This window comes from Amyelois transitella, chromosome 18, assembly GCF_032362555.1.
Source record: "Amyelois transitella isolate CPQ chromosome 18, ilAmyTran1.1, whole genome shotgun sequence".
NCBI classification, from domain to species: Eukaryota; Metazoa; Arthropoda; class Insecta; order Lepidoptera; family Pyralidae; genus Amyelois; species Amyelois transitella.
Window position 1 is genome coordinate 936,854 of NC_083521.1, and position 203,084 is coordinate 1,139,937.

The 203,084-nt window shown below is 39.0% G+C and overlaps 17 protein-coding genes and 1 non-coding gene across 27 annotated transcripts; 10 read left to right on the top strand and 8 right to left on the bottom strand.

Annotated features, from left to right (window-relative positions):
- The first annotated feature begins 3,028 nt into the window (after window positions 1–3,028).
- LOC106137848 (retinol dehydrogenase 13-like) lies at window positions 3,029–20,009 on the top strand. Its single transcript, XM_060949130.1, has 8 exons — window positions 3,029–3,175; window positions 11,662–11,736; window positions 12,354–12,480; window positions 13,683–13,819; window positions 15,175–15,331; window positions 15,788–15,956; window positions 18,392–18,596; window positions 19,386–20,009. Exons 2-8 carry the CDS (start codon window positions 11,663–11,665, stop codon window positions 19,510–19,512), a joined length of 996 nt encoding a protein of 331 aa, XP_060805113.1. The 5' UTR covers window positions 3,029–3,175; window position 11,662; the 3' UTR covers window positions 19,513–20,009.
- On the top strand, window positions 3,184–8,451 carry LOC106137872 (patj homolog). Its single transcript, XM_013338808.2, has one exon. It carries the CDS (start codon window positions 3,368–3,370, stop codon window positions 5,357–5,359), a length of 1,992 nt encoding a protein of 663 aa, XP_013194262.2. The 5' UTR covers window positions 3,184–3,367; the 3' UTR covers window positions 5,360–8,451.
- A 1,100-nt stretch (window positions 20,010–21,109) lies between the features above and the next one.
- Window positions 21,110–22,195, bottom strand: LOC106137857 (uncharacterized). Its single transcript, XM_013338783.2, has 3 exons — window positions 22,085–22,195; window positions 21,724–21,905; window positions 21,110–21,260 (listed from the first exon to the last, which is right to left on the bottom strand). Exons 2-3 carry the CDS (start codon window positions 21,887–21,889, stop codon window positions 21,193–21,195), a joined length of 234 nt encoding a protein of 77 aa, XP_013194237.1. The 5' UTR covers window positions 21,890–21,905; window positions 22,085–22,195; the 3' UTR covers window positions 21,110–21,192.
- A 478-nt stretch (window positions 22,196–22,673) lies between these two features.
- Window positions 22,674–55,250, top strand: LOC106137879 (kinesin-like protein Klp98A). Its single transcript, XM_060949165.1, has 27 exons — window positions 22,674–22,809; window positions 24,393–24,462; window positions 26,320–26,430; window positions 30,227–30,343; window positions 31,621–31,860; window positions 32,712–32,887; window positions 33,714–33,844; window positions 34,575–34,687; window positions 35,588–35,758; window positions 36,790–37,029; window positions 37,587–37,776; window positions 38,630–38,804; window positions 40,455–40,611; window positions 41,499–41,672; window positions 44,536–44,655; window positions 46,010–46,126; window positions 46,506–46,686; window positions 47,831–47,972; window positions 48,319–48,571; window positions 48,797–48,887; window positions 49,649–49,800; window positions 50,301–50,518; window positions 51,135–51,294; window positions 51,874–51,916; window positions 52,265–52,431; window positions 52,961–54,557; window positions 54,846–55,250. The coding sequence occupies exons 1-26, from the start codon at window positions 22,763–22,765 to the stop codon at window positions 53,162–53,164; spliced, it is 3,960 nt and encodes a 1,319-aa protein (XP_060805148.1). The 5' UTR covers window positions 22,674–22,762; the 3' UTR covers window positions 53,165–54,557; window positions 54,846–55,250.
- Trnad-guc (transfer RNA aspartic acid (anticodon GUC)) lies at window positions 27,646–27,717 on the bottom strand. The gene has a single exon. It is a non-coding gene; the product is annotated as a tRNA-Asp (tRNA).
- A 5,200-nt stretch (window positions 55,251–60,450) lies between the features above and the next one.
- Window positions 60,451–92,698, bottom strand: LOC106142614 (DNA-directed RNA polymerase III subunit RPC1). 3 transcript variants are annotated; one of them, XM_013338770.2, is made up of 27 exons: window positions 85,870–86,048; window positions 85,612–85,747; window positions 85,148–85,297; window positions 84,348–84,689; window positions 83,950–84,104; window positions 83,434–83,614; window positions 82,844–82,981; window positions 80,589–80,786; window positions 78,629–78,753; window positions 77,968–78,079; window positions 76,543–76,775; window positions 75,700–75,800; window positions 74,563–74,698; window positions 73,207–73,320; window positions 71,579–71,698; window positions 71,309–71,388; window positions 70,388–70,501; window positions 69,708–69,865; window positions 68,772–68,944; window positions 67,309–67,413; window positions 66,888–67,077; window positions 66,290–66,508; window positions 65,497–65,615; window positions 64,948–65,160; window positions 62,559–62,652; window positions 61,678–61,878; window positions 60,451–60,675 (listed from the first exon to the last, which is right to left on the bottom strand). In XM_013338770.2, the coding sequence occupies exons 1-27, from the start codon at window positions 85,911–85,913 to the stop codon at window positions 60,451–60,453; spliced, it is 4,176 nt and encodes a 1,391-aa protein (XP_013194224.2). In that variant the 5' UTR covers window positions 85,914–86,048. The 3 variants fall into 3 exon arrangements, with proteins under 3 accessions (XP_013194224.2, XP_060805151.1, XP_060805150.1); XM_060949168.1 differs by lacking the exons at window positions 82,844–82,981; window positions 83,434–83,614; window positions 83,950–84,104; ... (2 more) ...; window positions 85,612–85,747; window positions 85,870–86,048 and adding an exon at window positions 82,422–82,473; XM_060949167.1 differs by lacking the exons at window positions 60,451–60,675; window positions 61,678–61,878; window positions 62,559–62,652; ... (22 more) ...; window positions 85,612–85,747; window positions 85,870–86,048 and adding exons at window positions 87,512–88,482; window positions 88,566–88,706; window positions 88,801–91,223; window positions 92,120–92,698.
- A 135-nt stretch (window positions 92,699–92,833) lies between these two features.
- LOC106137880 (bromodomain adjacent to zinc finger domain protein 1A) lies at window positions 92,834–118,070 on the top strand. Of its 2 annotated transcripts, XM_013338817.2 has the most exons (25): window positions 92,834–93,191; window positions 93,399–93,728; window positions 95,857–96,055; window positions 96,561–96,801; window positions 96,943–97,148; window positions 97,443–97,734; window positions 98,082–98,223; window positions 98,351–98,520; window positions 99,015–99,139; window positions 99,715–99,949; window positions 100,927–101,097; window positions 103,559–103,737; window positions 104,523–104,705; window positions 105,063–105,236; window positions 106,354–106,486; window positions 107,188–107,397; window positions 108,568–108,842; window positions 109,860–109,975; window positions 110,895–111,067; window positions 111,893–111,967; window positions 113,106–113,214; window positions 113,531–113,586; window positions 114,400–114,542; window positions 115,089–115,252; window positions 115,805–118,070. In XM_013338817.2, the coding sequence occupies exons 1-25, from the start codon at window positions 93,079–93,081 to the stop codon at window positions 115,977–115,979; spliced, it is 4,389 nt and encodes a 1,462-aa protein (XP_013194271.1). In that variant the 5' UTR covers window positions 92,834–93,078; the 3' UTR covers window positions 115,980–118,070. The 2 variants fall into 2 exon arrangements, with proteins under 2 accessions (XP_013194271.1, XP_060805149.1); XM_060949166.1 differs by lacking the exon at window positions 111,893–111,967.
- A 762-nt stretch (window positions 118,071–118,832) lies between these two features.
- Window positions 118,833–121,171, bottom strand: LOC106137853 (EEF1A lysine methyltransferase 1). Of its 3 annotated transcripts, none has more exons than XM_013338777.2 (4): window positions 121,068–121,171; window positions 120,298–120,456; window positions 119,877–120,027; window positions 118,833–119,630 (listed from the first exon to the last, which is right to left on the bottom strand). In XM_013338777.2, exons 2-4 carry the CDS (start codon window positions 120,448–120,450, stop codon window positions 119,287–119,289), a joined length of 648 nt encoding a protein of 215 aa, XP_013194231.1. In that variant the 5' UTR covers window positions 120,451–120,456; window positions 121,068–121,171; the 3' UTR covers window positions 118,833–119,286. The 3 variants fall into 3 exon arrangements, with proteins under 3 accessions (XP_013194231.1, XP_013194232.1, XP_013194233.1); XM_013338778.2 differs by having other exon boundaries at window positions 121,020–121,171; XM_013338779.2 differs by lacking the exon at window positions 121,068–121,171 and adding an exon at window positions 120,629–120,851.
- Window positions 120,929–122,218, top strand: LOC106137854 (N-alpha-acetyltransferase 80). The gene is made up of 2 exons (XM_013338780.2): window positions 120,929–121,057; window positions 121,329–122,218. The coding sequence occupies exon 2, from the start codon at window positions 121,337–121,339 to the stop codon at window positions 121,946–121,948; it is 612 nt and encodes a 203-aa protein (XP_013194234.1). The 5' UTR covers window positions 120,929–121,057; window positions 121,329–121,336; the 3' UTR covers window positions 121,949–122,218.
- LOC106137886 (uncharacterized) lies at window positions 122,155–138,504 on the bottom strand. The gene is made up of 20 exons (XM_013338822.2): window positions 138,298–138,504; window positions 138,016–138,159; window positions 137,675–137,830; window positions 137,042–137,189; window positions 136,635–136,754; window positions 135,420–135,586; window positions 134,757–134,864; window positions 132,671–132,808; window positions 131,203–131,335; window positions 130,575–130,763; window positions 129,838–129,926; window positions 129,049–129,204; window positions 128,843–128,965; window positions 128,003–128,080; window positions 126,601–127,515; window positions 125,796–126,008; window positions 125,121–125,249; window positions 123,651–123,906; window positions 122,849–123,014; window positions 122,155–122,384 (listed from the first exon to the last, which is right to left on the bottom strand). The coding sequence occupies exons 1-20, from the start codon at window positions 138,370–138,372 to the stop codon at window positions 122,225–122,227; spliced, it is 3,663 nt and encodes a 1,220-aa protein (XP_013194276.1). The 5' UTR covers window positions 138,373–138,504; the 3' UTR covers window positions 122,155–122,224.
- A 330-nt stretch (window positions 138,505–138,834) lies between these two features.
- Window positions 138,835–156,029, top strand: LOC106137845 (ribosome quality control complex subunit NEMF homolog). The gene is made up of 18 exons (XM_060949388.1): window positions 138,835–139,023; window positions 139,511–139,682; window positions 140,048–140,250; window positions 140,799–140,935; window positions 141,477–141,652; window positions 142,095–142,289; window positions 142,817–142,999; window positions 144,768–144,988; window positions 147,363–147,558; window positions 148,645–148,826; window positions 149,655–149,826; window positions 150,380–150,494; window positions 151,249–151,532; window positions 151,782–151,851; window positions 152,468–152,667; window positions 153,271–153,426; window positions 154,316–154,458; window positions 154,768–156,029. The coding sequence occupies exons 1-18, from the start codon at window positions 138,968–138,970 to the stop codon at window positions 154,964–154,966; spliced, it is 3,060 nt and encodes a 1,019-aa protein (XP_060805371.1). The 5' UTR covers window positions 138,835–138,967; the 3' UTR covers window positions 154,967–156,029.
- A 1,006-nt stretch (window positions 156,030–157,035) lies between these two features.
- On the bottom strand, window positions 157,036–167,836 carry LOC106137870 (radial spoke head protein 6 homolog A). 3 transcript variants are annotated; one of them, XM_013338806.2, is made up of 13 exons: window positions 167,480–167,836; window positions 167,064–167,253; window positions 166,534–166,659; window positions 165,943–166,031; window positions 165,405–165,492; window positions 165,147–165,225; window positions 164,857–164,990; window positions 163,946–164,065; window positions 163,217–163,370; window positions 162,536–162,681; window positions 161,193–161,407; window positions 157,572–157,716; window positions 157,036–157,173 (listed from the first exon to the last, which is right to left on the bottom strand). In XM_013338806.2, the coding sequence occupies exons 1-13, from the start codon at window positions 167,608–167,610 to the stop codon at window positions 157,081–157,083; spliced, it is 1,710 nt and encodes a 569-aa protein (XP_013194260.1). In that variant the 5' UTR covers window positions 167,611–167,836; the 3' UTR covers window positions 157,036–157,080. The 3 variants fall into 3 exon arrangements, with proteins under 3 accessions (XP_013194260.1, XP_013194259.1, XP_060805372.1); XM_013338805.2 differs by having other exon boundaries at window positions 167,416–167,615; XM_060949389.1 differs by lacking the exons at window positions 167,064–167,253; window positions 167,480–167,836 and adding an exon at window positions 166,891–167,025.
- A 266-nt stretch (window positions 167,837–168,102) lies between these two features.
- Window positions 168,103–170,060, top strand: LOC106137871 (mitochondrial GTPase 1). Its single transcript, XM_013338807.2, has 3 exons — window positions 168,103–168,715; window positions 168,814–169,001; window positions 169,695–170,060. Exons 1-3 carry the CDS (start codon window positions 168,103–168,105, stop codon window positions 169,890–169,892), a joined length of 999 nt encoding a protein of 332 aa, XP_013194261.1. The 3' UTR covers window positions 169,893–170,060.
- A 464-nt stretch (window positions 170,061–170,524) lies between these two features.
- On the top strand, window positions 170,525–171,286 carry LOC106137868 (uncharacterized). The gene has a single exon (XM_013338800.2). The coding sequence runs from the start codon at window positions 170,525–170,527 to the stop codon at window positions 171,284–171,286; it is 762 nt and encodes a 253-aa protein (XP_013194254.1).
- Window positions 171,287–171,403: 117 nt separating this feature from the next.
- Window positions 171,404–173,999, bottom strand: LOC106137869 (flavin reductase (NADPH)). Of its 3 annotated transcripts, none has more exons than XM_013338801.2 (4): window positions 173,859–173,999; window positions 173,545–173,618; window positions 172,632–173,021; window positions 171,404–172,297 (listed from the first exon to the last, which is right to left on the bottom strand). In XM_013338801.2, the coding sequence occupies exons 2-4, from the start codon at window positions 173,615–173,617 to the stop codon at window positions 172,143–172,145; spliced, it is 618 nt and encodes a 205-aa protein (XP_013194255.1). In that variant the 5' UTR covers window position 173,618; window positions 173,859–173,999; the 3' UTR covers window positions 171,404–172,142. The 3 variants fall into 3 exon arrangements, with proteins under 3 accessions (XP_013194255.1, XP_013194256.1, XP_013194258.1); XM_013338802.2 differs by having other exon boundaries at window positions 173,831–173,947; XM_013338804.2 differs by lacking the exon at window positions 173,859–173,999 and adding an exon at window positions 173,696–173,749.
- Window positions 174,000–176,965: 2,966 nt separating this feature from the next.
- On the top strand, window positions 176,966–179,918 carry LOC106137859 (exosome complex component RRP46). Its single transcript, XM_013338784.2, has 5 exons — window positions 176,966–177,168; window positions 177,289–177,415; window positions 177,890–177,998; window positions 178,664–178,862; window positions 179,753–179,918. Exons 1-5 carry the CDS (start codon window positions 177,066–177,068, stop codon window positions 179,878–179,880), a joined length of 666 nt encoding a protein of 221 aa, XP_013194238.1. The 5' UTR covers window positions 176,966–177,065; the 3' UTR covers window positions 179,881–179,918.
- Window positions 179,919–185,895: 5,977 nt separating this feature from the next.
- Window positions 185,896–198,268, top strand: LOC106137844 (all trans-polyprenyl-diphosphate synthase PDSS2). The gene is made up of 6 exons (XM_013338768.1): window positions 185,896–185,900; window positions 186,388–186,556; window positions 187,434–187,605; window positions 195,813–195,947; window positions 197,016–197,171; window positions 197,709–198,268. The coding sequence occupies exons 1-6, from the start codon at window positions 185,896–185,898 to the stop codon at window positions 198,266–198,268; spliced, it is 1,197 nt and encodes a 398-aa protein (XP_013194222.1).
- Window positions 198,269–199,506: 1,238 nt separating this feature from the next.
- LOC106137855 (all trans-polyprenyl-diphosphate synthase PDSS2) lies at window positions 199,507–201,926 on the bottom strand. Its single transcript, XM_013338781.2, has 2 exons — window positions 201,540–201,926; window positions 199,507–201,057 (listed from the first exon to the last, which is right to left on the bottom strand). Exons 1-2 carry the CDS (start codon window positions 201,777–201,779, stop codon window positions 200,089–200,091), a joined length of 1,209 nt encoding a protein of 402 aa, XP_013194235.1. The 5' UTR covers window positions 201,780–201,926; the 3' UTR covers window positions 199,507–200,088.
- Window positions 201,927–203,084: the final 1,158 nt, after the last annotated feature.

Genomic DNA, 203,084 nt, shown 5'->3' on the forward strand with positions numbered 1-203,084 from the left:
TGTTTCTGTGAAATAAAAAGAGTTTTAAGCTCATAGTTGTAAATAAAAACTTAGTGCCCTTGTACTAAAGTGTTTCTTTTTTGTTTAAGATCTTATTCTTTTCCTTGGTGACATAAATATATAAGTAAATAAGGAGATTTTGTTATTAAATAAAAAGCAGGTTGAGTTCTGACGAAATGAATACTTAGGGCTCCCCACAATGGGCGTCTTTCGAGTCGTCTTGCTAACGTCTACGCGGCGTGCATTGCATCTCCCTGATGATGCACATAGCACGCATACCTAGGCACCACTAAGAACAGAAGAAGTAGGTGCTAGCAAAAAGACGTCCAGTGTGGAAAAGCCCTTACCTACTTTTAACAGATAAGATCTATTTTTGCAGTCTTTATGTCTTAAATAGAACTTAGAATCTCAAAACAGAAAGAGCAAGTTAATTTACAGATGATAAGTACATAAAATTTAAGTTAAATAAATTTGGCAAACCCACCTACTAAATTATAGAGGTAATAGGTACTTTAATTACAATAAGTATAACCCGTAATATTTTTAATGTAGAAACAAATAAGTTTAGGACTAAATAAGTTCTAATACCTAGGACTTATAATTTTCTACTTTGTTGAAATTCCGTGAAAGTAAATCAATTACATTAGAAACATTAGATAACACATTGTTTATAGTTGATCGAAGAGATAACATTTAAAAATGATAGCAAAACTTCGTTATACTTTCTTTAAAAATATACCTGTAGATAAATTATAGTAGATAGCTACCTAGCTCAAAAGCCACCTTCTGATGTGCATTACGCAATTAATTTAAAGTTTACCTATGTAAGTCTATGTTATTTGTAATAGCTAATGCAAAAATGGTACCTAATTTCAATAAGTAGGCATAACTACATTCATTGTAACAATGAATAAACCTCTACATACTTAGATACACAGCGAGAGAGAGAAACCAGCTGGGAGTTTTAATTTTGAATTTTAAATTTGCTCACCATTTGTTTCGCCGTGTGGTTCCCGGCACCAATGCAAAAAAGAATATGATCACTCCATCTCTTTTCCATGGATGTCGTAAAAGGCGACTAAGGGATAATAGGCTTACAAACTTGGGATTCTTTTTTTAGGCGATGGGCTAGCAACCTGTCATTATTTGGATCTCAATTCTATCATTAAGCCAAATAGCTAAACGTGGCCGATCAGTCTTTTCAAGACTGTTGGCTCTGTCTACCCCACAAGGGATATAGACGTGACCATATGTATGTATGTACGTATTTGTTTAAATTAGACACATTTATCCAAGGGTTAGATTCAAAATCTATATTTGTAAATTGGACGTCTGGTGAAAATGCTGCAGTGCATTTTGTTCCGCCGCTGCTTCTACACGCACGCTTTGAAACAGTATAGTTGATATACTTGGGTACACAAATAAAGTAGGCAAGCTAATTAACCTTTTAAAGTTATATAAATCAACAATATTCAGATTTATGTTTTGTTTACTTAAGGAAACTTCACACGATTGTTAGTAGCCACAAAAAAGGAAATAAAAAAAAATATATCTACCTTTTCATGAGTAAGTAATAATTACTTATATGATCTCATGTTGGTGTGTGTGCCTTCCCTTCCCGTTCATATTGTAAAAATCAATCAAAGGAAACACTAATTAACTTGATATACTTCTTGGTTTTTGAATGTGTATTTATAATCAGTAGCGACAATTCGTACTACTAGGCTAGTTGAAAGAAAATATTCTCTGGGCTGGAGTAGGCGGTACTATATTGTTATTATGATAAATAAAACATTTGTATTGAACCTAGGTAAGCAATGTTTCTAATTGTGTTCTGATTTATCTTAATACTGCAAAATAAAATAACTTTTTAAACATGAAGTTTTATTCTTTATTTTTAAACCTATAAGTTTCTTACTTAGTTCCCATATTTTTTTTGCTTGTATGTTAATTAGTAAAGATAATAATAATAAAGTTACATATGTGAACGTGGTCTTTCAGTCTTTTTGAGACTGTAGGCTCTATCTACTCCGTGAGGGATAAATACGTGATTGTATGTATTATTGCCCTGCAGGCCAATTCTGCTATTTGTTAACCGAAACAGTTCGGATGCGTTTCAGCTTGGTTACAGTTGCGTTTATATTGTCAAACGGTATTCCAGTAACTTTACGTTGATAGCTGAAACGCAAATGAAACGGAAGCGGTTGGTTATTTGCTGCCGATGCAAAACCGTAACTTTGGACAATTCAACCAATGCAAAACTGTTGCGTTTCGGCCGGAACAACTGTCAAAAACTTATCAGAATACGAAATAATAGCCGAACGGCAAACGGAAGGTTATTTGTCCTTTAGCAGAATACGACAAACGAACCGTTTCGGCTGCGTAACCAATGCGTTTCGGCTTCGTTTTGACAAATTGTTAGTAGAATACCAAAAGTTGTCATCAATGCGTTTTAGATCCGTTTCGGATTAAAATAAAATAGCAGAATTGACATGCTGTACTTGATTATAGGACTACTTACTCGATCTCTTTCTCCGGATGTCGTTAGAAGTAACTAAGGGAATCAACATATTCATCCACCTGATATTCTATAATTATATTTTTATTCTTGTTAATGAATGTAGGAGTTCTACCTACCATAGACAAGGCCACCACATTTCAGTTAGGTTTTTGCAGGCTTTGCAACACTACCATCTGTTGACAAAATTGAGTAACGTCGAGAAACTTAAGAGAACACAACGCCATCTATCATCGGGTAATCTAACAAATACCAATGGGTTTTACCGCCATCTATTAACAGAATAAGGAATTATATATAAATGCACCCAACGCCATCTTTTGTTGAATAGTTGTAATTTCAAAATAACAACACGGAATGAGTGAGATTGCTGGATATCTGAGGGTTGCCGTATCAGTCCAATTTTTCACACCAATTTAGTTATGTTTTATACATGAAGACCGAAAACTATGCATTACCTATTAGAATTTACGAATGGCATGTCATGATGACACAGTCAGTACAGAATAACGTAAAAGAATAAAAAGAACACCTTTTAAATCTTTTTTAAGTTCATACTAAGTAAGGAAGTACCTACTTATTTTCTGTCAATATATTTTTATTTTCTTGCACATTTCCTGGGAGCTGGCAACATTTTAGCTGTCTTCATTTCAGCAAGTATGTAAATGTCATTTTTATATTCTTTTTTACAAAAAAAAAATAAGTTTTCGCAAGGTGCAGGCACACTATTTAATATTGCCGAGTTTCGTACGGTTTAAAACAAGTCGTGGCCGCCTTGCAATGTTGGTGTTCAGGCGCCATAACCTCGGTGCCTCTCCCGCTCGTATCACGTAACGTCGATATGTCTCGATGGTGAGAAACGAAATGGTGCTGAGTACAGAGTGGGCGCAGGTGGAAGTTGTAGAGCTGACGAACGATGGCAACGGTCTGGGGTTCAACCTAGTGGGCGGTCGGAGTACGGGCGTCGTGATCAAATACGTCCTGCCTGGCGGGACTGCCGATAAGGATGGTCGGCTGCAAAGCGGAGACCACGTCCTTCAGATTGGTTCAGTGAATTTGCGCGGGTTTACGTCTGAACAAGTCGCTGCAGTATTGAGACAGGCGGGCCCCGCTGTGAGGCTTCTTGTCGCTCGTCCAGCGGATCCGGCAGCCGCTCTGCGCGCGCCTTTACCTGGCACCGCACTAGTGCCTACTAAAATCCTCTTAGATCCAGAATTACTCGATCGTCACCTGATCGAAGCTGGCTATGGTGCTGTTTATGACATATCTCAGTGCTATAGTGAATACTTGAATGGTCAGAACGGGGATTCGGAAAACGTCGTTGCTGCAGCTGTGAGCATAGTTGGTGATAACCCACAGGAGATACCTGACCACCCTATAGTGTCTGAGAATCTCTCACCTACAATCACTATTACAGTACCAGTTGAGCTACCTCCCCCTCCGGAGGTTGAAATTGTGCACGTAGATTTGAATAAAAATGTGTACGGACTAGGAATTACAGTTGCAGGTTATGTTTGTGAGAAAGAAGAGTTGTCTGGAATATTTGTAAAAAGTATTATTTATGGTAGCAGCGCCGATCAGAGCGGAAAGATTCGAATTAATGATAGAATCATTGAAGTTGATGGTGTGTCACTAGCAGAGAAAAGCAATCCTCAGGCTGTGGAAATTCTACGGAACACAGGTATATCAGTTCATTTAGTGTTAGAGAGATATTTGAGAGGGCCCAAGTATGAACATCTGCAGTTAGCAATATTTAATGAAGAAAAGCCCGCTTCTCCTGCCTCTTCAACTACAACCCTCTCCTGGTTCCCGGTGCCTTCCCAAATAGAGAACAGTACTACAGAGATTGAACCGGAGCCAGAATCCAACACAACAATTGACTCTAGTGTTCCTGAAGTGGGTGAAGTAGAGCCAGAGCCTACACAAGAAGAATTGGACAAGAGATTTGACGAAATTTTAGCAGTCAGTGAAGAGGAAATAAAAGACAAGTGGTCTTCAGAGATAGGAACAGAGAAAGAGATTATTGTTGCTGAAGTGAGAAAACTTGAGGGATTAGGTATAAGTCTAGAAGGCACTGTTGATGTGGAAGGAGGTCAAGAAGTCAGACCTCATCATTATATAAGATCAGTTCTGCCAGATGGCCCGGTAGGACAACAAGGCACCTTACTGGCTGGAGATGAACTCTTAGAAGCTAATGAATACCGCTTACACGGTCTGACGCATACAGAAGTTGTAAATATACTGAAGCATCTTCCAAATCGAGTAAGATTAGTCTGCGCTAGAAGTACTGAGAGTGGCCCTCGACCCGTTATTAACCTAGCTCCTGACCGTGAGGGCTTCGAAGCTAGAAAAATAATATCTGGAAGCCTTAACAACCTGACTACACTTGTAAAAGCTCAATCTGATACTTCCATCAACACATCCAGCACAGCCACTTTGACTAATCATTCTGGTCATTCAAGAAAGTCCCGTTCCTTAGAGTGTGTATCAGGGCTGGCAATGTGGCAAAGTAAAGAAGACATAGTGGAGCTTGTCAAAGCCGATCAAGGACTGGGCTTTTCTATTTTAGATTACCAGGACCCTGTGGACCCTCAAGGCACTGTCATAGTCGTGAGGAGTTTAGTCCCAGGTGGAGCAGCTGAGAAGAAAGGCGAAATCTCCCCAGGGGACAGAGTCATGTCTGTGAATGGAGTTAGTATTAAAAATGCAACTTTAGATCAAGCTGTACAAGCGTTGAAGGGCGCCCCCCGCGGCGTAGTGAGGGTGGGATTAGCCCGGCCGCTCCCCCCGCATGATTCCAAGTCAAAAAGCACCACAACCCTGAACACCAAGCCGAGTTAATTAAGATTAAGTCTTTGTGATCACTGTACTAGTCAAAGTTTGAAGTCATATCTCTCTACGCTTACGTTGAACTTAAGGGGCAGCACATATCCATGTTAGGAAGGCGGCGTGTGTCACGACCGATTCGATAAACATTTTGCACAAAGTCCTGCAAAGTATTAGTGTTCCCACTAATTTATAATTCAGGATGGAGCTCAAACTCTATGATACAATAATGATTTACGCTTTACTAGGTTGGTAATAACATATTCATTAATAAGATAATAAGGTTCACGTGCCCTTTTGTACTGCACAGATTTTAAAACCATATTATGATGCCAGGGATTTTATAGTGTTAAAATATTAACTTATTATTCCTATTTTTTCTAATCACATCACTAACATGTAGATTACTAATAAAAAGAATCAAAGGCATCGTAATTGGCAACTTATTAGAAAATTACGAATGTTTCCTGCATAAAAACGTATTATTCATTAGTATTATGGTAAGGCATCACAGACCTGTAGATATTAACCTAAGGGATCAATTATAAGTGTAATTTTTATTGTAAATAGAATTGAATCAATTTATCCAGGATTTGTGAAGTGAATTGATTTTATGACACAATTTTTATTGTAAATAATAACTGTCAATTTTAATAATTTGCCTCTTATTGTACTATACCATGTGAGATCTAGGATAGTGGATGAAAATTAATAAATAATAATCATTATAAAGATTTAATTTGATACAATTATTACTGTGAGTTCATTTTAAGTTAAAAAAAATCAAAATGTTATGTATGACTTTATACGATTAAATCCAAAATAAGTTTACTTTGTCAGTGATCTGATAAAAATTAAATTATACATGCTTGATAACTTACAACGTCATCTGCTTTATGCACGCCTATTTTTGCCTGAAAGTATTTTTATGCTTGCCATAATTATACTTATAATCTGAAGGCATAATTTTCATTAAATGGTAAATTAAGAAACTCATCACAATAAAATATGATATGCTTCGATGTCCACAAATACATACACATAGTCACTCCTTTAGTGATCTATAACCACACGGCACAGGTGTCAATCAACACCTTGTGGCAGATTTTGAATATTTAGAAAATACACGGACAATTTTATTTTATTCGAATTTATTGACAATTCCACTATCCTTAGCAATCTCTGTTTATTTGTTAATTAATTTGTAAGATGTATTAAGTGCACTGAATAAGATATGAGCACATGTGATATGAATGTTAATAATTTGATGTGTAGTTTAAATTAGTTGCTATTATCTGCAAATTTTACCTCGTCCAATGAGTTGTGTTATGGAATAACAAATCCTTGCGAAATGTGATTTATTGCAGTTCTTGAGACTCATGATTTTTTGCAATAATAATTAATTTGATGTTATACTTACCTAATGTCAATAAAATAAAATTTAATTTTGTAGCGACAAATATGTCCTTTCTTTATAATGCATCTCGAATTTTAAACAATATATTTCTTGCCAGCTTGTTACTTTAATTTTTGTATTTAATAATTTAATACTCTTAAGTATGCTTCTTGATATGATCTCTATTTTTTAAAGGCAACAAGTATCCGTTTTTGTTTTATTTTTTCTTTCAATGTTGTTAAACTTTACGAATTAAAACTGTATTATTTTAATATTAGTTTTAAATATTCAGTCAATTTTAAATAACATAAGTTTTACTAACATGTTAATGGCTTAAAAGAAGCTTCAAGTTCAAGCCGACTCTGTCTTTATTTTTTACTTTATAAGATAGAGACAGTACTATTTGGCTTGAAATGTGGTTTAATATTCAGGCGATAGTCGATCGTTTTAGCAGTAGAATAATGTCGCCGGCAAAACAGGAGAGGAGGACCTTCAGTTTTTTTTTAAATTAAATATTAAACTCATTTTTAATAATCGTCTTTATTTGTACTATAACGTACGTGCAATACTGACTAGCCACAAAATCGTTTAGTATGTACTAAGTATTTTTTCTTTTTTTTAATAAAAGTTATGACCAGTTTTACCTATTTACATTTGATACAGATATAGAAACTTATATAAAATCCATCTCTTCAGTGTTGTCGGGCCTTGTAGATGGCAAATACTATACTTATAACGAGACCAAGGTTTAATGATAGGCTCTTGACTACGTGCATACATAATACGTATTTGGGAACCTCAATACGTTAGTTCTTTCCACCGGCTTATTCGGTTTTTTATTACTTAAGATATAACTATCTCGATGATAATACCCGCATTAAATAAATAATAACGAGACTTCGAAAGAGATATTTTTATTTGTAACTGGTCGGTGGATTGTGTTCTTAGTGTTAAATCACATCAACGTAACTAAATGCCTTTTAGAGTTAACCTTTCGGTACAAAATATTAATTATAGACTGGTGTTTCACGTTCACGATTCACCAGTGGGGCGGCGTGAGTGTCGCTGCCCAGGGCGGTGCCCTCCGCGCTACGCCGCCGCCACACGCTGCGTCTAGACTTGTAGGCAAAATTCTAAAAACACAGCTATTCACTGTGCTTTATTTAATCTAAACACATAAGTGACTTAGATATGTATACCTTAATAGTGCAACAGTCAGATAATTAAATTTAAAAACGTATGATTTTTAAATTATTCAAACGTAGTCTTTCAGAGATGTAAAAAGCCTAATTCATGATTCGAAAGAAAAGATGTTTTATTACATTTTGGTACTGAACTACTGTTTTGTAATTAAGTACAAAAGAAAAATATTACTCCAGGTGAAGTGTAATTGATCTATACTGTGTACCAGACTGTAAGCGCGAGGAATTTATATTTTTGTAATCAAATAGTAAATTGAAGTTATTTCGCTATATTGCATAGTCACTTAGAAATAAGTACGAGTTCCACCAAATGGCAGGCTTCGTATTGAGTCTATCTATATATTTAAAATATGTTACGAGGTATTACTTCATGTTGTCAACTGAACTATAATTAAATTTACTACCGTTTCTTAAGCGCAGTGTTAAAAAACTCGAATAGCTGTATTAAGTGTCTAATGTACTTAGACCTAATGATGTAATCTAAGGGTTGAGAAAATCTTGTAAAATACTACTCTGTCAAGAAAGTAGCAGGAAAAGATCAATAATACACAAACTGTTTGTTATTCATCCAAATTTATTTTATCACCTTCAAAATATGCTCCTTTAGAAATGATACACTTACGCCAACGAATAATCCAATCATCAAAACATTTTTTAAACGCTGTTTCCGGAATTGAGGTCAGTTCTCGCCGCGAATTCTCTTTTATGTCTTCTACCGATTGAAAACGGGTGCCACGAAGTGGTAATTTGAGTTTAGGAAAAAGAAAAAAGTCGGCTGGAGCCATATCTGGTGAATATGGTGGTTGCTCGATGGTATTTGTTGAGTGTTTGGTTAAAAATTCGTTCACAATGATGGCCTTGTGCGAAGGTGCATTATCATGGTGCAAAATCCAAGAATTTTCTTTCCACAAATCTGGCCTTTTTCGTCGGATTTGCTCTCTTAAACGCCGCATAACACTCAAATAATATTCCTTATTTACCGTTTGACCTTCCGGCAAGAATTCCGAGTGCACAACACCGCGATAGTCAAAGAAAACAGTCAACATGACTTTGACTTTTGAACGACTTTGGCGTGGTTTTTTCGGTTTCGGTTCAGTTGGAAGGCGCCACTCCGAAGCTTGTTGACTAGTTTGCATGTCAAACTCGTAAACCCACGTCTCGTCACCAGTAACAATGCGTTTCATGAATGTTGGGTCGGAATTGACTCGTTCTAGCATGTCCTCAGCGACTCTCATGCGATTGAGTTTTTGAAAAAAATTCAGGTCTTTTGGGACTAGCCGAGCGGCAACATGTTTCATACCCAAATTATTAGTTAAAATGGTACGGATCGACTCGTGAGATACAGAAAGTTCGGTGGCTATCTCTCTTAAAGTTGAATGAGGATTTTCAGTCACTATTTCCTTCACTTTTGCGATGTTAACTTCAGTTGCAGACGTTGATGGCCTACCAGAGCGAGGCAAATCTTCCATCACATCTCGACCGCTTTTGAATGCTTTGCACCACTCATAAGCACGAGTTTTTGATAAAGTCGATTCACCGTAAGCCTTCTGTAACATTTTCAGTGACTCCGAACACGGTATTCCATTGGCAATGCAAAATTTAAGACAAACTCTTTGTTCGATGTTTTTATCCATTATGAAATTAGCAATACACACTAGATATGATATAACTAAAAATAGCACTGTATTTAATGTAAACAACAGATGCAACTCAAACTCCGCGCCAAAATGGAAAACAGTTGTGCCAATCTAACAACAACAAAAAAAACAAAAATTTGAATTTGGAACCATAAATAAATAATCCATTCCCGATACTTTTCTGACTGAATGTAAATAATATTACACAAGTCTACTTACAACTCAAACAATTTTATATTACAGAAGATTTCCAGATTCTCTTGTAAAAAAAAATGCAACGCATTCCGTTTGGTGGACAAAGTACTTTAGCTAAGCAGTTTATCCGAGAATCTTCCAAGCAGACTGAAATAGTTACGTGTTTACAATATGTCAAGAACAACGTATCGACTGAGAGCAGATATATTGACGCGTAAAACAAGGTTCATTTTAAATTACTCCGTTGAGTCTAGAAATTTTAAAATTTAAGTTCTCAAGATTAATTGATTGTTGTAACCTGTTGATCTCCTATGAACCTTCTGCTATTTCTATACTTAATAGAAAAATACTTAGTTTACCGGTCACATGAATTGTCTGGTGATCTAAGGACAAGGTTATTATCAAACGACACAAATATCTGCTTTATAGAAAAGAATATATATATATATACATTTCGATGTAACCTTTTTTATTATTAACGAACATTAATATTATCATGTCAGTACCAAATGCTCTCTTTTTATACGTTGCTGTGTCGACGTCTCATTATTTTGCAACAAAAGCTTGGTTCCTATTAACGATCTAATATTTTTACGATACATGGAAAATTTTAAATCTTTAAATTTTATCAGCCTAATGTCCGATTTATTAATTAAGAATCACGTATGTACAGATAATGAATGAAAAACATATAGAATTTATACACTACAATTTTGTAAGATCGTTTCTATATTTTTCTTTTTATACCCGGTAGCGAAGCGAATAGCATTAAGTTTATATAATGTATGTCACTTTGCACAGTAGTGGAAACATCGAGTACAATGTCTACGTAAAGTGTTTTAGTTTCACAATTATAATTCAAAGTTTATTATATAACTACAAAAAAATACTTTGTAAGAAAGAAGGTAAATAGAGAGAAAATCTATAATTATATATATTATCTATAATTTTTTAACTGCGATTAACAAAACAAATACTTTTTTTTATTGTCAGGTTGGCTGGAAGAGATCCCACTTAGGGATAAGCCCGCCTTTGTACTGTACTGTTTTTATTTGTAATGTACTCCTTTAGTGAACAATAAAGCATTTACTAACTAACAATAACATTAATTCGTCTATCAAAGCAATATTATTCCACTACTGTAAAATTGATACCGAATACATACATACCTACAAGTATTCTGGATACGTTGTATAGCATAATTATTCTGCATTTCGATGTATTTTAGTTGGCAGCACTGTACTATACGTATAAAGACACCACGACCTAGCCTTACACTCCAATGTAAATTTAAAAGATAATATAAAAATTATATTAAAAAGAAATCACTTGTTTTAATGTAAACGGCCAAAAACAGAACTACATTTACAAATTTCTCTTAATCTTGAAAACTGCAAAATACAAGGTTTACCCTTATTCTAGCAACTTGAGGCTCTGTCAAGACCATATGGGTGGAAGACGTTATAATATGCGTCTGAAGTTTCGTGACAAAGCTCAATCATAAATAAATTAACCAGACCTGAATTTGTAACTAGTTTAGTACAATTTAAGGCTGATTTCTGGGAAGCGCTTGTTGACCAGCGCGTTTTTAAACACGCTCTTGACCGCCGTGAAATGGGATTTTGTATCGCGAATTTAATTTCGGAAACGGCACTTTTTAACTGCCTTGCTACAAAAATTACTGTGAAACGCGGCCACTATCTTGGGTAATTTAAAACGCGCGTGTCTGAACGACGCATTTTTAACGCTAACTCTGAAATCTGAATCTGAAATCTTCGATTTTTTTTTTCAGTTTCTCTGCCTCAGAATCAAAAGTAAGTATATATGTTGTCTGCTCCCTCACATATAACTTTATACATGTAACAATATAGTGACGCGTTGTTTCAGGATGTGGGTCCCAAGCCTCCCGGTGACCATGATCAGCGCTGTGGCGGCCGGCGCAGGCGCAGTCTGCTTATTCAAGTAAGAATTCTTTAGTTCCTTATAATAATTAATATTAGTAATTTTTTATTGCCGTTCGATTCTCAGCGCATACACGCCATCAAACTGAATAAGTAATATTAAGTAGGTATATTCTTTGCGAATTTCACATCTACCATACTAAATGCATTTTGACGGCCTCTGTGACACCCCGATCCCGGCCGGGGCATGATGAGAAAAGAACTTTTTCTGATTGGCCTGGGTCTTGGATGTTTATCTATATAAGTATTTTTAATAAAATATAGTATCGTTGAGTTAGTATCTCGTAACACAAGTCTCGAACTTACTTCGAGGCTAACTCAATCCGTGTAATTTGTCCCGTATATATATCTATTTATATTATACTAGCTGTTCCGGCAAACGTTCTTTTGCCATATAAATAATTTTTAAGTTATTTGTAGTTAAAAAAAAAATTAGTGTGGACAACCCTTAACACTTGAGTATATATGGGGTATGAAAAATAGATGTTAGCCGATTCTCAGACCTACTGAATATGCATGCAAAATTTGGTTAAATCGATAAAGCCGTTTCGGAGGAGTACGGAGACAAACATTGTGACATGAGAATTTTATATATAAGATATATATTTACTTTTTCAGAGACATGTACGGAGGCGTCCCATTCGATAGAAATGTGAAGGCGGAAAACAAAACTGTGATCATCACTGGAGCCAACGACGGCATCGGAAGGCAGGCGGCCTGGGACTTCGCCAGGAGGGGCGCTAAAGTAAGCCCCGGTCCGCGACTTGTTCACAGTGCCGTCCGATGAAAATGCTGCAGTGTAGTTTGTTCCGCCGCTTCTTATACACGTGCGCTTTGGAAGCGGTGGTAGTTATAATTAGATTTAAGTTACATGACGTGAATATTATTCACGTTGTGAACGTATTCAAAATTGTATATGTAAGTGATACCTTGTATACAATTTTGAAAATAAATTTATACTATTCTATTCTAGTGAAGCTGTAAACGTACCGCTATAATGCATACCCGCATGTATTAGGTACTTACTAAACAAAAATGTACTCGTTACGACCGTATCGGTAGATACTAGTTACTTTGAGTATTGAACACACTCGTGTAGTTTTGCGCTAGTGGTATCTACTTCGTATCGTATATTTCGTATGTAATTACGTAATATCCGAAATGAATTTATTATTTTATGGATAGAATACTTACCTACATTATTATTATAGGTGTTGATTGAGTAATGAAAACAAAAGATACAAATTAAAAAAAAAATCAAAATTTTTATTCGTTATTAGGTATACTTAGGATACTTCATATCGCTTAATAATTGTTAAAACGTTTGCTTTTAATTTACTTATTACTTATTTTAATTATTTATTTATTACTTAAAACTAAGTATACTGCCGTTTCCAAGGCGTCAATGCAGAAGAAGCGGTAACAAACTGCACTGCAGCATTTTCTTCAACAACGTCAACTTCACAACTATCCAAACTTAGAATAAAATGTAGACGAGAGAATACAAATAAAGATAAAAGTTTTTTTTTTGTATTCTCTCGTCCACATTTTTTTTTAATATAAATAAAGTTTAATCAATTAATTTTCAATAAATTTTAATCTCAATTTATCATGATGCCATCCAGCTGAACGATGGTAAATAAATAATAAATAAATAAATATATACGGGACTACGGGATTGAGTTAGCCTCGAAGTAAGTTCGAGACTTGTGTTACGAGATACTAACTCAACGATACTATATTTTATAATAAATACTTATATAGAAAAAACATCCAAAACCCAGGCCAATCAGAAAAAGCTCTTTTATCATCATGCCCTGGCCGGGATTCGAACCCAGGACCTCCGGTGTACAGTCACAGACAAGCGTACTACCGCTGCGCCACAGAGGCCGTCATCTAGATAATTGGGTCTTGTGTACCCCGTAAAGGCAAAACGTGTGTTTCCAGGTGTTCATGGCCTGTCGAGACATGGACAAGTGTGAGGCGGCGCGGCGCGACATCGTGCTGGAGACTGACAACAAGTTCGTGTACTGCCGTCCCTGCGACCTGGCCTCGCTGGACTCCATCAGGCAATTCGTACAGAGGTCAGCACTCTCTGTGATGCCGTGTGGTTCCCGGCACCAACAGAAAAAAGAATAGGACCACTCCATCTCTCTCCCATGGATGTCGTAAAAGGCGACTAAGGGGTAGGCTTATAAACATGGGATTCTTCTTTTAGGCGATGGGCTAGCAACCTGTCACTATTTGAACCTAAATTCTATTATCAACCCAAACAGCTGAACGTGGCCTATCAGTCTTTTCAAGACTGTTGGCTCTGTCTACCCCGCAAGGGATATAGACGTGATTATATGTGAATGTGAATGTCAGCTCTCTATTGCTGCCGTGGTATAACTAAAATGCCGTTATCTGACATCAGGATTTTCATCTTTTTTATCTACCAGTAGAAAAAGTAGAATAAGAAAAAAAATCTCTTTCGATCTATATATACGACTTTTTGGTACCTTTAAGTCATAAATAGGCGTTCTCATTGATGAATGGCATCACTTTAAAATTTTTACCGCATTTTTGACGTTTTACTTAAAACAAGGATTTGGCAGATAACGGCATTTTAGTTATACCGTGGCAGATTGTACAGTCTTCTAAATTTATTTTAGCATCTTCCTCGTTCAATTCAATTCGAAATCTTTATTGCTACTAGCTGTGCCCGCGTGGAATTTTAGTTAGTAGTTATTTTGGGCATCATTGAAGCCCTCAAGGACTTAAAAATTGGAACAATATGAACCCCCTGGGGTAGTGTAAAATTATGATTGGAACGGCACGTCAATTTTGTCAATTTAATGATGAATGATGACAGAATGCGGTTTTATCAAATTTCTATTAGTATAGCGGCAGCTAGCAAAGACTATATTTCAACTTGCTACGGTCTCTGCATACTTGTTTTGCTTCATACACATTTATCAATCTTTACATGAAATCTCGTCGGTTAATAGTACTCTTGACCTAACAGTTCTCAGAAAGAATGTCACCGATTATAGATTTATTCATATAGTCATGTCTATATCCCTTGCGGGGTAGACGGAGCCATCAGCCTTTAAAAGACTGAAAGGCCACGTTCAGCTGTATTGCTTAATACATACATACATATGGTCACGTCTATATCCCTTGCGGGGTAGACAGAGCCAACAGTCTTGAAAAGACTGAATGGCCACGTTCATCTTTTTGGCTTAATGATAGAATTGAGATTCAAATAGTGACAAGTTGCTAGCCCATCGCCTAAAAGAAGAAACCCAAGTTTTAAAGCCCTTAGTCGCCTTTTACGACATCCATGAGAAAGAGATGGAGTGGTCCTATTCTTTTTTGTATTGGTGCCGGGAACCACCATACCATGATTGATGATTCAAATATCTCTTATCATTCAGATTATTTAATGTGTACTCAGGTTCAAATCCGAGGAGCCATATGTCCACGTGTTGGTGAACAACGCGGCCGTCATGGAGCCCCCGGCCGCCATCACCAGAGACGGCTTCGAGGCGCACCTGGGCATCAACCACTTGGGACACTTCCTGCTCACCAACCTACTGCTGGATACTCTGAAAGTAAGTTCGCATCAAGTAATTTGACCGTGGCGAAGTGCCGTGTGGTTCACGGCACTAATAGAAAAAAGAATAGGACCACTCCATCTCTCTCTCGTTGATGTCGTAAAAGGCGACTAAGGGGTAGGCTTATATAATGGGGGTTCTTCTTTAAGGCGATGGGCTAGCAACCTGTCACTATTTGAATCTCAATTCTGTCATCAAGCCAAAAAGCTGAACGTGGCCTATCAGTCTTTTGAAGACTGTTGGCTCTTTCCACCCCACAAGGGATATAGACGTGAATATATGTATGTATGTACGAATGTAAAAGCGCTGAGATAGGCCTAGCGGCGCATGTGACATTTGAGATGGCTCCATAGACTCCTCGCTGCTATTGGTTAAACGCATCGCATACTCACTGTGATTGGCTGATGTCGTGTGACGTCAGTGAACTCGCCACACAACGTTTCAATAACGCAGGCGTCAGCGCCGAGCCGCGTGATAATGGTGACTTGCAGCGCGCACAAGAGCGGGAAACTGCACAAGGAGAACCTCAACCTCACAGGCGAGCACGCTGGCCCTGCCGCCTACTCGCAGAGCAAGCTCGCCAACGTGCTGTTTGCTAGAGAACTCGGCAGAAGACTTTTAAGTGAGTCTATTTTATTAGTATAGTTGAAGAGAACAAGGAATAATAACCTCCAGAGCCTCTTGACCAATTTGAACTACAATATCTTGACGCTTTTGCACTATAATATCTTGACCAATTTGCACTACAATGTCTTGACGATTTGCACTACAATCTTGACCTATTTGCACTACAATATCTTGACCAATTTGCATTACAATATCTTGACCAATTTGCACTACAATATCTTGACCAATTTGAACTACAATATCTTGACCAATTTGCACTACAATCTTGACTAATTTGCACTATAATATCTTGACCAACTTGTACTGTATTCTTCTTATTCCTCCTGGCTATTCCTGGTTACATCCTCGCCGCTCTGAAGAGGAGCCCTGGGTACGCTCTAGACCATAATCCTGGATGAAATGAGTCAGGTTTTTACATGAAGCGACTTCTGTCTGTTCTCCGCAACTTTTGCAGGGGAACCGTATTGAATCATGGTCCACCATTAGCCCGTATGTGTAGGTTTCCTCATGATAATTACCCGCATCGTAAGAGCATCGGTTGGTGTTTAAAATAATGTACATAATTTCGTAGTAAATAGTTTGAATCAGATTTGAACCTGCGCCTTTATGCGTAACACGCATTTTAATCAGGCACCTCACCGATTCCACCGCCAACTCTGAACTTGTACTATAGTTTATGGCCCGAGCTTGACATAAATAATGGCCTCTTAAATGCTTGTGTATTTTTGACATGATCTTGACATAATTTGTACAGTATGTACATATTTTATTTTTATTTTATTTAACGAAATATTCGTATTGACATAATTAGTTCTACATTCATTCATGTTTTTTAATGTAGACAATGTGCATTCGTCCACGATTTAGATTTAAGAGATCTATTATATTTGTAAATTGACGTCCGATGAAAATGCTGCTTTGTAGTTTGTTCCGCCGCTTCTTCTACACATGCGCTTTGGAAGCGGTAGTAGTTATAATTAGATTTAACCCTTAACCACCTAGCATATATTTTTGTCACACGACCACCTACCATACGTCTGAGAAACCCCAGAACAAAATTTTTTTTTGTTAAATGTTAAGTAAAGGTATAAACTTGAATAAAAATTATGTTTGGTGCATTATTATTCTCTTCATTAAAAAAATAGGAACATGAAAATCAACAATTATTTTTTTTTAACTTCCATAATTGGCATTATCTCTTATTTACGGTTAACTTTCTAACTGTTCTAGAAAATTACATCCACAAAAAATATTTAAAGTAATAGGCAATTATTCTTATATTTTTTTTATAATTCAATTAACAAGAAATTAAAAAAATAATAAAAACTCTCAATAAAATAATTAATTTAACAAAATTGCAGACGCCAAATTTAGAGCTTTTCGCGACAATTAGAACAAATTTTATTTGAGCATTCAAGGCAAATGGACGCTTTGCATTCGAAACACATGTATTGTGTTTTGCGTTTCTTTTTGCATTCACAAGTAGAACAATTCTAACGACCTGATAATCTCTCTTCAGCAGTGCTGATGCATGGAACAGCTGCTGGAGGGGTCACGCTGATCTGGAGTATGCATTGTATGCTAACACGTATATCTCGTTGCAATTTCACGTGCCATATGCGGTCTTATTAGCTGTTCAGCAAGTTTCTTCAAAAACTTGAACCTGCTTTCAATCTTTTGTCCTAGTGTCTGCACAGACAGGTCCAAAACATAGCAATTTGAGGCAAGAAATATCAAGTAATCAGTACAATATTGCTAATGGCCACCTACGAAAGTGACGACTAATTCGAGCACCTTTGGTCTAGTAGATACACTCCAATTTTGGTTTGGTTATAAAATAAGATCTCCGGTTTCTTCGTCACTTCGTTGACACCTGGAGAATGGTGCATGCTTGAAACAGTGATGACTGCCTTATTTTGTTTTGGCACATATGACACTCGGAATCAGACGCACAACTTTCTTCTGGGACGTGACTAATTTCGACCGGCTCCACATCGCTGCATTCGTCATTTGGTATTTTTTAATCGTCTGATAAATTATTTTCCAACCACCGCTCAATTACAGCGTCCCTAAGAAACTATAACTAAAACTAAAAACAAATATACATAACAAAAAAAAATCACATAACCTCCTAACAGGGGTCTGTCAGACCTACTCTGGTATTTAACTACTCACCTGAGACAAACGCGCACACTTCTAATCTTGACGAGCCGTTATGCGGTACTCAGGGGCGCATGGAAAAGGTATAGGAATGAACGAGTCGATACAACACTCCGGCGCAAAAATATTCACAATAATAATATCAACAGGATCTGTGAGACGTATGGTAGGTGGTTAAGGGTTAAGTTATGTGACGTCAATAAGTGATACCTTGTGTCCAATTTTGAAAATAAATCTATTCTATTCTTGACGTAGTTTTATATTTTACAGATACGGGCGTAAGCGTGTTGGCCGTGGACCCCAGCCTCACGGATACGGATCTGACGCGGCACCTGCCCATGTCCAAGAGTGTCACTCGCTTCATCATCTACCCCCTGTTCTGGCCGGTCATGAAGAGCCCCAAGATTGGAGCCCAGGTCATAATACATGCCGCCCTGGATGCTAAGTTGGACGGCTGCGCGGGAGACTATTTCGTGTGAGTATTTTTTTTTTTTATTATTACCCGAATGAGCGATTTGAAATTTGGCATGTTGTTCTATATAGGAGAGAGGTTACCTGAAACCGCCGAGCTTGCATGAAGAGAGTTATGAATGTGGATGAAGCGAAGGAAGTATGCTGAGATCGTGGCAAGTGGAAAGAAGTAGTCTCTGTCTACCCCTCCGGGAAAGAGGCGTGATTGTATGTATGTATGTAGGAGAGAGGTTATAAGAATTGCGCTCAGAATTTTTGTTTCAAGATTTCTCCAAATATTGAAACAAAAATTCCCCGATTTATCGTATCACGTGGACGGAGCCTCTGACCTGCACTAGTAATAGATAAGTATTATGTATGCGAGAATCTGTCTGTCCGTTACGCTTAAACGGTTATATCATTAAATTATATTTGAAATTTGGAATGGAGATAGTTTAAGTGCCGTATGGTTCCCGGCACCGATGAAAAAAAGAATAGGACCACTCCATCTCTTTGCCATGGATGTCGTAAAAGGCGACTAAGGGATAGGCTTACAAGCTTGGGATTCTTCTTTTAGGCGATGGGCTAGCAACCTGTCACTATTTGAATCTCAATTCTATCATTAGGCCAAACGGCTGAACGTGGCCTTTCAATATTGCTGGCTCTGTCTACCCCGCAAGGGATATAGACGTGATTATATGGATGGATGGATGATAGTTTAAGATGCAGGATGGAACACAAGACAACGTCAGATTTACGCGGGTGTACGATGGCGTAGGAGAAACATTTAAAGTGTTTTTGTCAAAACTTTCAGTGATATGAAGAAAGCGGAACCATCTATCGAGGCCCAGGACTTTGAACTGGCGCAGTGGCTGTGGCGGGTCAGCGAGAAATGGACGAGGCTGGAACAGCACAGGGCGGAATTAAAGGAAACTGCGTAGAATTACAGATACTATTACCACTTTAAAAGTCTATTCTAATATTTAATGTCCGAAATGTATTTCGTTAAGATGTAAAAAAAAATATCGTGAACAACATTTTTTATGAAAGCTTAAGATCCATTGCCGTCACGATCATGGATCACGGATCCATAGATAATGTTTGCAACGGATGGTTTCGGCTATCGAAACACGTCAAAATACATACATGAACATTGAAAGGCGATATGTCTCATTTACTCTCTCTTTCTACCACACTAGTTTACCTCATGGGTAGAGTGAATATATAGACAATTTTTGCCTTTCAACGTTTGTGAATGTGCTGTGATGTGTGGGAATACCCACATGGATGATGGCTTAAGAAGCAAAGTGCTGTGTGAGACGCATAACTTGGACGCAGTTAACTTCAATGTAACGGGTATTTGAGGTTTTTGTGAAGTGCGCATTTATTTTTAAATAATTTTAGTCAGTTAGCTGTTAATAAATTAGTTATTACCAAAGCCTTGTTTTAGTTATTTATTCGTTTAGTATACCTGAACCTTTAACCTCTTAAGGAACCATGGAAGCAAATTAGTAATGAAGGCAAAAAAATGTCTACCAGCAGCTTCTCTTCCTTCTTCCTTTCTTTCACAGATAGTTTTGGGCGTTGGGTTAGCCACCTTAATTTATCTGAATATCGAATGACCTTTGAGACTTTTAGCTCTTGCCTACCCAAGAAAGGATAGACAGGCCATATGTACAAAAGCAGAAGACAAAGAAGTTGTTATCATAGACTTATGTATGTATTTTGTTTTATTTATAGTTTTAATAGAGAGCATTGGCACTGGAATTAAACAGCGCCATCTAGTAACAAAAAGCAAAACTTTAATTTGTAGTTTCAAAAGCTAATAATAGATGGCATTAGCACTGAAAGGAAACAGCGCCATCTAGTAATGAAAAGTAAAACTGCTCAGGAGTATTTTTCTAGTTATAATATTTGATAATAGATGGCGCTAGTATCAAAATTGAACAGCGCCATCTAGCAATGAGAATAATGAAACGTTTTCAGTCATGCTGCAAGGCTCACTTTGTGTAGTTATGTTATTCGATCATAGATGGCGCTAGCTATGACATTTAACAGTGCCACTTAGCAACGAATAGAAAATCTTTTGGTAAATTATGTTATTCGATCATAGAAAGCGCTAGAACCGAAATTAAACAATTCCCAACCAATAACCAGTAATATTTTTGCAATATATGAAACAAACTTTGTAGCACTTTTGGTTGTACAGCAGCACACCTATATGCTGCCATGATCATGATCAGATGACACCATTGATCGGCCGTCCACTTCCATACACGTAAATGTAAATCCATGATAAATCCTTGTGGCACTGTATAATTTCGTGTCATTAGTAAGTTTTTTGGTAAAAATGCCTTTTTAACCAGTTTCAAAATGGGTTCAGACTTCAGCCATGCAATCGTGACAACCCCTCTTGGGGACTTTTGATGCAGTTATTTTTCCCCCTTAATCATATTCTACCATATCCACAGTAACATTAAATTCAACTCTACTGGAAACTAGTAATAAAATTGTTACAGAAAACATTAAAAAACATAATACACTAATCACATAATTTTATTGTTTCGCTTACAACATGAAAATGATACACAATCTTGAAACAAGAACTATAACTTATACACTTAGTGATGCTCGGCTGCTTCCTTCCTCCTGATCTCAGCCCACTTGCTGACATTCTCGGGAGAGTTTGCTGTGGAATATATCATGAAGGAATTAATAGGATAACTATTTTGAAGAATTGTAAAAAATTTTAATTTTACATATTTCTACACTGAATTACAATATTTTCATTGATTTATATGTCAATGGTGGTGATCTTTGGTTGCAACTGATGATTGTGATGAACTTAAGATGTCAAAATTACAACTATCAAAAAATCCAACATCTTTTACCATCATACTGATGAAAAATATAAATGAAGAATTCTAACCTTAACTTTAAAAATATTTTTGAAACTTTGCATACACAAAAACTGAGGACATGTGAAAATGAACCTCCAGTAAAAGAATAGTGTATGCAGATGAAGCTTGTATTGAATATTTTGCAAACTGCCATTGTTATAGGCGAGTCAACCTTTATTAATTTTTAAAACAACCAACATCACTCTCTACAACTTCTTCGCGAATTTCTTTAAACAAGGAACATAAACTTACCCAGTTTGTGAATCTTATAGAAGACAGGGACAGAGATGGCAATCCCAATCATCCAGTAGCGCCACAGCCACTGGTTCTGAACGTAGTACTTCAGCGGGAACTGCGCGATCTTTGCTGAGATCGTATAGGGAAACTTCATAGGCCGGCTGGGCGCCCCTGACGACATCTTGACTGATAAATTACTGAAAACCAAAAGTTATTATGTAATGACAAAATCCTGACATTGAAAATATACCTAGTTCCTCAGATCTAATACAACATTTTAGATATTTGTTACGTCTAGCAATCGAATAAATTTTTACTATTAAAATAACTATAATAACATGAATTATAGAAACAATTTTATAAATTGTCAGCTAACCTTAATTTTTAAAAATTCTGATTTCGGCCAGATTCGCCAGCTTTTCTGTACTTAATGACACTAATAGGCACTGACAAACTGACAATGACAAGACAATCAAATCAATCTTAACAGTGTATAATAAGTTGGAAACTTTAGCTAGAAAAGATATATCTCGGCAGAAATAATTCCAAGATGCACTGAACAAAAAATTTGGGGGTTTTGCTTTTATTTTAAACTATTTGAATCAGAATACTAAATCCTCTACTATTAAACGAGCAATATTTGTTTAATATCTTACGATTTCGTAAAAAATAAATAAAGGTTCATATATTGGTCAAAAATCTAGCTGGGTCTTACATCTGAGAAAATCTTAATTTCTTTTATCATATACCCATGAAGGTAAACGTGCCCTATCAAACTTTTCGACAATGTTGGCTCTGTCTACGTCGTAAGGGATAAAGTACTGCTGAATTTTTTTCGCTTTTGCATCCCTATTAACATTATATGGCAACATTATGAGATCTGTCAAATAAACTGTCAAGTCAAATAGCTGTCAAGTGTCAATAGATTTTTGTATTTTTTTTAGTTGATTTGATTGAAGTGTCATTTTGGCTTTGTGAGTTTGTGATGTCGTTTTTGTGTGGATAAATGTAATTTTATTTATATTCAGTTAAATTGACAATATAATGTCCGACAATGGCTTCTGTAAAAGTTGCCGTAAGGGTTCGCCCATTCAATCAGCGGTAAGTTATTTTATAGATCCCTGGAAACTGTATTTGATACAATGTTATTGTCCAATAATGCAATTGTTATGTTTAAAACGAATTCACGCCCCTATTACCATAACAGTTTGTGGTTATTATGTTACTTCATTCATAAGTGCAGTATGTCGTTACTGAAGATCTATTATGCTGTAAAATATCGCTATTTGATTCTTAAAGCAATCCTATAGAAACCTTTTGAAAGTATAAAAAAACTGCGATGACACGATGAATGGCAATGACTTTCACGGTTCAGTTGCAATTAGAGCACAAACTGTACCTCGGACGGCTGATTTAGATGAAAGTTGTTTAAAAATTGTAAAGATTTTGTGACCTACACAAATATTCCAATTGTTTGCCAGCACTATATTTGCACATCTCAGGAATGTGTGTTTGTTTGTTTACTAACATCATGGTTCTCTTGGCCAATGCTATGTGATGTTATAACACTTCTTTCTTATTATTTATTGGTATCTTCAAAGGATTTTTGCTTGTTTTGGTGAACTACAATTTCACCCTATATGGATTTGTATGAGTCATGCATGTAGTAGTATACTAACTATAACACCTTCTGAATGCCGAAGATATTGTTCCCAAATAAAATAATCTGTAGAAATGAGTCATAGAGATCACAACATAAATAAATAAAGTGCAAGGGGTATCTCTATGTGATGATTCTAGATTATATTCAATTTTACCATTTGACTTGTAAACCTCTATAAATTTCTGAATCTCAAGAAACACAATGTCTACTTAAATTTACTTACTATATTTATACTTTTGCCCACTGTTTTGTTTACATGGAAAAATAAATAACTTTTCCCCATATTTCATCCATGCTGAAATGAATGAAAAAAAGAATAGGACCACTCTACCTCACTTGCATGTATGTCATAAAAGGCGACTAACGGATAGTCTTGTAAACATGGGATTCTTCTCTTAGGCGATGGGCTAGTAACCTGTCACTATTTGAATCTCAATTCTATCATTAAGCCAAACAGCTGAACATGGCCTATCAGAATTTTCAGTGTTATTTAGAATTGTCAGTGCTAGCGCTGTCTACCCTGCAAGGGATATATACATGATTATATGTATGTATGTATTCCATCTTTTTGAGTTTTGTCAATAGTTTATTTATTTAAACGTACATACATACATACGTATGATCACGTCTATAGTCCCTAGCGGGGTAGACAGAGCCACCAGTCTTGAAAAGACTGAATGGCCACGTTCAGCTATTTGGCTTAATGATAGAATCGAGATTCAAATAGTGACAGGTTGCTAGCCTATCGCCTAAAAGAGGAATCCCAAGTTTATAAGCCTATCCCTTAGTCGCCTTTTACGACATCCATGTGAAAGAGATGGAGTGGTCCTATTCTTTTTTGTAATGGTGCCGAGAACCACACGGCACTTTTGCAAAACAAATTGATTATAAATACTAACAATAAATAATTTTGCTATATCTATGAAACAAAGGTGGTATAATTTTCTATGAGGCCCACTCTTTGTTCCTCTTCACAGCTTGTCAATAGTTTATTCATTTATCTTGTTATGATTTGTTTCAGGGAGAAAGACATGAGCGCCAAATTGATTGTGCAGATGGATGGGAAGAAGACGCGGCTGCTCACTGTCAAAGTAAGTTAACAAATTTGTTGTGTTGAAACAATCCCTACAAACATAACATGAAAGCACTAGTTCAATATAAGTTATCCAAAATGTTGGAGTTATGACTGTCTAATTAATTTCACATGAGCCTTTAACAAGGATTAGGGTTTGGCGTCAGTTCAGCTCATCAATCTGCTTAGAATGATGGGAGAATTATCTTATAACCGGTTGACTGACATACTGATGGTCAAAAATTAAATATTGTAAATATTTTTATCATTCTGTTGTGAATGACAGCAGACTGAACAATGATTCAATGTTCAATCGCTCCATTGGAAGGATTTGTTGATTCAATCCCTACGAAGATAACATAATGTTATATTATATATGGTGTGGTGTTTGATAATTGAATTTAAAACTGAGGAGAGAGGGAGGGTGTGGGCGTATCAATTAATACACATATATATTATGGGTGTACCTATTAATGACATACACATCACTACATAGTACGAGTATAAAGCAAAGTTGGTTTCAGTCCATACCTTTGCCTGTATGCTTAGATCTTTAAAACTACTCAACAGATTTTGGTGCAGATTTTTTAAAATAGATAATAGTGATTCAGTAGGAAGGTTTATACATATGTTAGAATGCTACTTGTATGCGAAGCCAGGGCGGTTCGCTAGAATATAATATAATCATGTCTTCATCTCTAACAGGGGCAGATAAAGCCTTGAAAAGACTGAAAGGCCACATTCAGCTGCAGGGTTTAATGATTGATATATCTATTAATATTTACAAGGAATGTAGACGAAACGAGGCTTATATCTATGACTACCTTATTACTGCTTTGTCATCAAACCTAGAGAGTTTTAGGAACAGTCTTTTCAATGAGCCTAGTTAGATCTCTGCATATGTAACTGTTATAATAATGTCGTAAACCAAACACACGCATGCCTATAATTAACGCAGGCGACGTCATAGTTTCCGCTGCGACTCACGACATTTTGTAAAGCCGTGTCCACACACCTCAAGAAATTATATTAACAAAAATTCCGGAAAATTAAATGAACTTAAGTCAAAAAATAATGTTAATTGACATCAATTATATTTAAATTATTGCCTCATTGTTTTTATTGCGAAGATGATTATATAAATGTATGTAATTAATTATTGTACGTCTGTAAAGACAGGACTCAGTGGTACTCTATACAATTATATTATCTTTTTACCTGTGCTCCACAATAAATAGATTTGATTTGATTTGATTTGATTTGATGATATTCGACTTTCCAATAAAAGATGACGATGATAATATGTATGAATAGATTAGTCTTTTATTTGCTGTAATTTGTGACGTCCATTCCTAAAGATGATAATACCTAGTAACTGTTTAATAAATGCAAACCAACCAAACATCGCTTCGCCGACCGCTGGTTGGCGGCCGCATTACACCGCATTATAGCGTTACATAACGAAGTGACGCTTATGAATACTGTACTCATATATGTATTACTTGGATTTTTTTTTAACAAAAAGGTACATAATCTAAATTTTAGCGGCAACAGTGTGCACTTAAAGGCTTATTTTCCATTTATGAAGGAATTTGGCGAATCCCAACTAAGTGTATTTCTACTTTCCTCAAGGAAGAGTTAGGATAAATGCACTTAAGATATTTAAAAGAACTGATTATAAAAAATAATCTTAGTTTTTAGAATATAAAAGCATTGTTTGTTACTTATTTTTTACTGAGTGAACTGCGATACGACAGATGAACTTTTAATATTCGTAAACTGAAATTAAACTAGTACATCCCGAAATTACCCCTCTAAAATGGGAAGAATGGGATTCGAGAATTTTGTTCATTTAATCGTGTTCTCCTTGTTTCAGAATAGCAAAGAGCAAAATGACGGGACGCGGGAGAAATACAAAGACTTCACGTTCGACCACTCGTACTGGTCGTACGACAGCGGGGATCCCCACTACGCCTCGCAGGAACAGGTAACATGACTGGACAACCCTAGTAGGTAACCTTCCGCTTTTGATAAAATGGTGTACAAATATAAAAGAATTAACACTGTCTATTTGAATATCTATCCTACTACTATTATAAAGGCGAAAGTTTGTATGGATGTTTGTTACTCTTTCACGCAAAAACTACTGAACCGATTACCATGAAATTTGGTATGTAGGTAGCTGAAGACCCAGAATAACACATAGGCTACTTTTTATCCCAGAGTTCCCGCGGGATTGATAGGGTTTCCATGCGGACGAAGTCGCGGGCGGCCTCTAGTTAAATATAAATATAAATTACACAAAGTACCTCGAAGTAAGTTCGAGACTTGTGTTACGAGATACTAACTCAACGATGCTATATTTTATAATTAATACTTATATAGATAAACATCCAAGACCTGGGCCAATCAGAAAAAGTTCTTTTCTTATCATGCCCTATACACAAACAAATTAAAAACTCTGTTCACATGCGGAATAACAAGGTCACTACTACTAGGGATACTACTAGTATCAATATACTAGTAGTAGGTATTAACTAGTTACTAGCAAATAATTGCGAATGACCATGTTAGTAGGTATTCACATGGAATGGGAGTGCTTTAGTTGTTCTTAGCAACATAAGTACTCATTTAGATGGGTGTGCGTATAAATCATGCATTTAATACGACAAATAATGATGCAGTTCTTGAAAGTTGAAGGAGTTGAAGTTGAATCAACATTGAAGTATGCAAATCATGAGTCTATGTGCCGTTAAACCCCGCTCTCTCAGTCCATATGACGTCCTTACACATTTATATCGCGATTTCAAGTTGATATACATAGATAAGAAAACGTTATATCATCCAATTATATCGGTTATTTGCGGTAAAAAAAATCCAAGATTAGGTACTGCATCTTTTTCCTCATAACACATATTCCATACTTTTTTAATCGATAATAGAATTCTTTATTTTCGAATAAATTTATTAATATGGACTAATAAATAGGATGAGAAATACTCAAAATTCCCATTAGAACAAAAATAAAAGGGAATTTCAATAAAAAAACATGGATTTCGGTTTCAACTAAATAAAACATTTTTTTGACCGAAATTACGAATTATCATAAAATTTTTGATATATGTAGGTTATAAACAATGTAATTTTAGTCAAATGATTATAAAAATCAAAATAAAAACAAATTAAAAAGTAAAAATAAGATCTCTCCGGCGGGGAATCGAACCCCGGTCTCCCGCGTGACAGGCGGGGATACTGACCACTATACTACCGAAGACTTGTTGGAGTCGACAAAATTACGCCCTGTATTATTCGACACGATAAGTTAAGATGACGTCATTACGACGACTCGTACCCTGGTTCATCTATGCAGAATTTTCTATATGAAAATATATTTTAATTATTGCATAGTTGGCTTGCTAATAGTTCTAAATTTGCATGAGGTTGCCTAGATTAGTATTAGATGAGGTTTCAAATTACACACTGAATTTACAAAACAGATCATTTAAAAACATTTCCCATATTTCGTGGTTACTTAAACTGTCTTTGTTTATTTTACGATTTTGAAGTTTTATTTTTGGGTTTACATTGTTTTATTGACTTTAGTTGTTTTATTTATTTAGTTAGGTAGGTAACTTATGTTTTTCTTCAAAAAGTGTATAATAATGCCGTATGGTTACCGGCACAAATAAAAAAAGAATAGGATCACTCCGTCTCTTCCCATGGATGTGGTAAAAGGCGACTAAGGGATAGGCTTATAAACTTGGGATTCTTCTTTTAGGCGATAGGCTAGCAACCTGTCACTACTTGAATCTCAATTCTATCATTGAGCCAAGTAGCTGAACATGGCCTATCAGTCTTTTCAAGACTGTTGGCTCTGTCTACGCCGCAAGGGATGTAGACGTGATGATTATGTTTGTATGTATAATAAGTACCTACCCATGGTAGGTATTGTTTGTCAAGATTATAACACTCCTCATTTTGGCGGGAGGTTATAAAGCAGTGTTCAGACTGGTTTCTCTGCGGCTCTAGAAACCGGAACAAGGCAAGCACGTGTATATATTTCGTAACACAAGGTCGGGCCACGCGGGCGGCTACCGCTGTGAAGTACACAATGTCTTTTCATGATTGTGCGGTCGCTGCCTCGATTGTAACTTTGAATAACATTTTTTCCATTTCTTTAGCATTGGCAATGTTACTAGATGTATTGTGTTCGAGTTCATGCTTTATGAAAATGATAGAGGTAATACTGCTCGGCGAAAAAAAAAACTACTTAAGTAGTATTAAGTAAGCGCTACGAACATTTTTTCACATTTTGTTGGAAATCTATACTAATATTATAAAGCTAAGGAACTACTTATTCTAATTGAAGAATTATTTTTGCGTTGTATAGACCATTTATCGAGGAAGGCTTTAGTAGGCTATAACATCACGCTACAACTATAAGGAGCAAAGAAATAATGGAATATGAGAAAAAAACCGGGGAAAATTATTCATCCTTGAGGGCTTCAATGATGCCCAAAATAACTATTCCACGCTGACGAAGTCGCGAGCACAGCTAGTCTCTAATAACACATAAGGAATTTTTACGAGAGCGGCGCCGCGTGCGAAACCTATGTTTAAATAATAGCCGATACCAATGCCAACTGGCCAAACAAACCCATTGATAAAAGAGTCTATCAAATTCAAAAAAAATTCAAAATTCAAAATTTTTATTCATTACTATAGGATACTATATATCGCTTAATAATTGTCAAAACGTATGATTTAACAACATTGGTTGACGTCAAATAAATTACTTAAAAACTAAGTTTACTGCCGCTTCCAAGGCGTCAGTGCAGAAGAAGCGGTAACAAACTGCACTGCAGCATTTTCTCATCTGTCTGCATTTTTTTATCTGTCACCTTTATTCATTCCTATTCTTCCTATCCTTCTTACTTATTATCCTACGAAAATTATAAATGCGAACATTTTTAAGAATGGATGTCAGTATTTTTGTTACTATTAGGTACTCTCAAAATCTGAATATTTCTTTACAATAATTAGAACACGGGAAGAAAATAAACTGGAATAAAACATATGGGTGTTATTACAGGTATATAATATTTATAACATAATATATAACCTGTTATATTATAATAATGGTTATATAATATATGATAACTTGTAATAGCACCATATGTTTTATAATAAAGGTTTCTTAATCCTTAATATAACTTATATTACTCTCTCTTTATCCTAAAATTTCCACGAGAGGGAAGCCCCGGTGCGCAAGCTAGTTCAGTTCTAAAATTCGTTGAAGGGAATACGAACTCTACCTATTGCGATCACCATGATCCAAAGATTAGTTAGATTAGATTACTGTTTATAAAAGTTATTGCCGTGTGGTTCCCGGCACCAATAGAAACAAGAATAGGACCACTCTATCTCTTTCCCATGGATGTCGTAAAAGGCAACTAAGGGATAGGCTTATAAACATGGGATACTGTTTTAAGGCGGGCTGGCAACCTGTCACTTTATATGTATCTCAATTCTATCAGTTAGCCAAACAGCTGAACGTGGCCTATCAGTATTTTCAAGATTATTAGCTCTGTATACCCCGCAAGGGATATAGACGTGATAATATACATGTATGTAGGTATTGTAAACAGACCTAAAACCCCTCCGTGCGCCCTTCTTGCCATTTTGAGGGCATCATGGGATCGCAGGCATTCCTACCATTACTTTGGATCAGTATATGTACGAAGGCATGTAGTTTGACGGGGGGTGATGTTCACCTGTTGCAGGTGTTCTCCGACCTCGGTCTGGACGTGATCGACAGCGCGTTCGAGGGCTACAACGCGTGCGTGTTCGCGTACGGACAGACCGGCAGCGGGAAGACCTTCACCATGATGGGCTCGCCGGTAAGTGTTGTAATACTGAGGGCATCACCCATTAGCCGTGTGGTTCCCGGCACCAATACAAAAAAAAGAATAGGACCACTCCATCTCTTTCACACGGATGTTGTAAAAGGCGACTAAGGGATAGGCTTACAAAGTTGGCATTCTTTTTTTAGGCGATGGGCTAGCAACCTGTCACTATTTGAATCTCAATTCTATCATTAAGCCAAGTAGCTGAACGTGGCCATTCAGTCTTCTCAAGGCTGTTGGCTCTGTCTACCCCGCAAGGGATATAGACGTGACCATATGTATGTATGTATGTATCATCCATTAAAAAAAATACCATGTGACGTTGCGCCGCTTCGGTCTCCCCGGCGCCGCTGTTGTTCTAAGCGCGCGCTTCCGGATCTCCACCTTTGAACTACTAGGTACAGCATTCACAAAGTGACCTTTTTCAACTTGTAAAACTAGTTTTAATAAAGATTGGCTTTATTCTATCAATTTTTAAATTATACCATCTCTCATACCTGAGAATAACTTAAAAGCCAAAATCATGTTGAATTGTACTACTCTGGGGCAAAAAATCTGAATACTCTGGCGGTATTAACCTTCGCGTATTCGATGCTTAATGGATGACTGAAATTAGACGTAAGACTACTTTCATACGATGAACTCATGATAAGGCAGACAACAAAATCTGTAGGTGGCAGTTTTTGTTTTGATCAGATCCTATGAAAGTTAAAACAAATTAGAAAAAAGAAAAAAATATATATAACAAAGAATAGGATAACCCCGAAAAGGCATAAATTCGTCAGACTTGGTTTTTTTAATTACACACACTTGCGAGCACATTCAGCTGATTGTACGATTTGTAAACAGCTTGACCGCTACCATAATACTTTATCAGCTTATCAACTACAGGTAGTTATCTATCACATAATAACAATATAATGTATCCGATATGACATTGCAATCACAAATTAGTCTGATTAACGCATAATAATAATGAGTCATTCTGCGCTTGGCAAGTCAATGTCTGGGGGGTATACTCCGAAATAGTTTTAAAGTTCGATTTCTTTCAAGTCATCGATATAAATATATACGGGACAAATTACACAGATTGAGTTAGCCTCGAAGAAAGTTCGAGAATCGATGAAATTGACTTTCTAAAAAAGTGATGACTATATCACTTTTTTTTTTACAAAATTGCTAGGACTGAACAAAGTTTCATTCAAATAAGGCCCTAAACGACATGTAACCATGACCGTAAAACCAAATTAAGAAGAAAACGTTAACTTCAGGAATGCCAAGGCCTAATCCCTCGCATCTGCCGGCAACTGTTCTCTCGCGTGGCGGCCGGCAAGGAGTCGGGCGCTTCCTACCGCACGGAGGTCAGCTACCTGGAGATCTACAACGAGCGGGTCAAGGACCTGCTGTCGGAGGACGCGGGCCACTCGCTCCGGGTCCGGGAACATCCCAAGTTGGGGCCATACGTGCAGGACTTGTCCAAACATCTCGTCTCGGATTATGACGACATTCAGGTTAGTATAGCAAAATTCAAAATTCAAAATTTTTATTCATTATTATAGGATACTATTATATCGATTAATAATTGTCGTATGGTTTAACAACATTGGTTGACGTCAAATAAATTACTTAAAAACTAAGTTTACTGCCGCTTCCAAGGCGTCTCAGTGCAGGAGAAGCGGTAACAAACTGCACTGTGCACTGTGTGGTAGGTCTTGAGTCTATCACTTGCGTCAGTAAGAGGCAATACCGATAAATGGGAGACCTCTACGGCGTTCACAGCAAGATGTAGTAGAAATACCTCATGGACTCAATACTATTAAGCAGCAGCAATTCAAATTTGCAACTTTCATTCATCCGACTCCGTCCGCGTGGAATAGTTATTTTGGGCATCATTGAGGCCCTCAATGGTGAATAATTTTCCACGTTCTTCTCACATTTTCAATTATTTCTTCGCTCCTAATAGTTGCAGTGTGATGTTTTATAGCCTAAAGCCTTCCTCGACAAATGGCCTATTCAACACAAAAATAATTTTTCAATTCGAACCAGTAGTTCCTGAGATTAGCACGTTCAAACAAACAAACTCTTCAGCTTTATAATTTTAGTATAGATTATGGGACATTTCAATCTCACTTAATAATTGACATATCTTTTTGTATCACAACATTAGTTGATGTCAAATAAATTACTTAAAACTGAGTTTACTGCCGCTTCCAAAGCGTCAGTGCAGAAGAAGCGGCAGTAAAATTAGAGTTTTTAACCATTGACACACAGAAGTAGAAGACACGATAAGTAAATGGTAATTTTTAACGTCACTTATATATTTTTAAATTATTCTAATACCAATAATTAAACTCATACATAGGAATGCATGCACCGTGGCAACCTCCACCGCACCACTGCGTCCACGCAGATGAACGACGTGTCGTCTCGCTCGCACGCCATCTTCACCATAACGTTCGTGCAGGCCAGCTATCTGCGTCACAACAACATGCCCAGCGAGACAGTGTCCAAGGTCCACCTGGTGGACTTAGCGGGAAGGTGAGAAAATGGTTTCTACGGTTTTAGTATAAGTACCTACTATTGTGATCAACCACCTTCGCAGACAGTTGTTAAAAAGTTTTGGAACTAAATCCTGGCATTTTTTCTAAAGTCCCATGGAAGCGAGACTCTCTGGACATGATCCGACTTGATAAGCCGTTTGACTGCTGAAACACGTAAATGAATAAGTACATAAAGACACACATATAATCACGTCTATATCCCTTGCGGGGTAGACAGAGCCTACAGTCTCGAATAGACTGTTTGCTTAATGATAGAATTGAGATTCAAACAATGACAAGTTGCTAGTCCATCGCCTTAAAGAAGAATCCCACGCTTACAAGCCTATCGCTTAATCGCGTGTTACGACATCCATGGGAACGAGATGGAGTGGTCCTATTCTTTATTTTTATTATTGGCGTCGAGTACCAAACGGCACATATAAATCTAAATAAGATATATATATTAATTATTAAAATCTCATATAAATATATTAATCTGAACAATGTATTCTCTCGTCCACATTCTATTCTAAGTTTGGATATTTGTGAAGTTGACGTTGTTGAAGAAAATGCTGCAGTGCAGTTTGTTACCGCTTCTTCTGCACTGACGCCTTGGAAGCGGCAGTAAACTTAGTTTTAAGTAATTTATTTGACTTCAACCAATGTTGTGAAACCGTTTTGACAATTATTAAAAGCTAAATGAAAGTATCCTATAATAATGAATTTGATTTTAGAATTAGAATTTTGAATATTTTGAATTTGAATTTAGAATTAGAATTTTGAATATTTAGAATTAGAATTTAGAATTTGAACGATGTTTCCAGCGAGCGAGCGGACGCGACCGGCGCGACGGGCCAGCGGCTGGTGGAGGGCGCGCACATCAACAAGTCGCTCGTCACGCTCGGCTCCGTCATCTCGGCGCTCGCCGACAGCGCACACGCCGCCGCCGCTGACAGTAAATATACATAGTGTAGTATAGTATAGTCAAACAAACAAAAAACTTTGTGTTTTTAATTTTTATCGTATCGTTATTTGTCTGTGTAAACTGTATGTTATAATATTGTACGATGTTGTTATTGTTAAACTGATTAGTGAATTTGTAACAAATCAGTGTAAACAACTACTTTTGAAGAGCGGGCTCTCCAAACATAAGTATTTTATACTCATATATTAGCTATTGTAAAAAAAAAATCTAATAAAGATATATTATTATTATTATAGTATATAAAGTAGTAGTACTATATAAAGCTGAAGAGTTTGTTTGTTTGTTTGAACGCGAACTACTGGTTCGAATTGAAAACATTATTTTTGCTATATAACATCACGCTGCAACTTTTAGGAGCGAAGAAAAAGAATAATGGAAAATGTGAAAAAAAAAACGGGGATAACTTTTTATCTTTGAGGGCTTTAATGATGTGAATAACTATTCCATGTCTTGGCCGGTCTTCGAACCGCGATTTAGACTCTTCGCTGTGATTAGCTGATGGCGTGTGACTTTATTGATGTCGCCACACCGCACTCATTTCTAGATAAGTGAAGATAGATGGCGCTATCGTTACTTTTAAATATTCAATTTCATTTCATCCTTACATTCCGGACCTTTCATTTTTCTTTTTTTTGTTTTATTTTTGCATAGAAGACACCTAAAGTGATTCCAATTTAACACATTGTAATTATGTTCACAGATCGCAACAAAAACAACAAGAAAAATGTGTTCATCCCGTACCGAGACTCGGTGCTCACTTGGCTGCTGAAGGACTCGCTCGGCGGGAACTCTAAGACCATCATGATTGCTGCGGTGTGTCTTAATACTTACAGACCTCAACAACAGCAAGAACGTATCCTACGAAGTGACTCCCGTCCGATATCTTAAACCTCGCAGGGGAGCCTTACTTATCTTGTTGTCCGATTTTAATGTTACAACTTCATGGGCTAATAATTACAATTTATTTTTTTTCATTTCATATATTTGAATGACCAACAGCAAGTTTTACAATTATTAGCTTTGAAATTATATATTTAAGAGCCACGTTGTAAGCACACGTCTTCACTAATAAAAACAGTTTAAAAAATTTAATATTCGAAAACGCCTGTCATACTAGTTAAAAATAATAATCAAATTTTTTTTATACCCAGATTGAGTTAGCCTCGAAGTAAGTTCGAGACTTGTGTTACGAGATACCAACTCAACGATACTATATTTTATAATAAATACTTATATAGATAAACATTCAAGACCCAGGCCAATCAGAAAAAGTTCTTTCCCCGGCCGGGATTCGAACCCGGAAATTTGAAATAATAATAACATTAAAGCAAATTCTTAAGTGCATACATACTGTGAACAATAAAAAACTTAAAGAAGAAAAATGTATATACCGACTTAATCGCTAAAGAATTTATTTTAATTTAAATTAATATATTTGAACGAGCAATTCTTGTATATATATAATCAGGATCTCGGAAACGGCTCCAACGATTTTCATGAAAGTTACAGATTAGGGGCTTTTCGGCTCAAGGAATTGATTTATCAAGGTCCTAGGTTCGAGAAAAGCTCGGTTCCCAAGATATATCAACATAAGTAAGATGTTTGCAAAACTTGACTAATATTAAAACACGTTCTACCAAAAACAAAAAACCGACCAAAGCTCGGTCAACCAGGTACTTTAAATTAATTGATTAATATAAATTAATTTTGTAGATATCGCCCGCCGACTGCAATTACGGCGAGACGCTGTCCACTTTGAGGTACGCGAATCGCGCGAAGAACATCATCAACAAGCCCACCATCAACGAGGATCCCAACGTCAAGCTCATCCGCGAGCTGCGCGAGGAGATCGACAAGTTGCGCAAGCAGATCGCGCACAACACGGTAACGCAACATGTTGCTCGTTAGCTGAACATTATCAACATGGTTGTATGGCTTTATTCCAACACTAGCTGTGCCCGCGACTAAGTCCGCATGAAATAGTTATTTTGGGCATCTGCGCGAGGAGATCGACAAGCTGCGCAAGCAGATCGCGCACAACACGGTAACGCAACATGTTGCGCGTTAGCTGAACATTATTTACATACATATGGTCATGTCTATGTCCCTTGCAGGGTAGACAGAGCCGACAGTCTTGAAAAGACTGAATGGCCAAATTCAGCTATTTGGCTTAATGATAGAATTGAGATTCAAATAGTGACTGGTTGCTAGCCCATCGCCTAAAAAAAGATCCCAAGTTTGTAAGCCTATCCCTTAGTCACCTTTTACGACATCCATGGGAAAGAGATGGAGTGGTCCTTTTCTTTTTTGTATTGGTGCCGGGAACCACACGGCACCTGAACATTATTATTATTATTTTTTTTAATTAGTGAAAGCAGAGAGTGCAGTTAGTACGTTAGTTTATTCATTTTAGATAAAATCTAAGATACACATAAGACATGACACAGCAGATGACAGAACAGAATAAGAAGTAGTTCTTATTTTTAATCTACTTGATACAATTTACAATGGCCAGGGTGTTCGTTATTGATATTGAAACCATGAAGGTTTAACAATTTGGAAGACCAACAACCTTTTACAAGAAAATAGCGCCACATATGTCAAACAATTGGTCAATTATAGGTCCTCACAGATACAAATCACTAATTATGAACATTGTTGTATGGCTTTATTCCAACATTAGATCATACAGCAGAACGTGGCCTTTCGGTCTTTTCGAGACTGTTGGAACTGTCTAACCCCGTAAGCGATAAAGACGTGATTATAGTGCGTATGTTTAGACTGAAATAACCCTGTGCTAAACCCGGCAGACTGTTGTCGAAAATAAAGTTTGCGATCTTCTATAAAGCCCGTTGCCAAACAGAGTCTTAGTACTACATATTTTTTTTATATTTTATGCTTTTTATCGCCTTCAGGATCCGATCGAGACAGAACCAGGAGTGCTCGCGACCCTCCAGAGAAAAGAAGCTCAAGAGAAGGTCCTCACCGAGAAATGGACAGAGAAATGGCGAGAAACGCAACAGATCCTGCAGGAACAGAAGGCTCTGGGACTCAGGAAGAGTGGGCTGGGCGTGGTGTTGGACTCGGACATGCCACATTTGGTCGGCATCGACGATAATCTGCTGTCAACTGGAGTGACGCTTTACCATCTCAAAGTAAGTTGTATTCTACACACGCACATAATTTGTTTATTTATTCCTTAACAGGGCGCGAACTTCCCATTAAGTTGATGATGGTTAAATAACAGAATTAAGTTTCAGATTAATAGGTTTTCAGCCCTATGCCTATATAATTAATCCAACATACATACATATAATCACATCTATATACCTTGTGGGGTAGACAGAGCCAACAGTCTTGTAAAGACTGATAGGCCACGTTTAGCTATTTGGCTTTTGGGTCCAAAGTTTACTAATATTTTCTTGATTGACTTGTTTTCTTTATTTTCTCCAGAAAATATTTTATACTTATTTTGTGAAATTATATAAAATATTTCTGTAAACAATATTGTCAATAGACTTTGGGAAAATTGGCAGTTGCTTCGTATCTCATTGTATCTTCAAAAGAAGATATCAGTATCAGACAGAGTCAACAGCCTATCAATTTTCTCGCTGCTCGGGCACCGGCCATCTTTGTTTGTAATGCAGGTGTTTCAAACTTGTAACAAACCCTTATTTTTTTAATTTGTCTTACATTCCTTTTGTTCCTTCAGGAGGGTGAAACAGTGATCGGGAGCGCTGAATACAGTCCCACCCCCGACATAGTGCTGTCGGGGGCTGGAGTCCTTCCGCTGCACTGCCGCATCACGCTGCAGGGCGGGCTGGCGTGGCTGCAGCCCTGCAGCGGCGCGCAGTGCTGGCTCAACACCGTCCTCATCGACAAGCCCGCCAAGCTCAGCCAAGGTCAGTGTGGACACTTCTTTATGTACGCCATAGCAACCGTTGTCGTGGTGTGTTAGTTAATACTGGATGTTTGTTGTAGGAAATGTTAATTATTAAAAAGTACGGGTGAGTTTAAATTAAATATCGTGACGACATATGCAAATTCAGGCAACTGGATGTGTAACCCATGATCATCAATATGGGTTAGGTTAGGTCTTCAATTTTTGAAGCATATTTTTTTTTATTTAATGTGTTCCCGTTTCCGGCACAAAAAAAAAAAACAAAAGGACCACTCCATCTCTTTCCCAGGGATGTTGTAAAAGGCAAATGTTTTTAATTTTATTTCCAGAATATAGTACTTTTAAACTGATTATTTTTTTCCTCTTTTCTCCTTCTGTCTTCTGTAGTGTATAACTAACTTTGCGATTATACTTCTTCATCAGTTTCAGTAACTGATATAATGACCTGATTGTATGTGTAGCGGGAGCGATGATTTGGCTCGACCGTCACCAAAAGGAAGATCTTTTGCTAGGCAAAGTGTGCCTGGGGAACCGAGCGACAGACGATGTTGTGTCGGAGGTTGTTCCAATCCGTGAAATCTTTGCTTGCGCGACTCAGACTCTTCGCTGTTATTGGTTGAAAGCGTCGCGTGATTGGCTATTGTGACTTGTGGCGTAGAGATGTCGCCGCAAATAAATAACGCACAGCCGTTACTACTAAACGGATATATACATAGCTCTCTCAGTGATATTTTTCAAACTGATACCGACGCAGTAAAAAATTAAAAATACACTTCTGTGTATAATTTTGTAATTTTTAATATATGTTTTTCTTGCATTTTGAAGTCGAGTTCACATAAACATTTGTTCTCCAGGTTGCATCCTACTACTAGGTCGAACGAACATGTTCCGCTACAACGACCCAGCGGAAGCCGCGAAACTCAGACAGGAAGGCAGCGCGTCCGTCATGAACCTGTCCAGACTGTCGCTGCTGTCCTGGTCCACCACAGACCTAGCTGCTAGCTCCGAGAACCTGAACACTACGCTGTCGTGAGTGTGTTTATATCTCTCCAAGTCAGACAGGAAGGCAGCGCGTCCGTCATGAACCTGTCCAGACTGTCGCTGCTGTCCTGGTCCACCACAGACCTAGCTGCTAGCTCAGAGAACCTGAACACTACGCTGTCGTGAGTGTGTTTATATCTCTCCAACTCAGACAGGAAGGCAGCGCGTCCGTCATGAACCTGTCCAGACTGTCGCTGCTGTCCTGGTCCACCACAGACCTAGCTGCTAGCTCAGAGAACCTGAACACTACGCTGTCGTGAGTGTGTTTATATCTCTCCAACTCAGACAGGAAGGCAGCGCGTCCGTCATGAACCTGTCCAGACTGTCGCTGCTGTCCTGGTCCACCACAGACCTAGCTGCTAGCTCCGAGAACCTGAACACTACGCTGTCGTGAGTGTGTTTATATCTCTCCAACTCAGACAGGAAGGCAGCGCGTCCGTCATGAACCTGTCCAGACTGTCGCTGCTGTCCTGGTCCACCACAGACCTAGCTGCTAGCTCCGAGAACCTGAACACTACGCTGTCGTGAGTGTGTTTATATCTCTCCAACTCAGACAGGAAGGCAGCGCGTCCGTCATGAACCTGTCCAGACTGTCGCTGCTGTCCTGGTCCACCACAGACCTAGCTGCTAGCTCCGAGAACCTGAACACTACGCTGTCGTGAGTGTGTTTATATCTCTCCAACTCAGACAGGAAGGCAGCGCGTCCGTCATGAACCTGTCCAGACTGTCGCTGCTGTCCTGGTCCACCACAGACCTAGCTGCTAGCTCCGAGAACCTGAACACTACGCTGTCGTGAGTGTGTTTATATCTCTCCAACTCAGACAGGAAGGCAGCGCGTCCGTCATGAACCTGTCCAGACTGTCGCTGCTGTCCTGGTCCACCACAGACCTAGCTGCTAGCTCCGAGAACCTGAACACTACGCTGTCGTGAGTGTGTTTATATCTCTCCAACTCAGACAGGAAGGCAGCGCGTCCGTCATGAACCTGTCCAGACTGTCGCTGCTGTCCTGGTCCACCACAGACCTAGCTGCTAGCTCAGAGAACCTGAACACTACGCTGTCGTGAGTGTGTTTATATCTCTCCAACTCAGACAGGAAGGCGGCGCGTCCGTCATGAACCTGTCCAGACTGTCGCTGCTGTCCTGGTCCACCACAGACCTAGCTGCTAGCTCCGAGAACCTGAACACTACGCTGTCGTGAGTGTGTTTATATCTCTCCAACTCAGACAGGAAGAACCATTTATATCCCTATAACTTAATTAAGTCAAATGCGATCCATTACTTGCGCGCACGAAGTTTGAATTCAAATGATTTTTTCGTGGTTGAATGGAAAAGAAAAAGGTTCCCTGCACCAATACAAAAAAGAATAGGACCACTCCATCTCTTTCCCATGGATGTCGTAAAAGGCGACTAAGGGATAGGCTTACAAACTTGAGATCCTCTTTAAGTGAAGGGCTAGCAACCTATCACTATTTGAATCTTAATTCTATCATTAAGCCAAATAGCTAAACGTGGTCATTCAGTCTTTTCAAGCCTGTTGGCTCTGTCTACCCCGCAAGGGATATAGACGTGACCATGTGTGTGTGTGTGTCTTGAATGGAAACTCGTCTTTCTCATTAAAATATAATATATGTTTGCTAGGGATCTGGAGAGCGAAATCCGTTGTGAGCGGATCGAAGCGCAGCGAGCGGAATTGGAGCGAGAGAGACAGCAGTTCCTGCTGCAGCAGGAGGAGAGACAGAGACGGTGGCATGCCGAGAGGGAACAACTTCTGCAGGCACAGAAGAGGCTTGACGAGGTAAGGGGCACTAGAAATACATTGAAGACTAGCTTTGCTTTTTTTGGGTACGCAGATGATAGCACCGTCACAAAAAGATATTTTTCAGTGCAAGAGCCAAAAAACCGGAAATAGGCGATCTTAGAAAGGCAATGTTCCACCGTATTAATACAATAGATTTAGGTTTCAAAATTGGATACAAGGTATCACTTATTGACGTCACATACCTTAAGTCTAATTTTATCATCTACCGCTTCCAAAGCGCATGTGAAGAAGAAACGGCGGAACAAACTACATTGCAGCATTTTCACTGGAAGTTAATTAACAAATACAGATCTCTGAAATCTAAATCGTGGACGAATGCCCTCGTACGATACAGGCAGTCTCTGATTGGGGCGATGCCAACCTCATTAGATTAAGCCCGCTCAATTTGCTTACTTTTCGAAATGAGCCTATTACCGTCATGAATCATCTCGAACTGCCGAGGTGTCGAGATTTCATACGATCTTAACTTCGGTAGCTATTTCGAAACAAGGTCTAAATCCGCTTCATAAAACTGGGCATCTTTTTCAAGGTCCGACGGTATTTTACTCCAATCCAAGTGCTGAACCTCTACACAGCTCAGGTCCGCTACATTAGAGTACTGTTCGCACCTGAGGGATGATGCCGCTTATCGGTATCGGCTTGAAGCCCTGGATGCTAAAGACCGACATGTCAGAAGACTCGTTGATGACTAGCTGCTTACAGACTCGGGGTTTCTCTGCAAAGATTGGATCACTTTCTAAATAACTTTTCTCAACTACTCCTGCATCGTGATCCATAAGCGGATCCTCCTACCTTATGACACATGCTCGACAAACCAATTTATTTTATCTTTGTAAGCAATACGATTATATCGTCAACCACAGGAGCGTTCGGCAATGGAGCGCGAGTACGCGGCGGCGTGTCGTCGCCTGTCGGGCGACTGGCGCGCGCTCGAGCGCGGCTGGACGCACCGCCGCCGCGCGCTGCGCTGTCGGCAGCGGGAGCTCGCCGCGCGCGCCGCCCGCCTGCGGGCCGTGGCGGACACGCACGCCGGCTGCGTGAGTACAGTGGCTCCCTCTAGATCGTACGAGAGCGCGCTCCTGTCTATGTGTCGGCAGCGGGAGCTCGCCGCGCGCGCCGCCCGCCTGCGGGCCGTGGCGGACACGCACGCCGGCTGCGTGAGTACAGTGGCTCCCTCTAGATCGTACGAGAGCGCGCTCCTGTCTATGTGTCGGCAGCGGGAGCTCGCCGCGCGCGCCGCCCGCCTGCGGGCCGTGGCGGACACGCACGCCGGCTGCGTGAGTACAGTGGCTCCCTCTAGATCGTACGAGAGCGCGCTCCTGTCTATGTGTCGGCAGCGGGAGCTCGCCGCGCGCGCCGCCCGCCTGCGGGCCGTGGCGGACACGCACGCCGGCTGCGTGAGTACAGTGGCTCCCTCTAGATCGTACGAGAGCGCGCTCCTGTCTATGTGTCGGCAGCGGGAGCTCGCCGCGCGCGCCGCCCGCCTGCGGGCCGTGGCGGACACGCACGCCGGCTGCGTGAGTACAGTGGCTCCCTCTAGATCGTACGAGAGCGCGCTCCTGTCTATGTGTCGGCAGCGGGAGCTCGCCGCGCGCGCCGCCCGCCTGCGGGCCGTGGCGGACACGCACGCCGGCTGCGTGAGTACAGTGGCTCCCTCTAGATCGTACGAGAGCGCGCTCCTGTCTATGTGTCGGCAGCGGGAGCTCGCCGCGCGCGCCGCCCGCCTGCGGGCCGTGGCGGACACGCACGCCGGCTGCGTGAGTACAGTGGCTCCCTCTAGATCGTACGAGAGCGCGCTCCTGTCTATGTGTCGGCAGCGGGAGCTCGCCGCGCGCGCCGCCCGCCTGCGGGCCGTGGCGGACACGCACGCCGGCTGCGTGAGTACAGTGGCTCCCTCTAGATCGTACGAGAGCGCGCTCCTGTCTATGTGTCGGCAGCGGGAGCTCGCCGCGCGCGCCGCCCGCCTGCGGGCCGTGGCGGACACGCACGCCGGCTGCGTGAGTACAGTGGCTCCCTCTAGATCGTACGAGAGCGCGCTCCTGTCTATGTGTCGGCAGCGGGAGCTCGCCGCGCGCGCCGCCCGCCTGCGGGCCGTGGCGGACACGCACGCCGGCTGCGTGAGTACAGTGGCTCCCTCTAGATCGTACGAGAGCGCGCTCCTGTCTATGTGTCGGCAGCGGGAGCTCGCCGCGCGCGCCGCCCGCCTGCGGGCCGTGGCGGACACGCACGCCGGCTGCGTGAGTACAGTGGCTCCCTCTAGATCGTACGAGAGCGCGCTCCTGTCTATGTGTCGGCAGCGGGAACTAACTGGGAAGACTGCGTTCTGGTTCCTGATTTAGGCGTAGTTGGGGTACGACGTCTACGCGTGCATTGAAGAAACATATAGCTATACCTGAGCGAGAAACATCGCATTGATTAAACATAGATTAATTATTATTAGCGTGTCTATTATTTGACACGCTAAAATAATAACCATCATTTTAAATCGACAACAGGAAGTTGTTAAAGGAAATTAGGTTAGCTTAGGTTGTTCACTGTATTCAGGTTAAAAAACCTACATATTATAAAATTATGCAATGTGTTCTCCATGTTTGAATGGTAAGTCAAACTAAACCCAGAAATATTATTATGTCTTTATTTCAGCTAGAATATATGTGATGTCTGCATGTTTCTAGATTTTATTATATGAACCGACTTCAAAAAGGGTGAGGTGTGATTTCAGTTGAATGAAATATTTATCCTACTATTGTATGATTCGAATTTTCCGCTAATTAATCGAGCACAATCATTTAATTAATATACTTTTTGTAGACTAAGGAATTTATTTCATAATTGATTGCACCGCGCTCGAGAGATTATTATCTGTGATTCTCACAGTGCGTTGTTGTCGTTACGTCAGTCGCGTGCAATCGATGTGCCCTACTGTTGGTTCTCGAACTGATCTCTATTATACATGTCAACTGTTATACTTTCATATATTACAATATGATCCAATAAAAATAGCAAAAAAAAAAAATTATTTACAATTTAATGACACAAGGGAAAACATCTTAATTATCACTAGTGACTCACGTAAGTGCGTAATACTAAAGATATTAAAAGCAAAACAAACAAAACAAAACTAAATTGTATAACATTGTACTAATATTTTAAAAACAACTAAAACCGCTCTTGGTCCGAAACTAATTGCGATGTAAGTTCAAATAACAACCATTTAATTCTGAATGAAACTAAGTTAAATTCTTCCTTGTATATACGAGTAGATATCTCGCGTATACTACTTAATCGAGAACCAACGGTAACGTCTATCGATGCGCTCACTTTTCGCACAAACAATGTGATTGTTGTTAAATAATTCTCTCATACCGCGAACTAGTTCTGCCGCCCTAGTTTGTGTGCACTTGCTTAGTCGGTAGTTGTGTTTATGTTATTTAGTTTGTGCCTAGCTAAAGTTATTTCATAAATATTATTTATTTTTTTGTTTTATCCTTTGGAGTTCTGAATTTACACAAGCTAACGTAAGTTGATAAAAAGAAAACACAACACAACACCATTGTATATTGTATTAGTTCTTCACGAAAACATCAGTTTGGATTTTTACATACCATTCTAAATTATTACACTCCGCACAAAATACTTCAATTATTTTATAGTATATGTTTCCAAAAACGTTATAGAAAAGAATACAGATTCATCCATACATAACTTTTAATCAAAAATAATAACTTTTGTCTTTTTTTTACCAATGGCGTTTCGTACTACAAATTATCGATTCTACAATTTTCTATTTGTATTAAATGAGTTTCCTAACATTAAAAATAATTAAAAAAATACTGGCCAGCAACTTTTCACGCGATTCAAATTCAGAACTCCCGAATAACCCGTTGCTTGCACGCGTAGGCTGAGAACGAGGAGTCGCACGTGGCCGCCCTGCGCGCCCGCCTCGCGGACAAGCGCGGCGAACTGGAGCAATACGTGCGCGCCGCCCGACGGGATCTCATCGCCAGCGGATGCGTGCAGGTGAGTTCCCGGGCAGATCCGAGCTGGTGGCGGGTTGGTTGCCTGCGGTGTGTGGGATGAACGGTTTGACTCAAATCTTTCGTGTTACTGATGTGTTTGTGTTTATTTTAAAAAAAAAAAAACAAGTGTCTTTGGTTATCTAATCGTTTTTTAAATAATTTAACAGATTACAGTTTGGTATTTTGAGGGTACATATTTTCTATTTATATCTTGACCAATCAGTATTTTAAAAATACTTTTTAGTTATTTTGCCAGACATGTCCATTATACATTTTTTATAAGTTTATTTTTCAAAATAGAATAGATTTTGCTTAAAAACATATCTATATCATGTATTCGCTTAACGGCTTTTCAATAACTATTCTTAAATAAGTTGATTTTATTACACTATTAAACAAGGATAAAAACGTTTTAATGGTTTTTCTAAATGTACCTCATCATTCAATAAAACACACCACACTTAATAAATGCGCATGATCAAAACGGCACGTAACCTTATTATTGCATTCCAATTCTGTTTATAGACATTTTTGTGCGTTAAGCATCTTTTACAATATAAAGAGATAAATTTAAAAAATGCGCTGTAACCTTACTGATGTCTGAACTCTAAATGTAAGTAAATTGATCACAATATATTTACTTCAAAGGTATTTTCAAAGCTGCAATTCATGTTCGTTCTTTGTGCAAATTCAATACACGAAATTTTAACAATGAACGCAATATGTATGCATATCAAGTTACCTTGCACGGAACTCTATGTCGCGGTAATAAAGCCGAACTTACAATGTATTTGGGTTGATTGATATGCTGTTTACTGTACATACTTACATTATTTTTTTATTTTGTAGTAGTAATCGCTTGTTGCTATTTTACTTATTCGTTTTGAGCATGAACTCTAATTCTTCTGGTATGTAATTTATCTTTAGTATGCTAAGTTTCGGGTGTGACGCTTGTGCAGTAAAAAATTGCCTGCTTTTTTAATGTTTTCTAATTAAATTTCTTAATATTTTAAATATCTTGCAGATTCCATTTCTTCTGCTAAATAAGATTGTAGCTAAGAATCTTTTTTCTTAAAATAAGCATTAGGGTTGTGGAGAAAGACAACAGTCGCTCTGTGAAAACCGGTAAAATCACCGTCAAATCATAACTTGGTTATAGTTGGACAACGGAATTAAAAAAACTTTAACATGCAACCGGGAACACACTCAAATAATGATAATATAACGTGAGTTCAATCAGCCTGCAGAGTTCAGTATAACTTGTCTAATCACCAGGTTAGGAAGTGGACTTCTAAAAAGAACAGTCAATAATGCAACCGGTAACCCACTGGTAATCAATGATCTCATCATTGCAGAGTTCGTCGCCTGATGACAGCCCAGCGTCGGAGACCAGCACGGAGAGTCTGATGCACCTGCTGCAGCAGTGCGAGCCCACCACGGCGAGCACCATCAAGGAGACAGTCGATAGGCATGTGAGTGTGCTGCACAACCTTGTGCTGTCTAAAGGACAGTGTACACATTCGAATAACATTCAATATTATGACAAAATTGATGTTATATGATAAAAATAGCTTAGTTTTGTTGGAAAAGTGCCGTGTGGTTCCCGGCACCAATACAAAAAAGAATAGGACCACTCCATCTCTTTTCCATGGATGTCGTTGAAGGCGACTAAGGGATAGGCTTACAAACTTGTGATTATTTTTAAGGCGATGGACTAGCAACCTGTCACTATTTGAATCTCAATTCTATCATTAAGCCAAATAGCTGAACGTGGCCATTCAGTCTTTTCAAGACTGTTGGCTCTGTGTACCTCGCGAGGTATCTGACCATTATGTATGTATGTTTTGTTAGAAAAAAGAGCTGATCGAGCTAGAAGAGGAGCTCCAAAGCCGAGTGGCGTCCGTGGCGTCGCACCGCGTCAAGATCGAGCGGCTGCAGGCCGAGCTGGCGCTGCTCGGCACGCAGCAGCTGGGGCTGCGGCACGCGCTGGCCTCCGACCTCAGCCCCAGCTCCACCAACACGCCGCTAGTGGGTGAGTCGGTGGCCGAAGAAGGAATAATAAATATATACTAATAATATTATAAAGCTGAAGAGTTTGTTTGTTTGTTTGAACGCGCTAATCTCAGGAACTACTGGTTCGAATTGGAAAACTCTTTTTGCGTTGAATAGATCATTTATCGAGAAAGGCTTTCGGCTAAATAACATCACGCTGCAACCATTAGGAGCGAAGAAATAATGGAAAATGTGAAAAAGAAAACGGGGAAAATTAATTCATTCTTGAGGGCTTCGATGCCCAAAATAACTATTCCACGCGGACGAAGTCGCGGGCACAGCTAGTAAATAATAAATATATACGCAACAAATTACACTGATTGAGTTAGCCTCGAAGTAAGTTCGAGACTTATGTTACGAGATACTAACTCAACGATACTATATTTTATAATAAATAGATACTTATATAGATAAACATCCAAGACCCAGGCCGATCAGAAAAAGTTCTTTTCTCATCATGCCGGGATTCGAACCCGGTACCCCCGGTGTCACAGACAAGCGCGCTACCGCTGCGCCACAGAGGCCGTCATAAATATCCTGGATTGTAACTATTAAGTTACACAAAGCGGGCAATCTCGTGAGATTGTGGGCCTGTGAATCTTCTTCCTCTTGACTTTAGTCTCGGTTGCATCCTCATCACTCTGGAGAGGTGCCCGGGGAGTGTCTTTGACCTTGGATCCTGGATTAGGTGAGTCAGGTTTTTATACGAAGCGACTCCCATCTGATTTCCGCAACCTTTGCAGATGAACCTAACTCGTATTGGATCGATGATAGTTACACATCCAGTTGTCTGAATGTGCAGGTTTCCTTACAATGTTTTCCCTCACCTTCACATAATTGGCATTGGCATTTGTGAATACATACATACATAAAATCACGCCTCTTTCCCGGAGGGATAGTCAGAGACTACCTCTTTACACTTGCCACGATCTCTGCATACTTCCTTCGCTTCATCCACATTCATAACTTTCTTCATGCAAGCTCGGCGGTTTCGGGTACTTTTAACCTGGCCCTTTACCAGGACGTCCTTAATTTGATCAAAATACGTTCGTCTAGGCCTGTGAACCAGCTCGTATAATAACGCGCAGCTGCGCAGGACTTCAAAAAGACAATTGCAATTGCAGAGAACTCAGGGGAGTTGTCTCCGGAAGGCGTGAAGCGCAGCAAGTCGGAGCTGGTGCTGCGGCGCACGAGTCGCGAGGAGCTGCTGGAGCCGCTCGCACTCTCCGCCGATGAGAGGGAGGACTACAAGATCAAGAAGATGAGGTATGTTTCACACCACCACGGCTTTTCTGTCCTTGAAATGTCAGGTTTATGTCTGATCAGAGACAAGGGGATTGTCGCAACTATTGTTAAGGTGCGTACAGATTATGTAACAAAGTTGTATTTTTTTTAAAGTTACAATAATAACCTGTAAAATAACTTAATACTTAACATTTAGTGTCCTCATTACTGCGACATATGTACAAATGTAATCAGGTAAAAATACTTCTATAATATAATATATAAAGTTAACACCAGTTTCTGACTCACTGCATGAAGAGAATACAATTTTAAAACTACAATTTTAATGTTTATGTAAATTGAAACTAATTAGATAAAAATTTTACAGCCTAAGTCTCAGTCTGGACCCTCTAGCGTCGCCTAACTCAACCATGAACACCGAGACATTCCACACGGCCTCCAGCTCGTCCCCCAAGCCGTTCCCCCAGGACTCTCCCCCCACGTCCCCGGCGCAGACGTCGCCGGTCGTGACGTCACCGGACACGGTGACCCCGGAGCAGCCGCTGCAGCCGCAGTTCAGATTGGGCCCCGTCCCGGCTGATGACAGCGATGATATGTCTAGCACTGAAGATTATCATAAGGTAAAACATTTCTTATTGTAATCGTAAGGTTAGACTAATTGTTCAGGTTGGCTGGAAGAGATCCCACTTAGGGATAAGCCCGCCTTTGTACTGTACTGTTTTTATTTGTTATGTACTCCTTTAGTGAACAATAAAGCAGTTACTTACTTACTTAATTGTTCCTTAAACCAAAAGGTCATAGGAGTAGTTCGTGGTTTTGGGTTTAATCTTACTTTGATCTTTCAGCCACGAATCGTCGAAGGGCAGTCGTCAAGTTCTATGGAAAGGTCTCCAGAAGAGAGGCATCAGAGGTCCAAATATCGAAGAAGGTTACCAGGTATTTTATTGTTTCATATGCATACATACATATAATCACGTCTATATCCCTTGCGGGGTAGACAGAGCCTACAGTCTTGTAAAGACTGATAGGCCACGTTCAGCTATTTGGCTTTAAGATAGGATTGAGATTCAAATAGTGACAGGTTGCTAGCCCATCGCCTAAAAGAAGAATCCCAAGTTTATAAGCCTACCCCTTAGTCGGCTTTTACGACATCCATGAGAAAGAGATGGAGTGGTCCTATTCTTTTTTGTATTGGTGCCGGGAACCACACGGCACATGCCATGTGGTTCCCGGCACCAATGCATTTTATATGCATAGTATTTATATTCAGTTATTGGTCTTCTTGCTATTGCTTTTTACGAATTGGATGTCAGAATATCAAAATAGTTTCCAGTGCAAAATTATGACCAGTACTTACACAAAGCAAAAGTCCTACAACTTATAAATATCTTTTTCATTCACGGTGACTATTCGTTCGAGATAATGAATCAAACAAACTTCTCCGATTTCTTGCGACATAAATTTCGTTCTATATGCAGAATACTCTCTTAGCTAAACGGTTGCGCCGATTGTTATTATATTTTGTTTAAATTCAAGGTCACAGTTACATTAGACATAAAATTAGTAAGGCACATGCAACTGTTTTATCGACTGCTGAGTCGGTAACAATTAGCGCAGCTCTTTTTTCAAACTGATATATATTTCTATCGTTTTACTGGGTAACCTTTATGTGCTTCTAAATAAAGTGCGTTTTCCAGGAGACGGCAAGTCCGGCCGGAGACAGGTGACAGAAGCGGAGGCGCTGCGGGCGATGCAGCGGCTGTGCTCGCGGATCGCCTCCCAGAAGATGCTCGTCATCTCCTCGCTCGAGAACGACTGCTCCAAGGAGGAGCTGAACAGGCAGATCGCGGTACCATTCCCAATATAATCCTCCACATATTCATTTCTTACGCCATAAAGACTTGACTTGCCACGTAAGGAATGGCTAATCATTGAATTGGGATTCATAGATAGTAACGAGATGCCATGCCATGTCCATCACTTTCAAATTATCTTAAATCCAATCGGGATTGACACCATATATGTAGGTATATGAAGTATTACGGTGAGGATAAACATCGTGAGGAAACCTGCACATTCAGACAACTGACTGTAACCATCATCGATTCAATACGGGTTAGGTTTACTTGCTTAGGATGCGGAGATCAGATGGTAGTAGCTTCGTGTAAAAAACCTGACTCACCCAATCTAGGATCCACGGTCAAAGGCATACCCCGGGCTCCTCTCCAGAGAGGTGAGGATGCAACCGGTACTAAAATCAAAAGGAAGTAGATATATGAAGTATTAAGACATGGGTCAAAGTCCAGGTTTTCATCGTAAATTTCATCCTGTACGTAACTTAATTCGCAGGTGCTACAAGAATTGCAAAAGAAATACGTCCGCCTCGAAATGGCCCTCCAGTACTCGTTCTTCGACAACCAGAACAGCAGGCGCGCGATGATGGTGACCCCCATACAGGAGACGCCGTCGCTGACGCTGTCGGAGAGCGACATGCACGTGGCGACCGACACCGCCGACACCGACGCCGACACCGACAACCACCACATAGCGGACCCATTGTTGCACAGGTATGAATGACCTAGCGATCTAAAGGTTAAGATAGCGTACAATTAGTATTCAAACACAGAAGACGCTTACAATTCTCGTGCCGTCTCTTTCTTTTCTTTGTCTTTCCGTGTCCACAGTTGCGCCATCCGAGGCCTGAAGTCGGAAGTTTTTCAGCGGAGGCAGCATGTCCAGATATTTGTTACTCAAACTAACTGCCGTGTGGTTCCCGGCACCATTACAAAAAAGGATAGGACCACCCGCATCTCTTTCCCACGGATGTCGTAAAAGGCGACTAAGGGATAGGCTTATAAACTTGGGATTCCTCTTTTAGGCGATGGGCTAGCAACCTGTCACTATTTGAATCTCAATTCTATCACTAAGCCAAACAGCTGAGCGTGGCCTATCAGTCTTATCAAGACTGGTGGCTCTGTCTACCCCGCTAGGGATATAGACGTGATCATATGTATGTATGTATGTAACTAACTGAAGGTTTTGACATCCCGTGACCGTACCACCCTAGTTGGCTCTTCTACATTTCCTCTGCAACGGACGCAAGTTTCTCACACGTACATTTAGGTAAAAACATATCCAACTTTACATTCTCCATGACTAAACATATCTTTAAATCTCTACAAGGTTAAAAGAACAAGAAACCGAGGCGTCAGACAACGTGTCGACGTCCAACGATGAGCTGCCCCCGGAGCACTCGGAGTGCCGGTGGGAGGACCCCCTGCGGCGTGACGTCACTCGCCGCGGTGACGTCACGGAACGCGATCACCCACTACCGATAAATGTGGTATGGCTTTATACTGTATTATAATGACCACAGATCGGAATAGGTAGATTGATTTTATTTACTTGCATCATGAATTACCATAGAAAGCATAACATGGATAAGCCTCTTTTCCGGGATTCCATTTCAGTACTTACACTTACAGTAAACTACATTGTCCGGGGGTAACATAGGACCACAATTTACGTGAACGAAGTCAGGAGAAAACAGCTACCACTAATATATTCTTCATCCCACTTGTAAAAATTCCGGAAGAAATCTTAATAATTTACAAGTTCCGCAATCCCGGACGGAGGCAGGTCCATATTAATATACCTTTCAGTTCATTGACCCCAATTCAATCTACCTATTCCGATCTTTAATAATGACTGTTCTTACAGTTTTTCTGTTTTTGTTTCTGTGACATACATAAATATAGCACTGTCACTGTGAAATTCTGAGGCAGATTTTCTTTGTGGCTTACATTATTTAGGGAAAACATTGTGAGAATTTAATTATGTTTTGTGCTACATAAAAATTCAATGCTTAAAAGTAACAAAATCAGTTATAAAACAAGATACAATTTGTGTTAATTTTTTTCAGGATTCTTCGTTATCGGTGGGACCAATGCACCCTATTGATTTTAGTAAGTGTAAAAATTAACAATGATTTTAGTTACTTTTGTCCCAAATTACATTCAGATATAAAATTTTAAATCTATAATGTCTAAAAAGTAGCTTATCTTAGAATATAGCTCACAGGCTCTCTCAGCGCATTGTAACTCTTTAATATTCTTGAAAATACATCCAGCTCCTGACTCTCAAATAAATTAATATAATATATATAAATATATACTTGACAAATTAAACAGATTTTTCAACCTTATTTTGTTCTCGATTTTTTCAGTCCTGTTAGTTAGTAAGGAGTACGTGTGTTATTTCTCTTTTAGAAGTGAGATAATACGTTTTTTTGTAATCACCTCGTCTGTCAATAGACTCAGTGGTGAGCATCCCCGGCTGGGTGACCCGCGGGGCGGGCGCCGGCACCCACCACGAGTACGAGGTGCGGCTGACGCTGGCCGACTGCCGCTGGCAGCTGCTGCGCCGCTACCGGCGCTTCCGCGACCTCTACCTCACCATGAGGAGCATCTACGGGGCCAAGGTGAGGGGGGGGGGGTGTTTTACGAGGAGTTTTTGGGTTTGAAAAATAATGATTTGATAACTTGTGTGGGATATCTGTGTGGAATGAAAGCATCTCCCATTTCGGCTATTTTCGAAGTTTACATGTACATTAGTTTGAATACAAACCGATGCTTCTTACGGTGCTCTTTGTACATTTAGGTAACTGGATGTATGTAATCATGATCAATCGAATGTGGGTTAGGTTTACCTGCAAACGTTGCGGAGGTCAGACGATAGTCGTTTCGCGTAGAAACCTGACTCGTCTAATCCAGGATCCACGGTCAAAGGCATACCCCTGCCTCCTCAGGAGCGGTGAGGATGCAACCGGGACTAAAAAAGCAGGAAAGAAGAAGTGCATGGAACAAAAGCACATGTATGTTCAGAAGTCGTGATGCGTGTTAGTAATGCACCTAGTTAACGCGTTGTTAACTGTTGGTTCTGTCTACCCCGCAAGGGATATAGACGTGATTACATGTATGTATGTATGTTAACGCGTTGCCGCCCGGCAGGTGGCGGCGATCCCGTTCCCCGCGCGCCAGCTGTGGTCGTCGGAGAGCGTGGCGCGCGCGCGGCGGCCCGCGCTCGAGGCCTTCCTGCGGCGCCTGCTGGCCGCCTGCGCCGCCGACCCGCGCTGCGTGCTGCACCGCCGCGCGCTGGCCCGGGACGCGCTCCTCGAGTTCTCGCCCTTCTTCCGCAAGGTACCGCCCCTGTAGCTACGCCCCTGCGGCGCCTGCTGGCCGCCTGCGCCGCCGACCCGCGCTGCGTGCTGCACCGCCGCGCGCTGGCCCGGGACGCGCTCCTCGAGTTCTCGCCCTTCTTCCGCAAGGTACCGCCCCTGTAGCTACGCCCCTGCGGCGCCTGCTGGCCGCCTGCGCCGCCGACCCGCGCTGCGTGCTGCACCGCCGCGCGCTGGCCCGGGACGCGCTCCTCGAGTTCTCGCCCTTCTTCCGCAAGGTACCGCCCCTGTAGCTACGCCCCTGCGGCGCCTGCTGGCCGCCTGCGCCGCCGACCCGCGCTGCGTGCTGCACCGCCGCGCGCTGGCCCGGGACGCGCTCCTCGAGTTCTCGCCCTTCTTCCGCAAGGTACCGCCCCTGTAGCTACGCCCCTGCGGCGCCTGCTGGCCGCCTGCGCCGCCGACCCGCGCTGCGTGCTGCACCGCCGCGCGCTGGCCCGGGACGCGCTCCTCGAGTTCTCGCCCTTCTTCCGCAAGGTACCGCCCCTGTAGCTACGCCCCTGCGGCGCCTGCTGGCCGCCTGCGCCGCCGACCCGCGCTGCGTGCTGCACCGCCGCGCGCTGGCCCGGGACGCGCTCCTCGAGTTCTCGCCCTTCTTCCGCAAGGTACCGCCCCTGTAGCTACGCCCCTGCGGCGCCTGCTGGCCGCCTGCGCCGCCGACCCGCGCTGCGTGCTGCACCGCCGCGCGCTGGCCCGGGACGCGCTCCTCGAGTTCTCGCCCTTCTTCCGCAAGGTACCGCCCCTGTAGCTACGCCCCTGCGGCGCCTGCTGGCCGCCTGCGCCGCCGACCCGCGCTGCGTGCTGCACCGCCGCGCGCTGGCCCGGGACGCGCTCCTCGAGTTCTCGCCCTTCTTCCGCAAGGTACCGCCCCTGTAGCTACGCCCCTGCGGCGCCTGCTGGCCGCCTGCGCCGCCGACCCGCGCTGCGTGCTGCACCGCCGCGCGCTGGCCCGGGACGCGCTCCTCGAGTTCTCGCCCTTCTTCCGCAAGGTACCGCCCCTGTAGCTACGCCCCTGCGGCGCCTGCTGGCCGCCTGCGCCGCCGACCCGCGCTGCGTGCTGCACCGCCGCGCGCTGGCCCGGGACGCGCTCCTCGAGTTCTCGCCCTTCTTCCGCAAGGTACCGCCCCTGTAGCTACGCCCCTGCGGCGCCTGCTGGCCGCCTGCGCCGCCGACCCGCGCTGCGTGCTGCACCGCCGCGCGCTGGCCCGGGACGCGCTCCTCGAGTTCTCGCCCTTCTTCCGCAAGGTACCGCCCCTGTAGCTACGCCCCTGCGGCGCCTGCTGGCCGCCTGCGCCGCCGACCCGCGCTGCGTGCTGCACCGCCGCGCGCTGGCCCGGGACGCGCTCCTCGAGTTCTCGCCCTTCTTCCGCAAGGTACCGCCCCTGTAGCTACGCCCCTGCGGCGCCTGCATTTACGTTTATTTGCGGACAATAGACCTTGTTCCAGGTTGTGAAAGTCGGAATCCTGGAGTTCACCCTATCCGCCACAGCCAGTTGTTGAAATCGCCCCAAACAACCCGAATATCCCATCCTGAGAAATGTCATTTATCATACCTTTTTTGTTGTTCCTTTCCTCGGTCGAACTTCTCCATCAACAAGCCATAAGCTACAAGATATTTTCGAGTCACAAGACCCGCAGTTAATCAATGTTTGCGCGCGCAGGGCGTGTTCGAGAGCGGCAAGTGCGGCACGGGATGATCTCGCGCGGAGGTCGCCGCGGCGCGCGAGCTGGCGTCCGCGGCCGCGCAGCTCGCCCGCCTGCTGGCCGCCAGCGCGCTGCTGCTGCTGCGCTGCGGGGCGCTGCTGCTGCTGCTGCTGTACCTGCTGGCCACGCGCGCCAGGAGGTAGCGGCTGGCGGCCGAGAGGCGGCGCGCTACGGGAACAACTGCTGGTTGTTCGCTTCGATGACAGGTTGCACTACAGGTTGTATACTCCGCAAGAATTAAGGCTGGTTTCAGGGTCACGCGTTTGATCACGCGCGCTTACAATTACACTAGTGGCCCCGTTTCAGTTTCACGGCGTTATAACGCGCCGGTCGTGTAGCGCTGTTTCGCCAGCGCTGTTAAAGCGCTTCTTGAACTTCGCGACGTGTCACAGCTCTCCAAGCAAGTGAGCGGTTAGAACGCGCTATTCAACGGCGCGTCAGCGTGAAAAGTAGAACGGGAGGTAGGAGTCTACAGGACCTAATGCTAGCTGCAAACGCGCTTCTATTTCATTACGTTACAGTTTACAGTTAGTTTACAGTACGCATTATGAATTAACTTTTTTAAATTTCATTACAATAATGTTAAATGTGTTTTAAGCTCGAAACTACATTGATTGATCTATTTAAATCATTTCAACAAACAAAAAAAATGTTGCCAGTAAACCAATTTAAATTTCCTACTCCATTTCAAAAAACGATAGTTTGAGCATTGGTTTGAATGACTTAATTTTATTGTTTACTTTTGTTACTCGTGACTACAGTTCTGAGATACTTTTGTTGTGATTGGTCTCTCTTACGGACAGCGGCGGAAGAGACAATTTTTATTCTTTGTACCTAATATTATTAGGTATTTATTCATGATTTTTATTGTTAAGCTAAATTACATAAATTATTAAGTTTTCATTCATTTAATTAGAAATATAGATTAAAAGAGTTACGAGCAATACAATAACTCTTCCGTTGCTGTCATACCACAGCGGCAAGTCTGTTTAAAAGGAATTGTGCTAACAGTGTGTCAATAGTCTCAATTTCTGTGTCTTGCACCAAAATATCGTCGTACAAATTTGCAGTACGCATGTGCCCTTTATTAAAGTTAAAGTTAAACCAACTTAAAGTTTTTCTGTTCGGTCAGCTGATAGACTGGTTGAGAATGCCAAACGGCATTAAGGCCGCCTTTTATACAATAAAATTTTAAATAAATAAATAAAATGTCATAAAGTATTCCACTGAGACTGTGTATTAACTGTCAGTACATTCTATTTTACAGACTTGTCGCTCTATTGTTTTGTGTCGTCGATGTATGTATATATTTTGTGCAATTTATACTTTAAGACTAAGCATAAGTCTTCCTTGGCACCTACCGGGAACCGAGCAATGTTAGTCTGTAGTGTTTTTGTTGGAGTAGAGCGAGAGAGACAGCGTTAGTGTGCTTGACTGTTTTCCAAGCGGTATACGATACATTTGCAAAAACCTATGGATTTCATCAGTAGTTAAAAATTTTAATTTTTCTATTTTTTATTTCCATTTTTTTATTCATTCATATAGTCTATATCCATTGCGGAGAAGACAAAGACCACAATCACACGGCATTATGATGAGTTTTAAGTATGAGTTTTAGTATTTTATTGATTTCCATTTTCAAATGTATTGTATACCGTCCATCATGATGAGTAGCTAGTTCAGTGATTTTATGACAATTTAGTTTGTTCCAAGGCGGAATGTAGCAATATATAATTTGTTACTGTATCAGTGCAGCGCCTGTCTATATGTATTGCCCGCGGCGAGCTCCGAAACCTCGTACAGTCGAGGTGTAGTTTTAAGTATGTAATAGTTAGATTGAAGTGTTGCCAGCATTGATTCAAACGATGCGTTTAATCATAGAATAAAAAACTAAAAATTGTTTAATTTAACTACCAACAAAACATTTTCACATCGATTCTTTTTCAACTTATGTGTCATTTGTGTTTTTGATAAATATCAATATTTTATGTCGATGTGCTGGCATGATTTTAAATAATTTGATTGTAAATATTGTGATGTAATGATATAACGATGTTCTAGATTTTGATATTAAAAGTCAGTTGCATATTGATTTGGGCAAAAAAATATTAAATAAACATAAAAATTATATAAAGGTGTATAATAGATATACATTATATTTTTAGCCCACCCACATACGAGTAGCTATCTATTATTATTGAGCACTAGCAAAAAATACAATATAGGTATATATTTTCAATGAATCAATTAACATTTGCGATAACATATTTTTATATCGTAGTATTTGTGATATTTATGTACATGTCAGCGAAGTAGATATAGTAGAACAATGTAAATTTTCAAAAAATGATTATCAACATCTATTTTATGTATTCAGTGCGAGAAGGTGTTGTGAGTCTTCTCTTTATATATTTTATTGTTAATTTTAGCCTGAACAGCGGCCTGCATATTTTCTCTAAAATAGTAAATAGGTACACAAAAGACAGGTTTCTTACGTTTAGTGCTTTATTTATGCGGTTGTGATATATTTTTTTTGCAGGTTGGCACAAATGATGATTGTACTTTTAAGTTTTAAACGTTTTCTTGTTTTTTTGTGAATAACGTTAACAGGGTTGACTTTCTAATGCCTTGTTTACATGGCCTTTTGAAACGACTCACCGATATAATGTCCATTGAAAGAGTTTGTCTTAAATACGTAGCCATGCCACTACTCCATCGCGCGTAAAATTCAGATCTTTTGAGTATAGCTGGCTACCAAAGCATAAAAGAGACTTGAAATAAAAAAAAGGTGATGGCCATTTTAATTATCCCAAAGACCGTGTAAACAAGGCTTTATTACTAATGAAATTAATATTTTCGTTTTCATGTGACTTGTTACTTTGTACGAGACAGTATTCCGATCGATAGTCAATAATATTTAATGGAGTTATAAATAATTAAAATAAATATGAATATTAAATCTTTGTGTGCTCTGCATTTTAGAATAAGTTTATGATATAAAATGTATATTTTAATGAATTTAATGATAAGAATAACGGTTGGAAGGCCTTAAATGTAATTTTTCATTCCATGCTACATACAAACCATACCTCTTTTATACAATTATAGACATAGATCAATATTTGCAATAAGTTCGATGACCATACAAAAGGCGAGTAAGTATTTGAAACATTTAAAGTATATTTATATTTGTAATATCAATGTATAATTTTCTTCCTCTTATTAGTATTTATTATCATCACCAGTGCTTTAAAAATATTACATGTTATCAAAATAACTATTTTCATATAGCATATCTCTATATACTTATATTGAAAGTAAAATATAGTAGATATATACTTATTTTAATTATTCTGGAACTGCGACGGTGAAGCTTCTGTGCGCTTTTAAAGCTTAAAGCTGCACACATGCAAACACACTATCGCGACACAATATTCCGTAAATTGTCAACCTTCTTGCAAAATGTGGGTAACTTTTTTATGTAGTGGTAACACTTTCACAGTTATGATAGAATATGTTATTCTCTAATTGAATCTGAACCAAATAAATATATCCTTCATCGTGATTCATAATAATTAAGATTTCAGTAAAAATTTATCGACTCGTACGGAAGATGCATTTCGTGATATTTAAATAATTCAGCGACTAAGTTGTTGCTGTTTTTTCGAAACCCCACAAGTAAGAATAGGCCTTAACCGCGAAAACAATGAATTTCCGAGGTGTTATTGAATTTAGTGATAAGCTTGATGTGTAGAAAGTATTTTATCATTAACAAAAAAATCATAAAAAAATTAATTAAAAAGGCACTTATGCCAATCCTAGTAGACAACATGGCCTTGTAGATAGTTCCAAATAAATTTCTTAGTTAGGTATTCTAAGATGGTAGGAGGAGGTGGCGCAATAGGATTGCGTTTCGTTATATTTATAGACGGAATGAAACGTGACCCGTGACAAACATAAACCGACATAGGCGGCGAAATAATTATATCGTGTTATATGTATGTGTAGAGGAAAATAACTTATTACATTTTATAACAAATTAATTAATGTTTAGCTAAGAAACAAGTTTAAAACCGAAGTTTCTTCGTCTATGTAAGGTTTTATTCCAATAATTTTAGTACAAATTTTTAAACTCCACTTTGGGATTTTTCTTTGTTCGTACAAAGGTTTGATTTTTTTTTAATAAGTGTAAATGTTCAACTGAATATAATACATTATCATTATCGATTTTGACCAATTTGTTCTTTTTTTTTTAATTTGTATAATTATCTATGAAATTAAATTCGACAACGTTATGTTGATATTTATATTTATCTTTTATACTCAGTAGGTAATTAAAACACCAAATTCATTAACTTTAAGGTGTATAACTTTATTTATTTATTCTAATTGTTTAAACGGAATTTCAATGTTACGTATTTAAATTGAAAACATTTGATGAAATCTAAAAGACTTGAACCTGCAGCTCTTGGGAAACTTACAAATATTCGAGGTAGCATTTGACCTCTCATCAAGAATATTCAATTTAAATATGGAATGTAAGATAAGTTGTCCAATTAAATCTACAGACATCACACAATGTTCTATTTGTCTATTTTGTTTTTATTCCTTATTTCCATTACATTTTGAACTTGATATAAGAGTAGATTGTATGAAATTATTGATATGTAATGTGTTCCCTGTTATTTAATGTTGAACAAGCGTGGAGGCTTTTTCTGTATACCTACATTAGCGGTATTTCAAAATTCCTCAAACAATGTGTATTTAAATGCATTAGTACCTTTCAAGTTTATAAGACACCGTTCAGGTATAGTTTGATGTCCTGTGAAAATTACCAAAACATTTCTAACGACAATAATAATATTAAATTTGAAAATCCAGATTGTCTTTATTTTAGTTATCATTGTATAAATGCACCTAGTATTTGTAAGGATAAGCCTCCATGCAAATTGGATTGTTAAAATTTGATGATATTTTAAAGTTACGGAATATTATCACAATGAGAAAGTAATATGAGAATGTTAACCAGCATAATGTAACGAATAACTTTGTTAAGGAGAACAATAAAAGACAAGTGTTTTGAAATATTACGTATTCTTATTTTGTGCTACAAATTAATGATAATACCTACATACATTCATATAATCCACGTCTATATCCCTTGTGGAGAAGACGGAGCCAACAGTCTTGAACAGACTAAAAGGCCACGTTTAACGATATCAACACACATTTATTTCCATACTAGAGGCCGCCCGCGACTTCGTCCGCGTCGAACCAATCCCGCGGGAACTCCGGGATAAAAAGTAGCTTGTATGTTATTCTGGGTCTCCAGCTACCTACATACCAAATTTCATCGTAATCGGTTCAGTAATTTTTGCGTGAAAGAATAACAAACATCCATACTGACATACTCACAAACTTTCGCTTTTAAAATATAAGTAGGATATCTCTGGCCCATCGACCGCCAACTCTACTGTTTGTTTTAAAACGCCGAATGCCCATGGCGGCATCGGTCACAAAGAACGGAAAAACTAAATAAAACAACTTTTAAAATATTAAAATTTATTCCCATATCGACGTATGTAACTCAGGCCTGTCGAACACCAATTCCCTCTTGTTTGTCTGCACGTTTGCATGCGCGTGCGCATTGTGCTCGTGAAGCAGCTGCAGCACGCCGGTGCCGATGGCGGCCGGCACTCCCAGGATTATGGACTCGGAGACGCCCTCGATGCAGTCCCGCTGACCGTAGTACGCCGCGTCGAACAGGTGGTCCGCTGTCTTCTCGAACTGAAAACGGTACAGGTGATTCGTCTCACGTGAACAAATACTGTAGATAGGTCACGTTAAGAAGAAGTGCTTTCGCTACGTCCAGTTACAAATGTCAGGACTAAATCGGACTACTGTTTCAAGAAACCCTCATACATACGTCTATTATCAGTTGAAAGTAACACGATGTGAGATATTAACAAATCGTCAAATAAAGAATGTAGGTACAGTCAAAATTGTTGAACGTTGCTGAACGGAATGCTGGAATAAGGTTAAATGTTTTTTGTACAAGAGTAGTCTAAAAGAAATTTTCTCGATATTTCATCGAGAACAAAACAGCACAGGAGATAACGGTTTACGCAGACAACTAGTAAATCTGTATTTCAAACTGTCATGAAAAATACGCTAAGGTGTTAAAAGACAAGAACTACCTATATCTATATCTTTTAACTTACATACATACATATAATCACATCTTTATCTCTTGCGAGGTAGGCAGAGCTGTCTTGAAACAGTCTTGAAAATACAGACAGGCCTCGTTAAGCTGTTTGGTTTAATGATAGAATTCATATTCAAATAGTGAGAGGCTGCTAGCCTATCGCCTAAAAAGAATCCCAAGGTAATGAGCCTATAGTATTGTATGTAAGTATGGCCTTAGTCGCCTTTTACGATATCCATAGGAAACAGATTGAGGGGTCCTATTCTTTTTTTCTATTGAATAGAATAGGATTATTATCAAATTGTATATTGACGTCACAATACTGGTGCCGGGAACCACACGACACAGAGACAAAACACAGACAAAATCAGCAAAGCAAACGTGACTGACGCTGGCCAAGTTGAGCACGGACTCCTTCATGCGCGCGAGCCCGTAGCGCGTCTTTTAACTAAGCAAACAAAATCAGTAGGTATTGCAAACGTGACTGACGCTGGCCAAGTTGAGCACGGACTCCTTCATGCGGGCGAGCCCGTAGCGCGTATTTTAACTAATCAGACAAAATCAGTAAAGCAAACGTGACTGACGCTGGCCAAGTTGAGCACGGACTCCTTCATGCGGGCGAGCCCGTAGCGCGTGATGCCGAGCACCTCGCCGCGCGCCGTCATCTGGCCGGCCAGCAGCTCCACGTGGCGGCGGTCCACCGACATGCCGTGGCCCGCCATCACGCCCTGGATCTCGCTGATGATGGTCGACTTGGCCGCTTCGATGCCGAGCGTGTGGTACACCTGGACAATGGGAAATTGTTCATCACTACATAGTATAAAACAAAGTCGCTATTTTAGTCTGTTTGTCTGTAGGTATGCTTAAATCTTTAAAATTACGCAACGGATTTTGATGCGGTTTTTTGTAACAGGTAGAGTGATTCAAGAGGAAGGTTTTTATGTATAATTTTTCCGAATTTTGCACCCGTGCGAAGCCGGGGCGGGTCGCTAGTTAAATATAACTTGATCAAATTAAGGACGTCCTGGTAAAGGGTCAGGTCAAAAGTACCCGAAACCGCCGAGCTTGCATGAAGATAGTTATGAATGTGGATGAAGCGAAGGTAGTATGCAGAGATCGTGGCAAGTGGAAAGAGGTGGTCTCTGCCTACCCCTCCGGTAAAGAGGCGCGATTTTATGTATATATGTAAATATAACAAACACCACTCACATGACTTATAGGAAAGCACAGTTCTATATTTAGCTTCGGTGGATAACAAACTTTACTTGCGACGTAAAGTTCCGATATTAAATAATGGCGAAAGATTTCATTGGAATTCCAAAATGCCGAAAAGGTTGAAGGAAGATATTAATTCATGGTAACGGCTGTCTTAATTAACTCCAATTAAACTCGACGAGTGTGGGAGCAGCAGGACATACAAGAAGTAGACACACAAAACTTAAGGATTTAATAAAATATGTATCACCTCTAATATATTGTTGGAAGTAGTCTTGGTGCCGTTGACACCGTACGTCGCTATGACGTCACGTAAGCCATCACCCTCCACGCATAATTTGTAACTGAAATAAAATAAGCTCTTTTGAAGCTAAACTAGGAAAACAGATCACATAAGTATGTACCAATTTTGTATGAACATAATAAGAGCCAAACACATAATATAAGAATAAAACATAAGGAAGGCGGACCCCGGGCCCCGAATCAATTCTGTGGAGTGTGCAACCACACAAGGGCATACGCACGGATGAGAGAGACTTAGTCACAAAATGTTAAACGTAGGTAAAACATAAAAACTATTGCTACCAACGCTAATAGAAACTTTACTATTGCGATGCAATAGTAAAGTTTATATTCTAATAACTTTGGCTGCACGCGATGTTACCTCCCGCCAGATAGAGAAGTCAGTCAGTTACCTGGCGGGCGCGCTGGTGTCGTCGCAGGCTATGACGGCCCGCGCCACCTGCGGCAGCCCCTTGACCACGCCGGTCAGTTACCTGGCGGGCGCGCTGGTGTCGTCGCAGGCTATGACGGCCCGCGCCACCTGCGGCAGCCCCTTGACCACGCCGGTCAGTTACCTGGCGGGCGCGCTGGTGTCGTCGCAGGCTATGACGGCCCGCGCCACCTGCGGCAGCCCCTTGACCACGCCGGTCAGTTACCTGGCGGGCGCGCTGGTGTCGTCGCAGGCTATGACGGCCCGCGCCACCTGCGGCAGCCCCTTGACCACGCCGGTCAGTTACCTGGCGGGCGCGCTGGTGTCGTCGCAGGCTATGACGGCCCGCGCCACCTGCGGCAGCCCCTTGACCACGCCGGTCAGTTACCTGGCGGGCGCGCTGGTGTCGTCGCAGGCTATGACGGCCCGCGCCACCTGCGGCAGCCCCTTGACCACGCCGGTCAGTTACCTGGCGGGCGCGCTGGTGTCGTCGCAGGCTATGACGGCCCGCGCCACCTGCGGCAGCCCCTTGACCACGCCGGTCAGTTACCTGGCGGGCGCGCTGGTGTCGTCGCAGGCTATGACGGCCCGCGCCACCTGCGGCAGCCCCTTGACCACGCCGGTCAGTTACCTGGCGGGCGCGCTGGTGTCGTCGCAGGCTATGACGGCCCGCGCCACCTGCGGCAGCCCCTTGACCACGCCGGTCAGTTACCTGGCGGGCGCGCTGGTGTCGTCGCAGGCTATGACGGCCCGCGCCACCTGCGGCAGCCCCTTGACCACGCCGGTCAGTTACCTGGCGGGCGCGCTGGTGTCGTCGCAGGCTATGACGGCCCGCGCCACCTGCGGCAGCCCCTTGACCACGCCGGTCAGTTACCTGGCGGGCGCGCTGGTGTCGTCGCAGGCTATGACGGCCCGCGCCACCTGCGGCAGCCCCTTGACCACGCCGGTCAGTTACCTGGCGGGCGCGCTGGTGTCGTCGCAGGCTATGACGGCCCGCGCCACCTGCGGCAGCCCCTTGACCACGCCGGTCAGTTACCTGGCGGGCGCGCTGGTGTCGTCGCAGGCTATGACGGCCCGCGCCACCTGCGGCAGCCCCTTGACCACGCCGGTCAGTTACCTGGCGGGCGCGCTGGTGTCGTCGCAGGCTATGACGGCCCGCGCCACCTGCGGCAGCCCCTTGACCACGCCGGTCAGTTACCTGGCGGGCGCGCTGGTGTCGTCGCAGGCTATGACGGCCCGCGCCACCTGCGGCAGCCCCTTGACCACGCCGGTCAGTTACCTGGCGGGCGCGCTGGTGTCGTCGCAGGCTATGACGGCCCGCGCCACCTGCGGCAGCCCCTTGACCACGCCGGTCAGTTACCTGGCGGGCGCGCTGGTGTCGTCGCAGGCTATGACGGCCCGCGCCACCTGCGGCAGCCCCTTGACCACGCCGGTCAGTTACCTGGCGGGCGCGCTGGTGTCGTCGCAGGCTATGACGGCCCGCGCCACCTGCGGCAGCCCCTTGACCACGCCGGTCAGTTACCTGGCGGGCGCGCTGGTGTCGTCGCAGGCTATGACGGCCCGCGCCACCTGCGGCAGCCCCTTGACCACGCCGGTCAGTTACCTGGCGGGCGCGCTGGTGTCGTCGCAGGCTATGACGGCCCGCGCCACCTGCGGCAGCCCCTTGACCACGCCGGTCAGTTACCTGGCGGGCGCGCTGGTGTCGTCGCAGGCTATGACGGCCCGCGCCACCTGCGGCAGCCCCTTGACCACGCCGGTCAGTTACCTGGCGGGCGCGCTGGTGTCGTCGCAGGCTATGACGGCCCGCGCCACCTGCGGCAGCCCCTTGACCACGCCGGTCAGTTACCTGGCGGGCGCGCTGGTGTCGTCGCAGGCTATGACGGCCCGCGCCACCTGCGGCAGCCCCTTGACCACGCCGGTCAGTTACCTGGCGGGCGCGCTGGTGTCGTCGCAGGCTATGACGGCCCGCGCCACCTGCGGCAGCCCCTTGACCACGACGGCGGGCAGCGCGCGCGCCAGCTGCTGCAGCGTGAGGTTCAGCCAGCCGCCCAGCTTGCCCGGCTCCGGGGACACCTTGATCATCCAGGGCGGCACTGTCTGGACGTTGGCCGGCTTCAGCTTCAGTTTCGAGGTACATATTCTGAAAGGTAACATGCTGGCAATATAATCAGATCCCGAACAATCGAAATAATAAAAAGGACACTTATTTTGACCTCTTATAGACTACGCTACGACGGAATACTAAAGATATGATTGCATAGGTCACCTCTAGTGCTGATAAACCAGTTTATATTTATTAGTTGGCGTCCACACTCAAGAGAAGTCTAGTCTCAACTCGTCAAGAGATGTCGTTATATAAAAAAAAATGTACAGCCGAACGTGGCCTATCAGTATTTTCAAGACTGTCAGCTCTGTCTACCTAGGGATATAGACGTGATTGTGTGTGTGTGAGTGTGTGTACAATAATATAACTTACGAATACACAATAGAGTCGACGTTGACCTCCAGACAAAGCAGCTTGATTCTGTTGGCGTCGAGCCGGATCAGCAGGAAACATTCGTTGGGCAGGTACACCTCGTCGATTGACGTCGTTATCTACAAAACAAAACGATTTGAAAGAGAAAGATAAAGATATAGATCTTTCTCTCTCAATCACACATTAAACAGGGAGTACGCGGAGTTCCTCACAGCTTAAAAATAATAAGTGTGATTTTTTTTTTCAAATATAACTCTTTGGAAATCTGAGTGCGTCTGACCTCAATCTGCTTCACTTTCATACATGATGTCAAAGTGAAATAAGTTTTGTTTTGCCGTGTGGTTCCCGGCACCAATACAAAAGAAAAAGAATAGGACCACTCCATCTCTTTCCCATGGATGTCGTAAAAGGCGACTAAGGGATAGGCTTACAAACTTGGGGTTCTTTTTTAGGCGATGGGCTAGCAACCTATCCCTATTTGAATCTCAATTCTATCATTAAGCCAAATAGCTGAACGTGGCCATTCAGTCTTTTCAAGACTGTTGGATCTGTCTACCCCGCAAGGGATATAGACGTGACCATATGTATATATACATACATACATACATAAAATCACGCCTCTTTCCCGAAGGGGTAGGCAGAGACTAATATATATATTTTTCATTATCATTTTTATTATCATTTCATACACTTTCTTAAGTTTCTTCACTTTGTTCAAGGTTCCCCTTTCTTCTTATCAAAACGCAAGTCTTCGGCACTTTACTGTATACATATATAAATCAAATTAACTTACTTCTCCTAAAGTGGTCTTCTCAATCCTCCCTTTGACCCTCCGCGCGAACTCCTGGTCGTAACGGTGCGTCAACTCCGCCGTGATGATGGGCGTGGAGATGTTTCTGGACGCGTTGATGATTTCCTTCACTCGAGGCACGCCCTGCGTGATGTTCATAGACGCCACGCCAGCGAAGTGGAAGGTCTTCAATGTCATTTGTGTGCCGGGCTCTCCGATACTCTGAAAATTAATTTAACTTTATATTCCTTAAAAAAATACTTAAAACAATCGCCTTTAACACAAATTTTTTTTTTACTAGTATTAAATTAAATCTACACTGTTATTTAATGTATAAAGTTTTAAAATTAATAAATTAAATCAAAATTGTTTTATATAAGTAAAATAATTATCAGTCATTATTATTGTAATTGACTACATTTGCAATACTCACCGAGTTGCTATGATACGAGCAAAATTATACATACCACCTGTATTATATTTATGACTCATAGTTGGCAAATAAACGTTTGACTTTGACTTTGACTTTGAAATACCCAATTCGGATTGCGGTTGAGACGATGATGACTTGTCGGGGTGGACAGAGCCCCTTGCCGCGTACCTGGGCGGCCAGCGCGCCCACGGCGGTGCCGGGCTCGATGATGCTGCGCTGGTACTTGTCGTGGCAGCCGCGCAGGAAGCGCACCAGCTGCGACAGCGTCAGCCGCTCCAGCTGCCGGCCCACGGCGCCGCAGCGGCCGTACTTCGCCCGGAGACGGCGCACCTTATCAGCGACGCCCTTCAGGAATGTTCTGGAACACGTGTTAGCGATAGTAGACATACGTTACATATAAGTGATATGTTTTGTATCAGTGAGAACCTGAATTGACCATTTGTTTCACACACGTGGCGCTAAGTTTTGTAAACTGTTGTTATTTCAAATAAATAAATAAATATTTAGAAGCTCGAGAAGTAAAAAAAATGGAAAATATATAGCAAAAAAAAAATCAAAATATTTAAAGGCTAGTTAGTTAAAAACTCACAGTAACTCAGTTTTGAACTCCTCGGGACAGGTTTTGAAGTCGTCCAGCGCTAAGGTCTCCTCGGCAGCCAACACGATACCGTCTCCGTCTAGCGGCTCCTCATCTCTGAAAACATATGAGAGTTTTAATCATCTTCCTCTTGGAGTGTCTCAACTAACGGAATTGTGGGGAACTAGCGGAACTGTGGGAACTATTGGAATTGTGGGGAACTAGCGGAACTGTGGGGAACTAGCGGAACTGTGGGGAACTATTGGAATTGTGGGGAACTAGCGGAACTGTGGGGAACTATTGGAATTGTGGGGAACTAGCGGAACTGCGGGGAACTAGCGGAACTGTGGGGAACTATTGGAATTGTGGGGAACTAGCGGAACTGTGGGGAACTAGCGGAACTGTGGGGAACTATTGGAATTGTGGGGAACTATTGTAATTGTGGGGAACTAGCGAAACTGTAGGGAACTAGCGGAACTGTGGGGATTTAGTAGAACTGAAGGGAACTAACGGAACTGTAAGGAACTAGCGGAACTGTGAGGAACTAGCGAAACTGTGGGGAACTATTGGAATTGTGGGGAACTACTGTAATTGTGGGGAACTAGCGAAACTGTAGGGAACTAGCGGAACTGTGGGGATTTAGTAGAACTGAAGGGAACTAACGGAACTGTAAGGAACTAGCGGAACTGTGAGGAACTAGCGGAACTGTGGGGAACTATTGGAATTGTGGGGAACTAGCGGAACTGTGGGGAACTATTGGAATTGTGAGGAACTAACGGAACTGTGGGGAACTAGCGGAACTGTGGGGAACTATTGGAATTGTGGGGAACTATTGTAATTGTGGGGAACTAGCGAAACTGTAGGGAACTAGCGGAACTGTGGGGATTTAGTAGAACTGAAGGGAACTAACGGAACTGTAAGGAACTAGCGGAACTGTGAGGAACTAGCGAAACTGTGGGGAACTAGCGAAACTGTGGGGAATTAGTAGAACTGTGGGGAACTAGCGGAACAGTGGGGAATTCGTAGAACTGAGGGGAACTAACGGAACTGTAAGGAACTAGCGGAACTGTGAGGAACTAATAGAACCCTAGGGAACTGTAAGGAACTAGCGGAACTGTGAGGAACTAATAGAACCCTAGGGAACTAGCGGAACTGTAAGGAACTAGCGGAACTGTGAGGAACTAATAGAACTGTGGGGAACTAGCGAAACTGTGAGGAACTAATAGAACTGTTAGGAACTAGCGGAACTGTGAGGAACTAAAAGAACCCTAGGAAACTAGCGGAACTGTAAGGAACTAGCGGAACTGTGAGGAACTAGCGGAACTGTGAGGAACTAATAGAACTGTGGGGAACTAGCGGAACTGTAAGGAACTAATAGAACTGTAAGGAACTAGCGGAACTGTGAGGAACCAATAGAACTGTGAGGGAGTAACTAACGGAACTAAATCGATGTAGATCTGCTAGCGTCCACTCACCTGGCGGGACACTTGGCGCGGACGTCGGCGAAGACCCGCGGCAGGTCCACGGGGCGGTCGCGGCCCTCCATGTAGCTGGGGTCGAGCCCGTCGCTGCCGTAGCGGAACTGAATCACCTCGCCCGTCGCGTTGCGAACCGTCATGTCGTAGTGGAGCACCAGGTCCTCCAGGGACTGCGAAGATGTGTATTTATGATGAACATGCCATTGAAAATATATAACATACATACATACATATGGTCACGACTATATCCCTTGCGGGGTAGACAGAGCCAACAGTTTTGAAAAGACTGAATGGCCACGTTCGGCTATTTGGCTTAACGATAGAATTGAGATTCAACTAGTGACAGCTAGCCCATCGCCTAAAAAGAATCCCAAGTTTGTAAGCCTATCCCTTGGTCGCCTTTTACGACATCCATGGGAAGGAGATGGAGTGGTCCTATTCTTTTTTGTATTGGTGCCGGGAGCCACACGGCACTTTAGCAAAAATATATACCTAAGGATACATGAATTGACGCCTATTTCTCTGAATGTGAAGGTCAACATCTTTCCATTTGTGATGATCCGTGCATACTTTAACTAGAACGTACCCTCGAACGAAAGATTCTCTTGTTTTTCCATAATTCCTATAACTACACCACTGCGCCATAATATAGTAAAAATTTAAAAACGCAAGAAAAGTCTTTACTGATTCTATCCAATTTTTGAAAATAATTCTATTCTATTCAATTCTTCAATTTACCTTGACCAGCCTCCGCTGTAGGTATACTTTAACTAGAACGTGCCCTCCAACGAAAGATTCTCTTGTTTTTCCATAATTCCTATAACTACACCACTGCGCCATAATATAGTAAAAATTTAAAAACGCAAGAAAAGTCTTTACTGATTCTATCCAATTTTTGAAAATAATTCTATTCTATTCAATTCTTCAATTTACCTTGACCAGCCTCCGCTGTAGATACCCAGTCTCCGCAGTCTTGACCGCGGTGTCGACAAGGCCCTCGCGGCCGCCCATTGTGTGGAAGAAGAACTCTGTAGGAGTCAGACCCGAGTAGAAACTGTTTTCAACGAAACCACGCGCCGCGGGAATCTTCGCTGCAAATCGGAGACAAGATTTTAATATTACATACATCGATAGATAGATAGATAAAACTCTTTATTGCACCATAAAAGTAAAACAGCACAAAACAGATAGAGATGGTACAAAGGCGGACTTATCGCTAATGCAATCCCTTCCAGTAAGCCTTTGGGTGGAAGGAAACCGAACAGGAGATTGGCATTGGCGCAGACATACATACATATAATCACGTCTATATCCCTTGCTGGGTAGACAGAGATAACAGTTTTGAAAAAACAAATAGGCTATTTGGCTTTAAGACAGGATTGAGATTCAAATAGTGACAAGTTGCTAGCCCATCGCCTAAAAGAAGAATCCCTAGTTTATAAGCCTACCCCTTAGTCGGCTTTTACGACATCCATGGGAAAGAGATGGAGGGGTCCTATTCTTTTTTTGTATTGGTGCCACCACAACCACACGGCACTGTTAATTAATTACAGTAATTGCACGGTAATTATTACAATAAAGAATAAATACATATATATATTATTCATACGTACAGTGCCTCTCGAAGTGCGGCAGCGAGCGGTCCTCGAAGCCGTTGGGCACGCGCTTGCCGTTCAGCGCCTGCTGCCCCACGCACGCGATCATCTGAGAGATGTTGATGTTCGACCCTGTACATGTATACAAATACATATAGTCACGTCTATATCCCTTGCGGGGTAGACAGAGACAGTGGTCAAAGACTGAAAGGCCGCGTTCAGTTTTTTGGGTGGTAAATAGAATTGAGATTCAAATAATGACAGGTTGCTAGCCCGTTGCCTAAAAGAAGAATCTTAATTTTATAAGAATATCCCTTTATCCCTTGGTCGCCTTTAACGACATCCATGGGAAAGAGAAGCAGTGGTCCTATTCTTTTTTTTATTGGTGCCAGGAACCACACGGCATCCTGTACATATAACGATAAAGTTGCAATTACAATGAAAAATAAATAATAAAAACAGTTTATTTCCACTACAACTCTCTGCTGTATATATTCATAGCGTAGTTTTTAACGTTCTTAGCTGTCGGGTTCAAAGTAGAGTTTCGACGCTTTACTAAATGATGTTAAATTTATTATTTAATAGTAAAAATGTAGATTCATCCTGACTTAACAACAAACATATAAAATAGTTACTGATTACCATTTTGAATTTCTGAAACAATAAGAAAGTATCGATAGTTCTTCATCAGCCTAGAAATAGTTGTGGCCACATCTCTACGCCACAAGTGACAACAGTCAATCACTCGACTATATCAGCCAATAACAGCGAAGAGTCTAAATCGCGCAAGGAAAGATTTTACTGATTAGACCTCTTTACAACTTCCGACACAACATCGTCGAAGCTGCAGTTCCCCAGACATAGCCTGGCGGAAGATCTTCCCTTTGGTGGCGGTCGAGCTGAATCATCGCTACATAGTCATAACACATTTTCACACACCTTTAGATCCACTCTGAGCCATGATGAGCGGTGCGTTTGTCGGATGCAACTCTCGAAAACATGCTTTAGCAGCCAACTCTCTGAAAATCAAAATCCCAATTATATACCATGTTAAAGACCCGATCAGGTATAAAACAAATAGATATAAATACGAGTAGCAAAAGAAAGACCATGAACTGAATAGATACCACTATACCAAGTGACAGGACAATTTGAAGGGACTACGATATTGTGCCTACCACACATCCCAAAAAAATATCGGGAGTATACCTGATGCTGCTGAGCTCGCTGAGCATGACCGCCTCCAGCGTCTCCTCCATGGAGCAGCCGGGCTGGCACTGCAGCGTGCCCTTCTCCATCTCCAGGATGTAGCCGTCGCATTTGGAGTACCTGTACACATATGGACATACATACATACATATAATCACGCCTTCCCTTGCGGGGTAGACAGACCCTTAAAAAGACTAATAGGCCACGTTCAGCTGTTTGGCTTAATGATAGAATTGAGATTCAAATAGTGACAGGTTGCTAGCCTGTCGCTTAAAAGAAGAATCCCAAGTTTATAAGCCTATACCATAGTCGCCTTTTACGACATCCATGAGAAAGAGATGGGAGTGGTCCTATTCTTTTTTGTAACGGTTCCGGGAACCACACGGCACATATGGAACCGGGTTCAATATATTGGACGAGACAGCATTGTTTGCTTTTGTTCTTGTTTATTCTTGTTTGTTAGTGACCAACACTGATGTCTGGTGAATCAGGCCGCCTAAACGCATTTCAAATAGCTATACGCCTGCCATTTAGTGATGACACCTGACCAACGGCTTGACGCAACTGAGCCGAGGGTCTCCTTCTATGGTTTCCTGTCCGAGTGAAAGTCTAAATACAGTTCGTAAATAGTTATAGTTGTAGCGCGCATCCCTATTTTACAGACATTTCCCAACCCTATTTTTATGCTAAGGTTGGCAGCCTCGTCGGCCGCAGCCAATCCTAACGCATAGCGCCGCGTGCATTGTCAATTTTCTTTTAAACGGTTGTCGTTCCGTCTCGAACGACCAATGAGAGAGCTTCCCGCCTTTTTATGTTAGCTGCACGCGCCGAAACTTAGAGTTCAACGAGCGATGTTTAAATGTGATGTTTAGAGATCGGATGCATATTTACCTAAACTAATATTTTGGCTAAGAAAGTATGGAGGCGGCTTCTTGCTTTCGGGATTCGAATTATTTTGAATCCCGTAAATTTTATTAAACAAGAAATTGAAACTTATCGTATATTAGGTATGATAAACACCTTTATAAACATAAGTGATGGATGATCATATTTATTTAAAAAATTACCTACCTACCGGGATTCCAGAATTATACCGCGTGATTTTTTAGTCAGTACAAAAACTTTCTGTGGTTATTCAGACCATAATTAGAACATTAAGTGTATCAATGCCGAATCCCGGAATTTTGAGGTACAGAAGTACGTTCCATACTAACCCAACACCCCAACTTTAGGTAAATATGCATCCGAATATCCGATATCTGGTGATGTTATAATTTTCTTTAGTACTACAACAGTAGAAGATTCTTTATTTAATAATATTAGTTAGCACCCAATCTATACTAAAATTATAAAGCTGAAGAGTTTGTTTGTTTGAACGCGCTAATCTCAGGAACTGCTGGTTCGAATTGATCAATCCTTTTTGTGTTGAATATACCATTTACCGAGGAAGGCTTTAGGCTATATATCATCACGCTGCAAGTATAAGGAGCGAAGAAATAATGGAGAATATGAAAAAAATCGGGGAAAATTATTCATTCTTGACGGCATGACGCCCAAAATAACTATTCCACGTGGACAAAGTCGCGGGCACAGCTAGTAAACAATATTAATGCCACATAGTTATTCACCCGTTGTCAAGCAGCTGATTCTTGGCCTGTATGAGCTTGGAGCCGGGCGTGACGTCGCTGATGCCGAAGCTGAACCCTCGGTTCATCATGTAGTAGGACGCCATGCGAGCCAATCTGTAACGGAACATACATACATACATATGGTCACGTCTATATCCCTTGCGGGGTAGACAGAGCCAACAGTATTGAAAAGACTGATAGGCCACGTTCAGCTGTTTGGCTTTACATCGACATCCATACGACATCCACGGGAAAGAGATGGAGTGGTCCTATTCTTTTTTTTATTGGTGCCGGGAACCACACGGCACACTGTAACGGAAAATCATCATTATTGTTAGCTATATTTATTTTATTTAATACATGCATACATATGGTCACGTCTATATCCCTTGCGATTGCGAGGTAGACTGAGCCAACAGTCTTGAAAAGTCTGAATGGCCACGTTCAGCTGTTTGGCTTAATGATAGAATTGAGATTCAAATAGTGACAGGTTGCTAGCCCATCGCCTAAAAAGAATCCAAGTTTCTAAGCCTATCACTTAGTCGCCTTTTACGACGTCGGTCGTGAGCGGACATGGTTAATGAGGTCTCACCCACAAAGTCCGATTCAAAAGTGAGGACATCTGACAACGTGGAAGGAGAAATAAGATTATGAATAAAATAAAATAAATAAAGACAACTATAATAAAATAAAATAGAGATAGTGCCGTGTGGTTCCCGGCACCAATACAAAAAAGAATAGGGCCACTCGTTCCCATGGATGTTGTAAAAGGCGACTAAGGGATAGGCTTATAAACTCGGGATTCTTCTTTTAGGCGACGGGCTAGCAACCTGTCACTATTTGAATCACAATTCTATCATTAAGCCAATTAGCTCAATGTGGCCTATCAGTCTTTACAAGACTGTTGGCTCTGCCTACCCCGCAAGGGATATAGACGTGATTATATGTACGTATGTATTTTAAATATATTCGGGACAAATTACACAGATTGAGTTAGCCTCGAAGTAAGTTCGAGACTTGTGTTACGAGACACTAACTCAACGATACTATATTTTATAGTAAATACTTAGATAGATAAACATCCAAGACCCAGACTAATCAGAGAAAGTTCGTTTCTCATCATGCCCTGACCGGGATTCGAACCCGAGTCCTCCGGTGTAACAGCCGAGCGTATTACCGCTGCGCCACAGAGGCCGTCTATCCGTCTATCCAATATGTATGTATATATGTATGTATGTATGTATGTATATATGTATGTATGTATATATGTATATATGTATGTATGTATGTATATATGTATGTATATATGTATGTATGTATATATGTATGTATGTATGTAACATTGTAAGCACTGACCTCCACATTCCACGCACGGCGTGCTCCTCGCCCCAGTCGCGCAGCAGGATGTAGAAGATGCTGCTCTTCGTGCCCGAACCCAGGGTGCTCTTGTCCATGGACCCGCAGACCAGCTCAGAGTTCCTTATGATCACGTCTGCGCAATAGAAAAATAAATTATGGATACATTATTTATCATAATCAGATGCCCGAAGTGACGAGTGTGGTACCCGTCACCAATAAAAAAAGAATAGGACCACTCCGTCTCATTCCCATGGATGTCGTAAAAGGCGACTAAGGATTAAAAACTTTGGACTCTTCTCTTAGGTGATGGGCTAGCAACCTGTCACTATTTGAATCTCAATTCTATCATTGGGCCGGACAGCTGAGAGTGGCCTATTAGTCTTTTCAAGACTGTTGGCCCTATTTACCCGCAAGGGATATAGACGTGATTATGTGTATGTATGTATATAGTTGCCTGAAGCACCATGCTCGAGATTGACAAAGTAAGATACTCGTAAAACACAGTAAAATCTGCACATTTAGTCTACTCAATTAGCCAAGACAAGACCTGATTTTATTTGTACAGTTTACAGAGTAAAAGAGGTCACATCGCATTCGGCTTATTTAATCAACAACAATCAACTTTTGTACTCCTGGATCGACGCTCCCTTTCAAAACAAAAAAATTGTAGTATTCAGTTATTTATAACTGAATTAGCGACCCGCCCCGGCTTCGCACGGGCGCAATGCTGATTGCCGTAAATAAAAGACAAAACAATTTTATCGTGGGATATCCATGAGAGATAGACATACCATTGCGGAGTTTTCTGTACACCTTTTCAATGTGTACATATAATTAGTACATTATTATGATAAATCTCGTAGGGTTCAGCCTGTGTTTGCAATGTACTCGTAAGCGGAAAAAAAATATGATAATTAACAACATCACATTAGAAACCTCAAAAATAAACAATATTTCTCCATTGTTAAATATATGTTATAATACATATAAAACTTCCTCTTGAATCACTCTACCTATTGAAAAAAACCGCATCAAAATCCGGTGCATAGTTTTAAAGATTTAAGCATACAAAGGGATGGGAAAAGCGACTTTGTTTTATTTAGTGATGATTACGACAAAGATATTAAAACTCACACGAGTCCTGCACGCACATATCCTTGTTGCCGGTGTAGTTCTTGCCCTTAGTCTCCAGGTTAGCCCTCACGTCGCACCGCTTGTTCGGCTTCATTATCAAGCTGAAATTGAACTATTAATTAAAAAATGGATGTACATAGGTAGAGTAAAAAGTCAAGACTCGAAAACCACGACTAGCTGGTTGAATGAATGAATGAATTGAATTTAGATTCAGAGATTGCAAGCGTAAAAAGAAGAATGAATTTATCCGTTGTGTGTCGCTGGCAGAGTAAAAGGTGTCGCATCGTGTCAGCAGGAAGCGACTTGTGGTAAGTCCTTAATAACAAAATGGCGGCCAGCGAGTTAAAAGTCTTGTGCTATAATGTCTGGTCCGGCTAGTAAAAATGAGGCAAATTTCTGTAAATTGTCTGCACAGAGGAATACTTACATACATATGGTCACGTCTATATCCCTTGCGGGGTAGATAGAACGAACAGTCTTGAAAAGACTGAATGGCCACGTTCAGCTATTTGGCTTAATGATAGAATTGAGATTCAAATAGCGACAGGTAGCTAGCCCATCGCCTAAAAAAGAATCACAAGTTTGTAAGCCTATCCTTTCATCGCTATTTACGACACCCATGGGAAACAGTTGCAGAGGTCCTATTCTTTTTTGTATTGGTGTCGGGAACCACACGGCACGAATACGAACACTTACTTATATGAAGGTTAATATCGTTTAAGCCAAATAACTGAAATAGCTGAACGTGGCCATTCTGTGTTATCAAGACTGTTGGCTCAGTCTACCCCGCTAGGGATATCGACATGGCCGTATGTACGTATGTATGTATGTAATATCGTTTACCTGAAGATCTGTTTCCCTGTCCACAGCTTGCGCGGCTTCAGTATAGCCGGCTGGGGCATGTCTATGGTCATGTTGGAGTCGGGCCCGGCCAGGAGGCAGGCGGCGAGCTGCTGGGCGTCGCCGGCGGTGAGGAAGGTGTCTCGCTGGGTCAGCAGGTAGCCGCCGGTGATGAAGTCCTGGGTGGCGGCGATGAGGAGCTCCCCGTTGCGAGGAGTCACCAGGTTCGATTTGTTCTGTTTAAGAATTGGTTTTTAAGTTTGATACATATATGCGTATTAGCACGTCTATATCCCTTGTAGGGTAGACAGAGCCAACAGTCTTGGAATGAATGATAGGCCACGTTCAACTGTTTGGCTTTAAGATAGGATTGAGGATACATACATACATATTATCACGTCTATATCCCTTGCGGTGTAGACGGAGCCAACAGTCTTGACAAGACTGATAGGCCACATTTAGCGTAGGCTTTAAGATGGAATTGAGATTCAAATAGTGACTAAGTTGCTAGCCCATCGCCTAAAAGAAGAATCTCAAATTTATAAGCTTTATAAGCCCTTATTTGCCTTTTACGACATCCATGGGAAAGAAATGGAGTGGTCTTATTCTTTTTTGTACTGGTGCCGGGAACCACATGGCAATGTTTTGGTACTTTATTTTATTTTAATATAATAATTTTATTTTATATTTTGTGTAGGTATAAACATATTTATTTTGTTTGACATAAAGTTCTCTGTCATATCCATCATGTCCATTGGTTGACTGGTAGATAATGCTTCTAGCATTAAGTCCGCCAATTGTATTTTGTGCAATGATGTTAAAATAAAAAAATAAATAAATATAAATATACCTATACGGGACAAATTACACTGATTGAGTTAACCTCGAAGTAAGTTCGAAACTTATGTTACGAGATACTAACTCAACGATACTATATTTTATAACAAATACTTATATAGATAAAAATCCAAGAGCCAGGCCAATCATCACGCCTTCACCGGGATTCAAATCCGAAAAAATTAATAAAGGAATATGAGTACAGGCCTACCACTTTTATAAGTTACATCGGCATTGTTCGACGGCGCAGAATAGTACAACCGACCGCCGAATCTGGCCGAATGAAAACATTAGTGAAATAACGAACTTATTGCTACTACATAAGATTTTAAATCCCAAAACAGAGTCGTGTATCTCGCTCATTACCGACTACCGCGACGGCGTGGCGCTCCTGCGAACTGCAGACATGGCGCGTACGCAATTAGCCAATAGCGAACGGTTTTGATCCCCGCGTTCAAATGGCGCACTATGATTGGCGCAGATATTTTCGCGCCATGACAAAAATTGATTTCTGCGCAAGTACATCGGTGTAACTTATTAAAGTGGTGGTGTAACTTATTACAGTGTATAACACATTAATTTTTCCCTCACCCCCATGAGTATGAGCGCCTCCGCCCTCGCCTCCTCGGTCTGCGGCAGGTGCATGTTCATCTCGTCGCCGTCGAAGTCCGCGTTGTACGGCGTACAAACGCACTCGTTGAACCTACAACATGTTGCTTATTTATTGAAAGTTCTCTTTTTCATACCAGTCTCTTCAAGGCTGTTGGCTCTGTCTACCCCGCAAGAGATATAGACGTGACTATATGAATGAATGAATGAATGAAGAATAGAATAATATTATTTTCAAAATTGGATACAAGGTATCACTTACTGCCGACAAATAACTTAAATCAAATTATATCTACTACCGCTGCCAAAGCGCACACAAGAAGCGGCGGAACAAACTACATTGCAGCATTTTCCTCCTGCGTGCGGAAGCTAATCAAATTCGAGGGGCATCCCCTTCCATTCCCCGGTTCATTCTGTCTCGCCATACGGTTAATATTCAATACACAATGCACATTCTGAGGAACTACAGCAGCAGTATAATACTTAAATCTAAGCTTAGCTGAAAAGGAGGAGAAATTATCCATATTGAACTTCAAGTTTACCTTATAAACCACTAGCCTGACATGACAAAGCGAGGGAAATAAAAATAATCCGACTAGATCTAAAACTTAGTGATCCTATAAGAAAGTGTACAGACGCTGACCTGAAAGTCCTCTGAGGCTGCACCTTGGCCCTGTGACACATGATAGACAGCTTGTGCAGTGAAGGCTGTCGGTTAAACAGCACCACGTCGCCGTCCACCAGATGGCGCTCCACAATGTCGCCACACTAAAACAAATGTTATGCTGCTATACATTTTTCTGTCCCATTAGGATGATACATACATACATATGATTACGTCTTTATCCCTTACAGGGTAGACAGAGCCAACAGTCTTGAAAAGACTGATAGGCAACGTTCAGCTGTTTGGCTTAATGATAGAATTGAGATTCAAATAGTGACAGGTTGCTAGCCCATCGCCTAAAAGAAGAATCCCAAGTTTATAAGCCTATCCCTTAGTCGCCTTTTACGACATCCACGGGAACGAGATGGAGTGGTCCTATTCTTTTTTTTTATTGGTGCCGGAAACCACACGGCATTAGGATGATCCTGCTATATAAGCATGCATAGAGATGTTACAAAGTCAAACTTACATGTTATGAGGCTGTTTAAAATTGTATAGCATACTGGCCGCTAAGAAAAAAGTTAAGAAAAAAGAAAAAAAGGTGATTGTCAATTGTTAATTTTCACAACAATGATTTAAGACGAATTGAAGTTAGGATTATTTTTATGTTTATAGTTTTTTATCATAGTTTTCTTTATTTTTACCAACACACAGTATTTTATTTTACATCCCGGCTAATTATCTAGACAGAGTCATATTAAAAAACTAAATGTAAACCCGGATTTACATTACGAAATTAGTTACGTGACATTTGTTTTACAAAAAATATGCGCATAGCACAAAACTACTCCAGTTTCACAAAAGTAATGCATGCATTGTGAAACTGAACGCTTACCCACATACACATATACATACATACATATAGTCACTTCTATATCCCTTGTGGGGGAGACAGAGCCAACAGTCTTAACGTCAAAGTTTACACGTGAAATTACTGGTCAAATTAGTTTTATCAAACTAATTTAAAGCCACTAATTTCGTAATGTGAATCCGGCATTAAGCTAACCGCTTTGATAGCGATCAGTGTCAGGCAAAATCAACAACCCTCCATGTCCGATAAGAACAGTTGGATTTGTACTAAGCTTTATTTGATCAAACCCGTCGAGCAAGTAAATGCGAATTTATACACACATACATAAAATCACGCCTCTTTCCCGGAGGGGTAGGCAGAGACTACATCTTTCCACTTGCCACGATCTCTGCATACTTCCTTCGCTTCATCCACATTCATAACTGTCTTCATGCAAGCTCGGCGGTAAAATTGGTTTGATCAAATTAAGGACGTCCTGGTAAAGGGTCAGATCAAGAGTACCCAAAACCGCCGAGCTTGAAAATTTATATGGAATATTAATGTCATCGCCTTACCACTGACTCGTTTGACTGAGTAAATCTCGCACTTTTTTTAACAGAGTATATATAACACTAGCTTTGCCCGCGACTTCGTCCGCATGGAATAGTTATTTTGGGCATCATTGAAGTCCTCAATGATGAATAATTTTTCACGTTTATTTCACATTTTCCATTATGTGTTTGCTTCTTATAGATGCAGCGTGATGTCATATAGCCTAAAGCTTTCCTCGATAAATGGTCTATTTAACGCAAAAATAATTTTTCAATTCGAACCAGTAGTTCCTGAGATTAGCGCGTTCAAACAAACAAACTCTTCAGCTTTATAATATACTAGCTGTTGCCCGCGACTTTGTACGCGTGGAAGAGTCTCAAATCCCACAGGAATTTTAGTCTTTGTGGCATTCATGAAATGTACCCGACGTCATTCTCCAGGCTGTTCTTAGTCCACGCAAATAATAAAGAGAAATATTTCTTTTTTTGTATTATAGATTATAGATATCCGAAGTCCGCTTCCTAAGCCCAAACGGAGAAGAATCAATTCAACAAACTCACCGCAGCATTGTGACCTCCTTTCACAATTCACACCTACCTTAAGTTCCTGAGCTATCTTCTCCCTGTTCCCGTACTTCAAATACTTCTTGTGCTGCAGCCCCTTCTGCTGAACGTAGTTGGCCCCGGGATGGACGTCCGGCCCGTTGCAGACCAGCTTGCGGAGCCACTCCAGGTTGGCCGGGAACACCCGTTCGGGGTACGTCAGAATCTTGGCCACGTGGACTGGTACTCCCACCTAGAAAAAAAAATAAGCTGACAATATAAAGATTTATTTTCAAAATTGGAAACAAGGTGCATACATACATACATATAATCACGTCTATATCCCTTGCGGGGTAGACAGAGCCAACAGTCCTGAGCGGACTGATAGGCCACGTTCAGCTATTTGGCTTTAAGATAGAATTGAGATTCGAATAGTGACAAGTTGCTAGCCTATCGCCTAAAAAAAGAATCTCAAATTTGTAAGCCTATCCCTTAGTCGCCTTTTACGACATCCATGGGAAAGAGATGGAGTGGTCCTATTATTTTTTTGTATTGGTGCCGGGAACCATACGGCACAAACAAGGTATCTGTTATTATTGACGTACTCCCACCTAGAAAAAAAATTGCTGACAAATAAAAATTTATTTTCAAAATTGGAAACAAGGTATCTGTTATTGACGTCGCATAAATTAATAAGTCAAACTATATCTACTACCAAATAGAAGAAGTATCGGAATAAACTTCACTGCATTACTATAAAGTAGGTGACAAATTGACATTGATAAGAGATTTTAAGGTTAACTTCTTGACTGACGATCTAAGTAAAGATAGCGACTGTTATCAAATACTTCTTCTAGACCTATAATCATATTTATTGCAGCATATAATCTATGATTATTTGCTTTGCGACGTAGCAGTTTTCAAAATAGGGATCTTTTGAGAAGAACCAGGAGATTGGAAGTAATTCGCCATTATACATTTTCTTTAGTCATTGTCATTATTCCGTGTGGTTTCCGGCACTTTAGAATTGGACCACTGCATATGATTTTCACGGATGTCGTAAAAGGCGACTAAGGGAATGGCAAATAAACTTGGGATTCTTCTTGTAGACAATGGGCTAGCAACCTGTCGCTATTTGAATTTCAATTCCATCATTCAGCTGAACATGGCCTGTCAGAAATATATACGTAATTATATGTATGTATGTATGTAATTTAGAGTAAAGATTTACCGTCAAATCATTATACTTTCCGCGGGAACAGAACAGTTTAACTCATTAAGCAAACGCAAAAAAAAAACAAAAGCTTGTATTAACACTGACAATCTACTTTATAAATATAATAAAATAAATATAAATATTATATGGGACAAATTACACAGATTGAGTTAGCCTCGAACTAAATTCGACACTTGTGTTACGAGATACTAACCCAACGACACAATATTTTATAATAAATACATATATAGATAAACATCTAACACCCACAGACCAATCAGAGAAAGTGCTTTCCTCATCATGCCCTGGCCGGGATTCGAACCCAGGACCCTCCGGTGTCAAAGCCAAGCGCACTACCGCTGCGCCGCAGAGGCCGTCAAAATATGTGGCCTCTGTGTATGACGGCCTCTGTGGCGCAGCGGTAAGTACGCTTGTCTGTGACACCGGAGGTGTCGAATCCCGGTCAGGGCATGATGAGAAAAGAACTTTATCTGATTGGCTTGGGTCTAGAATGTTTATCTACATAAGTATTTAATATAAGATACAGTACCGTCGAGTTAGTATCTCATAACACAAGTCTCGCACTTACTTCGAGGCTAACTCGATCAGTGTTATTCGTCCCGTATATATATATTTATTTATTTCATGTGTGAGGAGGAGTCCGTGACCAACCTCCTGTATCTGCAAGTTAGGGTCCGGGGAGATGACGGTGCGGCTGGAGAAGTCCACGCGCTAACTCGATCGGTGTTATTCGTCCCGTATATACATATATATTTATTTATTTCATGTGTGAGGAGGAGTCCGTGACCAACCTCCTGTATCTGCAAGTTAGGGTCCGGGGAGATGACGGTGCGGCTGGAGAAGTCCACGCGCTAACTCGATCGGTGTTATTCGTCCCGTATATACATATATATATATTTATTTCATGTGTGAGGAGTAATCCGTGACCAACCTCCTGTATCTGCAGGTTGGGGTCCGGGGAGATGACGGTGCGGCTGGAGAAGTCCACGCGCTAACTCGATCGGTGTTATTCGTCCCGTATATGTATATATATATTTATTTATTTCATGTGTGAGGAGGAGTCCGTGACCAACCTCCTGTATCTGCAGGTTGGGGTCCGGGGAGATGACGGTGCGGCTGGAGAAGTCCACGCGCTTCCCGGACAAGTTGCCGCGGAACCGGCCCTGCTTGCCCTTCAGCCGCTGCACCAGACCTCGCCCCGGCTTCTTGGGCTGCGAAACGTTGGGATGATCAGTATACATATATATTTAAAAAATACATACATACATATGGTCACGTCTATATACCTTGCGGGGCAGACAGAGCCAACAATTTTGAAAGACTGAATGGCCACGTTCAGCTATTTGGCTTAATGATAGAATTGAGATTCAAATAGTGATAGGTTGCTAGCCCATCGCCTAAAAAATAATCCCCAGTTTGCAAGCCTATCCCTTAGTCGCCATATACAACACCCGTGGGGTAGAGATGGAGTAGTCCTATTCTTTTTTCTATTGGTGCCGGGAACCACACGGCAATTTATTATAACATTATACATACATGTACTTGCATAAAGCCAATTCTTCAATGCATACCATGCGTGTACGTACAGGCTATAAAAAAACATTTACATATGTTTTTAAGCATTATTATTTGAATTTTCAATGGTGCTATCATTGTCACTCACCTGCATAGAGAGCGGGATGCCAGACATCTCGCTGTTGATGTAGAGAGCGACGTGAAGTTGCAGATAGTCCCAGTCCTCTTGCACCACGAGCTCGCTCTTACCCCCACTCGCAATATGGCGGTCGATCACGTCATTAATCAGAAGGATTTCAGACTGTTTCATTGTTAAGTCATCTTCATTCCTGAAAAAAGTATATTACACAATAAATTTCATTCACATATTAATTTTTTATGGGGTTAACAGAGAATTATCTTCATATATACTTAAGATTTTCTCATGAAACTGTAACTAATGTTCAAAATTCAAAATTTTATTCATTATTATAGGATACTTCGTATCGCTTAATAATTATCAAAACGTATGGTTTAACAACATTGGTTGACGTCAAATAAATTACTTAAAACTAAGTTTACTGCCGCTACCAAGGCGTCAGTGCAGAAGAAGCGAATGTAACAATTTCAGATAGGAAGAAAGACATAGGCAGGTTAAAGAATCTCGAAATTACAATTTACTCACGTGCCAGCCTTTATCTCAGAGACAACACTAGGTCTGATGCAAAGCGGCGGCACCGGCAATCGAGTGAGGATCAAGTCTTCCGGCCGGCACTGAGTTACGTTCATGCCCAGGAGTGGAATGTCTTCCTCGGGGATGCGCCGGAAGAGGTTTAACACCTAAATTGGAGATATTACCTTATTATTTTAAATTATCATGTTATTTAACTTTAAAGGTAGAAATGGTTAGAAGAATTTTTCAGTATTAAATTAATTCAAGCAATCATTTTACTTACTACAACTAAATTACATTTAAACTGTTTGTCATTTTCTAGAGTTTGACTAGCAGCGAATTTTTTTAAGAGTTAAGTTAACCTATAGTAACTCTATAAAAAGAGTCCTACAAAAAAAAATACATCTTACTGTCAACGGATTCAGATCCACAATTAGTCCACTGTTGATCATGGCCGCTACTTCTTTATTAGATTCCTTAGCCTCATAGAAATCCTTCAGCACACGCACTACAATAGGGTCAGTTGGCTTCTTATTCCTATATTTGTCATGTATAATCTTCAGGATCCCTGCTGGACTCTTTTTCACCATGCCATTGAGGGCATCACAAGAGGGACATTTAGTGAAGGTCTTTGCTTTCTTATGTACCGCGGCTCGGAGGTTCTTCTTGTGTAAGTAAGACAATTCAGGATGTAGAAACTTGCGTCGAAATGAGCGCTTCAATGGTTCCGGTAGCATTACTTTGGCACATTCCTGAAAAATACAAAATAATTTGGAAGATTTGGGGTGGAAGTTGAAATACCACACAAAAAATGAAGATGAATCTTCAAACAACATCTGTTTGCCAGGTCATAATGAGAGGCGTCAGTCCAAATCAAACCTAACTTTCACACTCCAATTTTGATAGCACACAGGACTGACCAGGCAATTTATTTTCACCTCAGATAATTTAAAAAAAAAACTTAGAATTCAAAAGGAAAAAGTTTTTTTTTATCATATAAATGTAATATGGTTGATAATTGAAATTGTTTAAAAGAAAGTTAAAAATAATTAATAATCTGCCTATAATTTGTCAATACTACTGGAAGACTGATAGAGGAATAACGTCCCAATATTTAGCAAGGACTGAGAAATATATTCTAAAGATAATTAGGTACACATTTTATATTTCAAATAGTATTGTCATGTTTTATATTTAGTAAAATACATACCTTGCAAATAGTTTGCAGTATAGTTATAATGGAACGAAAGTAGCCAACATGGAACACAGGCAGTGCTAGCTCGATGAAGCCGTAGTGGCCAACACACTCTGCCAGCCCCAGGCCACATGTCTCGCAATTGGCATCCTTCTGGTTAGTGCCCTGAAATTTAAGATGATATATATGACAAAAGTTTTTTGGGACATCCTGAATCCACCAGACTCCATAATAAAATTACACTTGCAGTCTGACTGATATGGTTTCAAAGCTTAACCACAGGGGCAATTTTGTATGAATGTAGTTAATTACCCAAGATCAAACATAGTCTAACCCTGCCTTCTGAAAATTGTCACTCTACTTCAAACGAATTTTTTGGTCTAAAATTCATAGGCAGAAAATTCTGCTACAACTTAGGTTACAAACTATGTAGGGGTCCAAGACTTAGGTACACATATAATATTGCCAATCAGGCTAACCATTCGGCGGTCAAGTACACCATGCGTGGCTGGTATCCTCTGACCATCCTGAGCGTACAGGTTCTTCGTGATGACCTGCATGTGGGCTGCTCTCTGTATATCAGACGCACTGTCCACGTTGAACGTGACATGGGAGCTATGGACAAAATAATAAACCCATTAATTAACGCCATGAATAAGTTTTTGATGGATTTAGTTAAAATCTACACAACAATATAACTCATATGACGATGTAAACATAACCTAAATTTAACATACATTTTTCTCCCGACATACGTCTCACGATATTGTTCCTTTGGCATTTTTGACTATTCTATTGAAAACTGTATTTTGAAAAAAAAGTTTAATTATTTAATAGTTCGCAAAGCTTCTGTTTTTTCGGCTTTTCAAATCATACAAAAATCAACACACATCAACACATATGAGCTTGACGTTTTGCTGTCATTTAACTTTGACATTGACATCAAAAATATAGTAATTTCTTGCTAAATGTTGCGTTCATTTTCTGATTAAGATAAGGCAGAATTTGCTGAAACGGAATGCGGTTTATTTTATTATTGGCTTCCTTAAACGAAGTTTACTACCAATTGACAACCTTTATCACTAAAGGGTATGAAAAATAGATGTTAGGCGATTCTCAGACCTGCTCAAAATGCTCACAAAATTTCATGAGAATCGGTCAATCCGTTTCGGAGGAGTACGTAACAAACATTGAAACACGGTATATAAGACTAGCTGTTCCCGCGACTTCGTTACGGACTAGTTGTTTTGGGCATCATTGAAGCTCTCAAGGATGAATAATTTTTCCCGTTCTTTTTTCACATTTTCCATTATTTCTTCGCTCCTATATGTATGCAGCGTGATGTATATATAGCCTTATTGTATAGCCTTCCTCTATAAATGGTCTATTCTATACACAAAAATATTTTTTTTTAATACGGACCAGTAGTTCCTGAGATTAGCGCGTTCAAACAAACAAACTCTTCAGCTTTATAATATTAGTATAGAAGTATAGATGACGCCTCTAAATTTTTTCGAAGTAGTAGATAGGGTAAGGCAAAAATTAGGCAGGTAGCTACATTTGTCCACTTGCCACAATCAAATCTAATTATTCTATAACCCTAGTGGTTATAATCGGTATTTCAAGGCATATTTGTCAAAAAAAAATAACGAATATAACAAGGCATTCTCTGCCAGTCGAATTTTTAGGCAAAGAAAAAAAAATTGTATGAAAATAATAGAAACAGAAGTTGTATGTCTATTACATTAAACAGGCAGTAATTTAAATATATAACCATTTTAGAAAGTTACGATGAATTTATGCGAATAAATTCGCAAACGGCCAATGAGTATTTCTCAAAATAAATGTACGTAACGAAAAAGTAGTTACGAAATATTGTTACGAAATAGTCCTAAGATGCAACTAAATAGTAAACGTAAGGCTTATTACACAATGGCAAACAAAATACAATTTAATTCATTTATTTATATATATTATATGTTTACGTATATATTTTTCAAAGTTATTTATGTACCCGTTTATTTATTGTATACATATACATACATATTTTATAAGTGTGTGTGTACATATAAGTAATATATGTATAATAGTATAAAATAAAGTCCCTTCCCGCTCTGTCTGTCTGTCCCTATGTATGCTTATATCTTTAAAACCACGCAACGGATTTTGATGCGGTTTTTTGTAATAGATACAGGGTTTCACCGGGAAGGTTTATAAGTACCCTGCGAAGCCGGAGAGGGCCGCTAGTATATCTATATATGTGTATGTAATATGTTTATGTATGTATATATAAAATTTTATACATATATTACTTAGATACTCGTATTATTATGTTATAGGGACCATTTATTTTATGGAGTTAAAAATAAAACAAGAGAGTATTCATTAACGTATTGTAATCAAATTACCAAGCTTTTTAAATTTTTAGTAGTACAATAGGTTTAAAAAAAAATTTTGGAATCGAAACAGTGTTTGTAATTTAAACATTTAAATTCGTAACTTTAATTTGAGTCAGTATCCTTTAGAGCTTTGTAAATTTCTTCCTTATCTTTATAATAATTAAAAACATTCTGTTTCATAATCGAAGTTCCTGATCTAAGTTTTTCAGACTTTGGTTTATTATTTCGTTTTGGTGCATTAATATAATTATTTAATGATAGGGGTTTCAGTGACTTATAAACCACTTTATTTTTCGTATCTTTATTTTCCAGTCTTTCGTCTTTGATAATAGTCAGTCCAGGTATTTTGCGTTTTATTTTGTGAGTATCTATAATTGGTATGACACTTTCATTGCTACCATTCTCATTTTCAGTGTTATTTTCTTTCGCATTATCCTTTTCTATTATCATATCATCAATATTAATATTATCATCAAAATAGTTTAAATTATATTCTGGTTCATTAAATATCGTTGCATCAAGCTTATATTCATCGTTCGTAACTAAAACTTCGTCACTTACTAAATTATCAAAGAAAATAATTGGCAGAGAATTCAAATCAGTTGATGATCTTTCTTCTCTGCGACTTTTTAAATCTTTACTAGATTGTTCTGTGTCATCTATTTGTCTTAATACATTCATTGTATCAATTGGATATTTTTCTTCTTTTATAAGTTGTTGGTGTTTTACTGTCTTTTTTCCAATGCCTTTTCCTTTATATTTTCTTGTTTCTTTGCCTTCTTGTGTAGAATATATTTCGTTTTCCGTAGTCAATCCTTCTGCCTTGTCGACTTTATTTTCGGGGTTATAGAAAGCACGATTTGCAGACATAAATCTTGATGAAGATAACGTTGTTACTTTTTCGTTTTCTGTAGGTTCTCGTTTCTTGCCTGTTTTCTTTTCCCATGAGTCCTGAAAAAATGTTCATTAAAGTTTGTTTTTAAATAAACGCTATAAGACATTTGTAATTTAAGGGATTTATTGTAGTATTTTACCTGTGTTTCCTTGTCTTTAAACCTAAATTGCGTTATCTCTTCAATATCAGAGACCAGATCAATTTTTACTTCTTGTTCAAAATTCTTCATAAAGTCTGTAACTTTATCATTGTCTTCATTTTCAAATTCCACATCTGAGTCCTGAAAAAAGTGTTCATTAAAGTTTGTTTTTAAGAAAAATGCTATGAGAAATTTGTAAATTTTGAATTTAAAGAGACTTATTTTAGTATTTTACCTGAGTTTCTCTATCTTTAAACCTTAAATGCGTTAGCTCTTCTATATCTGAAACTAGATCAACTTTCTCTACTTTTTTAAAATTCTTTATAAAGTCTGTAATTTTATCATCGCCTTCACTCTCAAATTCTACATCTCTCGGATCTAAATCATCATAATATCTTACACTGACGTCACTTTCCGTTGTAGTAGAACTATTTATTCTTTTGAATCTTTTTGCTGGTGTGTTCTGTATTTTTAAGGCGTTTCGTTTATTACGACATGGTACAGCTTTTGGCCCTGTTAGGTAGTTGGTGGGTAGAAGTTCGTGTTCTTTTGTGTGGTAACAGTCGCAACAGATGTTATTTTTTTTGCAATCAAAGCAGCTCAACAGTTTATATTTAATTTTCGTATTATCGTCGATTACGATTTGATGAATCTTCATTGTACCTTTTATGGGAATAACATTTTTAGGTATCATTTTCATCATATTTTGTATGTTATTTTCATTTATATAAAACATTTTTACTCTGCTGTTAATTAATAAATATTCATATGCTTCTTTTGCGTTGATTATGTCATTGCCATGTGAAATATGATTATCAAGTTGTCGTTTTAAAGCTCCACCAACCCCATCAGCTGGACCTTTGCCGTGTGAGGCTTCAAAGAAATTCCAAGTAGCATATTCATATTTATATTCTTTTATATTTTTTTGAAACAAGTAGAAATTATGTTTTTGGCGGTACTGCGTTGCTGGGCTATCAGAAAATATATGAATATTTTTTATGTTAAAGCCTTTGCATAGTTTCATTATTGGATCCAAATGAGCCCAGATTGCTCCAGGACCATGCTCATTACTTGGTGATACGGAGCATATCGATCGGGGATTCGCATTTTTCCTGTAAAGAACGCAAGTGTGCAATGTGACTTGATTCCGGGATCCTCCAAAGTGGACAGCCTGAATTTCTTCAGATTGCTTGCATGAAAAGTTTTCTGAAAAATCGCAAATCAATGCTGCTTCCTCTTCATCAAGGTTTTCAATACACTTTTTCCACGCCAAGTACTGATGCGAAACATTGAAGTAATGAGTTTTAAATTTTTGTATATCATCTTGAAATTCTTTAATTAATGTAGTCACTGTTCCTTTCACTATCTGTTTTAAATACTTCTTTGTCTGTTTTTCTTCTGATTTCTTTTTGCCAATTTTAGTATAGGTATACGTGCTCATTTTCCATTGGAGCCATTGCACGGGACTATCTTCACTTATCGTCAAATCAATAGCTAATTTCTTATCTTTGCATTCAGAACACTCGGAGTACATGCACTTGAAAGAATTGCTGCAACTTACATTTTTCATAAGTTCATCAATGTCAGATGTTTGAAGTAAACCTAGCTTCTTCAAAGATATTGCCTTAAACAATAAATTGCAATGCTTTATGCAAGCACAAGTATTCCTATCTTGAAGTCTTGGTTTCACAACAAAGAATGGTCGGAACCGATAAAAAGTTTGCAAAGATGCTTTACCACCTTCTGTCCTGTATTTTCTATAGAGCTTGTATATTGGTTCAATTAAATATCTCTTTTGTACTTTTTCTTTATTTCTCGTTATGCACTCTTTTTTCCCTGCGCTAGGTCTACTTACATCTTCTCTTGCAAAGAAATTTTGGATTTCTTTTTTATATTTCTTTCTCATTTGGTTACTTCCTTTTGTCGTCGTTCTGATTCTTCCTTTCAGGCCAAGAACATTAGAAATAGCTGTTTTTAATTTTTTTTTATTTGCAATTTCGTTTGTAGCTACCTTTTTTAGTATTGTCCTCTCTTTGGGATCTGCTTTATTAAACTCTGTCTTTAAAGAATCTGTAATTGTGTTTAGTAAAAGTAACTTCTTTTTCACCCTTTCTTTTTCTACCAGAGACACATTTGGTAAAACTTCTTTTATGAAACTATTTGATTTCGTTAATGGTGTGTCGTCACATTGTGGTGTTTTAGCAGTTGGTTCAATGGAAATAACGTCATTATTAGTCACAGTTTGTTGATGTAGTAGTTTTTTCAGATTGACCATTCGCTTTCTCATCCGATTACAGGCTTGCTTTAAATTCTTATTACGTCTTTTTAACTGATTATTTTCTTCAATTAGGTTTTTTAGTGTTTCCTTTAAGATTTTTGTATTAGAATAAGTGTTTTTTCTAACTTCTAATGTATTTTTGTCATGTGTGGTAAGGTTAGCCTTCTTTTTTCTTTCAGCTCTTTTAGCATTGGCTTGTCTCCACTTTTCTCGTAACACTTCTTTTTCTTTTTCTGTAAGCATTTCCTTTTTCTTTTTGTTATTTTCTTTTATTTTTTCCAAATGCTTAACTCGAATTTTCTCATATTTTGCTGGCTTTTCCTTTTTTAGTTTTTCTCTGTAAGCTTTTTGCCTTTCGGCATTAGTTTTAGGTGGCATTCCTAAAATAAAATAAAGATATAAATGTTATGCTCACAAAGAAATCAAATCCCTACTTTTCTACTAATATTATACATGCGAATGTGTGTAGTATGTGTGATCATAAGTATGTTCTATTTCCACGACAAAAGGGTTGAAAAATTTTAGATAAAAAAATACACGATTTAGACAAAAACATACATGTCGCGGGCAGAGCCGCAGGGAACAGCTAGTGAGTTCATAAAATTCATAATTTTATGTAAACACACCATAACGTGTTGAAAATGGCTGCTCTACAGAATTAAGTGTCCTCAGCAGAAGTAGTATATCTTGAACTAGCCGCCCGCCTCGATTTACACTCGTGGTACATAAACATATTATACACTAAAACCTTCCTTTTAAACCGCCTCAAGGGCCTCCGACATGGTTTATATAACGACCACTGTCAAAGACAGCAACAGGGATCGCCGGTTTAACGTGCCCTCCGAAGCACGCATCATCTTTCTTATCAGACAATCAAATTTTGCAATGTCGTAATGCGACTGAAAACAACTTTTACAAAGTATGCTTTCCGTGGGATTCGAACCCACAACCTCCTCTTGTAAGGCGCACACCTTAACCACTCGTCTACGGAGGCAGTCAAGTCTTTTGCTGATGATGCACTATCATTACTAAGATCTATTTTTTATGAATTCGGCAGTGAATATTATCAGGTTGGAACTGTATGAACACAGCTTTATACTGTACTTTTTCGTAACGTTACGAAATTCATAAAAATCGTTACGAAATTGTAATAGAAATTTTACAAAACGAGGTTATAAAAAGGAAATTGTTTGTTATAAGCTGAAACTGCCAATATATAGGCTTTCCAAATGATATTACCACACGATTTATAAAAGATGAGTAAATCAAGACTTACCGTTATGTGAAAAAAGGCTGTTTTAATTCCTGTCACGAAATAGTATTCCCACTCAACAAAACACGTGTACATCTGATTTTCACAATAAATGTAATGGCGGAGACGTCAAACCAACAACCAATCAGAAAGCAGCTAGGGTTGCCCGTTTGAAAATTAAATTAATGCGTTCAGAAATTACTTGGAAGTAAAATAAAACGCAACTAAAGAGTAGTTACTAAAAAGTAAAATGACGCGACTCATTTATATTTTTTGCATTTAATTATGAATTTATTAAGCAACCCCATAGAAAATCACTTATTTTCAGTAACTACATTTCATGAAGAACCACAATACACAAAAATGCACAATATTCATGTTACAGTTCGCATTTTATGAAGTGTAAAAGTATGAGGTAGGTAGGGTGGCAATTCGATTTTTGTATGAATGGTAAAAAAACGTTATTTAAAAACTAAACGAAAAAAATAGTAATAATACGATTAAGCTGTTTATTTCACATTATTCTAAAGTTTAATAGTTATCCTACATTTTGGTGTATAAATTATTTCTATGATTAAATAAAAACGAATGTATTTTTCAAAATTTATCAAGGCACACTTTTTTTTTCCAGAATGTACATTTATTTTGAGAAATACTCCAATAGTACATTTTATATTCTAAAGGGACAATAAATTATAAAAAATACTACCAATTTGGTAGAAATCTATTTGTAGCACACCATGTTCATATGTTTTCTGCTGTGAAAAGAAGCGCAGCGCGCCGTTTTTTGGCTTGTCAACCGAAACCACGCAACAATTTTCTATTGTATTAATCTTATCAAATGTGACGAATTCCCAAATGTTGTATCCTAAAATACAAAGTATTCTATGCGCTGCGAAACGTAAAGTATAATACAATTGAAGTGTTTTCGTAAATTGGACTAGAAATTGTGTTCCCACCGAAGTGACCCGCGAACTCTTAACATGCCTCTATTGAAAAGGAAAGCCTTTGAGAAATCGACGGCGTCGGAGTACCTCCGGGACGACGATGAGGTTTTCCACTGCGAGATCACCGACGAGATTTTCAAAGACTATGAGTGAGTAATTAGTTACTATCTAATTTCGCGCAATTTTCGCGGTTTTGTAAGTATAAGTGTAGATATCTCAAGAAGAACCGTTGACAATACAACCGCGCGCTAGACAGCGTAACTAGGCGAGTGTGACACCATGTTTTACAATGACGACGTCTCGCGTAACGATTTTTTTATCAGTTTTGTTTACTTTTATTTATAATTTGTTTGCAGGGAGTACTGTGAGAGGATTATATTGGTTAATTCCATGGTGTGGACGTGTGAGATGACTGGCAAGAACAACTTAACATATGCAGAGGCTTTAGAGAGTGAAAAAGCTGCCCGGAGATCACTGAAGGACTTTCCAATGGAGCTTCGAATACCAATATTATTCTTGGCTGCATTAACAAAGAGATGTTCATTCGCTGAAATGTCTGAAGATGTGTTTAACTTTGTGAGGGAAAGATACTTTGTCGGTGAGACAGTGGAGGCCTGCCTGGAGGGAGACCTATGGAAGGAGGCCCATGTTCTCTCGGTGACTGCTCAGAAACAACAGCCAGGCAGGTCAGTATACATACATACATACATACATAAAATCACGCCTCTTTCCCGGAGGGGTAGGCAGAGACTACCTCTTTCCACTTGCCACGATCTCTGCATACTTCTTTCGCTTCGTCCACATTCATAACTCTCTTCATACAAGCTCGGCGGTTTCGGGTACTTTTGACCTGACCCTTTACCAGGACGTCCTTAATTTGATCAAGATACGTTCGTCTAGGTCTTCCCACTCCGACCTTTCCCTCCACACTCTCCTTGTATATCTGCTTAGTCAACCTGCTTTCATTCATCCTCTCCACATGACCGAACCATCCAGGTCAGTATATCTTGTTAAATCCTATATGAATAATAAATTGTCTTATCAAAAAATTGTTTAGAATATTACTTTATTCTACTTGCTCTTGCAAATTATCCTTTGAAATTCAATTTTAAATTTATCTAACTTAATCTAACTTTTAAATCTAGCATATCAAGAACTAAAAATAATACTAGACATGTTTATAACTATATTAAGCTTTAAAACATTATAAAAAGAAAAATAAATAGTTCTGCAGTTTAAATTACTATAGTGCTCAAATAAAATTATGTAACCTTTGACCATTTTTTAATATAATAAATAAATTTTTAATAAAACATAAACCTAGTAAAACATAAAATTAGTAGTTTAATGAAGTCTATGTTTAGTAAGGAGTTTCTGTAAGAATTGTGGTAACAATATTTACAGCTGATTAACTGTATAATTACATTAAATAAATAAATGTTGTGTGGTTTCCAACACTTTGGAATAGGACGACTATCTCTTTCCCATAGATGTTGTAAAAGCAGACTAAGGGAATAGATGCAGAATCATCTGGTCTGGTAGTGAAGTAAAAAAACCTAACAAATTTACATAATACAAGTAACAAGTATTGCTTATTTAAAAACCGAGATACCTTAATACTACTAGATAACACTAAAAAGTTTATACCATTATGGTATTAAAAATCTTGCCATTCTCGCATGTTGTAAGAATGGCTATTTCTTTTGACCCCATAAACTCCAAGTCAAAAGATTGATTTTCGATCCTGTTACGCATTCAGGTGATATATGCAAAATTCAAAATTTTTATTCATTATTATAGGATACTTCATATCGCTTAATAATTGTCAAAACGTTTGGTTTCACAACATTGGTTGACATCAAATAAATAATTTAAAACTAAGTTTACTGCCGCTTCCAAGGCGTCAGTGCAGAAGAAGCGGTAACAAACTGCACTGCAGCATTTTCTTCAACAACATCAACTTTACAATTATCCAAACTTAGAATAGAATGTGGACGAGAGAATACATTGTTCAGATTAATATTTTATGTTTGTTATGTATTATTATGTATGTGTATGTATATTGTTATATTTTATTTAAGTATCTACATTTATAATTTTCTTATGAAGTTTTTACTGTTGTACCAAGCTGTAGCTACTATTCCTTACCTAGATAATATACTTTCAGTTATCTGGTTGACTAGAAGAACTTTCTCATAGGGATAACTCTGTTTTATTCTGTCACCCTTGTGCACTACAAAAAATTTGTTATGTACAATACAGTATTTACAAATCAATAAATCACATAATTAAACAAGCATGAATCACTAAAGATTCTATTCTAAGTATAATTTAATATTGTGAAGTTGACGTTGTTGAAGAAAATGCTGCAGTGCAGTTTGTTACCGCTTCTTCTGCACCGACGCCTTGGAAGCGGCAGTAAACTTAGTTTTTAAGTAATTTATTTGACGTCAACCAAGTTGTTAAACCATACGACAATTATTAAGCGATATAATAATATCCTATAATAATGAATAAAAAAATTTGAATTTTGAAAATTTTTTTTTTGATACCTTATTTTACAAAGTGCTTACATTTAGATTCTGCGTGCATCAATCCACCTTGTACATAAGCATAATTCTTTAATATCTAGGATAGATAGAATAGGTAAGGTCATTTTCTAATTATCTTGCAAAAACCACACTACAATTAAGTTGTATCACTTAATGATGTCAACACAACTTATAATTAAATCTTAGACTACTTAAACTACATCAGCATTACATCTATTATACCTCTTTAAGCAGGGAGGGTAATCCCAAACTTAACTTACAGCAAAGTGTTGCCGCCAGCAACATCGTACGCGTATGAAGTGGAGCAATATGACGAGTCGGACGCGGCGTCGGCCGGACAGATCGGCACGGCGCCGCACGACCGCGTCCGACGCCGCAAGGGCATCTACACAAGGGACAAAAACCGCCTGTTTCTCAAACAGTTTGTGGAAATGCGACCTGGTGGAGTTATCGGGATTAAGGTATGTATTGATAAGTACATAAGGACAAAGGTTGAGGAGAGATTCCGATTAGAGTGTTAGTAAATTTTGTTTTAAGCGTTCAGTGCTATTTGTAGCTAAATACCGATTTTCATGTTTTTTTTAAGTAGGTTTGTATTTTTGTTAATCACTTTAACACTAAAACACATTTTTATACAAATTAATGTGTGCCGTGTGGTTCCCGGCACCAATAAAAAAAGAATAGGACCACTCCATCTCGTTCCTATGGATGTCGTAAAAGGCGACTAAGGGAAAGGCTTATAAACTTGGGATTCTTCTTTTAGGCGATGGGCTAGCAACCCGTCACTATTTGAATCTCAATTCTATCATTAAGCCAAACAGCTGAACGCGGCCTATCAGTCTTTTCAAGACTGTTGGCTCTGTCTACCCCGTAAGGGATGGAGACGTGATCATATGTATGTATGTATGTATTAATGTGTGAACAACAAAAACATTATAAAAGGCAAACTTTATCACGTCTTTCCAGAAACCAGCACTTGACAAGTACAACATCAGTAAAGTGAACTTTGATCAGATATTCACCGGCAGCCCCCCAGAGTTCCCTTCGTCCAAAAAACTGTTGAAGTCCAGTCTTTCACCTCCTGGATCCAAGAATCAGATGAAGCCAGGATCGGCTACCAAACTGAAGTCCGCTAAGAAAGGCAGCCCACAGAAAGGCACACAGCAGAGTATGGACAAGTTTGTTAAAAAGACAGACAAATCTGAAGGTAAGGTGATGTTTGAAGGAAAACATATATGTCAATTACGAAATAGTGTTCAATAATATCTATCTTTACAAACAGTAGTTCTAATATAAAAAATCTTTTCTGTTATAAATCATTACCTGTTAAAAGTTATTTCCTCTCCAGTGGCATCAAAACCGAAGCCACCTGCTAACCCCGAAGCCAAAAAGAGCGCACAAGAGCTGGCTGAGAAGATGCGGCGCGCTGAAGACCAGATGCGACAGCGGAGGGAGGAGGAGAAGGCGAAGAAGAAAGAGAAGACCGCGCGGCTGAACGCCTACCTCAAGGAGTGGCAGAAGGTCAAGGATGACTTAGACCTGGAAGACCATAAGGTACTTTAACATTGCAGCTCCCAGTCAAAACAGGATGTTTGCTCACCACCACAATTTTTAATGTATCTGCTTTGTTTTTTTTTTCCAATAGAAATTAAAGTAAAATTAGATTTGATATATGTATATGATTTCTCTAATTTGGTGAAAATTCTTCACAATGAAATTAAAGGAAACATATGAGAACCTGAGCTTGCAAGGAAATTTTAAAATCTCAAAGGAAGTATTTATAGATAGATAACTAGATCAACTGAAGACCATCATAAGAAATCAAATGTTATCACGCAACCTTCACAGATAATACCAAAAGGCACTCCAATAGAGATGGAAGGTATCGAACAGCGTCACTTCGGCGACTTCCTCTCGGTCTTGGAGTTCGTTCACACGTATGCGGACGTTCTGAAAGCTAAGGACGTGTTCCACAACGGGCTGGACGTGGAAACCTTCAGGAAGGCGCTCACTTCTAAGGAGCACGCGGGCGTGTTTTGTGATCTGGTGCAGATGCTATTGACGACTATATTCTCTTTGCAAGAAGACGAGGCTGAGGAGTACAATGAGAAGGGCGGCATTGAGGAGTCTAATAGTGATGGTGAGTGAGATCTGTGGTCTGCGGTTATGAAAATGTTTAATTTGGATTAAGTCATGATTTTCAAATCAGATATACCTAATTATTTTCCAGAATTCTATGAATCTTGAAATTTGATTTCAGTTTGCATAGAACACTTCACATATTTATTTGTTTTGTAATTTCTTTATTGCATAAAAATTTACACAGTAACAAGAAAATTAAGTATTTTTTACATAACATAATTTATTGAACGATTGTTGCTTAGGTATCAATATGCATATTGTCATACTGGTAGAATAATGTACTTGAATAGAACGCTATATCATTCATAATCATTTACATTCCTTTAAATTTCTAATCGATTACAGAATCGATGGATATGGACAGTGAAGTGGGAATGACGAAGGCGGTAGAGTTAGCAACGAAAGCCAGCAAATGGTCACAGACCTACCTCGGCACGCCGCTCAGCAAACTACAGCTTGATCCTACTACTGTCACTGAAGTACTTAGGTATGGCATTAATTTTTGTATGATTTGTGTATGTTTGAATGAGAATAATACCTGTCTGTATTACGAGAGCAAGTTAACTGCCACATCTGTTTATCTGCAAGTACACCAAGATGGTTGTGTGTCGCAGACTGCACATCCTGTCGTCGGGCGCGGTGGGCGGCGGCCGCTGCGTCACGTGGCGCTACCAGCAGCGCGGCGGCTACAGCTCCCACGACGACGCCGCGCTGCTGCTGCGCATGCGGCACCCGCGCCTGCTGCGGCACATGCGGCACGCGCACCTCGCCGACCTGCCGCTCGGTGAGTGCGTCACTACAGCTACCAGCAGCGCGGCCGCTACAGTACAGTATCATGAGTTTGTATGGCATTGCGTTAGTGCCATCGCGTTACCACTAGGTGGCGCTGATCAAATGACATACAAATTCGCGTTTACTTGCTCGACACGTTTGATCGAGTAAAAGTCGCACTAATCCCTCAGCTTCAATTGAAGAAAACCCCAATTCCAATGAATAAAAATTAAGACGAATATGTAACACGCAACTATGCAAAGATACTGAAAAGATGAGGACTCTGCTAAAAATACATGATTTATATGTGTTCCTAAAATAACAGGGAAATACTAGATTGTGATTATTTTGTTAATGTGACGTCAAAAAATGTTACAAATTTCCTTTAGCTACCTACAAACATCGATAAATATCCTTTGAGGTAAATGCAGTCAACTGGAGTTCATTGTTACGAGATTATATTACCTTTATAAGTTGTCTAATGATAACTATTGTTAATCTTGCCAGATGACAAGATGACCGTACTCCAATGCCTGATGAACCAGATTCTGAGCTACGCGACGGTGCGGGACATCATCGAGGAGAAACTGGAGGAGTTCAAGAATTTGAAGCACGCGCTCAGGACACTCACGGTGGGTTTTACTTTTGCCTATTCAATAAACACATTTCTTAGTTAGTTTTTCACTGAAGTTGATTGTAATTATGGGATGCCCACGCCGCGTCCATATGTTTTTTATGGCCTAATACTTATTCATACAACATGTACTTATAAATTTTAAGGTATCCTCCCCCTTGCAGTAAACAGCCAATGAACTTGGAAGGTTATATTTATAGTTCTAATAGGTTCTTTTTATAATGGTGTCGTGTGGTTCCCGGCACCAATAAAAAAGAATAGGACCACTCCATCTCTTTCCCATGGACGTCGTAAAAGGCGACTAAGGGATAGGGTTACAAACTTGGGATTCTTTTTTAGACGATGGGCTAGCAACCTGTCACTATTTGAATCTCAATTCTATCATTTAGTCAAACGTAGCTGAACGTGGCCATTCAGTCTTCAAGACTATTGGCTCTGTCTACCTCGCAAGGGACATAGCCGTGACCATATGTATGTATGTAGTTCTAATAGACAACGCTTATCATTAAATTATACATACCTATACTAACCGTTACGATAGTTCGAAAATATACATTTTGTTTTGTTTTACAGATAAACGAGCGTAAACGTGAAAGCCAAGTAATAGTATCAAGATCCGAGCTGAAGAAGGAGTATGCGGCCAAGAAGGAGGAACTAAAGCTGACGGGAGAGAAAGCCAAGGCGCTGGACGAGGAACTGAAGGCAGCCATTGAGAAGCTGGCGAAGGACAGCGAGCTCAAGAAACAGGAGTATGAGAAGAAGCAGAAGGAGATGCAGTTGGAGCTGTTTGATTACACCTCGTATCTTGGTAATATAAGTGGTTATTACTTTTTAATTAGTTCTATAAAATGCTTAGTTCAATGGAATAGACTACATATGGTCACGTCTACATCCCTTGCGGGGTAGACAGAGCCAACAGTCTTGAAAAGACTGAATGGCCACGTTTAGCTATTTGGCTTAATGATAGAATTGAGATTTAAATAGTGACAGGTTGCTAACACATCGCCTAAAAAAGAATCTCAAGTTTGTAAGCCTATCCCTTAGTCGCCTTTTACGACATCCATGGGAAAGAGATTGAGTGGTCCTAGTTTGTTTTGTATTGGTGCCGGGAACCACACGGCAAGATTTACAAATATAGATCTCTTAAATACAAATCGTAGAATGCTTCTGTTCAGAATGAATAATGATCTACATAAGTATTTATTATAAAATATAGTATCGTTGAGTTAGTATCTCGTAACACAAGTCTCGAGGCTAACTCAATCAGTGTAACTTGTCCCGTATATATTTATTCACTAGAGGCCGCCCGCGACTTCGTCCGCATGGAAACCCTATCAATCCCGCGGGAACTCTGGGATAAAAAGTAGCCTATGTGTTATTCTGGGTCTTCAGCTACCTACATACCAAATTTCATGGTAATCAGTTCAGTAGTTTTTGCGTGAAAGAGTAACAAACATCCATACAAACTTTCGCCTTTATAATACATACATACATATGATCACGTCTATATCCCTTGCGGGGTAGACAGAGCCAACAGTCTTGAAAAGACCGAATGGCCACGTTCAGCTATTTGGCTTAATGATAGAACCGAGATTCAAATAGTGACAGGTTGCTAGCCCATCGCCTAAAAGAGGAATCCTAAGTTTATAAGCCTATCCCTTAGTCGCCTTTTACGACATCCATGGGAAAGAGATGGAGTGGTCCTATTCTTTTTTGTAATAGTGCCGGGAACCACGCGGCCTTTATAATAGTAGTAGGATTAATGACGAGTTCCCCACGCGGCAGGCATGGACCGCGGGTTCCGGCGCTACTGGGCGGCGCGCGCGCTGGGCGGCGTGTTCGCGGAGGCGGGCGCCGAGCCGCGCGGCGCGTGCCGCGACAAGCCGCTGGCGCCGCGCGCGCGCGCGCCCGACGCGCTCGCCTACGTGGCGCAGCTGCTGGCCGAGCGCGACACGGGTACGGGTACCTGACCAACATCTACGGGCCAAAACACATAACCGCCATACGGCGCCGCGCCGCGAGAATCGGCAGCAGCAGCACCGCCGATTGTAGCGGCGCGGCACCGCAGCGTGGCGCTAGTTCCAACGATATGACGTTTTACTTGTTGACAATGATTTAGTTTGTTTCTAACAATTAAAAATCCATAATATTTCACACACAATTCCACAATAAAAAATCAAGAGGAACTGGCTATCTTACCGTACGACAATACATTTTATTGTCGTACGGAAAGAGCATTCTCTTTTTCGCGACGCCGCAACACCACAACGCAAACCGCCGATTTTAGCGGCGCGGCGCCGCAACGCGGTTATGTGTTTTTGCCCTACTTGTTTCTTGCTTTGTATTAGTGCTATGGTCACCTCTATACTCGGAGGCGGCAGTTAACTTAGTTTTAAGTAATTTATTTGACGTCAAACAAAGTTGTGAAACCAAAAGATTTGACAATTATTAAGCAATATGAAACATCCTATAATAATGAATAAAATTTTAAATTTGATATTGAATTATATCCCTTACGGGACAGACAGAGACATACATACATACATACATACATAAAATCACGCCTCTTTCCCGGAGGGGTAGGCAGAGACTACCTCTTTCCACTTGCCACGATCTCTGCATACTTCTTTCGCTTCGTCCACATTCATAACTCTCTTCATACAAGCTCGGCGGTTTCGGGTACTTTTGACCTGACCCTTTACCAGGACGTCCTTAATTTGATCAAGATACGTTCGTCTAGGTCTTCCCACTCCGACCTTTCCCTCCACACTCTCCTTGTATATCTGCTTAGTCAACCTGCTTTCATTCATCCTCTCCACATGACCGAACCATCTTAACATACCCTTTTCTATTCCTGTAACTACATCTTCTTTCACATCACAACATTCCCTTATCACGCTGTTCCTTATCCTGTCACTCAATTTCACACCCATCATACTCCTTAACGCTCTCATTTCCACTGCATTTATTCTGCTTTCATGCTTCTTTTGCCATACCCAACTTTCACTCCCATACATTAATGTCGGGACCAACACGCCCCTGTGCACAGCCAGTCGAGCCTTTTTGGATAGTTTCTGACTGCTCATAAAGGCATGCAAAGCTCCATTCACCATGTTCCCCGCGTTCACTCTCCTTTCAATATCACTATCATACTTGCCATCTGATGTAAACTTTGATCCTAGATATACAAACTCTTTCACTTGCTCCACTTTTTCTCCTCCAATCAAAATATTACATGCTGTCATTTCTTTCTCCATTTCAAAAACCAGTGTTTTAGTTTTACTTACGTTCACTTTCATTCCTTTCTCTTTTAAAGCTTCATGCATACAGTTTACCATCTCCTGTAACTCCTCCGCTGATGACGCCAGTATAACCTGATCGTCGGCATAGAGCAGACATTTGACGAGTAACTCATTCATCCTTAATCCACTTTTAGACTCTTTCAAATCTGTCAAACAGCTATCCATAAATAGGTTGAACAGCCACGGTGACGCAACACATCCTTGCCTAACGCCTTTCTCAATCTTAAACCACTCAGTGTGCGCTCCGTTTATCCTGACACAAGCACTCGAATCCTCATATAAGGATTTCAGTGCTCGTATTAAGAGACTGCTCACCCCATGCATAGAAAGTGCTGACCACAATTCATTCCTCTCAACTCTGTCATAGGCCTTTTCCAGATCTACGAATGTGCAATAGACTTTTTGACTCTTGGCCAAAAACTTTTCGGCTATGCACCGCAAGGAAAAGACCTGATCAGTACATCCCATTCCCTTTCGAAATCCCGCTTGAGCATCCCATATTTTGTCATCAGTTTCATTCCTGACTCTATTAATCAATACCTTAGCATACAATTTGCCGACGACGCTAAGCAGGCTTATACCACGATAATTTTTGCAGTCCAGCTGTGACCCTTTTCCTTTGTAAAGTGGCACGATAACAGCCTTACACCAATCTTTCAAAGACAGAGACAACAGTCTTGAAAAGACTGATATGCCATATTCAGCTTTTTGGCTTGATGATTGAATTGATATTCAAATAGTGACAGGTTGCTAGCCCATCGCCTTAAAGAAGAATCCCAAATTTATAAGCCTATCCCGTACTCGCCTTTAATGACATCCATGAGATGGATTGGTCCTATTCTTTTTTTTTAACAGTACCCGGAACCACCCGGCACTAGTTCAGTCCTCTGTTATTAGTAAGATAGCCGAAGTCATTTTGTTTTTAGGTTTTAAATTTTAATGTACATGTTGTAATGTTATTTTTATTGAGTTTCACATTCTTATACTTGCTCATATTTGACTGAATAAAACTGGCATTAAACCTGCTAACGCTCATCTGTCTTTATTAACAAAATCAACAAATCATGGCACTCACATATTACTAATTACAATACTAACAAAATGTTTCATTGCAGCAGCGAGCAGCGACAAAGAGAACGACTCGGGGCCAAACTCCCGAGGCAGTTCACCGAAGAAGCCCCTGTCCAACGTGAACGGAATGCCCCCCAAGGCGGCTGTAGACAGCACCACGCAGCAACTACAAGAGCTGTATGTGTGCACCGGGGATATAAACACTTGTCTTGTACATGACACGGTGAGTCAGGTTTACGTCTTTAAAATATGTATGTATATAGACGGCCTCTGTGGCGCAACGGTAGTACGCTTGTCTGTGACACCGGAGGTCCCGGGTTCGAATCCCGGCCAGGGCATGATGAGAAAAGAACTTTTTCTGATAGTATCGTTGAGTTAGTTTCTCGTAACACAAGTCTCGAACTTACTTCGAGGCTAACTCCTGTGTAATTTGTCCCGTATATATTCATTTATTTGTTATATAATTGCAAATACTAAAATATAGAGGCTACTTTTAACCAAATGAACGGATTATCAGAACGGAAAGATTGTAGTGGGAAGGCCTAGGCGAAAGTTCCTTGATCAAATTAACGACGGCCTGGCGAAATTCAGGTCAAGATTACCTGTAAGCAAAAAAAGTATTGAGGGCTCGTGGTAACTGGAAAGAAGTAGTCTCTGCCATCTGCTATGTAGTAGTAGACATTGGGAAATATACGTGATTTTATGTATGTATAAAAAATAAAAATATCATGACATGATATGCAATGTTTCTCACCATGCTTTGCCTCGCCATAAGTATCCTACTTATATTATAAATGCGAAAGTTTGTGAGTATGTCAGTATGGATGTTTGTTACTCTATCACGCAAAAACTACTGAACCGATTACGATGAAATTTTGGTATGTAGGTAGCTGAATACCCGGAACAACATATAGGCTACTTTTTATCCCGGAGTTCCCGCGGGATTGATAATTACGTTATGATTGGGTTTCCACGCGGACGAAGTCGCATAATATTGATTTTTTCCAGGGTGACCACCGTCCCCAGTGGTGGGTGTACCACACAGAGGAGCAGATCGCGAGCCTGATAGAGTCCCTCAACAAGAGGGGGGCGAGGGAATCCGAGTTGAGGTCCGCTTTGGAGCTGGACCAACATAACTTGGCCAAACATGTTGCCAAGTGCCCCCTGCATTTGTTGAATAGTAGTGTACCTGTAAGTATGAATCTTTAGTTCTTATATTGAAATTATGTATCTCATATATGTAATTTGATGTTTATCTACATATGTATTTTGTAATAAAATATAGTATCGTTGAGTTAGCTCGTAACACAAGTCGCGAACTTACTTCGAGGCTAACTCAATCTGTGTAATTTGTCCCGTATGTATTTATATATCTTTTTCTTTTCAACTCAGTTGTTCAGATAACTACAACAGTTACTCTGTCCAAAGATTTTTGCAAACACGAATGGGTTTCGTTAGCCATCGTCAACCTGGTGTGTACCTAATGATAAATTTTATCGGTTTCTTCTGGAGTAAATGAATATTTGTTGAAACTGTTTCGGCTTCCAGCAACCGCCGGCGCCCAACAGCCACGGCACGCGGCACCGCAAGCCGCCGCCGCCGTCGCTGGCGGTGCCGGCCGACTGCTCGCTGGCGGAGGCGCTGGAGCTGCAGCTGCGGGACCACATCCTGGAGCTCGAGGAGAAGATCTTCCACGGCTGCCTCGGCGCCATCAGAGTGAAGGTGAATCCTAATGCTGTTGAAGTGAAGTTTGTTGGTAGTAGTAACTTCTTCCCTATTATTAGATATTATAAACATGGGAGAATCTCTCATTGAAGGGAAGAAGTTAATACTACTAACAAAACTTCAGGAAGCCTCCAGGAGGCGTCATAACACTGAACGAGAAACCGCAATTCTTCATCATTCATCCTTACGTGTTTCTTTACTTGGATCGTTTGCTGCGGGGACAATATTGTGTAAAAGTTTCTCGTATAAACAAGAGTGAGAAACTAGGCTAATATATAGTAATTTCTCACTTGTATTTCCGCACAAGATTATGTTGGGCCACACACGGATTAGACATAATCGCGCTGGTACGAGAAACTCCCATAAGCGAACTAATTTAGTATGAATTTATAAAATTAGTTATGTATAGGGCCCTACTTAGTCAGGTACAACTGCAATTGGCGTCGGCACCGTGTGGTTTTGATGAGTTCGAGTACGACATTACTTCTCGTAGCTAGGCGGGCTGCAGAGTTTCTCGTAATCGCTAGGAAAGATTCTAAGTTATACGAAAAACTTGGATGATATAACATTTTTGTTATTAATGTTTATCTCCATATTCAGGCAAATAACAGTTCATTATATATAGCGACTGCATACGATTCCTTACAGCTTTAAAAATATAACTTTGATCTCATTAATAACTTGTAATTCTTAATGTCACAACCGTGATTTCTCATAGCTAGGCGGGCAGCAGAGTTTCTCGTGCTCGTTAAAATTGATTCTAAATGAAACGAGAAACTTGGATGAAAGAACTTGTATAACAATCAATGTTAGAGTCAATAAATGGTCAGTCAGAATAAAACCAGATTTTCGGATGTTCAAAGCGTCTTGTTTCATCGTCGTCTTGGTCAAATTCGATTGTCCTTTTTCCCTCAATATGTCAGTCAGTTTTGTTCATCTAAAAGTCAAGTCACAGTGTCTGTCTGTCCGTGGAGGCTGAACTGAACGACTGCATACGTTTCCTAACAGCACTTAGAATATCAACTTTGTTCTCATTAATAGCTTGCAATTTGTCTTACAGGTTTGAAAAATATAACTTTGATCTCATTAATAACTTGTTATTTATAAATGTCAGGACCGAGAAGCGTGGCGCGGCACCATAATGTTGCGCGGGTACGACAAGCAGGCGGAGTTCCTCACGTGGGGCCCCCACCGCCAGTACCGGGACGACTACCACCTGCCAAACGGGGTTCTCAAACTACCCACCGGTTAGTACTACCATCTTTTCTTGTGAATCATAATAGAGTAGTAATCACGTTATTTTATTTGGATGACCAACAGCACTTTTTACAATCATTAGCGTTTAGAATATACATTTAAGTCCCAATTACACGTATTCATTAATAAAAACAGTTTAGCTTAGTAAAATAAAATTTTCGAGAACGTTAGTATAAGTAATTAAAAAAAAAAGCAAATGCTCAAACTACCCACCACCGGTTAGTACTCCCATCTTTTCTGAGTAGAAATGAAGTAATATTTGAGAAAAAAAAATATCTAACACATTTGATATTTCATGATTACACACGATGACACGGCAAATCAGCCAAGTCACCTATCATATCACCATTTTCATAGATTTATTTGTCACATTCCCGAATTTAAAATTTCATACTTTCGATTTCATGCCGTGTGGTTCCTGGAACCAATAGAAAAAAATAGGCCCACTCCATCTCTTTCCCATGGATGTCGTAAAAGGCGACTAAGGGATAGGCTTATAAACTTGAGAACCTTCTTTTAGGCGATGGGCTGGCAACCTGTCACTATTTGAATTTCAATTCTATCTTAAACCCAATTAGCTGAACGTGGCCTATCAGTCTTTTCAGGTCTTTTGGCTCTGTCTGTTGGCCTCGCAAGGGATGCGGACGTGATTATACATATGTATGTATGTTTGTACTTTCCTATTTCCCAGACATTGACAAAGAAGAAGTGAAATCCATACCGGCGAACAAATACCGGGACCCGGGGCACTACTTGGAGCAGCCGAAGAGCAACGGCGTGAAGCTGGAGCCGGACCCTGAGCCGGCCGCGCCCCGGGCGCTGGCCGTGGTGCGCGGGCTCGCGTCCGCGCTGCTGCAGGTGGAACAAGCCATTCACCATAAGTACATCAAGAGGCCATTGGGTGAGACACTGTTACATACATACATACATTAAATCACGCCTCTTGACACTATTACATTATATATATATAATGTAATAGTAATATATATGTAAATATATGTAATAGTAATAATATATACATATATATATACATTTAAGATAGAATTGAGATTCAAATAGTGACAGGTTGCTAGCCGATCGCCTAAAAGAAGAATGCCAAGTTTATAAGCCTACCCCTTAGTCGCGTTTTACGACATCCATGGGAGAGAGATGGAGTGGTCCTATTCTTTTTTCTATTGGTGCCGGGAACCACACGGCATGGTAAAGTGCTACAATTTTTTTTTAAATACATACATCCATAAAATCTCGCCTCTTTCCCGGAGGTGTAGGCAGAGACTACCTCTTTCCACTTGCCACGATCTCTGCATAATTCTTTCGCTTCATCCACATTCATAACTCTCTTCATGCAAGCTCAGCGGTTTCGGGTGACTTTTGTAAGACATTATTGACTTCTTAAATCTTCGTAATGACCGATTGATACACACTGAACCACCCAAACTTGATTCGTCATTTTGGTTTTGTGGTAGCTGAGGTCATCTAGTTCTCAGTTAATGAATAGAATAGAATAGATTTATATTCAAAATTGACAAGGTATCACTTATTGACGTCACATCATTTAAATCTAATTATAACTACTACCGCTTCCAAAGCGCATGTGTAGAAGAAGCGCGGAACAAACTACCTACACTGCAGCATTTTCATCGGACGTCAATTTACAAATATAGATTTCTTAAATCTTAATCGTGGACGACTGCACATTGTCTACATTAAAAAACATGAATGAATGTAGAACTAATTAATTATTACATAATTTGATATACTTTTAACCGCGCTTGTAGTCCTTACTTTGCTTTTTAAAATAATACCCAATAACAAAATGTTTGATTGAATATAAAAAAATGTTATGGCTATATGCAAAAAGCTATCATATCGTTAAAATAAAAAATTCCAAATGTCGTCACTAAAGCAACACCAAAGGTCGACTGGAAGAGATTGCATTAGCAATAAGTCCGCCTTTGTACCATTTTTGTCTGTTTTGTTCTGTTTTGTACGTTTCTCTTATATGGCGCAATAAACAGTTTTATCTACCTATCCAGCAACACCACAAATAACCAACAGCAATTCCCGACAGGTCTCGACGACAAGGAGCGCAAGGAGCGCGAGGCCAAGAACAAGCCCCTGGACCTGGAAGCCCTGGAGCGGTGGGAGGTGTCGCTGATGGAGAGCCGCAGCTTCGCGCAGGTGGCGCTGCACCTGTTCTCGCTGGACTCCAGCGTCACGTGGTCGGCCAGCATCCTCAACGCCAGCTGCCGCATCTGCCGCCGGAAGGCCGACCCCGACAACATGCTGCTGTGCGACGGCTGCAACAAGGGCCACCACCTCTACTGCCTCAAGCCCAAGCTCACGGTCAGTGCTCTATGTCGCTAGTGGAGGGAGGTACTAATATTGTAAAGCTGAAGAGTTTGTTTGTTTGAAAGTGCTTATCTCAGGAACTTATGGTTCAAATTGAAAAATTATTTTTGTGTTGAATAGACTATTTATCGAGGTAGGCTTTAGGATATATAACATCACGCTGTAACTATAAGGAGCGAAGAAATAATGGAAACTGTGAAAAAAACGGGGAAAATTATTCATCCTTAAGGGCTTCAATGATGCCCAAAATAACTATACCACGTGGACGAAGTCGCGGGCACAGCTAGTGTTGATAATATCCATGTGTTTTCTCTTATGTGTTTTCTTTAATAGAAAAGCGAATGCTTAGATGGTTTGGTCATGTCGAGAGGATGAAAGAAATCGGGTTGACTAAGCAAATATACAAAGAGAGTGTGAATGTCTGTCTGGGAGTCTGTTTGAGTAAGCAAGCCTAGATGAACGTACCTCGATTAAATCGGATACGTTCTAGCAAAATCGAGTACCTGAATCCGACGAGTTTGCATTAAGAGAGTTGTGAATGTGGATGAAGCGAAAGAAGTGTGCAGGGATCGTGGCAAGTGGAAATTTGTGGTCTCTGGCTACTCCTCCCGGAAAGAGGCGGAATTTATGTATTTGTTTGTTTTTTCCATGAAATTGGCAATGCAGTGATAGTATATTATGCTTTAGTAAATGATTGATATTGTTATTTCATGCTGTCAGAGTGGACCCACAAGAAAGGTAAATGTTGTTTTTATGCAAGAAAGTTCATTTTTTTATATTATTAATGGCTAGTGATACGTGACAAGTTTATAGGTATTATAATTTGTTTTCTTTTTTGTTATGCTTTGAAATTGCTCACATAAGATAAAGCCATGGTTAAAATGGATCCATTTTTGTGCCTTACTAGTAATTATAGGAATTTTGTAGTACGAAGTGTTTTTTGTGCCTTATGGAAATTTGTTATGCTAGAGACGAAGTGTTCACAGACGTATACGTTTGTGTTGTTTGCAGAAAGTACCTGATGGTGACTGGTTCTGCGCGAGCTGCAAGCCTAAGGAGCCGCCCACGCCGCGCAAGCGCAGGAAACTGTTCTCCGACGAGGAGATCGAGGAAATGTTGGAGGACAGGTGAGGTCATGTTGTAGTTATACACTGGTTTTGTTATGTGTAAAAGATGTGTGCATTGTTTGTTCGTCTCGCGATTGTTTTAAAATGTCATCGGAATTGGTTTCTATATTTAATTATGCTGTCACTAGAGTTTTAATTTTCTTTGCCCAATAGTTTAGGCTATCATCTGTCAATAAGCTAGTCCACACAGTCAGCATTTTCTGCGCAAATTAGCGACGTGTATGCACGTGTCGCTTGTTCAAGGCAAGCGCACGTTTAGTTAATTTGTTACATGATAGTTTTTATAAATATCATATAATCATGTCTTTTTCTTCTATGTGTAGGCAATGCCAAAAGTCTCGAAAAGACTGAGGCCACATTTAGCTGTATGATTTAATGACGGAATCAAAATTCAAATAGCAACAGATTGCTATCTTATCGTCTCAAACTAGAATCTCAAGTCTATTAGCCTATCCTTTAGTCGCGTTTACAACAACCATGCTATAGATTCCTAACTCTTTCTATTATTTTTAATACGCTGGAAAACCAAACATGAAATGAGTATTTATTGACGACCTCTGTGGCGCAGAACTTTTTCTGATTGGCCTGGGTCGAAAAATATAGTATCGTTGAGTTAGTATCTCGTAACACAGGTAACTTTCTTTGAGGCAAACTCAATCTGTGTAATTTGTCCCATATATATTTATTTTTATTTACAACACATTCAGTTGACACAGTGAAGTTGACGTTGTTGAAGAAAATGCTGCAGTGCAGTTTGTTACCGCTTCTTCTGCACTGACGCCTTGGAAGCGGCAGTAAACTTTGTTTTTAAGTAATTTATTTGACGTCAACCAATGTTGTTAAACCATACGTTTTGACAATTATTAAGCGATATATAGTATCCTGTAGTAATGAATAAAAATTTTGAATTTGAATTCAGCGACGCGGAGCCGGAAGTGGACGGCGGCGTGTGCGGCGCGTGCGGCAGCGGCGGCGTGCTGGGCGGGCGCTGCGCGGGCTGCGGCGCGCGCTTCCACGCCGAGTGCGCCGCGCCGCGCCCCGCGCGCGCCGCCCGCCGCTGGCTGTGCCACGGCTGCCTGCACCCGCCCAGAGGTCAGCCGACGGTTTTTTTAAGACTTAAGCTTGTATGTAGTACCTGGGTGACGCTAGGAAACCTTGAAATAAGACTGTTTGTTTAAATGTAGTACCTGGGTGGCGTCAGGAAACTGATAAAAAATAAAAGTGTCTGTGATTGGAAATTGAACCTGGCCACTCCGACGTGAAAATTGGATGATCTGATCTCTGACTGTTGGACCAATGTGTCACTTGGTCCAACAGTACTTTTCACTGGACCATTTCAATGTTCTTAGCACATGACGTGTATGTGCTTAGAACAAAGATGGATTGTGAAAAGGTCCTGCGTAATGTTAAAGTGGTTATTTATTTGCTTATAAACTGTGACATAAGTCGTAAGTTACCAATTAAATGCTTAAGTGGAAAAATAATTTTTGAAATAAGTAACCACCCCTTTCCTCACCGCGCCTTAGACTGGTGATCGTGGCCTTAAAATTTTCATTTAACGAAGTTACTCAATACACGTATAAACGATAAATAAACTTATTTACATCGTCACTACGTACATACAGACTATAAGCGTTGCGTTCCGTAACTCGGCGTAACCGATGTAACAAAAAAATGGCGACTAGATTGTGTCGTGAAAGTCATAACGCGATCGAATCATCTCGTGCCGACAATACAATATTTTACTTCCAATTTGTTATTAATTTATAGACGTACTCTTTAAAATTTCTGCTGGATCAAGACCTTTTTATAATCTAAGATTATCCAATATCAACTGATGCCTTTTTTCAAATATCATTATATATAGTATAAGTTATCATAAGTACGATAGATAATGATTAATTTTTGTTTGTAAAGAGGTGCGCCGCTGCGCCGCCACCGCCATGACCAACATCCACAACTACACGCGCGCGCAGAACAGAAACAGCTCCGGTTTGTCTATGACGACTCTATGCATCCTCATTTCTCTATGGTTCATTGGCTGCATATCTCATCGCAATCATCCTTCATGGCATGTCTAAAGCCGCGTGATCAAGTGGTCCTTCATCGCATTTATTTTTAAATGGTCGCCTTATTCTAAATTCAAATTTCTCTTCATGTCTCGAATGGCTGCATTTCTTTGAGTGCATGTCGTAAATGGTAGCTTCATTCTAAAATACAACTTTCCAAGCTTATGTAGAGAAGCTTCGTTATTTAAAAATTACACATGGTATCTTTATAAATTTTCAGTTTTAATTTCAAGTTTAAGGTCATGTAGGTAAATCCGTACAATATCTAAATGATGAAAATTGTGTCCTAAAAAATCAATTCTTAGCCCATTTTTTGTATGTTATTCTTGTTATAAATAAGAAAGTAATAAGTTGGCAAATGTTTTCATGGCGTTGAACTTACATAGACCGTCTACATGCATAGACCACTCATGGCATGCGTTGCTTTTGCACTTCCTACATTAACACTACATTCTGGTGTTTCTGAGATCATGTCGGCATCGCCCACACTAGATGTTTCATTGTTTTCCATTAGGTGTGATGGTTTCTTTTGGTTATTTGGATTTTCATTTCTTTTATTAACATTTCAAATAACTCATGTATAATTTGAATGAGCATATTTATAAGTTAAAATTTATTTACAAATACTATAAAAAAGGGATAAACATACATTCTGGGCGCTGATTCTCACGTGTGTAATCAAATTTATTTATTCCGAAACGCTATGTTTGATTGGACTTTTTTCATAGTCACAAAAAGTAAACTCGGAATTTTCGATTGTATGAGAATCGAGCCCCAATATTTATCTCACTAAAGGCATAGTTTAACTTATTTTATCATTACTAACGTGTGCCCTTAAGACTTCCCTGTGTGGTCAAATTGTCATAGACGCATTTCGCTTTCATTAAATGATCAATCAAGTATAAGCATTATTGTAACCAACTTGAATGAGAAAACATGTGTTATTTATCTGCTTTGGTGAAAAATCGAAATCCGATATATAAATAGGAAACTAAATGAAAAGTTGACCCGTTCAGGAGATTAATAATATAATCATTAACCTGTCAATAATGTGTGTTCAGACTCGGACGACAGCGAGTGCGACGTGGCGCTGGTGAAGCTGAAGAGCAAGATGTCTCGCGGCAGCAAGGAGCCCTCGCCCGCGCTCAACGGCAGTAGAAACGCCAGGAAGTATGTATATGACGTGTCTAATATAAATATTCTCCTATATCTTCGCGCGTTCCAAAGTAATAAACCCTTAGCTGTTTTGCGGGAGTATGAGGACAATGAAAATTTGTTCTAACAGATAAATATAATTGACTAAAATCTGTGATCTGAGACGACCGTAAAAAAATGTAAAATCAAATCTTTTAAGATGTAAAAATAATGAGAAAATTTATAAATTTGATTTTCAGCGGCTCTCACTCATTGCCCTTTTTCTATAGATATTATTTTCTTTAAGATGAATTTCTAGTCATATTACAATTATGAAATGTATTTGTTACAGATCAAAAGAAACATCTTCTAGAAGATCCAAGAATTCCCTAACAAATGGAGTACACGGTATGTTCCTTCATTGATTTATGGTTTACATTGTTGCGAATTTACACACTTCTATTTTATGAAATCGCTTTTTTAACATCACACCTCTCTTATGATATTGAATCTATATATGTAAACGATGCTCACTTGTATTTAAAGTTGTGTCTTTCTTCGCATAGAAACAGTGATTTTTTTATCATGTCTTCATGATTCACAAGTGATACGATAATAAGAAGCTAGAGTGATGTCTAATGCTCATAGCGTTGTAAACGAACTTCTAAGGACACTCCTTCAAAGCGCTTTGGAAGCGGTAGTAGTTAATTAGATTTAAGTGATGTGACGTCAATAAGTGATACCTTGTATCCAATTTTGAAAATAAATCTATTCTATTTTAAAATTTAATCTATTCTACTTATTCACTACGAGCATAGCGAGAGCTAAACGACTTATAGGCTATAATTGGCTTCCTTGTTATGTATTGTCATATAATTAGCTGTTAGTCTTCCTTTAAAAAAAACATAAAATAAAATAATCTATTCTCAAGTATAATATGTGCCGTGTGGTTCCCGGCACCAATACAAAAAAGAATAGTACCACTCCATCTTTTTCCCATGGATGTCGTAAAAGGGGACTAAGGGATAGGCTTATAAACTTGGGATTCCTCTTTTAGACGATGGGCTAGCAACCTGTCACTATTTGAATCTCAATTCTATCTTAAAGCCAAATAGCTGAACGTGGCCTATCAGTCTTTACAAGACTGTTGGCTCTGACTACCCCGCAAGTGATATAGACGTGATTATATGTAAGATCTAAAGCATAATAATATATTTTCAGAGGAGAAACCGTCTTGGAAGAGCAGCAGGCGCGGCGGCCGGCAGCCGGGCGCGCTGCACGGCGACGCGCTGCAGCAGCTGCTGCGCGACGTCATGAAGCACCGCGACTGCTGGCCCTTCTACGAGCCCGTCGACGTCGATGCGGTCAGCCATATGTTTATTACGCTTTATGAAATGCTTAGGTTAATCTATACATAGAACACAATTTATTGCACATAAAATTGTAACAATAGGTTTTTCCTTAGCTTATGGACATGTATGTACAAAAGGCGCCTTATCGCATCATGCAAGTTCTTTCAGAAAACCATATTATAAAATAGCAACTGACCAATAACTTACTTAATAACACGTACTTCAAAAATGTGATTTTTAGAATTTGTATCTGTTTGTATGTTAGTACTCGCATCACGCAAATCAATTTCTCAAATGTGTTAGGTTTGGTCCAACTTAAAAATTTGTATACAAAAATTTCTCTTTTCATTTAGTGCAACAGCCATAATCCAAGCCGGGTTAAAACTTTATAGAGGTCAGACACATGTCGCTTCGTGCAATTACTTAAATCTACTCCTAAATCATTGTCTTGTAAGCGTACCCTGACTTCCTCTATCTGAATTTTATCAGTTTCGGGTAGTGTCCATTTAATTAACACATCTAGTCGCTTTTATCTATTATAATATATTTACACCACAGGTGCCAGATTACCTGGAAGTGATATCGGAGCCGATGGACTTCACTACCATGAAGCAGAAGCTGGAGGGCGGCGAGTACCGCAGCGACGGCGAGCTGCTGGCCGACGCCGCGCTCGTCCTCACCAACTGCTACGTCTATAACAAAGACACGCATCCTGTCGCCAGGTGAGAGGAGACTGTCACTGTACATACTATAGTATATACCTATAGTAATAGGTGAAGTGAATCCTATGTACTTCTATAGACTCTCAATTTTGTATACGCAAAATTTCAAGATTTTTTTTTCTGATTGGCCTGGGTCTTGGATGTTTATCTATATAAGTATTTATTATAATATAGTATCGTTGAGTTAGTATCTCGTAACACAAGTCTCGAACTTACTTCGAGGCTAACTCAATCTGTGTAATTTGTTGCATATATATTTATTTATTTATTTATTAGGTAACGCTTGAAGCGACTACAAACAAACTTACTTTCGCATTCTAATATTAAACAAACAAACTTACTTTCGCATTCTAATATTAATTGGGATTTCCTCTTTTTTTTATATTTACCTTATTTTGTCTAATGAACGGCATCATCTGTTTTCTGGAGATGGGCGTTGAGATCTGCGACACAGTTTCATAACTTCTGCAGATGTCATCGTTATCCTATGTTACTTAAATTGTACTTGTTTTTGTTTCCAAATACAATATTTTTCATTTTCATCTCTCGCAGAGCCGGCTACAGACTGGAGAAGTACATCAACAAGCGCTGCGGCGAGCTGGAGCTGCCGCCGCTGCCGGACATCGCGCCGGAGGGCGAGCCGCAGCCCGCGGGCGCGGCGCCGGCGCGGCGCGGCGCTCCCGAGCACGAGGAGGCGCCGCGCTCCAAGCGCGCCAAGCTCAAGTGATGCCGCGCGCCGCCCGCGCGCCTGCGCGACTACCTCACGGACTGGTGCGCTGCTGATGTGATTATGTGATGTGTAAATATAGTTAGTGATGTGTCAAGTAGTGAGTGATGGTGCACGCGATCGTGTTTTGTTTCCGACTGCCTTCACACCGGACATGCTGAGCTCTCCCTGGCCGATGTTTTCTTTCCAAATCAAAACTGTTTGAATTAGTAATTGATAAATAATTTTCTGTGTAAACTTTAACCTTTCAAAGGTGACACTGAAATATGAGGTTTTGTTTAAAAATAAATTATTCTTGGAAAGATACTCCGCTCATTCCATATAAAATAAATTTGGCTTATTTTTGTATAAGCACAGTTATTGTATGTAAAAAGATAAATTGTTTTCTTTATTTTCATTAATGGTCCAATAACCTTAAAAAAGCCGTGCTTCCCAACAGCAATTCATACCATTACATGTTTAAAATTTATATTGAAATAAAAATAAAATTTTGAATATAAGATGAATCAATCAATTAAAAAGGATTCTTTGTTTCATGCTTTCGTAGACATTGGCATAAAATGAAATTGTCGTAATTTGCTGTAGGTGAATAAATTCAGTTTGCTTTTATCATTAGTCCCACAAAGAAATCAATGATACGAACATTAATTCTTGTCACAACATAAAATTGTTTTGAAATTTTGAATAATTCAAGGAATATAGTTGTTCAGAATATTCTATGTTTAATTTACCTTTAGGTAGGGATAGATTGGTTTGGGAGGTCAATTGTAAAAAATAATGTATGAATCGAAATTGATTAAATTTAAATGTCTTGTTCTTACCAGATTTGAAATGTAATTATTAGATCAAAGTGTGCAGAAAGATTTACAATGTTGATTTTTTGTTAAATAATCTCTTTTTTGTTTTTGTTGAAAATCTCAAGTATTTAAAAAGAAATCTTTTCTAAACTCAGTACAACAGTTTTCAAGAAACCTTATTTAGCAAGTCAACAGTAATCATTAAATGTTGGGTTTTAGATGGATTCTGAACTCTTAGGGGTGCAACAAACTAAGGCATTTATTTCAGCCCACCAAATCTATACTTGTTAATTAGGCTTTTGCTCCTCACTTTGTCTTATTGAAAATTCTCTCAGTATTATATTGAAATGGTGATATAAGGCAGTGCCTTTATATAGAGAGTTTCTACATACATTACATAGCTTGTACAACTACAGAATATGTAAATACCTACATCCTTTAACTATATTATCTGTACATTTACTAAAAAATATATAAACTGTTGCATTTAACCTAAAATGACAATTTGAAAAATGATGACGTTAATACTTATATAGGAACATAATGTTTGCCTGCTCGTATATATGCGGAATTTTAAAATAGCGTGTTAGTGAAATATATATTTTTTTTCGGCTTTCTATGGTGATGACGATATAACGATTATGCCAAATGAAGCTCTTTTCGCGAACTTGTAATTTCATTTGAATAAAACTTAGTACCGGTACACAACGAGCTGTTTGTCTTGTATTTATCATCTTTTGGGAACCTTTATTTGATAAATAATGTTAAATGAAAAAGTTAAATATCCCCAAACACTTCCCTTTTTCCTTAGTGTATAGTATGCTACTACTCTACTTCTGCTATTCTAGCCCTTATATTTGATGTCGATTTTGTGAAAAATATGTTATCCGATGTTTTGATGCGGCGGCCATCTTTGGCCGAATTGCATCAAACATAGCTAAAAACCATTCCCGACTTTAAGCGTTACAGGAAGGTTAATTATTTTATCAATTTTAGTTTGGATTCCTCTTTTGGGTTGAAAATAAACTTTTTTTTTATTTTCTTCATAATAATGTCGGCGAGTTTATTTTATATAAGGTTTATGTTGTTTTGAAAATGTTATCTCATAACATATTCAAAGCGTAGCCGTTTTAATCTCTGAATTCTCGTAGTATAAGCAAGTGCATTCCTGTGTAACAGAATAATCAACTGTTTGAGCTGTTTTCAATACCATTTGCTTGCGATTTATTTATTTATGTAATTTATAAGGTGTTTTTAATTTATATTATAGTGAATAAAGCACTCTCGTACATAATTTTATTGTTTTATTTATTGCAGTTCTTTCCCAACAATATTAATAGCAAATAAACGTTTAGGAATGTACAAAATGAATAAAGAAATGTAAGTAGGTACATTAAGAATGGAATATCTAGGTAGAGTCGGGTTATTGTAGTAATAGTTATTGTTTACCAACTGTTGCCCGCGAATTCGTTCACTGACAGTCTCAATACAAAAAAGCTGATCCCATTATTGTAGTGTACTAGTTTTCAAATCTGAGCAAAAGTGGACGAGTGATGCGACAAGAAGCATACAGACAAACAGAAATAAAAAAAAAACACATTTTGGGATTCCGTTAGTCTTATATACTAGATCCTCCATATTGAGATTTACTGAAAATATCTTGAAAGATATTGCATAGACAAATGGTCAAGTCAAGAGTACCCGAAACCGCCCAGCTTGCATGAAGAGAGTTACGAATGAAAGTGTGCAGAGATCGTGGTAAGTGGAAAGAAGTAGTCTCTGCCTACCCCACCGGAAAAAATGATTGGGAAACTGGATTTTGTATATGTATGTATATTGCATAGTAAAGTGAGATTTTGTAACGAAATCATGTTAACTGGTTGTGACGAAACTATAAACTATTCCGTTTTGTCTTTCAATCTATAACTAAATTAAACTATAAATGAAAATAATATGACTACAGAACTTGGATAGCATGACAAATTTCAATACATATTCTATCGAAATATTAATGGTTTTACATCATCTGCGTGTGACGTAAATAAAATACAGTTACTGTCTTGAACATTTTTTATTTAAAATAAAGTGTTTTTATATAAATCAATAACATTTAGATTAATGGTTAAGGGTAACGGCACAAATGCATCACCTTTGAAAATAAACATACGTAATGTCCCTTTTCCGGAGGGGTAGGTAGAGATAAAATTTTCCCAATTATCATGATACGGGATAGGCTTGTAAACTTGGGATAGGCTTGTGAACTTGGGATTCTTATTTTAGGCGATGGGCTAGCAACCTGTCACTATTTGAATCTCAATTCTATCATTTAGCCAAACAACAGCTGAATGTGGTTTATCAGTCTTTAAGACTGTTGGCTCTGACTAATCCACAATGGATTTAGACGTGATTTTATGTATGTATGTCATTATATTTGGTGCATACTGGTTTCGCTTTATCCACATCCATTATTCTCTTACTATTCTTAAAACTATATCTCCAACTTATGCTTTTCATCTTAACACACTATCTAAATCAAAATTAGCGTAACAAGCAAACTCATTGGCCAAATTGTTCCTATGATGCGGCTGAAACTGGCACAACTTCAGCGCCAGTAGTTTTTCAACATTTTCCTTCATTACGGCACCCGTACACACCACTATATTGCCTTTGGCTAGCAACTTTATTGTCTCAGAGGTTTTACTGATGCATTCTTCGGATAAGAAAGGAGGGTCTGCTACGACCAAGTCGTATGAATGTAGAGCTTCAGGCGGCAGTTTTTCTGGTGTGTTGTAGTCATAGAAGATGAAGTCTGGAGCGTGCACCTCGAACCGTCTATCGTATTCTAGCAGGGAAACTAAAAAGAAGAATTAATAATTACCTTAATTGTGACAGAAAATTTTGTATTTGTGATTTTATGAAAAAATGTGGTTTATTGAAGTCATTATAATTGTTTAGAGACTTTTGGCTTGTTTCCAGCCCATACATTTTGTGATAATGACAAACAGAGCAGCCTTATTCTATGAACTGATTATATCTATGTACATTTTTTGAAACTATCACCTTCTAAATCTTATCATAAAAATTTGGATATATTGCCTACCTGTTGCTCTATCTTCTATCTGTCTCTTGACCGGCACGAACAGCGTGGGGCAGGAGATGAGAGCCACCCTCCCACCGTCAGGCAGCATTTTGTCCACTACCTTCACCAGAGCCTGCACTGTTGCCTCGTCATACCAGAATTGACTTAGTTGCTGAAATTCAAATGTGAATAATATATGGCTTGATCTTAACTTATTTAAAGAAAAAATTGCATGATCATATTTCTTATCCAATTGTTACTTCTTTAATAAAGTGTATTTCTATCGTGCTATTTTCATAATTGATGACACTTCAACAAGAGAAGTAAAATTTTAACAAAAGTTTATGGTAAATGTATCTAAAGTCAACTGAATCTAATGGGATCTATAATAAAAAAGAACACTAACATTCTAAAATTATTAATTTTTAATTGAAACACCAACCCAGTTTTCATCAAATAGTATATTTTCTTTGAGCTTGTCATCAGCTTCCAGCTTGGTCATTATTTCTTGTCGCTTCCGTTGTTCAGTGTAGAACTCCTGTAGGGCTGCAAAAGTTTCCGCTGACAGGGTTGGTACATCTTCATCGTCATCCATCTTAAGCTGTAAAAAAATGTGTTTATAATAGACTGAGCGAGCCTTGTATAAACCTTATACATGTCTAAAATAATGTTGAAAAAAAAACTGCTGTAAATAAAACTGCAGTAAAGGGTACTAAGAAATTGGAAGGTTTTTGAAGTACATAACCAAAGAATAAATCATTACTCTTAAATACCTTTTGCAGAAGTTTTAAATGTATAGTAGAAAAGATTCTTAAGAGGCATCTCTCTTAATGTAATGATAATTTATTCATAGTTTACAAAAGTAAATGTGTTATTGTGCCTTCCGATGCAGCAAGAGTGAAAGTAAATGTTGCATTTTCCGGCTAATGCGTAACACGGAAATAATCTCATTACATAAAACTGTAACGTAAAATGCAGAAGATACTATATTTTTGTCTGACCGATATGGTAGAACGTGATATTTTAGCTCCCACATTTTTTGGCAATACAAAAGAAGCATAGTTTCTTTGACAGATAAAAATAGGTTAGTCAGTTGCGAAGGCCCGAAGCCGCTTAGCAGCATAGTTTGGCTCTGCAGTATTTATTTGTTAGCCGTATACTTACGGCAAAATATGTCTGCAGAAAAATGTAAAAGATAGCTGGTGAGTATACCTTTGATGAGAATAGCTTTGTACTTAGAAAAATTTTGGAAAACACGATTTTCCACAAGCAAATGAATGAAACAAAAATAAAATTATGAACTCCCCAAGGCTGATTTTGACATTGACAACAACGGGAAAATAACAACTCCTTATTGACTTTTACAAATTGCCAAATTCGAACATTTTCTTCTAGATTGGTAGTTTGAAATTAATATTTGTTTGCCTTGTATTATACTTGCATATTACTATTAAGTTTTTTGTTTGTTTCCAGGTCAAATAATGAATTTCAACAGTCTTTCAATATTACCACTTCATCATTATCCGGAGTACCTCAAGCCATGCTGCGACTTAATAAACGCAGAATGGCCTCGCAGTGAGACTGCTAGAATGATGTCGCTTCAAGCATCGTGCGACTCTCTGCCCACCAGCTTTATTCTAGTTAATGATAAATGTGTCATAGGGCATTGTAAATTAACGCCCATCCCAAGTATACCCGAGAGTTGCTTCATCGAGACTGTAGTTATAAGTAAATCACTGCGTGGAAAGAAATTGGGCAGTTTTCTTATGAACAAAATGGAAGATTATGGAAGAGACGTTTTAAAACTAAAAATGATGCATTTGTCCACGAAAGGACAGGAGAACTTCTATGCAAAATTGGGATATGAGTTATGTCCTCCAGTGTCAATTTACGGCACTTGTGTGAATAGTATGTTTAAAAAATCAGAGGAAGAAAGTTCAGAGACTGTTAAATATGTGCCACAAAACGCAGAAACTAGCGGGTTTGCGCCGCCGCCCCCTCCCCCACCGATGCCGAAGGCTCCTGATATAAATGGCAGTAACCAAAAGAACTGTATCAAAAGTACTAAAACATTTATGTTTAAATATTTATAATATACGTTTTTAAATAATCAATTATAACATTAAGCCAAATACCTGCACCTGAACCTAAACTATCATTATTTTCAAATTGTTGGCTCTGTCTACCCCGCGAGGGATAAAGACGTGACTTTATGTTTATGTTTTTAAATAATAGTGTGTTTGCAATGTGGATTAACGAAAAAATATTCTAAAATCGGAGCAGTAAATAAAAATAAAACTTTAAGTATTAACAGAGTTTATTCATTATTATTTCAAAAATGTTAATTCCACTATTATATTTCTATAACACTAAAACTTGGCTTTCTCTATAAACGCCATGGCCCTCTGCCGTATCCTGTCGATCTGCTCCTCATCACCGATCTTCTCCTCCACTTCGATCCATTTCTTGTATAATGTCTTCATTTTTCTTGCTGGCAATTTTTGAGATGTCATACGCTCCATTACTTGTCTGTGGGAAAAGATTGCGTGAATTAGAAAATGAATAAGATACACAATAAGCGAAAGACTAGTTTATAGCTTTTGCCGATTTGCGGATGGACCCATCCGCGAGATATCACTTATTTTATGTCGGTTAAAAAGGATTTTCTTTCTTACTTTGGAGTAATAATGTTTGGAAAGAGAGATACGCCTTCAATCGATATCCTCCTTTATTTAGTCTGCTAAATTTCTTAAACCATATCCTAAGTATACCAAAAATTTTCCTAAAAACCGCATCAAAATCGGTTATAGACGTGATTATACGTTATTTTAGTTTTAGCCAAACTTTATATATCACACTGTAGGAGTTTGTACCGTTTGTATTCTCGCAAAGGAGCCTGGAATCCACTTAACATCATAATCTAAAATAAAATTACAGGTACTGACTCATACATACTACATAGCTCAGGTGATACATAACAAAAATTAACAAACCTTATACTATCGACGTCGCCTCCTTTCAGTAGCATGTCAATGTACACCGCCACGACGTCCACTCTTTGCGGGTAAACAGCTAGTATTTGTTCAAACAACGCTTCCGCGCGCTCTTTATCGCCGTGGGAGCGCTCGAGCAGAGCGAATTGTACTAAGACAGACACGTCTGAAACAAGATAATGATATAAAACGGTTAACGAAATCGACGTAAACTATTATCTATGGACCCACAATTCATTTTTAAAACCTATTAGAACCAATACGTCCATCCATTCGAAAATGGATCTTAATGTATTACAATAAAGCACACTATCTACAAATTTAAAAACTCCGCTCATTCGCAAGTTTTATATTTGAGGATTATGCGTTTTACAACAATACATTAAGATCCATTTTTGAAAGGTAAAGCATGCCGCGACATGACTACTTAAATTGTCCATAGTTCCCTATTAAAAGGCTGAAAACTATATTTTTTTAATTACATCTTGAATTTTTGGAATTACTAGACTAATAACTCTGGATTATAGCACGCACAGTGAAACTAAATAAAAATGGAACGTTTTCTGATAAGTGCATATATACATATATTTGATATATTATGATTAAAGTATAAATTGATGCGAATTTTTGATTTTTATTTTATTATTGATTAATTTAATGTTAAATGAAAAAAAAATGATCTGATTGAATTATTCTACGTCTTGTGAACACAGATCACAGTGACACGAACTGACTGTATCTTTTCTACCTGTATTTTCGCAATAAAGAGATTTGTATTTCATCTATATGTAAAACCACTCACGTTCTTTCTTCTCCAGCACGCTGACCGCCTTCTGCATGACCTGCCTCGCCTTCTCCACCAGCCCGAGTCTGAAGCAGGCGTTCCCCGCCTGGATGTAAGCGTTGGGATCCCGTTTGTACTTCCTCATCATGAGGTCTACTAAGGAAGTCAGCTCGTGTTGTTTGCTGGTCTCCACGTAGATGTCCAGCAGTTTAGAGTGAATGTCGTAAGGTTCGTTCATCTGTAAAGCTTCTTCTAGAATCTTCTGTTGGCTTTCCTGTGATTGTAGAAATATAATTATAGATAGCATATTTTTAATACATACATACATATGGTCACGTCTATATCCCTTGCGAGGTGGACAGAGCCAATAGTCTAAAAGACTGAATAGCCACGTTCAGCTATTTGGCTTAACGATAGAATTGAGACAGGTTGCTAGCCCATCGCCCAAAAAAGAATGCCAAGTTTGTAAGCCTATCCCTAAGTCGCCTTTTACGACATCCATGTGAAAGAAATGGATTGGTCCAATTCTTTTTTGTATTCGTGCCGGGAACCACACGGCACGGTAGTAGAAACATACATTATGAATATGTTGAGCAAAGGCGTACTTATCGCTAAGCAATCTCGTCCAGCCAACCTTTGGGTAATGAAAGGTGAAAACCTTGAACCGGGTGGGCAGGTACTGTATTGTATGTACATACATATGTATGTGATGTCACGTCAATAAGTGATACTTTGTATTCAATTTTGAAAATAAATCTATTCTATTCTATTGTGATGTGACGTCAATAAGTGATACTTTGTATCGAATTTTGAAAATAAATCTATTCTATTCTATGTGATGTGACGTCAATAAGTGATACTTTGTATCGAATTTTGAAAATAAATCTATTCTATTCTATGTGATGTGACGTCAATAAGTGATACCTTGTGTCCAATTTTGAAAATAAATCTATTCTATTCTATGTGATGTGACGTCAATAAGTGATACCTTGTGTCCAATTTTGAAAATAAATCTATTCTATTCTATGTGATGTGACGTCAAAAAGTGATACCTTGTATCCAATTTTGAAAATAAATCTATTCTATTCTATGTGATGTGACGTCAATAAGTGATACCTTGTATCCAATTTTGAAAATAAATCTATTCTATTCTATGTGATGTGACGTCAATAAGTGATACCTTGTATCGAATTCTGAAATTAAATCTATTCTGTGCCGTGTGGTTCCCGGCACCAATACAAAAAAGAATAGGACCGCTCCATCTCTTTCCCATGGATGTCGTAAAAGGCGACTAAGGAATAGGCTTACAAACTTGGGATTCTTTTTAGGCGATGGGCTAGCAACCTGTCACTATTTGAATCTCAATTCTATCATTAAGCCAAATAGCTGAACGTGGCCATTCAGTCTTTTCAAGACTATTGGCTCTGTCTACCCCGCAAGGGATAAAGACGTGACCATATGTATGTATGTATGCTATTCTATTCATACCTTGGTGCCGAACCTGTTCTCCAGGTTGATCATGGCCAGCCACACGTTCAGCTTGTCCCGCAGCTCGCGGAACGGAATGCAGCTCAGCGCCCGCCGGCCCACCGCGCGCGCCTTCTCTATCTCTGTTGACTGACGACAATCATTGTGATAATTATACATACATACATATATATGGTCAGGTCTATATCCCTTGCGGGGTAGACAGAGCCAACACAGCCTTATACATTTATACAAAGATATATATAGTATAGATATATATATAGACAGGATCAACAGCTTCGAAAAGACTGATAGGCCACGTTCGGCTGTTTGGCTTAATGATAGAATTGAGATTCAAATAGTGACAGGTTGTTAGCCCATCGTCTAAAAAAACAATACCATGTTTGTAAGCCTATACCTTCGTCGCGTTTTACGACATCCATGGGAAAAAGATGGAGTGGTCCTATTCTGTTTTCTATTGGTGCCGGGAATCACACGGCATGAGATATTTAGTTTATTAATTGGCACCCTCTTTGGGTAATCCGCGATTTTGCCACTTCTGTCACGTCGGGCTGATGATTATTGCTACAAATTAATAATTTAACGACAAAAATTTCACTAACCGTTCGAAATCTGTTCGGATCGCTTTTTAAATATACATTAAAAAAAAAAGTATCACAGTTATCTAATAATTACCTGCAAATGGAAGGCCATATAGCCGATCCACAGCTGGCTGGCGGCGGGCGAGGCGAGTATCGCTCGCTCGAAGTGCTCGGCCGAGCGCGGGTGCGAGTCGCCCTCGGCGGCCATACGTTCCAGTGTCCGCGTCCTTTCTTCTTCTTCGCGCAACTTAGATAGTTTCTCGGCGACTGACAGCTTCTTGCGTTTCTTTTTGGGTTGATCTTTTGCCTGTAAATGTGATGGATTAAAAAAATCTGGTCAAGTGAGTCAGGCCGGTAAGAAGCAATTACAACAAAAAAAAATAATTAAATAAATCTATAAAAATCTTATTTAAAAAAATATATCTTAATAAATTTTGTCAAACCATCCTTTGAGGAGGTCTTAGCTACTTTGCGGTGTGGTTTATGACATACATACATACATAAAATCACGCCTTTTACCGGGAGGCATAGGCAGCGACTACATCATTCTACTTGCCACGATCTATGTATACTTCCTCCGCATCATCCACATTTATAACTCTCTTCATGCAAGCTCGGTGGTTAATGACAGTTTATAAAAAGCATCACTTTCTCATGTTTGTCGTTATTTTAAAATAAGCTATTACACCTAGTATATCAATTACATTGCCAAGATAAGTTGGCGATAGGCAGGTGGTCGGTTAAATCGAAATGCTATATCTTAAAATAAACATGAGACATAACCCGCGGTTGAAAGCATAGGAGCATATTTTGCCTTTTGTGATATGATAAGTGACTGTGACAAGCCAATTACCATGGAAACATAAGTCAGTAAAAAATGTCAGAATGAAAAAACTCACCTCATCATCACTACTGCTAAGATCATCTTCTTCCTCCTTCTGCGCACTCACATCAGGCGCCGCCCAGAAATCCTTAGCACTGGGCACCTCCAGCACCGGCTCCAGACTTTCCACCACCTTCACGTCTTCTTTCTTACTCTTTCTCTCCTTCTTTTCCTTTCTAGTCTTTTCTTTATTCTTTTTAACAATATCTTGTTCTTCATCACCCAAATCTGTTTCAGTATCTTTCCTTTTATTCGCTTTTACTGTTTCTTGTTCATTTTCGGGATCGGCCAATTCAATAACATCATTGTTTTCTTTATAACCCAACTCTTTCAACTTCCCTTGCACTTGTGTTAACGTTGCCAACAATTTCTTAGCCCTTTCTTTCACAACTAATATTTCCGAATGCATAGCCGTATGGAACATTTTATTCCTGGCTGTCAAACCTTTCTTTTCTATTTTAGCTATCTTCTCTTCTATTCTATCTATTCTCATTTGCCTGGCGTTTATAGCTTTTAGAAGTGATATAACGCGTTTTTTACATTTCCTTATGTCGTTGCAATTTGACGTGTCTGTGAGTTCCAATTCCTGTGGCGTCAAAATCGGTTCCGAGTCGTCGTACACGTCAGTCTCTATGGCGTCACTTTCTTCGGAAACTTTTGTTCTTTCCTCATTGTTATCTTCTTCACTTGCCTTCTTCTTTTGCTTTCTATCAGCGATATCATGTTCCATATGGTCGGTGTCAGATTCAGATTTCTTTCTATCTTTTTTCTTTTTTGGTTTATCTTCCGTAGAATCTTCTTCTTTGGTTTTATTTCTCTTCTTCTTTTCTTTTAATTCTTCCGGTGAATCTTCGGGCTTCTTCTTTTTGGTGGGAACATCTTGCTCTTCAATGTCATTTATTTTTCTTTTTTCACCCTTTTCTCGAACTTTCTACGAAATGAATAAACATGAATATACATAAAAAATAAAAATACATATAAATAAAATAACTATAACATTTATTTCGTCGTAACCTTTTCATTTACTACATAATTTTAAATTATAATTGTTTTTTATTATTTACTAATTTATGTACACAGAAAACATCGAAAATGATAAACATAAGTAACAAAATTACAAAGGTTCTGCTTATTTCTAAAGAAATCTCTTCCAGCAGACCTGAGATAGGAGACATGATAGAAAGGGTGACAGGCGTGTACTCCACTCTCACACACAATAATTGATAAACGTATCTACATAAATAAATAAATAAATAATATAATAAAATACATATGTAAAAACCAAATAAACTTACATAAAATATATATAAAAGATACCAAATTAGTAAGGCTTGGAGAGGTAATGATTAATTGTTATTGGTTACACGAAAGTTTATTAATTTCATTTGTTCAAACTGAAAAATTATAATTTTACTTACTCCAGCGAATGGCTCGGTTACAAGACTTCCCGTCATCTTCTTATTTTCTGGATAGACTCGTACTATTGTGCATTTCACCTTTAAAAATAGTATAAGATTTTCATCAGACGTTAACCTTGAAAATAAAATCGAGTAAGAAAATATCCTTTGAACGATTTATCGAATTTTCAAAATGCTGCAGTGCAGTTTGTCACCGCTTCTTCTTTCCGAAGCGGCAGTAAAGTTAGTAATTTATTTGACGTCAACCAATGTTGTGTAAACCAAAAGAAATGACATTTATTAAGTGATACGAAGCAACCAATAATAATGAATAAAATGTTTAAATTTGAATTAAAAAAAAACTTCTTAACTGATCATGGCTTATATTAGTCACATTTCCTAAAAATCATTTTAGTGACTTCAAAAGACTAAGACTACTGTAATGGCTGCGACTATAAAAACATACAAAAATGCATAAATAAGAGTTCCCTTCTCACTCTTTGAAGCCAGAACATACGTACATACATACACATATACACATTTGTTCCGTTAAGCGGTAGTAGTTATAATTAGATTTAAGTAATGTGACGTCAATAAGTGATACCTTGTATCCAATTTTGAAAATAAATCTATTCTATTCTATTCATAGTCACGTTTATATCCCTTGCGGGGCAGACAGAGCCTCGGCGCGCGGCGTCCAGCTGCATGGCTTACTGCTGCTGACAAATATATTTTTATGTCGTGATCGTTACTATAACGACATAAAAATACATGAATAAGAATTCTCTTTTCAACTCTTTAGATTCAGAAAAGCTGAGAAAAAAATTAATAATAATAAAATAAAAAAAAATTATCACTTACAATTTGACCCGCGTGGAACACATCTGATAGATTCTCTATTGGCTCCCTGGTGATGTACTGGCGGGGAATGTACGCCGTCACGTTGTTGAAGAACGAAACCAGCATGTAGTCGTTGCGTATGACCTGGGGACAATAACAAAGACAATTAATAAAATTTCAATTAAAAGTTTCAATTGAAGTTTGAATTTGAATTGAAGTGAACTCACCCTTATACACCCGGTGTATGCCTTCCCTAGCTCAGCGTCCTCGTAGCTGGCCAGCGCTTCCACGTCCTCGGCCAGCAGCGAGGGCTTCAGCGTCAGCAGAACAGACTGTTTTGCCATGTCCACCAGCAACACTCTAGCTTGTACTTCTTGTCCAACCTGCACACAAAATACAAAAACAGTGATGAAAACCCGTGTGAAAAAAAAAGAATAGGACCACTCCATCTCGTTCCCACGGATGTCGTAAAAGGCGTCTAAGGGATAGGCTTATAAACTTGGGATTTCTTTCTGTTATTTGGGAATTCTATGATTAAGCCAAACAGTTGAACGTGGCCTATCAGTCTTTTCAAGACTTTTGGTTCCGTCTACCCCGCAAGGAATAAAGACGTGATTATATGTATGTATGTATGGTGAAAAAAAGTATCAAAACATTTTGTTTTACAACACAAGAGAGTAAAATAGGAAATAGTGACGGGGAGGGGGGAGGAGTAGGGATGAAAGGAGAGTGGGAAGCGGGAGAAGAGAGGGAGAGAGAATGAAATATAAATAAAGAGAGAGGAGACAGACAGAACAAGTTGGTCTTTTGGGTCTTGGATGTTTATCTATATAAGTATTATTATGAAATAAAGTATCATTGAGTTAGTATCTCGTAACACAAGTCTCGAACTTACTTGAGTTAGCCTCGATATATATATATAGTTATATATAATTCTATATATAAATACTATTAACGCTCAATACATCAATATAATCTTGTTACTAAAAAAAATCTTACAAAGCGTGGAATTGTACCTTATACTTTTTGGATAACTTGGATTTGGTTGCTTTCTTGGGGTCCACGAATACGCCCGAGTCGGTTAAATGTGTCTGCGGCACGAACCCTGCGGAAATTTTAATTCAAAATATAAAAGGTAAAGCGTAACAAAATATCCGAATGGAGTTAACGGAATGAACTTAAAGAGGTCCTGTTTAATTTATAATAGGTGTGTGTAAAGTGACAGTGACATAAATATCAATGAATTGATGTAGTTCTTTGCATCATTAAATTTAAATAAAAAAAAAGAATGCGTGAACTTTCGCTACCTGGTTTTATTATCAAAATTTAAAATCCTTTAATTTCCCGGCACAAATGAAAAAAAAAGAATAGGACCTCTCCATCTTGTTCCGATGGATGTCGTAAAAGGTGACTAAGAGCTAGGCTTACAAACTTGGGATTCTTCTTTTAGGCGATGTGCTAGCAACCTGTCACTATTTGAATCTCAATTCTATCATCAAGCCAAACAGCTGAACATGGCCTATCAGTCTCTTCAAGGCTGTTGGCTCTGTCTACCCCGCAAGGGATATAGATGATACGCATGCGGAAAAACGAACAGGTGTTATATCTCTGTTTGTTTTGTGGATGTTTCCTTGTATGTACTTACTAACATTAATTTTATTTTACTAACAAAAATTGATCCAAAGTAGGTTTTGAACAAAATTATTATAGACGTGACTATATATATATATATATGTATGTATGTGTGCGTTACCAGTGATCCTGCCGAACTGCACCAGCACGTGATCATCGGCTACGCGCGAGATGCGCGCGCGCACCGCCTCGCCCGCGCGCAGCTGCTCCGGCGCGAAGTGGCGCTCGCGCAGCGCGGAGGGCTGGTCGCTCACCGTGTACGAGTAGTCGCTCAGGTTGTACGACACCACGCGGACTTTGTGGCTGCTGCCTGAAATATATTATCAATACTAGCTGTCCCGGCAAAACGTTGTTATCCCATATAAATAACACTAGAAGCCGCCAGCGACTTCGTCCGCATGGAAACCCTATCAATCCCGCGGGTACTCCGGGGTAAAAAGTAGCCTATATGTTATTTTGAGTCTTCATTGATGTTTTAAAAACTTTATAAGTGAAACCAATTCTTAATGTACAGTGGAAACTCATTCGGTGGAAACGGGTTCGAATCCAGGCCAGGGCATGATGAGAAAAGAACTTTTTCTAATTGGCCCGGGTCTTGGATGTTTATCTATATAAGTATTTATTATAAAATATAGCATCGTTGAGTTAGTATCTAGTAACACAAGTTTCGAACTTACTTCGAGGCTAACTCAATCTGTGTAATTTGTCCCGTATATATTTATTTATTTATTGAAATGACGTAGACTCACCAACCGGATACGACTTGGCCACTATATGCTCATCAGTGAGGGTCTCGTCCACTTGTATCCCCTTGAGACTCATGGAGCCGACGCAACCTAGGCCCAGCTTGAAGTAGACCGTGCGGCCCAGGATTCTGATCACCTGGAAACAATACACAATCGATCAAAAGGTAAAAGCAGCAGCAAGTTAAAAAATTAATACGGTCGAATGGAGAACCTCCTCTTTTTTTAAAGTCGGTAAAAAAAATGATTTTTAACCGACTCAAGTGATAATTATTTTCAAGTAAGTATTCTGTTATTAGCAAACACTTAATTTGTTAATAAAGATTACTGGATTACGTTATTACGAAATTTGTGTTTTTGTATTTTTTTGTAATTAATAAGCTATGAAGAGGGAAAAAGTAATGACAAAGAAGCAGCTATGATTTAACTGTTCCTAATCGTGTGGTTCCCAGCTCCAATACATATAATAATAGGATCACTCCATCTCTTTCCCATGGATGTCGTAAAAGGCGATGGGCTAGCAACATGGCACTATTTGAATCTCAATTATATCATCAAGCCAAACAGCTGAACGTGGCCTGTCGGTCTTTTCAAGTCTGTTGGCTCTGTCTACCCCGGAAGGGATTTAGACGTGACTATATGTACGTATGTTCCTAAAAAATAAAAGTTTTCAACATTTATCTTTTTCCTAGCGTTTGTGCCGTATGGTTCCGAGTATAAGGGTACTGTACAATAAAAAACCTAAAAATTAGCCAAATTTCAAAGTCTTTATACCCAGCAGTTTAGGCTGTGCGTTGATACGTCAGTCAGTCAGTTATTCACTTTCTTCTTTTATATATTTTGATGAATAGTAACAACTACATAAAGTTAAGCAGATATACAAGGAGAGTGTGGAGGGAAAGGTCGGAGTGGAAAGGCCTAGACCAGTCTTTCCCAAAGTGGGCGATAACGCCGCCTTGTGGGCGCTGCAGGTCTCAAGGGGGGCGGTAAGAAACCCAGAAAGAAAATGGGGGCGTTGTGTATGGGCGGGGGGGAGTGATTTGTTATTTTATTTAGCTAGGAGGCCTTTTAAACAACGACTTCAAGAGCTCTTGACTCACAACAACAACAACTTGTGAACATCAACTAATATGAATTAAAAGATTGCTCAAACTCAAATAGGTGAAAAAATGGGGGCGCTAAAAAAATATTTATTCTCAAAGTGGGCAGTAGACAAAATAAGTTTGGGACTCTCTGGCCTAGACGAACGTAACTTGATCAAATTAAGGACGCCCTGGCAAAGGGTCGGGTCAAGAGTACCCGAAACCGCCGAGCTTGCATGAAGAGGGTTATAAATGTGGATGAAGCGAAGGAACTATGCAGAGATCGTGGCAAGTGGAAAGAGGTAGTCTCTGCCTACCCCTCCGGGAAAGAGGCGTGATTTTATGTATGTATATGTATGTATGTATGTACATAAAGTTAAGCATTTACACACCTGGGCCTCATCAATAATCTCTCCCTCCTTGATCTTCTGCTCGTCCTCCATGTCGGGGTACGTGGTGGAGAAGATCTCCTTCATGGTGAGGAACGGCGTGTTGCGGATAGGTATCACGTACAGCACTCGGGCGCGGATCTGATAACATTAATTAGGTATTACATGCCATTCAGTCTTTGATGTCCCGAGTTGCAAGAAAATATTTTGTTTGTTTGTCTTATCTATCTTTATTGCATAGAAATTTACACAGTAACAAGAAAATAGTACATAGTTATAAAAGAAACTTGTAAACTCTTTACTGCACATAAAAATGAAATAAATACATATACATATCACGTCTATATCCCTTGCGGGGTAGACAGAGCCAACAGTCTTGTAAAGACTAATAGGCCACGTTCAGCTGTTTGGCTTTAAGATGGAATTGAGATTCAAATAGTGACAGGTTGCTAGCCCATCGCCTAAAAGAAGAATCCCAAGTTTATAAGCCTACCCCTTAGTCGCCTTTTACGAATAAATGAAATAAACATAACACATTATCACGTCTTCATCATTTGCGGGGCAGACAGAGCCGACAGTCATCAAGACTGAAAGGCCACGTTCAGCTGTTCGGCTTAGTGATAGAATTGAGGCTCTGTCTACCCCGCAAGGGATATAGACATGATTATATGTATGTATGTCTATTTGAATCTAAATTCAATGATCAAGAGAACGACGCCTTTGAATACCCGAGTAGGGTAGGGCGGGGCTTAAAGGTCCGCGGGTATAAAGGTCCACCATAAGTATCTAAAAATCTAGTGGTATGTCGTTCGTTCTAACTACGTTCGCGGAATGAAGGGGGCGCGGGAGGCGTAACGAGGTATCGCCGGCGGTCGAGCAACGTCGCTAGCCGAAGATATACGACTACGTCTAAAAATTTTAACGTAAGTAAATTTTTTCATCATTATTCTTTTTAGTTTCGAGCAGTGGTTTTTCGTTTATAACACCTAAACATAGTTTATTAGTATACGTGATTTATTTGTTTTTCACGATTTATTATTAGTTTTAGGCTAGGTGTAACGGTAATTTCGTTATAACCTCTTAAAAATATTTACATATGGTTGGGGTAAAAAGGTCCAATGTGGACCTTTAGCCCCTCATTAATACATATGTTGGTTAATAAAGAGTTTTTTGTTTCAGTATGCGCAACTATAAAAGAAAATCCGATCGTGGTGGTGGGTAAAGCCTTTAAAAGATTATGTAAGATTAGTTATAAGATTTTAAAGTCAGGCTATGTCAACATTCATAATGAATAGTGCTGTCTTGTTTAATTGTGTTTTTCTATAGAGACTGATTATTGATTAAACTATTATAAGATCAACCAAGTTGGAAATTATTAGTAAGACTTTTACTGTTGTAATATGATTAGAAAAAAATAGGCTTTGTTTGTTAAAAAAAAATCTTTTAGAATAGAGACTATTTAAATAATATGAAACTTGGAATTATAATAAAGATTTTATTTTTGTTCAAAAATTACAATACTTTTGACTTTTTGTTTTTGGAATAAAAATAAACGACTGAATTTTATTGAACCAAATATTGTTTTAGTTCCATAAAATAATTTTTAAATAATAATTAAATACTGGACCTTTTTGCCTCCTGCCTGTCCCTTTTTACCCCTACTATGGGGCAAAAAGAGACAGACGACAAGGTCTAGAAAAGTTGTAAAAACACATATTTCTATTACAATAATTCAACTAAGCCAAACAGCTTAACGTGGCCTATCAGTCTTTTCAAGACTGTTGGCTCTGTCTACCCCGCAAGGGACATAGACGTGATTATATGTATGTATGTATGTATAATTCAACTAAAAATTGAGTTAAACATAGTCAGATAACTGTTTGTTTGATTACTGTTATATATTTTGATATAGTAGGGTCGGTTTTCACAGTATAATTCAAAATAGTCAAATTGGACCTTTCAGCCCCGCCCTACCCTACATAAGAGTACCCGAAACCGACGAGGTATGCAGGGATCGTGGAAAGATGTAGACTCTGCTTGCTCTTTTCGGGAAAGAGGTGTGACTTTATGTATATATGTACAGTGATACCTTCTGTCCAAGCTTGGGTTTCTTCCCGTTAACTTTATCGGCGTGGTCGCGCTGAATGTACGCCCGCTCGCCGCCCAGCACGCTGCCCTCGATGCCGTTCTCTAGAGGCTGAAACAAACAAATTGATTTACCAAAATTACAACACGAGATGTGTGGTTTTTTTTTAATTATAATCAATGTCAAAATTGTGACAAAAGACTGACATATGCAAAAAATTTTGCTACCTTGTATGTTTATTTTACAATTTAAGTGCATATAGTATACATATACAACATTATATTAGGACAATAATACCTTGATCAAATCGGAAGCGTGGCTAAATTCAGGTCAAGAGTACCCCAAAACCGCTTGCATGACGGTTCAAATGCGGATGAAGCGAAGGAAATTTACAGGGATCGTGGTAAGCAGAAAGATGTTACTGTACTTACCCCTCTGGGAGAGAGAGGGAGAGACGTAATTTTATTTACGATGCAGTTTGTTACCGCTTCTCCTGCACTGACGCCTTGGAAGCGGCAGTAAACTTAGTTTTAAGTAATTTACTTCACATCAACGAATGTTGTGAAACCAAACGTTTTGACAATTATTAAGCGATATGTAGTATCCTAAAATAATGAATTAAAAATTTTGAATTTCAATTTGATTACATGCCCAGTCTCACCATACCTTATCTACGGTGAACTGCAGCGGAGTGGCCGGTGTCAGCAGCGTCACGGAGCTGGCTCGGGCGGACGCTCGCTGCAGGGCTTCCAGCTGGTTGCTGAGGGTCACTATGCTGTTGTCGGCCGTTGACGTTACCGATTTCACCGTACACCATGTCAGCACGCCCACATCTAGAGGAAATTAATGAGAACTAGCTTTAACGGAAAGGCAGTCGCGCGTGTTTGTTGTAAGTCCAGATAAGTTGATGAAACTTTGATGAACGTGAAATGTTTCAAGTGATCTGAAACATTGGATGATCAGGAATGTGTTAAAACGATTGAGTGTCAGTCTAGTAGTTGAAAAAAGTGATCTCAGAGAACAATTTTCAGCTTATGTATTTGTATGACAAAATAAAATTGAGATATCCGAGAGGATCGGAGGGGTTGAGAACATGTGTCCCTCCTCTCGTCGTGCCTCGACACAGAACAGCTGCGTTCTGTTGTAGTTTTAGGTATAATGCCACTAAAATATGGAATAATATCCCCCCTCCTATTCGAAATTTAAAATCACTCTTTTCATTTAAACTTAAATTTAAGGAATTTATTCTGTCAAATGCAATTGGAATGGCAAACGTTTGACCCAATCACAAAGTTAAATATACAAATATATACACAAACATTACTCGCATGTTTTCCTAGTGTGGCTACAGTCATTAATTATTGAACCATTTGATTGTTAAAGTGACGTGCGTGCGCTTTTTTAACACTTAAGTAATAAGCAACAGTAAATGAAAATATTTATTACATTCGCACTTATTTATTTCTTTTTTGCTGAGCCATTAACAAACTTTACTGGACACTCGCCCTATAACTAGTAGGTACATTTATCTCCTCTTCGTGTGGCTTCGCTGAGCTCATCTAAGGTTCTGGCAGAATCATCAGCGTCGCGGTGCCTACACCTGCGACATTATGCTGAGTCAGGACCTTTTCACTGTCCATCATTGTTTGTGGTACATTCATGCACATTGCACATTCACATTGTTTATTACTGTTAATTATGTATGTGTCCAACTAATGTATTGTGATGGTGAATAAAGCTTTTATCTATCTATCTATCTTATTCTGTAAAAAAATGGGGCAATGCTAATCTGAACGCTACAGAGTAAAAAGACATCATCAATGAAGGAGACTGTTTGTAATATTCGTCGGAGCTAAGCCCCAGGGATGAGGGAAATCTTACCAAGATGTACATCAGGGTTGGTATTGCTCTTAGGTAAGAAAGGTCTTGAGTTGGCGATACCAATGTCCATGACGTAGCCGTGGTCTTCCACGGACACCACGGCCGCTTGGAGCAAATCACCTGGAAAATTTGAATATAATAAAATATATATGCAAAAATATGCAAAATTTATTGGTGATCAGATCAGTGGTTTTGACACAAAGACACAAACACATAATCACATTGATAATATTAGCATGGATCTAATTATGTCTGTCTTACACACACACACATCTATTTTATCCCTTATTGGGTAGACAAAGTCAAATCTTCTTTAAAAAAACGAGTCCACCGCTTGCTTATCAGTTACCTTTTAGACTTTGCCCCAGAATGGGACACAAAACCATTGGACTACAAAACAGACTTACTCTTCAGCACGTCACTATGTTTCTTGGCCATATTGACATGCTGTGGCATCATGGACAGCATGAGGCGAGTGCCTTCCACCTCCAACACCTTGACGGCCACATATTGCCCGCGCCGGAACATCTCTTGGAGCTCTGTCACTTTGTCTGTCTGTAAGAAAATAAGTTAACAATGAAGAAACATAATATGTAATGACTTTATGTTAGGATTTCTATCATTCCTACAACAGTCATAGAAGATATGACAATATTGTGTTAATTCTAAAATTCTATAGTTTGGGAGCCTGTCAATCAACTTGATTCTTAACACCTTTCATAAAATTGTAATGAGCAAAATTTATAACAAGCAATGATTATCCATTTTCAAAAAGAGTTAGCCTTCTCATTACCTACTTTCTCTAATAAACTCAAATTCTGAATTTTTATTCATTATTAAGGTAAATCTCATCACTTGGTAATTGTCATTCACAAAATTAGTTGACATGAAATAAATTACTTAAAACTAAGTTCAGAGCCACTTTCCAATCATTAGAGCAAAGAAATGGAGTTATAAACTAACAACTATAAGTGAAAAGCTAGTATTAAAAATAAAAATGTGTCCTCTTTCAAAGTTGTATAAAATTATGAAAATTGTACCTGATCATTGACATAGGCCTGCAATAACTTATTGTATGGCTCGCTGATATGACAAGCCATCACGGTGCCGGACATTTTGCCCGGCAGCATCACAGTCAGCTTGGTTTCATGCACCTGACCAATGCGACCGAGGACCAAGACTCCTGGTTTAATAGTCTGAAATGAAAAAAGATAAATAGAAGTGTACAATAATAATCATGTTTTACATACATACATACATAAATATAAAAATCACGCCTCTTTCCCGGATGGGTAGGTAGAGACTACCTCTTTCCAATCATGTTTTAATTTTTTTTAATTTAGCGAAAAATACTAAAAATAATGCATAAATACTTATGTACCTTATAGGTAAGCCGCGCAGCGCAGTTTTTGTAGGACTGGTCAACATCGTTAGTAGCTTCGTCTGATAAATATCCATCATCTGCATCCGACTTCTTCTTCTGCTTTTTTTTCTTCTTTTCTCCCTTTTCAGCTGCACCTAAAAACTATAAAATAGCTAATAATATAATTCAAATTCAAATTTTTACTTTCATAATATAAAATCTATTACAATTTAACTTTACAATTAGTTTAGTTAGTTTACAGAATGTGGAAGATCTGTAGGTATGGTAAACACAGCTTACGTTTCCACTTTGTTTGAAGTATGTGATAGTTGGCTTCTTCCCCCCACGAGGAAAGTATTCTTCTGTATCAGCCATTGCTATATGTAAAAATTTACTGAGCCTTGAGTTTGAACAAAAGTCTGAGGGAACGTTTTAAATATTCTTGTTTTACGGATCTCAGCACTGCATTATTTTTTGAGGTTATATGCGTTTTGTTTCATCACAATAAAAAATACAACATGCGGTATTGACATTGACATCAGTTATGAAACGGCTTATGTAGTAATCATTAGGTTCTTTAGATATTGTATCAAGATAAGTATACTGTAAAGCATAAAACAATTATGAATTATATTAAAGCGGTAAAATATCTCATAGAAAAATAGATATAAATAAATAATTAGTTCTTAGCCCGTAGTAAATTATTGAAGTTTGATACCTATTGTGGCTCTAATTGAAAACATAACAAAACGCGCAAAAATTGTTTTAATTTTTTCCTTGAATTACCATCAATTTTTTTACAATTTCTACCACACCAATTTTATAAAAAAAAGTCTGTCAATGTCAACCAACGTCATAACTTCGCAAGTGCAAACTTAACAAATTGTAGTTTTTTCGTTGTAAATGCAATAAATTTCATTTCTTTTGCAATATAATTATATTATAAAAGTTGCTCATTGATATCTACAAAATGAAAACGAGATTCAATACATACGACATAATATGTATGGTAACAGAATTACAGAGGTATGTTTACTTAAATTTTGTTGTTGTTGAAATAAGAATTAATTCATATTATGAAATAAGAATTAATTCATATTATGAAATAATTCTTATTTGAACAACAAAATTTACTTCAATAATCATTTTTTTTAATCCGTACGGCATTGATCGAGCCATTAGTCTAGATACTGACACCTCGATTAGCGGGAAATTACATTTAGATAGTAACATAAGCCTATATCCTAAAATAAGTATTCCAAGTTTGTAAGCATTGATTGACTTTTACAATCTACATCGGAAGAGAAGCAGCTGGCTCGAAATTAGTGGTGGCCTGTGGTGCACCAGATTAATGCACTTTATTAAGATATAAATAATTAATTTTATTAACGCTGTGTAATATTGTTTTATTGTACCTATTGTGGCTATAATTAATCTCCCATGAAAATTCATCTTTTGAATCTTGAAATGTATCAAACAATATTAATTAAAATAAAATAATGTTAATTTTCAGGTTGATTGGCATGAGGGTCAATCAGGTGTATGATATAGACAACCGGACTTATGTGATCCGATTACAAAGGTCAGAGGAGAAGGCTGTGTTGCTCCTCGAGTCAGGGAACAGGTTCCACACCACACAGTTTGAGTGGCCCAAGAATGTGGCTCCTTCAGGGTTTACTATGAAGGTAAAAAAGATTTTTATGGTCCTACTTTTTGCTCACAATTTATCAAAACACTCTAGAACTGACATCTAAGATATTATTTGCTTACTTAAATTAAAAAAAATAATTTTAAGTAAGCGAATAATATCTTATATTTAATTATACTACAATTACCACAATCCCTTCATACCTCATCCACATTCGTAATTCTTCATGCAAGCTCATTGGTCTCTTTACCCTTTGGAAAAGAGGCGTTTATTAAAGGAGGTTTATGTTTGTATGGTTTTTTATGTTTTTGCAAAGAAAATGTACAATCATCACATATAAATCTTTTATGAAAATAAGGATGATGTTTGAATGAAAATTTATTTTTCAAATTTAAATTTCAGCTACGTAAACACCTCAAGAACAAGCGTCTGGAGCACCTGACACAGCTGGGTGTGGACCGTATAGTGGACCTTCAATTCGGCAGCGGGGAGGCAGCATACCATGTGATACTAGAGTTATATGATCGTGGTAACATTGTGTTAACAGATTACGAGTGGACTATATTGAATGTGCTGAGGCCGCATGTGGAAGGTGATAAGATAAGGTAATTAGATGATATTTCGATAAAACGTAATTACTACTCAATAAAGTAAAGGAAGTATGCAGAGAGAAGTGGAAAGATGTAGTCTCTGCCTACCCCTCCAGGAAAGAGGCATGATTTTATGTATGTATGTATGTACTATTCAATGTTTTCTAATTTTAATTAATATAGGGGACTTGTGTAGGTTAAGAATAGAATCTGATTATAGGGTGTGAATGACCTCCAAAGGATATTATTGAAGAAACTATTTCAAAGTATAACTCCATCTCTTTCCCATGGATGTTGTAAAAGGCGACTAAGGGTTAAGCTTACGAACTTGCGATTCTTTTTTAGGCGATGGGCTAGCAACCTGTTGATGTTTGGATCTCAATTCTATAATTAAGGCAAACAGCTGATATATATGTGATTTAATGAACTATGAACCCACAGCTGCATGCAAATGCAATTGAAAATGTGCTTTGTTATGAGATAATTAAAGCTGAGTTTGAATCTTTGTGAAAGTTTATTATTTATTACCTTTTGATTCTCTATTCTCTCTAAAATTATTTCAGGTTTGCAGTAAAAGAGAAATATCCACTGGACAGAGCGAAAACAAATTATCAAGCACCAAACAGTGAGACCTTGAAGGAAATACTGTCTCGGAGCAGGCCTGGTGATAACCTGAAGAAAGTGCTCAACCCTAATCTGGGTAATTGAATTTTTTGAATATTAGTAGGTGATGTGCCGTGTGGTTCCCGGCACCAGTACAAAAAAGAATAAGACCACTCCATCTCTTTTCCATGGAAGTCGTAAAAGGCGACTAAGGGATAGGCTTACAAACTTGGGATTCTTTTTTTAGGCGATGGGCTAGCAACCTGTCACTATTTGAATCTCAATTCTATCATTAAGCCAAATAGCTGAGCGTGGCCTATCAGTCTTTTCAAGAATGTTGGATCTGTCTACCCCACAAGGGATATACGCGTGACCATATGTATGTATGTAATCACAAGTGCCTTGTGTCTCACTTCGAATCAGCATTTCACATAGTGCACCTGATTCAAGTTAAGTTAGTTTCTGGGCTAGCAGCCCATCGCCTAAAAAAAGAATCCCAAATTTGTAAGCATATTCCTTAGTCGCTTTTTACGACATCCATGGGAAAGAGATGGAGTGGTCCTATTCTTTTTTGTATTGGTGCCGGGAACCACATGGCGAAATGTTATTACATTTTTAACTATAACCGCTGCTTGCAGAATTTGGTGCTGCAATAATTGACCACGTCCTCTCAGAGAATGGTCTAACGGGCAATATGAAGATCAGCAATGACCCCAACAAGGGATTCTTTATTGAGAGGGATTTGGAGAAATTAACTACGGCCTTGAAGCAAGCTGAACAGCTGCTTGACGCCGCTAAGGATAATGTGGCTAAGGTGAGATGATGTATATTTTAACTCTTTTGAATCTCAAATAGATTCTTTATAAAATAAATATAAATTTAAACGGGACAAATTACACTGATTGAGTAAGCGTCGAAGTAAGTTCGAGACTTGTGTTACGAGATACTAACTCAACGATACTATATTTTAAAATAAGTACTTATATAGTATTAAAACTATAATGGTCTTTAGAGATGAAGAAGTACAAGAACAAAGAATATATAACTATTTATATATAAAATATTTATAGAAATTGTAGGAATTTTTTTTCCTAAAATTTAACCGGGCCCCTTACCGATTCTACCACCGACGCTCAATACTATCGATAAACTATCGCTGTTTCACATTTATTATGACATGAAACGGGATAGCGATAGTTTATCCATACTAGCCCCTCAGAACACGTCACGTTTCACACATGATTTTAACTCACCAGGGCTACATAATCCAGAAGCGTGAGGAGCGCCCCGACCCCTCGGGCGGAGCGCCCACCTTCCTCCTCACGAACCAGGAGTTCCACCCGCTGCTGTACGCCCAGCACCGCCAGCTGCCCCACACGGAGTACGAGACCTTTGATAGAGCGGTCGATGAGTTCTTCTCAGCTTTGGAGGGGCAGAAGATCGACTTGAAGGTGAGATTTTTGTATGATGTTTACTGTTTCAATTTGTTTTGTTTAGGATTGTTCTTTTTCATTTAAGAGCATTTTACGCTTAACTCAATAAATAGTTATATCAAAGCGTATTTCTTTGCACACTTACATCTTTAAGAAAATGTAACGAAATTTCATGAACTTCCCACACACTATTGTATTTCTGACAAAGTCTATTATAAAATAACTGTTCCCGTGAGATTTGCAGTGAACTACCTAACAGATGTTACGGGAATCTTAAATCAAACATCAAGCGTTTTTGAAGCGTTTCATGGCATTTGATAGTAATTAAATTCATCGAAAAATTAGTACCCGAAACCGCCGAGCTTGCATGAAGAGAGTTATGCGTATGGATGAAGTGAAGGAAGTATGCAGAGATCGTGGCAAGTGGAAAGATGTAGTCTCTGCCTTACCCTCCGGGAAAGAGGCGTGATTTTATGTATGTATTCATCGAAATATTAAACATATTGTCGTGTATTCCACCTCCATTGAAATTCGATATCCCTCAGACGATTCAAGTAGAACGCGAAGCCATGAAGAAGCTTCAGAACGTGCGCAAAGACCACGAGAAGAGAGTGACGGAGTTGGAGCAGGTTCAGCATCAGGACAGGCTGAAGGCGGAGATGATAGCCCGCAACGAGCCGCTCATTGAACAGGCTCGGATGGCCGTGCAAGCGGCTATAGCTAATCAGGTAAGATCTGTTCGCATAGTTTGTCTACATAAATAATAATAATAAAGGCGTCGGGACGTGACGACCCCATCGCCCCCTGGGTCACCTTCCCAGTGCAATCAGTCTCCGCAGGGCAGCTTGTGGCGAGCTGTTGGGGAGCAGCGACCCCACGGACCTGAGAGCTCCCAGGGGAGGCCCCTGTTCCTCGCCTCCGATCTTCCTTCGCCAAGGTCGGAGTGGAAACCGATGAGGGACAGGACCCCTACCTCTGGCTTGCCTTAACCGGCCGGTCAGAGTGGAGTCGAGAGAGCTATACGCTCGAAGGATGGAAGTGTAAAATGTCATAACGCCGGGGGTGCCTGACTGGATTACCATGATTTCACGCCCCGCAGTCTCACCTCTCGACATCCTTAGCCACCCACACCAATGTTGCCCCTTTGTTGCTAATCATGGTGACTAATTTGAGGGGCCCATTTAGTGAGTGGCGAGTCACCACCTGCCACATAATAGTCACGTATTCATGATTATGGCAGGTGTCCGAACTTCTCCAGCAATAGCCCAGTTTAAATCCATCCAAACGTCAACTCCATAACCCATCATCCTTTTCCTTATTTTGTAATAGCTCCACCTCCTGCCGAGACCTGTTCATGGACACATTGTCTATTGATATGGCCGGGAACGGGTTTTGGCAGGAGAACAACATAACACCACCTTCTCCAAAGGGCCTCTACGTGTTGGATTTATATCCCCACGCAAGCCTCTCAAAAATCCGGGGTGTATAGGCCCGTGAAATGTAAAAGGAGAAACATAATAATAAATGAACTTCACAGCTGCAGCCATCTCACTTTAGAACAAAAGGTACCCAAAGGGCCTCTTCATGTTGGCTTTGGCCCCATGAACGCTTCCCAAATGACATTTTATACGTACCAACATAATAATAGTGTGCGTGGCGACATCTCTACGTCACAAGTCACAACGACAAAATCACGCGACGCGAAGTCTAAACCGCGCAAGCAAAGATTTCGCGGATTGGAGGATGTATATATACAACCTCCGACACAACATTAGTCTCTTAATCAACGTCTTGGTAAAGACTTAATCAAGTGTCAGAGGCTTTTTAATTTGACTGCAATTTAAGAGACTGTTTAAGAAGATGAACTTAAAGCAGCATTTATAAATATGATCTCTCTTAAGTATGACTTAAAGAGTGTCTTAAATTTTTAGTACACAAGTTAGTGTAATCCTGCTAATATTATAAATGCGAAAGTTTGTATGTCACTATGGATGTTTGTTACTCTTTCACGCAAAAAATACTGAACCGATTACGATGAAATTTGGTATGTAGGTAGGTAGCTGAAGACCCAGAATAACATATAGGCTACTTTTTATCCCGGAGTTCCCGCGGGATTGAATCCATGCGGACGAAGTCGCGGGCGGCCTCTATTCATAAATAAAGTATTTCAATATTGTTCACCTGAATTTCGTATCATAATCTATTGTCCCTAGCATCTTCACTTGTTCTTTGTTGCACGCTACTATGCATCCGACCCTCGGCTAAGCGTCCGACATTTTTGTCCATTTTGTCCGGCCTTTAGATGACCGTGCAAGCGGTGATATCCAATCAGGTTAGATCTGTTCACATAATATGGGCGATGGGCTAGCAACCTGTCACTATTTGAATCTCAATTCTATCATCAAGCCTGACAGCTGAACGTGTCCTAACAGTCTACCCCGTAAAAGATACAGACGTGACTATATCATTAAACGAGTATATTTCCAATTCGTTCAGATGTCCTGGGACGACATCAAGCTCCTAATAAAGACCGCTCAGGACAACCAAGACCCCGTCGCCTCTTGCATCAAGGACTTGAAGCTGAACACCAATCACGTGACGTTGCTGCTGACTGACCCCTACACCGGGGGGGAAGACGAGGCCGGGGGGGAAGACAGGCTGCAGCCGATGCTCGTTGACATTGATTTGTCTTTGACGGCCTTCGCGAATGCTAGAAGGTAATATATACTTATACATATGTGGCGACATCTCTACGCCACTCGTCACAACATCGAATCACACAACAACTGTCAATCATCGCGAAGAAATTGACGCGCTCAACCAATAGCAGCGAAGAATCCAAATCGCGATTTCAAAGATTTCATGAATTGGAGCTATATATACAACCTCCGACACAACATCGTCGGAGCCGCGGTTCCCCAGGCATCACACCTAGCCTGGCGGAAGATCTTCCCTTTGGTGGCGGTCGAGCCGAATCATCGCTCTCGCTACACATACATGATCTGATTAAGGACGTCCTGGTAAAGGGTCAAGTCAAATGTACCCATTTAAGGAAGTATGCAGAGATCGTGGCAAGTGGAAAGAGGTAGGCTCTGCCTACCCCTCCGGGAAAGAGGCGTGATTTTATGTATGTATGATCTGATATAGAAGGTAATATACCTACATCTATACTGATATTATAAAGCTGAAGAGTTTGTTTGTTTCAACGCGCTTATCTCAGGAGATGCTGGTTCGATATGAAAATTTTTTTTTTGCGTTGAATAGATCATTTGTAGAGGAAGGCTTTATGCTATACATTCAGTCAGAAAAGTATCGGGAATGGATTATTTATTTATGGTTCCAAATTCAAATTGTTGTTTTTTTTGTTGTTGTTAGATTGGCACAACTGTTTTCCATTTTGGCGCGGAGTTTGAGTTGCATCTGTTGTTTACATTAAATACAGTGCTATTTTTAGTTATATCATATCTAGTGTGTATTGCTAATTTCATAATGGATAAAAACATCGAACAAAGAGTTTGTCTTAAATTTTGCATTGCCAATGGAATATCGTGTTCGGAGTCACTGAAAATGTTACAGAAGGCTTACGGTGAATCGACTTTATCAAAAACTCGTGCTTATGAGTGGTACAAAGCGTTCAAAAGCGGTCGAGATGTGATGGAAGATTTGCCTCGCTCTGGTAGGCCATTAACGTCTGCAACTGAAGTTAACATCGCAAAAGTGAAGGAAATAGTGACTGAAAATCCTCATTCAACTTTGAGAGAGATAGCCACCGAACTTTCTGTATCTCAAGAGTCGATCCGTACCATTTTAACTAATAATTTGGGTATGAAACATGTTGCCGCTCGGCTAGTCCCAGAAGACCTGAATTTTTTTCAAAAACTCAATCGCATGAGAGTCGCTGAGGACATGCTAGAACGAGTCAATTCCGACCCAACATTCATGAAACGCATTGTTACTGGTGACGAGACGTGGGTTTACGAGTTTGACATGCAAACTAGTCAACAAGCTTCGGAGTGGCGCCTTCCAACTGAACCGAAACCGAAAAAACCACGCCAAAGTCGTTCAAAAGTCAAAGTCATGTTGACTGTTTTCTTTGACTATCGCGGTGTTGTGCACTCGGAATTCTTGCCGGAAGGTCAAACGGTAAATAAGGAATATTATTTGAGTGTTATGCGGCGTTTAAGAGAGCAAATCCGACGAAAAAGGCCAGATTTATGGAAAGAAAATTCTTGGATTTTGCACCATGATAATGCACCTTCGCACAAGGCCATCATTGTGAACGAATTTTTAACCAAACACTCAACAAATACCATCGAGCAACCACCATATTCACCAGATATGGCTCCAGCCGACTTTTTTCTTTTTCCTAAACTCAAATTAGGTACCACTTCGTGGCACCCGTTTTCAATCGGTAGAAGACATAAAAGAGAATTCGCGGCGAGAACTGACCTCAATTCCGGAAACAGCGTTTAAAAAATGTTTTGATGATTGGATTATTCGTTGGCGTAAGTGTATCGTTTCTAAAGGAGCATATTTTGAAGGTGATAAAATAAATTTGGATGAATAACAAACAGTTTGTTTATTATTGATCTTTTCCCGCTACTTTCTTGACAGAGTAGTATAACATCACGCTGCAACTATTAGGAACGAAGAAATAATGGACAATGTGCAAAAAAAACGGGGTAAATTATTCTTAAGGGCTTCAATGATGCCCAAAATAACTATTCCACGCGGACGAAGTCGCGGGCACAGCTAGTGATCTAATATCGGCCTACAAGACGGCCTCTGTGGCGCAGCGATAGTACGCTTGTCTGTGACACCTTAGGTCCTGGGTTCAAATCCCGGCCAGGGCATGATGAGAATAGAACATTTTCTGATTGGCGTGGGTCCTTAGTCTTCTTAAGTCGCCTTTTACGACATCCATTATGGCCTATCAGTCTTTTCAAGACTGTTAACTCTGTCTACCACACAAGGGATATAGACGTGTCCATATGTATATATGGGAAGATATCGAGTGGTCCTTTTCCAAAGTGCCGGAAATCATACGAATATTAAAAAAATACAAGTCAACAAATTTTATCGTGTCACCAGATATTACGACCAGAAACGCAACGCGGCCAAGAAGCAGCAGAAGACGCTCGAATCAGCTGATAAAGCGCTCAAGAGCGCCGAACGCAAGACCAAGCAGACCCTCAAGGAAGCCAGCACAATTAGCAGCATCAGCAAGGCGCGCCGCACGTACTGGTTCGAGAAGTTCTACTGGTTCATATCCACTGATAACTACTTGGTGAGTCATTCTTAGAGTTTGACGAATCACAGATTTTCACCGCTTTAGTGAGACCAAGCAGACCCTCAAGGAAGCCAGCACAATGAGCAGCATCAGCAAGGCGCGCCGCACGTACTGGTTCGAGAAGTTCTACTGGTTCATATCCACTGATAGCTACTTGGTGAGTCATTCTTAAAGTTTGGACAAATCACAGATTTTCACCGCTTTAGCAAGACCAAGCAGACCCTCATGGAAGCCAGCACAATGAGCAGCATCAGCAAGGTCCGCCGCACGTACTGGTTCGAGAAGTTCTACTGGTTCATATCCACTGATAACTACTTGGTGAGTCATTCTTAGAGTTTGATAAATCACGAGTTTTCACCGCTTTAGTGAGACCAAGCAGACCCTCAAGGAAGCCAGCACAATTAGCAGCATCAGCAAGGCCCGCCGCACGTACTGATTCGAGAAGTTCTACTGGTTCATATCCACTGATAACTACTTGGTGAGTCATTCATAGAGTTTGATAAATCACGAGTTTTCATCGCTTTAGTGAGACCAAGCAGACCCTCAAGGAAGCCAGCACAATTAGCAGCATCAGCAAGGCCCGCCGCACGTACTGGTTCGAGAAGTTCTACTGGTTCATATCCACTGATAACTACTTGGTGAGTCATTCATAGAGTTTGGACAAATCACAGATTTTCACCGCTTTAGTGAGCGCACAGTAAGTAGTAGTGCTATTTTTCTTTAGCAGGCGCTATAGGAAACCAGTATTTTTTGCAACTTCAACCTCTTTTTTTTTTGACTAGCCGTGTGTGGAATAGTTATTATGGGCACCATTGAAGCCCTCAAGGATTAATAATTTCCCCCGTTTTTTTTTTTTCACATTTTCCATTATTTATTTGCTCCTTAAAGTTGCAGCGTGATGTTATATAGCCTTCCTCGATAAATGGTCTATTCAACACAAACTTTTTCAATTCGAACCAGTACTTCCTGAGATTAGCGCCTTCAAACAAACAAACGAAACCCTTCAGCTTTATAATATAAGAATATATTATTTTAAAATGTAAAGTTTAAATTAAACTAATTTACCCCCATTTTCTATAATAGGTCATAGGCGGCCGGGACCAGCAACAAAACGAATTGCTGGTGAAACGCTATATGCGCTCCACGGACGTGTATGTCCACGCCGAGGTGACGGGCGCTTCTTCTGTCATCATCAAGAACGTCGGCGCCGGTCCGGTCCCCCCCAGGACCCTGGCCGAGGCTGGTGTGGCCGCCGTGGCTTACAGGTCTTTATAAGTATTTACTCGTATTATATATATTGGTATTTTTATGTAGTTTATTACTGTCATTTATTTAATTGTTCCATGTTTAATTATGTAAGTATTAGCATGTATGTTTATTTAAATATGTTAAACGTTATTTATGCACACGCCATACCGCTCCAAAATTAATCTCTCCTCTCATGGGTCTACTGGAAGAGATTTCTTTTGAAATAAGTAGCACCTTTGTACTAGAATTACTGTAATAAATGCGTCTGTATATAATTTTGTGTACATAAATAAATAAATATAATATCGTTGAGTTAGTATCTCGTAACACAAGTCTCGAACTTACTTCGAGGCTAACTCAATCTGTGTAATTTGTCCTATACTATATACAGGTCAGTGGAAGATTTACATTTTTTTTGTAACCTGTAGTATAAAATTTGACGTGCCGTGTGGTTCCTGGCACCAATAAAAATAGGAAGGACTACTCCGTCTCATTCATATATGCATATATCCTTTGCGGGGTAGACAGAGCTAACAGTCTTGAAAAGACTGATAGGCCACGCTCAGCTGTTTGGCTTAGTGATAGAATTGAGATTCAAAGAGATGGTCCTATTCTTTTTTGAAATGGTGCCGGGAACCACACGGCACAGATTTAGATTATTGTAACATGTATAAAATTTGCTGTGCCGTGTGGTTCCTGGCACCAATAAAAATAATAATAGGACCACTCCGTCTCATTGCCATGGTTGACGTAAAAGTTGACTAAGGGATAGGCTTATAAACTTGGAGTTCTTCTTTTAAATTATATATATAATAGCTTAAATTATAAAAGTTGTCCACTTCCAGCGTCTCGTGGGAGGCGAAGGTGGTGACCCGCGCGTGGTGGGTGTGGGGCCAGCAGGTGTCGAAGTCGGCGCCCACCGGGGAGTACCTCGCCACCGGCTCCTTCATGGTCCGCGGCCGCAAGAACTACCTGCTGCCTGACCAGCTGGTGTTCGGGTTCGGTCTCATGTTCAGGGTGAGTGTTGTGTGATTGTATCTTCAACTAGCTGTGTCCGTGATTTAGTCCGCGTGGAATTGTTATTTTGGGCGTCATTGAAGCCCTCAAGGATATTTCAACATTATTGACTTCGTCCGCGTGGAATTGTTGTTTTGGGTATTATTGAAGCCCTCAAGGATGAATAATTTTCCCCGTTTTTTTTCATATTTGCCATTATTTCTTTGCTTTTTATAGTTGCAACGTGATGTTATATAGCTTAAAGCCTTCCTCGATAAATGGTCTGTTCAAAGCAAAAAGATTTTTTGAATTCGAACCAGTAGTTCCTGAGATTAGCGCGTTCAAACAAACTCTTCAGCTTTATAATATTAGTATAGATGTGTATAATTCCTGAGTCATGCATAATTTTGCCTAATTTGCGTATGTTTCGAATTCTACAAAAACATGTTTGTTCAAGTAACTTAAATCAAGTGTTAACTTTAAAAAAAAAGGTTATAACGATTGGTTCGGTAATATCCGGACATAAAGCTGGCAACATCACCCCTTTAATTGATAAATGTGAAATTATTTCCAGTTGGAAGACAGCTGTATCGAGCGCCATCTTGGGGAACGCAAGGCTCCTCTACCAGAGGACGCTGCCTCCGAGGTCACCTCCGCGGAAGACCAAGAGATTCTCGTCTCAGATGACGGTAAACAAATCTTTAACATCTACATATAACATACATACATACATATGGTCACGTCTATATCCCGTACGGGGAAGACAGAGCCAACAGTCCTGAAAAGACTGAATGACCAGGTTCAGCTTTTGAATTTGAATTTGAATTAAAAAGTTGCTAGCCCATCGCCTAAAAAAGAATCCCAAGTTTGTAAGCCTATCCCTTACATATAAGACTGTATAAAAATTTTATAAAGCATTATCTAAGAGAATGCAACTATTTGATCACGAGGAAATCTCATCTGTGAGTGGCACTGTGAGACTCATCAGAGTCTCAAGAGTCTTATTTGTTGTGACTATTGTGGTAGAGGAACAGGAAATCTTCGTCTCCAAAAAGCACTAAACCAAATGTTAATATATCTTGTACCGAAGCTTAATTTCATTAGCTAAGTTATAGGATTGTATTGATGCCTGTGATGGATTTGTGAACGCAACATTTTCTTATAATGATTGTCACTGTCAAACTGACATTGTCATTCTCTCTGTGTGCTGTGCTATTGAATACAACGCTTTTTCTGTTCACAAAATTACTTTTATTTCTTCAATAAGTCACAGTAATTCTACAATGCCTTATTTTCTTACTTGCTGTATTTATGTGGGGATTAAAGTACTGTTATTAAGTTTAAGTCTGCAGCTTAGGTTGCAACCAAAATAAAACTGAAGTTTCTAAGAGAAAGAGAGTTTTTTAAAGATAAATAAGGATCCTCTACTTTGTTTTTTTACAGATGAAACCTCTGATAAAGAAGACGACTTAAACTCTGAAAATCAATTGAAAACTATCGCAGAAGAAACTACGCAGTTAGAGATTTCAGACAAACCGCCAGAGGGCGACACCGAGAACGTAAAAGATGGAGAAGAGAGTGAGAAACATGAAAAGGAGAATGAGAAACGTGAGAAAGATAGTGAGAAACATGACAACGATGATGAGAAACAGCAAGAGAATGAGATAGAAGATGGGTCTGAAAGTGACAGCAGTTCGGGAGATGACTTCCCCGATACACATATCAAGGTAATTTTTGTCAATTGATCTGCCCGGGTCGAATTTCGTTTCGGATTCGAAGTACCTACCTTTGCCAAGCTTTTTCTCATATGAACTTTACTTTTTCCTATAAAAGTTACCATGTACGACTTTATAACAGATGCTTCGCTTTCACGTGGGAAGAGATGCTTAATTATTTGTAATCCAAATTATTTATAAAAAAATATTTAATTTAAAATGTATCGTTAGTTTTTTTTTATCATTTATGAACGTTTACAGGTAGACCACGGCACCGGGCAGGTCATGATGGAGTCCAAGGCGAGAACGATATCAGAAACATCAGACAGAAGTAAGTGTCAAGTTGGGTTGGCGACGTACTTCAGCCTTCTTCGGGAACGTTTTTGTACTTTAATATCACGCCAATATACTTTTTCGCTGCAGTAAGTAATAGGATGTCGAAGGAAAATAAAAAAACAAATGGACCTTCTTGAAGAAATATGGATCTCTTTAGAAATAAGCAGTATTCTCTGATTGGCTTGGGTCTTGGATGTTTATCTATATAAGTATTTATTATAAAATGTATTAAATATAATTTATCCTAAATATATTCATTATATATATATATAGGTTGACTAAGCAGATATACAAGGTGAGTGTGGAGGGAAAGGTCGGAGTGGGAGCACCTAGACGAACGTATCCTAATCAAATTAGGGTCGGGTCACGAGTACCCGTGCAGAGATCGTCGCAAGTGGAAAGATGTAGTCTCTGCCTACCCCTCCGGGAAACAGGCGTGATTTTATGTATGTATGTATAAAATATAGTATCGTTGAGTTAGTATCTCGTAACACAAGTCTCGAACATACTTCGAGGCTAACTCAATCAGTGCAATTTGTCCCGTATATAATTATTTATTATTAAATTTTTAAAATAACGAATTTATACAAATGTATGTTTAACATTATCAGGCGAGGACAAACTTCCGTCCTTTCCGTCTCTACCCAAAAGAGGCGGGAAGAAGCCGCTGAAGAACAGCAAAGAGCAGAAGAAACAAGAAGAGAAGAAGGAAGGCATGAAGCGGGGCCAGCGCGGGAAACTCAAGAAGATCAGGGAGAAGTACCACGACCAGGACGAAGAGGACAAGGCCATAGCCCTCGAGTTGCTGAAGGTGAGTGGAATACATTCAAACATATGGTCACGTCTATATCCCTTGCGGGATAGACAGAGCCAACAGTCTTGAAAAGACTGAATGATTGAACCTCACTATTTGAATTGAGATTCAAATAGTCGCCTTTTACGATATCCATGGGAAAGAGATGGAGTGGTCCTATTCTTTTTTGTATCTGTGCCGGGAACCACACGGCACTCCTCAATTTTAGATAGTAACTAGCTGTCCCGGCGAACGTTGTTTTGCCATATAAATAATTTTTAAGTAATTTCTAGTTAAAATAAAATGTTGAGGGTGTCTCAATATGCTCACAAAATTTCGTGAGAATCGGTCAAACCGTTTCGGAGGAGTACTGAAACGAACATTGTGACACGAGAATTTAATATATAAGATTTAATTTATTCATAATTTATTTTGATTCGATTGAAATCAAATATTGAGTAATATGAAGTTACTATTAATAATATAAATATATACAGTTTATTATATATTTAATTTTTGATCTTGAAACCTTGATCTAACATTTGTTACGCACTATAATCGTCCATACAAATCGGCTATTGGAGCGCGATATCTTACCATAAAATGATATTTTAATTTCAGGCATCAAATATAGCGAAAGAATCAAAGAAAGCCCAGAAGAAAGCGGCGGCGGCCAAAGCCGGGGGTCGCGGGAAAGGAAACCAAAAGGCCAAGATACCACAACCGGCGCCGATGATACTGGAGGTGGATTCTGATGCAGACGAGCCCGAGCCAGAGGTATCAACTTCCTTTATTTTATTTTATTTTTTTTTGCTATTGAATTATAACTTCATTCTATTATTAATTCAACGTGGCCTGTCGGTCTTTTAAGACTGTTGGCTCTGTCTATCCCGCAAGGGATATAGACGTGATTATATGTATGTATGTATTGTAACTTGTACTATATATTGGGGCATGTCCCAAGCCAAAGAGGTCAGGGATGAGCCCTATTATATAGACGGACACGATCAGGACTAACACGTGTACCAACCTCGAGAAGATCATGGAACGAGCTGCCTGGAGTGCCTTTGGTTAAGTTTATGGTCGTCACAACCCTTAGTTAGGAGGAATCGTCGTAGAAGATATTGTTATAAATGAAATAATGTCACTATTTGAAGCAATTCCATACATCAGAACGTGGCCTTCCAGTCTCTTCAAGACTTTTGGCTCTGTCTAACCCGCAAGGGATATAGACGTGATTATATGAATTTTTTTAATCTAAAAAAAAGTACAAATCAGAATAATTTCATTAAATTATACACTTTCAATTCACACACTAAAGAAAATATTTTTAAAATTAAATGCGAGAATTATGAAAGAATCGTCCGCATTTTCAGATGAAGTTTTGATTACATTGGCAAATGTATGTTCAATTAAGTTGCCGAATAAAATAATTACACATAAGTTATACTTATAATTGGATGACATTTGATGAAATTTACAAAAAATCATCATGCAATCAACCATTAGGTATGTAAGTGAGCTGCAACAGTAATAACAGAACATGTAATAAGAATTTTATACCGACTTCACTAAAGTGGAATATGGTGCCGAAAAAATCTATTACATAAATTTAAAAATTTTCTGTATGTACACCACGGATACTTAAAAATGATCGTTCTCCCAGGCCGACCAATCAGAGGCCGGCGCGTGCGCAGCGGACGGCGTGGGCGCGCTGCTCGACCAACTGACGGGCTGCCCGCTGCCCGACGACGAGCTGTTGTTCGCCGTGCCCGTCCTGGCGCCGTACACAGCGCTCACCAACTACAAGTGAGACAACAATATATCTCCTTTTCATTTACACTCGTTTTCATTTTCACTTTTTTCACTATTTCTTTTTCTCTCCTGTCATAACGTACGACCGATTATCTCTTCAGCTGCAGAGACTTTAGTTTCTCTAAACTAAAAAGTTTTGAGAAACTAAAGTAATAAAATAAAAACAAAACTTCTCCAAACAGCTGAACGTGGCCATTCAGCCTTTTCAAGACAGTTGGCTCTGTCTGCCCCGCAAGGGACCATATGTATGTATGTAGCAACAAAGCCGCTGAAGTTTACCTATATTAAATACATTTGTTACAGGTACAAAGTGAAGCTGACTCCGGGCACCAGCAAGCGCGGCAAGGCGGCGCGCACCGCGCTTCAGGTGTTCCTGCGGGAGAAGGCCGCCACGCCGCGGGAGAGGGACCTCCTGAAGGCCGTCCGCGAGGAGAACGTGGCCAGGAACTTCCCCGGAAGAGTTAAACTGTCTGCGCCGCAGCTACATAAGAATAAGAAGTAAAAATATAGAGATACAAGTGTTCAGCCCGGGTGAGAAGACATACTCTAGGAGTGGTCCTTTAAAGTTCATCTCGTACATACATCCATCTCAGTTTGGTCCAAAGGTTCGACTGGCATTGTCATGAGGAAATAAAAATAAAGAGATTTCCAGGGGAAGGCTCTACTGTTATATGAGAATAGGAAGTATAATAATAACGCTACAAGTGTTCCTCGATAGAGAACCGTTTTGGCGAAAGACCTATAAAAAGGCCGCCCGTTTTCCGGGTAAAAATTTCACAATTACAGAAGCTTAATATCGCCGGGAGAGACCTTCTGAAGATCGTCGCCAGGAATTCTCTTAGTAATGTCAAACTGTTCTCGAACATAGCTACATAATAATAAGAAGTAAAATATGCAGGGCTAAAAGTGATCTTTCGCGAGACTAAAACTGTGACCGTATTTTTATGTGTTATAACATTAAACTATAGTTAACGATAGTAAATACGAAAATCATCTAATGCAATAACACGTATTTCCATTAAGACAAATATCATAATAATTCGAACTTTTGTTGTCGAATGTTACAAATAATAATAAACCTACCACAAATTCATAAAAGGCAAAAAAAAATCATAATAACTACCTTTTTCTCTTCATAGAAAAATTAAAGAAAGAAATGTATGTAGAGGACTGTTTACTATTTAATAATAGTAATTATCAATCACACAAATAACATAAATCGCACGATCGAAAGTTTAATATTCTGAATGATCGCTCTAAATATGTATGTCATTACATGTAAAAAAGTTGGTTTCTTATGCGTGTTCCTAATCGTTCTATCAGCCTTGAAATTTCGAGACCAAGTCTACTAAACAACTTTAAAAATAGATATCTTCATAGTACATATTATAATATACCAACTTCGCTCCATAGTTTCATAAGAATAAATTAAATATATCAAGTAAACTATTAAATTATCCAGTGCATGTTCAATAATAAGTCTACCGAATGTTCATAATAATTTATATCTAAAACTGTTTATTACTTTGTGTTCATATTATGATGAAGTGATATTATTGTTATCAATAGCGTTCTGTTATTTTCTTTATGTAATTAAAACAATATTTTTTTAATGTTACATATTTACATGTTTTATTTCTATCAATAGGTAAAAGTTTTGGTGGTGAAATCTTTTGCGAGGTATCGCGTCTATGTTAGGGGGGGGGGGGGGGGGGGGGGGGAAGCTAGGGTATGGTCTTGGTTGGAATTTCTGTTTGTGAGGACAGTGTTACCTACAAAATGCCAAGAAACCTTCTGCTGTGTTAAGTGGCGAAACACCTTTTTATAAAGCAGAACCCTGGCCAGTCCGAGTCATCCACGTCCACGTCGTCCCTCCTGGGAACTGCTGCAACCGCACCGCCGTGCGGCCGCCACCCTGAGGTGCAGCTGAGCTGAGGATGCAGGGCGAAAGGCGAACCTTCTGCGCCTTAAAACAGAATTTACTCACTAGGGAGGAAACCCGAAACAAAACCGAGCACGCTCGCATGCTCTAAGGTGGCAGCCCCTCCAGCGGGCTAGGATATAGTGGGCTAATCACTCGCTTACCCGAATACAAATTGATTGTGGAAACAGCGCCGTATTCTCGGTGTTTACTGGCTTGAGAAAATCTCCAACGTAGACCTGTGGGAACGCTGCGGTGAGACTCCGATCGACCAGCAGATCAAACGCCGCAAATGGAACTGGATCGGCCACACGCTCCGAAGGGACCTCGAACACATACCGAGGCAAGCCCTAGACTGGAATCCCCAATGAAAGCGTAAAGGTGGTCGCCCTAAACAGACCTGGCGGCGGACAATCATCGCAGAGGTGAAGGATCTAGGGAAGACTTGGAGCGAAATAAAACGCGAAGCTCAAGACCGAGCGGGATGGCGACGCACTGTGGATGCCCTCTGCCTCAGCTAGGGGTCATAGGACCTTAAGTCAAGTAAGTCAAAGCATCTATGTTACGTTGAATGCCTTTTCCCTTTAGATAAATAAAAATGTCGTAGGTATTTAAAAAAAAAACAAAAAACTTCCAAAATCTAACAGCCTTTAATATAACAATTGACAATAACAAGCAACAATGACAGATTAATATTAATCTTCTTCCTCTTGTTCTTCTCCAAAACCTTCTCCTTCGCCCATCATCGCTGGCGGGGGAGGGGGAGGTAAGTGGGCGATACGGTACGCCTGTTAAATATAAATTAATGTTAAACATGCACCTACCTCATTATGTTTATTTAAGAAACGAAACTAAAATGGCGTCAAATACTTGCAGTGACAGATCGTAAGGTTAGCAAAAAAAGTTTATCTCTAATGAAATATTTTTTTCTAACAAAAATTTTGGAATACAATTTTGCCGAGCGGCGGGCCGACTGTTAGCTTCTCTATATAAACTTCAGCGAAGGAATGCTTAGCCGAATATAGGATCAGCATAGATCATTCTTATTCTCACCGTAAAATCACCGGGAAACAAAGTAATGAGTACCTATGCACACAACTTAAAGCCTCCCTATGCATCACGATATTTTTATTTATTTGACTTTTCTTGTAAACATCTGTTGTGCTAAAAACCAATAGTTAGGCACCTCCTCATCAGCGAAGGTGGGGTCAGCCATCTCCATGACCTCCGGGCCCACGATGTACTCGTCCTGTGGCCGCGGCAGCTGCAGAGGCGAGAAGTTGGGCGGCTGGAACTTCAGCCCCCAACCCATGTACATACACTCAGATTTCCTGGCGAATAAAAAATGAGTATCCAGCTATTGCCAGCGCTGTACTTAATTAATCGATACATCGAGCCGCCGGATAAAGTTAGCGTGGACAGAAGGAGGGTAGCAGCATAGGGTCATGAAAAATGAAAAATGAAAAATGTTTTATTCAGTACAAAAAATACAGAGTTTTCTACAACAGTTGCACTGACCGTCACACTAGGATTCCCTGTGTCGTGGCGACCAGTGTCTTCCCCTTAAATTTATTAAACAATTTTAATTTGTGTTTTTTGTGGATGAGAGCGTACGTTAAATAGTAATTGTAAAGTATTCTTACATATAATTGTAATAAATAAATAAATAAACACAATAAATATAAATATATACATTAGAAATACATGTAATACATATATACATAACAACATGCAAATATTTAAAATATATATTATATATATTAAACATATGTTTTATACATTATATATATTATACATAAAATATATATATATATATATATTTTTTTTTTTTTTTTTTTTTTTTTTTTTTTTTTTTTTTTTTTAATGCATAATTTCATATGACATTAAGTAACAAGTTCTCCGTCTCATTGTAGTTTTTAGTCATTAACCACTTGCATACAGTACGTCTACATCTTAATTTAGTCATTTTGACAATGGTCTTATCCACCCTGTAAATTTTCTTATATAGGTATGGACCCATAAATTTGAATGACCTACGCGCGAAGACTGTTTTGATTTTTGGATAGTCCCATCTGTAACCTCTATAGAATTTTCTTGCTAATTTCATGGCATTTTTGTGAAAACGTAGAATAGTTGCTGATATATACAATTGACGCACGCTAAGGAGCTGACGCTCTGAATAAAGTTTTTTAGTTGGGTATCTTCTGGGACGACTATATGCTATTTTTAGAATGGCTCGTTGAGCTCTTTCTAGTTTTAATATAAAAGTTTTTGGAGCTCCACCCCATACCACTATACAGTAGCAGATTACTGATTGACATAAACTCAAATATATTAGTTTAATAATATCATGGTCAGCAACAGATCTTAACCTTTTAAATATATGCATGAGTTTTTTTAGACGTTTAGAAACTGCTTCAACCTGTGCAGACCAATTAAATTTATCATCAATGATAACTCCTAAGTATCTGATCGTTTTAACCTCCTCAAGATTCTCACATTGACATTCTTGTTGGCAACTATGAAGACGAAGTTTTAGAGATTTATTTGGACCTGTTCTGTTACTAATTTTGAATGAGACAACTTTAGTTTTACCAACATTTGCACTCAAAAGGTTACTTTGCAGCCATACATGTACATCCTGAAGCCCTCTCTGAGCTACAGTATGGACCCGGTCCCATGATTCGTCATGATAGACGATTGCGGTGTCATCAGCATATGTAAAAATTTTTGCATTTGTCATTTTCATGGAACACAGGTCGTTTATGTAAACGAGAAAGAGTGTAGGACCCAAAACGCTGCCTTGCGGCACTCCGAACCTAATGTCAGCATAGTTACTACAGCAGCCCTCTAAGGAGATTCTCTGTTTACGTTCAGAAAGGTATGAGCGGAACCACTCTAGAGCAATCCCTCTTATGCCAAGTTTTTCTAGCTTGCAGAGGAGTATTGGCCGAGAAACAGTATCAAAAGCTTTAGCAAAATCCAGAAAGACACCGACGCATTTTTGTCCCTCACCGATTTTTTCAATGGTATGTGTAACCAAATCAGTTACTGCATCCTCCGTGGATTTGCCTGAACGAAAGCCGTACTGGTTCACGGCCAACAGTCCCCCTGCCTCCAAGTAGCTTAAGAGTCTCGAATTAACCACTTTCTCAATAATTTTCGACAGTGCGCTTAGCAGAGATATGGGTCTATAGTTCTCCGGTAGTAGAAGATCTCCAGACTTAAATATAGGAACAACATTTGCAACCTTTAATTCAGAGGGAACAGTACCCGACAACAAGCTTAAGTTACAGATATGCGCAATTGGATTTGCTACGAATTTCTTGGCTTTTTTTAATATATTGTTGCTAAGATTGTCATGTCCGGTTGCTGAACTAGATTTAAGCGATGTGATCAATTTAGTTACCTCTATTTCATTTGTAGGTGTCATAAATAATGAATGGGGGGTTGTTGAATCGGTTTTAGATTCATGGAACGCTGTTGATGATGATGATGATGTAACCATCATCATCATCATCAACAGTTAGAATATAAATTAAAATTGGTAAAATTGGCAATTTTCGTCTTAATTAGACACACATATATTTACTTCTTTCTTATTCCGGAGTTTAAAGGGAAATAATGTGTTTTGTGCCGCATACTTCCATTTCAGCAGTTGGAGTCGCGGGGCTATGTTGGGGCTTTCCGTTATTCAAGGGATTTCCTGATTCCTCATACGGTCTCGCAAAAATACATCGAAGCTCTTACATCGCTCAGCTAAGTAGCCTTGACCATCTTCATCCACCTGTGGATCCTATTAGTTTATCTCTCATCTTTGCGCATTCATAGTGGTTTAATACCAATAACACTGACACTGACGAAAGTGATTAACTTAATTATTGTATTAAATATAAGATCTGACGGACAAAACTTTTATTGACAAAATTTTTAAAATATTATTTTTAATTTATGTGTATTCAAATTTAATTTCATTATTCAAATTTTTTATATGATTTAATATGGTTAACTTAATATGATATACCTGTGTTTCAAATTGTAAAGTGTGATAATTGTAATAGGTGTAAACCGTTTTTGTCACAATAAATAAATAAATAAATAGTAGCACCCTCCATCCACCACAGGGCTTCGGGGGCAGGGGTCTACTTTCCTACATCTATCTTTGGTGCCGTGTGGTTCCCGGCTCCAATAAAAAAAGAATAGGACCACTCCATCTCGTTCCCATGGATGTTGTAAAAGGCGACTAAGGGATAGGCTTATAAACTTGGGATTCTTCTTTTAGGCGATGGGCTAGCAACCCGTTATTTGAATCTCAATTCTATCATTAAGCCAAACAGCTGAACGTATTCTATCAGTCTTTTCAAGACTGCTGGCTCTGTCTACCCCGTAAGGGATAAAGACGTGATCATATGTATGTATGTATCTATCTTTGCACTGTATACAGTCTGCGGCATCTTCAGTTTTCAGGTCATTGACACGAATGATAGTATTAGGGGTCGGTCCTTTTTCACTTGGTGTAGAAAAAAGAACTTACATACATACATACATATGGTCACGTCTATATCCCTTGTGGGCTAGACAGAGCCAACAGTCTTGAAAAGACTGAATGGCCACGTTCAGCTATTTGGCTTAATGATAGAATTGAGATTCAAATAGTGATAGGTTGCTAGCCCATCGCCTAAAAAAGAATGCCAATTTTGTAAGCCTATCCCTTAGTCGCCTTTTACGACATCCATGGGAAAGAGATGGAGTGGTCCTATTCTTTTTTGTATTGGTGCCGGGAACCACACGGCACAAAAGAACCTACTTGCCAGTATTAGCGTACGCCACAGCTCCCGGCCATATATTACTCCTCAGTATCGCCAAGGCTCTGTCAGGCAGCAGACTGGTGCTGACTCGTGCTGTCCAGGCAGTCATGCCCTCCACTCGTCCGTCCTCCGATAGGGGAGTGAACAGCGAGGGTCCCGACTCCGGCTCTATTGGTGGGGGGCCTTCGTCTTCTTCCTCTTCCACGCCCTCTTCCTAGTATTTAAATGGTACATACATACATACATATGATCACGTCTATATCCCTAGCGGGGTAGACAGAGCCACCAGTCTTGAAAAGACTGATAGGCCACGCTCAGCTGTTTGCCTTAGTGATAGAATTGAGATTCAAATAGTTACAGGTTGCTAGCCCATCGCCTAAAAGAGGAATCCCAAGTTAATAAAGGCTTATTAAGTTGGGATTGACACGGATATAGTAAAAGGCGACTAAGGGATAGGCATCACTTAGTCACCTTTTACGACATCCGTGGGAAAGGGATGGAGTGGTCCTATTCTTTTTTGTAACGGTGCCGGGAACCACACGGCACTATTTAAATGGTTTGTCGGTCGGTATATTGGTGTTGGACTGTACAAAATTCACTATTTTTCAATATTGTTAAAACTTTCTGGTACGACATGACATTTGTCTCTTGATTACTTTCTCCCTTATTGTCTTTTACAGTTAGGTCTTCGTCAGTTATAAACTAAGTAGAGGATTTCGCTCTCTCAAATTTCTACTATAAATTACGATGGAAATCTATGGTCGTTATGAAGAATAGTTTGCGGTTTGGAAGGAGTTGTTCGCTTCTTTTTTTAGAATTTTCGCAGCTTTGAATAAGCAGCGAAATTCCTAGAAGCTTTTTCCCAAGGGCAAATAGTCCTTGTCTTTCCCTTCTTATTTTTCGTCCATATCAAAGGAGTCTCTTTAATCCTAGGAATTGTGGTTGTCAATAATGTCAATCTAGAAACGGTCAAGTTAGAAAACCTTTAACTATGTCCAGCATTAGGCTTCATGTAGCTTATTTGTACGGTGAAGATAAATAAAATTATTGTACATACATAATAATCACATCTATATCCCTTGCGGGGTAAACAGAGCCAACAGTCTTATAAAGACTGATAGGCCACGTTCAGCTATTTGGCTTTAAGATTGAGATTCAAATAGTGACAGGTTGCTAGCCCATCGCCTAAAAAAGAATCCCAAGTATGTAAGCCTATCCCTTAGTCGCCTTTTACGACATCCATGGGAAAGGGATGGAGTGGTCCCATTCTTTTTTGTGTGGCTGTGCCGGGAACCACATTATTGTGTTGTCATCAATATTGGTGCAAAGCAAAATCACTCACCATCCCCGCATTAGGGTTCCACCAGATGGTCCGGCCCTGCTTGAGGATGTACCTGCCGTGGTGCACCCAGTACGTGAAGTTGCTGTCCACCAGGTCCTTCAGCAGGTGGCCCTGGTAGAACGGGTTGGGGTTGAAGGCCATGTCGCCTACGAGATAAACGGTACAGAGGTTGTGAAAACCGATAAAGGGTGTTTTTGTTTTTTCCATGTGCGCAGGAAAGCCAGAATTTATGCCACATATTGCCCTGTGATTCTCCTTCATCCTACTAATATTATAAATGCGAAATTTTGTGAGTATGTCAGTATGGATGTTTGTTACTCTTTCACGCAAACACTACCGAACCGATTACGACAAATTTGGTATGTAGGTAGCTGAAGACTCAAAATAACACATAGGCTTTTTATCACGGAGTTCTCGGGGGATTGATTGTTACGTTATAATAGGGTTTTTAAGCGGACGAAGTCGCGGTCGGCCTCTAGTTATACATAAACTTGCACTTTTATTCACAAGATCGTTACAAACATTTGTACCTATCTTGATAAAATGTAATATACCAAAGTCCACTCAATTTGTTCTGAGATGATTTAGTATCAGAATTTGTCGGGATTGCAAATTGAGAATCTGTGTTAGCGAAGATCGACTTACCTCATCAACATTTCTTAGGTGTTAATCATTACTCACCAGCTCCTTCTTCCATGTCAATATCCTCTTCTTCCTCTCCAGAGCCGAAGGTAAAGAAGCCCTGAGGAGATATTGAAGTAGCTGCTTGTATGCGAGCAATCTGCGCACGTAAATAGTTCTTCTCCGTACCGTCGAAGGGGGGGAAAGTGAGGACCTGGAATTTATATAGCAGTTGTAGATTAAAACCATTTCTTTAACATTGTCATAGAGTTTCTTAATCTCATATACGTGTTTTCTGTTCTTCAGAGCCTCTTTTTATGTTTGGATCACTTTTCGAAACCACCATGCTTGTTCTTCGGCATCGTGAGAATGAGAATGGACCCTGGGGATGACGCTTTACTCCAATTACCCTATCGCTGGAGGTGATATCCAGCAAGGCAATTATTAATCTCATTACTTGGAACTTCAGTGATTTCACCAATTTTCACCCATTAACGCTTTAACTGTCAGATTTCTTTTCTGCACCTGGGAGTTTACCATATTCTTACATACATACATAAAATCACGCCTCTTTCCCGGAGAGGTAGGCAGAGATACTCTCTCTTCATGCAAGATCAGCGATTTCGGGTACTCTTGACATGACCCTTTGCCAGTACGTCTTTAATTTGATCAAGGGTTGGTTCAATATCAAAAACCATGTTCTTAAAGGTGCAAATTAGTCCAAAACGATTTCTACATGATCGTAAACTGGCACAAGCCACCTCCACTCTTCAGGTGAACACAACTGACCTCAGCATCCAGGTCTCCCGTCATGCACCTCACAGTGAGCCTGGCGACGCGGATCTGGTCGGGCGTGACATCGGGCAAGCAGATCCAAGGGTCGCCGGGCCGGTTGCACACCCAGAAAACCTGTGCACAAATAAACGGCCTTAGTTCAAGCTAAATAAGGTTGCGTTCTAGCTTGTTGCAAAGAAATTAATACCTAATTGAAGGAAGATGAGGACTTTTGGGTTGCGGATGCCGATAGACGTGTGGATCCCTGCATTTTTCACATTCTCTCGTCCACATTTCTATTCTAGGTTTGGATAGTTGTGAAGTTGACGTTGTTGAAGAAAATGCTGTAGAGCAGTTTGTTACCGCTTCTTCTGCATTGATGCTTTGGAAGTGGCAGTAAAATTAGTTTTAATTAATTTATTTGATGTCAACCAATGTTTAATAATAATGAATAAAAATTTTGGATTTGAATTCACATAGTGCAACAACTGATTGTGTCCAAATTATTTTAGATTAAACTTATTTGGAAAAATAACGTTAAACTAACCGTTAACCCTGTCGCGGAGATACGGTACTCGCAAACGTTTACGTAAATTATATTGAAAGCTTCACTCCGCGGTCGGCAATTATGAGTTGGTTTTCATATAGGGTTGTAAGCGGGAGCGATTTTACGGGCTCGACCGCCATAAAGGGAAGATCTTCCGTCAAGCTAGGTAGTTGTTTATCCTGGGGAACCGCGGCTCCAACGATGTTGAGTCGGAGGTTGTAGTTATGCCCCAATCCCTAGAAATTCCGATAGCACAATGGCGACTCTTCGCTGCTATTGGCTGAGCGCCTAACATTTTGTTTCTGTGATTGGCTGATGACTTGTGACGTAGAGTTGTCGTTGTCGCTACAAGGTAATGACAGCAAAATTGATTGTTAACCTTCCTATTAGCCCCTTGCCCGGGTCGTTCGACTGGTATCGGCGGTGGAGGTTGCCACGTCGACTCTGGTACTGGAGGCAGCTTCGGTGGCTGAGGCTCTTTTGGCTTTTCCTCCTTACCTTCACCTTCTGCAACTGAAATCAGAAGCCAAGTTCTGAGAGAAGACTCCATTTAATTTAATAATATTTAGTGTTACTATCGACAAGCTACCTACATCTACCGGTGATGTTCAGAAAATTATTTTTAAGATTTTTGATACGTATGTTTAAAATAAAATGCATTTTAATTACCAACTTCTTGCTCTTCAGCCTCTGGGGCGCGCACTTCTTCGCCTTCCCCCTCACCGGGCATGTCCTTCATATCAAACTCCTGGTAGTAAGAAAGTTAAAAAAGAGGGGTGTCACAAGGGCAATAACAGCATAGGAGTACGGAAAAACAAATACAAAGAAAATCTGGACGGTAAGCGAAAAGAATGTTAATAGGGGTAATTATGTTTCTAAGAAGGCGATAGATAGTATCTACTTAATTATGAACCTAAAATATTTTACCCTAATCCGTCTATCCAATTCTTCTATAGTGAGGTCTGTTTCTGCCACGTAGTAATTCGCTTGTGTGCCAAAGATCTTACCGAAAAATCTGTAAAGCAATAATAAAAAAATCTAATTTCTAAAGAGTTAAATGTATAAAACGACATATATATGTTGGTATCACAATATTATTTATGAAAAGAAGTTGTAATTATATCGCTCTAACTCGTATTAATAAATTCACATAAGGCAAATGTTTGGTGTTCCACAGGGTAGCGCACTTTGTCCATTTCTTATTTAACTTTAAAGTACTATGAAAATGGTTAAAACGAAAAACTTATGCAAGTGGAAAGATGTGGTCTCTGCCTACCCCTCAGAGAAGCAGACGTGATTTCATGTATTATGAAAGTATTAGCATAGTTACTACTAATCATTAATATTGTCTTTTTAACGATACGGCGTTAACGTTTAATTAACGTTAAAAACGCCACAATTGTTTTTTGTTACTTTTATATCGGGGGAATGATAATAATCACGAAGAATTATCCAATTCACCTACCTTACGGTTGCAACGGGCTCCTTGATCCCCAGCATGTTTAGTGATAAGAATACAGCATAACACTCGCTGTCGGGCAGACCGTAGCCAGCCTGTTGGAAAAGATACATACATACTATGGTCACGTCTATATCCCTTGCGGGGTAGACAGAGCCAACAGTCTTGAAAAGACTGAATGGCCACGTTCAGCTGTTTGGCTAAATGATAGAATTGAGATTCAAATAGTGGCAGGTTGCTAGCCCATCGCCTACAAGAAGAAACACAAGTTTTTAAGCCTATCCCTTAGTCGCCTTTTACGACATCCATGGGAAAGAGATGGAGTGGTCCTATTCTTTTTTGTATTGGTGCCGGGAACCACACGGCACGGAAAAGATAAAGAATAAATGTAAAATTATCCGACCGATGATCGATCGTAAAAATTCTTTCACTGTTAAGAAGGTACCTTTATTATCTACGGGTGTTATAGTCTTGGAATGTAGATAAACGTTAAAGACCTTAACCTGACCTGTCCCGGCATAGCTAGTTCAGGATATACATGGTACGGTTAGCAACAGCAAAAATATAACACAGCCAAATACTCAGTACAGTACTCACCTCTTTAAAGTAGTAGTTATGGTCAATGAGGTCAACTATTCTGGGCTTCATTGAGTCCTCTTCTAAATCCAACTCCTGTTCTTCTTCCCCGAGATTCTCTATCTTACCATACTTGCTCTCTATCAGCTGAAATGAAGTAAAGAGAACGTAAAGGGTTATGTGAGAGGTTATGAATAATAGTGAAAAGGATATCTTTTATCGTTAAAGTCCTCTGAATCTTTCAATCAATTTCATTGCATTGCATAAGGAGGTAATAAGAACTGCCTTTATAGGCAGGCTAGGTGGCCATCGTGGTCCTGTTGTATGTCATTCAACTTCTTTGGTGTCGTATAGAAATATTCTAGTTTTGTACCTTACCATCAGCACTCTTTTGATTCGTTGAACTGTACGGCCTAAGTGAATATATATTTCAAAGGGTTCATTTAAGACCCTTGGGGAACACCATACTTAAAAATGTACTCATAAAGCTATCTTTGATATTTAAAATTATTGACGTATCTGATAGATCAGCTATGAAGGTAAGGTCTTACTCTTATCATTTCATCGACACTCCTAACGGCAGAGAGTTGCGGCGGCGACAGGTACACATCATTCAGGAGGTCGAAGTTGGGCCGAAATTTCTCTTGCTTCACTTGCCATGAATATTGCTCCAAGTTATCCACAACGTCTGGCGGTTTCTGACTTATTATCTTGTGAATTACATCTACCAGGTGATCATACCTGTTAGGGAAAGATTTCTCAGCTTTATTGTCGGTAAACATAACAATATTTTTGATTAAAGTTGAGGAAACACTTAGGTAATAGAAATTATGTTACTGCTAAGTTAAAGCTGGTATATGTTTATATAAAAACCGTAGTTATATATATATATAGCCTACTTACATATTTTAAAATCAATAGTAAATTATTTATATGAACCAAGTACTATGTTATGGATGGCACTTACAATGTATCACCCGTAGCAGCACTTTGTTGTTTCAAAAAGTTCTTAGCCAAGACCAAATCGTTGTTAAGATCGGGCATAACATTTTCGGTAGCGGCAATCAAATCTGGCTCCAATAAAAAAGTTTGCGACATCTTTTAAAATGTTAATTAACTATTGTATATAACGAAACAATTATACCTTATTGTATGACAATATTATGTCATTAGAAAGAGAAAATACGTGACATAGTAATAAATACTCCTTTGAAAATTAAATTGGTAGAGTTAGACTTCAGTTTTCACTTTATTCACAGAATGCTTCCTATTCTTTCAATTAGTTTATTTTGATTTTGAAACGCAGGAAACCAGGAACGCATCTATTTAAGAAAAGTAACGTTTCTTTGCCATCCAGTTGAGCTGACTGAATTGACATTGACAATGTCACTTTTATTTTGATTTGAATTGGAGTGTTTTCGTTTGGTTTTCGTAATTCTTTTAATTGAAACAAATCTTTAACACTATACTTTGAGTTTAACATAACTATTTAGGGTCTTTGTTTTAAATTCATAATGATCAAATAGTAAGGGGTAATAGCAAGCAAGTAATCAAAATATATATAACCTTAAAACCTACACAAACTTCGAAATGGCAACTAAATTCGACGCTGCGGCTTATAATTTCCGACAAAAGATGCCTTATATCAGTAAGGATCTACTGCGATGGTTTCCCGGTCACATGAATAAAGGCTTGAAGCAAATGCAGCGGAAATTAAATAGTGTGGACTGTGTCATCGAAGTTCACGACGCAAGGATTCCGTTTTCTGGCAGAAATCCAATATTTACTAATACTTTGACTGGTGCAAAGCCTCACATATTAGTTCTGAATAAGAAAGATTTGACTATAAATTCGTTAATACCGCGAATAACAGATCAGTTAAAAGCCGAACAGAATATTCAGAACATAGTGTTTACAAACAGTAAAGATCAATACTGTCGAGGCTTAAAATCTCTTAGACCTCTAATGGTAGATTTAATAAAAGACTCGAATCGGTATAATAGGAGTGAGGAATCTGATTACAATGTGATGATCATTGGAGTACCAAATGTTGGAAAATCATCACTGATTAACATGCTGCGGTCCAGGAATTTGAGGATAAAGCATGCATTGCCAGTTGGTGCGGTGGCGGGGGTCACGCGGAGCTTGATGACAAAGATAAGGATTAACAATGACCCTACTATTTTCATGTTTGATACCCCAGGTAAAAAATATTGACATATTATATGTACATATGAAGAATTGCAATTTCTACTATTTTGCATCCAAAGATATTTAAAAAAAAGGTGTAATTTTTTTCAGGGATTCTAGAACCGTCAGTGACAAATGTAGAAATGGGTCTGAAACTGGCTCTGTGTGCGTCCTTACAAGATCACTTGGTGGGGGAAGAGGCTATAGCTGACTACCTGCTTTTTTGGCTGAACAAGCACGGGAAATTCAAGTATGTGGACTACATGGGGCTGGAGGAACCTTGCGATGACATTAATAAGGTTTTTATGCTATACTTTTTTTTAATTCATGAACCAATATCAGCAATAATCTTTATATTTTTTAAAGGCTTTTTTTACAATTAAGGATGTATATAATTTGACCTTAAACTACATGGTAAGCAAGCAAGATAAAGTGTAAGGTGGAGCAAGCAAGCTCAAGTATTGCCTATTCACTCTTGCCTTGAATTCCCCTAAGATGGTATTTATTCTCCTCTGATTTTAAATTATTGGTTTCCTTTAAAGGTATATAAGCATTTGTATCAGGGCCCAGATATGCAGCAGCCCATAATTAATGTGGAGAAAAATGATAAAAACCAGTTTCCAAGTGAATATAGTCATAGCCCTGCACCTCGGAGGGCTATGAGTACAACTGGGAGTCTTTATTGACCAGCTATAGGTAAACGTGCCGTGTGGTTCCCGGCACCAGTACAAAAAAGAATAGGACCACTCCATCTCATTACCCATGGATGTTGTTCGAGGCGACGAAGGGAACTTGGGATTCTCGTTTCAGGCGATGGGCTGGCAACCTGTCACTATTTGAATCTCAATTCTATCATAAAGCCAAACAGCTGAATGTGGCCTACCAGTCTCTTCAAGACTTGGCTCTGTCTACCCCGCAAGGGATATAGACGTGACTATATGAATATGAATATAGGTAAACATGATTTAAAAATAACACAAACATTTTTCCAGGTGCTCATAGCTGGAGCAGTTAAGTTTAACCGTATTCGGAAGACTCGGGACTATGACAACAGTGTACGAGTAGTGCCTGACCTGATAGAGGTCGCTAGGACAATGATTAAGGCCTTCAGGACCGGGGAACTGGGGAGAACGTTGTTAGATATTGATCTGCTAAATGATAGGTCAGTGAGAGAAAAAGTTTTAGCATAAATATAAATAAGTAAATCACCCCTTTTCTTTATTGTAAATCACGTTATTATAAATTGGTGTTAAACATCCATTTTGGCCGTGATACTGTTAGACGTTTTATGTAAAAGATTTTTTTTGTAAATATTAATTCTGTAAATAAGTAGTTGTTATTAAATAAATAAATAAAAACCCAAGTAAATTTTTTTTTTCATTCTATATTATAGTTGCCACTTCTATACCAATTTGCTTTGCAAACAGGAGCTTTTATAGGTTTAAAACGAAAAAGTTTTTACAAAATTAAGTTTTGATAGACAAGAACTTACAACCTCATTAAAAAAAATATCAAACTGAAATCATTCAATGACGTTAAGTCAATCAAAATCGCAAAGCAAACTCACGTAAGATACTTTAAGAAATAAGAAAAAAATATAAGTTTCATGGATATTAATTAGCACGGAAAATAAATTCGCAAATGGTATTTAAAACAATGTTCATATAATAAGACGGGTCAGGCATTTTAATTTGCCTGAACATGAACCCGATCCAGTATCTCGTCTCTTTGATAGATTCCGTCGAAGAGTACCGATGGCTTTTACAGCTAGCTTCAGACTGTTACCCCATCGCTGCGATGTCTAAATTCCACACGGCTTAACATGTCAAAGGTGCCTCATCACAGCCGTAAAAATACAAGTATAGTAAAGGGAAAGAGACGGTTACGCTATTCAAAGCAGAAATTGACACCAGAGTCGTCACATTCCTCTCTTGGCGCAACCACCACATATTCCACATCTGCCATTGCGAACGTTAAGACTTGTAGTAACAGCATTCGAACTACGGAAGGTACCCTCAGTATGATAAGCACTCCTTGGAGCACCGATTACAATTCATTCGCATCATTTAAATCTACACCGATCCAGTACACGAGAGAGTCTTCTGAGACTATTCTACCAAAGTCTTCGAGCTCCGTAGCCGCCGCCCTTACACCCGACAACGCATCCATCAAGACTACGATCACTCTGTTCAATGTGCCTAGCGTCGACACCGACCCTCCTCGATCAAAGATGCACCTCCCAAAACCAACATCTAAACAAATTGGCTCTAAAGATACACTGAGCTCCTGGACCATAGAATCCTTCACAAGCGATGGCATCATCAGTAATTCACAAATAGTGAAACCTAAGTACCCGTGGAGTCCTAGTACAGTATTTAGTGGTACAGACTTATATCCGACCACGGTAGATACTCTCGTGTCTAGAAAAGGCAGCCGGGAGTCTTGGGCTGGTTCCGGCAGTATAAAGTTGGGCAATAAAATGGCTCCCATGAACGCCAACGATAACAAATCTGAGGACGACTTCATTTTGGATGGCATTATGATAAAGACCAAAGGAGTGCCGATCGTGTGGAACTATCATTAATCAGAATAAGTCCTTACTAAATATTTAATTTTTAGAAGTTTGAAGTCACTTTCGTTAATACCATATTTTACCAGACCAAATATTGAGTACTTTCAAGTGTAAAAGAATGAAAAAAAATTGTAAAATCAATAAAATGATTTATTTGCACCATACAATGTTTACATCGGAAGGGATTTACCAGTAATGTCTTAGACACCGCTGAAAAAAAAATCAGTATTAGCCTTAAAGTTAGTTATTGCGCTTACATTACTATTTAACTCATATTAAATGAGATATCTATCAGTCCAATACATCTGCTCAATACCATCAGCATTTAACACAACCTTAAATAAATAGACCCTACTCTAAGTTTCCATGAATATAAAAATACATTGAAATGAATACTACTTGTGCGTGAATAACATTTGTTCTTACATTACTTAAATGCTGCTGAATAGACGACTACAAATTCAAACCACAGTTCAGTCAACAGGCCATGAAAACCTTAAAGTTACACAAAATTGACAAGTCTTAACAAGTCTGAAAAGCTCCTGGCTTTGAAGCTTGGTTGAGGGTTCAACTTGGAACATGCGAAAATGATGTAGACATTTCATGCGTTCATCTCGAATGGAGAAGACAGATCATGTTTTTAATGCAGTTCTTATGTGTGAATATTTATTTATATAATGATCACAAACATAATTTTACTCTTTTGAAGCAGTGCCAGGCATTTTATATAAACAAAAAGATCATACCTTAGGCAGGTAAGTCCCTATTAAAAATCATCACATGACTGTCTGCATAGGGCTTACTATTTCTCTTTGCAAAGGATCATGCTCTGTTGACTTGAAAAAGGTTATAGAAACATCTATCTTCACTACTGAGGGACATTACAGATCCCAATAACAGATTTGTAGTATTTGGGCTCGCTGAGGCAATCAACGAAGAACTGCCCGAGATCCCATTTGGACACAGCACGGCCAGGAGACTTCTCTGGGTTCACCTCCACTATTATTTCGCGGCTCGGCTCATCTGATAAGTAACAATGAATATTGTAGGTTAAGTCTTTATGACACTTACTAGTTTTGATGGTGGGACAATGTGACTCCCTGTGTCTTGAGTTCTGTTAAATACTTTTTTTTATTTACTTTTAAAATCTATATTTTATGACACAACCATTAAAATGTATATCATTATTGCTCTTTGTCAATAAAGAATACATTATTATAATTTCCTTTTGCACCAATTTTTACAAAAGAACTACATTACTGCCATATAAAAAAAATCCATTCCCGTGGAGATTTTGAAAACTCTTTATAACGGTATATTACTTGTTTTATACAAAGATTTCTTTTGGTAACCTTACCTGAAATATGCGGCGGGAACACAGCAATCCAGTCCAGTGGGCAATCCTTTACTATCTCAAACATCCTTTCATGGTCCGCGTTGATGTCCACAAATCTTGCAGGGACTTTGTCTGGCTCATAAAACAAGAACGCAGACATACACACAGACATCTTCGTTACATTCTTCTCAACTAAGGCATCTATGATGTTTTTTGTGCCAACTGACAGGTCCGTGGTAGGTTCAAGAGAATTCCTCGTGCCAAGAATAATGATGGCAGCGTCCATGCCTTCCACAGCATCCTTGACAGACTGTGGATCTGACACAGCATCTCCTTTGACAATCTCCACCTTATCTCTCAGGTTTTCCGGTACTTTAGATGGATCTCGCACAAATGCACGCACTGACAGACCTAATTAATAAAATGTCATTATCAATTAATAAATTTCCTGCTTGTCTATGCAGGTTTGTTCACAATGGTTATTTGTTACCATTGTGGTAAGGTTTTCGTAAGGAAATTATCTTTGTTGGGAATTACAGTACAGTTGATTACTTATAACCCAAATAATAAGGTTATTACTACTTTGTAAAAGTACTTTGTCAAAAGTACCCAAAACCGCCGAGCTTGCATGAAGAGTTATTAATGTGGATGAAGCGAAGGAATTATGCAGAGATTGTGGCAAGTGGAAAGCGTTAGTCTCTGCCTATCCCTCCGGGAAAGAGGCGTGATTTTATGTATGTATGTACTACTTTGTAAACATTGAACACATATAGTAACATAGATATAGGACAAAATATCCATACTATAGCTAAACTACATCAGTGGAAAGATGTAATCTCTGCCTACTCCTCCAGGAAAGAGGCATGATTTTAAATACCCAACTACCTACGTTTCTATTTTATTAGATAAGCAAAAAAATGTTTACGCTAGGTACCTTTCTTGACTGCAGCTTCCAAAGCGCAAAGGCCGGTCATGCCGGTAGAACCAAATATCACCACTTTCTTCATTCTGTCAACAAGAACACAAGAAAATAATATTATAAATGTAATGAACGGATAATAATAGGCAGGGACACAGACACGTACGCCACTTGAGATCGCGACGGCACGACACTTATCTAGAAAATTATCTACCGGCATAATAGTTAAGCAATATGAAAAACATTGGGAATGTAGTGTACTGGTATCATAAGCAATAGCGATCATAAAACGTTACTTAACATGAAGCAATGTAAGGGTTTATACCCACTTCAATTAATATATTTTCTTGTCTTTTGATTAAGTCTTCCGTTCCGTCCGGTAAGCTCCAAACCACAGAAAATTTTATACTAAGTCTGCAAAGGTACGGGCAAGGGATGGCGATATAAGATCGATTAATCACATAATCGATTTTTCAAGCATTGATTGATTTGATTCAGGGAATTGATGTTAATCATTGAAAATCGTTATGCAATATTTTTATGTTTTTGTCGAAACCACAGATTTAAAATAAAAACCATACAATTATTAACAATTTGTTTAATGTATATGTCATGGCTATGACTTTGATATAGTAATAAAATGCTTGTTATTATCGATTACCTGAACTAAAAAAAACTAATTTTACTGGTAAGAGATGAGTTATTACATAGTAAAGGCATTGTTGAAAATAAAAAAAAACGATTTTTAGAAATTGATCTTTTAGACTTCGATTTTTTAAATTCAAATTCAATTTCTTTTTCAATTCAAATTAAAAATTTGTATTCATATTATGGGATATTTCAATATCACTTAATAATTTTCATATCTTTTGGTTTCACAACATTGTGGACGTTAAATAAATTACTTTACACTTAGTTTACTGCCGCTTCCAAAGCGTCAGTACAGAAGAAACGGGAACAAAGTACACTGCAGCATTTTCTTTAATAACGTCAACTTCACAACTATCCAAATTTAGAATAGAAATGTGGATGAGAGAAAACATTATACGAAATTTTGAATAATAATTAAGGGAATCGATACATTCGCTTACTATTCATATCGATTTGAAAATCAATCTTATTCGGAGAGAATCACCATCCCTAGTACGTGCCGCAAAAGAAAGAATAGGCGTAGTGTACGGCTTTGAACGGAGGATGGGGTTTACGACTTGTGTATGATGATGAACCTTATAGTTTAGCTAGAGTTCTATCGGTACCTACCAAAGAAATTGTATAAATACTTGACAGCTATAGTTAGCTACCTATTGATTGATTTTTTAAATCCTGAACTCAGTCAGTAACTGTCACAGTCAACTTGACTTTGACGTTGATTTGATAATTTTTAATTCTCATTTGAACTTCGTTGGTACAAAATTAAGCTCAGTATCTTAATATTTTGTCACTAATTATTGTACTTACTTACTTTGTCACTTATGTGTAATCACGTTAATTAAAATCGATTAAGTATCTACGTAAGGTTAAAGTTTAACTTTATTTATCGAATTACAATAAGCACCTATACAACAACATTAATATATTATGTAATGAAAATAGAGATAAGATTTATCTATACATTATAATCACGGCCCTTTCCCGGAGGGAGGGCAAGGTAGAGACTAAATCCTTCCACAAGTCTGCCTTTTGCTTCATCTACATCTTAGTCTTTTCATACAGGCTCGTTGGTTTGGTGCACTCATATGAAGGCCCTTTTAGCAGAACGTCCTCTATTTCATATTACCATATTATATCGTATGGTAATGTTCGGAAAACATAGACTTGTGCCATACCATTAAATCAGTATCGTTAGGATCTGGATGATCGAATTTAAAATCACTCTTTGGGGTTGTTGTTTCTGGGTCGTGTTTGCAGACGCAGCTTTCGTAACAATTCACTCCTGATGTTGCTGTGTCATTGTCGCAACATTTATTTATTGATGTTGCTTTGTCATTGTCGTAGACACAGTTTGCGCAGTAATTTACTCTTGTTGTTTTATTGTCTTTGTAGCGAACGCAGCTCTTGCAGAATTTAACTTTTTTTGTTGTCTTGTTGAGGCTATCGTTTTGTCGCATCTCGTTGGCTTTCTTCCCATCTTTGATCACTCCTTTGATTTCAACATGTGATACAGTTTCGGTCAAGTTAGGAGCGTGTGCGGCGACAATTGAACGTGACGTCGAAATATTTTTGAGAGTAGTGGATGTTATTAAACTCAATTCTTCAAATTGTTTGGAAATAATAGTATTTTCTTTATTAACTCGATGCTCCAATTTTGTGACTTTACGCTTTAGGTGACGAATAGTTTTAACCAGGTCATGAATTGCAGAATCAAGTTTATTTTCTTCCATTATTATTAAGTGAAGAATTGGGCACGATCGTATTTAGCGTAATTACAATTTAGGGTATGTTTTAATATATTATGACGAATAAACTCAGGTGTAGGTACTGTGTATTGACTGGGTTTGCTTGCTTATCGATTACCTGTTGCGCTATTGCGCATAACATGAGTTGCGTATTTAATGAGTTGCATCTTGCACTGTCGTTTCAACTATTGTATATGCAGTAAGGGTAGATTTTGTAAAAAAAATACCTTTTCATATTGTGGCCAATTAGTAACTTACTATAGCATTCCTCTGTATTTATACTTCCATTCTAACATAGGTAAAACACTGTCATAACGTCTTTATCTTGTACTGAATTGATAGAATTAATACTGTGGGTTTTTTGAACATATTTTATTACTTTTTCATTTTGAATAACTTACCATAAGATTTTTCCACTTCCATTCTTTATACTTACCAATGTTATAGATGCGAAAAAATATACGTATGTCTGTTAGAATTTAAATTTTATGACTTTCAAGCTAATCAGACCTGCTGAACTGGATGTACTGGACCGATTTTTACGTAATTTGAATTGGAGGTTGTATAAGATATGAGGTAAATATTCAGTTTATCGCGAATTGGTTATAGGTTTAATTATATGTAATGTATATATATATACATTACCTACATATAATTAAACCTAACCTAACTACATTTTCGGGGGCTTAGTCGCGGATTAATTACTATTAACATGTGTCCGGTTTTTATATTAACTGCACATAAAAACATTCACCCTGCCCTGTTTTCATTGTTAGAAAAAAGCTATTAGATTTTCTAAAGCATTTTTGTGATTGTGGTTTCCATACAAACATTCATCCCTTATTTTTTTGCCTTCTTTCCCTTTATCGCAATTAAAAGTATCTAAATCGGTAAAGGCGTGAAAATGTAACAGACAGATAGACGAGAGAAAGTTTCGCATTTATGATACTAGTACTAGTAATATATGTTATAGCAGTTGGCAGCACTGCTTCTGTCAACGTCAAGTCTGTCAAGTCAATGTCACCGATTTCACGCAAAGATCTTATGTCATTTACACATGTTAATAAATAAAATTGCTAAACAGATTGTTTATTTCGCTCTCAGTAGTTTAATTTTATATTATTTACAAGAAATTCCAAAATGGGCATTGAAGATATAGCTTCGAAAGAATTCAAACTAAGACCAATGAAGTGCGAACTGAATTTTCTTAGTAAATCTGATGGCTCGGCGATATTATCACAAGGCAATATTTTGTTTGAGGTTCTTTGTACATACACACAGCTAATTAGTGTTTTGCCCAAGTTTCGTTCAACGTTAACAAGACCAAGGGTTTTAAAAGTTGCTTCATTTGATTCCTTTCCAGGAGAAACAGTAGTTTTGGCGAGTGTAAACGGACCATTGGATGTGAAAATGCAAAGTCAGAGTATTGAAAAATCAACTTTAGAAGTCCTTTTTTGCACTAAAGGTGGAAAACCATCAGTTGGAGACAGGTAATAATAATCATAACTTAATCAATTTAGATAATTTCAAAGGCAAAATTGTTAATCAAAATACATATACTATCATAGTAATTTAGTAAGGAAAAATGTCCATTCTGCATACAATGTTTTGGAAAGCTTGTGAAGCAATTATCAGAAGCTCATCTTGGAATAAGTATATAAAATTATTATCGTAATTAAGGATGGGTGTCAACTATTTTCTTTGAATTTGCTATGTATGAGGCAAATCAATGTTAATTTCAGATGTAAAAAATAGTAAGGGGAAGGTTTGTAAGTGGCTGTTATTCTTCTTTTTATCTGTCTAAACACTGTTACTGCCTGTGTGATAATTCCACCTAAACATGGCATAGAAATTTTGTGATTATTGGCTTTATTTACTTTTAAAAAGAAAAAGACTTAATATGTCATATAAATAAAGTTCAAACTTGCATTACGGGATACTTACCTCTAACTAATGTGTTCCAGGTACAAAGAGAACATAATTAGACAGACTTGTGAGACCTGTGTCCTGGGCAGTGTGTATCCGAGGACAGCCATCACAATCACCATTCAGGAGCTGGAGGACTATGGAGGGGTATGCTATTGTTAAGACTTCCACATAATATACTTCGTTCCTTAGGAATTTTTACAACTTGTAAAATTTAAAATAAATCACATTCATCCTTTCGTGCAATTGATATCTTTCAAACCACAGTTTAAAAAGGCCTTTTTGAATTATAAAAAATATTAAATACAAATTGTTTATGTTAACTATACATCTTTAATGTCTTCCCTCCATCTTGCAATCGCAAATTAAATGCCCGTCTACTTCTGTTGTTGGATTTTGCTTAAATTTCTATAGCCATAGGTTTAATAAAATTCTGTCTAATTGAACTTTCAAGACTGCTGGCTCTCTCTACCTCGCAAGGGATATAGACGTGATTACATCTATGTATGTTTGTCTAATACACTGTGCTGTGTGGTTCCCGGCACCAATACAAAAAAGAATAGGACCACTCCATCTCTTTCCCATGGATGTCGTAAAAGGCGACTAAGGGATAGGCTTACAAACTTGGGATTCTTTTTAAACAATAGGCTAGCGACCTGTCATTATTTGAATCTCAATTATATCATTAAGCCAAATAGCTGAACATGGCCATTCAGTCTTTTCCAGACTCTTGGCTCTGTGTACCCCGTAAGGGATATAGACGTGACCTGACCATATGTATGTTTTTCTAATGGAATTAATGTTATTTTCAGCTTCTATCCTGCAGTTTGAACTGTGTATGCTTAGCCCTCCTCAACTCTGGCGTGGCGATGCGATGCGTGTACGCAGCCGTGTCGTGCGCCGTTGAAGACACGGGTAATATAGTGTTGGAGCCGACCCACCAACAGTTAGAGACTGCGAGAGCGAATATGAGCTTCGTGTTTGAGAGTAGGGAGAAAACTCTTATTACGAGTGAGTATTCAATGAGGTCTCTTTATTTTTTGGTCAATCAAGATTCCATTAAGACATGTAGGACAGCTCTGCGTAAGGTAGCGGGTGGCATCAACCCCGATGGGTGAGTCAGTGTCAGTGTTTAATACTATGTAGTGATACCAACTGATAAATGCGAAAGTAGTTTATTTTGAGTTTCTCGGCAAGTGGAACGCGTTTCTTGATGAAGCATTTGATAAATTGCAAAATTAATGTTCAATTCATAAAATAGAACTAGCTGGTATGTTCGTCAATGTATATTATTTTAACTGCAACTTTCAAATTTATACCATATTAAATGTGAAATCTTGTTTGTTAAGCTTTCACGGCGAAACTGTATTACAGACTATTATTAATTTTAGTGCAGGAAATTTGGGTATCTTTTTTAAAACTGTAGCGGGAGCGACGATTCGGGCTCGACCGCCAGCAGCGCGAGAAACGATGCTGTGTCAGAGGTGGTATATATGCTCTAATCCGTGAAATCTATGCTTGCGCGATTTAGACTTTTCGCTGTTTCTGACTGATAGCGTGATTTTATTTTTGTGACTTGAGGCGTGTAGATGTCGCCACAAAACCATTACCGAAAATAGGTTTTGACACCCATATGTATCACTTCATTAGTAAGTTTCTGTAATTTTCAGAATTATAAAATATCTGCTGTATGTGTAAAGTAACTATTCCTTCTTTCTTTTAGATTTAGTTCAGTAATAAGAAATCTCAATTCTATCATTAAGCCAAATAGCTGTGCGTGGCTTATCAGTCTTTTCAAGACTGTTGGCTTTGTCTACCCCACAAGGGATATAGCCGTGACCATATGTATGTATGTGTATGTATAAGAAATGTCATATCAAAATTAAATATATTGTTTTCAGGTTTTACAGAGGGTACATTTAGCGAGGACACATATAAAGAAGCGTTGGAGCGTTGTCGCGCGGCCAGCGACCTGATCTTCGGCTTCTACCGGGATATTGTCAGCAAATACTGCAACGTTATAGGATAGCCTTTAATATATGTAGCAATAAATTATATAAATATATACTAGTGTTTTTGTTTTATCTGCATGCCTCATATGAACCTAATAAATGAATCCTTTCATAGATATTCAAAGTCTATACTTATACTGAAAATCAACGTATTGATGATGAAGCGAAAGAAGTATGCAGGGAACTCCTTCGAGAAAGAGCGTGATTTAATATATACAGATGTGATGTGCAAGACATTTTGCCGTGCTCTGAGCGCCGCGGAGCCACCTATTTAAAAACATATCAAATCTATACTAATATTATAAAGCTGAAGAGTTTGTTTGTTTGATTGTTTGAATGCGCTAATCTCAGGAACGACTGGTTAGAATTGAAAAATTATTTTTGTGTTGAATAGACCATATATCATCACTTTTCATATTAGGGGCGGAGAAATAATGTAAAATGTGAAAAATTATTCTTCCTTGAGGACTTCAATGATGCCCAAAATAACTATTCCACGCGGACGATGTCGCGGACACAGCTAGTAGTATATAATAGACTAGCAACCTTTAATTTACTATTTGAATATCAAATCTATTATTAGGCCTAAAAGCTGAACGTGTCCTGTCAGTCTTCCAAGACTGCTGGCTCTGTCTACCCCGCAATGGACATACGTGATTATATGAATGAATGAATGAATCAAAACTTAATATGGCGTTCGTCAGACGTGTAAAGTGTACATGATACCTACTTCATCTCTTTTTCATGGATGTCGTTAAAGATAACTAAGGGGATAGGCACATTTATTTGGTACAAGCTTCCATTTCGATCTAGTATTAAAGAAATACAGCTGCTTTCCTAGCCAATCTAGGAAATGGCAAAAAACTTTGTAATCTCCTTTTTAGGCTAGCATAGCATCTTGTCTCTCTGCATCTCAATTCCATCATTAAGCCATCCGACTGTATCATGACCTCGCAGTGTTTTCGCGAGGCTCTGTTTACTCCGCTAGAAATAAGGGCGTGTTATATGAACTATCGCCAGCCTGTAGCCAATTAATGCCGTGTGGTTCCCGGCACCAGTAAAAAAAAGAATAGGACCACTCCATCTCGTTCCCATGGATGTCGTAAAAGGCGATTAAGGGATAGGCTTATAAACTTGGGATTCTTCTTTTAGGCGATGGGCTAGCAACCCGTCACTATTTGAATCTCAATTCTATCATTAAACCAAGCTGAACGTGGCCTATCAGTCTTTTCAAGACTGTTGGTTCTGTCTACCCCGTAAGGGATAAAGACGTGATCATATGTATGTATGTAGCCAATTAACTGGTCATTTGGGTCGGCACTGCGCATGATAGGCATCACTTGCGCTTGCGAAATAAGAATATCTGACTGAATAATTGAATGCGGCCTTTGCGACGCCGCGCCAAATGTGAAGGTGAAAAAACGACGAGGCATGAGCGTACTCCTATAAGGCCCGGACACACTGGGCCATGTTGACATTGACAGGAGTTATAGAAAATGTTAAACTAAACTGTAGTTTGTTCGCGTTTTGCCGGTTTTTCTACACCTGCGCTTTGCAAGCGATACATACATACATACAACATATGGTCACTTCTATATTCCCGGCGGGGTAGACATAGCCAACAGTCTTGAAAAGACTGAATGGCCACGTTCAGCTATTTGGCTTAACGAAAGATTAGATTGCAAGCGATAGTAGGTATAATTATACTCACGTTATGTTGATATCAATGAGCAATATAGACAATAAATCTAAATATTTTAATTTTATTTAGCATTACTGCGAGGAATCCTTTTTGCATTTCCGTTCCTTATAAAATCGCTACACAATACAGCCTGCGGGAAAACGAGAGAAGACATAGTAATTATAATTTAAAAAAAAACTGGAATTTTCAAGGAAACTGCAGCCACTATAAATGTATATCTATGCATTAAATGTACCCCACACCTGAAGAAAAAAAAAGCAAAATGGCCGATCAACGCGATCTCGAATGCAAATGTCCGGGACAAAAGGTCCGCCGCACATTTAAATGTCTCTTGCTGATGCGATCCCTGTCATTTTTGCTCTATTTACAGCATTGTTCGGGACTGAGCCGCCGCTTCAATGGATTTTAACCGATTTCAAAAACAGGAGCCGCGTGTAGACAAGACTACTACCTACCTCACGAAATACAAAGTTCAACAAGTTACATAACTTACCTACTTTATTTAAAAAATCGGATAGACCCTATGGTCTACATACGGTGTAGGCAATGTTCTTTAAAAATTAATGCAACGTTTAGAATAATAACATAACATATAATCACGTCTATATCCTGAAAGACTGAAAGGCCACGTTCGGCTGTTTGGCTTAATGATAGAATTGAGATTCAAATAGTGACAGGTTGCTAGCCCATCGCCTAAAAGAGGAATTCCATGTTTTTAATCCTAATCCTTAGTCGCCTTTTACGACATCCATGGGAAAGAGATGGAGTGCCTGGCACCTGAATAATGATGGAATTTTTGTCATTGAAGTACTGATTTCATTATTATTCCGATATAAATGAATATGTATCAATGGTTATTAAGTACCTACATAAGTCATAAGTGGATGTAAAATGTCTATAATATATAAAATAAGAGGAATTTTTTAAACTCGACTTGGTATATAGTTTAAAATTCCGTCGAATGGGGTAAAATTAGCCATACATTATTCGTATTTCTATGTGTAAAATTGAGAAAACAAAGATAATAGAGGGGCGGGGCGTCCATCGGTCGTAAATCCTCGCCCGCACGAGCAGCCCGCACTGTTTTTATTAAAATTATGTGTTTCCAAACCATACATTATGCAAACTACCTATTTACGTGAAGTTTTTTTTTACTTATCTGCCTCATATTGACTGAGGGGCGTGTGTGCCCAGTCTCTTTACAAGCGAATGGATCCTCTTAGACGTAGATATACATACATACATATGATCACGTCTATATCCCTAGCGGGGTAGACAGAGCCACAAGTTTTGATAAGACTGATAGGCCACGCTCAGCTGTTTGGCTTAGTGATAGAATTGAGATTCAAATAGTGACAGGTTGCTAGCCCATCGCCTAAAAGAGGAATCCCAAGTTTATAGATAAGCCTATCCCTTAGTCGCCTTTTACGACATCCGTGGGAAAGAGATGGAGTGATCCTATTCTTTTTTGTAATGGTGCCGGGAACCACACGGCACGTAGATGTAGTAAGAAGAGATTAAGGGTTAAGCATGTAAGGATTAGGTTTACTGTTAACTGGGTCGCAAAGATTTGTTTGAGTATCTATTTACTACTATTTAGCTGATTTCCGCGTCCCAAAAACCCCTTTGAAGAGGGAATATTAAAAATAATGAACTTCCCTGACTATCCCAACTTGTATCGTTGTTAGCATTTTTATATTTGCGTAACATAGGTAAGTACATATATTACACTCAAGTGGCAGACAGGGCTCTGCGCACTCAGTATAATAATGCTCTAAGAGTTTTGTTGCGCCGTCCTTGCAGTGCCTCGGGGATGCTGGCGGAGGCTGGAGTTGACAGTCACACCACACCGTCAATAAACTTTAATATAGATGTACTAACATAGTTATAAGTTCCTCTGTTACTAACACTATGGGCTATGCCTGCAATAAATGATTTAATGATTTAATTTTTTTTATTTTTTTTTTTATTTTTTTTTTATTTTTTTATATATAATCACGTCTTTTTTCTTACGGGGCAAAGAGAGTCAACAGTTTTGAAAAAAACAGAAACGTTCATCTGTATGGCATGTTGACGGTATTGAGATTTTAACAGTGACGGGACTATTTATTTTAAATTCGTTTGTAGCTAGTGAATAAATTGAATCTCAATTCTATCATTAAGCTAAATAGCTGAACGTGGCCATTCAGTCTTTTCAAGACTCTTGGCTCTGTTTACCCCGCAAGGGATATAGACGTGACCCTATGTTTGTTTTATGTTTTATGCTAGTGAATAAACTTAGAAACGACTAAAAGTCAAACATCTCTCTTGTTACACTATAAGGAGTGTTTCTTATAGTACCTTCCCCTTTTTTAAGGAGTAAAGAATGAGTTTATTACTCGACATCAATAAAATGAAAGCCTGGACGTCATGTGGTGTCGTTTTATAGATGTTGTAAAATGTAGGAATTGATTGGCCAATTTGCTGGGATATAATGAAAGAAACCATAACTATACATACATACATACATATAGTCACGTCACGTCTACATCCCTTGTAGGGTAGACTGAGCCATCAGTCCTGAAAAGACTTAGAGGCCACGTTCAGCTTTTTGACTTAAAGATAGAATTGAGATTCAAATAGTGCTAGCCCATCGTCTAAAAGAAGAGTCTCAAGTTTATAAGTCTACTCCTTAACTCCTTTTGCGACATCTATGGGAAAGAGAATGAGTGGTACTTTTCTATTTTTTTACAAGCATGGAAGCTTACCTACATTAGATGAATGCGCCTATTCTCTTAGTCCCCCAATTTGTATTTTGTTATTAACTATGCATTTTATATTATTTACTTTATGATGAAACATATGTATCTCACATACCAAAAAAAATTAAATTCAAACATTTTCTTAACCTTGTCTTAGTTAAAAAAAAACCATCTCCCGAGGTGTCTGTAATTACACAATACGAGAAGAGCGCAATCTCAATTTGAATGGAAGGCAGCTGGTTCATAATTATGACGATTAAACCCTTCGCGTAACGATAGCCTGCGTTTTTTAATTGCACAGAGCACTGAACGACAACCCCGCCCCGGGGCGATTCCCCGTTCTGTGTTTAATTGCAATGCACGATTATTTATAAAACATAATTTTATTGGAATAATTGTGGAATAACGCTTGGGGCTGTATAGTAACTATAGTCTGATTTCGACTGGTGTATCCAACATCAATAAAAAAAAGAAATTTATCTATGCGAAGTCTGACATTTCATCAATTTTTTTTGAAGTTGCGCGCATATGACATGGAGTGTCGGCAGTTGAATCGACAGGGTGTCCGTTTGTTAGTAGGTAATTACACAGCCTGACCCCGTCTGACCTCCGCGAGCTAGCAGAACCTAGCCCAACTTCTTTTTCCTCCTTTTAGGTTTTCACACAAAACGGCCCCCATATACCTCCACTACGTTCGGAAGAAAATAATGACTTTCAGCTGTTGATATTGCCGCCAAAATATAAACTTTAAAAAAAATGTAGGTATACATAACAATATTTCATAACCAACAATTATTCGCCTTCGAGCCTTTTCTAACGAGTGACAGCATTAATTTACATAATTAGTTTTAATGTGGCGTCTAGGCACCTTTCATAATAATTATGTTGGTGGGTTCACTGTGATGTTTTAATTGTTGGGGTGAGCCCACACATGTGTTTTGGAGACTGTTGGCTCTCTCTAAATGTAAGGGACAATAAAAACTTGATGTTAGTACATAATTATGTAATGTATGTGTTTTTATTCATACATACATATATAGGTGTACGAAGATCTTTTGCTTTAGAACTAACGACGAAGCAACTCTTATATATCTGCTTAGGTATTTTTTATATCTACGCTATATTTACGTGTCGGGGCCCAAAAATAGTTGGGCCTGGTAACCACTGCATTACCGCTGTCGTCGTGCTCAGGAAAAAGGGAAACAATTGATTAAGGAGATTAAACTTAGTTATTATTATAAACAACTCGTTAATATATCCTGTAATTCACATAAGTTAGTCATAAAGACAGATTTAAAAATATTATTTGGGCGTGACTTCTGCATACCTACTTAATTTAAATTTGATGAAAGAGGTTCTATTTCTCTAACACTGGCCGCTATTTCTTTATTTCTCTTTTATCTCGAGTTGATTAACGCAAATATTTTGGCAGATTTTGACATTAAAATTTAGGAATAAACATGTTTGCATGATAATTTCGTGATGTTATTCATTGAAATTAAATGAAATATAAAAGTTAACAATATGTCATTCCTTTCTTGTTGTCAGAAAAATTTAAGTTCTGTTTATTTTAGGAATTCTAATAAATTATGGAGTAATAATTGCTTCGATAAATCTTGGAAAATTCACATCAAGTAAGCCATTCTTTACTTTTTTTTCATCACATAGAATCGTCATCATTCTTGTAGTTTATTTCGCCGCCGTGTCTTCCGTAGAGAAAATTAGGGAGCGTCTATAACGACGGCCTGACTTCTGTTAGGGAAATCTAACCCAGTAGGTACCTAAGGGTTTGTGGCGAAATCTATACTCCGTTTCAGAAGGTGAGAATGGAATATCACTTCACTTCCTACAAACCCTGGAGAATCTCTCTCTCTCTCCAAACGTTTAAGACTAGTACTATCTTCTTTGACCACACCCATATTTATACATAAGCTACCACTGCAAGTATAAACGAATACAAAGTTATCTGCAAATTACAGCAGATTTCAGTCTGTTGCAGTGTAATTTTACGAGTATGACCATCTATTTATGTTTTAAATGGAGAACATATGTTCTTTATTTTTTTTTTAAATTGTTAACAGCCAGTACTCTAGGTGGGCGGGGCTTGGCTTCGGACAGCGGGGGGAGTTGGACTGGCAAACAGTACTAAGCGAGGCGCAGCAAGTAGTTGGCTACCCCACCTCCTTCCTCAACCTGCGATGGCTTCTTAACGACGAGATCGCCAACACGGCGCACCACCTCAGAAAGCTGGTACGGTGGGCCTAGGAGATAGGTGCGCATTCTCACCTAGAGCAGTGAACGATATGTGGCCCAGCTATCTCTTGGGCCGTGTGTACTGATTGTTAAGGGTTGGTGGAGCTTTGGGCAGCAAGTCGTGACACTCCTTCCTCAATTGACATAGGCTGCTCAACTTTGGAAGATTTTGAGTATTAGTTTCAGATCGTCGTGACCTTCCATTTCATTCATCTGAGACTTTGAACACAAACAGAATTAGAGCAATTTGTTTGACCCACATAAGCTTACCTCACTGGAATATTCTAACGTACGTATTAGGGGGGCATTTTGGAAATTTTGTCGTAGCATTTTCATTTGGCATCTGTGGCGCAGCGGTAGTACGCTTGTCTGTGACACCGGGAGTCACGGATTCGAATCCCGGCCAGGGCATGATGAGAAAAGAACTTTTTCCTTCATGCCCTGGCTTTCTTGATTGGTCTGGGTCTTGGATGTTTTTCTATATAAGTATTTATTATAAAATATAGTATCGTTGAGTTAGTTAGTTAGTTAGTATTTCGTAACACAAGTCTCGAACTTACTTCGAGGCTAACTCAATCTGTGTAATTTGTCCCGTATTTATTTATTTATTTATTCAAACGCGCCGTGCCGTGTGGTTACCGGCACCAATAAAAAAAGGAATAGGCTTGGGATTCTTCTTTTAGGCGATGGGCTAGCAACCCGTCACTATTTGAATCTCAATTCTATCATTAGCCAAACAGCTGAACGTGACCTATAAGTCATTTCAAGACTGTCGGCTCTGTCTACCCCGTTAGGGATAAAGATGTGATCATATGTATGTTTATTCAAACGTTACCGAAAAGGACAGAACATGACACGACGTTTGTGCATCCAGGTGGGGACCAACCACCCGCTTCTGAAATCAGCCAAGAACCTGCTCATCGGCTCGAAAAGCGACCTGCAATCGGTGGGGCTCATCGTACTCCTGGTCTCCAAGGCAGCGGGCTTCAATGCTCTGGAGTTTACCAGGGACCAATATGACTCTGGAGTGCTTCACGCTCAGAGAGGTCAGTGAGATAGTTTATTTATTTCTTACCATCATAAATACAAATCTTTTAGAATTTCTGGGCATCTCTTTTAGGGCACGCCTAGACTAAACAACATACATACATATGGTCATTATGGTCATGTCTATATCCCTTGCGGGGTAGCCAGAGCCAACTGTCTTGAAAAGCCTGAATGGCCACGTTTAGATATTTAGCTTAATGATAGAATTGAGATTCAAATAGTGACAGGTTGCTAACCTATCGCCTGAAAAAGAATACCAAGTTTGTAAGCCTATCCCTTAGTCGCCTTTTACGACATCCATGAGAATGAGTGACGCAGAGATGGAGTGGCACTATTTTTTTTGTATTGGTGCCAGGAACCACACGGCACTAGAATAAACAAAGATATTGATATTTTCAAAAACAAAAATATTTTCAAAAATTCAGTGTCTCGTGTAAAATAAATCTCGTAATAAAATGAAATTCTTTTATAAATATAATACTTATATGGAAGTTAGACGTTTGACTTTTGCAGATCTCCATTCCGAATTCCATACATTTGATTCAGTGGGTATGAGTTATGAGCAGAGATCGGAATAGGTAGTGTCGCTACGGTTGCACGTCGAATAAAACAAACCACCACTGCTGCTAAACTCATTTACTCGGAACTTTCTTTGACCTTATATTAGATATAAAGCAAGAAACCATATCGCGTTCTAATATTGAACAGAGCCATCTATGTAACCACACATTAACTATAAGAATTAAACTAAAAATAATTATCTCAAATAGATGGACACTTGTATCACATAAAAGCTCACTAAACAACGTCTCAATTTCCTACGGGGTGGACAGAGTCCGCAGACACATTAAATATAGAAAAAATACAAATTAGGATTACTAATTTGGACATTCCGCCCACCAAAGAACTTGTTCTTTTACGACTCAAAAATAAAATAATACTAAACATATAGAATCCGCCCACCGTAACAAAAGATACTAAATAACTTTAAACTTAATACATTCATGTATACAATAGAACTTTAACCTCAACTCTAATTAATTTGCTTGAGATACATTAACGTCTTTAGGTAAGAAACATAATTTGTTACATGGGCGTTTAAAAATACCATTTTTTGTTTTGATACTAACAACTCTCGTTATCATATCTTTCCCTGGATGTTTATCTATAATTTTTCCTAATAACCATTTAGATGGCGGTAAATTTTGATCCCTCACTATAACAATATCATCGATTTCGGGCTCAGACTTTTTAGTAAACCATTTATATCTCTGATTTAAGGTTAACAAATATTCATCAGACCATCGCTTCCAAAAGTCCGTTACCATTTTTTGAGTAAGCTTCCACCTTTGAAGCCCTGAAATATTAACCGTTGAATGATCTTCATCTGGTATTACGACAAGAGGTTCGCCTACTAAGAAATGACCAGGCGTTAGCGGTAATGGATCATTTGGATTATCACTCAAACAGTACAGAGGACGTGAATTAAGACATGCTTCTATCTGAGTTAACACAGTAGATAACTCTTCGAACGTAAGAGTTGAGTCCCCTATAACCCTTTTCAAGTGGGACTTTGTAGACCGCACTCCTGCCTCCCAAAGACCTCCAAAATTTGGTGCCTGAGGAGGAATAAAGTGCCACGTGGTTCCTTCCTTGGAAAGTAATTGACGGAATTCAAACGGAAGCTGAGCTGTAGCCTTTTGAGACATGTCTTTTAACTCGTTGTCTGCACCAACAAAGTTGGTTCCGTTATCACTATAAAGATCCTGGCAGTGACCTCTTCTAGACACAAACCTCTTAAAGGCGGCAATAAAACCTTGCGCGGTTAAATCTGAAACAGCTTCAAGATGTATGGCCTTTGTAACCATACAAATAAAAACACAAATATATCCTTTATAACTTTTGGATCCTCGTCCAGGAGAAAATCTAACATTGATATGACCAGTAAAATCCACTCCAGCACTTTTGAAAGGTCGAGTAGGAGTCACTCTTGCTTTTGGTAACTGGCCCATAAACTGATTATTGTTTTGCCGAGAATAACGAAGACATGTCATACACTCTCTAAAGCATTTCTTGACCTGATCTCTACCTCGTACAATCCAAAATTTAGATCTTAAAAAGTTCAACATTATTTGAGGCCCACCATGTAATGTACGTTCATGAGCATCTAAAACTAATAACTTGGTGAGATGACTTTCACCAGGCATAATCACAGGATGCTGTTTATTAAAATCTGCCTCGGAGAACTTTATGCGCCCGCCTACTCTCAGAATACCTTTCTCATCGATAAATGGACTAAGAGTGTGCAGCTGACTCTTTTTTGACACCTGCCCCTGGGACCTTAACTGCTTTAGCTCTTCTTCGTAATAAAAATTTTGAGTTTCTCGTATACAAAAGTCCATTACTTCATTGATTTCTTTTTTTGTAACAATTCTACTCATCTCTTTTTGATTCTCTGGAAGTTTTAAATTTAAGAATCTTTTGCAAAATGATAGAACTCTCAACGCTCTCTGTAAATTTGAAAATCTGGTCCAAATAAATACTTCTCTCCTTTTAACTACAGCAGTTAAGGTTTTAACAGATCTTTGCTCTTCAACTGTTTCAAAACTCTCATTTGTAAGATGAATTTCATCATGGTGAAGAAAATCAGGTCCACGCCACCACAATTGATATGACATTAACTCTGAACATGGCATGCCTCTCGACCCACAATCTGCAGGATTTAAATCGGTTCTCACGTGATTCCACTGAGAGAAATCCAAGATAGTTAGAATTTCTGATACTCGGTTGCTTACAAATGTCGTCCAACGGCTCGGATCTCCTCTTAACCAGGCTAGTACAACCATTGAATCAGACCACGCGAAGATTTGCTCTTTAGGAATTTGCAATATCTGGGAGACTTCATAAACTAATTTAGCACCAAGAACTGCGGCACATAACTCCATTCGTGGAATAGATATCTCCTTTTCTACAGGTGCAACCTTAGTTTTTGCAGTTACAATATTCACATGAATATTATTGGACTTATCCTTGGTTCTCAAAAATACTACAGCAGCATAAGCAGCTTGCGATGCATCAACAAAGACATGCAACTCAACATAATCCTCTCTTCTTGAATTTAGCCATCGAGGAATTACGATATCCTTCACATTTAGCAAATCTTTTCTGTACGAATTCCACTCTAGCAATAGTTCAGACGTCAAAACTTGATCCCACTCTAATCCACATTTCCAGAGTTTCTGGATAAAAATCTTAGCCTTGACTATCACAGGTGAGATCCATCCTAAAGGATCATACAGCCTTGCAATTTCTGATAAAACCTTTCTTTTGGTGACATTCTCTTGAGATTCTCCATCATCTGGCCACAAATAAGTGTACTCAAAATTATCTGTATTCTTATTCCAACAAATACCTAGAATTTTGACAGCACTATCTGACTTTAATATCAAATGTTGTTCAGATCCCCTGTGTTCACTGATGTGATTCAACAACCTCTCACTGTTACTGCACCATTTTCTCAGACAAAATCCTCCAGCACCCATTAACTCATTCATTTGCTCGTAAATTTTTATAATCTCACTCTCAGTTTCTGATCCACTTAAAAGATCATCCATATAAAAATCTGTTAAAGTAATAGATGCTGCTAGAGGGTTCCTATCATACTCATCTTTGGCTAACTGGTGCAATGACTTCACTGCCAAATATGGAGCACACGCCGTCCCAAAGGTAAGTCTCAACATTCTATAATGTTTTAAAGGCTGGTTTGGTTCAGATCTCCATAAGATCCTCTGACAATCGGTGTCCTTCTCATGCACAAGGATCTGTCTGTACATTTGCACAAGGTCAGCAACTAGACAGAACGGATGACGTCTCCACCTCATGAGAATATGACGTAAATCCTGTTGAAGTTTTGGACCCACTAACAGGCAGTCGTTGAGAGAGACATTATTAGTCCCTTTACACGACGCGTCAAAAACTACTCTTACTTTGCTTGTTTCCTTGTCTAGTCTAACAACGGCGTGATGGGGAAGATAAACAACTCGTTCATTATTTATTTCTTCCACATCTGTGATCTCTTCCATATGATTTTGATCAATGTAATCCTGCAAAACGTTTCTATACTCCTCATATAAAGAAGGATTTCTACTTAACTTCTTCTCCAAAAAATTTAATCTACGAAGTGCTATGTTCTTTGACTGACCGTAAAAGCAATCTGGATCTGAATCTCTGAATGGAAGACATACTTTATAACGGCCATCCTCATTTCTCTCTGTACTACTTTCATAAATCTCTTCGCATTTAATTTCTTCTCTACTCATTTTCTTAACTAAAGAATCGGGCTCTCTCTCTATTTCCCAAAACTTTTGTAAAAGTTCATCCTCTTTAACTCTAATATGAAGAGAAATCAATCGCTTAGATGAAGAAATACCACTACTGACACGACCTGTCAAAACCCATCCAAATTGCGTATTTTGAGCAATAGGACCTCGTTTATGTGGATGTTTTAACAAGCCATTCACAATAATCTCGCTATGAACTTCGACTCCTAAAAGAAGATCAATTTTCTCAGGTGACCCATAATAAGGGTCGGCAAGGGACAACGACTCAAACTCAGGCCAATCTTTAATATAAGTCTTATTTGTAGGAAGGAAAGACGTAAGACTACTCAAAACAAAGGCATCTACTTTAATAGAAAACTCGGGATTATGAAGGGACTCTAGCTCTAAAGAAACCATACCTTTTGTTCGTGTTTCTCCCTCTCCTACACCAGATACAAGACCATTCACAGGTTTTTTCTTAAGGCCTAAAGATTGGACAGTAGCCTCAGTTACAAATGAAGCTTCTGACCCTTGGTCGATCAGAGCACGCAAAACCTTAGACAATCCGTTACATGTTACAGCCCTAACTCTAGCGGTAGCTAATAAAACTTCACTATCTCTTCCTTGCACAAAGTGGGATGTAACTCTTGTCTCCGTTTGAGTGCCTGATGCACTTGGTTCCGCCGGCACGGGATTCTCAGCACTCGTGGTAGCCGGGGATGACTCTGGTAATTGACTCCGGTCAAAATGCAGCAGGGTGTGATGTCTGCGCCCACATCGGCGACAACTCGTAGGCTGACGACAATTCTTTACAGAATGATTCGATGAAAAGCAATTGAAACACAGTCTCTTGGATTGTACAAACTCTGATCTCTCTTGAGGAGACTGGCTCAAAAATTGTGGGCATACATAAAGCAAGTGATGGTTCGGACACATTACACATGCAATCTTCTTTTTCTCTTCTTGGACTGTTGCATGAAATGACTTTTGCTTAGGTGCGACTTTGTTCGTAGGACTGTAGAAAGCAGGTTTTTGTTTACCACCAGTATCAATCATCTCAAGGGTACGGAAACGCATCTCCAAAAACTTAACAAGCTGACTCCAATTTGGCAAATCATCTGACTCAGTTTGACTAATCTGTAACTCCCAAAGCTTGCGTGACTCCGTATCAAGTTTCGAAACCACCAAATGGTTTATCATTGGATCCCAAGAATCAGTATTTATACTCATATTCTGAAGTGATTTCAAGCAGGCTGAAGTCGTATCAAGTAACTGTTTGATCGAGGATGCAGACTCAATTGACAAATTTCTCTGAGAAAACAAGCGCTTAAGGATTTCATTACAATTAAATCGCTTATTATTATATCGCCGTGTCAACTGTTTCCACGCTTCTTCATAATTGATATCTGTAGTTGACAAGTTCTTTAACAAATTTTCAGGTTCCCCAGACAAACTACTCTTAAGGTAATGTAGCTTCTGCACCGCACTTAAGTTACTATTTTGATGAATCAAAGATTGGAACATGTCATAAAATGCCTGCCATTCTTCGTAGGATCCAGAAAATTTCGGTAACTGAATCTGCGGCAACTTCGCTTCACACTTCACCTCCATTTTCTCTGAACACGATTTTCCAGGACCCGTCGTATTGAATTTCCTTAAATCTTCCTTCATTCTCGTCTTGTAATCTGTATATGTTTCCTCAAATCTTCCATACATATCTTTGTTAAAATATTCTAACTGTTCTCTCTTCTCTTTATTAACATTTGATACAATTTGAAAATGAATGTTGTCAAAGTTGCTAAACAGTTTTTCTAAATTTTCCATTTTGGACTCAATATATGATACGGATATGCGCTCCTTGGGTGATTTTCTGTACGTAGAATATGCTTTAAATAATCTCTCGTAAATATCATCTTGCTTCAGTAAAAGGGCCTCCATGATGACAAAGTCAAATTTTTTCTAAATGTCAAACTCGATAGAATTTGAAAGAAATTCTAAGTCCATGATAACTTTTTGGAAAATTTTACAAGTTCCGAACACTGCTCACTACACTTAGTCACTGTCTTCAAGATTTTTCCACTTCTTCCCGGGTTTCGGCACCAGATGTCGCTACGGTTGCACGTCGAATAAAACAAACCACCACTGCTGCTAAACTCATTTACTCGGAACTTTCTTTGACCTTATATTAGATATAAAGCAAGAAACCATATCGCGTTCTAATATTGAACAGAGCCATCTATGTAACCACACATTAACTATAAGAATTAAACTAAAAATAATTATCTCAAATAGATGGACACTTGTATCACATAAAAGCTCACTAAACAACGTCTCAATTTCCTACGGGGTGGACAGAGTCCGCAGACACATTAAATATAGAAAAAATACAAATTAGGATTACTAATTTGGACAGGTAGATTGATTTTATGTAGGTACTTGCATCATGAATTACCATAGAAAGTATAACATGTATATGCCTCTTTTCCGGGATTAAATTTCAGTAGGGGAAGTACGTCCAAAATGACATATACGGACAAAACGACACATTAGTGATATTTGAAAACCTGCGCGGTATAAACTGTCAAAAGTAAGCCTATCAAGAAGCACCTACACCGGAAATATACCATTGGAGTTTTGAGAGCCGTTTAAAATATAGAACGGACACCATGTTGACATTTGTTTTTTGAGGTTGGAAAGAAATTTGATAGTGGTCATTTGTTTTTTGTTTTTTGGTAAGTTTTCTTTTGTTATTGTACTGTCTTAAAATTTTATATTTCGAAGCAATTTGTGTTTGAGGTGATCGCGTTGAATTTAAAACATTATTGTCACTGCAACAAAATTATTTTTCGAATCGTAATATTTTTTGAGGCTATGTACAAAATGGCATACAGCCACTATGGACAAAACGACATAATGTATCATTTTGTCCGTAGAGATGGTGGTAAGAGAGTTAATGTCATTTCTCCAGTTCCCAGTGGTAAATTTGTAACTGGACAGGGTAAACGAAAACCAAAGAAACGAACGACGACATTCCTACCTACGTCATCACCAAATATGGCAGAATTAAAATACAAACGAGAGAATGCATCTGAAAAACCAACTCGTAAAAGGATACAAGCAGTTACTAAGTCTCTTTACATTGATGATGACTCAAATGAAGAGCGCTCTGATCAAGAAGACGAAGAAGATGATTGTGCCTGTATTTACTGCAACGATCTCTACTCACGTTCAAAGCCTGGTGAGGGTGGTTGAGGTGCAGGCGGTGCAGTCGTTGGGTTCACGCAGCCTGTGCTGATTTGCCAAAGCGTAATAAAAATTTTGTTTGCGAATTGTGCAATTAATTTTTACTGTTGTCTCTTATTTTATCATGTTTTTTATGTTGATGGCTGTGTATGTCATTTAGTCCATACGACTCGTGTCGTTTTGTCCATACGGTATGGACAAAACGGATTTTTCTTGATCTTCATTTAATACTAAATATTTTTGTAAGTGTTGATTTTTCTGACAAAATCTATATAATTCCTGTTAACCAATTAATATAAGCAAAGTTGTACGAAAAAAATATGTTCCTATTATGAATAATATTAAAGTTATTGATGATTAATAAAACGATATGTCATTTTGGACGTACTTCCCCTAGTTGTCCGCGGGTAACATAGGATTACAATTTACGTGAACGAAGTCGGGGGAAAACAGCTACCACTATTATATTCTTCATCCATCACTTGTAAAAATTCCGGAAAAAAATCTTAATAATTTTACAAATCCCGCAATCCCGGAGGCATGTCCATATTAATATGTACGTTTCAGTTCATTGACCCCAATTCAATCTACCTATTCCGATCTCTGGTTATGAGCCATTGACATATCTATCTACATTGTTTTAGGTTTAGCAGAAATCGTTGAGATGAAGAGGACAGGCCACATGATCCACAAGACGATGGTCAATCTCAAAGAGAAGGAGAAGCATGGAGACAAGTACAAGGACTTGCTGTACGGGAACAAAATTGTTTTATTGAGCGGTTAGCGAGTCAAATGAATTATATCTATACTAATATTATAAAGCTGAAGGGTTTGTTTGTTTAAACGCGATAATCTCAGGAACTTACTACCATCTATCGGGGAAGGCTTTAGGCTATATAACATCACGCTGCAACTATAAGGAGCAAAGAAATAATGGAAAATGTGTAAAAAATGGGCAAAATTATTCATCCTTGAGGGCTTCAATGATGCCCAAAATAACTATTCCACGCAGACGAAGTCGCGGGCACAGGTAGTAAGTAGATACAAATATGACCATATATCTTGTGATTTATCTTCCGTATTAGTCTGCAACTTAGGTACACCTAGTGTTAGCCGCGTTTCTGTCCTCATATATCGTACACTACTACAACTGCATCACGGTTTTACTCCTTAAGGCGTAGACAGAGCCAATAATACTGGGAGGATACGTTCGGATTAGTGATGGAATTGAGATTAAAATAGTAACAACTAGGTTGCCTAGTTTATTAGCCCTTACTTTGATCGACTCTTACACTATAATCTGTAGGTACGGAAAGATAATTTTTTTCTTTTATAACTATGTAAGTACCTACTTACTATTTTCTTGTTACTGTGTAAATTTCTATGCAATAAAGAATATATTACAAACAAACAAACAAGAAGCAGGTGGTACACACTATGTTTATTCTTCGGTACCTATCAGTCCAGCCTGGAAGTAGTAGTGGGAAATATGTTTGTACATACATACATATGGTCACGTCTATAACCCTTGCGGGGTAGACAGAGCCAACAGTCTTGAAAAGACAGAATGGCCACGTTCAGCTATTTGGCTTAATGATAGAATTGAGATTCAAATAGTGACAGGTAGCTAGCCCGTCGCCTAAAAAAAGAATCCCAAGTTTGTAAGCCTATTCCCTTAGTCGCCTTTTACGACATCCATGGGAAAGAGATGGAGTGGTCCTATTCTTTTTTGTATTGGTGCCGGGAACCACACGGCCCTTAGTTGCCTATTCTTCCTGTCCTATTCTTTTTTGTATTGGTGCCGGGAACCACACGGCGCAATATGTTTGTAACTTGTGACTTTTTAGGGGATTATCTGCTGGCGACCTGTCTTCATCAGCTGGGCATACTTCGCAACAATGCGGTCACCGAGCTGATCTCCACGGGCCTTCGGGACCTGGTCGAGGGCGACTTCTACGGGGAACACGACGCGGACAATAATCCGATACCGACCAAGCCGAAAGGTTATTATTTGATTGGCAAAGAATGATGAAAGATTCCTTAATTTCGGTAGACTAAAAAGTATATAATTTGATGAGAAATCTGAATAATGTTCCGAACGATTGTACTAATATTGACAAAAAAATTATTTAATAGAATAGAATAGATTTATTTTCAAAATTGGATTCAAGGTATCACTTATTGACGTCACATCACTTAAATTTAATGATAACTACTACCGCTTCCAAAGCGCATGTGTAGAAGAAGTGCGGAACAAACTACACTGCAGTATTTTTATCGGACGTCAATTTACAAATATAAGTAGATCTCTTAAATCTACATCGTGGACGAACGCACATTGTTTACATTAAAAAACATTAATGAATGTAGAACTAATTATATCAATACGAATATTTTGTCAAGTAAATAAATAAAAATAAGTATTAAGTATCGTAACCCACTCATTTTTTCGAGTACCTAACAAACTTTCGCCCACGGGCGTAACGCAAGGAATTCTTGTGCTTATGTGTCCTAATACGTAGGTATTACAATTCCAACAGGTCACAACGATATCAAAGCTCATTATCACTGGGAGACAGAGGACAATCTTGGCAAATTGGGCTCCAACGAGTTTCTTGGTCAAGGCAAAGACGAGTGGATTCTCCGTACCATGCTGACTTCCGGCAGCATCCTGGGCAAAGGCTGCCAGGCCGCCATGAAGCTGGCCAGGCGGGGGGAACATCTAGAAAGGGACGCCTATGTCCTGGGCGGACATTTAGCGTTACTTTGGCAGCTGCATTTGGATGTGAAAGACTTCTTCACTCACCCATACTCTTACTCATTAGTCGGATCGCCCGTAACTTTGGCTATGTGGGAGTACCCGAGCTTATATGCCCATATTTTGAGTGCTAAGCTGGAGAAATCGCCGGTAGAGTACAAGCAGCTTTATTACTCTGTGCAAGCGACGAGGGCGATGGAATACCTGTCGGATTTTATTGATGACGAGTTGGGAGCGGTTCTGAAGTATAGCGAGAGGTTTCCAGTGGAAGACGCTCGGTTGGCCATACAGAGGATGGCGTTGACCATACATGGAGAAGCGATACAGTATATTGAGAAGTGATAAGTTATTACCAATGTGTAAATTGGTTCGTGTGTTTTAGTCGAATTTTTTTTTTGGCTGTGTTGGTACTACGTCGAGAAGTTACGTTTGGAGTATCGTTTGATTGATTTGTTTTATTGAAATTTCTTAAAAAGCAATTTGCAGTGTAATATAATGCCATGGCTTATAGCATGAACGAAAAATTACAGGCTCTATCGAAATTTCCTTCCTTCATGACCCTAACGTAAACCTCGTGATGAAAGAGTTCAAATGAAGAATTTTTGTTATAACAGCTACAATCATCATCACCTTAAGCCTTTTTTGAACAGTTTGGGGAAGGCATCAAAATATTATAGGCAGTATACAACAAGTTGTAACTCCCGACCTTTTCTATATTATCCTTTCACCTGTATATAAACAGGTATTGCAATAGAGATCGTGTTGAAAGGCCACAAATGAAGTGGAAGGGTGATATAGTGAAGGTCCGGGAGGTACAGCTGCACTTTCATACATACATACATACATAAATCACGACTCTTTCCCGGAGGGTAGGCAGAGACCACATCTTTCCAATTACGTATATCCGTGAATACATCTTTCGCTTTTTCTACAGTTAAACTCTTCATGCAAGCTCTTTTTTATGAAAGCAGCACTTTCACTACTCAAAATAAAGCTGATTGGATAAGAAGATCAGATTATAGGTCTACACAAAACTGTGGCAAAGGCTGCAAATGATCACGATTACAGCTGTAATAAAAAATATTTGATTTGATTTTTTTTTCTTGTGAATGAAATATCGAAGCACAATTATTGGGCCACATGAACGTCAACTGCAAACCGTCAATCAAACCAGTGGTAAATTAAATTGAATGTTGACCTTTGTCGGAAAGCGAGGGAAATCGTGTGATAACGCGCAGATAACAGAAATGAGGTGTCCAGTATTTGCCGGTCGGCTAATGAGATATTTTGCGTGTGTTATCAGTTGTGTTAATTATAGTCTTTTTCTTTTTATTAAAATAATAATATGTAACGGAATTAATTAATAGCCTTTTGGACTACCTATATGAATACGAACTCTAGTGAAAATATTTGAAATAAGTTTTCTAATTATTCTTATATCTTTTTCTACCTAACATTCTAAGAATTTGCCATAAAATTAATTTATGCTGAAGTAAAAGTAAATGAGATAGTTTTTTTCTATAAATTTATCCAATGTGGTATATAGGTTAGGTAATTTCAGAAAAAAATACCGTTTCTCATAACAAATTTTATATATTTAAACTCCCTGTACACAAACAAAAATTATAAATGCTTCAAAACATTTCAATAAAAAACTTTGGGTGACCGAAATGGGAGATATGATTCCAAGGAAATGTTATTATATGTCTTATTTGCCTTACCTGTTTTCCTAATAATCAATAAGTTTCTAAAACTAGGATCATTATTTTCTTTTCAAGTAGATATTTTCTTACAGCGTTACAATTTAATTGTCACGCTAAATACGTCAAATACATTATTTTTAACAAGTAGAATAGACACAGAACTTTACGAGTGACATTCATATCTTCTTATTTCCGTGACCTTAAAAACTCATTAATATTGTATGAGATCGATGCGTGATGCATATTCCATAATTACTGTTAAATAAGTTGCATAATTTTACAAAAGGTTATGCTGTTAAACCAATGTTGCGTCGTACGAACTATTTGGATTGTTTACAAATTAGTATGTACTTTCTCATACATTACTCAAGCATTCCATTGTTAACACAAAATTATGTTAATACATTAATTTATGTAAATCCAAACACAAAGTTTGTTGGTTTACATAAAAATATTATGTTACAATGTCTTTATTAACCGTTTTACAGTATTTATAGGTTGACTCTCGCCAAATACTTGTATGTGACTGTTTGCTTTATTTACATTGTCTAAATATAATTCTTTTGTTCTTTCTAGTGCACTGGTTTGTAATACTCTATCTTTTAACTCTTCATAATCTATTTCGCTTACATTCAATCTACTTTTTTGTATAAAATTATATAATTCAGGATTTTCGTTTAACGCAAATAGCACTGGTGCACTTACTAAAGAGAATGGTTCTTTGTTTTCTGTAGTGAACTTTTGTATATCACTGGCCGCTTGCCACGCTAAACACAGGTGGCAACCGAATAGATAGGCTTTCTCCTGCTTATGTAGCTCCTGGCCTCCTAGTAACATAGCTCCCTGACAACCTCGCCCCAGCAACGTCCCACCACCGTATAAAGTCCGTAATGTCCACTCCCTGATTGGAAACCCTAATGTATCTCTCACATCCAATGGAAGTGTATCTGTACAAATAAGGAATTCATCGTTATCACAATACGTCGGAATGCCAGGTAAGGGCATGTTTTGTGAATCTCTTTGCCCGAAAAATTCCCCCTCGCTCACATCCCTCAATGCTGTTGATATTAAATATGATAAGTCCTGGTTCTTTAATCGTGCCAGCATCCCGTTAGCAGTAACAAGCAAGTAGTCACCAATGAGTATTGCAATTTTATTTGCGAACATTGCCGTATCTTCTATTTGGAGTCTTTTCTCTATGCTAATGTTAAGCAGTCCTCTGTGTACATAGTGGCCAGTACGAATCATTTCTGTCAATTCGGCCAGTACTCTCTGGTTTTCAGTGATTTTGCTTGTTTGTATGGATGTGGTGGCGGGTGTTACAGCTTTGGATAACAGCAATATGACCAGGCCCCAGGGCTGCTGGTTGTTGTGCTCATTGTATAATAATGTCTTGGCTGTTTTTATTATTGGATGATTGGTGTCAACCTGTAAAAAAAAGTTTACACTTAGTTGCAAGAAGTTTCTGTTAAAATTTTTATCATTATCAACTTTTGATTGAGGTCAAATTTTGTAAAGACTTTAGATAAAGGTTGAACGACAGTGCGTAAATCGTGAGGTTATAGACCTGATAAATAAATAAACCAAACACAAAATTAATATTAACATATTAATGTCAATTAAAAAACAAAAATATATATTATTGTACTTATGTTTTTAATGAAAACCAATCCGTTGGTACAGGGAAAAAGCGAGTAAAATAATAACTATATGTACAAAAAAAGATCCTTGAAGCATGACAAGTCACATGGCCAACTCGTTACATAACACAGCAATTATAACTGAAACTGTAACTCCAATACTCTAATTACTGTACTACAACTTACAAAACACATTAATACTCAAAATTAAGGCCTATCACCGAGTTTCATCGTGTAAACATAAGAAAGTTGATTATAATATCGACTTACAACTTTGCGTAAATGCATCGCCAGATTTGCAAATTCGTCACTTAGAAGCCATCGCAAGTTCATAAAAGAGGTCGGATATCCCACTATTTTTTCAGCTTCTCTTATAACTTTGCTCCAGTGTGCCAAAGGAGGGCGAAATACGAAATCTTCTTGAGTCATATTGGTCAAAGTACTCTCTGCACGAATTTGATGTGATATTAACGCCGCACGGCGTATATGACAGATTAATGCGTAAGACATGATAGTATACTTTTTAATTAAATGCTTACATAAACAAACACCATTAATTAATGTTATAATTCAATCGGAATTTAATATAAAAACAAAATACTGCGCAGCGCGATCGTAATTATGTCACGTTTATTTTGACATTTTATTGGTACGTCCAGAAACTTATGACGAGCGAAAGAATGGAAAGAATTCTGAGAAAAGTTAACAATGCATTATATTGTTAAATTCAGCTAATCTTTTTAATATATAAAAAAGATAACAAGTAAATATCATAAGATTATGAAATCAGAGCCAAGTTGAGTGTAAGTAAATGATTCGATCCATGCTCCATTTCCGAACGACCGCCCTTAATGCGAGTCCGCCTTGTCAATGACCAATGCGATAAAATCGAACTATAGAAAGCAGTGGCTGGGTAAAATATGCCAATGCATTATGTAATCACTATGCTTGTTCAGAATGAAAAACATAATTTGGAATATTTATAACTTATTAAATCGTTATCAACAACTTAGATTAAAAACGACTTAGTATCAGACAAATCTAAAGATTTAGTATTTATTTAAATACTGAATATATTTATTCTACAGCAAAGAAGAAGAAATCTTTTTATTAATACAGTTACTACGTTACATTACTCGGGCAATAGCTAGTTTCCATTAAAGCCATCCAAATCGTCCAATCACGTGTCGGCGCGCCGTAATTCAGAGGCCGCGAGACGGTGGCTCGTCCATAGCAATTAAAAATAAAAGTGACATATAATTTGTTAGTGGTTTATGTTATCCTGGTTAAGTCCGGCCGAGACCGCAAAACGAACAAGATGATAACACTGCAGTTTTGCATTTTGATTATTTTAGTTGTTTATCTGATTGATTTGCTGGTACCGTATACATACTGATCAGGTTTAAAAAGAGTGCTGCATAGGTTGAGATTCTAACAGGGTCATGCACCAATGACTTTTTTCTGAGTCTTCAATGCACATTATTGTTAGTTTGATTGCAAACCAATACTTCAACGGTGAGGAACATCAAATCAATTGAAAACCGATCATCAAATCAATTCGGATGTGTAACCCTGATACATTACGAGTTATAAGTATTCTTGCACAGGTTTCGAAGGTTGGACGGGAGTCGTTATTATTATAGGATACTTCATATCACATAATAATTGTCATATCTTTCGGTTTCACAACATTGGATGACGTTAAATAAATTACTTAAAACTAAGTGTACTGCCGCTTTCAAAGCATCAGTGCAGAAGAAGCGGTAACAAACCGCACTGCAGCGTTTTCATCAACAACGTCAACTTCAAAAGCTT

Excerpts from the sequence above, each read along its gene's own strand:
- LOC106137853 (XM_013338777.2), bottom strand. The coding sequence starts at position 120,450 with ATGGATGACGATGAAGATGTACCAACCCTGTCAGCGGAAACTTTTGCA. Across the intron at positions 120,028-120,297 it reads TACTATTTGATGAAAACTGG|CAACTAAGTCAATTCTGGTA; the intron begins GTTGGTGTTTCA and ends TTTGAATTTCAG. Across the intron at positions 119,631-119,876 it reads GATAGAAGATAGAGCAACAG|TTTCCCTGCTAGAATACGAT; the intron begins GTAGGCAATATA and ends TCTTCTTTTTAG.
- LOC106137845 (XM_060949388.1), top strand. The coding sequence starts at position 138,968 with ATGAAAACGAGATTCAATACATACGACATAATATGTATGGTAACAGAA. Across the intron at positions 139,024-139,510 it reads ATGGTAACAGAATTACAGAG|GTTGATTGGCATGAGGGTCA; the intron begins GTATGTTTACTT and ends GTTAATTTTCAG. Across the intron at positions 151,533-151,781 it reads TCCCCGATACACATATCAAG|GTAGACCACGGCACCGGGCA; the intron begins GTAATTTTTGTC and ends GAACGTTTACAG.
- LOC106137868 (XM_013338800.2), top strand. The coding sequence starts at position 170,525 with ATGTCAAAGGTGCCTCATCACAGCCGTAAAAATACAAGTATAGTAAAG.
- LOC106137871 (XM_013338807.2), top strand. The coding sequence starts at position 168,103 with ATGGCAACTAAATTCGACGCTGCGGCTTATAATTTCCGACAAAAGATG. Across the intron at positions 168,716-168,813 it reads TTTCATGTTTGATACCCCAG|GGATTCTAGAACCGTCAGTG; the intron begins GTAAAAAATATT and ends AATTTTTTTCAG. Across the intron at positions 169,002-169,694 it reads CTTGCGATGACATTAATAAG|GTGCTCATAGCTGGAGCAGT; the intron begins GTTTTTATGCTA and ends ACATTTTTCCAG.
- LOC106137855 (XM_013338781.2), bottom strand. The coding sequence starts at position 201,779 with ATGTCTTACGCATTAATCTGTCATATACGCCGTGCGGCGTTAATATCA. Across the intron at positions 201,058-201,539 it reads CGATGCATTTACGCAAAGTT|GTTGACACCAATCATCCAAT; the intron begins GTAAGTCGATAT and ends TTTTTTTTACAG.
- LOC106137857 (XM_013338783.2), bottom strand. The coding sequence starts at position 21,889 with ATGTCGTCAGGGGCGCCCAGCCGGCCTATGAAGTTTCCCTATACGATC. Across the intron at positions 21,261-21,723 it reads CTATAAGATTCACAAACTGG|CAAACTCTCCCGAGAATGTC; the intron begins GTAAGTTTATGT and ends TATATTCCACAG.
- LOC106137872 (XM_013338808.2), top strand. The coding sequence starts at position 3,368 with ATGGTGAGAAACGAAATGGTGCTGAGTACAGAGTGGGCGCAGGTGGAA.
- LOC106142614 (XM_013338770.2), bottom strand. The coding sequence starts at position 85,913 with ATGCCAAAGGAACAATATCGTGAGACGTATGTCGGGAGAAAAAT. Across the intron at positions 73,321-74,562 it reads GCCGTGCGTGGAATGTGGAG|ATTGGCTCGCATGGCGTCCT; the intron begins GTCAGTGCTTAC and ends GTTCCGTTACAG. Across the intron at positions 68,945-69,707 it reads TACAGCGGAGGCTGGTCAAG|TCCCTGGAGGACCTGGTGCT; the intron begins GTAAATTGAAGA and ends ACATCTTCGCAG.
- LOC106137869 (XM_013338801.2), bottom strand. The coding sequence starts at position 173,617 with ATGAAGAAAGTGGTGATATTTGGTTCTACCGGCATGACCGGCCTTTGC. Across the intron at positions 173,022-173,544 it reads GGAAGCTGCAGTCAAGAAAG|GTCTGTCAGTGCGTGCATTT; the intron begins GTACCTAGCGTA and ends TTTATTAATTAG. Across the intron at positions 172,298-172,631 it reads GTTCCCGCCGCATATTTCAG|ATGAGCCGAGCCGCGAAATA; the intron begins GTAAGGTTACCA and ends GTTACTTATCAG.
- LOC106137880 (XM_013338817.2), top strand. The coding sequence starts at position 93,079 with ATGCCTCTATTGAAAAGGAAAGCCTTTGAGAAATCGACGGCGTCGGAG. Across the intron at positions 98,224-98,350 it reads ACTGTCACTGAAGTACTTAG|ACTGCACATCCTGTCGTCGG; the intron begins GTATGGCATTAA and ends TGTGTGTCGCAG. Across the intron at positions 107,398-108,567 it reads GTACATCAAGAGGCCATTGG|GTCTCGACGACAAGGAGCGC; the intron begins GTGAGACACTGT and ends AATTCCCGACAG.
- LOC106137844 (XM_013338768.1), top strand. Across the intron at positions 186,557-187,433 it reads CGCACCACCTCAGAAAGCTG|GTGGGGACCAACCACCCGCT; the intron begins GTACGGTGGGCC and ends TTGTGCATCCAG. Across the intron at positions 187,606-195,812 it reads AGTGCTTCACGCTCAGAGAG|GTTTAGCAGAAATCGTTGAG; the intron begins GTCAGTGAGATA and ends ACATTGTTTTAG.
- LOC106137870 (XM_013338806.2), bottom strand. The coding sequence starts at position 167,610 with ATGTCGCAAACTTTTTTATTGGAGCCAGATTTGATTGCCGCTACCGAA. Across the intron at positions 165,226-165,404 it reads AATTGGATAGACGGATTAGG|GAGTTTGATATGAAGGACAT; the intron begins GTAAAATATTTT and ends TCTTACTACCAG. Across the intron at positions 157,174-157,571 it reads CCACCTTCGCTGATGAGGAG|GCGTACCGTATCGCCCACTT; the intron begins GTGCCTAACTAT and ends TATATTTAACAG.
- LOC106137859 (XM_013338784.2), top strand. The coding sequence starts at position 177,066 with ATGGGCATTGAAGATATAGCTTCGAAAGAATTCAAACTAAGACCAATG. Across the intron at positions 177,416-177,889 it reads AAACCATCAGTTGGAGACAG|GTACAAAGAGAACATAATTA; the intron begins GTAATAATAATC and ends AATGTGTTCCAG. Across the intron at positions 177,999-178,663 it reads AGCTGGAGGACTATGGAGGG|CTTCTATCCTGCAGTTTGAA; the intron begins GTATGCTATTGT and ends TGTTATTTTCAG.
- LOC106137848 (XM_060949130.1), top strand. The coding sequence starts at position 11,663 with ATGTGGGTCCCAAGCCTCCCGGTGACCATGATCAGCGCTGTGGCGGCC. Across the intron at positions 13,820-15,174 it reads ATCAGGCAATTCGTACAGAG|GTTCAAATCCGAGGAGCCAT; the intron begins GTCAGCACTCTC and ends ATGTGTACTCAG. Across the intron at positions 18,597-19,385 it reads TGCGCGGGAGACTATTTCGT|TGATATGAAGAAAGCGGAAC; the intron begins GTGAGTATTTTT and ends CAAAACTTTCAG.
- LOC106137879 (XM_060949165.1), top strand. The coding sequence starts at position 22,763 with ATGGCTTCTGTAAAAGTTGCCGTAAGGGTTCGCCCATTCAATCAGCG. Across the intron at positions 35,759-36,789 it reads AGCAGATCGCGCACAACACG|GATCCGATCGAGACAGAACC; the intron begins GTAACGCAACAT and ends TATCGCCTTCAG. Across the intron at positions 51,295-51,873 it reads ACCCACTACCGATAAATGTG|GATTCTTCGTTATCGGTGGG; the intron begins GTATGGCTTTAT and ends AATTTTTTTCAG.
- LOC106137886 (XM_013338822.2), bottom strand. The coding sequence starts at position 138,372 with ATGGCTGATACAGAAGAATACTTTCCTCGTGGGGGGAAGAAGCCAACT. Across the intron at positions 132,809-134,756 it reads AACCCAAGCTTGGACAGAAG|ATCCGCGCCCGAGTGCTGTA; the intron begins GTATCACTGTAC and ends TAATGTTATCAG. Across the intron at positions 123,907-125,120 it reads AGAACAGGTTCGGCACCAAG|GAAAGCCAACAGAAGATTCT; the intron begins GTATGAATAGAA and ends CTACAATCACAG.
- LOC106137854 (XM_013338780.2), top strand. The coding sequence starts at position 121,337 with ATGAATTTCAACAGTCTTTCAATATTACCACTTCATCATTATCCGGAG.